The following is a 243,793-nucleotide window of genomic DNA, read 5'->3' as shown; positions in this document are numbered from 1 at the left end:
CAATAACCCTTCCCCCAAGTGATCCCTGGAAAACTCTTATTCTCTCTCCCTCTGCATAGCCACTCCTATATCCACTTCAACCATAGGGACATGCTCCTTCACAAAATCCCCCAAGGTTGCCCTAGGCCTAGCTAAAGCTTCAACTTGGATCCATCCCATAAAAGCCAGTGACAGAATGCAACTGTGCTGGCATCATGGAGACTTTGACAAGATGGGACCACAGCTTTCCTGACCTAGTAAACTACTCCTTCTACTTTTACCACAGTTTGCAAGATCCAAAAGTTGTCAATGCCTGATCTGCATGGATCACCAGGCCACCTTGCAGGCCAAAGGTTTGCATGAAGTGCCATTGGGTTCTCAAATTGACTTGAACTACCTTTTTCCAGGGCTACCTTCCAAAACCCACAGAATGATGAATCCACAGGACCAGAAGGTGGGGGCACACTTAAAGGGCCTTGGAAACAAATAGCCCTGGATTCAATCCCAGCCTTGTCAGCTGCACAGGTGGCCAATTGTGGCTTTAAGATGACCACTTGGGCAAAAGAGAAAGGCCAAAAGAAATGCTGCTTACCAGCTAGCTTGATCCTAGGGATCTTCAGCCTCAGACCCTCCTGTGGTACTGAGCTGCCCTCTCCCAACATCAGCTCAGAGTGAAGCTCCAGGAAAGCTGGCATTTCTGCAGAGCTTCTGTGACCTCATCTGACCATGCACAGTACCCTGTGCATTGATTGCAGACCCATGGAAGTCACAGTGGGGCCCAGCCTCTACGCAAGCATGAAGAGTCCCTAAGAGCAGGGCTAGATCTAATCTCCCTCCATTCATCTCCTATCTATGCTGCGGCTGGAAGTGAACATTTGTTGATGGAAGAAAGACAGGGAGGGGAGCAAGAGATGAAGCAGGGCCCATGCTCAGTGAGCTCATAGTATAGTGAGGGAGACTCAGCCAGGGGTAGAATGAACATGTGCATCAGACATGTTTCATGGGCACTGCAGAGGCAAATCTCAGGGAGCCAATGGGATAGAATGAAAGACACTACTACTGGGGGACATATTGTGCACTCTAAGCAAAATCTGATACTAGAAAGTGGCACTAGAGAGAGAGCACACTAGGAGATATTTCCTTACCAAGGTTGAGGTCCTGGAGGAAGCAAGCACATATGTCTCCATCCCAAGCTTGGAAGCCGCCTGGACTCCCCCAGCTCAGCTACTTCATGGAAGAAAATCATCCTCAGAGGTATGGATCTGCATAGGTGGCCTGATTCTGAAAACAACAACAACAAAAAAATGAATGCTCAATTAAATTTGAATTTCTGATAAACAGTGAATACAATTGTTAGTATAAATATGTTCCAGGCAATATCTCAATGATATTTTGGCATTTTTATCTGAAATCCAGATAACTGAACATCCACTATTTTCTCTGGCTACCCCAGCCTAGATGACTCCTGAATGACTGGTGTTCTCACCCGTTGTACCTGGGCACAACGGTAGAAGATGGGCCCTCCCTGCTTATGTTGGTATTAAGTCATTTTGAAAACTTCATCCCAAGAATTCATGACCCAGTGTCTTCAAATGGGCCTTCTCATGAGAGGGCAAGCAAGACCGGATAAAGGGAAAGGACTTCAGAGAACACCTTTGCTGCATGAGAGGCCTGAGCTGCCCTGATAGGCCTGCTGGGGAGGGGGCTTTGCAGGGTTGGAGGTGACAGGAAGCAACAGTGTAGGTGACCACACATGCATTGCTAGGGTGCCTAGTGGCACTGAGCTCAGAAGAGCTATGTACTTGTCAGAGCCCCTCAGAGCCCCCACAACCTTGGAGCACTGAGGCCCCCTCCCCTCTGGCATGGAAAATGACTCATATCTGAAGAATGGGCTGATCAGTGGAGAACTTGCCTTTCCAGTAGTATCTGAGACAGGGTACATAGGCAAGGAGAAGCCCACCTTCACACCTGCCCAAGATGTGAAGTGCCTTAGGACCTGAATCCCAGGCAAGACAGCCAAGTACCAGGCTCTCAGACAGCCTCCACAGGAAGAATAAAGAAGTTTAATGCCCTGGGAGGCTGAGGATTTAGCTGCTGCAGCCCGGCTGGCTGGGCAAAATAGCCGGGGGTTGACAAACAACTTGTGTACATTGATACAGCAGGAGTGGGAGCCGTTTATTGTAGGACAGGAGGGATATATATACATTACACACAGCTTATCTTAATTAACATAAACTAGATACAGCAGTCAACCAATAAGGAATCTCCACACTTAATGGCTCGCTGGCGTTACTTCACAAACCACTCCCTCTGGCAAAATGCCAGGCACCATCTTGACTTGTTTACAGACCCTAACATTTAGCTAAGTGATACAGTACTTGCCTACCATGTGCAAGGCCCTGGGTTCAATTCCCAGCAATGCAAAAAAAAAAAAAAATTAAATGCCCTGGAAGGTCTTTCTGTATGTGTGTGCCTGTGTCTGTCTGTTTCAGTGTCACCATGTGTGATTATCTGTGTGTGTGTGTGTGTGCCTGTCTCCACATGTCTGCATCTACCAGCACGTCTGCATCTGTGTGTTGGTGGGTGCACACATGCTTGTGCCCCTGCATACAGCATGTTTTCTTCCTCCATAGCTGCCCCTGGAATCTTTGTCTTTGATGCTCTAGGAGGAAAAGAGGCCAATTCCACATATCTTGTAGTTGTAGGCAGAAATCCTGGCAGCTCCCCTCTCTAACCAGAAGACAGATTATGGGAATTCCCTTCAGTCTTGAGATGCAGATGCTTGTGACCCTGCAGCAGGCAGGGGCAAGTTGGGGAGAGTAGGTTCAAGGTGAGTCACACTCTTAGCCATAGCCCAGACAGCTCCTTGAGCCAAAGCTGGGGCTCGTTGGGCTGTGAGATGCAGGAGTTTGGGTTTGTCTGGAACCCACAGTAAATAAACAGGAAATTCCTAAGTGGCTCATGAAAATTACTTGCAAAAGTCTGGGTGAAAATGGATCATTTAAGGAAAAATTAATAATTCACACTTTCTTTCCAGGCTCACTTTTTTTTCCAAAGAAATGTTTTCATAGAGTTATGAATGGTTTTAAAACATGTATAATAGAAGGATGTGAAAAGTCAGCTACAAAGGAATGGCATGTGATTTAGCTAAAGAAAACAGGCTGATGCAGGGAGGTGGGGTCTGGACACCCACACTCAAGGCAGTTGCAGACTGTGGTGTGCTGTCTTTCTGGCTGCCTAGGTGTGTATAAGCAGGTGTGAGGATATTTATGGAGGGTTTTCATACAGATAGGAGCATACTGTGCACATATCAGAACATCTTGATCTGCTCCATCCTGTTTTCTGGAACAGACACTCGAGACTGGGTAAATGAAGGATACTCTACTGAAGTTGTCCCTATTTGGTGGGCACCAAGTATTTCCTAACTTTTGTCACAAGCACTGCTGTCATGAACAACTTATCATTTGTCTTGGCTCAATTGTGAGCTCATCTGCAGGATGAAACCCTACAGAAGGAATCACTGTGCCATGTGTGTGCAAGCACACTTTGAGTGACATTACTGGTCCCATGAGGAATGGAGGTGAGCAGTCACCAAGAAGTCCATCCTGAGCAGACACCAGCCACGAGGCTACTGACCTCAATTGCATGCTCCACTGAGAGCAGAGAATCAGGGCCAGCATGCCCTAGGAAGTGACATGTGAACACCTGCACCCAGCATTTTCTTAGAGAGGATTAGGAGAGGAGAGCTGGGACAACACTCAGTCATCCAGTGAGGCTATGTTGGTTCCTATGAGGCTTTGCTCATTTGAAATCTGACCAAGAAGAACAGAGGAGCACCAAGTCCAATCTCCCTATTGACCCTCCAGCACAAGGGGCAAGTTGTGGCTGGTGAGGACCAACTGTTCCAAGAATGAGAGTGGGAAGAAGCTGCATTCCCTGCACCTAAGAGCAGAGCAGAGTAACCCAGCTCAAGCATGACTTCTCCACCCTTGTGCCATGATTTGAATACAATTCGTCCCCTTCTGAAACTCATGTTGAAATTTGCTACTGTGGTGATTTGGGAAGGTGGGGACTTTTCAGAGGTGAGTAGTTCATTAAGAGGGAGTAATACAGTTCTTGCAGGACTGGGTTAGCTGGCACAAGAGCAGGTTGTGACACAGCAAGGCCAGTCTTTGTGTTTCGTCTCTTTTGCACCCATCTGCTTGCCCTTCTGTTTCTGTGCCATGAGTTGAAGCCATGCAAGGCCCTTACCAGAAGCTAAGCACTTGCTGGCACCATACCTTTGGACTTCCCTGCCTCCAGAACCATCAGCCAAAATAAACCTCTATTCTTTATAAATCACTTAGTCTCACGCATTATATTATAGCAACTAAAAATAGACTAAGACATTCATTCTCTTACTCCTCAAGCTCTGATTTATCCCATTCAAAGTTGGCCACAGAAACTGAGCCTATCTTCTGTTTATTCCACATCCTTGTCAAGGCCAAGCTACTCTAGGACAAAGTCTAGAGTAGCTAGACTTTGTGGACAGAATTTGTGGTCATAATGGGTAACTATAGGCTCCAGCAAGAAACCAGGGTACCTTCTGCTTCTTTAGAAGCCTGTGCTGGATGCCTCCAAATACTCATGAATACTCCCATATTCATGCTTAATGCCCAAAGCTGAGCAAGCTGTAGTCTGGCAGACTGTAACAGTAGAGTGGCCTTATTCTGAGACTGATGGGACTTTGGCTCTACATGGATAACCAGACGCATGGTCTGGGCCCCATCACTCATGGTTTTGTCCTCATCCAGGGTGGTCAGGAGACTCTTAAGAAACACAGTGATGGCTCTTGCTTCCCACCTTCTGCTTCTAGAACTTCCTCCTACAGAACATGTGCCTATTGTACATCTGAATAGTGAGAGAACTGGTGAGATGAGCTATCCCCTCTTTAGAAATCTATTTTTGAAATTTTGAATACAATAATAAAGCATACAATCTCAAACCAAAATGGAATCAAAATAGAATCAATGCCAAAACACAGTAGGAAGATCTATAAATACTGAAAGCTAAACAATATCAGTCTAAATAGTTCATGTTTTGAAGAGGAAGTCTCAAAGAAAATTTTAAAGAATATGCAAACAATCAAAAATTAGGAAGGTTAACAGTACATGTCAACTTGCCTGGGTCACAGGATGCCCAGTTCGGTAATTAGACATTATTTCTGGGTGTGTCCATGAGATTGTTTCTGGCGGGAGGTAGCATTTGAATTGTTAGATGCTTGACACAGGTGACTCTCTCAATGTGGGGGGCATCATTCAATCCAGTGAGGACCTGAATAGAAAAAAAGTTAGAGGAAGGTTGGATCAACTTTGCGTGAGTGCCTGAGCTAGATGGGTCTTCTCCTACCCTTAGTGCTCCTGATTCTCAAGCCTTCAGACCTGTACTGGAATCTGCACCATCGCCTCTCCAGCTCTCAGGCGTTTGAGCCACACCACTGGCTCTCTGACCCCCATCTTATGGTTGGTGTATTTGGGGACTTCTCAGTCTCCATAACCATGTGAGCTAATACTCATAATATTACCATAATGATATTACATCTACGTATGTAATATTTTTATATGGAGAGAGAGAGAGAGAGAGAGAGAGAGAGAGAGAGAGAGATTCCATTGGTTCTGTTTCTCTACAGAACCCTGAACAGTAAAAAATGAAAACACAGCACATCAAATAAGCTAAATGCAGCTAAAGCAGTGCTGAGTGGGAAATTTACAGCATTAGAAGTTCACAGTAGGAAAAAGAAGAGGGACTTCAGGCATGACAGCATGAGTTGCTCCTTGAACCCACACCAGTTGTCTTGGTCAGCTTCCCATGGTTGTAATGAAAAACCTGAGAAGATAATTAACTTATAAAGAGAAAAGGTTGACTTTAGCTTGAAGTTTTAGAGGCACCAGTCTGTTAGCACCATTGCTTGAAGTCAATAGTAACAGAGCACATCAAGGAAGGAGCATGTGGCAGAGGAAAACCATTAACATCACAAGACAGGGAGCCAAAAGACAGAAAGAAGAAGGCTCCAAGGTCCTGAACTTTCCTTCAAGGGAATGTCCCCATTGATCTAAGACCCCACTCCTAGGCCTCACTTCCTCAAGGTCCTGCCACCTCCCAAAAGCACCACCCTGGGGACCAAGCCTTTAACACAATGCTTACCACTCAAGCTCCAAACTATAACAACAATGAAACTGGTGAAAAAAAGACTTCTTAGAGCAACTAGTAATGGTTCTAAAATATACAGCAAAAAAAAATTAATCATTTACTCACTCAAATCTAAAACTTATTGTAACTCAGTGTAAAAGCAAGAGTCTGGTACTTGAACTAAGATCTGCTACCTCTCTCCTTGCTCCCAACTTTACCAGACTGAAACTCCATTTCAGATGAAAACAGCCAAGAACACAGGATTCCCTTGCTCCTGGGCTCCTAGTTGGAGAGTTACAGCAAGTTCCTAGCATCTCTTATCCTGCCTCCAGCTGCCTGAGGCTCAAGGTGAGTGTGACTAGGAGGCAAGGCTCCCTTGCCACCATTCATGGGATGAAGGCTGTATCTTGGGCAGAGTGTCATTGGTGAGAACCAACAGAGGCAAGATGAGAACCTGAAGCTTCTTCCCACCCCTAACCACCAAGTGCCCAGCTCTTAAAGTGGGGTGTCACCTGGTGTTACCCAACAGCCCTACTTCCAACTGAACAGTTATGGCTCAGAGATTATTTGGGAAGGAAAAGCAGGGAACCTGATAAAGAGATACCGGAGTCAGAGCAAATATCAAAACTGATCCCCAGAGTCATTCATGAGGCGCTCAAATTGGATTGAATTAACCTGTAGAGCAATTAGCCCAAAGACATTGTTAAGAGCATCATAGCAATCGGCCAGCAATTAATGAAGCTTAATAGCCAGGTGAGCTCATGGAGAGAGAAGAGGGGACTGCCCAAAGCACTGTCCTTACAGTGACTGTGTGTAAACCTCAGGCCATCCTTCCCTGCCTTAAGGAGCAACAGCAAATGTTGGGGTGGGGAGGAGTGAACAGATTTCACTAAAACAATCCAGCCATTCACTATACAAATAAACAAGAAAATAACAAGCCCTTTGTGGGAGTTGGGACTAGTACCCAGAATTGCTCCAATATACTATCTAAAGTATTCCAGCAAAAAAATATTGAAACATGCAAAGAAGCAGGAAAGCAAAATCCATACACCAGCAAAAATACAAGAGACAGTCTATGAGGGACCCAGTGTCAGATTTTGCAGACTTCAAAGTAGCCTTTAGAATATGTTCAAAAAATAAAAGAAAACCATGACTGAAGAAGCAAAGAATGATGGAAAAAATTAATACTACCAGGAATTAAAGAAAAATTATTTTACATATCCAACTGAAATTAGAAGTACAATAAGAGAATATTAGGAATAAATTTATGAAAATAAACAGTAAATTAAAGAAAAACTCCAGATACACAATTTTTCTTTTTGTGGTACTAAGAAATGAACCCACAAGTGCTTTACTACTGACCTACACCTTCACCCTTTTTGTTTTTATTTTGTTTTTGTTTTACTGAGTCAAGGTCTTGCTAAGTTGCTCAGCTGGTGTCAACTTGCCATCACCCTGCGCCAGCCTCCTGAGACTCTGGGATTACAGGCCAGCACCACTGTGCCCAGCTAATATGCAAATTTCAGTGATATTTCTGTGTACTAGGAGCAAACAAATGGAAATGAAATAAAATTATTTACAAGAAAAGAAATAAAAATTACTGTAAGAATATTACATCAAGTAGAGACTATCAACATAAAGTGAGACTTTTTAAATCAAATACAAATCCTGGAATTTGAGAGTACAATAAGGAAAATAAAATTTTGCTAAATGGGTTGGACAGTACATTTGAACTATCAGAAGAAAGAATTAGCTAACTTGAAGATAAATCAACAGAGAGTATGCAAGACAAAGGACAAAAAGGAAATAAATGAAGAAAAGTTATCAGAGCCTGAGAGATATGTGGGACACCATTAAGCACACTGACATTCACAGAATGAAAATGACAGGAGAGGAGAGAAAATGGAGAAGGAAAAATACTTGAAGAAATAATTAGCAAATTGGTTGAAAAAAAAAATACACAGGAAACTCAACAAGCTCCAAGCCTGATAAATGCAAAGAGAGCCACAAACCCAAATATGTACAATATTACAAACAGTAAATATGCTGAAAGCCAAAGACCAATGGAAAATCTTGATAACACCAAGAGGAAAACAACTTGTAACTTACAAAGAAGCTCCAGTGTTCCCAGTAGCTGATTTTCCATCAGAAACAATGATGGTCAAAAGGCAATGGGATGACATTCCAAGTGCTCAAAGAAAAAAAACTTAACCAAGAGTCTTACATCCAGCAAAGCTACCAGTATATTTCAAATATTAGGGTCAAATAAAGCTTCCCACAAAAACTGACAGATTTTGTTGCTAACAGATTCTACTCTCTCCCTAACAGGAAGTTGTTCAGGCTGAAACAAGTAACCTTAGAGCGTAATTAGAACACACACCCAGCTGGGCACGGTGGCGCATGCCTGTAATCTCACCAGCTCAGAGGCTGAGCCAGGAGTTTGTGAACTCAATGCTAGCCTCAGCAACTTAGCGAGGCCCTAAGCAACTTAGTGAGGTCCTGTCTCAAAATGAAATGTAAAAAGGAGATGGGGATTTGGCTCAGAGGTTAAGGGCCCCTGGGTTCAGTTCCTATTATACACACACACAAAAGAAAAAGAACATACACACACACATCTCCAGTATAGGTAATCACATAACCATATTATATAACTGTAAAAGACACTATAAAATGCATACTTTTTCTCTTCTAATTTAAAAAGCAGTTATAGAAGACAATATGTATATAATATATAGCTGAGCATATAAACATAGAAATGTAAAATATTTGCTATGGAAATGAAATAAAATTATTTACAAGAAAAGAAATAAAAAGTACTATAAGAATATCACATCAAATAGAGACTATCAACCAAAAGTGAGACTTTTAAATCAAATGCAAATCCTGGAATTTGAGAGTACAATAAGGAAAATAAAATTTTGCTAAATGGGTTGGACAGTATGTTTGAACTGTCAGAAGAAAGAATTAGCTAACTTAAATCAACAGAGAGTATGCAAGCCAAAGAACAAAAAGGAAATAAATGAAGAAAAGTTATCAGAGAAAAGGTGAGTTACACAGAAAAGGTGAGTGGTGGCAAAACTGAATTGGGATAAGAAAATGATTCCAAATGTGTTTTAGTAAGGTTTTTGTTTGTTTGTTTTTTGTTTTTTGTATTTTGTTTTTGCTGTGACCAAAATACCTGACAGAACAATTTTATTTGGCACTCAGGGTTTAGAGGACTCAGTCCAACTCCATTGCTCTGGGATGGAGGTGAGGCAGAATATCATGGTGGAAAGGGGTGGGGAAAGAAAGCAGCGTAGGACCTGGCTCCTGGAAGCAGAGTTACCAGGGACAAAATGCAGGCCACAAAGGCAGCTCCCAGTGATCCATCTCTTCGAGCCACATGCTATCTGACAGTTAAAATTCTCAAGTAGATTAATCCAGTGCTTACGTAAAAGCTCTCATAATGCAATCATTCCACTTCTAAACTTTATTGCCTTGCCTTACACATGAGCTTTTGGGGAGCACCTCATGTCTAAACCATAACAAGATGGTAACTTGAATACATGGGAATAAATGTAGAGAGACAGAAATGATAAAGAAGACAGTTAATGTAACAGAAGCTACAAATATATTCCTGCTTTTTTCTCTTCAATTAATTAAAAAAACATAAAATTATAGTCCTGTGCTGTACAATGACATTCACTCAATGGTGGGCTGCATATATGACAGTGGTGCCATAAGATTATAATGAAGCTAAAAAATTCCTAACACCTACAGATAGCCTAGCTGTTGTAGTGTCATAATGCAATGTAATGCCCATGGGTACGTGTGGTGCTGCTGCCCCGTCACATAATAGGATAGCACACTCAAATATGGGCAGGACATAACACTTGATAATGATAAAGAATGACTATATTACTGGTTTATGTATTTACAATACTATATTTTGTCATTATTTTAGCATATACTATTTCTACTCATTAAAAACAAGTTAATTGGGACTGGGGATATAGCTCCGTTGGTAGAGTGCCTTCCTTGCACGCACAAGTCCCTGGGTTCAATCCCCAGCACCACAGGGAAGAAAAAAAAAAAAAAAGTTAGTTGTAAAGCCATCTCAGGCAGGCCCTTTCAGAGGATGTTCTAAAAAGTGGTATTGTTATCATAGGAGATGGCAGTTCCATGTTTTTCATCTCCCCAGGAGACCTTCCAGTGGGACAGGATGTGGAGTGGAAGACAGTGGCGTTGATGAGCCTGACACTTGCAGGCCTAGGCTACAGGGTGTGTTTGTGTCTTACTTCTTAACATAAAAGTTTCAAAAAGTAAAAAGCAATCAAAAATAAATTTAAAAATAGAAAAAGCTTATAGAATAAGGATAGAAAGAAAGAAAATATTTTGTATGGTTGTACAAAAGGTTTAATGTGTTTGATTCAAGTTGTTGCAAAAAAAGTTTTTAAAATTTTAATTTTATAATTAAAAATTCAAAAAGTTCCAGTATGCTAAGGAAAACTATTAATGAAAAAAATGCTTAAGTAAATTTAGTGTGGTCTAAGTGCATGTCATCTATAAAGCCATCTATAAAGCCAGGAACAGTGGAGTCCTAATTCTCCACATTGACTTGGCAAACTCACTGACTCAGAACAATTTCCAGTTCTGCACATCCCAATCATGGGAAATGCCTGGTACAGGTGTACTGTTTTAAATCTTTTTTTTTCTTTTTTTGTACCAAGGATTGAACCCAGGGGCACTTAACCACTGAGCTACATTCCAGTCCTTTTTATTTTTTCATTTGAGTCAGGTTCTTGCTAAGTTGCTAAGGCTGGCTATGAACTTGTGATCTTCCTGCCTCAGCCTCCTGGGTGGCTGGGATTACAGGCATGCACATACCACACCCAGCCATTTTTATTTTTATATGGTATTTTTCTATACCTTTTCTATGTTTAGATTCACCAATACTTACCATTGTGTCAAAATTGCCTATCATATTCAGCAGAGTAATGTGCTGTCCAGATTTGTAAGCTAGGCACAATGGACTATGCCATAGAACCTAGGTGTGCAGTAGGCTGTATCATCTAGGTTTGTGTAAGCATATTCTCTGATTATCTAATGATGCATTCTCAGAATTGTCCCTATCATTAAGTGAAGCATGATCATATACAAATTATGACAATGTATCTTTGGGCTTCTAACAATAATATGATATTGTTATGGTTTGGATCTGGAATTTCCTCTGAAATCTCATATGTTGAAAGCATGGTCCCCAGTGCTTTTAGACAAAATTGGACCAAGAGGGCACTGACCTCATCAGTTGATCAATTCACCAAATGGATGAATCCTTTGATTGCTAGATGGATTACTGGGAGTTGGAACCCAGTTAGAAGGAGTAGGCCACTGGGGTGTGCCCTGGAAGGAATTTATTTTCTCTCACTTCTCTCTCTCTCTCTTTCTCTCTCTCCCCCCCCCACCCACCCACCATGGTATGCTGCCTTGACATGGGCCCAAAGTGACAGAGCCAAGAGATCACACAGAAATCTCTGAAACTGTGACTCAAAATAAATCTTTCATCTGTATAAGTTGTTTATCTCAGGTATTTTGTCATAGTGACAGGAAGCTGAAACAGTATATCAAAAATCAATAGGAGTCAGACATGGTGGTGTTTGCCTATAATCCCAGCAGCTCAGGAGGCTGAGGCAGGAGGACTGCAAGTTCAAAGCCAGCCTGAGAAACTTAACAAGAGATCCTGTTTCAAAATTTTAAAAAATAAAATAAAAGGCAGAGGAGATTGGAGATATGACTCAGTGGTAAAGTGCGCCAGGTTCAAACTCCAGTACCAAAAACCAAAAACACAACAGGAACATACAGACCTTAAATAACATAATCAATACTGCTGATTCAATATGCACTGTGATAAATTTCTAGTCATGAAGTGATAGTCTGAGGTCACCCCTAATTATGGAAGGGAAAGTCTTAGAAACCAACCTGGAACACAAGGGATGCTCTGCTTGATCCAGGTGACAAAGTGTGGCTTTGAACTGGTTTTATGCCTTGCTAGGGACAGTGGTGCATGCTTGTGATCCCAGAGACTCAGGAGTCTGAGGCAGGAGGATCGCGAGTTCCAGGCCAACCTAATTAACGTAGTGAGACACTGTCTCAAAATGAAAAATAAAAAGAGCTGGGGATGTAGCTCTGTGGTAGAACACCCCGAGATTCAATCCTCAGTACCCAAACAAAACAACAGCAACAACAACAAAACAAAAACTGACTATATGCACTTCCAAGTCTGTCCATTGCTACAGGGACATGCACTACATTCCCTGAAAGACTGTGCCCTTGGCAATGGTTGGGGAGAGGGAGCTCATCATGCCTTCATTGTTTTATTATAACAAGAACATGCATGTTATTTTGTGGTCAAGGCTTGTAGCCTGTGAACCATATCTACATCAAATTTAATATAAAACTTGACTGTTTTCTAGCACTTAAGCAATATTCATATAATTGATTATATATTGACTACCCAGAGAAAACCTCAATAAACATCCCAAAGCAGAAAGCATGTTGAGATATTAAAATCTCAGTACAATAAATCTACAAGTGAGTAACTAGGGAAATTTTTAAAAATGTACCATATGTAAATCATACCTCAATTTTTCAAGTCTAACCTCTTGAAGCTTAAAATCACTCTCCTTAAGAAATGTCCACTCACAGAGAAAATAAAAACTGCAATCACATAGATAGAAATGATGATGAAACTGCTGAGAAAAATATACAGGACATAACACCAGCCTGTTTTTATTACTAAGAAAAAAGGAATGACTATAAATAAGATGAGTACTCAACATAAAAAGAAGCTAGGAAAACAGAAATGAGATGAGAGGAATGTGTTTTAAAAGAAACGCATGCATTAGGATAAAAACAAAATTCAATGAATTGATGATAATAAAAATACTCAGGCTGAGGGTGTAGCACATGCTAAGCATGTGCCAGACCCTGGATCCCCATCACCACAAAGGAAAACAAAAAAAAATTAAATAAATAAAGCGAAGGCCTATTCTCATCACCCTGCAGGCCAAAGGGTGGGGCGGGCATCTAGGATCCCCTCTCAGATTCCCTCAACATCTAGCTGGACCTTTCCAAAATGTTTTTCTCCATCTGCTGGGACTAGCAGGGTTTGTTGGAGGCTGAGTGTAAATCAGGTCATGGACTGGCGGTATCCATGAGCCCAGGCACTGGGCTTCAGGCTTCTGGAGTTTGTGAAGAAATAATATTGTGAAGAAAGCCTAGACTACCAGTTCACCACACTCTTAAGTCCACCCTTCTCCTGTCTAGTTTAACTGCTTAGTGACTTTGGAGAACTTGAGCGGGGCCATTTGTTCCTGACCCTGACTCCCTCCAGCATCAGGGTGCAGAATTACCCACTGCTGGGTAGCTCTGCAGATCCTGGCAGCCAGCACAACTGCCCCTACCCCATCATCAACTCCCAAACTTCCAAATAGGCTTCAGTGATCCAGGGCAGAGAGAGACTGAAGTACTCCCGAGAGCAAGTGGGGACTTTTGCTCCCCCAGCCAAGTCCCATACAATTTGCAGATCTGTGAGCAAAATAAATGTTGGCATTGTTAAGTTAGTTTGGGAACGGTTTGCTAAAGTAAATGCAATCTGAGGCTGAGAGGAGGTAAATGCTTTAGAGTGATGCACGTGTTCTTCAATTTAGAAAGATTGTTGGGATAATAATATATGCCCTTGGTACTGTGCCATTGTCGTCGTCGTCGTCATCATCATCATCATCACCACCACCACCACCATCACCAGCAGCCAGCCCCTTTTCAGTACCCACAAGAGTTCAGCCAGTAGTGTTACATGTAAATTAGCTGCTCTGTCCCATAGCTATATAAAAAACATCAAAGGTTTTCTGTGGCCAACTCACCCTACACTAATACTCCTTACTTTTTCTTTCATTGATACACCTCCTTTTTAAATTTCAAGGTCCTCTAGCCAGCTTCCAGGTTTAAAAAAGTTCTGGGTAAAGTTGAGGCTGGGTGTTGCAGGAAGAGCGTGCTTTGGAGGGTGGAGCAGTAAGCAGTGCAGTGACCCGGGTGGACCCGCACTGGGCGACTCCTGGGTTGGTCTGCAGTCACCGCCCGGCCCCCACCCTCAGCCTCCCTCTCTGGCAGGTCACCATGACCTTGACTCGCGTTTTCCGCTTGCTCCACGGGGCGGAGCTGTTGCTGGAAAGGCTGTGAAAGGCTGCCTCGGTCTCCGCAGACTACTACCCCATCAGCCTGTCGGGGGCGCGGGTGGGGAGTACGTCTGCCACACTAGGGGCTGTTTGGACCCAAGCGCTACAGGCTCCTCCCCTACCCCAAAGATTGGGGCGGGGCAACGTCTTCCACCGTGACTCTTCTGATAGATTAAAGCCTGCCCGGTTCTCCTAAAGTGGGCTCAGTGGGCAAATGAAGAGTCCATAGGTGTGTGTGGGTTTGGGGGAAGAGGCTGGACTCCCAACTTTCTCACCTACCCTCCGGGAGCCCCCAGTCTATAGAGAGGAAGACAAGCCCAGATGCTAAGCCAAGATGAATCGGGTCTGGAAGCTGGGAGAGTGGTCCAGGAGTCCTTTAAAGGATTGGCGTGGTCTGCACCAGTGCAAATAGGGAGCAAAGCCCCATGCAGGTGACAGGACAGGACAGGTCCAGGGGAGGAATCCCCAGAGAAAGCTCAGTTTGGTTATGATTTAAGGATAAGAGAATGTTTGGTGAATATTAGAATATTAGGCTACCTGATGGCTAAACAAGATTAACCCAGGTCACCTGGTAAAACATCAGGACGGTTGGGGTAGAGGATGTAGAGGGATGAGAGATGTTGGCCAAAGGATACAAAAATTCAGTTACTGAGTGGAAATAAGTTCAGGATAACTACTGCAACATGGTAACCATAGTTGATAACAATGTATTACATACTTGCAAACTACTAAAAGAGTACATTTTAAGGGTTTTTGCTCTTACTCAAACACATTCCAAAAAAGATGAATAAGGTAATAGATACATCAAAAAGCTTGATTTAACCTTTCCACAATATATGTATGTATGTATATGTATGTATGTTTGTGTATGTATATATATATACCACCCACACATATATGCATACATAAACACACTATATATGTCATGTTGTATATCTAAATATATACAATTTTTGTTTTATTTACAAAATAAGTTATTTCCCCCCCCCAAAAAAAAAGCTCAAATTAGCATCTCCAACAGGCAACCCAGATATATCTAACAGAGAAGGAAAGTAGGGGCACAGATCATAAGGAACTGAGAGGATGAGTAGACTGCGACCATCGCAGGGCCAGGAAATGCTTCAAATTGGTTAAGAGACTGTGAAGGTGTTAGAGAGGCCACAGAAGCTGCAGCCACAAACAACACCAAATCTGAGCTTAACTATGTGTATCTTCCCCCTGCACACAGTGCTCTTCAGATCTGACCAACTCAGGAACACAGCTGTCCTCGTGGCAGACAGCTTTCTCGGCTGAATACCCCCACATCTATCTTCTGTGCCCCCATAGAAGATCTCCTACATGGTCACCCTGGCAGGGAGGCAGGAGAAGGCCTGGAGAACCAGGATAGCAAGAAAATGCCTCCCTCTGGAAGTGACAGGAGGTCCAGTCAACACTGCCAGAATCTGTCACCTGACCGTACTGTGAGGATTCTAGGAGTGTCATCTCCCAGGGCCTGGAAGAAGAGGAGAACCAGATGGGCTCAGTGCTGGAAGTCTCCATTACCAACAGGCTGGTAGCAGGAGGTTGGCTGCCTGAGGCTCTGCCCATGTCATCTGTCAGCTGCATAATTGCACAGCCTTCCAACTGGCTTTTTAAAAAGTCACAATAATGTGTGCTCCTTGAGGTGATATGGAGAAGAAGATTTCTGTGAAGTATTAAGATGAACTGAAGTCACCCTCAAATAAACCATCTTTCCTCCCTGGGAGGCCCCGAATAGAAATTCATGCACCACTGAGGCAAGCAGAGAATTTCATATGGGGGTAGACTACAGAGGCCAGGGGCTGTCTTCCCTTTTCCTCCTTGGTATATACACCTCCTTCGTGCACAGCAGTAGGCACAGGAACCAGGTCTAGCCAGAGCTCTGCCACACAGTCACAGGAATCAGTTCAGGGTAGGGCCCAAAGGGAACCAATTCAAGGAGACCCCAAGGACTTTCTTTTAAGCATTGTGCTCTGGAATCTCTAGTTTTCCTAAACTTGGAGCTGTTGATACTCTTCTTGCCAACATATGGGGGAGCTGGCCTCAGGAAAAAGCCAAGAAGTGGGATAAACAGAATTGGAGAAATGAGAGGAAGGGAGGAAGCGGGGGAGGGGGGAGGAAGGGAAGGAGGGAGGGAGGGAGGCAGAGAGAGAGAGAGAGAGAGAGAGAGAGAGAGAGAAATAAGTATGCAACTTGAGCTCCTGGATCCAATGGTGCCTGAAGGTGTGACCCAGTTACACCACCAATGCATTTTCTCTTTCTGTTTAGCTGAATTCAAAGTATATTGTCAAATAATTACAAATGAAAAAAATCCTGAGTAATACAATTACCAAATGCCCTTTGGCTGCAAAACCTAGTGAAGAATTAAGCCTTTATTTAGTGAAGGCTAGAATTCAAGGAAGCACCCTTTCCTCTAAAACAACCTTTCAGTTTAAAAAAAAAAAAAAAAAAAAAGCAGAAATGACTTGGTCTTGCTGTGGGAGAAAAAAGACACAGGCTCTTCTGTTGGGGGGGGGGGGGGCTACCCTTGGACATTCCTCTAGTATCCAATCTTTTTCCCCTTTCATCTCATATCCTGTGGGTCCAGGGCTTAGGACATGCAGAAATGAGGTGCCCCCAGGACTGCTATAGGGCTCCTTCTCTGATACGGAGTGACCTAGAGGTCAACTGAATGAGCCCCCCTCTGCAGCCCTGTGAAAGAATACCTTGTGATCCATGCCCCACTGCAGGCTAGGGACAGGATTTGGGAAATAGAGATCCTGTCAAGTAAACTTGGGTGGAGAAGGATTTCTTCAGCCACGGGAGACCACAGCCCACCATGTGAGGGCTCATGGGTCCCTGGAACACATGCAGCTTCTCTGTCCTGGGCCTGCAGGGTCTGGCTCCTCCAGTGGGTTCTGCCCACAAGTACTCTCTGCATACCACCTCTGCTGTCTAGGGACAGCCCTGGCTAGCCCAGGTCAGCAGCCTCAGCTCCCAGTCAATGCAGACTTCAGGTTCAGAGGCTCAACCACAGAGCCCAAGGTCTAGAAGGCAGAGTTGCCAGGTAAAATGTGGACGGGCTTACCACATCACTGTGGTATATGACTACGGGGCCACCAAAGCAAACCCTAGCATGGGGCAAAAAAAAAAAAAAGAGGCACCTAGCTATCCTACTGCATTGCCCATCCTGGACAACTTGGATAACTGGCACTCTGAGACCCTGTCCCCTGGCAGGTAGCTGCTCCCAGAAATGGCCATGTGAAACCTCACAGCAGTTTTGTGGAGTATTAAACAGCTGGGGTCATCTCTAATGTGGTCCAGGGAGTATCTTTCTATGGAAAGATGATAAATGTCTACTCTCTCTCACCTTTGCCTATACTCCATGCAAGTGCCCAGGGGGAAATGAATCCATCTCAGAGGACCCTGAGGGGCAGGGCTGGTGGCTCACACACACCTGGGAAGGTGAACACCTGAGCAGCTTGTACTTTGCAGCCACTCCCACAGTGGTTGCCTAAGGGACCTGGGGACTCAGCCTTATGGTGGCACTTGAAGCTGTCATTGAATGGGGCAGCCAAGTCCCTGCAGCTTGGTGGCCCAAGCTCCAGGAGGGTGGTGGGCTGGATATTACTTCCTTTCCTAGCCACTGTGGCCACCTGCCAGGATAGTGACTATGAAAAAGGGCTCACTTGTCAGGCCCCAGATGGGTAGCCTTCCCACATAACATGGAGTAAAGAGGCCTCAGAGCCACAGGAAGAAAGCCCCAGCACTCCTGTTTGAACAACCTCTTAGTCTGGAACCCCCCCTGGGGCAACCTGAGTAGTGCATAGAGCTCCTTAGTCCCCGCCTTCTGCCACTCCTGCCACCTGCACCCACTCATGCTGAGCTGTGAGAGTAAGAAGAACCTCAAGGTCAAATATGAATTAGGAGCACATCTACCCTGCACACCTCCTGCCACACAAAGAGTCAAGATGTGAATGGAGCCTCCAACTGTGCATGGGTTATTATCATTATCCCCTATGTTTAGAGAAAACAGGGGTTCAGGGAGCTCAGAGAAACTCAATAAGATGCAATATGCTGCCACACCAACTCACACCCTTGGAGAGGCAAACGCTCATCATACCTGGGACCCCCAAAACCTTTCATCCTCTAAGAAACCTTAGTGACAGAAGTGCTCCCTCCTTCCTCCAGGAACACATGCATGCATGTGCTGGACTAGGTGGAACAGTGGTGTCCAGGCCAAATGCCAGGACTCTTGGGGAACCCCAGACAAAATTTCTTCCTGTTCAGTGTTTTCCAGGCTTCAGATTGTGACCCACTAAGGTCTGGGAAGACTATCAGTGGGTAGAAATGAGAGTGTATCACACACAGAGTGTAACACCATCAGAGGGTGTGGTTTAATGAAAATGGTATGGTTTATGAATACACATTTATATGTTTGTATAGATGCTCCTCAATTTGTAATGGGGTTACATCCTCATAAAACCATTGTGAGTCAAAAAGGGTCATAAATGGAAAGTGCATTGAACACACCTAAACTACAGAACATCCTTGTTTGGTAACACAGCCTGCTGAAGCGTTGGTTGTTTCCCTGGTGATCTCGTGACTGAGAACTGTGGTTTGCTGTCACTATTCCAGCCTCAGCGAGAGAGAATCATACTACATATCACCAGCCTGGGAAAAGAACCAAACCAAAATCCAAAACTCAGAGTATGGTCTCTACTGAATGGATATCACTTTCACACAATTATGAAGTTAAAAAATCATAAGTTAAGTAAGTTGGAGACTGTATATATGTACAGACATCTATATAGACACACATACATACAAACACCTCCAGTACCTGAAGGATGGATTTGTCACATGTAAGAGTAAGTATTCTGTTATGAAAGTGATATCACTTATAGATATATACACATGATTATATACACAATCCAGACATGCATGTGCTTATACACATATATGCACATGTGTATGGGGTGGCCATGTCACTTGCATAATTTCCTGTGAGTCACAGTCAAAGAAGTTTGTACAGCTCTCTTACTCTGTTTACTTCAAGAGAAAGAAAAAGTTGCAGCCAAAAGTCCCTTGGCTTGTCAGGAAATAGGCTGGTAGACATTTTTAACACAGGGTAAAAAGATCTCTAGCAGAGACTGCCCTCGCCTGCCACAGACACTGGGGGGCGTGTTGACATTGTCTGCAGGAAAGAACTCAGGCTCCTGAGGCAGAAAACCTTGGCCAGCTCTCAAGCCTCCCTGATCCTTACCTATAAAGGAACCAGAGCCACCTCTTCAGGTTGTGTAGAGATGAAACACATCATCACATGGGAAAGGTCCTAACAGTGCTGAGAATCCTTCCTCCTTCTGATCTGCACAGACAAAGATTTTTATCTTGCAGACAAAGCCTGGGCCATACCCAGGATCCTGCACAGTGACAAAGTCTTCTCAGAAGTAATCCCGCCCTCATAGCCTGCAGCTCACCAAAGCAACAAAACATAGACAAAAACTTAAAAGAAACAAAAACATACACACTGAGCCCGCCCCGTCCCAGTGTGCGTAAGATACACACAGGAAGGAAGCGGCTGGGTGATTCAAGGAGGCAGAACTGCAATGTCTCAAGGAAGGAATATTTTCCGACGAGCCCGCCCTGACTGTGGTTTTGAAGAAGATTTCAGACGTAGTTCTGGCCAGTCACCCTGCCCCCCACTGTGTCCCTTCCTGCTCCCTCCCACCCAGCACTAGTAGTGTTTGTTGTCTAGACACAGCAGTGAGGGTGGACGCCTGCTCAGGAAGGGCTCAATGGGCTGCTGCTCAGTCGAGTGGAGTTGGAACCAGGCAGGCTGAGCAAAAACCACACTTGGTCAGCATGGCAGGGATTGTGGCAGGGGGCAGGGAGGAGTGGGCAGCTGCCCAGTGTGCAGGGCTGAGGGAAGAAGTGGACCTCCAAAAGTCTGTTCTCACTGTGAACTCCTAGTGACTGACTCAACAATAAACCTGTTTTTGATTTGCAAAGGTCCAGCCCTTTGGAACCAGGGTAGCTCCAAGCATGATACTTTCTAACTCAGAAGTCCTTCCAATCCTTCCATGCCTCTGAGACACTGAGGGATTAACTGCATGACCCAGTTGTAAGCCTATCTCACTCCACCCTCCCCTGCTTTCCAAGCACTTGCTCCATCTGAGGCAAGCATGCTTATTCATACCTCCCTTTGTCTGTTGATTCTCTGTCCTTCTTCCCTGTCTTCTGTCCAAGTCCTGCCTGTCCCCTGGGCCCAGCTCAATGACACCTCCTCTGTGCACCTACCCAGTCTACCCAGCCAGAAAGTCCCTCTCTCTCACTGTCACTGATCTAACATCTTATCATGTCGGCAGTTACATGTCCAGCCATGTGAGCTAAGTAAGTCACTTCAGCTCTTTATGCACATTCTCCATCTGTTGATGGAGTATATTGAGCTGACAGTGGAGATGAGGCAAAGCATGCAAAGCCATGAGCCCAGCACATAGAACCCTCCCATCATCAGTGTTGCCTGAATTATTACTTCAATGGTGAGGATGATGATGAGTCTTTATCCTCCTCCAGATGGTAATCTCTAGAGTAGCACCTGCCAATTCTCCCTCCAGCTTCCCCATTCATGCCTACATAATCTTGCCTGCATATGGAAGTGTTCAGAGAAAGAGTTGTGAAAAGTGGTATACCCTGGTGGTCTGGGGTTAGGAGACTCCAAGTGATAGAGGGCAGTCAAAAGCCAGAGTGAGGCATACGGCACCTTCCACAGGAGAAGCAAGAGTGGCTGGAGGTTGGCCTTGGCTGCCAGGGACTTGGCCTGGGACCTACATCCAAGGCACAGAGGCTAGAGTTGCCAGCTAATGCTGGTCCTCACAGGGGTGGGACTGCATCCAAACAAAGGCTCAGGAAGAGCTCTCAGTGTGGGTGTGTCCACAGGGCCCATAAAGATGCTGCAGTCTAAGCCTGCAGGTGGACAGACATCCTCATTGGAGACCTTCAGTAGAACAGAGTCGAGCATGGACTGCCCATAGAGGCCAGGGAACTGACCCTGGGACTGGTTTGTTAAAGACCCATCACCCATGCTGCTTTTGCCTCTGGGAATACACAAGAAGAAGGAGATGAAGCTGGACACTCCTCCTGTCCCCTTGCAAAGGCCAGTGATGGAGGAAGAAAGAAAGACTAATGTTCTTGGGTCCTGTGTTACGCTCCAGCAGAGAAGGACCCCCAAAGAATGGCTGTCTTGGTCCATCACAGATTGACTGTGATCTAAAAAGACAGGTCATGCAGACACATCTGTCCAGGGAGAGGAAGAACTGGGAGTTGAGTTTGCCTCTGTCCTGTGTCTTGTAGAAACACTGAGCCTCAACCAGTCAGTGAGGCCAGACACCCATGTGGGGCTGCCCTCTGGCTTCTACACAGACAGCCCCACAGTGTACTGAGAGGCCGGAGGACTGTGTGGAAGGGAGAGGGTGGGAGCCCGAGCTGTCCACTTGAATATGCTGCAGGCAGCATTGTTGCCAAGGTCACTTGGATTTTCTAGACAGAGGCTCTTGTTCCTCAGTCGAAACAGATACATTGTTCTTGAGGATTTCAGGACAGAGGCTTGTTGAGTGTTTCTGGCTTTTCCCAAACAAAAGGGCAGTTCTCAGGCCTGTTTTAAAGAAAGAGGGCTGTAGAACCAAGGCCGTGGAGATGCCAGGTCCTGAGAAGACCAGAAAGCCTGGTTGGATAGATTTGCATGGAACTGAGCACATTTGAAAACCAGTGTTATGAAGGTGACTTCAGTTGGGTGAATCCAGGGGACCCCATTTCTGTGGCAGTTATAAGGCAGGACCTGAGAATCCTACCTAGACACGTGCAGCTGCCTCAGGCCAGAAATAGACCAGTATGAACTGGGCTCACCCCCCCACCGCCCTCCTGGCATGGGGCCACAAGCATTCCATGGGCATCATGAAGGATTCCCCAGTCAACTAACTCGGTACTCACAGAGACATTTCAAGACCTGTGCCTGCCCCTGTCTATGGCCAAAGGCTTCTTTCCTGAGAACGGTGGTCCTGCCCCTTGTCACTGCTGTCCCCAATCCTGCCTTTGCCTCTGTCAAGGACATGTCTTGTGTGTTCTCCTTCCTCTCTTTTGCACTATCAATTTTTCATTCTTACCAGCGTGCTCCCATGAATGGACCATGTCATCATGACTCCCACATTTAAACCAATCTTCTCCTGCCCTCCTCTTCTACCAGGATGGAGTAGCAAGGATCAGATTTTCCTTTCCTACCTCTGAAGCAAGCAACAAAACCAGCCACGATAAGTGAACGATAGATTATCAAAACAAGAAGGACGGTGGTCCTGGGAGATGGGAAATGGACAGAGTGAGCCCCACCAGGCCCTGGCCCTCTGCTCTCACAGAGCCTGGACAGGCTACAGAGTGAAGGAGGGGGTCCTGGAAGAATAAGTGGACTCCCTGGGTGGACATAACAGGACTGAGAGTCCAGGGAGACCAATGTGACTAGAGTTGTCAAGACAGAAGGAGAACTGGAAAGAGTCATCCCTGGAGATCTGTAGAGGTCCCTGAGTATTCAGTGCCTCATGCACAGGAAGAAACAGCCTGAGGTCAGGACAAAACCACCCTAGGGAAATAAAGGACAATGGCTGGTTCTGATGCCTTTATAAGCTCCCTCATGCCAGACTGGACACTTCCTGCTTCACTGGGTATTAGCAGAACACTCATTGGGCAGCCTGGACTTAGCCCAAGGCTGAGCACTCCTCCAAAACCTCCTAACATATCAACATGACCAAAGAGTTTCTAAGTAAATTCACTGCATCTCACAAGAAAGATAAAGAATCTTTATAAGAATTTAAAAAAAAAAAATCCAGCATCCAACAAGGTAACATGCACAATATCCAGCAACCAATGAAAGCAAGCAGGCACACAAAGAAGTAGGAAAGCATGCCCTGTAATGAGAAGCATTAGATCTGACTCAGTTGACTGGTTCAGAGCCTTCAGTGTGGGACAGAGGCCCTGTCTACCTGCAAAAGCAGAAAAAGGGGACACATGGTGAGGAAGGGCCCTCTCCTTTCCCTGCACAAGCTCCTAATAAGAATTTGGGGTCAAGGGTGTTAGGGACAGAGAAAGATGTTATTAAATACATGAAAGAACCAGGAGGGAACCCCTCATCTCCACTTCCCCCTCCAGCAACCTTCCTTTTTCAGCAAAATGACACAAAGGGGTTTTTACAGTTGCTCTAACCTCTATGCTCAAATATAAACTTTTAGCCTAGCAAGTTATCACAAAGCAAGCACCTGTATAGCCACCACACAGCTTCATCCAAATCATACTTCATCCCTTGCAGTTCCTTTCCCTCCATCTCCACCAGCTGGCAGGCCCAGTCAGCACTTCCTTAAGCTGCTGTATAGTTCACCACACAAGCAAGGATCCTTTCACCATAAGGGCATGTCTGCAGGTTGGTGCCATGTTCAGAAATGGAACCATGCAGTTGAACATATGGCTTTAGATCTGGCTTTTTTCTTTCAATTTCATGGTACTAAGATTTAACTGTGTTGCTGTATGCATCTGTAATTCTAGGGCAATATAAAATCTATTGTCTGAATATGCAATTTTTAGTCCATCCCACAATTGATGGATGCTTTGTTGTTTTTTGTTTGTTTGTTTGTTTGTTTTGTTTTGTTTTGTTTTTTATTACTATTTCAAGGCTCTCTTAGTTGGTTTGGACTGTTATAACAAAATAACCATAGAGTAGGGGGCTTAAATCACAATCACTTATTTTTCACAGTTCTGGAGGCTGGATGTCTGAGATCCGGGTGCCAGCGTAGTTGGTTCCTGGTGAACCAACTATGTTCCAAGTTGCAAATGGCTGCCTTCTCACTGTGTCCTCACAAGGAGGAAAGAGAGGAAAAGGAAGCAAGTTTTAGTGTGTCATTAATCCCACATGAGGTCTCCATCTTCATGACCTACTCACCTTCCAAATGCCCCATTTCCAAATACTACCTCCTGGAGAATTAGAATTCCAGCATAGGAATTTTGGAGGGACACATATCTTTAGCTCCTAGCAGACCTATCAGGAACTTAGCATAGTTTGGACTTTGAGTGTCCCCTGAAAGCCCATGTGTTAAAGACTTAGAACTCCACTTGGGATTATTGGGAGGTGGTGGAATCTTAAAGAGGTGGGACCTAGTGAAAGTCTTCCAGTCATTGGGGGTGTGCCCCTCAAAGGGGATAGTAGGACTGTGCCCCTTCCTCTGTTCTCTTTCATCCCCAACCAGGAGGTAAAAGGTTCCTCTGTCACCCATTCCTTCCATAGACCCCAAAGGCCTATGATTTAAATATGGACTAAAACTGCCAAAACAAACCTTTCGTCTTTATCAATTGATTATCTCAGATATTTAATACAGTAACAGAATATTAATATAAACTTGTTGACAAAAATATTTGTAGATATATATATTTGACCAACACACACACACACACACACACACACACACACACACAAGGAAGTTTGTACCTACTAGTGGAATTGAAGGCTCCTAGCATGTGTATCTTCAGCTTTAATAGATACTTTATCATTTTCCTAAGTGATTATATCATCAGCAGTTTCTGTGACTTCTAAGACTTACAGACTTGGCACTGTTAGTCTCGTAGTGCATGGAGCTATCTGGTTGTGTACTAGTTCACTTTTTTACCACAGTGACCAAAATACCTGACAAGAACAATTTTAGAGGAGGAAAATTTTATCTGGGGCTCACAATTTCAGAGGCCTCAGTTCATAGATGGGTAACTCTGTTGCTCTGGGCCTAGGATGAGGCAGAACACCATGATGGAATGGTATGGAGGAGGAAAGCAGCTCAGGATATGGGAAGCAGAGAACTCTGCTCCCCAGAGACAAAATATATACCCCACAGGTTTACCCTCAATAACCTACCTCCTCCAGCCACACCCTACTCACCTACAGTTACCATTCAGTTAATCCATTCAAGTGGGTTAATGTACTGATTAGATCAAAGTTCTCATAACCCTGTGATTTAGCCTCCAAAAATTCTTACATTGACTCACACGTGAACTTTTGGGGGACACCTTCTGTCTAAACCATAACAGGTCATGATTTAAATTTGCAAGTTGCAAATGGTTAAGGAACATTTACATGTTTACTGGCTATTTGGATATCTTTTCTTCTGAGGTACCTGTTCATTTTGTCCATTGTTTTGGTTTGAATGTGTCCCTGCAAAAAGCATGTGTTGGAAACTTAATCCCCAATGCAACAGTGTTGAGAGATGGGACTCCCTGAGAGGAGAGAAGGCCAGGAGGGCAGAATCAATGAATTAATTCTCTGATTGCAGGAGTGGGTTCATTAAAAAGGGGTGGAAGGAGTTTGGACCCCTCTTGCTCTCTCTTTTATCTCCTCTTTGCTCTTTTGCTATGTGATGTCTTCCATCATCTCCATAACGTAGCAAGAAGCCTCCTGCCAGATGCTGGCACATTGATCTTAGACTTCCCCATCTCTTGAACTATGGGAAAATAAATTTCTATTCTTATAAATTATCTAGTCCATGGCGTTTCGTTACAGCAACACAAAATGGATCGACAACCATTTTTCTATTTTATTCACTGTTCTATCTTATTGATTTTTAGATGTGCTTTATATATTCTGGATATGAGCACTTTGCCAGTGACATGCCCTGCAAACATTCCACTCTGTGACTTAACTTTTCACTCTTTTGATATGTCATTTAATGAAGAAATATTTCTTAATTCTAATGAATCAAGATTATCACACATCTCCCTGTTAGTCCTTTTTGGATATTTTAAAGATATCTTTGATGATACTGATTATAAAACTATTTTTCTTTATTCTATAGCTATATTGTTTTGCTTTTCATCTTTTTAAAAACTGCGGTAAAATTTACTAACATAAAATTTACCTTTTAGCCATTTTCAAGTGTACAATTCAGTGGCATTAAATTTATTCAAATTGCCATGCATCCTTCACCACTATCCTTTTCCAGAACTTTCTAAATTGGAATTCTGTACTCATTAAACACTAACTCCCTATTTCTCCCTCTTCTCCGCTATTGGCAACCACCATTCTTCTTTCTGTTTCTAGGAGTTTCTAGGCATCTTGGTGTCATGTATAACAGGAATGTATAACATGTATAACAGGGAATCATATCATATTTTCCATTTTTCATCTGTATTATTTCTAGCAATGGGTCTCCAAGGTTCGTCTATGTTGCAAAAAGTGTCTCAGTTTCCCTCCTTTTTAAGGAATTTTCCTGTTTTTAAGTCTATCATTTCTTTACTTGGACAACTACGTGACCTCTTACCATCGATTATGAAGACTATCCTACCCTATTGTTCTGTGGTGTGGGTTTTTGTCATGTATCTAATGAGTCTGTGCTTTGGGGACCGTTTCTGGGCTCCCTGTTCTGATTCATTAGTTTGTTTCTACATTTCAAGACATTGTTTGAACCAATAATCCAGGCCAAATTCACAACCACATGAAATGCAGAGCCGCATAGGACCCATGCTCATAAGGGCCTTGTCTTCAATGTTCCTCTGTTGATCTTTTTAATAATGTTTGAGAAGGAGCACTGCATTTCCATTTTTCATGGGTCTTGCAAATTATGTAGATTGTCTTCCAATGACTGATTGTGTGGATGATTACAGTTTTAGAATAAGTTTGAAATCTGAAAGAACAAGTCTTACCACTTTCTTCCAATATGTCCTCAAGAACATCTTGGGGGCTGGGGTTGTGGCTCAGTGGTAGAGCACTCGCCTAGCATGTGCAAGGCCCTGGGTTCAATCCTCAGCACCACATAAAAATAAATAAATTAAAGATATTGTGTCCAACTACAACTAAAAAAAAAAAAAGAAGAAGAAGAACATCTTGGCTGTTTTTGGTCTTGGAATTTGTTGTGATTTGAATGTGTCTCTCCAAGTTCGTGTGTTGGAAACAATTTCTAAGGCAGCACTGTTGAGAAGTAGGACCTTGGAGAGGCCATCGGGTCATGAGGGCTCTGTCCATTATCAGAGGAGTGCGTTAGTTATTGCTGATATAGGATCCTGATAAAAGGATGAGTTTGCCCCTTCCCTGTCTCTCTCCCCTAGGTGATGACTTCTGCCGTAGTGTGACTCAGCAAGAAGACCCTCACCAAACGTGTCTCCTCAATCTTGGACTTCCCAGCTACTAGAACTATTAGCCAAACAAATTTCTGCTTGTTATAAATTAGTCAGTCTGTGGTTTCTGTTGTAGCAGCATTGGGGACTAAAACAGCATTTCCATATACAATTTAGAATGAGTTTCTTAAGTTTCACAAAAAAGGGAAAAAAAGTGCTGAAACTGTTACATGAAATGTATGGATCAAAATTTGGAGATATACAGAGGCTACCGATCCATAAACATCATTAATTCCCCTAGATATATATACGTTTCTTAGTATTTTTTAAATTGTATTTTCATCCTTTCCCATGTTGCACAAATATCCCAGGGACTTGATTTTTTAAATTGTGATAAAAACAACATCAAATTTCCCATTTTGTCCGTTTGGTACTATACTATCAATTATATGCAAGTTGCCGTAGAACAGTCTCTAGAACATTTCATCTTGCAGCTGAAACTTTAGACCCACTGAACAGCAGTCTCTACCCCACGCTCCATCCTTGCCATCCTACTTCCTGCCTCTAAGGGCTTGACTACACATGTAAGTGGAAGCATGCAGTATTGGTCTTTTTGTAACTAGCTTATTTCACCTATCATACTGCGCTCAAGATTTAAGCATGTTGTAGCATAAGAAAAGGTTTCCTATTTTTTGTCAGGAAGGGATAATATTTCATTTCTGCATATGCCATATTTTGCTTATCAATTTGTCCATCCAAAGACATCTAGGTTGTGTCCACTTCTTGTCTATGTGAATAATGCTACAATAAAACATGAGTATGCAAAAATATCTCGTCAAGATTCTGTTTTCAGATCTTTTGGATTTGTACCCACACATGAGATTGCTAGATCTTAATATAATTCTATTTTTAATTTTTTGAGTAATGTCTATATTATCCTCCATGGCAGCTGCAACATTTTACATTCCTACCGACAGCACACAGGGATTTCAACTTCCCCATATTCTCAATAACTTTTGCTATTTGCTGTGCTTTTTCTTTTAATTGCAGCCCTCCTAGGGGTTCTGAGGTAGTATTTCATGGTGGTTTTGATTTGAATCTCCCTGATGATTGGTGATGCTGAGCATCCATCTGTGGGGGTTTTTGTTTGTTTGTTTGTTTGTTTGTTTGTTTGTTTTGGCCATTTATATGTATCATCTTTGAAGAAATATCTGTTCAAGCTCTTTATTGTTTTGTTTTGCTTTTTAAATCAGATGTTTTACTTGAAATGGAACCACCATTTGACCCAGTTATCCCACGCCTTGGTATATACCCAAAGGACTTAAAATCAACACAGCCACATCAATGTTTTACAGCAGCTCAATTAACAATAGCTAAACTATGGAACTAACCTAGGTGCCCTTCAACAGATGAATGGATTAAGAAAATGTGGTATATATACACAATGAAATATTACTCAGCCTTAAAAAATGAAATTATGGCATTTGCCAGTAACTGAATGGAACTGGAGACTATCATGCTAAGTGAAATAAGCCAATCCCCCAAAACCAAAGGCCAAATGTTTTCTCTGATATGTGGATGCTAACACAAAATAAGGGGGTGGGGAAGGAAGAATAGGAGTTCATTGGATTAAACAAAGGGGAATGAAGGAAAGGGCTGGGAGTATAGGAAAGAGTAAAATGAATCAGACGTAACTTTCCTATGTACATATATGAACACACAACCAGTGAAATTCCACATCATATACAACTGCAAAAATGGAATCCTAACTAGAATAATTTATACTCCATGTATGTATAAAATGTCAAAATACATTCTACTGTCATATGTATCTAAAAAGAACAAATAAAAACTAAAAGAAAAATAAATAAATCAGGTGTTGTTTTTGTTATTATTGAATCATACATCTTTATGTATTATGGATATTAACTCTTCATCAGGTATGTGATTTTCAAATATTTTCTCCCATTGATCTAGTCCCATTTATCTATTTTTACCCTTATTACATATGCCTTTTGTATCATATCCAGGAAACTATTGCCAAATTTGATGTATTAAATAAAACTTTCTGTGTGTGTATTTTCAGTTTCAGTTCTTATGCTTAGGTCTTTTATCCATTCAGGTTAATTTTTGTATATGGTGTAGGTAGAATCAAACTTCATTTTTTTGCATGTTGATACCCAGTGTTCCCAGCCCCATTAGTTGAAGATACTCTCCTTTCCCCCACTGCATCCTTGGTACTGCTGTGAAACATCATTTGACCATATCTCGTTGGGCTTATTTCTGGGCTATTATGTTCCAGTGATCTGTGTCTTTATGCGGGTACCAGACTGTTTTGATTATCATTGCATAGTAGTATGTTTTGAAATGGGGGCCTCCAGCTTTATTTTTGCAAGATTGTTTTGTCTATTCAGGGTCCCTTGGGATTCCATATGAATTTGAGCATTTTCTATGTCTACAAAAGAAATAATGCCTTTGGGGTTTTGATAGGGATTGCGTTGAATTGGTAGATTGATTTAAATAGTATGGACATTTTAACAATATAAAGTCCTCTTATCTATGAATAATGCTCTCTCTATCTCTCTTCTCTTCTCTTGCCTTCTCTTCTCTTCTTTTTTGCAGTGCTGGGATTAAACTCAGGGCCTTGTGCAGGTTAGGCAAGGGCTCTACTACTGAGTTGCACCCCAGCCCTTTTCATTTAATTTTGTTTTTAATTTCTATTAACAATAGTTTCCCGTTTTCCATGTACACGTTTTTCACCTCCTGGGTTAAGTTTATTCCTATGTATTTTATTTTCTTTGATGTTGTTGTAAATGCAATTGTTTCCTTAATTTTCTTTTCTGAATGTTCAATGATATTATAGATATAAAGTTCTATTTTTTTGTATTGATATTTTATCCTGAAAATTTTCTGAATTTCTTTGTTAGTTCAATTAAGTATGTTATGGAATCTTTCAGTTTTTCTTCATAGAATTTCATGTCATATGTGAACAAAAATAATTTTACTTCTTCCCAAATTTTACTTCTTTCTAAAATGTATGTTTTCATCTAGATTATCTAATTTGTTGACATAACTGTTTATAGTACCCCATTATTTTCCTTATTATTTCTATGGCATGAATTGCAATGTCTGATTTTTTTCATTTCTAATTATTGTTATTTGAGCCTTTTTCTTCTCCTTTTAAAAAAATTTTTATTTTTCAGTTCCAGTTGGACACAATACCTCTATTTTATTTATTTGTTTTTATGTGGTGCTGAGGACTGAACCCAGGTCCCTGCCCGTGCTAGGTGAGTTCTCCACTGCTGAGCCACAACCCCAGTGACCCTCTTTCTTCTTTATTAGTCTAATTATATGTTTAATAATTTTGCTGATTTTTTAAAAACTCCTTTTTATAAAAAAATATTAATTTTGTTGTTTTTTCATTGCTTTTCTCCTGTATCTCATTCATTTCTCATCTAATTTTTATTATTTTATTTCTCCTGTTTACTTTGTTTTTAGTTTATTCTTTTGTTCTGGTCATTTTGTATATAAAATTTGGTTGTTGGTTTGAAGTTTCTTAAATTTTTTTAATGTAGGTGTCTATTGCCAGAAAGTTTCCTCTTAGTACTGCTTTCTCTGTGTCCCAAAAGTTCTATTTTGGTTTTTGTTAAATGTGTCTTAAGATACGTCCTTATTTCCCTTGTGACTTCGTCATCGATTCATTTTAACTGCTCAAAAGTCTATTGTTGGGATAGTAGGGGACAGGAAAGGCAGCAGAATACAACAGTCACTAATGTGGCATTATGTAAAAATGTGAATGTGTAACTGATGTGATTCTGCAATTTGTATTTGGGGTAAAAATGGGAGTTCATAACTCACTGGTATCAAATGTATGAAAGATGATATGTCATGAGCTTTGTAATGTTTTGAACAACCAATGAAAAAAGTCTATTGTTTAATATCCACATATTTGTGATTTTCCAGTTTTCCTTTTGCTATACTTCTAGTTTCAACGCACTATGGTCAGAAAAGATAATTGGTATGATTTCGGCATTCTTAAAAATTTTAAGACTTATTTTGTGGCCCAATATATGATTTATTCTAAAGAATGTTCCACATGAGCTTGAGAAGAATTTGTATTTTTCTAGAGTTGAATAGAGTGTTCTGTATGTGTGTGTTGGGTCCAACTAGTGTGGACCCAACCTTAACAAAATTGCCAACTTCACTTAGTAAAGTAGTTACTAATAGGAAAGACTTGGTAATGCCATTTTGTTAATGGTCTTGTGTTTAGTTACTTGTTCCTGCCTTCTCATGTGGTCTTCCTTTCTGCTTTATTAATTTTTTGTAGTAACATATTTTGATTCCTTTCTTGTTTTTCATGTGCTTCTTATACAGATATTTCTTTTTGGTTACCATAGTCATTAAATAAAACATCTTAGAATTATAACAACCTATTTTAAGTTAATAAAAACTTAATTTCAATTGCCTACCAAAATTCTACCTACTCCTTACACCCCTCACTTTGTTATTGGTGTTACAAACTACATGTTTTTATATTTTGTATCCATCAAAATAGTTTTATAGTTATAGCTGTTTTATGTTATTATATCTTAGATTTTATACCAGAATTAAAAATTATTTATATACTACCATTATAGTACTACAGGATTCTGTATTTTCTACATCTATCTTTACTAGAGAGTTTCATGTTTTTGTATGCTTTTGTGTTGTTACTGTCTAGCTTTTCCCTTTACCAGTATTTATGAGACAGGTTTAGTGTTGATAACTCCTACAGCTTTTCTTTATTTAGGAAGACTTTTATCCTTGATTTTTGAAATATAATTTTCCTGACTTAGTATTCCTTACTGGGTGATTTTTTTTTTCTTTTGACATTTTAAATATAATATCCTAGTCTTTCCTGGCATATAATGTTTCTTTTCAGAAATCATAAGATAATCTTTTGGGAGCTACCTTGTATCTTATAAGTTGCTTTTTCTTGCTATTTTTAAGATTTTTTGTCTTTGATTTTTGCAGTTGCTTATAATGTGTCTTGGTGTAGGCCTCTTTGGTTTTATTCTAACTGTAATCCTTTGAGCTTCTTGAATTTGAATATATTGCCACTTCAAATTTGGGGAGTTTTCAGTCATTATTTCTTTAAATAGTCTCTCTACCCCTTTCTTTTTTTCTTCTAAAACATCTATAATATGTATATTCATTTTCCTGATCATTTCCCACAAATCTCTTGGCTTATTTTCACTTTTATTTATTCCTTTTGTTCTTCTTACTCAATAACTTCAAGTGACCTATCTTTAACATCACTGATTTTTTTAAAATATTTTTTTTAGTTGTAGGTGGAAACAATACCTTTATTTATTTTTATGTGGTGCTGGGGATCGAACCCAGTGCCCCATATATGCAAGATGCGTGCTCTACCACTGAGCCACAACCCCAGCCCCAACATCACTGTTTCTTTCTTCTGTTTGACCAAGTCAGTTTTTGAACACTTATAGTAAAATTTTTAATTCAATTATTATATTATTCAGTTCTAAAATTCCTATTTAGTTCTTGCTTATAGTTTATAATTCTTTGATGTTTTTCTCAATTTGTTCATACATCATTTTGACTTTGTTTAGTTGTTTTTCTGTGTTCTTTTATAACACAGTGAACTTCTTTCAGATTATTATTATTTTAGGTCATTCGTGATATCTTTATGTAAGGGTCAGTTTCTAGAGAACATTTTATTCCTTTGATTGGGCCATGTTTCCCTGTTTTTTGTTTTTTGTTTTTTTTTTCATATGCCTTCTTATTTCTTTTTCCTCAGATTGTACACTTGAAAAAACAGCCAACTCTCTAGTGTTCATGAATGGACTTATACTGCCTGTCAAAAAGATCTTCACCAAAAAGCCCAACTAGTAATTTCTGGAGCCTGTTACACCTTTTCTGGTGATACACCTTCTCTGGGCTTGTGTGTACAATTCCCAGGGAAAGAGATTTTGTGGTTTTTCACAGCCTTGTAATTTTTTGCTCCCTCTAGTATGTGTGATCAGTACTGCAGGTTCTCCGGCATTGCAGTAAGCACTGAGCTTGTTTTCAATTGCTTCCAGATAGGCCAGTTCCTTCAGAAGTTAGTAGTCAGACTAAACAGAAAATAATTTCTCTGGCAGTTTCCTCCAAAGCTGGAAAATTGTCAGTGTGTTCCACACTTCTGTTTTTCTCTGAAAGGAGAAGCCATGGGTTGGTTGTTCATTTTATACTGGTTGCCCTAGGAGAAAATTGGATTGCTGGCTTGAAGGAACAACCATCACCCATGAAAAAATTCTACATACCTGCTGTGTTTAGTTTTGAGCTTGCCTGGGGTGCTGTGACTGATTTGGGAGTTCTCATACCGGCAGTGTGGATTGAATACTGTTCAGTTGGTATCTTTGTAAGGGAATTTGATTTGGGCTTTCTATTTGCAAACTTTCTGACGATACTACCTTCACTTTTTATATTTGTATCTTTAAAAAAGTTCTATACATATATATGTAATCAAAAATTTTATTCTTATATATTTAAGTTGATTTTTGCCTATTGATGACTTAAAATCAAGCTCATTGAACATTTTTACTTATTTTTATAATTTACCTATAGTTTTTTATGTAGGCAAGCACATGATCTGTGTCATCATTGTCTCATCTTAGTTCCCAAAGTAGCATTTTTCTCTTTTTACCACTAAATATATTGACCAGAGTTCTTGTATAGATAGTCTTTATTAGATTAAGGATGTTCTCCTTGATTCCTAGTGTGATAAAATGCTTTTTCATAAAGGGATATTAAATTTTTTCAAATGCTTATTCTGCATCACTTAAGATAATTTTTATCATTTTTTAAAAATTGTATGTACTATGTAATAATGCTATGTAATCTTAAATAATTTAATGTTAATATAATAAAGTACATTAATTTATAGTGTTAATCCTTGCATTCCTGGTATAAACTCAAATTGATAATGACATATTATGCTTTTATTATATATTGCTGAATTTTATTTGGACTTTTACATTTGTGTTCATGGGTATAATTGACCTATAAATTGTATTTTCCAAATTGCTTCTGTCATATTTCTATACCAATTCTATTCTGGACCCACAAAATGCTATGATAAGTATACCCTGAACAATTTGTACAAGATTGGCCATTATTTTTTTCCTTAAATATTTGAAAGAACCTGCCAAGAAAGCTATTATAGCTTTGTGTTTCTTCATGAAAGATTTTTGCTTACTGATAAAATTTCTTTAAGACTCTTTCTTATCGTGTATACTTTGGTAATTAGTATTTTTTCCCAGTCATTTCCCTAATTACTATGATGTTGAGCCTCTTTACACTTGTTCATTGGTCATTTGAATACCTTCCTTGAAGACTCCTCTATTCATATACTTTTTCCATTTTAAATAGTGTTATTTCCCTTTTTATTACTGTTACAAGTGTTCTTTTTGTATTCTAGATGTCAAGTAAGTCCTTATCAAATATATAATTTTTACTCATATTTTCTCATATTAGAGAGCAAATATTTTCTTTCATTCTGTGTGTTATCTTTTGTTGTCTCAGTGGTATTCTTTGAAACACAATAGTTTTATTTTTATTTTAAAAACATGCAATTTTTTTACTTTTTCTTTTCTTTCTCATGCTTTTTGTGTCACATTTCAGAATCCTTGGATAAATAAGGGTCTTGAAGTATTACTGTTATTTTTTAAAAAAAAATAGTTCTTAAGTTTTAGGTCTAAATTTAGATTTAGGTCCTTGATCTCACTTGGAGTTAACTTTCGCATATAATGTGAAACACATTATATACAAAATACATAATGAAAGGTGAATAATTTGAAGTCTAACATCATTTTTTTGTATGTGACTAGCCAATCTTCCCAGCATTATTTGTTCAAAAGACTATTCTTCCAATATTGGATGTTCTCAATACCCTTTTAGAAACATCAATTGACTGTATAGGTTTATTCTTGGACTCTCAGTTCTATTCCATTGATCTATATATGTCTAAACTTTTACTAACATTACACTTTCTTGATTACTTTGCTTTATAGTAAGTTTGACACTGAAAAGTATAAATTATCCTATTTAATCTTTCAGGATTGTTTTGACTACTCTGGATACCTCTTAATTCCATGTGAATACAAAAAGACTCAGTTTGTTGATTTCTATAAAGAAATCAGTTGCTGTTGGGGCTTGAGTTGTGTCTGTAGATCAATTTGGGAAATATTTCATCTTAACAATGTCAAGTTTCCTGGTAGGTAAAACATGAGATGTTTTTCCATTTACTTATGTCTTTTTAAATTTTCACTGAAGAATATTTTATAACTTTCAGAATGCAAGTTTTGCATTGCTTTAGTTAAGCTTACTCCTAAGTATTTATTCTCTGAGAATTTTGATGATAAAATTGTTTTATTAATTTCATTTTTGGATTATTCATTAAAAGTATATAGAAATACAATTTATTTTTGAGCATCTTTCAACATTACTAAACTCATTTATTAGTGCTAATAAAATTTTAGTGGAGCTAATAAAATTTTAGTGGATTCTTAGGGTTATGCACATATAACTTCTTATAACTTGCAAATAGAGATTTTTTTCTTCTTTCTTTATAATTTGACATTCTTTGGATTCTCTTTCTATGTGACCATATCCAGCTATTATACTCCATTGATTGATGGATTATTGTTCTATTGTTTCAAAAAAATCCCCTGGGTATTGATGTCTCTGCAAACAAGTCCAATTAAATTGTAATGCCTTTGAAGGACTAGTTTCTTTCTTTCTTTTTTTTTTTTTTAAAGAAAGAGTGAGAGAGAGTGAGAAAGAGGGAGAGAGAGAATTTTAATATTTATTTTTTAGTATTTGGCGGACACAACATCTTTGTCTGTATGTGGTGCTGAGGATCGAACCCGGGCCGCACGCACGCCAGGCGGGCCCGCTACCGCTTGAGCCACATCCCCAGCCCCAAAGGACTAGTTTCTAAGATCCATGTTTGATTTTTTTTCCTGAGCTCATATTTGATTAAAAAAATTTTTAATTGTAGATAGACACAATATCTTTATTTATTTATATGTGGTGTTGAGGATCAAACCCAGTGCCTCACATGTGCAAGGCAAGTGCTCTATCACTGAGATACAACCCCAGCTCTTGATGTTCTCTCTTTTTTTTTTTTTTTTTTTTTTTATTCCTCAGTTCTCTATACAAATCAGCCATCTTACAGTACAGGCTTTATGTTCATTAAATTCATGAATCTCTTCTTCACTTCCTCTCCCCCACTGCCTCCACTATTCTTGAGTGTGTCCTTAGGTTTGAACTTCTCCATATTTCATTTTTGCAAGTGAAATAAGTTTCTTTGAGAAGAGATTGGGAGATGTCTGTTTTAGAACTCGTTTCTCATACAAGATGAAATTTTGAACAAGGCTCTAGAGCTGCAGGTGTGGGACATAATGTCTTTCTGGACCTTAGCAGTCTGGAATGGAGACTCCAGAAAGCAGAAAATGGATGAAATCTTGTCTCAAGTATCATAGGCTCTCGCCCTTATCACCAAAAGTCCAAAATTTTCGGATAGATGGATCTGTGTTTGGTGTGTGTCATTATGATCACTTCCACTTTTGATAATTTTTTTTGAATAATTTTCACTTTCATTGAGGTGTGGGCCAGTGGAGCTTCTCAGGCAGTTTGCTAGAAGCCAAGCCGGTAATCTCAATTTGTTCTTTGATGAGTCATAATTTTATTGTCATGTGTAGGAAATCTTTGGCTAACCCAAGATAATGAAGATCTATCCCTGCACTTTCTTCTGTAAGGTTCAAAGTTTTTTGTTTCACATTTAAGTCTGTGGTCCTTTCAGGGTTAATTTTCTTTTGTAAGGTAAAATCTATGGATCAAAGTGCATTTTTTCATATGAGGAGTGAATTGTTCAAACACCATTTGTTGTGAGAACTATCCTTTCTCCACTGAACAGCCCTGTTAACTTTGTCAGATAACAATTGATCATATAGGTATGGGCCTACTTTTGGACAATCTATTCTCTAAAATCTATCTACTTTCTATCTTTATTCTAATGTTGTACTTATGTTTAAATCTTAAATCACTGTGGCATTTAAAGTCTTAAGTTCATGAAATGTAAATTCTCTAATCTTGCTTGTATTTTACAAAGCTGTTTACTAATAAAGTAACCTTACATGTACATTCAATTGTAGAATCAGTTTGTCAAGATCTATATAATAAAATGTGCTGAACATTTGATTGGTATTTTGTTCAACCTATAATTAAATTTGTAGAGAATTGTAAACCTAACATTATTAGGTCTTCCGATCAATGTATATTGTTCAAAACTCTATTTAGGTCTTCATTTATTATTTCACTTATTTTTATAGCTTTAGTGTTCAAATGATGTATGCATTTGGGTAGATTTAGATCGAAGTACCTTTTTTTCTCTTTTAAATAATAATTTAAAAATCCTAAATTCTAATTGTCCATTGCTGGTGGACAGAAAGTAAACAAAATTGATTTTGTATATTGAACTTGTATTTTGTACTCTAGATAAATACTTTATCAATAATGCTTAATTCTAGAATTTTTTCATAGATACTTTGGACTTTTCTACATATATAAATATATCACCTGAATATAGGGACAAATTCTTTTTTTAAAAAACTATATTTATTAGCCAGGTGTGGTGGTGCATGTCTGTAATCCCAGCTAATATATAGAGAGAGTACATTCTAATAAAAATTTGGAGAATATTTTAAAAATCAACGTAGGATTGTGATCAGCAGAGGTTAGGAAAGGTTGGGGAGAGGAGACAGAGAGCCAGTTAATGGGTACCAATACACAGTCACGTGGGAGGAACGAGTCCCAGTATTCTACAACACAGCAGGATGCTTACAGTTCAAACCCATCTGTAAGTGCGATGGTGTATACCTGTAATCCCAGTAGCTGGGGAGGATGAGGCAGGAGGATGGCAAATTCAAAGCGAGTGCCAGTTTTAGCAATTTAGCACCCTTGGGTTTAATTCCTGGAGATAGATATCTATATCTATATCTATGTCTATATATATGTATATATATATGTGTGTGTGTGTGTGTGTGTGTGTGTGTGTGTATGTAATATATTCTTTGTCCAAAATTTTACAATCCTAAGGAGCAAACATAAAAACTAATTCCAAAACATTACAATAGTTTTGAATACACATTTTTATAAAAAATGAGAAAAGAGGAGTTAGAAGGTTCTCAACACAAAGGATTTGATAAATGTTTCAGGAAAGGGAAGTGCTAACTATCCTGATTTGAACAATATATATTGTACACCTGTATTGAATTATTACACTATGCCCTATGAACATGTGCAGTTTTTATATGTCAATTAAAAAAAAAAAACAGACTAAGGTTGAAGCTCAATTGTAGAGCACTTGCTTAGCGTGCAAAAGGTCCTGGGTTCCATGCCCAGCACCTGGACTTGATCCCCAGCTCTGCAAAAGAACAAAGCAAAATAAAACAAACACCCCAAACACAAATAAATAAAATAAAATAAAATCAATAATGGGAGGATGTTAAATAAAATTTGAAACAGAAAAAAATAAAATTTCTCAAATACATTTTTCTTTTTTCCTTTCTCTTCTTGAGATTTAAATTATGTGTAATACCATTTAGTATTGCTCCAGAACCCTTGGATGCACTTTTCTTTGGGGGATTTTTACTCCTTTTTTTTTTCTTTTTTCTTTTTGGGTTTCTACTGGCTTATCTTCAAATTGACCTCGATTCTTACCTTGACTGTCTACTAATGAGCTATTGAAGGCATTTCTCATCTTTTGTCAGTTTTTCATTGCTAGTATCTCCATTCATTTCCTTTGAATCATTTCCAACTCTCTGCTGAAATTATCCCTCAGATTTTGCATATTCCCACATTTTCCTTTAGAGTCATAAGCATACTTATGATTATTATTTTAAATTTCTCACCTGATAATTCCAGTGTCTTACTTTTTCATAAGGCTTATATTTGTTTTTAATTTTTAAAAAATATTTTAATGGGGTGCTGAGGATTGAACTCAGTACCTCACATGTGCCAGGCAAGCACTCCACCACTGAGCTAAAATCCAGCCTATTTTGTATTTTATTTAGAGACAGGTCTTAATGAGTTGCTTAGCACCTTGTCATTGCTGAGGCTGGCTTTGAACTCTTGATCCTCCTGTCTTAGCCTCATGAGCCACTGGGATTACAGGTGTGCATCACCGTGACAGCTTTTTTTTTTTTTTTTTGGTAACAGACATTAGATAGTAGAGATTGGTGTAAATCATTTTCATGCTTGGAAATGAGCCCACTTTTTCTTCGGTTGGGTCTTTAATGTAGATGTTTATTAATTGAGTCAGGAGGTGGGTTGGGACTGAGGGTTAGTGTTGCAATGGTTACCCTCATGATATAACCGACTTTAGATTCTAATGTAACCTTGTATTTAGGATGAGGGCTGTTTTGCTACAGCTTTTACTTCACTGTCTCCTAAAGAAGACACTATCCCATCTCCACAGTTTATGGCTTTTTTTCCCCGTGGACAGAGGAGAAGTTACTATACCACTAAGAAACTTTCCCAAGAGTCTTCTGTCTTCCTTGTGAATACCTGGTAAGATTTATTTTAATTTTTAACTTCATATGTGAAAATCATAGAAAACATATGAAGTCTATTGATATGCTGATTTTACAACCTGTTTTCTGTCTCTTAGAATTCTTTTACTCTCTGGGATAGTTTTGAAAAATATTCACTAGAGTCTTCCAGGTACATCGTATTGTCATCTGCAAACAGAGAATACTTCTACTCTTTATTAAGCCTCTAGTTTTTATATATGATTGCATTGGCAGTGTGTTAAGTAATAGTAGAAGTAAAAAAAAAATATATATATATATATATTGCTTTGTTTCTGACCTTAGTATGAATGTTTTTAGTATTTCTACATTAAGTAAATCACTGACTTTAGGACTGAAGCATTTACATATCATCATGATAAGGCTGTATTCATCCATGAAGTCAAGGCTAAGGAAAAATGGGTGTTGAAACTTCTTAAAGTCTTCAACTTATTAATCTGGTAAGTTTTAATAGATTTCTTAATATTTAATCATCATATTCATGGCATAGAATTTCTTTGCACTGTAGTACTGACTTAGTTCTATGGTTTGGGGAAGTCCTTATTTTCCTTTTGGTTTTTATTTTCTTGTGACCAGAGTACATTTCACATTGTACTTCCTCAGAATAAGTTCATGGGAGGTTAACTTTCTTATACATTAAAATTTATTTTAAATTTTCATACCTAATAGGTTGGCTGATGGAATCATTTTCAAGTCAAGATAATTTCCTCTCAAAACTTGAAAGAAGTCTTCTATTTCTCTTTTGCATGCTGCATTTAATCTCATTCCTCTGCCAGAGACCTGTGCCACCTCTGTCCCCTCATCTTCCTAAAAACTCTGATGAAGTACCCAGGTGTGAACATTTTTTCTCTCAATCATCCTATTAAGTAACTCAGAGGAATTCTAAATTTAAAACCTCTTCTCTCTTCTTAGATTAAAAAACAAAGGTTATTCCCTCTTTAGTTATTATTTCCCATTGTAGCAAAAAAAAAAAAAAAAAGAGTAGGCCACCAAAGGTGACACATCCTAGTCCCTGGAACCCTTGAATATGTTATCTTACAGGGAGAAAGGGACTTTTCAGATGTGATTAAATTAAAAATCTTGAGATGGGTAGACTTCCCTGTTTTATCTTGGTGAGCTCAAAGCTCACCAATGGGTACCCATAGGAGGAAAGAAAGAGAGTCAAGATCAGAGAAAGGGATGTGACAGTAGAAGCAGAGGGAGAAAGAATGACACATGATGGAAGCAGACATCCTGGTCAGCTACACTGCTGACCTTGAAGATGGAGGAAGGGCCATGAGCCAAGGAATGCTGGCAGCCTCCAGGGGTTGGGAAAGGCAGGGAAATGGATCCTTTCCTATGGTTTCCAGAAGGAATGGAACTCCTAATACCTCCATCTTAGGACATCTGACCTCCTTAGCTGCCAGACAATAAATTTATGTAGCATTAAGTCACTAAGTTTGTGCTACTTTGTTATAGACACAGTTTAGTTGGGCTGGATCAATGCATGCATTTCTTAATTGTTTCCTCATACTCTTCATCATTTTATCTTCTTTCTCTAAAGTCTAGGGAGTTACTTCAATTATATTTTCCAACTTTTTCCTGATTTTAACAAATTTTGAGAGTCATATATTTAATATCTCAACTTTTTATTATTCCCTGATTTTTCCTTTTTTATAGGTTTCTGTTCTTGCTTTGTGAATGCAATGTGTCCTCAAATATCTCAGGGGTTCATTTTTACTCTTAGCTTCTTTTTCTAAATTTTTTTAATTTTTTATTTTTTTTACTCTTAGCTTCTATTCACTGCTTTTCCAATCAATTTCTTCCAGGGGGAGTGTTAAATCTGCTCATCTTGGTCCTTCTGTATTGTGGCGATTGCTTTCTTGGTTACCTGTTTGTATACACATATGAAAGACAAAACTGTTGCCTATCAAGAGCTGGCAAGGATTCCCTTCATGTTTCCCATTTCCGTTTACACAGCAGGCCTCTCCCCTTCCTGGGAAGGCTAGGGGTAAGTTATAGTAACTGACAGCCTTCACTAGAGGGTACCAAGCTCCCTTGTCTCCATTAAAATAACAAATTAATGAGGGCTTTTACTCTAGTGGATACTAACCCTCCTCCCAACTTCACCTTAGTTTCTTAGCAAGATGCCTCAGTTTGTTCTGTTATAACACAATATCACACTGTATGGCTTAGAAACAATTGAAATTTATTCCTCACAGTTTTGGAGGCTAGGAAATCCAAGAACAAAATGATAGCAGATTCAGTGTCTGATGAGGGCTCTCCTCCATCCATAGATGGCACTCTGCTTGCTGTGTCCCCATAAAGTGGAAAGGAAGAGGAAGATCTCTAGGGCACTAATCCCAATGACCCACCCTCATGACCTAATCACCTCTTGCAGGCCCATCTCCTAATACCTTGGGGGTTAGGTCTCAACAGATGAGTCCGGGGGAGAGATTAACTTCCAGTTGATAGCACAAGCACATCGTTGATTTTGTCCTGGGGCAAACACCATGCCAAGATCCTCTCTCAGGCATAGTGGAGCTGGGTTTAGAGGCAAGCAAAGAATTCACTCCTCCTATCTCCTGGCCCACTTCTCTTCTCAAACTATGGGCCCTGAGCTGTCAGTCCCTCCGGGTGTGTAAGGAGGGTAACATCTCTTTCCAAGGACCCCCTTCCCTGCCACATACAATCTTCTCTTCTGCTGATTTGCTGGATTGCAGTCACCTCTGCTTTGGGGTGTCAACCTGCATGACAGACCAGTCTTTTTACTTTCTCAAAGTCCATGAAAGCCAAGATCCACAGGGACTCCACCTGTGCCTCATACTCTCTGTTGCTTCTCCCTGCAATTATGTTACTGAGCTATTTCTAGGGGAGCTGAAGTGGGAAGGAAGTACAGCGGGTATTCAGTCTTCCTTATGCATGTCTAGGCTGGGGCAATCCTCCAATCTGTCTGTATGTCCCTGACACACTCAGTCAACACCATACTCATGGTGACATGTCTGTTTGAGGGAGGAGTCCTCTTCCCTGACAAGGACAGAGCAGTCCTACAAATTAATTGTCTTCATTCAGCTATGATGTTCCAGCCCAACATGACCCATAACCACTGGCTAACTTTTTGAATGAGAAACATAATTGACTATAAACTCTCTGAGAGAGGGTTATCTTTGGCTCTGGGTTAAAGAAACCCTAACACAATAGTGGTATAAACAAGGCAGCAGTTTACTCAATGTGGGAGGTAGAAAGTCCAATTTGGGAGGCTATACCATGTCAGGGACTCAGGCTCCAATTATATGGGGTTAGCTTACGTGGCTTCCATCTCCAAGATAACCTCATGGCCCAAGATGACTGCTGCAGTTCCAACTATCATATTCACATTTCAGATAGCAGAAGTAGAAAAAGGGAGGAAGGGCTCACAAATTCCTTTGAAAGTTACATTCTGGCATGGAAGCTGCTTCATGACACCTGCACTCACCACCCCCACTCCACTCAGTTAGCCAGATTTGGTCCAGAGAGTCATGTGCCAAGCTTAGAATTAAAGGTTAAATTATTAAGGAAGGGAATATGTATGCAGGAGGTCCTGACAGGTGCCATATCCCCTTTGTGATTTTTCTTCTTCTAGTCTAGAGATAGGAATTCTGGAACCATGCTCATGAATACTTGCCATCCACCCAGTGTTACTGTAGCCTTTGGTTCCAAATACATCACTCCATGTTACCCAGACCTGAGCAAAAGGTCTTTCCCTAAATTGGTTCAGAGTAGAAAAGACACTAAAGGATCAGGATAATCAGTGACCACATCCACAGTCAAAATTGTGGGAGTGAAGACTGTCGGTTTGAGTCCGCCACAGAGTGACAAAGAGAAAGCAAGTGGAAAATAAGTTGTTTCCCCCCAGGTCTTTGTGTAGCCTGCCCCTCGCTCATCCGTTCTTCCTGCTGGGTCCCCAGGGTCTTGGCCCTGAGCTTCAGTTCAGCTGGCCCAGCTGCTTATGAAAGAAGAAAACAGTTCAACAATACCCTTGCCTGTCCCTCCCATGTAAACATTTTTAAAGTATTTTTCCCCACATTTTAGCATTTTGTGTTTTGATAAGACCCATTTACTGCTGTTGGCTGAGCCAGAACAGTCTACACATCCCAGGGGAGGGCCTGCTGGAATAGAAAGAATTCCAGACTAATGAGCTGCAGAAATACGTGTTTGGTGACAAGCTGTGAACCGTGAGCTCCACCCTGGGCTTTGTGTGGCAGCTGCTGCCAGGAGACCGCTCCTTCATCCCTGGCAGTTGGGACAGTATGGCAGCCCTGGAGCCCAATGCCTGCTGATAATGAGGCAGGATGTGACCACTGAGCCCCGCTCCAGACGGGGACACTGGAGCTCAACAGACTTCCTGAGTGTCTTCTCCACATGAAGCCATCACTCTCCCCAACTGAAACTAACTTTCTGGGCCTTGGTCACCTGGGACTACCTGGGAACTTTGGCTTGAAGTCTCAGCCCAGCTTTGTCACCAGAGCAGCTGAGGCATCCTGAGCGCATCAGTTTCATCCCCCTTACCACAGTGTGCCTCGGTGACATGGGTCCCCAGCTGGAGAGCATCTTCCAACATCCACTCCTCATCCTCCTTTCAGAGGCTGGCAGGGTAGGCTCCTCTAGAGGGGTCACCTTCAGAGGGCACACGGACCCACCCAGGGTCAAGAGGCTGGGGAACAAGAGTAGTACGAGTTGAACCTGTGCCTTGGGCTCACAGCCTGCTGGGGTGGGCATCAGTGCCATTCATCCACCCATAGGCCACTTCTCCTCTGGGGTGTATGATATTTTCTGAAGTCGACAGCAATACAATTCTTACCAAAGTGCTCTTCTTACAAGGAGACTTTGACAGTCCTGCTCAGAGATGAGGGCCAGTTTCCCTCCTCTCGAATGTAGGCAGGTGTGCCTTTTAGGGATCACTGATACCCTGTGATTTCTGAGGCTAGAACACAAGGTGGAAGAGTTTCTCCCTGGTTCTCTTGGGATATTCCTATGCTGTGAGGAAGCTCAAGCTGGCTGCGGGGAGGCTAGGTGGCAGCCAGATCACTGCATGCAGATGTCTGCAGTGGTATGGCTGGGCCAAGTTCTCCATCTCTGAGCCTTGTAGAATGGGCACAATATAGTCTTTTTCTCACTGAGTTACTAGGATCAAATTCCCATGGGAAAGGCCCATCCCACCCCATACACAAGGTGGCACCCATTCAGAACTGGTCCCTGCTGCCTGCAGAGGCTTTTACACCAAGTCCATGCCCCTGGGTCTAGAGGGTACAGTTCAAGTTCTAGCAGTGTGCTCAATTCCTCCCGACTCAGAGCAGAAGACCCATTACCTCCTTCACCCCTTCCCACCCACGCCCCACCCTGACTCAGGCCTGCTTGAACACATCACCCAACAGGGGGCATCAGACCCAAGGAATGGGCAGTGCTTTAATAAGGAAAGCATAATTTTGCAGGCTAGAAGACATTCCCCCCCATATCCATGGGGGACTTAGTGCTTCCTCAGAAGGTCCCCTGGTGCTCAAGCCCATATCTCAGAGTCAACTCATCTTCCCTTTATATCTCCCCACCCCAGCACATCAATCATACCCAGCCTAGCAGTCTTCAAAGAGCAGTGGACATCCAACTGCTCTCATCCTATACCATCTATCCTAGGCTAGGATACCCTTCACCTCTCTCCTGGATCTACCCTTAGCCTGGCTTCCTACTTTCACACCACCCCCATCCTCACCCCATTTTCCATGCTGCAGAATAATCCAATTAAAACCCATCTTGGAACCTGTCACCCCTCTGCTAGAACCCTCAGGGGCTTCCCATTTCCCTCACTCTCACTCTCACCTCTAACCTCCTCTTCCTAACCCCTCAGCTCAAGCCCCTGGCCTTCTGCTGTCCCCTCCATACCAGACACTTCTCTCTTAGAGAACAACCTAGTGTCTGAGTTCTCTCTGCCTGGAAAACACTTTGCAAGTCTCACTAAATCTTTTTTTTTCCAGGTCTTTATTTAAAAGTCACCTGCTCAAAGAGACACCCTCAATTTACCTATCAATGCACTACCCCCTCTCTTTACAGTCTCCTCTTTGTCTCTGATTTCTATTTATCATGGTTGCCACCTGACCCACATACTTAGTACAATTTGAGCATCCTTAATCCAAAAACCCCAGATTCAATACTTTTTTAGCCATCAGAGACCTATAAATGGAAAATTCCACATCCAGAAACTTTGTTTCATGAACAAAATTATTTAAAATATTGTATAAAATTACATTCTGACATATGAAACACAAATGAGTTTCCTGTTTTGACTTGGGTGCCATCCCCACAATATCTCATTGTCTACATGCAAATATTCCAAAATCCAAAGCACTTCTAGTCCCAAAAATTTCAGATAAGGAATGCCCACTCTGTATTTATTGCTCCTCCTCAATTAAAATACAAGGATGAAAGTGAAGGCAGGGATCTGTTCTCATCTGTTTCTGGAAACGGCATGAAGTGGAAATGTAAGATCCTCACGGATGAAGTCCAGGTAGAAGAGGAGAGCGGGGATAGAATGAGAGTAGGACCCAGCTAGCTATGAGAACTGGGTGGGAAGGCCCCAGTCTCCCTTCACCCTAGACCATGTGCCTTCTGCTCCTGTGTGTCCAACCAGCACTAATGGCAGCCTGGAGTGTGAGTCTCCCTTTTGGTGGGCAACACAGAGGGAAACCTCTGATTGAGGGACAGAGGCCAGGTTCACAAGAGACAGCGGGAACTTTGAAGGATCATCCAGAGAAAAGGGGTAGAAGCTTAGAATCTAGTGTGGCAGATCCGAAGCTCACAGCTGGCTTCTTAGCCCTCCTTGTGGCCCACCCTGGCAGACCAGGAAGAATAAATGCTCTGTGCACAAACAGCCCTTAAACCATCGGACCCTCCCTCCCCGTGTCTGGTGTTCCCCTACCCCACAGGGACCCCACCCTGGCACACCTACCCACCCAAGGTGAGCTAGCTCTGACTCAGACCCCACCCATTATCCTGTACCCAGCGGTGGAAGGAGGTTAGGGAGGGTTTCAGCACCCCTGGACCTCATCTGGGGACAGGCCCGGACCTGGAGCAGTGGGTGTCAAGGAATCCCCCAGGGCTGGCCTTAGCACCTGTGTGGGCAGGATGGCTCTGGGAACCCAAGGGGATTATGTGGCGGTTTGGCAGGCTGAGTGCAGAAAAGTCAGCGATGCAGCTACCAACCCCCATCTGCGGGGAAGGGGGTGCTTGTTTTCAAAAGAAGTCCAGCTCCCCCGAAGGGGGGTTGGGCATCATGGCCCTCTGAGAGCTCGGCTCCACCTCTCTGCCCAGCCTGTACCTCCTCCAGGGCAGCCAGTACCGCCCTAACCACGAAGGCAGGGTGAGGGGCTCACACTCTGCCTGGGACACACAGGATCCTCTGGCCAGGGTATGGCTAAGCGCCTTGGGCATAGTCTCCAGGAAAACCTACCTGATGATGCAACCTGCCCAGCAGAGCTGATCAAAGGGAGCTGCGTGGGCGAGCGCTCAGACGACCACAGGGCTTGCCCAGCGCTTCCGGGCCTGGCTGTGGGTTCTGCCCGCCCACTGGGCGCCTGTGGCAGCAGTGGGGAGGGGGGGGAGGGGCGCTGCAATGTGGTGAACTCCTTTTGCCTCTTCTAAGCTCTATAGCCTTGGCGTCCTGCTTGGTTCCTAGGCTTATTTTTCAGGGTCAACCCCTAGTAACTATGGCTCAAGAAAAAGGTGGCTTGGAAGAACTTGGTAGCAGCATAGTACTCAGAGCTCTAGTATGAGAGGGTGGCTCTTTCCCTGTGGAGCTCAGAAGTCAGCATGACCTGGCTCCAGGTAGAGAACCCTGGGGTTGGAAGCAGCAGCACCAGCAGGTTCCTGGAACAGAAGCTGGATGGGAGCCTAGCTGCTGGCTGCTGGGTTGGCTGTAGAACAACTTCCTCATTGCCGTCCTCATTGCTGGCTTGGTTTGGTTGCCTTCTTCCCCAGTGCCATCTAATGTCGCTTAGTGCAACCCACATTGTTTCTGCTCTCCCCCTGAGTAGCCTTGTCCCTCTGAGGCTTGATATATGACCTTGGTGCAATGGCCTCATCTCTGAGGTCTGGGCTCAAGAGGACTAAGGGCAGTAGGGGAGTGAGTGGAGAGCATGAAAACATCAATTACGGGCTCCACCTGGAACATGGGGTGCTTTGTGGTGGGAACCTGTCCAGGCAAAGGTCTTATCCCAGAGATCAGGCAAATTACTAAGGAGCCATTGGAGCAGAGCCTGAGCACCAATGTGTGAGCAGCAGACACCTTATTAGGTTAATTATGGGCTCCTGGGCTCCCCAGTACTGCGTAATACATAAGATAAAGTCGGGGTCGGTCAAGGGAGCAGCTCCAAGGTGATGTTTTCCTTGGGAGGTGAGCTTGCCAAAGATCCTCAGGCTGAATCGTGGGGGAGGGGGGATGCCTGAAGAAATGATGGGAGGAGGTGATCCCTTAAAGATCTGAGAAGTTTGCAGATCCTACCCCCAAACCTCGGTTCCCTCCCCCCCACACACACTTTCTTATCTGTAAAGATCTGTCAAGTTCATCCCTCTGACATTTATGATGTGCCAGACAGGAACTGCTGGCCACTGGATAAGATCGGCAATTATAATGATGATGGTGTTAGTGATATAACTAATAAGATAAGCTTTACATTGTACACACATTAGCTCATTTAGACCTGGAAACAAATCCATCCTCGTTTTACACGTGGGGAGACTGAGACTAAGGATGTTAAGCGACTTGCTAGCAGCCATGAGAGCCGGAAAATCAAGAAGCAAGACTGGGCCTAAAGGGTAAGCAGGAGCAGAGACCTCCTAGTACAGACAAACTTGCGGCACGTGGAGAACCAAGCGACCTTCCCTCAAGGTCAGATGACTCGGAAGGCCTCTGGCTCCGCCTTCTCCAAGGCTGCTAGGCCTCTTGGCTGGCAGCCTCTGCCACAAGTCACTGGGGAGGAAGAGTGCCAGCGAGTTGTGGGCGGGGCCTGGAGCGCGCAGCCGGTGGGTGGGCGCGGTCTGCTGCTTCTGCAGGGCTTTTAGGGTAGGGTAATTAGCCTGGCTGCTCAGGCTGGGCGGAGTGCCCGGGAGCCTGCCAGGCCCCGCCACCCTCTTGAGGGCCCTGGACCTGGCATGCTCTCACCCACCCTCTGCCACTTGAGCCCTGGTCAATTTCCAGCCCCATGGGAAATGATCTCTGGGACTCTAACTGTGTCAGTGTCAGAAGATAAACCTGCACTGGAGAAGGGAGTGTGTCCCCTGGACTTGTGGGGACAGAGAGAGGGCCCTGCGCCACCCACTTCTCCAAGTTGGGCCCAAAGCTTGCACGCGAAGACCTTTCTTGCCTAGCCAGTCTTCTCTTTAGCCCTGTAGTCTCTCATTGGCCCGTCTCTATATAAAAGGCCTGACACACAGCGCCACCTAGTCCCCTTCCTCTCTGAGAACCCTATATCACACTCCCAGCCCCATTCTCCAGATCCCAGAACCCTCCTCACAGCCTGGTCCCTCTTGGGCTGGGAAGCCTGAAGGACAGGAATAAGGACTCATTCTTTGTTCAAGGAGGATCCACCAGGCTGGGACAGAGCCAAAGACATGACAAGATAGTCAAGACAAAAGACCTCCCCATCAATTCCTTTTGTCTATGAACCACAAACATCTGTGACTCCTGGATCTCCTAATCTGTCTAAAAGTCTCTCTCATCAGTGGTAGGATTTGGGTGTGTGAGTGATGTGGCGTCAAAGCCCCTCCTTGGCTTAACAGGCTGGAAGTCCCTGCCCTATAAAAACTTATCTTTCATCCAGACTGGAGGTCAGGGGTCTATCTCTGTGCTGGTCTCCTTTCTTCAAAGGAAGTTCCAAGCTTCTAAGCAGGGACAGAATAGGGCACTCTGCAACCTCAGCTCACCAGAGACATTTGGAACAGAAAGACCATGCAGAGGTCAGGATGAATTTCATAGCAAGGTACACAGACCTACACTCCAAGAGGCCACCTGCCTGGGTACTCTGACCCTCCTTCCACTGCCTCTGTCCACATCAGTGCTGATAGGATTCGATTTCATGGCCAACCCAATCCTCTATCCAGCTAACCAAGCTGAAAATGTGAGCCACATCACACAGATGCAAAAAGCTCCTGGAGCTACTTAACCCTATCCCCAAATCCCAGAGCAGAGCCTTCCAAGTTCCTACTGGGCCCTGCCATCTCACCCACCCTTTCTTTGTCTCCATGTCCAACTAAACCAGCCATCAGATGATGTATGGCTTCTGTATCAGGTATGCCCTTTGCTTCTGAATTCCACAGACATTGCTACTTCCTCTCCATCCAACTCTTTGCATCTCCTGGGTCTTTGTGTCTTTTCCTTTGAAGTAGTACCTTGTGTCCTTGTCATCTCCCTGACAAAGTCCTCCATCCATCCCTTGAAGGCTATCTTACTACATTGTCTGTCTCTATAACAAAATGTCTGAGATTGGGTAACCAGTAAAGAATAGAAGTTTATTTGACTTACGTTTCTGGAGGTTATAAAATCCAAGAGCATGGCATGGCATCTGGTGAGGGCTTTCTTGCTGCATCATGACATGGTGGAGTGCATCACATGGTAAGACAGAGCAAGCATGAGAGCTTGAATCTTTCTTCCTCTTCTTACATAGCCACCAATGCCATCATGGGAACCCCACTCTCATGACCTCATCTAATCCTAACCATCTCCCAAAGACCTCACCTTCAAATATCATTAACATATGAATTTCCAACACATGTATTCTGGAGGACAAACATTCAAACCACAACAAGGGCTCATCCATCACTCATCTGGAAGTGTTCTCTGCCCACCTCCCCAGCCCCTGCCGCAGGTTCATAGGTGGCATGAGACAGAGAATGCAGCCCTGCTCATAAGGAGCTGAGCAACACTGGCCAAGTGATCCTGTGAGCTTGTTTTCTCACCTGTACAGTGATCCTTCCCACGTGTTCCTTATTCATTCCCATGCTCAATAAATATCTATTGCACACCAACTAGAGTATTCGACGTTCTCAGACACAAAGGAGGCTTTTTGTGCTCTGAGCATTTGGATGGAGAAGACAACCAACACCCAACAAACACCATAAATATAACAGAATGGCAGTCAGCGAGGGGAGAAGGGAAAGAGGATAAAGTTTCAAGGGGCAACAGGGGCTCCTTCAGACTGGGGAGTCAGGGGCCTCTGAGAAGAGAGGAAAGGCAAGAAGGAACTGGCAGGGACAGGTAGGAAGGAGTGCCCACTGGGAGGGAGCAGCCAGTGCAGTCTCTAGACCAGAGCGCCTCAGTCATTCCAGGGACAAGCAGGCCAAGGAGGCTAAATGGTGGTGAGGAGCCCGAGGCAGTGACAGATCTGCCCCCGAGAGGGCAGCAAATTCAGGTGGTCAGAGCCAGTATGCAGAGGGTGGTGATTCTGAGTGATGGGAACAGTTGGTGGCATTTTTAAATGACCTCTTTGGCTGTGGTGCAGATAGACTGAAGACACAGCCAGATGGACTGATGGCTACATGCCAGTGCCGACGGCAAAACAGCCCTGGCTGGACGGCAGAGCTAAACCCCGCGTGCCAGAGCAGTGAACAGAATTCCCTAAACCCCCACTCGAGCCTCGAATTCCACACCCATTGAACAGGAGATGTTGAGATCCTCAAAGGGTACATTTTGTGCATACAATTCAAAACTTTTTATTTAGCATTTAAAATTCTGTAAGTTGATATTCATTAAAGTTACAAATGTAAAAGTTCTAGTTCTTTCTTTAGATTTTAAATTCAATTTACTAATGTACTTATTTTATAAAGGAGCATAGAAACCAGGAGGTGCGGCACTTGCCTGTAATCCCAACAATGGGAGGCTGAGGCAGGAGGATTACAAGTTTGAGGCCAGTCTCCGCAGTTTTTGCAAAGCCCTAAACAACTTAGTGAGACCCTGTCTCAAAATTAAAACTAGGAGAAGGGCTCATTGAGTAAGTGCTCCTGGTTCTAATGCCCAGTACCAAAAAATAAACAAACAAAAAACTCTACATTTGTACATTTAATTTTAACTTGCTTTTAAAAAAAAGTCCTCCACTGATCTCAATAACAAGGAATAAGGAAAAGGAGGAGAAAAGAAAACCCTTAAGTATTAGTTATAAATCTAACACATTAAAATATTATGACAAGTTCTCTAAGTGTCCCAATATTTTATAAGACTTGATTTCAAGTTAAAAATCTCAAGTCTAAGTTAATTACACAATTACAACTTTAAAATTTCAGTAAAAAGCTGGCCTAATGAGTCTAATGAGCTGGATTATCTTAAACACAACAAACACTGACAAGACCCAATGCACATGTTTAATAAGGTTAAAATTGTGGGTTTGATTCTCATTAACGTTTGGACGCATGATTCTACGACTTTGTTATCCAAGACAGCGTCAGAGTCACCTTCCCGAGGCATGTCGGGTTACATTCTTGGCTGGCAGAGAGTTCAATGGAGTGGCCCTGCTTGGCACCCAGCCCGGGGGCTGAGACTGTGTTGAGGTGGCTCTGCCAATTCCTCCCACGTGGCAGGAGAGGGGGAGTCCTCCTCTTCAAGTCCCTGATACTGGTCACAAGTCACGTAATTAGCATCTCTCTTCAGGAAGTCACCCCCCCTACCAAATCCTGGTGGTGACATGCTTTATTGGGTCCTGCTAGTCATTTATTGCTTCGTTCGGTTCTGGATTTTCTTCTGGACTTTCCAGAGTCAACAGGTATTTAAGTGGCATCTTGATGACTCTTCCTTACCTGGCAATACCTGACTGAAGCTGCTTGGTAGTGCTATTCCCCAAGTGCTAGGGTGTGGACATAGACTGTCTCCCAAAAGCTCCTGCATTGATGCAGGGATATTCAGAGGTGAAATAATTAGATTATGAGAGCTATAACCTAATCAGTCTCTCCGAGTTTGAATGCCCTGAATGGGTGGTAACTATGGGTGTGTGAGGGATGGTGACTTGGGGAGATGGGTCACTGGGGGCATGACCTGGAAGATTCCCTCCATCATGCACTTCTGCCATGATGTGCCTGCTGCCTCCTCTTCGGCCCAGAGCAGTGGAGTCACCCGCTGTGGACTGAACCTCTGAAATCATAAGCCAAAATGAACTTTCCCTCCTCTAAGTTGATCCTATCTGGTATTTTGGTCACTAAAAAAACCTGCCTAACACACTGAGCCCTGGTGGTCTTCTCCCTAATCAGGCTGTCTTCTCCCCAAGGCTACTGTGCTGCTAGTGGCCCCAGCCGGCCCCAGCCGGATATCCAGCAGCAGGATAGGATGACAGGGTGTCCCAGCTCTCTGGGGGCCCTGAATATGAATCTGTATGGAAACAAACTCCTTTCACCAGCCAAGGGTGCCCCCCCCCAGAGCCAGCATCCCCTCAAGCTTCTCCTGGCCACTGGCATGTTAGGAAATGTCCCTGTATCCCTCCCTCTAGTTGCTTCCTATATTGGGTTGAGGGCCAGAAATGGAGGATTTTCTCAGGTACTAGCATCTTGGGTGGCCTGGGGAGCAGTAAGGAGAGGGAACCAACCGATGCCAGCAAAGAGGCCATAGGAAAGGCCACCATAGGTGCTCTGGATGCTGACTGCTGTGCAGAAGAGCCAATGTCTTCCTCGTAGGCTGAGGCAGTTGCTGCCTCAGGAAGCAGAGGCCTGATTTACCCATGACAGAATGGTGGGCTCAGGCCTGGGACGCTTGCATCAAGGGCTCATGAGGGTCAACGGTCCAAGAGGGTAGTGAACATGGGACTCTCATCCCCATTTCTATTTCATTTTATCAAATTAATTTTGATATGATATTATTAAATGAAAGCAAAAGTGTAGGTAAAAATGTTCACTCTAATGATCAGAGAAATGTGAAGCAGAACCACAGTAAGGTACCACTTCACATCCATTAGGATGGCTGTTATCCAAAAGTGGACAATAACGAGTATTAAGCCATGGAGAAATAAGACCTCTTGTAGATGACCAGCGGTGCAGCTGGAAGCAGTCTGGCAGGACTTCAAATAGCTAAATGTAGTCACCACAGGACCCTGAGTCTTCAGGTTTGGGTATATACTCAAGGGAAATAAATACACGTGTCCACGTAAAAACTTACACAGAAATGTTCAGAGCAACATTATTCCTAAGAGCCCCAAAACAGGCACAACCCAACATCCACCAGTTGTTGGATAGATTCAGAGAAGTTCTATCCATACACTACGTCATTATTTGGCCATCAAGGGAATGAAATATAATGTGCTACCACATGAATGTGTCTTAAAAACATTATGCTACTGTTGGAGTCAGCTTTTTCATTGGTGCAACTAAAACACCTGACAAGAGCAATGTGGAGAAGGAATAGCTTATTTGGGACTCACAGTTTCAGAGGTCTCAGTCCATAGATGGCCAACTCCATTGTTCCAGGCCAGAGGTGTCAGAAAAGTGAGGGGAGGCAGGCGCCTCTGGACATGGGTACAAGAAGCAGAGAGAGAGGGAGAGATCTTCAACCACCAGGGACAAAATGGAGCCCCTAAAAGCATGTCCCCAGTGACCTACTTCCTCCCACCATACCCTACCAGCCCACATCATCACCAGGTTAATCCATATTAGTGAATTAATCCAATAAGATTAGGTCACAACCCTCATAATCTACTCATTTCACCTCTGAACATTCCTTCATTCTCTGACACATGAGGTTTTGGGGGGACACTACAGATCCAAACCATAACAGCTACATTAAAGCAAGATACAGAGGCCACAAATTGTATGACTCAATTTATATGAAATATTCAGAGGAGGCAGACCCATAGGGACAGAGTGTAAATTAGTGGTTGCTTAGGGTTGAGGGGGATGGGTGATAGCTGAAGTGTGCAGCGATTCCTTTTGAGGGACATTCTCAAATCGACTGGGTGATGGTTAGGTATGTCTGTGAATATATCAAAATCCATTGAAGTCTGTTCATTAAATGGATGAATTGTATAATGTGTAAATTATATCTCAATAAAGTTGTAGGAAGAAACACACCTGGAAAAATCTGGCTTCCTACAGATTTTACAAAAATGAAATATAGACACATAGAGGTGTACACATATAACTTTTTAAAAAAATGTCCCCTACTTTCTTAAACAAGTAGTAGCTTCTTCTATGTACTATTTAGAACTTTCTCTTTTTTATTTTTCCTTTACCAAGCCACACCCCTAGCTCCCTCACATTCTTTTTGATGGATGTATAGTACTTCAAAGTGGGTATATTAGGCATCACAAAATATGCTACTTAGAATAATCTTGCCTGTCCTTTGCTTCATCTCCATCAGAGTGATTCCCTGGGAGAGGCTCCTGAGTTCAAGGGCTGCATATTTGGTAGATGCTGCCGAGTTCCCCTCCACAGGTAAGAGCAGAGTCAAGGTGCTGTCCCTCCAGCCCCGTGACGAGTGCTTGATTCTCCACATATGCCTCGGTGGCCTCATCTGTAAACCAGGTTGCAGTGGGAATGGAGTGAGTCAACATGGGGCCCAGTATTTAGAAAGCATCTGGGATCTCAATGGTACAAAGGATTCCCGTGGGCTTCCTTCTTATCACCCTCACCCTCCAGACTAAGCCAGCCAATGTCTGGCTGAGAAAGTGCTGCTGGCTGCTCCATAGGAGCTTCCTCTTTCATCTTAGGGAATGGAAGCAGCTGCAGCTGTTGCTCCAAAGCACAGTGGGGCTGGGCCTGGAGGAAGTAGGGAGGATAAATGGGCTAGTGAGAGGACCTAGAAGGGATGTGGGAGGGGGTTGCCCGACCAATGCACCCATCCTCTGGCCAACACGTCCTGGGGGGTCAAAGGGTGACTTGGGGAGCAACTTGAGAGTGTTGGGAGGGATGCTCCTCAGCTGGAATTTGGGGATGGCTCTCCAGTGAGAGGCATTCGAGTGGAGGCCTGCGTGAAGTGAGCAGCAGGCCTCCATATCTGGAGAGGAGAGTGCCTGCCACGGCCCCAGAGACCAGCAGCCTCTACTATAGACAGGAAACTGCAGGGGGGCTCTGCAGGGTGGGGCTGGCAGGAAGGTAAGGAAGGCGGAAGCAGAATTTGGGAGGAGAGGCAGGTGCCTAGATCAGGAAGGTATAAGAATGGAGACCTGCTGTGGGTTCTCATTAGAAAAGGAAGGATCATTCTCCTCTGCCTCCAGAGTTAAAGGCTATCTGAGAAGGCTTGACTGCGAACAGGTGGTGGCTGGTGTCTTAGTCCAGGAAAGAGACCCTTGAGTCATCTGGGTGGAATCTACAGAATTTACACCTACCCATCTTCATGGGTAGCAGATCCTCTTTCGAGCCTGAGCATGAATGAATCCAGAGCTTCTAGCAATAGTTCCCCTCTGCTGAGAAGAAAAAGAAAAACAACAATAACAATTAAACAACAACAACAACAACAACAAAAAAAAAAAAAACACTTCTAGAAGCATCATGGCAGAAGCTCCCACTTTTAAAATAATTTGAGCAGACTCTTCACTGAATTTCCAAACTATCACCTGCTCAAGTCACTCTGCTATTTGGTCCTGTGAGTCTTGCCCAAGATATCTCCAGGCTTCCTTCTGACTATCCCCAGACAACTCCAGAACAGGGAGGAAGGAGCCTGAGGAAAGAAACAGCAGCAGTGGTCCCCAGCATGACCTTTGGGGACAGGAAGAGGCAGTGACTCCGGGTACCTGCAGGCCTCTGCAGGGGCAGATGATCACATGAGCAGAGGTCAGGGTCAGGACCAGAGGAACCTGGTGAGTCCAATTATGAGGACACTGATAGGGACAGCCTCCATGCTGGAACAGGTCATGATGGGCAGGGCACGTTAGGGCCTAGAAGTACAGAGGCCAGTCACAATGAGGTAAGGTGCTGAGACTCTGAGACCCTGGCCCCCTCAGAAATGAGAAGGGTGGAGTCACCCCAAGTCTCTCCGAGGGTCTTTGTCAGCACCTTAAAATTACAACGTGCAAAGAAAGATGAGAGTGATGATCATGATTACCTGAAACCACCACACAGCATCGTTGTTTTTCCTTCATGGAAGTAGTATGCATGTAAGAGCGGGGTGGGAGTGGGGGTGTCTCAGGGTAGGTGCAGCATATTCTCGGGGGTAGAAGGACTTTTAAAAGGTCAGAAACACAAACTCTAGCAGCCACAGTGACAGCAAACCAGTTCTGAGGCCTACAACCCACTGCATCCTCACTATGAAGGCCAAGTCAGAGGCCCCACCCCGCTGGACACTGGAATATGAACACGGGGAAGGGGCAGGGTGAACACTCCAGGGGATAGGGATGTACGGTGGTGGTCACAGGTCAGGGTCCCATAGGGTAGGGCCAGGCTGCCTTCAGGGCACGGGCTGCTGTGCAGGGGTGGAGGGAGTGGGGGTTGGGAGTGTTGTGTTAGAGACTTAACAGGACATGAGGACATGAAGCATTGTCATCTCCCCCAGAGGTCAGTGGCCTGTGAAGGAAAGCAGAATCTGTGGGCCTTAGACAATGTGGCCAGTCTGCATTGCCGGGAATGACCCATGTCAGGACCCCTCCTCACCAGAGGTCTCCCTACAGTCCCCAGTGCTATCTCAACCTATCAGGCCAAACAGGAATCACAAGCCTTCCTGGTTTCCACGGAAAACCCCTCAAGGCAAGCAGTTCATGAATTCCAGGAATTTACCAGAGCCTTGGGAATCTGTGGAAGGGCCCCTGGCCTGTTCCCTCCCTCTGGCTCTCCCTGTTCCTGGAGCCCCTGATGGTCTGAACAGGGCAGTACCCCACAGTACCACCCCCAGCCCCCCAAGGACTGACACACAGAGCTTCTGTGTCCCCCCCCCAGCCCCTAAAGCTCAACCCACAGCTTCCTCAAGCTCCCCATAGTCCCACCCCCAGCTTCCCACAGTCCCACCCAGGTCCCCCCAAACCCCACCCTAAGCCAATCCACAGTCCTCCCTGGCCCCCCACCATCATTTAAAGCCCCACTGAACACCCCCCAACTTCCCACACAGCCCTAACCCAAAGTTCCTCTCAGTCCCTCAACATCCTCCCCATAACTTTCCAGAGCTCCCTTTCTGCTCTCCCCAGATCCTCCATCTCTTCCACAGCCCATTGAGAATGAAGAGTCCTTTCCTGTATCAGCAACCTAGTAAGGATCAGGACAAGGTGCCAAGAAAGTCAGGGTCAGGGCATGATGTGTGGTCTGGGCTTCAGAGGATGAGTGAAATTTGAGTCGAGAGGCCTGTCTCAGCTTGGGAGCAGACCAGGAGAAAAACAGGAAAGTAAACACAGGGCTAATCCTGAAAGAAAGAGTAAGAGATAGGCAGATCAATTCAGCAAGTCCGCCTTCAAGTAACATGGAGCCTATAAAGGAAAGAACAGTGAAGGAGGAAAATTAGCAGTAATATATTAGACACATTTCAACCTACAGAGACAGTCTTCAGATGAAGGGCCCCATGGAATACAGGTTCCTGCTCTTAGAAAGGTCCATAAGAAAGTGCAGAGCAACAGTGGACAAGATAAGTTGACTGACTTCAAAAACAGTAAAAGTTAAGACGTTTGCTGTAAAGGCTGAGAACCCTAGTGTGTCAGGCTTCCCATGTGTTACAATGCACACAAAAGAACAGGGAAGTAATTTTGAACTCAGTTTTCTATATTGGGCTAAATTATCAATCAATAATGGACAGAATAGCAATGTTTTCAGAATTTTGAGGATTCAAAACAGCCAGATGTAATGGTACATGCCTGTAAACTCAGCTGTTCTGCAGATGGAGGCAGGAGGATCACAAGTTCAAGGCTCACCTCAGCGACTCAGAAAGACCCTGTCTCTCTGGGCTGGGGTTGTGGCTCAGTGGTAGAGTGCTAGCCTCGAACATGCGAGACCTTGGGTTTGATCCTCAGCACCACATACAAAAAAATAAACAAGTGAAATAAAGGTGTTGTGTCCAACTACAACTAAAAAATAAAATAAAAAAAAAGAAAAAAAAAGAAAGACCCTGTCTCAAAAATGAAAAAGACTGGGATGTAGCTCAGTGGTAGAGTATTCCCAAATGGAAGAAAAAAAAGTATTTAAAAAAAGAATAAGTAAAAAAACAAACCCACCTGCCACATATCCTTTCTGGGACCATTATTTGAGCATATATTCCAGGAAAGTGAGAAAGAAAGATATGAGATTTATACTATGCACTGACCCACCAGAGGGTGTGGGGGGGGCAGATTAGAGAAGGAGAGGAGGCAAGGGGACAAAAAGATAGTAAAACTGAGGTGAGGCACAAGCATGTTATTATTCTGCAAATAAGAGGTAAGGAAGTTGGGCATGGTGGCACTCACCTGTAATCCCAGTGGCTCAGGAGGCTGAGGCAGGAGGATTACAAATTCAAAGCCAGCCTCAGCAACTTAGCAAGGCCCTAAGCAATTTAGAGAGACCCTGTCTCAAAATAAAAAAATAAAATAAAAAGGGTTGGAGATGTGGCTCGATGGTTAAGTGCCCCTGGGTTCTATTCCTGCTTCCAAAAATAAACAGATAAATAAATTGGTAAGGATTAAAAGCTATAGAAAAAAATTAAGTGTATAATAAAATTAAGTTTCAATTACATAGCAAACTAAAATGTGATATGACTTGGAGGTACAGATAAAGTGAAAAATGGATTCACCCAATGAATTTGTTCCTTTATTTGTTTATTTTTATCTTGTAAGAGGGTCTAACTGTATTCCTCATGCTGGCCTGGAACTTTGGAGCTCAAGAGATTCTTCCTGCCTCAGCCTGCCGAGTAGCTGGGACTATGGGGTGCACATCACCAAGCCCAGCTCCCAATCTGCTCCTGATCCTGGGAATGTATTCTTTGAGTGGGCTGAGATGGAGGTGTCCACATTAGGCCAACAAAGAAGTAAACTCCCTGTGCAGTGAGTACTGTAACATTGGTGGGCTCAGCCCAGGGTGGAACCATTGGAATCCACCTTTATTATAGTCAAACTTTGCAAAAGCACCTGGGGCTTTGGGGAGTGAGTAGAAATGGGAGTCAAAACACAGAGCAAAGGTGGAGTGACAGACAGGAGAGAGAAAGTGTGTTAGTAGTTTCCAGAAGAGTTGAAACATTCCCCATGAACAGGAGGTGGAGAATGTGGGAGGGACAGGGAGGAGAAGGAGTTAATTACTGTATTCAGCCTCCATATCAGAGAGTCGGTATATCTTATCAAACACTCATAAAGCACAAAACAGGAGGACCAGCATTTTATTGAGGCTTAAGAGAATGGCCAATGAAAAACAGAAAGGTAAGAAAGGGTTTAACCCTGCCTGGGATGGTGGAACTGGTGTGGAAGGTAGGGTAGTCAAAGGTGGGAGAGGATGGAAAGAGATTTTACCATTAGGTTTTGTATTGTGTATTATTTGCTTTTGTAAAGCCTTTTTATTGGGAGTTACTTTGACTAGAATTTTCAAATTTAAAAACTAGAACAAATCGAATTACTTTCCAAGTCTTTGAACACCGTGACTCAACACTCCATAAAATACACAGATTTTGCTTTTGACTTCTTTTAAGCATTTCCACTGGCTTTTCTCAGTTAGTTTTACAACCATCACCAAATGTAGACAGACCATGCATTCTTTACCCTATTGTTCACAGGAAGGAAAAACAGTTTCCGGTGCTTGTCCCAGGGCACAGTGCCATCTGGGGAGAAGAACAGCAACCTCTCTTGGTGTTCAGGAGTCTGCAGGTGCCAGGGCGGGTATCTGCCATCCCTCGCTACACTAGGGCAGATTCATGAAAACTGCTCTTGTTTCAGAGGCGTCTCAGCAAGGAGCTCAGCCCCTTCTCCTCCCTGGCTGGAGCCAGAGCAGTCAGGTCCCCCCCCCCCCCCCCCGCCATTGTTATTTGGTGGCTTGTGTCCAAATTAGTGCTGTGATCCAGCGGCCAGACTCCCTGGAAGCACTTCTATGTTGGAGCAAACCTCTGCCCAGTGCAGGGTGCAGCCTGGTCACAGCCATCTGTACACACATCTGCACATTGCAGTTGGATAAGCCCAGGTGACACACAGGAGCCCCATCCTTAGACCATGTAACTCAAATGTTTCCTACTTAGAAAAAATACAGAGAAAGGAAACAATAAACCCATTGCTCCTGACAACTGCTCTAATAAATCCTAAATCAATGTAATGTTGCAGGCACAGTTGAAACCCCCTTGGGCCCCTTCTGAACCACCCTGTCCTGACCTTGGGGTTAACCTTCCCCATGTGATTTCATGGTGGGTAGGATATGGATATTTGTCAGCTCAGGCTACTGAAACCAACTACCATACATTGGGTGACTTAAACATTACTTACATTTCTGGGGGCAGGGAAGTTCAAGTTCAAGACCTCAGCAGATCCAATGTCTGGTGAGGGCATGCCTCCTGGGTTTGCAGAGGGCTGCCTACTCCTTGTATCCTCCCATGGCCAAGACAGAACTTATCCCTCTTGTGTCTCTTATAAAGGCACAGATTCAATTTAGGAGGATTATGAAATCATGAGATCCACCCTCCGACTTCATCACTTCCCAAACACTCCACCTCCAAACACCATCCCATTGGGGGATTAGGTTTCAACCTATGAATTCTGGGTGGGGTGGGGTTGGGGGACGGGGACAGGCATTCAGTCCATGGCAGATTTGGCGGCAGGAGGAGCACCCGGCACTGCTAGGTATGTTTCCTGCTCCTTTGCAGCTTGCTAACTTGGCGGTGCCACTTTTGGATGGTAGTGTGACACATCCAGCTTTACATCATGCCTTTGCACTGATGTGTAGGTGACCATGGGGGCACATCTGCATGTGAACTCACGCTGGGGTCAGGTCGGGTGAGTCCCAACACCCTTTCCTCAAGGGTAGGGCCGTGACTGCTGGTGGAGGTCCCTGGGATGGAGTTGGGGCACATTGTACCTTGCCTTAGGCAAGATCTTTGCCTCACAGAAGTGCTGCTGAAAGTTGTATGTGAGCAGTTTTGAAAACTTAGAAAACAAACAAAAACAAGGAAATAAGTCATTTGGCTTTTCATTACTCTAAGATAACAAGGGCTGGAGTTTAAGTCTCTTGTGTGCCTTTTTTTGTAGGCATGTCTACATGACAACATAATCACATAGAGAAAAACGTTTACATATGATGTGGTTCTACTTTGCATAGTGTTTTGTAACCTGCCTTTTAAAATTTTTTTTTGGTAAAGTCAGCGATTGATATGGGAGAACTCTTAAGAGTATGTTTATGGTTAAAAGACAGACAAGAGGCAGGGGACAGTTCTGTTCATCAGTGTAAGCTTGCAATGACAATTTGCCAAAAACACTATTGTGAATCATTCAGCAACCTTGTGTGCAGGGATCTGTGTTGATGATTCCTCCTAAGAGGTGCACAGGGAGCAGCTGATTGTACAGGTCATATTGATGTTTATTGTGGATCCTCACCTGGTGCTCCTGGAGAATTCATAAGTAATTCTCATGACCCAAATGTTGTGAGGTTGGGAATGGAAGATATTAGGATAGGGACAGTCATAAAGAATGAGCCCCAGAATTATCAAACGATAACAAGTGTTGGCAAGAATTTGGAGAAAAGGGAAGAATCCTTGTGTCCTTTTGGTGGAAATATAAATTAGTACAACTAATATGAAAAACAATGCACAGGTTCCTCAAAAAATTAAAACTAGAACTACCATATGTTCCAGCAACCCCATTCTGGGGGTATACATTTAAGGGAAATGAAACCAGTATGTTGAAGAGATATCTGCATTCCTGTGTTTAAACTGCAGCACTATTCACAATAGCCAAGATAATGTAACACACTAGTATGGCAATATATAAATCAATGGAAGTGTAACTGATGTGATTCTGCAATCTGTATATGGGGTAAAAATGGGAGTTCATAACCCACTTGAATCAAAGTGTGAAATATGATATATCAAGAACTATGTAATGTTTTGAACAACCAACAATAAAAAAAAGATAACGTAACAACCTAAATGTCCATCAGCTGATGAATGGATAGAGAAAATATAGAACATATACACAGTGAAATATTATTTAGCCAATAGGGAGAGATTGGGTAAGAAGTTATAATTTCACAGGAAGAATAGATTCTGGTGTTAGGGTAAATACAACTAATGATAACATAGTATATATTTTTAAAGCTAGAAGAAAGGATTTTGAATGTTTTACCACAAAGAAATGATAAATACTTCAGGTGATGGGCATGCTAATTACCCCGATTTGATCATTATTCAGTATACACATATATGAAAATAACAGTGCACTCCATAAATATGTGACAATCAAAACATTTTTAAAGAAAGGAGCCCTGGAACTAAGAATCAGGAGATCTACTGAGGTCACCAGGGCTTCCCACCTGTTTTTTGGAAATGAGAGCAATGATTGTCACTGCTCTGCGCTGGCCGTCTCTAGGTGCCAGGAGGTCTGAGTGGGTAGGTGCAGCCTCTCGACACACCGGTAGCCTAAGGAAATCATGGCTATGTAGGTGAAAGGCTTTGCTTGGCTGCTTGGAGGGCTCCAAATGGAGGCTTGAGACCCACAGTGCCTGGGATTGGTCCCCAGGGGGCAGTTTGTGTGTCATCTTGGGGGACACTGCATTGGAAATGATAGGCTGCTGGGCATAGGCCCATAACAAGCAACCAGAACAGAGATGAATATTCAGCTCCATGTTGTTAAGTCACTGGTCTTCTGGGACAACCCTCTGATGACAGGGAAGAGAAAGGGGCACCCCCAAATTGGTTAGAATAATTCTCTATTTAATCCAGAGTTTAAGGCAGTGGTGGTCAATGGATCAATCCGATCAAGATCCTTCCCTGACTTTTGTCAGTATGTACTCTGGGAGATCCACTTTACTTCTTCGAGCCTCATTTCCTCTGTGACCCTGAATTAGGAATGTTCACACCTCCCTCTGAGATTGCTCAGATGACAATGACATAACAAGTTCACAGCATGGCACCTGGTCTGCAGTGGGAAGATGCATGTCAAACATTAAGGGAAAGTGGAGAAGCTGGACCACCTGGTGCCTGCAGGTGTCTGGGGCAGGGGACTGCCATGTGGGCCAGTCAGCCTCCATTTCCCACAGTTTGGTCCTGGCCCCCTCCATATTGAGATAGTTCAGCAGGGCTTGCTCTCCACAGATCCCTTTCCCAGCAAATGTGGGAGTGGAGGCCAGGTCCTGAGGGGGCTGAGGGCCTGGGCACAGGCACAATTCCAGCCGTCAGCCGTCTTGGCTCCTGGCACATAATGATCCTGAGAATTTCTGATAACCTGATACAGTCCATGGCCAAGACTGATTACTGCCATGGAAGACGAGCCTCAAAAGATTCTCCAAGGCTGCATGGACAGCCCGTTGAGAGCTGAAGGCTCAGGCTGGTTGTGCCTGGCATGAAGATCCAAGTCCTTTCCCCAGCACTGTGAGGTCACCACCATGAGCAAGGCTCTGCACACTGGGTGGGCAGTGGACAGTCACCTGGGTGCCAGCCCCGAGGACCAACCTGTTTTTAAGAACTGTAGCACAGTGATAAACAATTTCATTGGTATTCTGCTTTCCAAAGGTGAGAAATTAAAGGAAAATACTATGAAGGACTAAAAATCACAGCTGGAAGAAACAGTTTAGTTTAATTCAACCACATATGTTTCCCTTGTGGGGACTACAGGGGTCTCCACCCAGACAGGAGGCAGTTCATCCAACCCTGCGTTTCTCTCACACAGCCTGCACTGCTGCTCTGCTTCCTGGGCTCAGGAAGATGTAAGAAGGACCTACTGGTGGGGAGAGAAACTCGGATTACCCAGTGGGCCAGATGCAATCATAAGGGTCCTCATAGGGGGAAAGCAGGAGGTCAGAGAGAGGTGACCCTGGCTGGCTTTGAAGACAGAGAGAGGCCACAAGCCAAGGAATGTAGGTGGCTTCTCAGAGACTCCAGGAGGAACGAACTTTGGTTTTAGCCCTGGTAAGGCTCTCATAGCTAAGACCTCTAGAGCTATAAGAGAATAAACATGGATTGCTCTAGGCCAATGTTTGTGGAAACTTGCTACAACAGTAATAGGGAATTAATCCAGGACCCAGATTTTGAACACTACCTTCTTTTTAAACATACCTGTCCTATCACTACTGCTATGGAATCTTGCTCCCTGATCTGTGATTGTGCAAGAAAGTTGGGCAGAGAAATTACCCCTGCCAGGAAAAACTGGGTGCCTTTACTGGGTGTGATCACTTTCCCACTAAGAATTGTATCATGGCACATACATGTGATGTTTGGCAGGGTGGAGGGGAACGGAGGCACCCTCTTCCTCATTACATATGGGTGTAAATTACGCACTGCCTCACCTATTATTCAAGGTCCTCAGCAGTCAATCCCAACCTACCAAAGGCCAAGGCACACTCCAACATTACTGACAGACTAGGAGAAAATGTCTGAAGGTCTTGATGATTATGCCCCAGTGAATCCCCCTGGAAAACCCTGTGGCCTTTCCTTTGTACACTAACCAGGCTCCTTCTAGAATAAAATTATTTCGTGGCATTTCTTGCAAGCAGTGTTTCAGCACCTACTTGAATTCCTTCAGCAACAGGGCAATCACTGCCAGCAGGCCAGCACTGAGGGATAGTGCTATGGTTTGAGTAGGGCTTATCCCTTTAGAAGTTTAATCTACATAGTGAGGTACTAAGAGGGTAGATGCTTAATTGGACTATAATGCTTAGAGGTGGGGCATCTGTGGTGTGATTAGGAGAGGTCATCACGGTGGAGCCCTCATGACTGAATACTGGTGGCTTTATAAGGAGAGAAACCAGAGGACAGAGGACAAATTCATTCTCTCTCTCTCTAAGCTGTTTCAGGACCCTGCCTGCAAGAAGGTCATCATCAGATGTGACCCCTCAATCATTAGCACTCGGAGACAAAAATAAACCTCTTTTCTTTATAACTTACCCAGTCTGTGATGTTATATTATTGGCAACAGGAAACAGACTCAGGTCAATGGTAAGTCCTTTCTTTGAGAGGCAGATGTAATTTGTGGGCCTTGGCCAGTCTCTGTCCTCTAGGATGACAGGAGCCTGTCATTCCCTCCACCAGATGCTACCCTAAACCTGACCAGGATGCCACCAGCCTTGGCCCTTCACCTAATGGCAAAATTTTTGACTTTTTAAACCAAGTTCTGATAAAAAAAAAAATGCAGAGGGATTCAGCCTCAGGAATGTCCTGAAACTGATCACTTTCAGGACATTGAGTCACAGAGGTCTTGCCAGCCACAGATCCTCCTCAAGATGCTTTATTATTTTGCCTACTTTTCTTCATTGTCTACGGGACAATGAGAAGAAAATGTGCTATGTGGCATGTAAAACATACTAATATATTTATTTATTAAAACACCACAACAGTAAAGCCTCTGGCTTGTTGTTATGGTTTGGATATGGAATGTTCCCCAAAAGCTCATGTATTGACGGTGATGTAGGGATGTTCAGAGGTGGGACTCATTAGTGGATTAATCCATTTGAAGGATTAATTATTTGAATAGACTACTGGATGATACCTATAGGCAGATGGGGCATGTTGGAGGAAGTAGGTCACTGAGGATGTGCCCTTGGGGACTGTATCTTATACCTGGTCCCCCCCACTCTGTCTCTCTGAGTCTTTGCTGCCATGAGCTGAGCAGCTTTCCTTTGCCATGCCTTCCCCCCATGATGTTCTGCCCCTAGTCAAGCCCAAGGCAATGGAGTTGGCTGACCATGGACTAAATCCTCTGAAATTATGAGGCAAAAAAAGTCTTTCCTACTCTAAGTTGTTCTTGTTGGGTATTTTGGTCACAGCAAAAAAAAAGCTGATAAACACACTTATTGAAGTCTTGTCTTCCTCCTATATTATTGAGGAGGTTTCAGGACTCAGGAGACTCCTGGTTCCTGAGATATGGTCCAGTCTTCTGGAAAGGAACTCCAGTAGGAATTTATAGCCTCTTTCAAATCTCAGCTGTGACATAACTGATGGACCACTTTTTCCTTTTTTCCTGTCAATATTTTTAAAGCATCTAGGGATACTATCAACACACCACTATTTATGGAAGTGGATCCATCCTGCAGTTGCCAGCTACAAAAGTTCCTGAGCAAGAAGGAAACTGTCTCAGAGAAGGCAGAACAGCGGCTGTCCTGGGGAAAGACTCCAGCTGATAATGAGCTCCAAATGTCTTGGCACCAGCAAAGATTTTGTTTGAAAATGTGTCCTTGTGTTTATGGCTGTTCAGTATGTGCTTGGGTGTATTCATTTCACACCCCCTCCTCCTAATCTCAGACACAATGTCTATCAGGAATGTCTATCAGGAAATGCCTGCCAGTGTCCATGTAGCTTCAGGAAAAAAAAACAAAACAAAACAAAAAAAACCATTGATCAACTACAATGCCTTCATTTGTTTTTTGCATTTTAAATTTCTTGGTGGTTTTCATTTACTTTGCAAAGAGGTATTGATTTAAGAACAGTGTGGATCCAGGCTGAGGATGCAGAGGCACATGTATCTTCTTTTTCATGCTATAGCAGGCACAGGCCAAGGGTCTGACCCACTCACCCACCTAATGGTGGGCTTCCCATCACCTCTGTTGAGAACCATCACCTGCCTCTGAGGGTAGCCAGGGACACTTAATGATCACATCTGGTATCAATAGACACCTTCCAGCTCCCTGGACCTGTCCCTCTGACAGTGTACTTTATAGAGTCAGTGTCCCTGACTGACTGCAAGAACTTTAGTAGTAAGGAGTGGGAACAGTTTCTAGACTCTGGGCAGAAGGTTTAGAGGAACAGGTATCTGAGATGGAGAGATGCAACTGTTGCTGCCCAGGGGGAGGAAATACCTAGGTGTTTGTGTGGGATGCTGTAGTTTAGATCCTAAGTGTCCCCTAAAGCCCATGTGACAAAGTCTTGCTCCCCAAGATGGCACTACGGGGAGGTGATCAAGGTTTAAGTGGGGTTTAGTGGGAGGTCTTTTGGCCATTAGGAGTATGCCCTTGGAGGGGATTGTGGGACCCCACCCACTTTTTTTCCTCTTCTTGGTCTTGAGGCAAACAGCTGTGATCTGCTACCCATTCTTACCATAATGTGCTGCCTCACCACAGGCCTAAAAGCAATGGGACCAACCATGGACTGAAAGCACGAACCAAAGTAATCCTTTTTTCTTTATAAGTTGATTATCTCAGGTATTATGCTACAGTAACGAAGAGCTAAAACATTTTAGGAAAAGTGTAATGCCCTTTGAAAGAAACTGCTGTCACCATCTCCCTTTGTCCTCTGTGCTCACTGGGATGGAAGGAGAAATGGAGCCCTCAAGATCTGAAATAGAACCCTACAGGCAGGAAGGGACAGCCAGAAGAGAACCTGCGCTCCATAAGACCATTATATAGTCTTCCTGCCAGAATAAGGCCTGCAAAGTTCCAGGTAAGTTGCTGCCCCTCAGCCAATAAGGGAAGCTTGAGTTTCACTTCCATTTCAGTTCCCTTCCCCTCCCAGAGCCTCTGCAAGACATGCCCATTGTAGGAACCAGCTCTGGCAATAAAATAATGAATCATAAATTTTATTCAAAATGTAAACGTCACTAAACATGCATACATGTTAAAACAATAAAATTTACAATTTCGTTAATTTTTTTTTTTTTTTGCATAGGACATCATTACAATATAGAATCTATGCCTTACAAAATACATACAAAGTTTAATCCGAGCAAGCCAAGGCCAGATTGGGAACTGTACAACTGTAATACTTCACTGTAGTGATCCAAAAAAGATGAAATGTGGCCTTCGGAAGCATGGTGGGGAATTGGTTTTAAAAAACAACAAAAACAAAACAATATTTCTACAGAAAAGGAAATTGTGAACTCGATGGAAATGGTGTTGGACCCTTGGATTCTGCCTTGGGATTTTGGCAAATGATTCCAGAGAAGCTCCACCAATGGTTTTGGGTGGGAAAGGGTCACTTGGGTGTACCCAATGTAACTACCCAAGCAGTTCCTGGTCACCAGGGAGCCACAGTAAGCAGCTCCAAACCCACCAATGCATAGTTGCTCAGTAGAGAGCCCCATGCTGACATTGATGGGGGTCCTCAGCACTGGGCACCTGAGGCTTCTCCCAGGTGAGGGAGGGGAAGAGTCTCCCACTCATACACCCACAGACACTGACTGGAGAAGAGACACTGGGGTTGATAACACCCCACTATGGTGCCTGTGCCAAGCTGGGAAGAGGGGGAGCGTGGAAATGTGGAGGGGATCTTCCAAGCACAAGGAATAGGCTCCTGTGCTGAGTGGAAGGGACAAACTGACCAGTGATGGTCTCCTGCAAGCACTCAGCTTGCACACTGGTTTCCAAACAAGCATGTGCAGAAATCAGTCAACAGGTCCTCTAGGAGGACATCAGTGAGAAAAGACTCCAGAATCCCCAGGAGAAAGTTGCACGTGCATCCATCCTGTCCCCTTTCTGACTTCCTGTCCCATTCCACCTGCCCCCATCCTGGAATGTATGATGCAGGGCAGGGGAGGCTGCCTCTCTCCCATCCTGTTTATTTTTAAATAAAAGTAGTAATGTTTTAAAGCTGTATTGAGAAGGGAGAGGCTGGGCAAAGCCAGGTGGCTACACTGCAAGTCCAATAGTGGTAGGGGCTAGTAGAAACCTCTTCCCTCCTGGACACAGGGCTCCTGCCTGATTCCACTCTTCTCAGGGCTAGAGCCAGCCAACAGGAGGAAGGGTCTCTCCCTCAATGGTGTTCAGGCATCTATCAGTAGTAAGCTGGACTACCCATCCAAATTCTGGTACAAAATTCTCTGGAATGTGTCCAGGACAAATTTTTGAAACTTCAGAATCAGGAAAATTAGCCACAGGACCTGGCTCTTCCAGGGGCTACTTTGCTTTCAAAACCTATCAGCCCATGTCGGCACTTTAGCTTTGGAAGATATAGTCATCCAGGATGACATACAGAAATGTTGGGTAGCAAAAGATGTGGTTAACTTATTAAGCATTTCTTATCATTCAAAATGTGTCTAATACATCAAGCTCTTTAAAACTTCCAGCAGTTTTGACCAAATGGCCTTTTTAAACATGGATTTAAAAACAAAAAATCAGTGACACCTCTCCGAAATCAAAATAATCAGGTAGCCTTGTTAAAAAAAAAAAAACAAAAACCAAAAACCAGGAGCTGAGAAGCGAGGCCACACTATTGCTCAGATCACATCTTCCTGTAGGGTAGCGTATCTGCCCAGCGGAGATCCTGGATGAGGTCCTAGGAAGAGCTAAAACCCTGTGCAGTACATTTAAGTACCTGCTTCTGGCAAGAAAGAGGCTGGGCCACATGACTGGGAGACAGAAATCTTGAATGAAGACCCAGTAGTTCTTCTACCACTCACTGAGGACCTCAGAAAGCCACCAACCCTCTCTACTCATCCCCACCTCTGAATCATCCTCCAGGGATCTGAGCCCTTGCCCAGGTGAGGTCTGGGGTCACCAGTGTGCGGAGGTCTGCACCTGAAGGCTGCACCGTGGCAAATCCTGCACCTACCCCGATGCATGGCCTCAAAGTAGAGGTGGGTGTGTTGGAGGTGGGCAATCTTGCACCTCAAATCCCATGGGTGGGGAGTGCAGCAAGATGCATAGGGGCATATCCAGGACCACATTCTCTTCCAGGGCATCACTGCCCATCTCTATGTAGCACCCATCAGGAGAGGACCCCAAGGCCCTTTGTGGAAAGGGCTGTGTTGTCTGTTTTTCCATATGGCTGTAGGATTCAGTAGGCATTTGGGGAGTTTACAACCATTCCCCTAATATGGCTGACAAGGGGTTTTCTTGTTTGGGACATGAGCCGAACACCAGCCTTCTGATGGCTGGGTCCAGTCACTTTTAGACGTCTTTTTTTTTTTTTTTCTTTTAATTTAAGGGAAACTCTCCCTTTACTCAGGCACCCTTCATTTTGAGACCTCTGCCTCTGTGGCCTGCTAGAGCTGAAGTATGTCCCCAAATAAAGATTTGATTTTTCACTATTATTCTGGGAGCCCTATGGGTCCCTTAATCCCACCGAAACCAGCAATCATGGCCATAAACTACAAAAATGAAAGACCCTGAAGTAGACCCAGGCTGGGAAGACAATCTACATCTTAGAAGGCATCCCTCGTTTCATGATGAGATGGAAACCTGCTAATGAGAACCCATGTGAACTGAGCCTGAGATTTAGATTCTTCCCCCCACCCTTCAATGAGATGAATTTAACCCCCAGATGATTCTGGAGGGTGCAGCCAGGATACCCAGGGGGGAACTCCCTCCGGGTGCCCTGCCCCCATCTCCCAGGCTAGGCCTATGGCTGAAGGACCGCACCCTGCCATTAAACGAGAACCACTTTGGGAATGAAGACACACTCATTTGCCAAAAATAGCCAATGCCTGCATATTTCTGTTTTAAGGCAATATTACCCTTCCATCTATCAGATGGAACAGCCCTGGGTCATTTAGAGGGAAAATTAAATTAAGTGCTCTCTTTGGAAACAGCCTATCCCACTTTCCCTCCCCCACCCCCCACCCCACTCTAAAACAAACCAGCTCTTTCTTTTATTCCAATATGACTGGGTTTAGAGTTCTTTTTCCCCTTCCTATGTGCAGACAGATGTGAAGTTAGAAAACCCCTTGTGACGCTGTAGGCAAGTCACAAGGAGACACCTGGCTCCTCCAGTGGAGAGTGCTTTTCTGGCCGTGTGGGACATGCCACTCCCTCTCCCTGCCTTCGGAACCATAAACATGGGTGCACCAAAGGACTTTGGAATAAAATTCCTGAACCTGGAATGTGAATTCCTGAGACATGAAATGTGGTCAGAGTGTGGCTTTCTCTGCCTCACACAGAAACAACTTTGGGAGGGATCTCACTTTGGAACCAGACATGAAGATTGCCACATCCCCAGCATCCAGGGCTCTCTTCTTCAAGGTCCATACCACATATTCTACTCTCTCCCAAGCCAAATGCAAGCTGAGCTATTATAGGGCCCAAAGGCAGCAGGGGGGCCAGGGGGGCCGAATCTGCACTAACGAGATAGCCCCTGCCCCACCATCCCCACCCACAGCACAAACAATGTCAAAGACCAAATGGGTACCTACTGTGCTACACAGAAGCCACCACATGCCATTAGCCACTTCCAGATAAGTAGAGCTGGAAACAGGTATCCATAGCATCACAGATGGCATGGTGCCACGTGCACAGCTGCTGTAGATAGAGGGCACCCATCCACTCTGAAGTTGGCATGACACATCAGCCAGAAGCTACAGGCTCCAGCTGGGTCTGGATCGATGGGGTTTTTCTGTGCTGCACCCCACACAATGTGTGGGCTGGGATGGAAGCAGAATGACTACAACCAAGGCACTCTGGGCCTGGGAAGCCCATCTATGGCCCACTGAGTCCCAAGGGCCATTCCTCATCAAAGTGAGAGATCTCTGCAAGATACTATAACCCAAGTTCACCCCAACTCATCCCAACACAACACACACACACACACGCACACACACACACACTCTGTCCTGGGGCCTTGTATTTACAGGCCCCAACCCTTGAAAAGAAGGCAAGGCGCAACATGGGCCTTGCAGGGCTAGGCTGGACACTCCACAGGTCTGCAGAGGTACTTGCTGGAATCCAGCCTAACTGCCCTGGTCTGGGGCTCGAACACCAACCCAGCCCAGGTCAAGGCTTCATAAGAAACCGCCTCAGCTCTCTGCTTTTCCTCCCCTACCAAAAGGCTGGCAATGGGGCGATGCAGGCTAGGCGTGGCCTGGGGTCTCCAGGCAGGGCAGGCAGAAGCAAGAGGGAAAGGGAGATAAGTTCTGGTGACAACGAGAAGCCGGAGGTTGGCTCAGTCTGTACCACCAGACATGAAGGGTCTGAGAAAAGTGTTTCCCACAACTTTCCGTCTGGTGTTCCCTGGGGAGAAAAGAGAATGCACATTCTCCAACAGCACTTCCCATGACATTGGCTGCGCCACTCTTGAAAAGTTCCGAGTCACAATGTTCTGGTCTTTTGCCACTGAACGGTCTCTGTGAAGTGCTGTCAACACATGCACACACATGGCCACTCACATAGACCTTCTGACTGAGAAAGCAACATGATGGTCTTGCCCACTGTTTCAAACAAAGGTGACTCCATAGCAGCATGGGAGAGCTAGGGAACTGGGTACACCGACACTTCATAAAATCATTTTAGAAAACCAGAATTCCCAGGCTCTATTTTCCAGTCAGAGAATATGGTATAATAGTGAAGGGTCCCTGGTGTTGTCTGTTGGGCAGTGGGGGCCCAGACAGGTAGAACCCAGGCTGTCTCCTTAGAGATTGGATGGTGTGATGTTGTGTCCAGCCAGGGCTTGCGTCTCTGCTTCCATTTTTCCAAGGGGCCCAGGAGAGGGCTCCTGAAGGTAGGGAGTGAGACAGGCAGTGCCAGTCATGGAGGGCAGATGACACTCTCCACAATTCCCCCAAGTGGAGTGCTCCTTTGACCTGTCATGGCTTAAGGCATCCCTCGTGAGGTGGCCTGTCCCTCAGACCCATCTGCATTTTGAGCCAAGCCTATGTGGCCAAGGATGGAGGCTGAGTGGATGGGTAGAAGGGAGGGGGAGGACACGCCTCACCACTAAAGGATCTGCCTTGGAATCACAAATGTCAGTGACCACATCTACTCCCAGCTGATGGACTGACCCACATGCATGCTGAGCTCCACCTGCACTGGTTGGCCTGCTCTGTCCCCAGTGTGTTCCCAAACCTAATAGAAAATTCCAGAGTGCAAATCTATGTACAGAGTAAGGCGGCAGGAAGGGGTGCCCTCACTGACCTCGTGGAACGTGTCCATCCCTGAGAAAGGGGGTTCGACACCGCTGAATCGCAACTTTGTGGGTATCTCCATTGTGCAATTTGTGGATGATGTTTTTTGAAATTTTTTTTTTGTTTTTTTCTTCTTTTGATTTTTTTTTGTTTTGCTTTTTTTTTTTTTTTTTAACAAATTGACTTTGACACCTGAGGTGAAGAAAAGTGTTTTTACGTGGACTTTTCATGAAGTTCTTGCTCTTTTTTTCTTATTACAAAAGGAAAGGGCACGGACTGACAAAGAGGAGGTGAGAGCGGCTGCTCATGGCTGTTGTCAGGGTAGGGGTCCTTGGCTGGGCGCGGGGCTGGCAGAGGGACTGGCGGGGCTGTGCTGCTGTGGGTCCAGTGGGGCTCAGGGTGAACTGGCTGGGCTGATGGTGGGGCTGCTGGCATCAGAGCGGCTGTAGTCGCTGAGTGAGCCGGTCCGCGAGCCCCCGCCACGCCGCTGCAGCATGCCGGGGTGGAAGTTGGCGTGGCGGCGAGCATGCTTGGTCAGGTGATCGCTGCGCATGAAGCGCTTCTCGCAGATAGGACAGCTGAACTTCTTCTCACCAGTGTGTGTGCGGTAGTGCCGTGCCAGCTCATCAGAGCGTGCGAACTTCTTGTTGCAGTCCTGCCAGCTGCAGGCAAAGGGCCTCTCACCTGTGGGGCGACAGAAGCAGAGGATCAGTCTCAGCGTGCACAGTGACACCTAGGATCTTCTGTATGTGTCCCTGCCCTCCCCCATGGCCAAGGTGTGTCCACTCACCATCCCCCAGAGTGGCTCTCTATCCCTACACTCCTGCTCCATCTCATTTACTATGACTTCTCATCAATGCCCTATGCCCTATCTTCTTCATCTTCTGTGTCAAATACATCAGGGTAAAGGTAAAGGTGAACTGTCGCGACCCCTTGCCCGCAAGGAAGACGCAACTCAGGAATCTTCTTTCAGCAGTTTATTCAGGCCCTTGATATTTCTTCTAATTCCTTGTCGGATGCCCCTCCCAGCCTTAATAAAGCATCCCAAGCCCCAATGTGAAGCTGCCACGTGGAACTTTCTCACAGGGTGCTGAGAAACCATGCACCAACTCTCCCAAACAAGGAGTTGTTTGTTACAGACCACAGTGGAGCCAGCGCCATCTTGCAATGGCGACCATAATCTGCAGAAACGGCTCACCACAGTGAACCATGGCCTCCCAGCTGCCACACTTGGGATGGAAGCAGATGACAGCTCCCAGGATAAAATAGCAGCATTTCCAGCATAGAAGTTGTAGAGTATATGGTTTGTATATGGGCCAGGACTGGTGGTCCCTGGCATTGGACTCCCTAAGTATATGGCATCCAACATGCCCACGCAGGGTTAGCTCTCCCCAGCCCTAGGGGAGTGGGAGTATAGGCTCATGCTGTGGTTCCACCTGCTTGCAGGAGCCAAGCTGGCCCACACTGGCCCTATGGGAACCACACCTCAGCTCCCAGATCCCTGAACAGCAAGAAGACACTGTCTACACCTAAAAGTCCTGTCACCACTCCAACCTTCTCAGTTTCTTCAGTATGTAACATGAGGGGGTTAGTCTGGGCATTTTCCAGGGCCCAGCCTCCTCCTCTTTCTCTGAGAGAACTTTGTGTGGCTAGCCAACAAAGGCCAGCAGAGGAGACTTTAACAGGTTCCTATTAGATTCGAGCATGGTAACAGATAGGGTGGTGGCCCAGAACACCCCAAAAGGGGCCTACACAGGTGGGGAGAAAGCAAACACAGTGAGCCCAGTTGGGAGGTCATGAAGATCAGTTTATAGTCAAAATTCTTCTCCCCTTCTCCCACACCTTGCTCAGAACATGAAACAGGCTTGCATTTACCAAAGCAAAACAAACAAAAAATCACATTAACTGTTTAAGGAGAATTGGTGTGGATGGGGGTGCTTTGACACCTTTAGCCTTTCCAGCACTGGGACACAGTCACTCTTCCTCCCTCCTCTACACAGACCCTAAAGCAGACTGCCAGTCTTTGAAACTGGCCCACCTATGCTCAGCAGAGGAAATCCACACCACCCACACATCTTTAAATATAAAGATTTAAATATAAACAGACACTCAAGAATAGTCAGACAGCTAAGGAAAATCAGCAGCACAACAGGGAAAGGCCAAGAACAACAAAATCACCAATTCCAGATGAAAAACAGTGAAGCCAGGAAACAGAAGAGAAAGTTAACCTAACAATTCTAATTTGTAATTCTTTGAGGAACTGGAGACAAAATTTGATGCATAAAGCAAACAGAACACCACAGAGAACCATCACCGCAACAAAAAAAATAACACTTAGAAATTGAAAATATCACTGCTCAAACAAAAAATTCCATTAAAAAGCTGGAAATATATGCAAGGAAGCATCCCAAAAAAATGTGAATGTTGCAGTGTTATGTTTCCTAGTACTGCTGAAGCCCAGGTCTACGTGAGGCTGAATTTATTCTCATTATTTCTCTTCTTCTGGGGAAGGGTATTTAGGGGACTTTGAAAACCAAGTAGCCGTCATCATTTCCCATATCTATTTGACAGTTAAATAAGAGGGACTAAAAGTTGAAAGCTACAGGGAATTGATCCAGGAGGTCAATGTCTATCTAACAGAAGGTATGGATTGGGAAAATAGAAAAAAAAAAAAAAAAGATAGAGTACAAGAAATTATAACAAAATAAGATAGCTTTTGTTTGAGTTTAAAAAAGATAAAAGAGGGAGGGTGGGGAAGGAGAAGGAAAATACCAAGAAGACATTGACCAAGTCAGGAGACTAACAAAGGTGGGCAGGGAAGTGAGAAAAGGTGGCCCCTGAGTAAAAAGAAGAGATCACAAAGCTTAATAAACAGGGAAGGGAGAAACAAATACCAGGTTATCCATGAGGGAACAAGGCTGGGACAAATACCAGTCTTTTCCTAAGTCACAACCAATGCTAGAAGCAGATTAGGGACTTACAAGTTCATATCTCACAGGCTCCAGCAAAAATGAGAGAAAACTGAGAAGCTAGAGACATGAGTAAATAGTGAAGGGGCATCTCAGGTCAAGAACAAGCTGAGGCCTCAGAGGCCACGAGAACAGTAGACCAGGGCTCATAGGAGGCTATTCCAGGAAGAAAGTGAGTTCTGTGTACCAGAGAGTACAACCAAGAGGCTGGATAAACTTTAGGACACAGGGAAAGCACGTTACTATTCTTTAAAGGAAAAAAAAGAGAGGCAATTAGAAACTACAGGATAAATATAAGGCACAAAAAAACTGTGGTCCAAATCAGAAGCAAACTAAAATACCATGATTATGTGCAATCAGTGAAGGGCTCTAAATCAAAAAACTGTGTTAGGAGCTTTTCATGTGTCACATTATTTATCCTTCAGAACAACCCAATGAGATGGCAGAAGGAAATGTGATTCCAGCACAGGTCCTTGAAGACAGATGTGAACTTCCAAGTCATGGTCACACAAACCCTAGCACCACATGTAAGTGTTCCGGATCAATATTATAGGCCAAGCTCATAGGACTAAATTGTGGACCTGGCAGAGAATTTCATGGAAAAGTGGAAGATCCAGTGTACAAAAGAAATAAATATGTGAGAAACAGGGTGAGAGTTAAAAAGATAATCAATAAAAGGATTTAAATAATATATTCATCAATTTGAGAGGTCAGAGAAGGGATAGCAGTGGAATAAATACTCAAAGTTTCATGGCAAAGAAGTAACAACCTAAATTTTATAAATTGAGAAATAGGAATAAAATCAGTTCACTTATGAAAGAATCCACCCAAACAACTAAAATCAGAAAGAAAAGTGTTGGTCTCTGGGGAGTGGGGCTGACTTGAGAAGATGCTTTTGGTAGTAAGCTTTTCTGTGCTATTGGTGTTTTAAATCATGTACATTCGTTCCTTTAATAAAAATAAAAAGGAATATTTAATGGAATATTTAAAAGGAATATTTAATATTTAGCTTGATGGATAATTCAAATACCTTTCTATTGAATTTACTTAGGGTGGTTATTCAAGGTTATTCACCACCATTTTAATTTATTTTAACAAAAGATTCGTCAAAACTTTTACCTGAGAACACATTTCATGGAAGAATTCAATCAACCACACTGAAAATTAAATATTTTACATATTCTTTTTCAAAAAGAAAGAATTTGCCTATAAGTATTATTTTAATAATAATGTCAATGCAAATATCTAAGTGTTTACTCAGCAGCAGATATGTTCTCAGGGCTTTATGCAAGTTAATTAAATTGTTAATCAACCACCCTAAAAAAAAAAAAAGGAATATTTAAATATAATTTTTTAAATATCTGGCCCAACATTTCTTACATCATGTTTGAAGAAATGTTAGTATTAAATAAACTGCTAATTGGTTTCAGGGGGAAAAAAAACCTGTCAACAAAAGAGTTTGAGAAATACTACATGCTAATTCTATGCTTGGACATTCATAATGCGTATTAGTCACTAAAATCTCGGAAAGGTCTGGTATTAAATGTGTCACGTCAGCCCCTGTGTCCACCACATGCTGATGGTATGGTTTTTAACAAGTTCCTTACTATCTGCAGTGGAGTGAACAATAGCCTTCCAAAAGATATGTCCAAGTCCTAACCTCCAGGACCTTTGAGTGTGGAAAAAAAAGAAGTCTGTAGATACAATTAAGGCATAAATTTTAGGATGAGATTGCAAGTGTCCTGAGGAGAGGCAAAGGAAGGGATAGGGATGGGGCAAGGAGAGGGAGAGGAGAATGTAATGTGAAAATGGAGGCAGAAGCTGGAGTGATACATCTTCAAGTCAAGAACACCACGGGTTCCTGACACCAGAAGATAGAAAAGAAGCTTGGGATGGATTCTCCCCAGTCTCCAGAAACAACTAATCCTGCCAATGTCTTGATTTTGGACTTCTGGTTTCAGGAACATTAAGAGTAAATTTCTGGCCAAGTGCAGTGCAACATGCCTATAATCCCAACTATTCAGTAGGCTTAGGCAGGAGGATCGAAAGTTCAAGGCCAGCTTGGGCAATTTAGTGAAATTGTCTCAAATAAAGTAAATAAATAAAAAGGGCTGGGGATACAGTTTGAGGGTGGGGGGGCACTCCTGAATTCAATCCCCAACTGGATTGGAGGGGTGGGGTAGATGTAAAATACTGTTGCCTTTAAGTCACCCAGTTTATGGTGTCATAGCAGCCGAAAATGAATATACTGCCCTATTCTCTGAGTGGGGTTCCTGTGAGGTTTCCAGAGGGTTATATGCAACCAGCCTTGGCACTGTTTGGCATGTTTCAAATATTTACTCCTGAAATATTAGCTATCATTGCTGCTCTCATCCATTATCCCATCAACTGGGTCTTTTCAGATCTGGGTATGGTGGGCTCAGATTCACTGTCGCTTCTTAGTAGCTCTAGGGTCTTGTTGGGGGCTTTGTCCTTTTCAGGATCCTTCTGCTTATATTCCTGGGAAGCATACAAAGTAGGTATAATTATAGATGGATCATGTGATACTGGGACTGCAGAGAATTGCAGCATATAGGATAAGCTGAAATGGAGGAAGGTGGAGAAGTCTAAAATTGACACTTGACCAGCAATTGGCTCATGGCCTCTCTGGCATCAGCCCCTTTATACTTTTACTGAATGTGTACTCAATGCCTGGCCCTGGGGACATGGTCCTGACTGATGTGATCCTTCCCATTCTGTTCTCTATTCCTCTATATCCCTGTTCTAGGAGAAGCAACAGCCAGTAAACTGGTCTACAAATGGAAGTTATGATTCATGCTGGCAAGGAACAGCACCAACTCTGGCTGGATAGCCCGAGTGGAGGCATTCAAGTGGCCTCCAGGAGGCTAACAAGGAGAAGCCAGAAGAATGAAGAGGAGCTGAGGGAAAGGGGGACAGAAAACTTCATAAACCAGGGCACTTTTGCTTATAATCTCAGTGGGGTCCCTAAAGAGCCTTTGCTTTTATGGGTAATATTCATTGATATGTATTGTATTAGAAAAGAAAAAAAATCTTAAACCCAAGCATACATTCTAGTAGCTGTCCAGAGGGATGATGTCATGAAGTAGCGTCTGCAATATCCCACTGTACTCTTGGGAGAATGAAGGGCAAATAATGTGATTGTTATGAAAAGAACTCTGATCTTGTGGACCCTGAAAGTGTTTCAGGTACTAGTAGGTGTCATTCTCTGGCATCACTGAAAAACCGCTGTTCTGGGGACCCACCTCAGGGTGGTGTGGCTGAGCTGAATGAGCACCAGAGCAAACCAGAGTGAGGGTGGGGCCAGATGGGCATCCTACAGGAGTGAGCCCAGCTCCCATTTCACTGCAAAGAGCACCACTGGACTAAGCAAACTTGTGTTCCCCTTGCTGGACCCAAATCCTGTATCTGCCTCCTCCTACGCATGTGACAAGGAGGCAGACGCAGTATGACACAACACTCCCAAGGAGAGGGCTCAACTAACTCAGAAATAACAGTGGCTGTGGCTTTCAGGAAGGGGAGCTGGGAATGTATATCCAGACCCCCATAAGGTAGCTGGTCTTCCTAGAATCTCAAAGCCACTCCAGATCCCAGGAGAGCCCACTCTGGAAGCTACGAGAGCTCAGGGGGCCTGAACTGTGTATGCTTGTGTGTTTTGGGGGTGGGGGAAGCAGGAGAATGAAAGGCACAAGACAGGATGGAGATTAAGCTTTGTGAAGAGGAAATGGGCTGAGAGGAAGGGGGCTGGGGACTGGCTTTGTGGAGGCTGAGTGCAGGGAGAGAGCAGAAGGGAGACTATGTGGGGGTTGAAGGAGAAGCCAGGCCCTGTGGGGTTTGGGAGGGTTTGCTGGTATCTCAGGGTGAGGAAGTCTTCAGGTGCCTGATCACAAGTATACCAGGCTGCTTGGTGAAAAGCCAGTGGGGGAAGGAGACACATAGGGACAGGGAATGTACCTGGGTACAGGGGCTCGCTCGGGGACATGCGGCCGGGGGCAGATGCGTGGGGTGGGGGTGCAGGGTGGAGTGTGCAGTGTGGAGAAGGGACGCGGAGTGGGCAGGGACTGAGGTTACATAAATGTTCCCTGGCGCCGCCGCGAGGCCGCCACAAGCTGAGCAGTACTCACTGAGAGCGATTGCTTCATCTTATCAGGGAACACAGCGTCCCACAGGCTGGTCTTGCCCAAGCCACAGGCCTGGGCGGGAACAGTGTGTTCCCTCCCAGAGGCCGGCCAGGAGTGGAGTGCAGGGGATATCCCCTCCCACCAAAGCCCGGACACAGCACCCACCCTTCTCTGCAGCAGCCACATACAAGTGCAGCTTGGTTCTGAGCACTTAGTTCCAGCTCAAAGACTGATCTCAGACTTGGTCCCTAGCACTGGCTCCCTTCTGCTCCTCCCTCTTGTCGGAAAGACACAACTCTCAATTATCTGGCACAAGTCAGACACCCTTGACCACCCCACCCATACGGGGAATGAGCTCCTCAGAGCTTCAAGAGCACCTGTACAATTTGGGGGGTGGGGTGGGTCTGTGAGCCTTTTGTGGGCAGTCTGGGTGCGAGGTGTCACTTTTTCAATCTCCTCAATTCCTAGCATTGAGCAGGGTCAGAGCTGTTGTCTCCCAGCAGGGCTTTTTGCCAGCACAGCCTTCCTATTTAGCCTCAGATCAGGTTGACTGCACCAGCCCACTGGGCTTGAGGAGACCTGGTTGAGCTCCCCTCTAAAGAAGGGAGGGAATGTATCTGAATAGGGGCCTCTGGAAAGGCAGATGAATCATCAATTTCACAGAGTCCTGGATCAAAAAAACCCAAATCTCTGGGGGGCCCACAAGGAATCCACATGGGTGTGTGCCAGGGATGCTTGTGCGGTATAGGATGGGGAGGTCAGAGGGAGGCACAAAGAGAGGCCTCTGAAGAGAAACACCTTCTTCCTAGGCTCCCAGTTCCTGGCTATTCAGCACTGGAGAGTAGGCTGTCATTCATCAATAGATTTGATCTGTGGGCACTGGCTTGGGGCCATTTCCACCTCCCAACCTCAAGCCTGCCACGTTCTTTACTCTAGGGAGGCCTATTTGCCCTCCCGCTCTAGGGCAGCTCATTGGAGGGTCAAACACTAGCGATGATCAACTGTTAAATTGCCAAAGAAAGCCAGTCACACTATCTTGGGAGATATAAGAAAGGCCTGTCCTCTGAGGCAAAGGGGGGGTAGAGAGCTTTTCTAATTCTTTAGGAGGCCATTTGGCTGCTCTGCTCTCTACAAATGCCAGTGGTTTATGAAGCCACATGGATCTGATATGCAGATGACCTCTCAGGTTGAAAGCTCATACCAAACTATTGAACAGGTGAAAAGAAGTGAGGTCCAGGTGGAGAGAGGAGCTGCAACTCAGCTGGCGGAGCCAAAGGAGGAACAGCTGGGACCCCTCAAGGCTTAGGACTCAGTCTGTAGCAGAGGAGGTGCCTGTTGAGAGGAAATTGTCCTCCCTGCCCCACTCCTTTGTGATGCTTGGAGTTGTCAACTTGCCTGATTCTCAGTTACTGTGAGGGTTAAGGGAGAATTCACTGGAAAGTGAGTGCCTGCTACAAAGTAGTGCGATATGCTGTTATCACCTATGAGCCAAGGGGCTCCTGAGAGGTGTGTGCATAAGTGAGCCTGTGGCACTATCTGGGACAGTAACTGTTAGCTACAGAAACTACCCTTGCCCCTGCCCAGAGCTCTCTGGCCTGGTGGTGCTATGGTGGGTTCATCAGTGTTGCTGATCCTGCACTCCTATATAGCTCACATGCAAGAGCTATCAGGATGCTGGAGGGAGACAGGTCTGGCTGGAGACTGTCACATACAACCTCAGAGTTCACCTTGGACTAATGAGTGTCTTGTGTTTCTACAATGGATGCAAAGATGTTTTTTAAAATAGATATTTTGGTTGTTGTTCTGCTTTGTTGTGATTTGCTGCAGGATAACTTGATCCTAAATCACCTGGAAAAATAAATAGCCAGAAAACTTCTGTAAATGAAGTATGATGTTGGGGGACAGGTAACTAGATGAAAGGATAATCAATATATTGTTGTATTAGCTACTAACTGGCCAATGGGGCAGAGAAGGAAGGCCAGATCGGACCCGGTAGGCAGAAGCAACTGCAGGAAGAAGTGACATCTCAGTCCTCAGGTGGTGAGGGTCAATAAATGTATTAGAACAATAAAGTAGCATTTTTTAAAGATTGGATCCATACTACACATCTTACACCAGGATAAATTCTAAATGGTATCAAAACACTATATGGTATACCAATTTTTACAATTAGGAAATTGTATAATTTTTATTTATCAGTTAGGTTTTTTTTATTTTTTAAATTTTTAGTTGGTCAAAGACTTAAATGTGACAAATGAAACCACGGGGCTGGGGATGTGGCTCAAGTGGTAGCGCGCTCGCCTGGCATGCATGCGGCCCGGGTTCGATCCTCAGCACCACATACAAACAAAGATGTTGTGTCCGCTAAGAACTAAAAAAATAAAATAAATATTGAAATTCTCTCTCTCCCCCCCTGTCTTTCTCACTCTCTCTTTAAAAAAAAAAAAAAAAATGAAACCACAAATGTTCTATAAGAAAACATAAGCAAATTATTTTATATTACAAGGATAGATGTTGTTACCATATAAATCAAAGTACAGAAGCCATAAAGGAAACATTGATAAATTTGACTATACTTCATGGACAAAGTCATCATAAACAATGGCAAAAGATAAATGACAGAAAATAATATAGCTTCAGCTGATATCACAAAGGGCTAATCTTTAATATGAGAAGAACTCACAGAAATTAGAAGGAAGAAAAACAACACCCCATAGAAAGTTCATATAAAGGGAAATACAAATGGTTCCTGAACACCTGAAAACATTCTCAACCTCCCCCATCAGGGGTTAAAGGCAAAGGAACCCAAGTGAAATACAACTTTATACCTATCAGACTAGGGAGGCCATGGGGAAACAGGCACTCGAATAATTTGCTGATGGAAAGACAAATTGCTACACGTTCCTTGCAGGGTAATTGGTGATACCTATCAAAATGACAAATGTGTCTATGATCCCACAGCTAAACTTTTGGGAACCTATCCTACAAATTCACCTGCATACCTACAAAATAGGATATGTGCCTGATTCTTCAATGCAGCAGAAGCCTGAAAACAACTTCTGTCCTTCTCTTAATATTTGATTAACTCACAGAACTCCCATTTGATGATATGAAAAAGAAATAGGAGTTCCTTATGATACTATATGGAAAGATCTCCAAGCCATACTGCTGAGGGAAGAAAACCAGGTCCAGAGCAGAATGCATGAAACAGGAGGATAAATAAATATTACAGACAGCTGTATGAACCTGCCTATATGTCCAGAAAGACATTCTGGGAGGCTACCTAGAAAAGTAGGAAGAAATCAACTGGGGGAGACTAAGCAGGTGGAGGACATGAAGGTTGGTGAGAATTTTCCATGGAAAACTACTAAAACCGTTTGGATTCTGAAACACATAAATGCACTGCCTATTCAAAAACTGAAAATGAAAGATACACAGCAAACTGGCTCTTGCTGCCCATAAATGCTAATTTTAAAAGAGACATTACACACTCTTTGCACACTCCCAGTCAGGATCCCAATTCTGGATTAGGTGCAGCCTTGTATTCTGCAGCAGGCCTCCCAAAATCACTACTCACAAAAGCTTCCCTTAAAATAACAGTGATCAAGGGAGGAGAGGAGAGAAAGTGGGGATGCTGGGGACTGAAATGGAGAGAAAGTGGGGATGCTGAGGACTGAAATCCCATGCATATATGATTTTGTCAAAATGAACCCAATTATTGTGTATAAATATAATGCACTAATAAAAAAAAAACAATAGCAATGGTCATCTGGCAGATTTTCTTCAGACTATGGAGAGGAAAGGGAGAGATGTGTAGCATTTGAGGAATCAAAAAATTCAATTTTCCCTTCTAGATGTCCCCCATGGTTGGAAGCCAATGAATCCTTGACAAAGACAAGACCTCAACCACTGTGGGACTATCTGCACCTCCCCTGCTAAAGAAGTAGCATGCTCAAGGTCAGTCAGGGTCTTTGAGAGAGGACATGGTATGGTGTGGGTAGAGACATGACTTCCCTTCCTGTCCCATTTACCAGCGTACACAGCCAGCTCCCCTGCCCCGCCCCCGACTCAGCTCCGCACTCCAGGGCCCCCATGATCTCTTAGCAACTGAGGGAGGGCCCCTTCTTTGGCAATCATTGTGCTCCACTTCTTCTTCCGGTGCTCCCCTTCCCCCAGCCTTTATTTCCTCCCTCTGCTCTTTCCCTGGGTACTGGCAGAGACCTAAGCTGTACCTTGCTGCAAATGCTCCAATGGCAAGAGCAATTCACAAGACAGCTGCAAGCATGTACTTCAAGAGATGGAGTTTTACTTTCAGCCTGAGTCAGCTCATCTAACTTTACCAACCTAAGACAGGAAAGTGTCAGTATAGGACCAATCTCAGCGATGAGGAGTCAAACTACTACACCAAGAATTCAGCCTATATTTCACCTAGAAAGAAGAAATTTTCACAGGATCTCCCCACGGTGAATGAAGAATTGCTAAAAGCTGCCCAAGTCCTTCTTGTTCCAGGAGGTTAGAAAAGATGAGGAACCATGAAAGCCAATGCTCCATCTGATGGACAAAGATAGCTGGGTCCAGTGCAAGCCACATTGCCAGATGGCCCTCACTCACAATATAGCAAGGTCCCATCCTCCGTATCCTGGACCTCAGGTTCACCAGGAAGGGCCAGCAACTCTCTCCACAGTCAGGCTGCAGTACTTGATCAATTTCCAATTTCATAGCAGGCCTTTAAGAGAAAGGGATCTCCTCCAGCAGAAGGATGGCCAGCTTGAGCATCAGTCAGTCCCCAATGCCCATACAGCAGGAGGCTATGCCTAATGTACAGAAAGAGCTGGGAAGCGTTTTTCTTTGAGGCTTCACCTAAGTGAGGAAAGCTGAGAGAACCCGCCCGAGTACCCACTGTGGACGGAGCAAAGTCATCCTGCTGGGGGGTTTAGCAATCCAGATGGGCTCTGTCTTCAGAGCTCTGTCCCCTCAACCAGGCATGTTCCAGGTAGACACATACAGCAGGCTCCATTTTCCTCAGGAAAACAATTTCTAGCTGAACCCCGGGGGGGCGGGGGTGTTGGGTTGGGTTGGGACCACACTAATCTACTATTCAGAGTTGACTTTCTAAGGTATGTAAATCAGAACTGTCATAGGCCAGTAACCTTTGATTATTGATGAAACTGAGGTCCAATCTTTTCTGACCAGTCCTTTGTAGAAAAGCTGAACAGTGCTAGGGACTCCCTACTCCAGACATCAAGGAAGGGGCCAAGAAAGCTCTCAGGGTCTCTCCTGAGGAGCCCAGGCCCTAGTGGCACACCAGTGATTCCAGTCACCAGCAATTTATACCCAGTATCTTCCGGGAAAATCACTGTTTAAAACTCATGAAGAGAATAAGCTTGCTTGGCAAGGAACCAGGAGCCTTGGGCCCTGCCCCTCAGCCCTGCCTGCAGATAATCTAGTAACTATTCATGAGGCCACCTTTCCTTAGGAGACAAAGCCTGGCACCATCCCTGTCCCATGCCCTGTCCATGTTATATCACATCCTGTCTGGTGCTTCATCCTGTTTCCTATGCCCTTTACAGTTCTCAACTGGAACAGGACCCTAAGGGAGCTGGTCCTAAGGATACCAGTCAGGAAGAAAAATGGGATACCACTCTACATTATCCCCTCACCCCAGGATTGGAGCGACCCTTCCCTCAATAGCTTTGCAAAGGACTCTATGATCTGAGGCTATCTGTTGATACCAAGGGAGGGCTAGTGAAAGCCAGGACAACCACCAGGGCAGGAGCCTGGTTCTATGCCATGTCCTTCTTCCTCAGAACTCCAAGGTGGAAGGTAGGGTGCTCAGTTTTCATTGGTGCTGCCTCCGATGTCTAGAACCTAGTTTCATCTGTTGGGGAGGTGGGTGGACAAGGGGAAACTCAGCAGCCGAGCCTCACCATTGAAATGCATGGAGCTCCATGCTGTGGATCTCTAACTGCAGGAAGGAAACACAAGGGTTATCTTAGAAAAATGAGATTCCTACATGATTGTCCTTTGTGGCATTCCTGTATTTTTCAACAGAAGTGCTTTGGGCAGTTGGAAAGAATGCAGTAATACTATATTACAAAGTTGGGTATACACACACACTTCACCCAATCCCCTGCTCATGACTGGGACAGTTTCCATAGAACCTGGCATCCCTGACCTCTAAGGAAGTAGCACTAATTTACACACACTGGTACAGTTGCCTGGAAAAGTCCAAAGGACTACATGCCAGGAATTTCATAAAGGTGTTTTCCCTCCTTTTGCTAAGGGTTACAAAACACATTTGAAAATTTCCGTTCATAAGTCCTCTTTAAAAAGCAATAATAAAACACTGATAGTTTCTGCCAGCGGACAGCTAGAAGCAACAACAGACAAGGGCGCGTGCAAGTGTATGCGTGCTCCCTCCCCTCCACTCTCTCACACACACACACACAGTCACCCCTTGCTATTTTTTGAAGGGATAGGCAAGTGTATCCATCCCCTGCTCCAAAAGTTTCTATATCTCTGAATGCTACATTCAGAGACCTTCAATCAGTGGGTGAGCTGAACCCAATGAAAAGACATTTCCGTTTCCTTTTTCTCTATTCTGAGGGTCTGCTCATTAACTGCCTCTCAAGGGAGGCTGAAAGCATCTTCCCTGAGCTAAACAAAGTGACATGTGTCAAGTCCTGCCCCCTAAAGTAATCATCTGTTCCCCTGCTTCAGGAGCCCTGAGTTAACAACCTGGTTCTGCGCTCCACAGTGTGCTGCACACAGACACTGCCACCTGACAGCTGCTGAAAGCCCAGGAGTGACATGCCAACCAGTCAGGTTTATTTACTTGATAAAAATGCTTTTCATTTGAGGCTGACTAAAAGTAAAGGCAACTTGCATTCACAATATGAAGAACAATCTCAACAATAAGCAAACACCCAGCTTAAAAAATGAATGAAATATGTGAACATTCCATTCAAGAAGTTAAATGACTATGGGAAAAGGTTCTTGACATCATTTGTCCTTATAGAAATACAAATTAAAACAAAAAGTCAATATTACACATAATAATGGTTAGAGAATCCCAAAAAGTTAATAATAAGTGCTGCTTAAGTAACCAGGACCCTCATTCATTGCCGGTGAGAATATAGCATGGTGCAATTTAGAAGACAATTCGGCAGTTTCTTATGAAAACACACACTATACAACCCAGATATCCTACTCCTAGGCATTTACCAAGCAAACTGAAAACCTTTGTTCAACAGAAACCTGTACACAAATGCTTATAGCGTCTTTATTCATAATCATCCAGAAGCAAGTACGTTCTATAGATGAATGGATAAACAAATTGTGCTACACCCATACAATGGAATATTATTCAATGATAAAAAGGAAGGATCTATGGATTCACACAACAAAATGGATAAATCTTCAATGCATTTTGCTAAGTTGAAGAATCCAGACCTTAAAGCTATATATACATTGTATGACTCTATTCACATGGTACTCTACAAAAGGCAAATCTACACAGAAAAGCTCATCAGAGGTAGGGAGATTCAGGACTGGCTATTATGAAGGGGATGCACAGGGAAATCTCTAGAGTAATAAAACTGTTCTGTCTGGTACTAGAGTAATAGACCTAAGACTTGAGCAACAGTCTGGAAGTAACCAAAGGCAGCTCACAAGAAGATGGTCATGCAGGGAAAGGAGTGAATCCAGACCTAAGGTTCCATGTTACCTTTTCTAAGCATTTACAGGTCCTGACTTAGATAGTCCAGGGCTGGTGAAGCTAATCTTGGATAACATCACTAGGCAAGAATAAAAGGAGGACACTGGCTGCTGACAAGGTAACATCCTCCCTGTGCCTACCCCCCTGCCTGGTTCTCATCTTAACCCTGCATCTCTCCTTAGACCTTCCAAACTGGAACTAAAGACAAATAGAAACTCTGGGTAAAGGTAGGTATCAGTCATGGGCAACTACCACTTTCAAGCCCCCAGTCCCACATTAGAAAGGGAAAAGGTGAGTGTGTGTGTGTATGTGTGTGTGTGGGGGGGTGTTCAACAAAGAAAAAGGGGGAAAAAGATAATGATAATAATTTGGAAGCTGGGGAATGAAAAGGCAGCAGAGGAAGTGAAGAAGAGACCCTTATTACCCCTGTGCAGTGCCCTCCCAAAGGCTCAGGAGCCTCTGGAAGGTGGTAGTGTGGTACAGTGGGGCTGCAAGAGGGAGAGAGACACCTGAACATTAGAGGGGCCATGCATATAAGGTGTTCCTCCCCTCAAAAGATGGTTGTCTGTCTGAGGGTCTACATGGGACAGGGCTCTGGATTAGATACCTGGCATTGCTCAGGGTAAGGCAGCCTCAAAAGAGGCTTGGTAAACAGCTTATGTTACTGATGCAGCCATCTCAACCTTCCTGCCCCAGCTGCTTCTGAATGCTGCAGCCAGGATCATCCCTACCTATCCACACCCAGGCAAGGGCATAAGACTTCTCTGGGGAAAGCCCTGAAGAAAATGGCCCAGCAGATCTTTCACAGGGTCCCACTTGCTCCCATTTAGCTCTTGGCCCTCTGGGCAGTGTCACCAGACACCAGAATCAACAAACACCTCAGACAGCCCCTGGCTCAGGGGGCCACAGATCCAAGAAAAAGCAATTCTGGAAGCAGAGGCCATGTAAGGAGAAGGAAACTTCCAGAGCTATCACTAAGATCCTCGTAGATAAGATAAGGATTGGCAGAAGCAAGAACAGATGCTCTCTTAAAAAAAAAAAAAAAAAAAAAAAAAAAACACGCAACAGAAGCAGCATCCCCAAGAAAGCTCAGTTGGAAAGTAAAGATACACCAGGGGAAAATAGGGCAGAAATGAAAACCCCAAAGGCAGGGACGGAAAAGACCATCAAGAAAATCTCAGGGGAAAAAAAAATAAATAAACAGAGCAGGACAAATCCAGATTTCAAGAAGAGGGAAAAGATCATAAAATAGAAGGAAGATGGGGGAAGATCAGTTCAGCAGCTCCAATGCCAAATGCAAGTTTCCCCAGGGGCCTCTCATGCACATTTCTAGGCAGCTATGGAGGAGGGGCTCCACCAAGAGACAGAAGGAAAGGGGAGCCCAGGTGTCAGGGAGGAATTCCAAAGTGACAGCCAATCACTAGGGGAACACACCCTACAGGCCATGCCCAGCAGGCTGCACATGGCAAGGAGGTATAGGGACAGGTCAGTGACAACGGCACCAAGAAAATCAAGTAAAAAGACAGCTACAGACTCTAAACATAGGCATCTAATCCTATCATACCAGGGCCTGGGAAGGGTACTTGTGGATGGGGTAACAGGGAGCCATGTCCTCATTTGCCACCACTGAAATCAAGAGATAATGCCTAAAATTGAACATCAAGAAGGCCACAAGGAGCAAGACATGGAGAGAGAGAAAACTTGTAATGTTGTTTGTGGTAGAGAAAGCAGAGGTAGGGGGAACAGCAAGGAACCTGTGTATCATAATAAAATGTGCAGAAGAACTTGGTTAAGCTTCATGTATCAACGCATATGCTACTCTCATAGTATTTTAAAAATAATTTACAAAATGGGGTGTGACATTCTTGGCACTATGGTTGGTCCTTCTTTAGAGAATTTCCTCCCTCCCTCCCTCCCTAACCTCTCTTCAGAAACTGTGGGAGGTAGCTGGCCCTAGAGTCCCCCTAAGGTATGTGGAAGTGACACCTTGTTTCCTGCTCTGGGGGAGGTGGTGGACCATCCCAAGAGAAACAGACTGGGCAGCTAGGCTTCTTCCTAACTGTGTTACCAAAGTACTTTTGACTATTTTTGGCAAATGCTGCTTTTGATTTCTAATATATATGTCTGAACAGCTCAACACTGACAGAAGGGTTATTTTCTGGTTGCCTCCTTTTTACTTGTAACTAGTGTTACCTATAGGATGTAGATACCTGCCTCTCTTCTCCCACTGCTCTCTCTCTCTCTGTGTGTGTGTGTGTGTGTGTGTGTGTGTGTGTGTGTGTGTTTGCTGGGGACAGAATGCAGGGTCTGATGTATGCACAAAACATACTATACTACTCAGTTACATCCTCAGCACATTTTGCAAAGGTGCCTCCAAACTCAAAGTGTGTATGTGTGTGGCAGGGGGTGTTCTGGCTTTTAATTTCTTCATTCAGCTTACTTAGTGCCATCCTAGCATCAGAATTATACATACTCTGTTTTCATTTAAAAATGTGTAGCACTAAAATATTATGGAGAGAATGATAAAATGATTCCAGACAACTGAGCTGGGGAGATGGAAGGTAAAAGAGACAGCACCACAGGAAGGGTGAGAGGGCGTGCTGAGGATGTGGGTGGTTTGCTACACGCTTCTGTCTACCCTGGCATCTATTGTTCTCTACGCTGGAGTTCATTCCTGGAGTTCATTCCGTCTCTTGCTCTCCCAGGGCCTGCTCCCTGTGGTTTGAGGTTGGGTCAGTTGCTTCTCTGCCTGCCCTCCCAAGCAGGTCTTGTCCTGTAAGCCTGGGCCTGGTTCCCTGGGCCTGCTATCACTACACATCCACTCAGGCCCAGTTCTCCTCCCATTGCCTACATGGAAGTTTGGGAGGTCAGAGCTCAGCTGGCTCTAGGCCACACTGGGCAGACAATACACATGCCTGGGTCCTCCAGCCTGACAGGAATCCTGGACCTTGGCTGTGGCTGAGTGCTACATCTGACCCCAGGCTAGAACTTGGGTCCTTGAGTCTAGGGTGGTAGGTGGAGTCAGCAAGTCCCGGGATTCTGTGTGCTAGGCAGGGCCATGAGGGTGCACCATTTTCCTGGAAGCAGACTAGTTTTTGTTTAGAAGGAGAAAAATTCAAACATGAGTTGTCTTCTCCTCTAAGGCCTGTGAATGCCCCAAGAGTGCAGGGTCCTCCACGAAGGGCCTGCCTAGGGAGAGCCCTTCCTCCCCTATCCACATGCCTTGCCAGATCACTGTGGGAACTCTGGCCACAACCACCACAGTCCCCCTTCCCGGCAGCTATTCTTGGTCTGTGTCTCCCTTTAGGGGGAGGATAAGGGTGGAAATGATCAGAAGCTAAAATTAGCAAATGGCAAACAATTGAGGCCAGGAATCTGAGGTCAGCTGAGGACAACAGTTTGTTCTCAGTGGCCCTGAGGTGGTTTAGCAATAAAGGGAACTGAAAATGAAAACAGATCTGGAAGCAGCCCAACCCCTGCTGGGACTAAGCCTAACACTAAGCCAGTCCCAGGTGGGCCAAGCCAGATGGCAGGGACAAGGCTCTGCCCAAGAACCCCCCAGGGTACCTCCCTTCAAGGGGAGGCCTTCTACAGTCCTTCGGCAACACTCAAGGACACAACATCTCCAGTCTCAGAAAACTTGAGACAGGATCTCTAAGTACTACCCTGGCCATGACTTCTTTTCCTGGGAGATCCAAGCACTGTAGTCGTAAAAGTCTCCAGTAACTGCACCATATAACCAAGGTGACAAGCCCCTGCTCTGGTTCCAGCAGACCCAGTAAAACTCCCTAAGTGACAGGCCAAGAAATCAAGCCCAAGGAGGGTCTGAGAGAGGTGACAGTTGCATAGTTAGCAAAGGGTGGCACTATTCTTGAGCATAGCTCTGTGGCTAGCTACCCATTCCCTGTCACCACAGTCCCTCTCCCTCTGGAAGGCCCACCCACAGTCTAAACAGTTTACACCCAAAGAGGGTACCAACAGAGCCCACAGCCCAGGCCAGCTGCATGGCAGCTGCAGAGAGATGGGGAGGATATCCTGGCCTTGTCACATTCCATTATCAGGGAGCTGCCCTCCTCACACGAACTGTGAATAGTCACTATGAAAGTCGTAATGCCCAGTGGTCTTGGGGTTCTATCTGGTGATACCCACAGGAAAGGACTTAGCTCAGCTAGGGACCTAGAAAAGATGTCCTTTCTCCTTTTGCTCCTAAGGGAACTTAGTTCAGCCTTGTGATGCCCAGGACCTGGCTCTGAAGGACAATGCTCCCAAGCCTAGGAGAGAGTAGATACTCAGAGGCCCTTCCTTTGTGCTGTTTTCCTGGAAGCAGTGTGGTTTCAGTTTAAAAAGAGAAACAAACTTGCCAGGCTTGCTGTGCATGCTGTAATCCCAGTGGCCTGGGAGCCTGAGGTAGGAGGATCACGAATTCAAAGCCAGCCTCAGCAAAAGTGAGGTACTAAGCAACTCATGAGATCCTGTCCTTAAATAAAATATAAAATAGGGATGGGGATGTGGCTCAGTGGGCGAGTGCCCCAGTACCAAAGAAAAAAAAAAAAAAGCAACAGCAGCAAACTCAACAAGGGGTGTCCCTCTTCTCCTTCATGTCTATGCCCTGAGAGTACAGGGTCCTTAATGGTAGGGAGGGGTCCCAGAGCCAGGAACCAGAACCACACCAAAACCAAAAAAAATGACACTGCTAATGATACCAAATGATATAGGAGTTAATCTCAGCAGTTGCTGAGGTTGCTGGCTGACCTTGTGGCCCATGTCCAGCCCACACCTAGGTCAGACAGGGCTGGATTGGCCTGTTCTTTCTCACTGGTGCCATGAAGTCTGTGCATCCTGAGCAGGATCCAGGCTGCTGAAGGCTCAAAGATCCTGCAGGGTAAATTGTAGAGCCCAGGTATCTTTCCTTATACAATTGCCCTGGGATATGTATGCATGTAGAGGACCTCCTCGAGGACAAAATGGCTGAGAGTGGGGATGGGACCCAGCATATAGCAGCAAGCCCAGGCCAGGCCTTGCTGTGAGATAGTCTCCTGTCCCTGGATTGTAAGCTTTCAGGACCCTGGTGTCCAAGGCTGGACCACAAACCCTCTAGATCTGATTGTTCAGAGAAGCTCATGCCATGAATATGCTGAAGTACCTGGGTAAAAGGTAGGTCTAGGGCTCCTCTGTCATAAACTACAACAGTGACTTCTTTTCACTGCAAAATCTTTTGATATCTAATAACAACATATTCACTGCCTGCCCTGCAAGTCTCCTGCCTTACTGCTGAGTATCAGACTTAGTTCACCTTTCTAGAAGGCAGTTTGCCCCTAAACAGAACATTCCTTTGTTGACGCCTAGGAGTTCACACTGAAAATGAGGAGGCACACATTACTCCAAAAGAGCAAATCACTAGAGATACCACAGCTACCTGAACTAGGGGTTTGGGTAGGGAGGTTGCAAGATGAACTGATAAAGACAAGCAGGCAACCATTGAAGACCAGGCTAGTGGGATGGGTTGTAGCACACTGGTAGAGCACTTGCCTAATATGTGTGAGGCCCTGGGAATGTGATCATGTTAGAAAGTTAAAAATGAGAAAATTACTGATTATTTGTTTCCCACCATATTGTCTCTTGATATCTGTTTCCCAAATCAACTTAACACATTCAACTTTTATAATCAGAAATATAAGCAATTGCAAAGCCTTAAAATCAGTTTTCCAAACCAGGCACAGTGGTGCACACCTGTAATCCCAATAACTTGGGATGCTGAGGCAGGAGGATCAGAAGTTTGAGGCCAGCCTGAGTAACTTAGTGAGGTCCTAAGCAACTATGCATGACGCTGTCTCAAAATAAAAAATAAAAAGGGCTGGGAATATGGCTCAGTGGCAAAGCACCCCTGGGTTCAATCTCCCAATACCCCCCCGCCCCCCAAAAGAAACCAGTTTCCCAGCAAGGCAATTTCTTGCAAGAAATAGGAATACACATCTCATCCTGTCTCAAGCACCAAAAGCAAACCCATGATATAGGTTAAATAAACATTTTCTGATGTTGACTCATGTTTTTCAGGACTTGACTCAATTTGGAATCTGCCATTAGATCCAGGGATGGTAGATGTGGGTCATCTTAAAAAGCAAGTCATTCTTGAAGAAACATCTCCACTTGGATAACTACCAAGGCTCCCTCTTAGCATTCCTTCTCATTGTCATTCTCACATTCTCACAGAAGACCATGGAAAGCAAGGCTCCTCACCTATTCAAAACTGTTGTATGCCATAAGGACCCTAGGCAGTGGGTACCAGGCCTAGACTATGGTCTGGCTATGGGTACATCTCAGAGTTCAGTTGGCTTTGCTTTCTCCACTGGGCTAGGCACCTGAGGCCCATATAGAGGACTATACTCAGACCCAAGCTGCTCTGTGAATCTCTTAAGGTCTGGAAACTGAATAAAATGAGCAAGTCCTTGTCCAAGTCCCAGACGTCACTGAGAAAGTCAAGGAAGCTAGACCAGAGACTGTCTTGTACATCAAACTGCTTTCTCTATAAACATTTGGTGGGTAAACAAATGCAAATGACTAAGTCCTGGACATCATTTCCTCTATCCTAAACCCCGGGGGGACATAATTCCTTATCCCCTAATTTTTAACCATCTTGATGAAGACAGAACATAAGTGGAGTATTCTTGTCTGCAACCACATTCATTCCTACTTTGAGATCTGCAATGAGACCTGCTCACAGTTGTCCACCTTCCTGGACAAAGACAGCTGTTCTGAGAACGTTCAAACCAGGCAGAGGAGAGCCCAGGACAGGTTCTACACAATAGAGCTACAATATGACAAGTGGCCATTAAAGGACCCTGTGTCTCTGGAGGTCTGTTATACCTCTTTCTAACATTCTTCAGTTCTAAAGGCTTCATCTATCCATCCAGGATCTCTGGGTCCAGGGTGCTTAATTATCTCACTGTGACTGGGGCAAACCTTCCCCAGTTTCCTTCCTAGTCTGTAAGGTGCATATTGACTTAGAATAGAGATCACAGCTGGACATGGTAGCACATGTTTGTAATTCTAGCTACTTGAGGCTGAGGCAGGAGGATCTCAAGTTCAAGGCCAGCCTGGGCATCACAGTCTGATTCTGTCTCAAAAATAAATAAATAAACAAACAGAGGTCTCATGCTATACCTTCTCTAAGTCCTGGAATGGTTGAAGGCCAGGAGACTTTTTTGTAGAGCTTCATTTGATGGAGAGAGTGTATCATCCCATGAAATGTTCACAAATTCTACAAAGATTGCTCTGAGAACTTGGCCACTTCAGCAATTCTCTGAGTACATTTGCTTCAGCCAAGGACACATGGCTGATCATATTCTACCATTTAAATTTATGTGGAATTCTAGGGACATCTGAACTCAGCTGCCTTTCATTAATTCACACTCAAGTTCACACTGGCAGGAGGGGCACTGAAATCTGTGACACCACCACCTTCCCTCCCCAGAGGGAAAGCCCAGAAGAAACAGGCTTGAAGCCTCACTGGGGACCTCCACTCCCAAACTGCTGGCTCCTGTCTTCCTTGACCTGGTCACAGACAGAAGTGGCAAAGGCTTGACCCACACTCATTCACAGGGCCTCTCCTCCCGAGACATCGACCCATTTCCTCCCCAGTGTCTGTGAGGCTCTGAGAGGGCACCACCCACACACTCAGGTAGCAAGAGCCATGTAAGTATCAGAGGTAAGGTGATCAAACAGAGGCCAGGGCCTGTCTTCAGTCAGCCTATACCCACAGACTAAGGTCTAAGGTCAGCATAGCATGAGACAAGCACACTCTAGATCCCCGACTCCTTGGCATAACTACCATTCAACTAAGGGCTGTTGTGTCCACTGCTGTCTACCTGGGCACAGGCTTCCCACATGAGTGGAGATAGCTGTCATTCGATTCCCAGCTCCAGTAAACAGTACCAACATGGAAGTCTACACAGGCAGGGTGCTAAGAATGCAGCATCAGCTTCCTCTCCCTAAGTGGAGAGCAGCATTTCCCCCAGGGCCCTGAAATTCCCCAAAATGGAGTAAAAATAACAGACATGATCCTCCAAAGTCAGGGGACAAAAAACAAACAAACAAACAAACAAAAAAACAACCCTTACTAGTGAGGGGAACTGGCCTACAGAGAACCCATTCCATCCCACCCCACCATCAGTGCAATATAGTTCCAGAAAGAACACTGTGTACTCTATAGGCCGAACATTTGTGTCTCCCCAAAATCAATACATGGAAATCCTTACCCTTAATATGATGGTATTTAGAATGTGAGGCCTTTGAGAGGTGGTTAGGTTATGAGGGTAAAGGTCCCACAATTGGGATTAGTGCCTTTAGGGAGCTGCCTCATACCTTTGTCATGTGACACAGGGAGACATCACTGTCATTTTTACCAGTCAGTATCTGCAGGCAACTTGATATTGAACTTCCAGTCTCCAGAATTATAAGAAATAAATTTCTGTTGTGTACCATAGCCACCCAATCTATGATATTTTGTTATAGCAACCCAAAAGTACTAAGACATGAGGCCTCCACAAATGGCCCTGGGAAACGTGAAAACCAATGCAAGCAACTGACGCTCCCAACTACAATCCAAGGTGTCGAAGCCTGGAATGCAGTCTGAATCCCAGACTCACAAAAGTGCAGTTCAGTGGATGAAGCAGACAGGCTGCACATCTGTATTGTGGGATATGCCTCGGTTGCCCAGAAGGACTTCCTGGGCTGTTCATTTCTAAGTTTTCAGTGAGAACAGGACCAAGAAATAGAACTTAGAAGGCAAAATTGTGGGTGCCACTTAAGTTCTTTGAGCTGCAGTAAATCTATCACTTTCAATTAAAAAAAAAAAAAAAAAGTGCATGCTCATGTATGTGCACGTGCCTGCATAGTATTTCCCATCTGGAAGGTACTGAAGCCTGGGATGACACAGCATGTTCTGCTGTTACTTCAGTGAAAAACAGGTAAAGAGAGCAGCAGGAAGCACCTGTCACTCCTGTGTGCTTCTACTGTGGCATTTTCTCTTTTCCGAGGCCATCCTGACTAGACAGGTGAGTACAGATGCCAACTCCATGCTTGGTCTAAGGGAAAGTAAGGACATCTTTCCTCCCACAGTCCTGAGCAATTTACATTTTCCTCCACCAGCAAGAAAACCTGGGGTTTGTGTCTTGCCTCCAACCTTCAAACATGAATGTGTCCAGAAAAAGCTGGAAAAATCCTCAAGGATGAGATCCAAGATGTGTGCACAGAGGGCCAGTACCATTCTCAAGGCTGTGCCATCCACGAGAAGCCAACATCATACATTCATGTTCTACCTAACTCTACCATCCAGAAGCCCCACATGCAAGCCCTGGGTCTCAGAGACCAGGAGAAGACACTGAGAGGTTAAGTCCCTCATGCTGCTGCCTTGGGTCCAGCCACAGCAACACAGGTTGCTTCTGTAGCCATTTCTTTCCTTGGCTTCTGAAGTCACACTGTCCCCTCTTTCCTCTATTGCAGCATCCTCCTATTCAGTCCCCACTGGTATGTGGTAAGACACCCCCATCTCCCAGAAGCCACACCTCCAAAGGAGAACACCCTCTTGTATTGTACTGACACAGTAAAGACAACCCCTCTCTCCAGACCAGCCTTCTAAGGGCCCCTGCAGACTCAAAGCTGCATGCCTAATTCTAAAGTGTTTGCTACTCACCCACTGTCACATGACCATCTCCACTCACTCACCCGACTCAGGAAGACCCAAGGTGGCTCCTCTACCCTAGTACTCACAGCCCACCTTCCAGCAACCCTTTTCAGGGATAAGCTTGTTCCTAGCTCTGGCCAGACTCCTTTCCCCCACCTATGTGAGCAAGGATAGCATTTACAGAGATGCAATGATTCTGTGGGTCCCAGCAAAGAAGCTGGCGGCCCTGCTTTCCTCAGGTAGTTCACAGGATCCATGCAAAAGTCTTTTTTCTCAGAAGGCTGGTGCTGCTGGCAGAGCAGTGTGGGGATGCCTGCTGATCCTGGGTGTCCAAACCAAACTCCCTGTCTAATCCCCTAGTTTCTCAAGCCCTCAAATCCTCCCTGCTGAGCTCAGCATGTGCCCTGTTACAGATCTGACCTCATCACAGCCCAGATGAAGCCCAGCAGGATGAGGTAGGGAGGGGGAACTTACCCCAGGCCTGAATCCCCTGCAGCTCACCCATCCAATCTGCACCTCTCCTGACCCTTAGCTGCCTGCCTAGAATAGTGAGGTGGGAATGAAACCACCAATCACCTTAATGCTGACATGCAGGGGGTCCAGCAGGAGTCCTGGCCCTACCACCAAGTGCCTGAAATGTCCCTATGTAGAAACTGAAAGATTTCAAGGGCAGGTGGTGTTTTCATTTCTTCTTCCAGTCAAAGGTGATGCCTTTGAAACAGAAGATACAGAAATGAGCTACCATCCTGTGACAGACCAAGATTGCACTAAGAGGGGCACCCCCCACTCAGAGAAGAGGCTGAGACCCTGCGAGGGGGCAGCTAGAGGCTTTGGGACCCTGTCCTGGAAGTCCCCAAGGCCATGAGAGGCACCATCTGAGCATAAACTGCTGAAGAAGTTGGAGAAGAGATAACACCATGCTGTGCCCTGGGGGCTTCCCACAGCCACTGGGCAGCCTGGGCCTGTGACTCCAGAGTGGCAGAATACTGATAATAAGAGGTGGCATCAGGTTAGAAGGAAGCAAATCCAGGAAGAAAAAGACAAGGCTGCTGGCTAGAAGCTCAACCCCATAGCCAGGGTGAGGTGTCTGCAGAGGAACATCTGGACTTAAGAGTTCTCCAGACTCAGAAATACAGAAATCAGGCAGGGAAACAGGGGGAGAGAGTAGGGGAAAGGCTGAAAGTTTCATAAAAAGGAAGAGGGTGATTTCTGGAAGTCCCAAATAGGTGCTCTTCCCAGAAACAATGTCGAGATCATTGATCACATGTTCTGTGTGGAACAGCCCTGGGTTTCTAGATGGGTGCTGTTGTACACAAATGTTCTGGTCATGTGCTCCCTCTCAGCTCTCATATTTTCCCTCTGGAACAAGGAAAAGAGCACTTTTATTCCCACCAGTGACTGCAAACTATACCCTTGGGGCAGCAGAGGCCATGAATAGTAGGTGAAGGTCCAGACAGAGCCCTCCCCAGCTGGGGGTCATCTGCCCTTCACAAACTGACAGGCTGAATCTGCAGAGGCACATGTTGGAACTAAGCCACTAGGCCCTGGTGTGTTCAGCATTGTGACTGGGAAGGAGTGACGGGCCCAACTGTCTCAGACTGTAGCCTCATGGTAGCAACAACTTTAGGGCCAACACTCCAGTCATATGGGGTGATACCTCTTTGGGAACGTCAGGGCCCAGAAGGCAGGGGAAGGGTCACTGGCAAAGGGTCTGGGGAGGCAACAGAAGCAGCTTACTTCCTTGCTTTCTTGACTCCACCCACTCCTCCACACCCTCCTCACACCCACTCAGGAACTTCCTTTTGGTCTCAGGATGTGATCTAGTGACACTTAAAGTGGATCCCCTGGCTGGTGCCTCTAGGCACAAGGCAGTCACTCAGGCCCTGATCTGCCCCACCCACAGTGCTCTCTAGGCAGACACCAGAGAAGGTGAGAGGTGAGGTACACTGACTGGGGCAGGAACATGGGCTTCCCAGGCCCATAAAGTAACATGTGGGATGAGGCCACAGGGCAATGCCCTCACAAACAGCAAGCCCTCAAGGGAAAGAAACATGAAGTGGGAAGAAGAGATAATAGCATGTTAGATGTTGAGCCAGATCCCTCATGACACTCGGGGAACAAGTGAAGAAACAAACCTCCATGTCAGCTATTCCACACTGTCCACTGATATACCACAAATGCAGCTTTACTCAGCCAGGTCCAGTGCATGCTATTGGTCAGGCCAGCCCCACCCCCAAACTCAGGGCTATAACTTTGACCTTGGCCACTTTCCTTCTCCTTTGGGGAGTCCAAGGCTTCTGCCCAGGCTGTGAGTCCAGATTCCACTGCTTTCAGGCTGGTGAGCCTACCCTGTTCTCTAACTAGGATCTCATCACTGCTTCCTCCTGCCCAACCCAAGAAGCCCAGAGCCAATCTCGACCTGTTCAAAGGCTAGGAGGCCATGGTGGCACTCCTCTGAGGAGCCAGGAGAGGATCAGAACCTACAGCCTCAAAAGCACCTGCCCCAGACCTCAACACTGGGGCCCATTCCTGGCATAGCCCAAGGATTAGACTGAACCTTTCAAAAGAACTGTGGCCAGAATGCCTGGGATGACCATCGGGTACAGGCTGGGACTTTGGTCTCTTTTAGTTACCTGGCCCTACTCCACTCAGCTGGCCGCCTCCTTTTCGATATGGGGGAGGGTGTGGAGGGAGGACCCTTCACTAGCTTCAGGACTACCCAGCACCCTCTCCTCAAGGTAAGCAGAGAAAGCCTGGGCAGCACTCAGCCATAGTCAGGGCCCTCCTGCTCTCATTTCTGCCTATCCTATAGGTGGCCCCAGCTTTGTTCTGCATTGCATTCCATGAGGTTTTGTTAAAATAAAGATCCTACTACTTTCAGGGGAAAAAAAAATCTGCGAACCCCAGAGCCAAGATTTATTCTCTATACTGTTAGAACAAGCCTCATGTAGGCCACACTGGGAGGGTGTGGAATGAGGCCTAGGCCCAAATCCATCCCACTGAAAAGAGAGAGAGGGCCCTTAGCTGACCTAGCTCAGCTCCTAAATGGGTGACACTTCCTGTCATGGGCCTGGCCACCAGTCAGGACACCAAGAAGGCAAGTCTAAATCATGGGTACAAGACTAATGGTAGGTAGTTGGTTAAGTGGCGGTGTGTGTGTGTCCCAGGAGTCAGGGAGCATCTCCCTGGGACAGTCATCCCCGACAACCAGACCACTTGTGTACAAGTACTCTATTTGCAGACTGCTGACCAGCCCATGAGGCTCTGTGGCTTGCTTGCCTCTGCTAGCACGGCACCAATGCGCATTCTCACAAGGAGGAGGAACACTAAATACACAAAGACATGCAGGTGAATGCAGGTGGGGTGGGCAAGAGACCTCTCTCCAAGGAAGAAATATTTAAGTGGGCGGGTCTGGGGATGTGGCTCAAGTGGTAGCGCGCTCACCTGGCATGCGTGCAGCCCAGGTTCGAGCCTCAGCACCACATACAAACAAAGATGTTGTGTCCGCCGAGAACTAAAAAATAAATATTAAAAAAAAATATTTAAGTGGGACAATCCTATGCCTGCCCCTGGCCTCAATACTGCAAGGGCAGGAACCTTGTTGTCACCTTCCTGAGTCTGTTCAGGAACCTGGGCCAGCTAACTGTGCACTGGAGTCTAAGGTGCCCTTAGGCCACCCACCTCAAATCTTCCCAAAGAGGACTTCCACATGAAACATAGGAGTGGGAAGTGACAGTCTGTCAGAATGTCCCTAATCTATGACCTAGGTCTGCTAGCCAGATCTCAGTAGTTTAAACAGAAAAATTTTCCAGGTCATTTTCTGTGTGTGGAAATCATCTCCTAACATGAAATCAGTTTGAGTTACTATAGCCCGGAGTACTGCCTGCATAGGTGGGCGAATGATCCTTACCAGGGCCCGTCAGAACACAGACACCACCTGCTGGTCCTCCCAGAAGGCTAGACACCCTCATCAGCTTCCTTTTCTTCTCCCTGCAGGTGAGTAGCCTGGAGGCAGTCTCTCTCTCATCTCCAGAGGTTGAGGCCTGGGATGGTACATGGCCTGGGACAGTGCACAGGCAGGTGCAATAGGCTCTTTGGGAGACTGAATCCATCCTACATGTCTCTGCTCCAACAGCCTCCAGCCTTGCCACCACAGGTCTTGTCACTGCTTCTTCCAGGATGGCGTCAAGCAGATGCCTAAGTGGCAAATCCTGTGCAGACGTGCAGGACAGTCCCCACCCCGGCCCAGGGGCTGGTCACAACCAATGGCTCAGAGCTGAAGAGGGAAGAGGCCCACTCAAGATCACACAGACAGGGCACAGATACGGCACATGAACCTCAGTGTGTCCTCTGCTGTCTCTGCAAAGAGGCCTGGCCAACAGGGAAAGACAAGGAAACCTCAGCCCCAGAAAGAACCCCCTACCACCACCCAGCAAGTGGGCTCTGTGGGATGGCACATTTACAGGTATCCTCTAGAACAAACATGCAGGGAGAGAGCAAGGAAGCCATGCTCTTACTTACAGTCATTCAAAATATTCACCTCAGACCACACAGGAAGCATTTTGTTGCCAAATGCTTTCATATGAAGATGATAAGAAAGCAAGAAAGGGGTAAGAAACTTGTTCACAGCTGAAAGTCAGCCTCAAGAATGCTTCCTTGCTTCACTGTAGGAAACAATTCTCATATTTACAAACACAGAGTTGCTATCCCCAAAAAGAGAAAAGGAAAAAAAAAAAAAATCCACAGATGGCCCAAAGCTCACAAAAGCAATCACTTCTGTAAACAAGAAGTAGAATGCCTGCTGAAACCAGAGAAGCCCTGGCAAGACATAAAAACAGTGAAAGTAGGTCCTAGTGGGATTCCCTAGGCTGCACATGTAAGATACTCTGAGAGCAGAAGTGAGTGAGCTCTACTCCCAGGGCTCCTCTAGAGTGGTCACATGATGCAATTCTTTCTGCAAACAGGCCTTCTGTTGAAGGAGGGCCATAAGTACAAAACCTGTCATAGTGCCTATGTCTCAAGAGGAGAGGCAGGCGCTAGTCTCCGTTGCCTAAGACTACTCAGAGCATACTGGGACTCAAAAAGTCCTTCTGCTTGGGTGGGACTTGCACTAGCAGGACTAGCACAGATACCTGTCACTGAAACTGCCCAGACTACTGATGGAGGGGACTTATCCTGTCAGTACTTTGGCTTGACCAGAACTGCTCTAGTGACCAAGGACCAAATCTTTCCCTTGAGGTTTTATTTCAGCTGCTTCTGCTAATTTGAGTCCAGACAGGTACAAAACAGATACTAGGAGGGCTTGGTTACCTGGTAACAAAGGAGGCTCATCTGATAAAGGGCCACTACTCCCTAATCTGAGCATAGATCAACACCCAGCAACAATGGGATGATCATGAAACCTTGCAGTCTGTACCATTTTTCTATAACTGGGTCCTGGTTCATTTCCTAGCATCCTTGAGATGGGTACCTTACTGATACAGAAGCTGAGGCTGTGCACCTAAGACCACCCCATGCTCCATGCCACAGAACAGCTGTGGGTGGGCAGGTTCCGGGGAGGCAGTAAGGATCCTTAGGCACCACCCAGAACCTACTTCATAAAAATAGTTCTGAATCATGTCTCTTTTCAAAAGGACAAGCAGCAAAACTGTTCATCCAGGTACCTGTGAATAATACTGTAGGACATGAAATTCTGCTCTTGCAGATTAAACACACAATCACAGCCTTGCCACAAACCCCATGCTCCTGGATGTCTTGTCTATGTTCTCATGTGTTCCTCAAAGGTCAGCATGACCAGACAAACCCACTTTACTAATGAAAACCTGGTGCTGGGCTCTGCCTGTTCCAACTCCAAAGCCAAGCATTCTCATCAATATGTCATAATTTCTCTTTTTAAAAAACAAGGCATAAGCAGACAAAAAAAAAAAAAGATCTTTCTCTGATAAAAATAAAACACTAAGAGACTCCTAAAAAAAAGTTTCTAAAACAAAATATCTATGGAGTCAAACTGCCACATGGTTGGCCAGGAGGAGAGATGCAACAATGATGTGGGGCTCAAAGTCCAAAGCACAAACTGTTAGACCTTGCAAACAGCACAGAGGTGCTAGGCACTTGGATATCTCACAAAATTCCCATGTGTAATACTCTTCAATACCAGGTAGATATATTCTTTATATAAAGTTCTTCATGCATCCCTGAAAGGGGTTATGTTAACAGGACTGTTTGTGCCCTATAAAGAAAGAATGATGAGAAGGCTGTTTGGTGTCCAGGTGAGGAAGACTGCTCAGGGGAGGGGGCACTAATTTGGCATTCCACCCAGGTTTTGGGCACCAGGCTGAGGGACAACTGCCCAGGACTCAGTGGGGAAAACTGGAGAGAGGCTGGGAAGCTCAAAGTGCAGAAAAGCACTTTAGAATACATTAGGGATGTATTCTAAAATAAATACAGCAAAATCTAAACATTTCCTTGAGTGCTGGGTTGGTGGGCCTTGACCCCATGGCAACTGGAACAATCCCTGCTGCAGGGAGATGCTTTCCTGCAGATCCATGCCTACAAATTAGTCATGAGAGCTGGGATAAAGGATCCATGAGGCAGCCCAGTCCATTCTGGCATGAATGGGCAGTGTCAAGGGATTCAAAAGGCCCTGTACAACCATCATGAGGACGGGACCCTAAAAAGAGACCCAGAAGTAATAGCTTTGCAGAATAGCTCACAGGACACATTACCCAACTGGATCACTTGGATCAGCTCTAGGGATAAAATGAATGAAAATACTTCTTGTAGACTTTCCTTGGCTCCTTGCTAAGGCAGGTGACTGATTCTATGTGAGGTACTTTGCAGTTAGGCAGAGCAGGAAAGCCCATGCAGACACAAGGTGAAGGTCCAGGTCTATGCAAGAACCTGCTCCTGAGTCCCTGCCATTGCCTAAGGCATTTCCATCAGGGTATCCCACCAAAAGTACAAGCAAGGAGGACATGGGCCCAGATATAGACTACTCAGGCTGCCAGCATGAGCAGTTATAGTTTAACAGCAAACAGAAATGTCACCTGTACCAAGCTGTAAAAAAAGTTCCCATCTTGACCTCCAGAGAGGGCCTGGCACTGGGTGGATAGGGCACTCCTTGGGCTCAGACAGACTTCTTGGTCTGGTCTGATTATTTCTAGAAGCTTCACTTAGGGGCATCTGAACATTCTAAGAGAAAAGAAGCAGCTCCCCAAAATTTTCCATGGAATTAATTGGCCTCAAAGCCAATAAAATTCTGATGTGGCGTTTACGTAAGCGCTCCTAGTCCCTGGACCTTGGCCAGCACTGTCTGGCCTATGGCCCTGCCAGCTGTCGGAGGGGTGCTCTGTGCTGCCCCCACCCTACCTCAACACTGTCCAAAAAAAAAAAAGGTCAATGAAGCACTGAAATGTTCCTCCTATAAAGGGAATATAAATGTTTATTAAGAAATTATAGGAACCAGGTCAGGGATTTTGCTATCTTAGTCATACCAGCTAATTAAAAAAAAAAAAAATCAAAATAGAAACCCATCCTAGAAACTTGAGACAATGAGAACTTCTCTAGCCACAAGCACTTGGAGCCTTGCCTCAGCTCGGTTGTCAAGACAACCCAGTGTTTACCTCCAGTTCTGCTGTGTAGGAGGACCCTGACTACAACCAAGAACAGCCAACCAAGCCACCTCCTCCCAGCATCCCATGGGATCAGTGCTAGGGTGTCCCCATAGGGCGGAAGGAGGAAGCTGCAGCTTCCCCTGCAGGGTCTCCTAGGCAAAGCTGCCTACAGCACCAAGGAGGGGTACCTACATCCTCTCTCCCCCAACCCCTGCAGCCCTTTCCCCACCAGCTTGTCTTTAGGGCTAGAAAGCTCTGAAGGCAGATGAGAAACAGCTCAGATCCCAGGAAGGGCCCAGGCTGAATCCTCAGCTGGGCAGCTAAAGAGCTCAGGTCTCATACATTCTCTGCGTCAGGCCAGGCACCCATACCAGGCCACTGGGCTCCTTGATCTGTGAAGGAGGAACAGAAAAATAGGGAACAATACTGTTGGATTTGGCTCTAGGGTCCTTTTCCACCTTCAAGGCTGGTCCTGCCTGAAGAGCCATGTGGGCTCCCTCCTGCCCTGCTACTGCGGGGTATCCGCCTTTCAGTAATGCAGCTCTACTGAGGTTCATAGTGCTATGAGCAACAATCATTCCTACTGGGCAGCCTGCACACCTGGCCAGATATCTTAGAACTGGCTTTTAGTCAAAAGAACAACTATCCTGAATGTTAGGTTACATGGTTGATCACATGCATACATGCATGCACACATACATATGTGTACATAAACATACATGCATATGCATATACAGGCATAGGCATACACGCACGCATGTACACACACACACACACACACACACACACACACCCCTATCTTCCAAGATCCCTGGCTCATAATTCAGAGCAAGGAGGAAGATCAGGAAAATAAAGATTGATGCTTTTAAAAAGCTAAAGTAAGAGTAAACTTTAAAATGGTACAACTTGTCTGAAGCAAAACACCCAGTTCGTCACTAGGACAGCTTCAAATCAGAACCTGTCAGTAGCCAATGCTGAATATTTCGCAAGACCCTAAGGTCTAACAGTAATTTGGGACAACCAGCTCAGCTTGCAACATAGAAGCATGATGCCCCTAACAGTGAACACTCATAGGGGCCTGCCTCCTTCAGCCAGACCCATCACATAGGGGACACAGCATAAAAAAAAATCAAACCACATTTAAGCCTTGACAAAAGGTGACATCCTGCAAAGCCACTTAGACTCAACCAGAGAATGTCCTGGTGCCTTAGGCCAAGAAGCAGTCATTTTTAGAAAAAAGCAACTGTCATGCATCCAGACAAATAGGTGGACTCTGGAAAAGAAAACCAGAGAACTTGGCCTCACCATGCTGGGCTGTAGGGGGCCAGTGTCCCTTAGGACCTTCAGGTACTGCACTAAGTACCTCCTTCTCTCACCATGCCATTTGCGCTAGGAGACAAACAGAAGCTGATAAACAAGCATGAGGAGAATCCTTCTGAGGTTGGAGACCTAAGCATGGGATGGTGGAACCTGAGGAGACATGATAACCACCAGTGACCAGTAGGCAAACCAGACAAGGCTGTCAGGGTGAAGACAAGAGCAGTACATCAAGAATACCTGATGGGTCAAGTGCACAGACCAAGACAATGGAGAGCCTACCAAAGAACCAGACTGCTGTCACTTTTACACATTTCATATGATTCATATAACTGGCAACTATGTAATTAGCTCATATTTATTATCTCTTGTTTAAAGAATATGTGTAGGGTTTGTGGTTGGAAAGATGCCCAGGCATACCCCTGGTGCCTAGCCCCAGCTCTCAGACCCTCAACAGAATCCAGACAGAACTGAACAGTTCACCTAGCTAAGGGTCCAGGGGAACCCTCCTGGTACCTTCAGGCCAATGCCTGCTGGTCTGAGCCATCTGGCCTCTCATCCTGGAGGACCAAGGAGCCAGCCTGAGACTCACACAGCTCTTTTCTGTTTCCACTTTCTCAATACTTCCTTGCAGAGCCCCTGTTTGTGCTCTGCCATTAACTTTTAACTTCTACCTCTAGTCCTAAATCAAGTTCCCTTTATTCTGTTTCTTTTTAGTGAGCATTTACACATAGAAGAGAGTTAAGAACAACGAAAAGGCTCAGAGAAGGAATTCATGGGAGGAGGGCATTCCTGGTTATGTCCTAGATCCTGCAAATACTCAGGTGTGGCCTGAGGAAAATGATTCTTATATCTCCTTAAGCCACCTCTCCAGAGAGGACATGCTACCAAATCCATAGATTGAACCCATCCCCAGCAAGGATTCTGGACCCTAAGAAGAGCAGACAACCTGCCCTGACATCTCAGAAGTGAGATGGAAAGTCCTACATATGAAACTGCAAGTCCTCCAAAGTCCCAAAGGGTGATAAACCTTAGGGACACCACTGTGTTCATGGGCTCTCCTTACTATGGGAGGAATTCTGGACTATGGAGGAGCTCGTATTCACAAGGAATAACAACTATGGGTCCTCCAAAAAGGATTGAGGTCAAATCAATCCTGACCACTTGTTAGACTTGCTCAAGTCATCATCTCACTGATCCCTCCCATGTCTGTGCAGTAGACCTGAGTAGAAGGCAGCATGGACCTATCTCACCCTCTTGCCATTGCCAGGCTTCCTTCCAACTTGCCCTTGTTCACAGGAGATGGACATGCAACAGATCTCTCCCTTCAGAAGTCCCCCTGAGACAGGAGTCCAGGGCAGGAAGCTCTTCGGCAAGTGACTCTTTTTTTTTGGGGGGGGGATGGGGGGGTGGGTTGTAATGCTAATGTTGGAACCTAGGAACTTGGTGCATGTTATGCAAGCACTCTATCACTCAGTAACACCCCCAACTCTGGTGAATGACTTTTAATTTCAGGCCCCTATGTCTTGCAAAGCTCTTCCACAATGCATCCTGGGATACTGTTCCAAGGAGATAAGCCTGTGCCCAGTGCCCAGGAACCTAGGGTCACCCACTCATGTAAAGCAGGCCATGCCCCTATGGCAGCAGCATAGGGACATTTAGTCTGAGGCATCAAGCCTCAGCTCTTTTCCAAACAGGTCACCTTGGGACAGACTGGCTGATGGCCACAGACTGTGGCCAAGTTCCTGGTTAGCAAGTGTTTTTGTGTGATGAACTTCAAAAAAGGAGAACAATAAACAGACCCCCACACACAAAAAAATAAATAAATAAATAAATAAATAACTTGGGGATGTGTGCCCTTGGTTTCATTTGTCCAGAACAATATTGCTAAGAACCAGAGTGCCATGTTGTGCCCACCTATCCACCACACACACATAATGCTCAATGGCAAGTAGTGTTGAGGGTACAGGGCTGATCAGGAGGGAAACTGGTCAGGGTGGGAGACAGAACAAGAGCCAAGTAACAAAAAACAGTATGGGAATTAGGGGCCAGGAGTTGGGGTGGAGAAGATGAACAGCCTCTACCAAGGTCCTAGTTTCAACTGAGGAAACTCTGTGCCTCTGACAAACACCCTAACTCATTAATAGCTGTCAAAAGTCTCTGAGGTTTCAGGTGGACTCTAGAACCTAAACTGGACTAGAAATCAGAAGATCCACAATGTCACCATGTTCTGGGTCTGGATGCATGGTTCAGACACAACAATGAACAGGGCACCACATTTACATATACATGTATATGTACACATGTGTGCACATATACATGTCATACATGGAGATGGATGTGTATACACATGTATAAACATATACGCGTGTGCATATATGTGTGGACAAAGTCACAGCAGTAGGCTTGGTTAAGGATTTCTTGTGTCTTTTTTTCCTAAATAAATTTATTTCTTAGTTGTGGTTGGACACAATACTTTTATTTTATTTATTTATTTTTATGTGATGCTGAGGATCAAAAGCAGGACTCTGCACACGCTAGGTGAGTGCTCTACCGCTGAGCCACAACCCCAGCCCTCTTATGTCTTCTAACAAGTGCCTATTGTTTTATCCCTGCCAAAAAAGCTAAAATGTTTAAGTCTCCACTATATATACCCAGAACAGTGACCACAGCTTTCCAAACTCTGTGCGTCCTGCCCTGGAGACTGTATCAGCAGCTTTCTATACCACCCCAACCCTAGTCACACAGCACAGCATTTATTTGGAGCCACCAAGCTAGAGAGAAGTCTATTCTCACTTTAAGAGGGAGCTGATTTCTCAAGAAAATAACCCCATTTGTAATTGCAAAATTAAGAAAAACAGGCTGAGGTGTGTGAACTCAGATCTATACTTGTTTTTTCTTGAAAGCATGTAAAGACTCACCAGGACTTAAGGGTGTTAGTGACAGCAAGAACTGCACAAGCCCTGGAAATAGGATGAGTCAAGGCACAGTGGGCTGACCAAGAACACAATGCCAACCACCTTTAGAACAGGCTATCAATACCACCTGGAAACACTTTTAAAAATAAATTAAGGTGTCTTGTTTGAGGAAGGGAATGCCAAAGCCTCTACCACATTGTCCTTAGACTTTAAAAAAGAATTCCAAAGCAGAACTCCAAAATCTCAACACCTGTACAGTCAAGAAGTTGGAAAACAATGCAGAGACCAACCAGGTACATGGAAGAGTGTGACTAAAGATCAACAAGTACACACCTGCCCCTCCAAAAAGCTGTAATACAATTACCAAGAGGAAAATGTCCCTGCGAGGACCTGGTGAACACCACCTTAACCATGTGATCCAGCTGGCTCCTACCCCAGCTACATTGCAGTGGAAATGCCCAACATTATCTGTATCCTATTGGTGGCCCAAAATTATTTAAGCAGCACCTAAACATGAGGAAAACAATCACATCTAACCAGATTGTGGAATGTTCTACAGGTCAACTGGCTTCTATCCTTAAAATGTCAATGCAATAACCAACCAAAAGATGTACTATTCTAGATTCAAGGAAACTAAAGAGATAGGATGACCACACACAATGTGGATTCTGGATCCCCTATGGGACATTTGGGAGACTCATTTGGGAAACTGAATACAGTCTATACATCAAATAATACGTTAGAGAAAAAAGAGAAAGTTCTAGGAGACACATAGCTTCTAATACTAGGGAAGGGAACTTGCTTACCCGCATCACCAGGAATGCAGGTCCAGAGACAGTGGCAAAGGGTATGGTAGGCACACTGAAACTTAGGCACACAGCTGTTCAGATGCAAACCCTAATTCCACCCTCACTTGCTGTGTGACTTTGGGAATGTTTCTTAACCCATCTGAGCCTTATTTTCCTTATTTGAAAATTAGTAACAATAACAGTGTCTACCTCCTAGGGCCCTTTTGAAGATTAAGTAACTTCATGAACTAATGAAGTCAGAACAATATCTGCCACTACCAAGCAGTCTGGAAGTCTTAGATATGATTGTGAATGCTGAGTGGACCACTCTAGAAGTTTTTTTTTTTTTTTTTTTTTTAAGAACAATTTTAAACTGCCTTCTTAAAGCACAAACCACACACTCTTTACAGAGTGCTGGTATCTCAAAATCGCTGTTAGAAAAGTCACTTATTACAGGGTCGCTAAGGCAGGCTTCAGGGATTACTGAAAGAAGGAACAACATATTTGACAGGGCTCCACATTTGTCCTGAAATTATGTTTGGTGGGGTTTCTTCAGTTATACAGTTAAATGCACACACATATGAGCACACATAACTTAGTAACTTACTGGGTTTGTTTCCTCCCTTACCTTGGGTGGCTATCAATATATTTCACCCTTTTCCTTTTGACTTGCTACATCTAAGATCCAAGTCATCAACAGGATGAAAGCTAACCTGCGGTAGAGTGTTTCCGGCAGACTATTTTCTAGTGTTTAAACATCTGTGTGGATACACATGTGTAAATCTATTAAGATCTGAAAGGGGCTGCACCAGCATAGGGTAGAGGTGGTTAGTGGGGGAAGGAGCAGGCTCAAACATTCCGTCCACAGCTCCTGCACTATTTGAGGAGTTTCACTAAGGAGGCCTGATTGAAGCCTGGGGCAGTGGAGGTGCCAGAGGTAGGAGCCACTGGCCTGGGCACGTCCCTGGACAAAGCAGTAGCCATTAATAAGCCTGGTTTTGCCTGGGTAAAGGAGATCCCACACAGTCTCCCTTTACTCTGACAGGCTGTACCAGACACTTGTATCAGGGAGCACCTGTGAGAAACACAGCCACCAGTGTGTTTGGAAACAGACTCCAAGGCCAAAGTGCACTTGGAGAAGAGGCCAAAAAACCCTGCCCCAAGAATCTCACTCAGGATCCAATCCCTGCTCCAGTGAGTAAGGATAAATTTTAAACTGAAGATCATTGGAAATGCTGAAAGAATACAATCTTACTCTATGGGAATCCCAATCCCAAACAAGGGCAGTGACCATAAGCATCACTCAAGGTCTGCAGGTGAACAGCTGGGCCCACATACCCACTTTTCTCATGGAGCCCTAGAGCTCCTGAATGGCCCAGTTTGGGCAGAATGCAAGGAGATATTTTGGCTCCCAGTGCTTGGGGAGAAAACAGGGCACAGAGTCCCTTGGAAAACAACTCTTTATGGGAACAAATAGGTAGGAATGTATTTAGAGTGCTGCCAAGAAAGCCTGAGTGGCCATTCTACTAGCGGCCCACTGGGCCCCACCTGAAGATAAGCTGAAATCTCCAGATGCAGGACACAGCTGGTTCAGAGAAGGACTATTTGCTCTCAAGAGGGCCCAGCCTGCCCTGATCTTCTGGAAGTCCTCTTTTCCACACCAAAACCCTTCAGTCTCCAGAAAATCTGCACCTCATCTTGCTACTCCCCAAAGTTAGATTTAGTAAATTTCCCAAATCTGGATTGAGAAGTTCCAATTATATAAACAAGTGGCTTGAGATACAAAGAGGTTTGTTTTACTATGCATTTGCTTTAACATCAGCAATTACCTAAATGTGACAGAGGGTTAATAGTCCACAGGATGACTATCAGGGAAGTGGCAAAGGGAGAGAACACTCCCACACAGCTAACTAAGAAGGGCAATCTTTGCAAGCAGCTCTTCAGGGGTCAGGATGGGAGGGCAGAGTAGAGCAAAGCCCTGGCATAAGGATGGCAGGTCCCCCCACCACCACCACCACAAATAAAGGCTGACCCTTGCAATTCCCAAAGGGTTTTCTCACACACACACACACACACACACACACACAGACACCACCTTATTTCTCCAAGGACTTTCCAAGTGATAAGCATAGATCTCACCAAGCCACAAGGTCTAGAAACCCCTCCTGGTCAAAGAGCTGCTGCCTACTTCCTTAGCTAAGGTGGTTTTAATATTCAACCTTGCCATGTAATCACTATGGGTCCTGGGAGGAAGGATCCTAAGGAAGTAGAAAATGCAGCAAGACATGATCCACTGCCTGCAGAGACTCCCCAGAATACTTCTGATGGCCCACAAACAAAACCACAACCACCTCTGAGTCAGGGTCTATCTGGAAACCTGGCAACTCAGTCACCCCCTGGGGCCAGCCTTGCTGACTTCTCCCTTATGTGTCCTACACCAGTCTCCTTCCACCAGCAAGCTCCCCTTCTATGCCTATGAAAGCCAGTTACTGCATGCTCTGTACTCCCACCCAAGCAGGGGCTGTTAATGGGTTTCCCAGAGATGCCCTGCATCACAGGCAGGTGCTTAGGATGTGCAACTCTCATAATCACATTCACCTGGGGTACTAAATAAATGCAGTTCCCAGCTATGGCGTACTAAGTAGTTCAGCTTCTGCGGCTTAGAATCTGTGCTATTTCAAACTCCCGCCCTCATGAGGGGTCCAGGCGCCTGCATTCACCTATAGGTGGAGCCTCACTCTGATCTCAGCACACATGAAGTACAGAGAGGGTTCCCCCCTTTTAAGAATAGACTTTGTTGCAAGCACTCAAAGAGGGTTGCTTCTGCCAATCTTGCGTTTCCAGAAACTATAGGAAACAGCCCTCATCCCACTGCGGGAGACGCAAGTCCCCAGCACTCCGGGCTCCACACCTCTTTCTAGCCTAGACGTCTGCTCACCCGAAGAGGGGGCGACCCTATCACGAAAACATCCCGGGGCTGAAGCCCTTACCGCCCCGCCCACCCCTCCCTCACCCTGGGCTAGTCAAAAAGCCAGCTACCTGGTGCTGCCGGGTTCTAGGCCGCGGATAAAAGAGGCTGCAGAAGGATTTCCAGGATTTCCCAATCATTAAGTTCCCCGCCCAGCACTGGCCTCATACCCCACCCCTCGGGTAGACCTTAACCACCGCCACGCCCCAAGTGTTGCTCCCATCCCTCTCTCTAGAGTCCCCTGCTTTCAGAACCTAGTTTGGCCCCACCCCCACGGCCACACCCACGTTCCCAAGCTGAACTGAGAGCCCCGCCCCACCCCACCCCGGACCCATACACAATAATTCTGACCCGGAATGCCTAGAAAAGGCTCCATGTTCACCCTACACCGCAGAATCAACCACGTGGTTCGGGGAAGGCTGCAGCAAGGGGCTAGGACCCGGAGCGCAGTCTCCGAGGGGAAGTCGTTAAGAGATACACCAACCCCTACACCTGCAGATCTCTGGCCGCTCAATTCCCAAAATACCAAGAGAAAAGGGCCTCCAGCTCTAGGGTCTTGAAGGCCACAGGGTTTTTGTTTGCTTTACTGTTTAATCAGCATGTGAACTACTTAACAAAGTGCACAACCCTTGGTAACAAGGTAACGGTATTAAGTATTCAAGCTGTGAACCTGCCTCAAAAATGGAAAAGTGCCAGAGGAATTCACGTGAGTTCAGGGAAACAATCTTTAAAACAAACCGGGGGAAGGGAGTTGCTATCCATTAAATGGTTGTCTTTGTGTTACAAAGAAACGAAAAGGGGTTTAAACAAACAACAAACTTTCACAGAGGAATCTACTACAAAGTATCAGGCCCGAGCGATGGGAAATACTCCCCTGGGGTAGGTGGCGGCGAGAGGCCGTTCGCGGACCCCCCCTGCTGCGGGCTCTGGCCTCCAGTCCTCCGGCAGGTGCCGCGTGCCTGCCGCATCCGGCCACCAGCAGGTGAGAACTGAGCTGGGTACAGGCGGCGCAGACCGAAGGACCGTGGGCAGGGCGCTCCTTTCCAGAGAAAGCTTCGCGGGGCCGAGTAACCCCCCTCCGGCCCAGCGCGCCCCCGCTAGCCGGATGGGCGGGTGCTCCCACAAAGAGCCGCGGGCGGGGAACAGCTAACCCGGACCGCCCCCCGCGTCGGCCAGTGCAGCCGCGGGCTCTGGTTACGACAAATTAAACCTTAGAACGCTGGAAAAATTACAGGAAGAGGAGAGCGAAGAATGTGCCGAGTGGCTGAAGGGAACCCTGTCCCCGCGTGAACTTCGCCCAACGCGCGCCTGGGCTGGTCCCCCTTCCCCTCCCCAGCGCGTGCCCGGTGGGCGGGGGAGGGGAGTACGAAGACCAGTAAAATACCACCCTCCCTCAGCTCCCAGGCGCCCCGGCTGCCCACCCACCAGAGCGACGCCTATAGCCCCCACCCAATCCGTGCGCACCTGCCCGCGTCGCCCCCAGGCCTGGGCGGGGTCGCCGCCCCCGGCCCAGATGACGACATCCACCCCCGTGGCCCCGCCCGAGTGCGCCCGGGAGGGGGCGTGCCCGGCGGGGGCGCGGTCCCCGGGCGGGCGCCGGCTCCTAGAACCCGGACCGCCTCACGCGGCGCGCGAAGCCGGCCGCAGGACTGAGAGGCGAAGGAAGGGGCGAGGCCCCGATCGTCCTCCGCCCGACCGTTCCCCGCGCCCAGCCCTCCCCTCGCGCCCCGCAGGCAGCTCCGGGGGCGTGGCTGGACCGCCCGCGCCGTCCCCTGTCCGCGCGCTCTGGGCGCCCGGCCGCCCCACTGACCTGTGTGAGTTCTCAGGTGCGCCTTGAGGTGCGAAGATTTCCCATAAACTTTCTCACAGCCCGCGTAGTGGCACTTGTGCTTTCTCTGCGGGGACTCGAGGTCGGCGCGACTTCGGCCCCGCCGGCCCCTTTGTCTGAGGCCGGACTCGCCGCTCCCGGCGGGTCCTGGCTCCCGCTCGGGATCTAGTCCCGCCTCGGGCTCGCTCCAAGCGGGGCTGGGGGGCGCGGCTGCCGCACCTCCTCCGCCGGGGGAGACGGGTTCGGAAGCAGGCGGCGGCGCGGGTGGCGCGGGCGGTAGTCGGCAGGGGGTCCTCGCCTTCCGGGCAGCAGCGCCCTCTCTGCGCTCCGCTGGGGCAGGCGCTGGCGCTTGTTGGTTGAGGTCCGCTAGGATCCGCGCCACCACGAAGAGCGAGGCGCTGTCCTTGCCGTCGCGGCGCTCCTCAACGCGGGGCAGTGCGGGGGTGGCGGCGGCGGCCGCGCCCTCGGGCCGGGACTCCGGCCCCTCCCGCGGTCCGTGCACGACTGCGCGGCTGGACATGGACACGAGGCACTCGGCGGCGAAGTGGTCCACATAGGCGGCGGCTGCCATGCTGCGGGCTCCGGCCGGCGGGCGGGCGGCAGTGCTAGTCTCTACGAGTCGTCAGCAGCGCATCCGCACCCACGGCCTCCGGAGAGCAGGCGGGGGGCGGGGGCGCGGCGCGCCCTCTCCTCCGGCTGGGCTGGGCTGGGCTAGGCTGGGCGCGCAGCCGCCTCTGCCGTCACCCGCGCGGCTCCGCGTCCGCCCGACCCGGCACCGGGGAGTGAGCGCATGGGGGGGCGTGGGCGAGTAGGGTCCCAGCGCGGCGTCAGGGGCGGCCTGTCCTAAGGATGTCGAGTGGCGACGTTAGGGACGACCGCGTCAAGTCGCGGGCACAGCTTCGCCGCGCATTGTGGCAGGCGGGACAGCCGCCGTGCGCGCCGCAGCTCGGTGTGGGCGGCCCGGCCTCGGGGGTGGGCGGGGCTGGGGCCACATCTGGACCCGACGTCAGCCCCCAGCCACATCCTGGCGGCGCAGGTTACAGGCGGCAGCGGCCGCAGGGAGCTGCGCGCGCGGAGGGGGCGGGGAGCCTGGGGCGCGCACCGGCGGGGCCGAGCGGTCGCGCGCTCGCGTCTAGGGAGGGGGCGTGGCCTAAGGCAGGGCTGAACGCCATTGGCTGAAGAATACCGGGTCAGGCCAATCCGGGCTTCTAGAGGGGCTTACTCGGCAGCAGGCCCTGCGCGCGCCAATGCGCGTGCCTCCTTGGCCGGCGGGAGGAGGGGCGGAAATTAGAGCCGGGTGAGGGGCACGCTGACGCACGACGTTCGAGGATGGCGGGTCTGGGTGTAACCGCGCGGGGCCGCTGTCTGTACCCGCCTCAGCGGGGAACCCGGCCGGCTTTTCCCTGCCAGAGCTTTTGTGCGATGACAACCTTAAGCCCCGCGGTAGAGGGGAGCGCTCTGGAGCACACCCCTTTGTCCTCCAGTCCTTCCCGTGAGGGGCGCTGGCAAGGAGGCGTGTCCGTTGAGGCCGGGCGCTGAGCTGCCGCCCTCGCCTAGGGGCGGAACTCCGTCGCGCTGCACCCCACTGCTGCTGGTTGCCCAGGTAGCCGCGCCTAGAACTTCAGGCCGCTGGCCACCTCCTCGCTCTTTCTCTGTTGCACTTCAGCGCCGCACTGGCCAGAGCAAGGACACGAATAGAACTGGACTTTTCACACGGGAGGGCCAGGCGTTCCTCCGACTCATTCCGGGAGCCAGGGACACAGGGTGCCGCCCTGCTGCCTTTCAGCCCGGCTCAGCTGGCTCAGGACTGGCTCTGGTCTGGTGATTAATCTGGCCGCCAAGTGATGTGCCCACCGTGGCCTGTGCTTATAGGAGTGAACTACGTGCCCGGGCAGCGGGTGCTGCTGTACAGGGAACGTGGGGCCCCTTCCTCCCCCTTCCGTCCCAGGCCCGCTGCCAGCTTCTCTAGGCTACCCCTCTCCCACCGCGGTCGGGAAGGCTTCAAAAGCCACCAGCTGCGAGGACCCCGCCCACCCCGCCCCACCCTTCCACTGGGCCGCCTGAAGGAAATGCTGGGCTTCGCCCCTCTGGCGGCGTCCCTGCGGGGTCTGGACCAACTTGCCCTTGACTTCCATCGCAGGCGCTCCCCACCCCCAAACTCCAAGTCTTGGGCCATCAGCGCTGGTGCATAACTTCCTGCCTTGGGAACGACTTTAATACACCCCTCACAGCTTCGCCCTCACCAGACTCTCCGCTGCAGCTCCTGGCCCCTAACCTGGGAGCATTGAACTCAAAAAAGTCTGCAACCACTCGTTTGTTGGGCTAAATGGCCTTGGAACAAGTCAGACACCCGAGCTAAATTTCAACAGAAGTCGGGAAAGTGAGGACCACTCAGGCATTTGACCCCAGTGGACCAGAGTAGAGAGGCTGGGAATTAAGGGCGATGGCAAGGTTCGTTTTCCCAGAGTTAATTTGGAGCATATGTAGGAAAGACCTCAATTTCCAGGTAGCCAAGGGGGAAACTAAGCCATTCTGGTTTACATGTTGTGGTGAACTGTAAATTTGTGTCAACATTTGAGTATTTGGGTATCTGTGGAAAAAAAAGAAAAAAAAAAAACCTGAAATTCCCTCTCACTGACTTGAGTTCTGCCCTCTGGGGAGACTACAAAGCTTGTTAAGCTGGCTCAAGTCCCTGGAGGAGGGTCTCTGTTTGGCAGAAAGTAGTCATCTTCCTACCAGGCAGATTGTGTTGATGACATTTAAGAGATTTGTTTCCTGACCAAGTAATGATTCAGAATGTTCCTCTATTTTCACCACATGTCTCAGTCACTTCTTCATTAGGAAGGAGCCTAATGAAGCCACACTTCCCTTCCCTGTCCCTCTCCAGTCAGTGGAATTTTGCCCAGTCTTTCAAGTGCTATCTACAGGGATACAGAAGAATTTGTAGTTGTTGGGCTATTATACTCTAGGCTACTATTGCCTTAAATGAAGGGAGAGGGTCATGGCCTGAGTTAAAGGATCTCTGTTATGACTGCCCCCAACCAAGGGTTTTCCATAGGTGTGTCTACCCAGAGAGTCTCAGCTGTGCCTGGTGTCATTCTAGATATAAATCTCAGTCCCTTGCTTTCTCAGTCCAATCAATCATCAAACATTTGGTGATTGTTGGAGCCTCAGGCCTGGTCTCCTTTGTCCTAAACCCATGTGGAACTGTCTTCAAGATGGGCCCAGTTATGTTCCCTGGAGAACAACTCACTATAGCAATGGGTTCATAGTTTCCTTTCTAGGTAGGATTTTGACAGAAACAGCAGAAACGGAGCAGCCAAGATAAGTAGATCAAGATGTGTTTGAACAGTGAAGAATCTTAAGACTGTCAGAACCAAATAAGACCAAGGAGAAACACCTAAATGTTCTGATATCTGCAGTTGCCAAAGTAAACAGCTTGCTCTCTCTATAGGGATGGCCACAGTAAATGGTGCTGCTCTTGTGCATAAAACATCTAATCAGTCTCAGGCCTTCCCAGGCAAATCTGAGCAGGAAGGCAGAGCTGACCTGGTATCTCAGGAAAGCCTGTGTCATGAAATACAAAGCCACAATAGATTTTTTAAAAGCAAGTTGGAAAAAACCAATCATGCAGAGAAAGTATACATTCATGAAACTATCAATAATGTCACTTAGGAAAATTCAAAAGATATTACAACACATTAAGGGAGAACAAATGAAGAAAGAAAAAAGAGTCCCTGGAAATTTAAAAGTTTTCAATATAAGGATTAGAAGGGAAAGTTGAAGAAAACTCCATGACCAAAACGAAAAGAAGCAACACACACACACACACACAAAAAAAAAAAAAAAAAAGGAAAACCAAGAAAAATTTTAAAAAATTAGCCAACCAGAAAGTTTATTGATTAAATAACAGGGCCCCAACAGAATGATCAGAGAAAGTCATCAATGAATTAATCCTAGAAAAGTTTTTATGACCAAAGAACATGTGTTGAAAGGGCCCACAGAAGGTCCAGCACCAGGGCTGGGGGTATAGTTCAGTTGGTAGAGTGCTTGCCTTGCAAATACAAGGTCCTGGGTTCAATCCCCAGCACCACAAAGGAAAAAAAAAAAAGAGGTCCAGCACCATATCACTATTTCAGAATACAGGGTATAAAAATGTCTTCACATTACCAGCAGGTTACATACAAACAAGGATCAGAATCCTGCTGTAGGCTTGTGAACAACAAGTAGAAGTTAGAAATCAAGGAAATAAATCCTTGAGAAATGGAAAATTATTTTCCAACCATCACTCATCCAAACTACAAACTAAGTACAGTGATGAGTCATTAACAAGGGCATACTCTGAGAAAAGCATCATTAGGCAGTTTCATCTTTGTGTGATCACAAAGTGAACTAAACAAACCTGGTTGGTTTAGGTCAATCACTCCCTGTGGCCCATTGATGCATTGAAGAAACATGGTCAACATATCAATGAGTTTGCTGCCAGTGTAGCTCTGGCATTTGCAATGCTTTTGATAAGTTTGGTCCCCAATCCATGGTGATACTGGGAAGTGGTGGACTCTTAAAGAGGTAGAGACTGATAGGAGGTCTTAGGTGATTTGAGATGTGCCCTTAAAGGGGATATGGGACTCTCACCCTTTCTCTTCCTCTTACTTTGCTTCCCTCCTCTACTTCATGCTCCCACCATGATGTATGGTGCCACTGACCCAAAACAACAGCACCAATTAGTCTTGAACTGAAACCTCCAAAACTGTAAGTCAAAATAAATCTTTCCTCCTTTTAAATTGATTTTCTTGGGTATTTTTTAATAGTAACGAAGCTGACTTAACACATTATTTTTACCATAAACTTTTTGTAACTAAGAGAATATTCTAAAATAATGATCAAAATATATAGTAGAATGCCTAAACCAGTAACATAATCACTTATTAAAACTACTATATATGGGGCTGGGGATAAAGCTCAATTGGTGGGGTGCTTGCCTTGCATGCACAAGGCCCTGGGTTCAATCCCCAACACCACCCCCCCACCACCACACACACACACACACAAAAAAAAAAACTATTGTGTGTGAAATTTTATGTTCTATGCTTTTATATGAATGGCAGTATGCTACCATCATCACATATACACAGCTTACACTACCATCATCACATATACACAGCTAATGCATTTATATTATGATGTTATAATAGCTACCATGTCATAGGTGATAGGAATTTGTTTGCTCCTTTGTAACCATATGGGATCACCATCGTATATGTAGTCTGTCATTGACCTGAAACAACATTATGCAGTGTGACTGCATTTTTAGATACATGAGATCTCAAAAAATTTCCCTCCCATGAATTGTTTCTCTTGGTAGGAAGCTATCAGAGATTATGGTTCACCAAAATGAAGTAAAACAAGAGAGATGGGGAGTGGGGGACATGTAATTGAGAAAGCAGTACATTCAACACAGGGCTAAGGGCAGAGGAAGTCCTTGTAAGAGCTGCCTTTGCAGGTGCAGAGCATCAGCAACCCAGGCTAGGGCAGTTCAGCTTTTGAGAAGCTTCTGCAAGAGGTGATAGAGGCCATATAAAAGCTGGCCCAATCAGTGAATTTCAAAAGGCTTAATTCTGGCCATGTGACATGCTCATAGTGAGATACTTGGGAATACCAGGTAGATACAGCAGTCTGTCTAGAATGGGCCAGCTACCATGGCAGAGGGAGAGGGAAAGTATCCACCCAGAGGTGTTACTCATACCATCTTTCCCCCATATACAACATATTCTCTTCTTCCTAGGTGGGCCTGATTCAATATCATATACCTTTTTAATCTGGATCTGGAGGCCAGAGACAGGATAATGAGGATTCAAGACAAGGGTCATCAGTGTCCAGCTCAAAGTACAGACCTGTGTGGAAGGCTTATTAGTTTCTTTAGGTGGTTTCTTTTGTCTAGAGATATATGACATAGAGATAATTTTTGCCCCCTCCCCCATCACTATGAATTAGATGTGGTTTTTCCACAAAAGTTTATATGCTGGAGATTTGGTCAACAATGTGATGGTTTTAAGAGGTAGTGGAACCTTTAAGAGGTGGGGCATAGTGGAAAGTGGTTAGGTCACTGGGGTACCAACTTCAGAAGGGATTAATGCTGGTCTCTCACAGTAAGTTAATTCCCAGGTTAATGGGTTGTTATAAAAAGGAAATCTTACCCTTGGATGGTTCTCCTATCTCACCATGTGCTCTCTTATGTACACACTTCTACCATGATCTTATCTGCTATACTGTGATGGGGTCACCTGATCTTGGACTTTAAAACTGTGGATGAAATAAACCTCTTTTCTTCATGAAGTACCCAACATCAGCTATTTTGTTATAACAATAAAAAATGAACAAATACACTTTCCCCATACACATACCCAATGCACAGTGGGGCAAAGAGATACAATCACAAAAAAATAAAAATTAAAAAAATTTTTAAAAAAACAGTCCAATTCAGAAAATGGAGGAAAGGGAGACATGCAGCAGACAGTATCCACAACAATCTTGAAATCTTGCCGTATAGATATTGCCTCCTACCCTGAAACAAGAATGTTCCTAGAATAGTGTCAATCCTACTTTGGGGAAGCACAGCCAGTCCATTGTTCTTAGGCCCCTCACTCCATCCTCAGAAGGTTCTTCCTTTGCCGGTATCCTTAACTGCACATTGGGGAATATGCCCCTTTGGGAGCTGAGCAGTTCTCTCAGCCCACTTTTGGAATGTATTAGGTTAGAGACTAGGGTTGATTTAATTGTTAGCCACAGACTGTATTAATCTTGGTTCCTGATTTTTTGGCACAACTATAGTTTCTCAAAATTCTAGTTAATCCCTTACCTGGTCTGTTTAATTTCTCTTAGCCGTATTGTTAATAGCTACTCTCAGTACTTTTCAAGACATGGTTCCTTCTCAACTTAATTGCAGGTATTCCGAGTTTCTCAGTCTTTGATGATAGAATAACACCTTTAGTGTCTTTTCTCTGAAATTTTCCAGCTATCCAAGATAGCAATTTATCAAATATTACACCATTCAATAAGAGGGTGACCATGCATCCAAAAATCTGTTTTTTCACTGATCAGCATTCAAGCCAGTGCCACTTATGTAGCACCACTCCATTCTTGGTTGCCATTCTTTGTATCAGTCAGGATTAGCTATGTTATGCAACAGTTACAAATAGTTCCAGAAGTTGTGATATTGCTTATCATATCAAAATTTAATTTTTAGTCTATTAAGGATGCTTAGGACTCTGCTCTGTGTCATTTCCCTCACCCTAGTACCCAGATTAACAAAGCACTATTCTCAGGAAAACTGACAATATGGCAGAAGAGAAAAGGACTTTCTAGATGGTCTTGTGTTGGCCAGTAAATGCTTGGCCTAGAAATGACACACATCTCTTTTGCTCATAACTGGTCATGTGGACTATCTGCTATAGACAATGTTTGTGTTCCCCAAAGTTCGTATGTTGAAATCCTAATGCCCAAATGTTGTGATATTTGTAGGTGGACTCTTTGGAAGGGTAATTAGATCATGAAAGTGGAGCCTTCTTGAATGAAATTAGTGTACTTCAAAAGAGACTTCAGAGACCTCCTTTGCCCCTTCCATCATATGAAGTTATAGTAAGAATACAGCCATCTATGAACCATGATGCCTAGGTTTGATCATGTACCTACCAGCCTGAGGAACTGAGAAGCAAATTGTTAATACCACCCAGTCTATGGTATTTGTAATACCAACCCCAAACAGACTAAGACACCTTCCCACTCATAGGAAGCCAGCAGGCTGTCTCTGGAAGACCAGGAGCTAAGCTATTGAGGGAAGCATCAACCTGATCTGAATTGAGAAAACTGGCAGAGTTTGGGATTCAAATAATAAGTAGGTAAAAAACTAAATTAACAGAAAAGCGAGAGCTTCAAAGAAACAAAAGGAATGTCCACTATAGTTGCCTGCTTGGCTCAGTTGCAGATAATGTTTTCATAGTGGTAATGATCAACACTGAACCCTGAGCAAATCAACTTTTTCACATCATTCTCATGGAGGAATGGGACACTCTGGGTGGGCACAAGGGAGGGAGTGGGAGGAAAAGAAGTCCACATTTGTATAATGAGATGTCAGTAGACAGCCCCCCAAATTGGAAAAATTGGAAGTAGTGATGCTATGGTGAGCAGAATTCTAAGATTCCCCAACATTCTGCCCCTAGTCTATACATATCCACTCCCAGTTAGTCAACTAATACCCTAGGTGTTTTTGTAAGGGATTTTGTGATGTGATTATGCTCTCTAATCAGCTGACATTAAGATAGGGTGATCATCTCAGTGCATCTGAGCTGATCACATTATTCCTTTCAGTTTGAGTCCAGAGAGACAAGGAGGTTAGAGAAATTGGAAGTATGACAGATATTTGAACTGAGAAAGATGCTCCACTGCTGACTTTGATAAAAAGAATGTCCACTATAGTGGACATTGGAGGGGGTGACATGGCAATGGAGGGGGTGACATGGCAAGGAATGCAGGCAGGAAATAAGAGTAGTCCCTGATTGACAACCAACTAGAAATGGGGACCTCAGCCTACAACCACAAAAAATAGACTGTTACCATAGCTGAATGAGTTTGGAAAAGGACCCCAAGCTCCAGATGGGAACCACAGCCCAGGCAACTTGATTTTAGTCTCATGGGGTCCTGAACAGAAAAGAACAGTACCATGCCCAGACTTTTAACTTACACACCATAAAATAATAAAGATTATTATCTTAAGCCCCTAAGCTTGTGGTCATTTGTTATCCAACAATGGAAAAATAATACACATACTGTATGAGTCCCAGAAACAGTCTGGTAAAAGAGACAATGCCATTTGTATATACTGTTGGCCCTCAGTATCCATTCATTCCACAACCAAATATTCAGTCCACCCATAGATCAAAACTATTTGAACAAAAATTACATTTGTATTGAACATATAGACTTCTTAAGCATTATTCTCTAAACAATACAGTATACCAACTATTTATGTGGCATTTATATTACATTAGGTATTATAAATAATCTAAAGATGATTTCAAGTATCTAGGATGTGCATAGATTATAGCAAATACTACTCCATCTTATGTAAGGGACTTGAGGATCCTTGGACTTTGGATCCATCCACTGGGGGTTCTGGAACCAATCCCCTATGGGAATGACTGTATAACTTTGATGTAAGGAAAAACTGAGATCAAAATTATCAGAGATTATTAGTTGCCCATTGAGATCCATCTCCTCTGTCAACAGCAGTAACTGACAAGACTTCCCAGGAACATTTGCAATTAGGTGTGACCCAGCGACCAACTTCTAAACATTTGCAAATGATCAGAGGGGCGTCCAAATACCTCTGCATTAGGATTTTGAAGAGGTTGAACCTTTGTATTATCAGCTTATCATTACTATGTCAGATACTTGAAATAATCAACTTATAAAAATAAAAGACATTTTGCACACAGTTTTGGGGGTCCCAGTGACACCATTCCTTTGAATCTGTGGCAAGGTAGTACATCATGGCAGAAGCACAGAGGAAAACCATTTATCTCTTGGCAAGGAAGCAAAAGAGAGGAGAGGGCTGGGTTCCACAACCCTTCACCCATGACCTCCCACTAGGTTTCATCTCTTAAAGTTCCTATCCCCTCTCAATACCGCCACCCTGGGGATTTTAGGGGATATTCAAGATCCAAACTATTAGCAGTCCCTATATTTCATCTTCTTCTCTGTTAGCTGGAAGTTTATGACCACATAGCTTTGGAGGATGTTGGAGCCACCAAATAGACCCAGGACTAGACATAAGGATTAAATCTGGCCAAGAACACTCTTCTGGACTCTGCATTTGGGCCATAGTATGGACCCAGAAATCTGGCCAAGAACACTCTTCTGAACTCTGCGTTTGAGCCATAATATGGGGTTACTGGACATTAGATTACCTTAACTAATATGAAGGTGGAAGATGGTGCAGGGAAGGTAAACAAGAACAACTGGAAGTATATGGAGTGAGCACATTGTGCCAGGTGCGATAAGAGTTGCATTTTGTTCTGTAGTCTTACTCTGTGGGACTGGCTTCCTGGTGGCAGCCAGGCTGAGAGATGCTACTCTTAGCACTGTCCTCCCTTCTTCTCAGGGCACACACTGACTGTAGTTTTGCAACTGCGCATAACACACAGCCTGGAGTGGAAGATGGATGGGTTTTTCCAGGACATCTCCTAATGTCAGTACTCAGCACTCTTCAGCAGTGACCTCCTCACCCGGTAGCCCAGGGCTTGCTCCTAAGGTCTTGAATCTCCCGTATACTCTCCTACCTCCTCTACCTGTCTCCTGAGTTACTCATAATGTCACTAAAGGATTATTCAATTCAAAGAAGACTTTGATCCCAGACATTTTACTGCCCTGAAATATGACCATACCAGAATTAGATTATTGGTTGAGAAACTTCTAGTTGAAGCCTGCATCTCAGTCGCCAATAGTTTGACATGTAACAAGGAGAACAAGCCATGCTCTGTTATAAAAATTACATGAGGGTGAGTTAGAAAATTGTTTTCATGTCCCATCTCCCATTGTTCCAGAGGGCAAAATAATTCATCAAGTTCTAAATGATGAAAGCTAACTTCACATCTGGTGCACGTTTACACAGGGAAAGATTAAAACCAGAAATGCTTCTGAAACCAAGCCATCTAAAGACTGGAGAGGTATTTAGAATGTCTGCAACTAATGTGTGAAGGGAGCTTGTTACAATGTTGGATAGTCCCATCCAGGTTAGCCAGAGCAGATGGCTTTCACTTCAAAACATGACAACTGACATGGGTTACCATCCTCCTTCATAATGGTCTAGGAGGGCATCTGCTCTCAATGACAATTATTAGTCCTTGTGTGTCTCTCTCCTCCCTCACTCCATGGTCATCTGCCATTTGTAACAGGTATTCTTCCCTTGCACCACCCCCTAAATTCCCACCCACTTCTGCAGGTGCTCAGGGTCAAATACTACATTTTATCCTTTCAACTCAGATCCTTGCTAAGCCTGAGGTTAACAGCAAGAAGTCCCAACACATCAGTGCTCACTTGACTCACTAACACACATAGAAACTCCACATGGAAGGTGCTGTGTCTTTCCATTTTACAGATCAGAAAATTGAGCCTTTATCAGCCTGAAAGACTTTCCCAAAGCCACCAATAACAAGATGCAGAGCCCAGACTCTCAGCCTAGTGTCCTCTCACTTCACAATAGAGCCCCTACTCACTAGCTAATTAATGTAGGGATTTAACAAGTCAATTAAATAAGAGCAGGGTTGGTCCACTCTAGGCTCTCAAGGGAATCCTGTTTAATGAGTATTCCCATTAATGGGATTGAGAGGATTTTCCATGAACAATGTCGACTACGACTCCCTTTAATTTTTAGCTATCTGCATCCAGGACTGTGCATCTGAGACTGAAAGCTGGCTGGCATTAGTGGGCAGATACAAATGAAGCAGTATTCTTTTTTTGTTAGAGCTGAAGTGAGTGAGTTATTTAAGTATCATAAAAATCTCAGAAAGTGCCTCTGGAAATGAACTGCCAGGGTCCTTGTGGTCAGGTCGAACTCTTCAGCCTGGGCACACATGGTCTGTTTGTTAACTTGGAGCTAGAGAATAAATCCTCAATCCTTCAAATTCTCTGTATGTTCACTGGTTTTGTGGGCTTTGGGCTTCTTAGGTAGGATGGTACGAGTCAGTATCTATTAGACACAATTCTAAAGTTAAACAAGTTGATTTAAAATATTTTCAAAATGTAATGTGAGTTTTCTTTCTATTTGAGTCTCTCTGTTCTGGAACTTTCCATTTGCTCTGAGGTATGAAACCTCTTTCATCTGTAAAGAAGAGAACTGTACAATCAGTTCTATTGATATTGGGGGGGTGGGGACATTTGGAAATGTTTTCCCCCAAGGAAAGGGAAAGGAGAAGTTGAAAATGAATCAGATTTAATCACACTTCAGGTAACTCGAGAACAGCCAAGAGGTTGCCATCTCTTACCTGAAGTCATTTCCTGAAAGTCCAAAAATAATTCCCTCTGGAAACCATGTATTGAGGTCCTTTGAATGTTCTGCATTGGGTCTCTGGTGAACGACAGGAAGTGGGCCTTCTAACTGTTCCTCTCCAATGGGATAAGATTGCCCTTAGCTGTTTGAGTTGCCCAGTCTTCTTGAACTCCCAGCCAAGATCCTGAACCCAGGTGGAACAGAAACAAACCATCCCAGTTGGACCCCCTTTCAAACTTCTGATTCAAAGAAACATTGGTTGACATTTTAGACCATTGTGTTTGGGGCTGTTTGTTACACTGTTCTATGTTATGAATGTGAACTCAAATTTCATGTGTGGGGAAGGAAGCTTGGCCTCGAATTCAGCAGCGTTGCAAGGTGAGACCTTTAGGAGGTCATTAAGCAGAGTCTAATGAATGGATTAATTCATTAATAGATTAATGAATGTATTATTGTCTTTGTTATAAAAGCAAGCTCTCTCTGACTAGTTTGCTCTATCTTACCATGTGATGCTCTCAGCCATGTTAATGATGAGGCAAGAAGGGCCGCACCAGATTTCACCAGATTCTGGCATCAATGTATTAGATTCCCCAGCCTCCAGAACTGTAAGCTATTTAATTTTCATAAATTATCTGGTCCATCGTATTTAGTTACAGCAACAGAAAACAGATTAATACACTCAACAATAGTACCTAGAGTAAATATGGTCCCTATAAAATAAGAAACTACTGGCCTAATGTTTAATCAAAGGAAAATGACCCCTGGGAGATGCAAACAAAGGATGGCCATGGGTCTGAGGTCTGTACTCTATGGATGAGCCAAGACAGCTTCAAGACAATTTGATCAATCCTGTGTTTGACTTAAGGACTGACTTAAGATTTCCTGGTGCTCATGCTGCTGGGTGAAACACCAAATGATGAACTTTGCCTCCTCACAGCCACCTCTGATACAAGGAGGGATGCCCATTTCCACACACCCTCCCATATTGCCAATGTCCATTTGGAGTCCTTGCAATATAACCTTCTCCTACTCAGGGAGAGGATAAAGGGTATGACTATCTCAGACCTGTTCCCTCTGATACTTTCCTCATGTTTCAACAGCTTTCTTGTTGTATCATTGTATCTTTTCTGCAATCTTATAGGCCAATTTTCTTCTTTTATGCATTATGACAACCCTTGCTAATTGTTTACTGAATAACAAAATAACCCAAAAGTTAGAGGCTTAAAATAGCAGTAAACATTTACTGCCACACTCACAGATTCTATGGATTTGAGAGTGGCTAACCTGGGAGATTCTAGCTTGGGGTCCATGCTGTGAGATAGTAGTTATGACATTTGCCGGGGCTACAGTCACTTAAAGTCCTGACTTGAGCTGGAGAATGCCTCTTGCAATGGTTGACCCACGTGGCTAGCAAGTTGATCATGGTTGCTGGTGGAAAAACTTCAATCCTGCCCACGTGTGTCTTTCCATGAGGTTGCTTGAGTGCCCTTACAGTATGACAGTTACTTTCCTGACCTAGAGCTAGTGATAAACAGGAAGAGCCAAGAGGTGGATATTTTGGGGGTTTATGGCCTAGCTTCAGATGTCATTTGGCATCACTTCTTCCATATTATTTTAGTTGGGTCTTCTGAGTTACCAGGTCTGGCCCAGATTTGAAGGAAGGGGAATTAGACTCTACTTTTTGAAGGAAAAAAAATGTCCCAAAACTGGGGGTATGTTTAAAAATGACCATATCTACCAAGAATTATTATTTCCTACTTCCTGTGATTTTATTCTAAACAGCAAGATGCCTGGCTAAAATATTACATTTCTCAGGCTCTCTTGATGGAATCACAGATTAGTAAGGTATAAACAGAAGTTATTGGGTAAGATCAAATTTTATTTTGTTTATTTATTTAGTAATTTATTGCACTATTGGGGATTGAACCCAGGGTACTCTATCACTGTGATAGATCCCCATCACCTTTTATTTTTTATTTTGAGACTGGGTCTTACTAAGTTGCCTAGACTGTCCTTTAACTTGCAAGCCTCCTGCCTCAGCCTCCCAGGTAGCTGGGATTATAGGTGTACACCACCATGTTGACTATATTATGCAATAAAATATCATTGAAGTCTTCCTGGAATGCAGGACCAAGTGAGTCAAGGAGGGGCTGTAATCCAGTGTGTCATATGGGAGCTAAATGAAAGAGGCTCTTAGCTGAGTATGTCATTTTTTTGAGGATCCAGGCTAGCCTGGAAGAACCCTAGGGTCATTAAAATACCAAGTCACTTTTAATGACATATGACTCTTGTGATCTCTGAGGGTTCATTTCCAGAAAGATAAGGAAGTATATCAGTCCTCTCCACTGTCAGATAGAACACATATCTGCTCAGACAACTTGGAGCAGAAGAACTATAGCCAGAAGTCCTCAAGTCTCCTTTCTACCACTACAGGTCTAGGAAAATGGGCAAATCAACTCTGCTGTCTGGAGCTGTTTCAAAAGAACCACTTAGAACTTAATGATTTAAAACATTTATTGCTGTTTATTTTGCTCATAGTTCTGCTATCTGAACAAAGTTTAGAGAAGATGACTCTTCTCTCCTTCACACAAGGCAGCTGCGGAGGTTCAGCAGGACAGGCACACTCACGTGGCTGGCCAGTGAGTCCTGGTTGTTCACTGGGAGTTCAGATTAGGCTGTGAGCCCAGGGCTTTGGTTTCTCTATGAGTGGATTTCTCTATATGCTGCTTTGCCTTCCTCACACAATGGTTGGCTATATTCTGGGAGTGAATATCCCAAGAGATCAGGTGGAAATGCACAGCATGTTTACAATTTTACATTCAGAATTCACATAGCAACACGTTCACAATACTGTAAGGATCAGGCAGTCAAAGGGTATACCCAGGTTCAAGGGAAGTGAGGACATAGATTCCATCTCTTAATGGGAGTAGCAGAGTTATAGAAGGGCATTGAAACAGGATTCATTACTGTGGCATTCTTTGGGAAATACAGTCTTCAGCAGGGAATTATCATGGCCAAGTTTTCATTGTGCTACAGTTTGATGCTGCTTGTTTCTATTATCATTCATAAGACATTAGGAAAACCAGAAATGCCACAAACCAGCCCCTTAATGTCCCTCTAGGAAACCAACTTTCTTTTTGAGAAAATAGATATTTTTTTAATTTTAGAGGTAAAATATAATCACACAAGTGTCAAGTTGAGACAGGTCTCTTCTTTAGAACTGTATACACTGTGTCCCAAGAGTCAGTTCCAGAGTTTGCACTGAAGACCACTTCCCAGAGGGACAGACCAAGATGACCCTTCCTGAGAGCCTGGCTCTACCCAAATATGTCTCCCCATGAGCCTCTCTGGCAGAGTGAGAAAGAGCCCCAAATCCCTCACTTTTCCAGTCTCCCTCGCAACTGGCATGCCATATGACTACATTTGGGGGCCCAGCCCCTTATGGTATCAAAGAAACCATGGATGAGAGGGCCAAAATTTCCACTCTCCCTCCGCCTGCTTCCCAGACCTACCCAAGGCCTTGCTGAGACTCCAGGGGCTGCCCCAGGGGCCAAGAAGCAGCCAGACTTAACCCACAGCCCACCTTTGGGCTGCTTTATGGGAGTGGAAAAAAGGGCTTTCTCTTCCTGCAGCAGGACTGTATTGGGTTCCCAGGACAATGTCCAGGGTGGGCTCTGCCCCTCTCAAGGACACAATGAGAAGAGGTCCCCTGGAAGGGCCTGGAGGGACAGAGGTGGGATGGGATGGGAGGATAACAATCACATGATCCAATGCTTGTAAGAAAGGATCACCTGGTTGACCGTCAAGAAAAGCCTCCCCTCCTGGCTTTTATCCTTTCTTCTTCTGCAGACCCTGTGGCCACTCTTCTCTGCTGGCTTTTGTCTCTCTTCCTTTTGTCTCTCATCCTCAGGGCTTCCTCTCCCAGCATTCTCATGCCACTCAGCTTCAGCATCCTCTGTGACCCTCTGAGTCTTCAGGGACAGATCACCCAAGGGAGATCTTGTAAGCAGACATACAGCCCTTCTATTGGTTCTCAGAGCAGACCACCTTGCTGGCTCTGGTCATTGAAGCAATTGGCCTAATGTCTGGGTGACATCTTAGATCCAATCTGCTAAGTGGCAGGACCAAAGTGAGAAGCATGCAGCTGGAGCCAAGGAAGCATATAAGGTGGGCCACACAGAGGTAGAGGGTGCTACACTGGAGTCCAGCTGGATTTCCTCAAACATCTGGAGTTCTCATCCTAAAATAGAGAATATCCTCTTTCCTCTCTTGCTAGGGTGTCTAAACAGCTACTTCAGTGTCGATAAGGGCTCTGCAGAGTGCTTGGCCCACAGGAGACACCCACCCATGAAAGCAGAAGAGGTGACAAGGCAGAGTATGGGCAAGAGTGCCAGGACTGTCCAGGTCACACACACTCAAACTGAGGAACCACAGCATAGAGGCAAATAGCTCCTGATTTCCTCCCCAACATTTATTTTGAAAGTTTTAATTATACAATATACTTAACATCTTTTATGCAGATTCACCAGTGATTGTGCTTTTACCATGTTGATTTATTTCTCTCCCTATCTATCTATCTAGTTTTTTTTTTTTCCTGAAGCACCAGAAAATAAGTTGCTGATATCATGACATTTTACCCATATGTACTTCCAAAATTAAGGACTTGCTCCTTGGTTGCCACAGAGCCTCTATCGCACTTAAGAACTTTATTGTTAATTTCTTCACATTATGTAATATGCAGACCACATTTAAATTTTTTGAAATGACCTCCAAATCTCTTTTCTAGCCAAACATTTCTTCTTTATCAACTGAACTGGATTGTTACACTCTCACCCCTAAACCCTCCACTTTAGATCTTTTTGTGGAGCCCATCCACCTCAATCCTATGAGGTTGGGCAAGGCCCTAAGGATGGGTCTCCCAGCAGGCAGTCTCAGGGACCAGTGTATTTCATCACTCCATTGTCATCTCTGTCCAAAGGGACAGAGTGGAAACTTGACAAAGGCACCATTGATTTTCTTCCTTTTGAGGTATTTGGTCCTGAGACCCTTTCTGGCCTCAGTCTGAAATACCTCAAGCCAAAGGGCTATCCTCAGGCATAAAGCCATCATTCTTCACCCTGTCACTGTCCCATTCCTTCCAGAAGATAAGAAAAAAAAATGAGCATCCTATCCTGGGACATAGCTCAGTGGTAAAGTTTATGCTTAACATGTAGGAAGCCCAGGGTTTCACCCCCACCCAGCATACATGTGTGCAAACACACACACACACACACACACACACACACACACACGACTTTATTTACAAGAAACAGAAATTTTAAAAACAAAAAAATAATACTCTTTGCCTTCTCCTCTAACTGTTCTGCAGAGAGTAGGGGATTATTTCTGGAGGAAATTGGTGCTTACTAGCAAACAGTATATACTCTTCCACCCATTGATGACTTCAAGCACCAGGCTTCTTAGAGTCTTATCTAATCCTCTCCGTGACTCCACTGACTAACTTGTGTCCCTCAAAATGGCTATTGACTGAATTGTGTCTCCCCAGACTCATATGTTGAGGCCTTAACCCCCAATATGATGGCATTTGGAGATGGGGCCTTTGAGAGGTGAGTAGCTCTTGAAAATGAAGTCCTCATGATTAGATTAGTTCCATTATCAGAAAAGAGAGAAAGAGAGAAGTGGGGGGGAGCCACTTCCACCATTTGAGGATACATCAAGAAGATGGCCATCTATAAGCCAAATAGAAAGCCTTCAGCAGATACTGGATGCCAATTCATCCAGCATCTTAATCTTAGACTTCTCAGCCCCTAGAATGGTGAGAAGTAAATATCTATTGTTTAAACCACCCAGACTGTGATATTTTGTTATAGCAGCTCTAGCTATCTACGACAACCCTTGATGTAGGGAAGCATATCTCAATGTACTGGAAGGAAACCAGCTCTGAGAGGCACAGTGGGCCACCTTAAGGTCATACCCAGGGCATAGGGCACAGCTCTGTTCTGGTCCCAAGACCAGTTTATCAGTTAGAAATACTTTGAGATACAAGTAACAGAATGTAGTCAATAGCTACTTAAACAACATGGGGACTCCCTCTTCAGATGTCTGAAGGTGGGTCTTTCCTGGGCTGGGGAAGTAGACCCAGGGGTGCCAACAGGGACCTACCTCCTTCTTGCTGCTCTGCCACCATCCATAAAGCATTGTATTTCTGCTCTAGAAGTACCTGCCGCAGTATTGTTGCCATTCTGACTGGAGTGAGATGAAATCTCAGTGTTGTTTAGTTTAATTTGCATTTCTCTAATCACTAGAGAAGTTGAATGTTTTTTCATATATTTGTTGACCATTTGTATTTCTTCTTCTGTGAAGTGTCTGTTATTAATTGGGTTATCTGTTTTTATTGGCATTAAGTTTTCTAAGTTCTTTATATATCCTGGAAATTAATGCTCTATCTGAGTTGCAGGTGGCAAAGATTTTCTCCCATTCTGTAGGCTCTCTATTCGCACTCTTGGTTGTTTCCTTTGCTGTGAAGAAGTTTTTTATTCTTGATTTTACTTTTTGTGCTTTAAATTTCATTCTGCTACTTATGGAGTTCCAGTTTTGCCAGCAGCATTTGTTGAAGAGGCTATCTTTTCTCCAACGTATGTTTATGGCACCTTTGTCTAGTATGAGGTAACTATTTTATGTGAGATTGTCTCTATGTCTTCTGTTTTGTTCCATTTGTCTTCATGTCTATTGTGTTACCAATACCAAGCTGTTTTTGTTACTATCACTCTGTAGTATAACTTAAAGTATGATATTGTGATGCCTCCTGCTTCACTTTTCTCACTAAGGATTGCCTCGTCTATTCTGGGACTCTTATTTTTCCAAATGAATTTCATGATTGCCTTTTCTATTTCTATGAAGAATGTCATTGGAATTTTAATAGAGATTGCACTAAATCTATATAGTGTTTTTGTTGGTATGGCCGTTTTGATAATATTCACATATTTCTAGTGGAGCTTTTAAAAAAGTGAACCTCTACTTTCCCAGCACTTGTGACAGAAGGTGACCTGGGCTGGAGAGGTCCGTTGGATCAGGCCACCCCTCACCCACTCCCCACTAGAAATCTTGTTAGAAGTCCTACTTTCAAATTCAGCATGTTTGGTGTCTCTAGATACTATGGGAAACTCATTCCAATTCCTAGTGTTCATTAAAGTTTAATTGGATACCTAGAAAAGGAGAACATTTTGGTGGAAAGGAACAGAGGATTAAATGTTCCTAATTCCATACCTCCTGCCTACCTCTTTGAGATTTTCCAGTTTTTCTGGTGAGGATTGCTGGCCTATTTGTCTGAAAGATGGTATATGGTTTTCAAGCTCATTGTGAGCTTATTGGAGGTGGTTCTGAGCCCATGGAGCCTCCAGGTGGTCCCCTGGACCTAAAGGGAGATCACTGGTCAGTCAATCCTTCTCCCTCCAACTGTGCAGTATTGCTCTGTCTTTTCCCATTAATTCGACTGTTTCTGCGTGGGAGACTTTCAGCCCTGTAAGATTCAGTGCCTCCTTCCAGAAGCTGAGCCTGTCTTGGGCTGGGACACTTGATTCTCATGGTGAGATCCTCCCTCGGAGAGGACATTGGCCTCTTTCTCCTCTTGATGCCTGAGCTCAGCCCCACTCTTCAATTGATTGTTCCCACAGCCATGGCATCTTGCCACAGTGTTATCCCTAGTTGGGCTCAAGCTTTCTTTCACTTATGGGATATGATCTGGGGCTCTGCAGGGATACCTCTACTCCACTGGGTGGTATCTTGGACTCCCTTGACCTGTCTCTGGTTGATTTTGGACTATGGGGAATCCCAGCAGGAGGACATAGGGAGGCAGGAGAAAGTATCCTCCCCTCAGGGTCCCTTTAGGCTGGCTGTGTCTTTTGGGAACAGGCCATGGCTCCGAGGGGAATCCTTCCCTCACAGCTGTTCCCAGGTCTAAGGAGCAGCTGTTCCAACGCATGGTAATTGTGGGTGGTAATCAATCCCTTTTCTGCCCTTACTATCCCCAGGCGATGCACCGGCTACAGTTTTCCTTGCACAGTTCACAGCTTTATGAAGACCTCAAGAAGGTCTCCCAATGGGCATGCCTTTGCTTCTGTGGCCAGGGTGACCCTTGCCCCTTAGGTTAATCAGAGATATATACATGGTTAAACATTTCTCTCTTAAGTCAGTGGGGCTGCAAGTTTCTCATTTGGAGTATAGTTATAAAGTTCAGTTAGTTCCACAGGTGCTGGTTGTAAGCACTAAGGTATGGCTTCTGGGCTAGGTACCAGGTGCCGATGGTATGCAGGGATCACACCGTCAGGACAGGGGCCCACAGGACCCAGAGGGGTAGAACTCAAGAGGGACTTCCAGGGTTAACAGGAGTTTGTGGGTCCATAAAGGACACAAGGAAATTTTAGTGTGATGGCTGAATATGGCCAGCAACCACAGTCCAGGACTAGAGAGGTGTACTTAGGGGGCCAGGGACTTACACTCAGCCAGAAGGCAATGCCCCCTGAGGAAAGTAATTCCTACTGATGGCAGAAACCCAAAGAGCTTTGTAAGGGCAGAGGGCCATGTGTTTGCCAACCAAAGCAGCTGGATACCATAATGACAGGTGGTGAGGGAGGGAGAGAGAAGAGCAAGATGCTCAGAAAGTGAAAGAGGACCTTCTAGGCCCACAGAGAGGAGCATGCCAAGGGCTGGGCCCATCAAACCTCAGTTCTGCTGTGTGATGCTGGGCCAGTTAGCGAGTCTTTCTGCACCTCTTTCCTTATCTGAAGATCATGGAAAGCCTCTGTTGTGAGCAAATAATGCAGTGTTCCAGCGTGGGCATAGCACGCCTGTGATATGCAGTTTTCTTCCCTCATTAAGCCGAAAGTCACAAGTCCTGACCTCATCACTGCCCAGCCCTGCCATTTCTCCAGGCCCTCTGAGAACCATGTAAGGTTCCTCCTCCATCACTGTGTTCTGGATGAAGCCTATGACCTTGGGGTCTGAAGCTAGCCATGTTCTTAGCAAGGGCAGCAGGCACACCCATGGATAGCAGTGGCTCAAGGAGCAGGTGCTGGCAGCTGCTGCCAGCCTCACAATGTGGCTTTTGTAGGTCTGGGTGGCTGTAGAGCCCAGGAACGACCTGTGCCGGGAACAATTCCCAAGGCTCTGCTGGAGCGAGGCTGCAAGATCTCAACAAAGCTCCAGAGAGCCGTTGGGCAATCACTTTTGTCATGCAAATACAGGCGGAGGTTACCAGCGAGTGCTTTCCCTGCATGCTAACCATTTTGTCATTCAGATGAAGCAAGCTGGGCTGGAAAAAGGCTGTGTGTTCCTGGGTCCCTGAGCTTGCCATGCCTCTCCTATTGTTCTTCCTTGGGCCTAGCAGGGTGAGCCTGTGCTGGCTCTGTGCTGGGCCTGGGATTCTGGCTCTGACTCTCATTTTGGCCAGGAAGCAATGGACCCAAGGAAAGCAGCAAAGGCCAGAAGACATCATCTCAAATTATGCAGCCGGCCAGGTTGAGGACAGGCTGACCATCTTATGGGGGAGAGTCTCATAGGCAAGAGAACTGTATGTGTCAAGGCTTCAAAGTGGGATGGCCAGTGCCCGGCCCCAGGGGGAACCTCGAGGGTTGTGAGAAAGGCCTGTCCATGGATCCTGGGTGTGTGTGTGTGTGTGAAGTTTGAATAGGGGTTAGGGAACAGGTGATGAGGACTGAGGACTGGCTGAGTGCCCACTGGATGAAGCAGGTGCCCAAGGCTGACCCATGTGTCCACATGGAAGGGTCTGAATCCTGGGCCAAGAGCCAGTTTCCCTCCCAGTACTACTGCATAACTAACCCAGACTGTAATTTGGCAAGTTTCTGAATTTTTCTGAGCCTCAGCTCACTTCTCTGTGAAACAAGAATAGGAATGATGAGGTGAAATTAAATAATCCAGATAAAATGTTGAGTTTGGTGCCTGGCATGTACTCAGCACACAATGCACACACTCATTTCCCAGTAATGCAACTTCTAGGAACTTGTTTTTATTAATATTCTTGCAAGAGCAAAATAACACATGTTCAAGGTTATTCTTCATAGTTTGTACCAGTCAGAAATTGGACATGGCTCACCTGTGCAAGTACAAGGCCTGGTTAAACAACTCATGGTTTGTCCACTATAACAGGGAACTCTGCAGGTGAAACAAGAACCAGGGCACTCTTTGTGTACTGATAAAGGGAGCTGACATCATGCTGAGCTGGGAGGCAAGCAAAGCACCCTGCACAGAATATGCATGTGGCCTTCTGGCAATGCCCCTAAGAAAGGAGTGGGATGGGGCCCTGGTAGCCTGCTGAGGTGGGGCAGAGGTCCAAAAGCCTGGGAAGAGGCAGGGAGTGATAGGTAGGAGGTGCAGCATTCAGAGCACATCATACACATACACCCCCTGCCCCTAGAAGTTCTCTCCAGTAGAAACAGACCCTCTTGGGCAACGGGGCACTCAGTCTCTGCAGGATGGAATAACACAACCAGTCACCATGGCAACAACTGGCAGTTGTAATTTCCAGCCAGCAGGCAACTCCTTGAGCACAGGAAGAGAACGCGGGCCACCAGCAGGGCTGCCACAGTTTGGCTTGTCTGTATCTGGGGGAGCAGTAGCTCCCTGTCCTCACTCTCTCCCCTGTAAAATAAAGATCCAACACTCCTGCACCATGAGGCCTGGGAGGAGAAAGCCAGGCTTTGAAGGGGGCCCAGGGTTCTGTAAACATGAAGGGTTCTGGCCTACAGTAGACCCACAGAGACCCTTTTCTATTCCTGATCACCCTCATTAGAGACGCCTTCATGCAACCCTGAATTTCTATCATTAAAGCATCTTCCAGAAAAACAAATAAGAACTCGAGAAGAGGAAGAAGGCAGATGCCTTTTATTTGGGCAGGACATACCCTTGGGCAATTTGGTCAAGTTATAAAGGTGTATGAACACAGGTGTGATTCCCTACAGGTGCAGTCTGCCTGCTTATCAACCACCTCTCTACTGCCAATCCCCCATTTTCACCCCACACCCCAGTCCTTCCAACCTTGGAAACCACTTGCAAAGTTATTCTACCATCCCTGTCTCTCCCAAGAAAGTACCACCTGACCACTGGCATTGCCCAGTGGCATGAAGCTGACCTCACGCCAGATGGATATCAGTATCTGTACTGGGTGGACTATGACCATGGTGCTCATTACCAACAAGGCCTGACCCTGAAAGAAAGGCAGATGAACTCTGACCTCTAGGTGTGGCTGCCCCAGCCTAATAGGAACCCCCTCCCCTGTCCTGTGGGGTTGGTCTAAAATGTTCTGCTTCCCCTGATGGGACTGGCCTTATAGATCAATATGGCAGGCAGGAGCAAGCAAGGCTATCCGGGGCCTCATGAAGGACCAGGGGCCTGGAAGGGCCCTATCTTCACTCTTGCCACTTTCTGAAGATATTCCTGCATGGTCTTCTTTCTGCAGGTAGTGCTTGGGGTAGGGGAAGAGGAAAGATGAGAGAGAACAGGAGCAGGTCAGGCCAGATCAATGCAAAGCCTTTCTGGCCCCCTCTCCACTGCTGACACCCCACAAGTTGCTCATTAGTTCTGTTGTGTCCCCTGTACTCAGGAGCTCCTTCCCACTTGCTCCCACTCACATGAGCACTATGGGTCTAAAGTCACAGCTCTGAGCTGGGCTACAAAGGATCTGGGTTTAGGAGTTGGGGAAGAGTTAATTTGTCTATAGCTTTGTTCCCAATTAAGTTCTGGGATAGACAGGGAAGGTGAGCCATACTCCATAGGCAACCATGAATGTTTTCAAACATCTTTTAAAGAATAGTTAAAACAATCACAGAGGTATGATGAAGTGCATATAAAATCCCTATGACATTCTCTGATAATCTCCTGTGCAAGCAGCATCACATGATATCCTATTGGGCCTTATTTATTCTCATTTATTGGTAGGGACAGCTGGAGAAAAGTCTGAGACCCTCATGATATGAATTTATGTTCTTAGCACCTTTCACAGACATTCCTGCTAGCCCTCATTCTCTAACCTTGATAGGAATAATGTGTTAATTAGTTTTCCATTGCTATGACAAAATACCAGAGAAAAACAACATCAAGGAGAAAAGATTTATTTTGGTTTACAGTTTCAGAGGTTTTCCATCCTTGATTGGCTGGCTTCATTGCTATGGTCTGTGGTGAGACAAAGTAACATGGCAGAGAGGCCATGGTGGAGCAGAGTTGCTCACCTCATGGTTGCTGAAAAGCATAGTAAAAGAGCAGGGGGAAAAGCTACGGACAAGATACAGTTCCCAAGGGCTCACTTCCTCCAACTAGGTCCTGCCTCCTATAGTTCCTACCACCTCCCAATAATCCATTCAGCTGGCTGTGAATCATCAACAGATCAGTCTACTGATGAGGTCAATCCCTCATGATTCGATCACTTCTCAAAAACTTCACCTCTGAAGATGGCTGCACTGGGGTCCAAACCTCCAACACATGATCTTTAGGGGACATCCAGATCCACACTATATGTACAGATGATTATCTCCTGTGGAAAGTGGGGGTAAGGAGAGGACAGTAAGCTTCAGAGGAGCCTGAGGTCACCTCACCTAGATACTTGAAGCTGCTCATAGCCAGGTAGACCTGGGCAAGGCTTGGGCTTCTAGACTGTTGGCACCATCTCACTCTTGGATCAGATGAGGAGGCCAGATGAGCAGGGTGAGTCCTCTTGGTTTAGGGGCCCAGGGTTACCCCAGATTCTTGTTTGAGATGTGGTCTCATTTATGCTATACAACCACTTCCCTTCCAAAAACAAGATCCCCTGTTCTTGAACAAACCAATCATATCTACTCCACCATAGTGAAAGAAATAGTGTGAGAAATCAAGCATCTGTCATTTAGCTGTCAGACTCTATTTCTGATTGAAATGGTTGAAGATTACATTTCTTTCAGCTTACATGCTGTCTTTCAGTGTGTTTCTATAGGCATTTTAAGGTTTGGGGGACAACTGTGAGATCTCCTCAGGCCTCAGTGCCCCTGTCTGAGATTGGACCCCAGCTCAGTTAGATGCTCAGAAGCTCACAGCTCTGCAGGTCCAGCCAGTGTAGGAGAATTTTATCTATTTTTCCACAGTCTCTTCCCTCTTCCTATCACCCCCAACCCTCATCTGAGTTCTAATGGCATCAAATTTACAGATCATTCTGATTCTGATTAGAAAGATGGTGTTTTAAAAGGAATATGATACCAGAGTTTCCTCAACTCATTGACAGAGAAAGCTCTGGAACCCCACAGCAACAAGTCCCAGAAATAAGGTGCCCAGGTAAGGACAGAGGGGTAAGAAGAGATGAACAATCTCCTACAGCAAAATACAAGAGTGGTGACCAGTTTGCAGTCAATGAGTGAACTCCACTCTCAACTCCATCTCCCCTTTGGGCCAGGGCTCAGCAAGGACCCCCCCAACACACCACACACACACACACACACCACCCAGCAGCTGAAAGGGCTACAGTCATCCCGGGGCACACAGTTCTCTGGAGCCTGTCCTAATGCTACCCCTCTGTCCCCTTGACACCTGGCACTCTCTGGAGAAACTGGCTCAGAGAGGTGATTTGAACTTCTACCAGTCATTTATAACCTGCCACTTCACACCCCCTTACCCTGGGTCTCCGGGTGTTCTACCAGCGATATCTGGCTACAGCCATGACTTCCTCTCTCCGGAGAAGGGCTGGAGAATCTTGCTCTTCAGATTTGGCAGCTCAGTGATTTGGACTCACAGCCAGGTGACCCTCCCAGTCAGACTGCACACTGGGCTTTGTAGCATGCACATTCCTCACGGCCTTCATGCATGCTGCTCCCTGGCCTGATTGGATGCCTTCCCAGGCTCATACACCTGTCTATCCTTTTTCTGCTCTGAGTGACTGCTCCACCCACACATTCTCCCTGCAACCTGGGCACTATGCGATTATTTACTGCTGTTTTTGTTTGCCCACTGGGCCTTCTATTAGACCAAGAACTTCACTGAGGCCAGACAGGGCTTGGGGGTCCCAGCATAGGGATCATGGCCTCCAACACAGAAGGGTGTGCCAAGCCCAGGGTATCTTTTCACTTATTTCTCCCTGAACAGAGGAGAAACTGTTTCCAGAACAGGGAGCTACTCAGGACTGGAGCCTGTCTATACTGGTCTGGGAAAAGCAACCTTATGAATCAGGTATATCTTATTATACATAGTATTGAAATAGGTCAAAAACCTTGTGAGGCTCAGTCCCAGGTAAAAAGGGACTTTGCATTTTTAAAGACCTTCATGCAGATGGGTGCAATGGCACATGCCTATAATCCCAGCAACTTGGGAGGCTGAGGTAGGAGGACTGCAAGTTCCAGGCCAGACTCAACAACTCAGCGAGACTCTATCTTAAAATAAAAAATTAAAAGGGTTGGAAATATAGCTCAGTGGTAAAGCACCCCTGGGTTTAATCCTTTGTACCAAGGGGGCGCCGGGATCCTCCATGCAAATACAATGCAAAAAGTAGTTAAAAATATTTGAGGTGTTTCTTCTTAAATTGAGTTTGACACATTACTGTGTTATTCAAAAAGATGAATCCAAACAGACATTCCCCTTGTTACTTAAACATGTCCATGAATGAGAAGCAACTTTCCTGCTAGACCAGGTGGCCTCATCTTCTAAGGAACATAACCAGTCCTAATAAGATCTCTGGGTAGGTTTGGCCATGTTAAGGCCCTATGGACCTATGGACCTATGTAACTGCAGAGTCCCAGAGGGATAGGATCCTGCAACTGGGCTGCCATGGTGGATAGGCTGTCCCCTCCTGCCCACACAAGTGGATGCCCCCATGAGGCAACAGACAGTCCCTGTGGCCAAAGAATGGCTGTTTTTCTCAGGTCCTGCCAAGTTACTCAGGCAAGAAGCCTGTTCCTTCCTTCTGTATGCTCTGTTTGAAGACAATACTCCGACCGCTGCAAAACGGGAAGATGCAGAGAAACCACTAACACCACCCTCATCTGCCAGGGGAAGAAGTGAGGAGGGGACCTCCTGCCCAGGGTTGCACACAGTGTTCCTGAGAGTTAGGCTGGATCCCAGGATCCCAGACTCTGCCCACTCCTGGTTCCTGTGGGCTGGAAGGGAGCTGCACAGGACTGACCAGAGGTGTATGTTCAGGGGAGCTCCCCACCCCCACCTCCATCCATGTAGCTCCTTAAAACTCTGGGGAATCTCACGCCCAGAGGTCTCTGAACCCCTCTACCCTCCCCTTGCGACTGCCCACCAATTGCTCCACCAACTGCCCAATTGCTCTCATAGGGGATCCCAGCTGGCCCAGCCAATGCTATGGAGTCAATCTTGGAGGGCTTTGTGAACTTTTTTTAAGGGATGAAAATAGAGTTGTCAACATTTTATTTTGCCAATGGAGGATGTTGTCACAAAACAACCTCTGTCTGCTATTACCGCTTCATGTAAAAAGGAAGTTTTAACTTTAAAATAATCTCATAAAAAGTTGAAATATTCAGCCTCATAAAATTTGACAAAGCTGTTCTCTCTCTCTCTCTCTCTCTCTCTCTCTCTCTCTCTCTCTTTTCCATTTCATTCGAGACCTGAGAGCTCTGCAAGAATCCCAAAGGCAATCTCATTTGGTCCAGCTAAGTGGCAGGGTGATTCCTGGGCATTCTTCAGGCCCTGCTTGTGATAGGGCTGATGGCCAGGCCTCTTCTGAAAGTTACCCACACCCCAAACTCCTGGGTGTCCCCTGAAGCAAACTGGCCAACCCAGGTGTTTCCTGAAGAATTCTGGCTATGGGCCCTGGAGCAGGTGGACAGGACATATCCTCCCTCCCAAGCCTGACATCTCTGTCTTCCAGGGCTGGCACGCCGGCCATGCAGGGCTGCCCCAGACACTCACGTGTGCCTGAAGCCAGCTGCTGCACAAAGCCACATTGTGGGCCTCCGCCTGGCAGGCAAGCACGTGACTGCAGATGGTTGGTGGCTGCCAGACGGGTGTGCCCTGCTGCCTTCCTCCAGGCCAGGACTCTACATCCTTGCCTTGACCCCACACAGCAAGAGCCAGTTGGGGAGCTGAGGGATCCATGAGGATGAGAAAACACGATTTCAATACCCTGAAGTGTCCCCTGAAGGAGGCATCAACAGGGCTCCAGATAGGCTTCTTCTGGGGTCAGCCAGGACTCAGGATTTGACTTCACCCAGAGCCTGGTCCTTTTGTCTCTGATTGTCACTGCCAGCTCTCACCACCCCTATGATGACAGGGTCCTTGAGTTCAGCATTCTCTGTGTGAAGGAGCCTGGGTCCTGAGGCCCAGAGTGGGTATTTGAGGACTCACGACAGGCTGACCAGTGAGGCAGAGCCAGCCCTGGGCTCTAGCACTCCCTTTCCCTTCCTGTTGATGATTGACCTCAGCTTGAGCCAATTCAGCTGAAGGAGGAAAGGAGCCCCTGAGCTCAGTCAGGGCTTCCGGCTACCCAGAGGTTTAACCTCTAGAAGTGCAGCTTTCACACATGAGCAAAAACAGCAAGAATGCTCTCTCAAACCACCGACTCCTTCCTGTGAGCCCCAGGCATGCTCAACCTCTCACAAACTAAGAGACAAACCCACAAAAAAACACACCCCCAAAACCAGCCAAGGGTTCTTCTTGGAGCAATCCTTCTCCCCAGCTCACTACCACATTCCTCTTCTTTCCGAGCCTCCAAACAGCATGTTCCACACATTAGAATGACTGCAGGTGGAGAGTGCTATAGTTTGGATCTTAAATGATCCCCAAAGGCTCATGTGTTGAAGGTTTGGTCCCTATGTTGGTGCTATTGGGAGGTGGTAGTGGAGCCTAGTGGGAGGTCTTTGGATTATTGGGGTTGTATCTTCAAAGGAAATCGTGTAATCCCTGTCTCTTTCTTTCTCTTTTTAGCTTTCTGGCCATGAGGTGAGCAGCTTTGCTCCACCACATGCACATGCATGATGTGCCACCACCAGCCCAAAACAACAGGACCAACCAATAATGGACTAAAACCTATAAAACTATGAGCCAAAATAAACATTTTTCTTTTTAAAAGTTGATTGTTTATGGTGTTTGCTAGAGTAATGGAAAGCTGACTAACAAGAGGGTCAGAGGGGTAATTGGTATCTTATGTGACATCTTCTACACAATGGAATATTATGCCACTTAAAAAATACTTGCAATGACCCCTGGGACTGGGGTTGTGGCTCAGTGGTAGAGCGCTTGCCTAGCATGTATGAGGCCCTGGGTTCAATCCTCAGCACCACATATGAATAAACAAATAAAATAAAATATCCATTGGCAACTAAAAACATTTAATTTGTTTAAAAACAAATTAATATGAAAAGAATGCATGTCCACCTATTTCCCTGGAAGGCCCATTATGGTGAAGGGGGCACCATCCTTCTACCCAAACCAGAGCCCAGGGTTTCTTCCTAAAGTCCTCCTTCCCTTCATTACCTGTATCCTATTTTCATTCACTGTGTGGAGGCCAGGGCCACTCTCAGAGCTCAAGAGGAACCCCTGTTTGGGGGCCTCCCTACAGCTGTACTGTTCCCCATGGGTGAGGGGTCTATGGGTCCAGGGGACATGCCTACCCAGAGCCTGTGCCTGTTTTAGACCATGCAGCATGTCAAACACCCTCACGGGCCTCTCTCCAGGGTCTCTTCTCTGTAGACACGCATACCTGTGGAGACTATGCAATTGATTGAGGCTTCCAGGTCATCGTGAAAGCTTGTGTGTCAAGGAAAATTAAGAGTTTGTCTGGATTAGCCTTCACTCTCCCACATGACGATGCTGTGATATTGTGATATAATAAGAAATATGTATTTGGTCTAATATAGTTTGGACCAGGAATGTTCCCCAAAGGCCCTTGTGTTGAAGGCTTGGTCCTCCAACCTGATGGTACTGGAAGCTGGTGGAAACGTACGAAAGTGAGGCCTAGTGAAAGGAAGTTAGATCACTGGACACATGTCCTTGAAGAGGATGAGGGAATCCAAGACTCTTTCTGTCTCTTTGTTTCCTGATGAGCAACTTTACTCTACCATATGCTTCCTACTATGATGTTCTGCTTTGCCACAGGCCTAAAGGCAGTGGAAACAACCAACCATGGACTGAAACCTCTGAAACTGTGAGCCAAAATAAATTTCTCCTCCTTATAAATAGATTATCTCAGGTATTTTGTCACAATAATGGAAAGCTGACTAACATACTTTTTATGGTCAGTCCCCCACTCCCTTGCCTTTCATGGAATATAGCTCCTAAAACCCAAGGCATCTCCAAAGGGATAAGTGTCTTTTTGTGCACTAATGAGGTAACTACTGGCCAGAGAATGTAGTTTGGTTGCCAGGGGAACCAACCACAGGATTAAAAACTTGAAATTTCAGCCCCATCCCCAAACTGTGGGGAAGAGAGAGGGGCTAAAGGTTGAGTTGATCACCAATGGCCAATGATGTAATCAATCATGTCTATGTAATAAAGTTTCCAAAACACCACACAGGGACAGGGTTTCAAGAGCGTCCAGCTGCTGAAAAAATGGGGGTACCTGGAGGGTGGATGGCCTTGTGGGGGACATGGAAACTCCTGTCACTTCCCATATACTTGCCCTATATAATTTCTTATATAATATCTTTTATAAGAAACCAGTTAACATTAAATAGAGTGTTTCCCTGCCTTCTGTGGCAGCGAAACAGTAAATGATTGAGCTCAGGAGAGGATCATGGGAACCTGCTGACTTATAGCAAGTCGGTCAGAAGCACAGGTGACAACCTCTAACCTGACTTAAGACTATCATCTGAAATGGGGGCAGCCTTGTGGGACAGAGCCTTCAACCTGTGGGTTCAGAGGCTAACTTTATAGATTGGGTCAGAATTGTGGGAACACTCATTTGATGTCTGCAGAGAATTAGAGTTGAGTTGCTTGGTGTGGGGAAAATACTCCCACGTGTGGATACCGGAAGCGTTGTGTGAATGGACTGAAGAAGCACAGCTCGTCTTCTCCATATAGATCTAGAGCAGTGGCTCTGCTCTGCAGTCTTGAGGGATGCCTGAATCTGTCCCCTGCGAGGCTGGAGGGGCCTGGGGCTAACTACTCACCTCTCCTCCACTTACGGAAACAGAGAGGACCCCTTTCCTGCAGGAGGGACAGCTCACATGTGAGTTGGAGAGTCTGGCTCCCGACTCTGCAGCCTCCTACCCACTCTGCCTCCTTGCTCTACATGCCTGAGGCACAGGAACTCCTCTTGGCAGTCATCAACCCTTGTCCTTGCACTATGATTCCAGGGTTTGGGTAGTGACCTCCCTCCATCTCTGTCTTCTCTTCCACACCCTTCTCCCTGCTCCAGGTTATCATAATGGCTGATTGGCCCATCCACCATTCCCCCTTTCCTTGGATTCACTTTGGCCCACTTTGATTCACCTCTCTCAATCCATGGGGACTCATGCATCAGTCCTGGGCAGTTACTATCAGCTATTCTAGTCTCATCTTCTTTGCTGTGGCAATGGGAATCCTGCCCCATCAATGAGACATGAGCAAAAGTCTCCTAGGAGTTTCTGGATAGGGTTTACTTTCTGATAAAACAGACCCACAGGAAGCAATAGGCTGTTCTTCTGGACTTTTGAATATTAGAATGTTACGTGTTTTAACCAGTGGAAGGTAAGGTCACACTCTGAGGAGGGCCAAGCCCAGAGAGAGGCCCTGGAGCCAGGCATATGGTGCTGGCTTGCCTCTGTACTTTCTACTAGGTCCCCACTGGGGCATCCAACATGAGCTTGTCTTTGTTACTTGCAGCCAAACTTGTTTCACCTTGACCCCACCCCACCCGTGAAGCCTCCTCTGACCTTCTGTCCTCACATTGGCACCTGGCCCCATTCTAGGTGCCTGAAGGTGGAGGTTATCCCTTCTCCATGGTTGTGCCTTGCCCTCCCCCACATCCTGGTGACAGGCTAGATGCCTATCCAATAGCATTCAGTAGAATTTGTTGCAACAATGCTTTTTTTGGCGGTGGTGGTGGTGGGGGGGCACATCCATTTGGTGAACCTGCTTGTTTTGTTGTGTAATATCTTGTAAGTCCACATGGTATTAGATTTCTGAACTAGGAAAACATTTCTTTCTCTCTAGAGATTAATTAACAGCTTCTCTTGCGGGCCCACAGTCTCTAATGCACAGTGCCGAAATCTAAATATTTCTGAAAACCAAGACTTTTCCCGTAAGTTAATGGCAAACCTATTTGGTGGCAAAACCTGACCTGGTCATATTTGAGGATTAAAGACTTGATGTGAATATTACAACTTCAACCACAGAAATGTACACATTTTGGAAATGGCCTGAATCCTGTTGAATTGTTATTTAATGTACACGATATGTGTACATAATCACTGGTCTAAACTCCAAATGTTCTGAATTCAGAGAAACATTCACCCCCCAGGGATTTCTGATAGGGAATTGAGGAACTGTGTTAGATAGCAAGAATTTTATAATACTCTTTATTTCCCATTTTTGCCCTGACCGCCAAGAAGGTCAAGTTTAAATAATTAAGCAAATTCACTGCAATTAGCTTTTGTCTAAAGTTTCTTAGTACAATTATCCTTTCTATAACTTGGCATTTGAAAAATTATCTGTGCAATATGGTGTTCTTGAATTGGACTCTTATTTGAACCTGTTTCACATTATAATTTTTTAAATAAATGAATATAAACTTATTGCAAAAAAAAAAAGTGAATTCAGAAATATTCTAGAAACTATTAGGACAGATGGTTCCTAAATGTCCCTGTCTGCCACCCTGCCACGTGGGGGTGGAATAGGGATGGAGGAGGGGCTGGCATGATTATGGATTGATTACTTCTGTGCGTCCTCTGTATGCCCAGAGGAGACAAAGGACACTCCCTTGACATCCCCTGTGACCACAGCTCTCAGCATCTTCTCAGTCAACTCATCTACTCATACATTCAGTCACCACTCAGATGCAGCCATGAGCCTACTTCAGGTCAGTGCAGAAAATTATTTGCTTGTGGATTTGCTTTGTTGACAAGCTTCTCCCTAATTATTACATCAAAGCCACCTTTTTTGGGATACTTAAAAATAATAGTTGCACAAGTCATATATTATAGTTTGGATATGAAGTATCCCCCCAAAGACTTGTGCATTAAAGACTTATTAATGCAGAGGTAAGGATTTGGGCAATTATTTGGATCATGAAAGCTACTGATAGATTTATAGTTGAATGGACCATGGGGAGAAGGTAGAAACTATAGGAGGTGGAACATAATTACAGGGAGTGGGTTCTTGAAGGTGTGCACTATGTTTTGCCCCCCAGTCCCCGCCCCACTCTCCTTCCCCTCCTGTCCCCAATTTCCCTGTTTCCTGCCTGCTGGGAAGTGATCAGCTTTCCTCCCCTATGCCCTGTTGCATTGATATTTTGCCTTACCTCACACCCAAAGCAATGGAGCCAGTTGACCATCACTGAAAACTTTGAAACCATGAGCTAAATACATCTTTCTTGTATTTTAAATTGTTTTGCTTAGGGGTTTTGTCACAGCAATGAACATCTGACTAATACACCATGAGAGCTAATTTTCCTAAAAACTACACATAATGGAATACACATATTTAGTCACTACATAAAGGAGTGTTAATTGCTAAATGATGGAGAGTATGGGTGATTCTTTTTTGTGGAGCTTGCCATTATATTTCAAATTTTCAATGATTAATAAATACTACTTTCAAAATAACAATATGAAGTACATGTCTGTCTTCAATTCCCTTTGCAAACACTATTCTAGAATAATTTCTCAGAGTATGAAAACAACAGCTTTGCTGGATCTTAGGGCACTTTCACAGAAATTTATCTAAAAATGCAATCCAAAACTTAACTCCAATTAAATGCCTGAGGCTATTTATCAGGTAACATTTTAAAATAAGCTGCTTATGTTTTGTCTACATGTCATCAAAGCAAACAATTCAATAATTCTAATTAAAACAAATATTCACTTCTAGTCATGACAGATCAATTGGCAGCAGACTAGCCCTCCTGCTGCAAACAAGTTAAAATTAAATAAACTAAATATAACAGCAATTTGCAGACATTGGACAACAGGCAGTGCAGAAACTTCATCCCTCAGACAAGCTTAAAGCATGAGCCCTACAATCTATCTGGCTTCTTGCTACAGGTATTTCCTGGACCCTGGTGCAAAGAAGGGATCCAGCAGAGAGCATGGTCCCTCTGAGCTAAGGAGACAGAGTTTGGAGTTCAGGGGTAGGACAGGCAAAGAAACTGGAATTTTGGGGGGCAGAGAAGCAAACAGGAAGAATCCAGGCAAACAAAGAGGTTTCTGTGTCTGTATAGGTGTCCTCTTGAGTCTTTGTGTGAATACTAATGTGGCAGTGCACCCAGCAGAGCTCACAGAGTTCAGAGGCCTGGGAGTTCTGAGCAGTGTGGGAAGTCCTCCTTGTTTCATAGAGACTGCAGAAAGCAACGACCTTAGCTAGATTTAACAAAGTTCAAAAATAAGACTTGAAAGGCTCAAGTGATACACAAAAGAATTAAGTGCGTGTCAAAACAAAACACAACCTTCTCAACAGGATCTTAGGGCATTTTCACAAAAATTTATCTAAAAAGGCAATCCAAAACTTAACTCCAATTAAATGCCTGAGGCAATTTATCAGGTAACATTATAAAATAAGCTGCTTATTCAACAGGAACACGACAAAATTCAGATATTCTACAGGATAATATTCTTAAGTTCAGCATTCAATAAGAATTATTAGATGTATAAAAAGGTGAGAAAATGTAACCCATAATGGAAAGCAAAAGAAATCAACAGTAACAACCCAGTAACAGAAATGATAGAATCAGTAGTCACGGGCTTTACAACAACTACTATATATATATATATATATATATATATTCAAAATTTAAAAAGCAAAAAAAACAAACACAATGAAGGGAGTCATTAAAAGCTTGGAAAAAAGGGGAAAAAATGAAAACTCTAGAGCTGGGAAAATACAATATCTTAAATGGAAAATGAAATCAACGAAAGCTTCTGATCTGAGCAAGATGGAGCAAGTACATTCAAGACCATCCCTCAAACTATGATTCCTAGACAGAAGGCATGGAGCAGTCATCTGAAAACTCTGAAAAGGAAATGGCAGGCAGATGGAATGAGTCAAGAATTAAAAGTGCCACTGGTAGGACTTGGGTATGATTTGTCCCCCAAGGCTTCCTATGTTAGCAGTTCAGTCCTCTGTGTGGTAATGTTACGAGATGGATGGGGCCTTCAAGGGGGGCAACCTGGTGCAAAGCTGTTAGATCTCTGGAAGACACTGACCTTAGGTAGTTCATGTGGAATCCTAGTTAGTGCCCAACAGAGAGAGTTGCCTTAAAAAAGCAAGACAGGCTCCTTTCTGTTCTCTAGCTTCCTGTCTTTTCATGTAATCTCTTTCTCTCAGATGTGCTCTGTCTTCTGATATGATGTAACACAGCCATGGGGCCCCTGACCAGAGGCTCAACTGAAAGAGCTGACTGATCTTGGATTTTCAGCCTCAAAAACTATAAGCTAAAGAAACTATCCAGCCTCAGGTATTTTGTTATAGCAATAGTAGACTAATACAACCACCAGATTGATGGTGCATTATTTCTTTTTGCTCTGATATTGCCCAGCCTGGATTCAAAGGTCCCTCGAGAAGGGCACGATGGGTGTGAACACACAAGCTACAAGGGAAATCACCTCTTCCCAATTCAAGGAACAGGAAAGGGAACTCCTAAGAGTTCCTAAGAGTTTAGAAAATGAGAATATCCTGGTTATTTTTCTTTTTTTCTCTCCCCACTCCCCATCTCCAAGCAATCTCACAGTGGCAGTGATGAAAGTGGTCACAACAATGGCAGTGGCTGTTGGGAGGGTGCCTAAAACTCTTAAAGAACAAGAATCCTTCTTTTCTGACCAAAAAGAGCCATGGTTCCAAGAGTGTGGGACAAAGTCTCATTGTTACATCTTTCCCTGTATCCTCCCACAGACTGCCCCTAGATGCAGTCATAATCATGGAAAGTGTTCAGAAAAAGGGGAAACTAAAGCCCTGGTTCATGGTCACAGAATGGCAGTGGGGCTAGAGTCGAGAAATCCCACAGAGTTGTGTATAAATTCTGAGGCTCACCTCTGATCTTCACATGCATGGATCTGTCTCTAAAGGCTTCAAGAATTGAACTAAAAGACAGACCACCACCCAGGCCCCCAGCAAACCCACAGAGGATGCATAGGCGGAGCAGATCCAGATAACATTAGTAAAGTCTTTGAAAACTGAATAACATTGGAGTTGTAGCTCACAGTTTTTGGGTCCAAACTTATGGCCTGAACCTCACCAGATTGTCAGCTAAAACAAAAAGCAACATAATTTGTAGGATTTAAAGAAGACACAGGGTCTTATAACACAATACTGAAAAGGCATAGGATACAATCCCAAATGCCTTCCTTATGAAGAACCAGAAAATTCTCAATCTATAGGAACCCTAATGTGACCACAGATTCAACCACCAAAGACTTAAAGGAGCCATTACAACCATGCTTCAATAGTAAGGGGAAACATTCTTGAGATGAGAGGAGGGATTGAAAAATCTTAGCAAAGAAATAAAAAACATACACAAGAACTAAATGAAAAATTTATAGAAATGAAAGTTACAATGAGCCAAATGAAAAGAAGTTACTGGATGGACTCAACAGCAGAATGGGAAACAGAAGAGTCAGTACACTTGAGAAGAGAGTAACAGAAGTTATCTGATCTGGTCTGAGAGAGAGGAAAAAATAATGCTCAAAGCATTGGGAACCTGTGGGATAATACCAAGAGAACTAATATTTGTATCACTGGAGTCACAGAATAAGAGAAAGATTATAATGCTGAAATAGTACTTAAAAAATGTTGGCTGAAAATTCCCCAAATCTGGTGAAAGACATAAACTTAACATAAACATTCAGGAGATTTAAGGCATTCCAAGCTGGATAAACTCAAAGAAATCCATGACCAGACATAGCATGACAAAATTGCTAAATATAAAGGTGAAGGAAAACCCCTTGAAAGTAGTCAGAGAAAAGTGGCACATTAAGTATGAGCACTAAGATTTGCCTCTATCAAATGACAGTGGATTTCTCATTAGAAACCCTGGAGGATAGAAGAAAGTGATAAAATACTGAGAAAAAAAACCATGTTTGTCCAGAAGTCAATATCCAGTGAAAATATCCTATAGGAATGAAGATGATAATGGCGTACATGCCTGTAATCCCAGCAATTTAGGAGGCTGAGGCAGAAGGAGCATGAGCTCAAGGATAGCCTCAGCAACTTAGTGAGGCCCTGTCTCAAAATGAAGAATAAACAGGGATGGGAATGTAGATCTGTGATAAAGTGTTCCTGGGTTCAATCCCTAGGACACACACACAAAAAGTTCTAAAGTCACTTTTTTTCGCCCCCATATAGAGGAAAGTGATACCAGAGGTTTAGAACATCAGGAATTAAGAAAAAATTTAAAAATGACAAATATTTGAGACAAATGACAAATATAACAGACTGCTTTTATCTTCTTAAATTCTTTAAAATCTGTGTGACCATTGAACATACAAAGTCTAACACTGTGTGACAGTATTTTAAGGTATGTTGATATAAAACATTTGGCAACTACAGAATAAAAAGAGGGTAAAAATACATCTATGCCAGTGAGTGAAAAAATATCACTTCTATATAGATTGTAGAAAGAATCTATATAGAAGTAATATTAATGTTGTGTATTATAATCCATACAACATCACTTTAAAATTAAAATATATATTGGGAGGGAATCCTCAAGAATTAAATGAAGTTTGAATACTAAAAATATTAAAATAATCCAAATGAAGGAAGGAAAAGGAAAAAGTTAGAAAAATAAATAAATAAATAAAAGAATAAATGGAACAGATTTTTAAATTACATTAATTGTAAATGGTTTAACATACAAGTTAAAAAGGAAAGATTATAAAAAATGGGATTAAAAAAACAAGAACCAGTTCTGTTCTATCTATAAGAAACCCACTTTAGTCATGGCTACATGGATGATATAACAGTGAAAGGATAAAAATGAAACACCATGCTAACAAGCTGAACTGGGTATATAAATATCCAAAAAAAGCAAATCCCACACCATGATAAAGTGGTCCACTCACATAGAAGACATAACAGTCCTAAATATGTACATATATAACAACAGAGTTTCAAGGCAAATGAAGCAAAAATGATAAAACAAAAAAGGTAAATGGATAAGATCACAATTACTATTTAAAGTGTCAATTCTCCCTTCTCAGTAATTAATAAAACAAGTGGACAGCAAAAATCAGAAGGTTTTAGAAGAACTGAACAACATGACTTACCAAATGGGATTTATTTTACATGCATGGAATACTCCATTCAACAACATCAGAACACAAATTCTTTCTTTTCAAGTGCACATGGAACATTCACCACAGTAGAGCATATCTTGTGTCATAAGACAACTTTAACAAATTTAACAGAATTCAAATAATCCCAAGTGTGTTATTTGCAGTAATGAAATTAAATTAGCCATCAATATCAGAAGGTAACTGGAAAATCAGCAAACACATATAAATGAACCTTTCTAAATAATCCATATAATCAGAGGCAATTTTAGGAGAAATTAGAAAATATTTTTAATTACATGAAATTGAATACATAAAATATCCAAATTTGAAGGATATACCAAAGCATTTGTTAGAGGAATTTATTAGCACTTAGAGACCTGTATCAGTACCTTACAGTGGGGAGTACATATCAATATATTTCACAGACATTAAAAGGATAATAAGAAAATTTTAAGAACAACCCAATGCACATAAATTAAGTAATGGAGAGTAGGTGCAGAGATTATTTGAAAACCCACCTAAGAAGAAACAGACAGCATGAATAATTCTACATCATTAACAGAAACTGAATTTTCATTCTTTCTTCCTTTCTTCCTCCCTCCTACCTCCCTCCCCCGGCTTCCTTCTTTCTTTCCTTCCTTCCTTCCTTCCTTCCTTCCTTCCTTCCTTCCTTCCTTCCTTCCTTCCTTCCTTCCTTCCTTCCTTCCTTCTTTCTTTCTTTCTTTCTTTCTTTCTTTCTTTCTTTCTTTCTTTCTTTCTTCTTTTTTCCTTTTTCTTGGAGAAATAAATTTCCAGGTTCAGAGGGTTTCATTGGTGAATTCTACCAACTAACTACTTACAGAGGAAATAATTCCAATTCTGCACAATCCGTTAAATAAATAAATTAAATAGGAGGAAACACTTCTCAATTTATGGTTGTCTTTATGCTACTATTAAAACCAGGCAACAGTACAGGAAAAAACAAGTACAGGGTGGTGGCCTTCACAGATACAGACACAAACAACTTCAATATTATTTGAGAATATCATATTCTCAAAAGAGAAACTAGAAATATATGTTTAAAAATACATCATGCCTAAGTGGGGTTTAAGGCAGCAATGTAAGTCTAGTTCAATATTTGAAAATTAAACAGTATAATTCACTGTGGTAACATGCTAAAGAAGAAAAGGCATACAATCATGTCAATTGAGGTAGAAAATTCCAAACACTCATTCTTAATTAAAAACAAAAACAACTTGGTACAATCTAGGACTAGAAGGAACTTCCTTAATATGATCAAGGGCTTCTGTAGAAACCCATATCTAACAACACACTTAGTGGTAAAAAACCAAAAGATCCGAAGATCAGGAACAAAGCAAGAAGCTTCCTTTTACTGTCTCTATGCAATATTATAGTAGAAGCATTAACATGTGCAGCTGCATAAGAAAACGAAATAAAGGCATATATAGTCTATAACAAGAAATTAAAATGTCCCTATTGACAGGTACCATCTGTGTAGAAAATTCTAACAGATCTACAAAAAAATTTAATTAACGAGTTCCACAGAGAATCAGGATAAAAAGTAAACATGTAAAAATCAACTATTTATACTGATAACATGCATTTGAAAGCAAATTTTTAGAAAACATCACATATAGTAGTTCCAAAAAATGACATGTTTAGTAAAAATATAACAAAACATGTTAAGGATCTATATTCTAAAGGCTACAAAACATGGATGAAAGAAATAAAAGACTTAAATAAATAGAGAAAGATATCATGCTCATGGGTTGGAAAACTCAACATATAGTTTATATGTCAGTTTTCTCCAAGTTGATCACTAGATTCAACAAATTCCAATCAAAATCCCAGCACCTCCTTACCAGTACTTGTTCTTGTATAAATAGACAAGACAATTGTAAATTCATATGAAATGGAAAAGAGTTAGAATACAAAAAGGAATTTTGAGAAATAAAACTTAAGCATTCACACTATCCACTTTTAAGACTTACTACCTAGCTACAGCAATGAAGGCAGTATGGTTTTGGAGAAAGGATAAATACATAGATAGATGGAATCAATTAGAAGGTCTGGAAATTGGCCCACATGAATGGGGCCAACTGATTTTTAAAAACATTTTGAAAACCCAGATATAATTCACATACCATAAAATTCATCTCTTTAAAGTAGAAAATTTAGTTGTTTTACATATATTCACAAAGTGTACAAACATAATATTCTCACCACCCCTAAAAATGGAATAAAACCAAAAAAAAAAAAAAACCCTATATCATTAATAGTGACTCTCCCATTCTTTCCTCTTCTATAACCTAGAAACCATTAATTTGCTTTCTGTCTCTCTGGATTTGCCTTTTCTATAGACATTTTATATAAATGATATCATAAAATATGTGTTCTTTATTTCTGGTTTATTTCATTAATTAAATTTCTTCAAGGTTCATCCATGTTGCCATGCATTTCAATCCTTTATTCCTTTTGATGGCTAAATAATATTTCATTTCATGGATATACTACATTTTATTTATCCATGAATTGATTGGTGGGCATTTAGGTTATTTCCACTTTGGGCTGTTTGAATAATGCTGCTATGACTATTAGGATACATGATTTTATACATGTTTTCACTTATCTTAGAATTATACCTTTAAGTAAAATAACAGGGTTATACAGTAACTCCGTTTCAGTGTCTGAGGGGCTGCCAGATGTTTTCTAAAATCGCTGCATCATTTTACATTCTTATTAGTAGTGTACAAAGTATTCTAATCCTTTTCAACCTTGCCATCCTTTCTGAAGTGTCTGAGATATTTAATTATAAGCCACCCTGGTAAGTTTAAAGTGGTGAGTTATTGTCATCTTGATTTACATATCACTGGTGACAAAAGATGATGATCATTTGTATATGTCTTTGGAGAAATGTCCATTTGAATCCTAGGTCCATGATTTAATTAGCTCATTTTTAAAACTGTTGTGTAATAAGAGTTATTTTTGTGCACTTACTCTGGATATTTGGCACTTATGAAATACAGTATATGATTTGTAAATACTGTGGGTTGTCTTTTCACTTGCAATAGTGTCCTTGGAAACACAACAGTTTTAACTTTTTATCTCTTGTGTCTTAAATATCACCCCTCCCCGACATACCAGGTGCTAGGGAAGGAACACAGGGCCTCGAAGAGTACTGGGCAAGCACTCTATCACTGATCTATACCCTCAGCCCTCATGAATTTGAGACAGGGTCTTACTTAATTGCCCAGGCTGGACTCAAACTTGTCATACTTCTTCCTTAGCTCCTGACAAGCTGGGATTGTAGGTATGTCAGCTTTTAAGTGTCAACTCTAAGAAACCGAAACCATTACTTAATACATGGCGATGGAGATCTATGCTTATATTTTCCAAAAGTTTCATAGTTTTAGCTTTGGATAAATCTTCATTAATTACTATAATTGATATAAGGGCCCATTTTCATTCTTACACCTGGGGCTACCTAGTTGTTCTCAGCACCATTTATTGAAAATACTTTTATTTCCCCCAATGAATTGTTTTGGCATCCTTGTTAAAAATCAATTGTCTACAAGAGTATTGGTTTATTTGTGAATTCTCAATCTATGTGTCTATCAGTATTCCAGTCCTATATAGTATTGATTATAATAGCTTTATACCAAGTTTTAGAATTGGGAATTGGAAATCCCCCAACTTTGCTCTTTCTTGAAAATATTTTGGCTATTTTGGGTCACTTGTATTTCTTTAGGAATTTTAGGATCAGCTTGTCAATTTTTGCAGAAAAGATATCAGCAGGGATTTTGATAGGAATTGGGATGAATCAGAAGATTAATCTGGGGGCAATTGTTATCTTAACATACGAAGTCTTCCAATCAATAAATATGAGATGTCTTTTCACTTATTTAGGTCTTCTTTCATTTCTTGCAATGATATTTTGTAGTTTTCAATGAACAAGTATTGAGTGTCTATTGTTAAATTTATACCTAAGTATTTTATTCTTTTTGCTGCTATTGTAAATTTGTCTTATTAATTTAATATTTAGATTATTCATTGTCAGTGTATAGGAAAGTAGCTGTACATTTATCTTGTATACCATGATATTGAACTCATTTACTGGTTGTAATTATTTTTTTAGTGAAATTCCTTGTGATTTTCTATATACATTATCATGTCATATGCAATTAGAGGTTGTTCTACTTCTTTTCCAATCTGGATGTCTTTCATTGATTTTTCTGGTCAAATCTCCATGGCTAGAACCTCTAGTCTAACATGAGTAGTAGTAGACAGAACAGACAGGCATTTTTGATTCCTCATAAAGGGAAATCATTCAGTCTTTCTTCATTGAGTAGGATGTTACCTGTGTATTTTTCATAGATCTCTTGAATTAGTCCAGGAACCTATAACACAGTTTATTGAATAACATTATTTTTTAATCATAAAATGGTATTGGATTTTGTCAAATGCTTTTTCTCTACACATCAGGATAATCATGTGGTTTTGTCTTTTATTCTATTAATATGGTTCGTTACATTGTTTGGTTTTCATATGTTGAACCAACTTTGCATTCCTGGCATAAATCCCACTTTGTCTTGGTGTGAAATTCTTTTTATTTGTTGCCACATTTGTCAGTATTTTGTTAAAAAATTTTCGCATCTATATTTATGAGAGATATTGGTCTTTAGTTCTCTTGTGATGTCTTTGCTTTTGGAATCAGAGTAAATAATGGTCTCAAAGAATGAATCAGGTCATGTTCCATCTCTTCTATTTTTTTTTTTTTGTATGGGTTTGTGAATTATTTCTGTTAATATTATTTAAACATTTGGTAGAACTCATCAGTGAAGCTATTTGCCCTGGGCTTTGGAAGTGAAGTTTTTGATTGCTAATTCAATTTCTTCTTTTACTGTAAGTAGGTCTAGTTAGAATTTCTTTTTCTTCTTAAATCAATATCAAAAGTTTTTATCTTTCTAAAAACTCATCAGTTCACCTACATTATCCAATTTGTTGGTATGCAATTGTTCATTTCTTTATGATGCTTTTAATTTCTGTAAGAGTGGAAGAAATGTCTCCTCTTCCAATATTTATTTAGTCATTGAGTCCTCTTTCTCTTCTTCTTGATCAGTCTATCTAAAGGTTTGTCAAAGTTTTTTTAAAATCTTTTTTTCTGCTCTCAACTTCATCTCTAATTTCTACTATTTCCTTCCTCGGCTTGATTGGAGTTTCGTTTTCTCTAAGTTTTGATTTGACATATTCTTCTTTTTTAATGCAGATGTTTCTAGCTATAAATTTCCCTCTACGCACTGGTTTCACTGATTCTGTTTTGGTATGATTTGCTTTGATTAATTTATCTGAACGTATTTTCCTTCTTTCTCTTTAGTTGCAAAGAAGAAGAAGAAGAAGAAGAAGAAGAAGAAGAAGAAGAAGAAGAAGAAGAAGAAGAAGAAGTTGTTGTTTATTAAACTAACAGTTTTGGAGGCTGTAAGTCCAAGGCCATCCCGCGGCTGGTTGGCCTCTGGTAAGAGTCCTCTAGTGAGGGTCCTCTGTCAATTTTACACATGGAGGATGACGTCACAGGCCAGGAACCAATGAGAGAGCCGTGGTGCCTATTTAAGCGATCAGCTGGTGAGAGAGGACTCTCTGCAACAAACAAGGGGGGTGGCAGTGGATAGAACAGATTAAAGGCTTCCAGGAGTTAGAAGTCTGTATGGAGTCTAATTGCAAAGGGGAGCACAAGTTTTGTGGGGATTTTTTTTTTTTTTTTTTTTGAATGGGAGAGGTGTGATGGAATCTTCTGTATCCTAATTAAGGTAGTGGTTACATGAATCTATACATAAACCAAAACTCATAGGATGGTATACTTAAAAAAAAAAAGTAGAACAAAAATTCTGTATACTGTGTGCTAATTGAAAAAATATATAAAGAGTGACTTAACAGAATATAGACAGAGACATAGCAGAAGAAAAGGCAGTAAACTTGAAGACAAGGTACCAGAGAACTACTCAAACTAAAGCACAGAGAGAAAAATGACCTGAGAAAAACAAACCAGCAAAAAAGTTCAAGATATATTACTCATCTCTACTGGGAGTTTTGAAAGAGGTCATGGGCAAATTATATATATATATATATATATATATATATATATATATATATGGTCTCAATCATACAAATCTAGATGCAATAAAACTTAAGAAGAAGCAACACAAAGAAAATCATGGAAAAATCACCATATCCAACTACTGAAGACTTTCAATGAAGAGAAAAATCTCACTAAGCCAGCCATAAAAGAAATATTATAATATTGTCTCTCACCTAACAAGATATACAGATGACATCTCATTCCAGTCAGAATGGCAATTATCAAGAATACAAGTAACAATAAATGCTGGCGTGTTAGTGAGGATGTGGGGAACAAGATATGTTCATACATTGTTGGTGGGACTGCAAATTGGTGCAACCACTCTGGAAAGCAGTATGGAGATTCCTCAAAAAACTAGGAATGAAACCACCATTTGACCCAGTTATCACAGTGCTAAGTATATATCCAAAGGATTTAAAATCAGCACACTAGAGTGATGCAGCCACACTAATTTTTATAGCAGCACAATTCACAATAGCTAAGTTATGGAGTCAACCTAGGTGGCCTTTAACAGATAAACGAATAAAGAAGATGTGGTATAAATACACAGTGGAGTATCACTCAGCCATAAAGAAGAATGACTTTATGACATTTGTCAGTAAATGGATGGATCTGGAGACTACCATGTTAGGTAAAATAAGCCAATCCCCCCAAAACAAAGTTCAAATGTTTTCTCTAATATGTGGATCTAACTCACAATAAGCATAGGGGGTGGGGATAGAAGTTCAGTGGATTAGACAAAGGAGAATGAAAGGAAGAGAAGGGAGGTGGGGATGGAAAAAGGAAAGACAATGGAATTAATCTGACATGACTTTCCTATGTACATATATGAATATATTACAGTGAATCTCACCATCACATATATCCACAAGAAATTAATTAAAAAAATAATAATCTTGGGTAAATGGCAGAAAAATAAATGGAGAGAAGGGAACAGGGGTGGGGAGAGGGAAAGGAAAGGAGAGGTAATGGGGTCTGAACTAGGACAAGATATAGTCCATGTTTTTATAATTATGTCAAAATGGATTCAACTATCATATATAACTAAAAACAATAAAAAGATATACAGATGACAGATGAGCATACACAAAGGTGCTCCATATCAAGTGTCATTAAGGAGATGCAAATTGCAATAATGATGAGATACCAATGCACACCTATCATAGTGGCCACAATCCAGGTCACTGACAACACCCGACGCTGGGGAGGATGTGGAGCAGTTAGAACCCTTACTCATTGTTGATGGGAATTCAAAATGGCACAGCCACTTTAGAAAATAGTTTGGTGGTTTCTTGCAACACTAAACATGCTCTTACCATATGATCCAGCAATGGGCCCCTTGGTATTTACCCAAAGGAGTTGAAAACTTATATCCTCACAAAACCCTACACATGGAAGTTTATAGTAGCTTTATTCATAACTGCAAAAACTTGAAAGCAACCAATATGACCTAAAGTAGATGAACAGATAAATAAACCAGGACATGTCCAATCATGAAATATCATTAACTTAAGAGTTACTATACTGTGAAGAGAGATGGAAGAAACAGGTGCATATTACTAAGTGAAACAAGTTGATTTGAAGTGGCTGCATACTGAATGATTCCAGGTCTATGACATTCTGAAAAGGGCAAATCTAAGGAAACAGCAACAAGAGCAGTATTTCAGGCGTTGGGGGAGGAGGGAAGTACAGGTGGAGCACTAGGATTTTGATGACAGTGGAACTACTATGTGCATACTGTAGTGTGGATTCATGTCACTCTGGATTTGTCCAAGCCCACAGAATGGACAACACAAAGAATGAACCCCAATATAAACCGTGGCCTGATGTCAAGGTAGATTCATCGTTTAAAACAAACATAGCAACCTCTTGTGGAGGGTGTTGATAGGGAGGCTATGCATGTGTTAGGGAATTTCTATACCTTCCACTCTGTTTTTCTGTGAAACTAAAAGTGCTCTAAAAAATAAAGTCTATATTTTTTGAAAGGCACATTATATAGAGAGATCAAAAATAATAACCATCAGAAAAATACAGGCAGGAGATAGTTAAATGGATATCTTTGAAGTGTTGGAGACACTTTAAATTTAAAATTTTCAAAACTTGTCTTCAGGGCCAGGTGTGGTGGTACACATCTATAATCCCAGTTACTAGAGAGGCTGAGGGAGGAGGATAGCAAGTTCAGTGCTAGCCCAGGCTGAATCTTATTTCAAATTAAAAAATAAAATGGTGTTGAAGATATAGCTCAGTGGTGGAGTGTCCCGGGTTCAATCCTCAGCACCACATAGAATTTTTTTTTTTTTTTTGAGAGAGAGAGAGAGAGAAGAACTATTTAGCAACAACAATGACATTATAGGGTTTAACAGATGTAGAAGTTATGTATCTGGTAATAGAATGGAAGGTGGAAGGATAGCAATAGGAAAATAAAGGCTGGAAGTGAGGAATAAGAGGATAATACTTGAAGATTTTACCTTTTTATGTAAGCAAGTATACTAATATTTGTTAAGTCAATAATTAAGATCATGAATTCTTTTTTTTGGGGGGGGGGGTACCAGGGATTGAACCCAGGGACACTTAACTAATGAGCCACATCCTCAACCCTTTTTTGTATTTTATTTAGAGACAAGGTCTCACTGAGTTGCTTAGGGCCTCAATAAGTTGCTGAGGCTGACTTTGAACTTGCAATCCTCCTGCCTCAGCCTCCTGAGCTGCTGGGATTATAGACATGTGCCACTGTGCCTGGCTGATTATCATGAATTCTAAAGCAACAACTAAAAGAATAGATATAATAGGTATAAGCTAATACAGTAGATTAAAATGGAATATTTAAAATTATACAGTTCAAAAAAAAAAGGCAGAAAAAAAAGAGAAAAAAGGAACATCTGGACAAAATGAAGACAAATAGCAATATGGCAAATTTTAAGTCAATTACCTCTATAACTAAAAATTAATTAAAATGCAAGGCAGAGATGTTCATAATGAACTTTTAAAAAATCATCAAATATATTATCTATAAAATGTATAATTTTTAAAAAATTTGACTTATTTTTAAACTGAAATATAAAAATACAAAAATTATATATATTGATGGGGTGCCATGTAAAATTTCAATGCATGTATACATTGTGTAATCTGGTTAAGCATATTTATCTCCTCAAACATTTATTACTTCATAATGGAAAATCACTCAAAATCTTCTTTTCTGGCTTTTTGAAATCTATAGTACACAACCACCATCTATAGTCACCCCACTGTGCAAAAAAATAGCACTATAGAATTTCTTACTCTTATCTCAATTTCAACCTAGTACCTATTGTTCACAGATTTATTCTTTTTAAAAAATATTTATGTTTTAGTTTTAGGTAGACACAATATTTTATTTTATTTTATTTTTTTATGTGGTGCTAAGGATCGAATCCAGTGCCTCATGTGTGCCAGGTGAGCACTCTATCACTGAGCCCCAGCCCCAGCCTCACAAGATTTATTCTTAATCTAAATCCCAGGGAGCTAGTTAAGCATACAATAATGTGGACCATCATAGGTATTATGGATTGCTTCATTAATATCACTTCATTAATATCAGGCTTCAGAAAAAAGAATACTACTGAGCATAAGAAGGGGTGTTTTATACCAGTAAAAGTGTCAGTTCATCAAAAAGACATAATCATATTCTATGAACTAAATTTTGCCCTCCCTAAAATTCATATATTGAATTTCATATTTTGAAGCCTTTACCCCCCCCCCCCCACTGTGTATTTGGAGAGAGGGCCTTCAACTAAGGTTGAATGAGATTATGAGATAGGTCCATTATATGAAAGGTTTAGTGTCCCCCCCGCCTTTTTTTTTCTTTTGGTGTTGGGGATTGAACCCAGGGATGCTCTACCACTAAGCCACATTCCAGTCTTTTTATTTTTTATTTTGAGATAGGATCTCACTAAATTGCTTAAAGTCTCAGTAAATTGCTGAGGCTGGCCTCAAATTTGCAATCCTCCTGCCTCACTGCCTGAGTTTCTAGGAGATTACAGGCATGTGCCACCATGCCCAGAGATTATTCTCCTGTTAAAAAGAAGATGTGAGAGATCTTCCTCTGTCTCTGTGTGCATGATTGGAGGAAAGCCTGTCTGAACACACAGTGAAAAGGCAGCTGTCTACAAGCCTAGGAAGAGAGCCTGCACCCAAACCTGTCCAGCTGGCACCCTGATCTTGGACTTTGCAGCCTCCAGAATTGTGAGAAAATAAATTTGTACTGTTTAAGCGACCCAGTCTATGGTATTTTGTTACAGCATCCTGAACAGACAAAGACACTGTTTTAAATGTGCTTGACATACTAAGAGTGTTGAAATACACAAGGCAAGAACTAACAGAAACGAAAGGAGAAATAGGCCGATTGGACTTTCTGTCTACAGTGTTGAAATCTCCCACAGTGACAGGAGACTTGAACAACACTAGCAACCAGCTTGACCCAATTGATATTCACACAACATTTCATACCCCAACTGCAGAAGGCATATTATTTTCATGTTCGCCCAAACAGACCATATGCTGGATCATAAAACAAGTCTCAATATATTGAAAAGACCAGGAAATCATACCAAAAAATGTGCTCTGACCACAAAGGAATTAAAGGAGAAATCAATCACGTCAAGATGTCTGGAGAGTCCCCAAGTATGTGGAAGTTAAACAAAATACTTCTACATATTCCATGGGTCAAAAAAGAAATAACGAGGAGAATTACAAAGTCTTTCGAATTGAATGACAGTGAAAACACAAACTGTCAAAATCTCAGGATGAAGCTAAACAGTGCTTGGAGGGAAACGTGTGGCTTGAAAGCTTGTATTAGAAAGCAGAAAGATAGGTGACAGGAGCAGCACAGTCATGTGCCAATGACTCTTCAGGAGAGGTTAAAGGGTTACTGGGCAGAGCAAGGGATCAGCTCAGGGTCCAGAGCAATCAGATGGAGCCAGAGAGCTAAATGTGTGCCATGTGTTTGTATGTCTGTGTGTGTGTGTGTGTGTGTGTGTGGTGGGGGGAGAGGGTTGCTTCAGCTTCTTGAGTCCTACAGAATTCTCTAGAGTGCATCTTCTGGCTGAAAACGAAGTAATGCCTTTGGTTATATTCCATGCCACTCAAATGCCTGGAAAAGCCAGGAAAGCACTTTGGCCAGCGACAATAGAGGACAGTTAGATCTGATGGGTGCTGAGCTGCCAAGACCTGAGGGTGCAGGAGCTCATACTCCCAGGCCCTGAAGCCTGAGTTCCCACAGCCTCCCTCCTGGAACTGACTCTCTCCGGGTGGGGGCAGGACCGAGCTGCTGTGTTCTGACCTCGCAGTGAAATCTGAATAATTGATGCCCTGGTCTAATGTTTCACCCAATTGTCATAAAGCAAGAAACACAAGCCCAGTGTGTGGCAGACGAGGCCTTGGACAAAGGCTTGTTTTCATCTCCCCCTCTCCCCAGCCTCAGGTCTGTGTGGCTCTCGCCCCAGCACATGATCTGTGACAATTGTCCTGTGTTCTCCCGCCCCTCCCCAGGGAGCCAAGGGAGGGATTATTAGGGAGGCAGCTCCCCCAGGGTGCGGGGGAGGGTTGTACCCCCTGTGGCGTGTGTCATGTGGAGCGTGTGCCCAGCTGTTGCTTGATACCCACTTGGCACAGCTTTCCCTCTGCTGGCTGCCTGCAAGGCGGCTATAAATACGGAGCTCTTACCCAAACAAACAGCGCAGATGGGTCCCCAGGGGCCTCAGGGCTCCAAGCTACGTGGGCTGGGAGATGAGGAATGGGGGGATGGGAGAGCAAACTAGGGACTCCCTGAGCCCCAGGCAGATGGGAGACAGCCCAACCCTGTTTGGATTGCTAGGTCTGGCATCAGGGGCCAGGAGTCATTTGTCACACCCTGAGGGAAAAAAACACAGTAAATGAACTTCAAACACTTACAGTTCCATGAGCTGGGGACAGGTGTCAATCCAACCTCTTTGTTCCAGCACTCAAGATCATGAAGTGTCTAGGCCAAGGCAGAACCATTGGTGCCAACCGGGTCACCACTGAGGCCACAGAAACTGGGCCTATGGGGCAGGACATGGCTGATGCTCCCTGCAAGGCTTCCCAAATCAGTTGTAGGTCCTTTCTTGGAAAATCATGAAAATCTTTGGTGAGCTGGAGTTTAACACCTCCATCTGCCCCAAGTTACTAGGAAGGAGCCCTAAAGTACATTCCAGAAAACAGATGGATCTTTTTCTGATGCAGAAGTAAGGTAGTGAGCACTCATAGGCACTCTTGGGTTTGTCTGATAAGAAAGGAATGTGTAGACAAAGAGGCAGATATGCAAGCAGATAGGTAGCACAAAATGATGGCATGGGGCCTCTTGTTCAAAATGGAATGGTGTTTTGATTTGCTATCACACCCTCCTGGGCTCACACAGACCTTCACAGGCACTCAGGGTTCTGCCCTACATGTGTGGAGTGTCTGCAGCTGACTCCTGAACCATGCCTGGCAGAGGTTCCCAGGCACTGGGCTGAAGAAGGCGTAGCCAAAACCCTTACTGGAAAGTGGAAAAGAAGCAGGAGAAGGGATCCCCCACGAGCACCCCATTGTCCCATCAGCTTCACTTACAAAACACAAATTCAAGGATAAGATTGTGAAGAGTTCTAAGGTAGTGACGGCAGAGTGCTGAATCCAAGCCTCAACCACCTTCTAAGCACTGGCAGGTGTGGTGTGGCTGTAGGGTGTTCACCCATTGAGCTGGGCCTGCCTCCAGGTCTTTCCCCTCACCTTCCTAGGATAAATCTGCTTCCAGCTTGCAAGGTGGTAGAGTGCTTGGTGCACTGCAGGGATTGGGGTGGGAGCACAGCAGGAGAACCAGAGTCACATTTGGAAGTCTAGGTGAAGTAGGCTGAACTGGAAATGGGAGTAGATGGGAAGTGCTCTACCTAGATCTGGTAGCCCACACATCCACCTGCACCCACTGGAAATAGATTGCTGAGGGTTCACACCTCTCTCCTTTTCAGAAACTATGTTCCAACTCAGGAAAAGCCCTTACCCAAGATGATGTCCCCGGGTGCTTGCCTATGGCCAACGACCACTGATGTCTTTGGTGTAGATCTGGGACCATTTTGGCCCTCTGTGCCTTCCTGTCCTCCTCACTCCTTCCAGGCATGTCCTCCAGGAAGCAGACTTGGCCTGGGATCATTTGCCAACAGCATGCACTGAGGGCCCATCACAGATGGCCTTCACAGGCACTCAGGTGGAGTATGCCCTGGCAGAGTGATAGTCACTCTTTCAAGGGCAGTGAACCAGGAGGGATTTGGGGATGGAGGCCTGCTGACTGCCACAACATCCTGGGATGTGAGAGATCTGAGGTGCCTGGAGCTGGGAGGACAGGCTGCTCTCAATACTCATCAAATGACGAGGAAGAGAGAAAACCAATTTAGTCAAAGTGTGAGAAATAGAAGGCCTCCTTGGAGTATTCAAGGAATCCCTAATTTCCAGCTGTTGGAACAATAGTGTTGATGGGATGGAAGGGAAACGGGTGATGGTGCAGAGGACCAGGCTCAGAAGTTACTCAAAGGAGTGAAAGAGCTGTCAGCCTCCAAGGGGGTCTTGTGTAAGTCAGGTCTGAGAGGGGAAGGGGTGGTCCTGAGACCTGGGATGGGGATGTGCAGTGGATAATCTGGAAATTCAGATTCCCTTGAACATGCTGGGTCTGCAGAAGTGACAACCCTCCTTGGTAGGCGAGAGTGTTCCTTCCCCCATCCTGCTTGAAGAGCACGCAAAGGCCTCAAGAGGAGCATTGCCCAACAAGATGAAGCTTGCTCCCTCAGGACCTACCTCTAATCAGTCTGGGGGAGCCAGGCTGATAGACAAAGGAGAGGCAAATCTCAGTGCAGTATCAAACCAGGTGCTGGACCTGCTAAGTGGGGAAAGGGTTTGTTAGTTTAATTTTTAATTTTTGGAAAATTTTCCATCTTTGCCATTTTTAAGTGTTCACCTCAGTAACGTTGAGTAAATCATTTGGTTGTGCAATCATCACCACATCCATCCACAGAACTCTTCATCTTGCAGAACTGAAACTCTGTCCCCATTAAACTAACTCCCCATTTCTCCTCCCCCAGCTCCTGGCAACCACCCTTCACTTTCCTTTCTCTAGTCTCCTGCTCCGGACAGCTCACATGAGTGGAATTGTACAGGACTTGTCCTGTAACTGGTGTCTTGCTCAGCATGATGTCTTCAAGGTTCAGCATAGTCATAGCATGCATCAGAATAGACAGGGAGGGAGTTCATACCCTGAAAGCTGTAGGCCCAGGCTACAATGGAAGACCAGTAGCATGTGCCTGGGCCTGGGTCTGGGTCTTAGGGTGCTAGAGCAAAGAGAGTGGAGCTTAGGACGAGAAAGAGCCCATTCATGTGGCCATACTCTCCCCGATATGGAACTTCGTGTCCTGGCAGGGATCCCAGGAGATGTAGCTCCTCTAACTAGGATGACTCTTTGGAAGGCTAGGAGGGGACAGTGCACATGTAAGGGACCAAAGCTCTCAGTAAGGACAGAAAACCCAAGCTGGACTGCTACCCCTCCCATTTATCAAAGTGACCAAGAGAGTGCCAGTGAAGGGTGATGTGTTACTGAGAAACTTAGAGGGTCTGTCCTTTGAGGTCAGAGCTTCCAGTAGAGGATACTAGAGGGACCCCCATATCAATGGGGGAGGATGACAGGGTCTCAATGGAACAGATAGCTGATGGTGGTGTTATACCAACAGCAGCAAGGTGAGTGCAATTATGTCAGAGCAGTGTCAGTCAGATAGCATCCGGGGGCCTGACATGCAGAAAACCAAGGAACCATTCTCAGATACCAAAGGTGGACTGGGATAGTTAACTCAGACATTGTCTAACTTTGCAATAACGAACATCCAAGATGGACAATAAGGAGCTTGAAGGTGACCTCTCCCCTCTGCAGCCCCTAAGTCATAATATCTTGGCCAATTTCTGGCCCTGAGCCAATGTTCAGACCCAGGGCTCAGACTGAAGGAGAGGCAGATTCTCTGAGGACAGACCTGTTACCCCACAGTAGGTGTAAGCAGTAGGGACTCCTCCAGCCCTTCCCCACAGGGCCCCTCAGACATTCACTTGGGTATTCATGCACAGGGGAGTAGGGAGTGTCTAGAATTTTTAGGACCGTGGGACCCAGGATCTAAATTGACATTGATGAATGGAGACACCAGTGTCACCACAGCCCTTGTTGGGGACTTGAAGCACATGGTAATGGGTCTCAGGTCTGGCCCACTGTGTCCATGGGGTTGTTTCTCCATTTCTTGAAGGACTTGTTAGGGTGAAGGTTGTTGGCAGTCAGCAGAACACCCCCCCTGCCACCCCAAGGCTCCTTACCTGTGGGGGAAGAGCTTATCAGAGCAGGGATAGGGCCAGGTGCAGGCCTCTAAAACTGCCCCCTCCTCTGGTCAGGATAGAAAGTCAAATGTGGCTAGTGCCACCCTCAAAAAAATCTGGTAGTTTCGGGGCATCATATCTCCATGTAATTCACAAGGCTGGACCCTACAAAAACTAAGTATATGATAGCAGTCATAGTGGGTTCCACAAACTTAACCGAGCAGTGCTCCCATCTACTATATTTGAATAAGTGTCCACCAAAGGCTGTGTGCTGAAGGCTTGGTCCCCAGGCATGGCATCGCTGGGAGACTGAGGAGCCTTTGAGAGGTGGGGCCTAGTGTGAAGGAAGTGAGGTCATTTGGGGCATACCCTTGAAGCAGATTGTGGAAATCTGGGTTCTTCCTGTTTCTCTCTGTTCCTGACTCCACGAGGTGAATGGCTTTGTCCAAACATGTATTCCCTGCCATAATGTGCTGCCTCATCACAACCCCCAAAGCAGCAGGGCCAACAGATCGTGGACTAAAACCTCTAAAACTGTGAGCTAAAATAACCCTTTCTTCCTTATAACTTGGTTATTTCACATAATTTGTTACAGTAACAGAAAGCTGGCTAACACAACATTACACTTGTTATGTCAAAGGCAGTGTCTTAAGTAGAACAGATTCACTCAGGTCAGAGGCCTGGCTTTCAGCCACCCCTAAGGAATTCCCTTTCCATTACTACAAGAACAGGTTCAGAGGCATTTGCATTTGTGTCAGGTGAACAACAATACACTTTATGCAAAGGGACCTGGACGGTCTGGTCATGCCACAGTAGATTTATGTATATTGGATTCTACCTACAGTTGGCTTGTCCTCCAGGCTTACCACACACAAATTCAGTGGGTTTTGGCTTGCCTAGAGAAACAGGTGAAAAATCACTTATGCCAGGTTCATAGTGGGAGCTGGCTGAAGGATGAGCTGTACTGAAACAGCTGAAAGAGTAAAGGGTCCAGGGGGTCCAGGTCCAGTAAAGGGCTACCCAGAAGAAGGGGCGACAGAAAGTCAGCCCGATGGTAGGACAGACCTGGCAAGGGAAGGGGCACTGGAGAATACATCGGTGCACATGTCCAGGATGACTCACCAGAGGCAGGGGTGGACTTCATGGTCTGTCAGGGGAATGGGACCTGCACTGTTCAAGGCCCAGGTGGGCCTGGGATCATATAAGGGATCAATAAGGCAGATCTCAAAAGATCTCAGAGACAGAAGTGAGTGATGAAGTATTAAACATGATGGCCAGCCAGAACTCTGCTAGTCCACTTGGCAATTTTGTCTCTATCTATTCAGAAATGACCCTTGGGCCCCAAGGGTAGTGTCCTGGGTGAAACTTCACTCAGGCAGCATGCTGAGGACTGACCGCCACCAGGGCATGGCCTGGAGCCTGCAACTGACCCTGAGAGGTTGATAAAGTCCTAGAACTTGTGTTTCTTCTGGATCTCTCTGATATCAGCCCAGCTTGGCCTCCTCTGCCCTGTAGATGTCCAAACATAAGCCTCAATCCCAGAGACCCCTACGTAACATCCCCAAATGGAGAGGATGTAATAGATGGGCTGGTCTCACACACCTCTAGACCCTGTGGCAAGCTCTCTTTCCCCACACTGCCCTCAGCCCCCAGCCTCTACCTTTATCCTGGTCTGCAGGTGGCTTGGGGCACTGGTGCTATCTAGCTCTACCCAGCGCTGTGGGGCCCACTTTCTATCCTCAGGGCTCATTTGCCATTGCTTCTTCCAAAGGGAAACTCCCCAACCAGAGAGCGGGATGATAAAAGTGCTTCTGTCTTGTTCCTTTGGGAACTGATCAAGAGGATGGAATAAGCTGGGACTCCCTGAAATGGTCCTGAAATCCACCTTCCCCACACCTACAATGTGCCAATCACTGAACCTCCCTCCAGGCCTCAGGATTTCTGAGAAGAGGAGGTGTGAGGCCAAGTGTAGAGGAGCTCCTCGCCTAACCCACAGGATGCACAATCCCCTCCACCCTCCGCTGAGACCTCATGAATACACTTCTCACCAATAAGAGGTTTTGGGGGAGGAGGAGGCTCCAGCTCCTGCCCTACCTCTCCTACAGCTGCAGGGCTCCTTGAGGGCTGCACACCCTTCAGTGCCCCTGCCAGCTGCAGCAATCCTGGGACCATCAGGATTCCTGCAGCCCACCCACAGTCTTTCTTAATGTGCCCCTCTCCTGTGTGCCCACCTGCTTTTTGCCTGAACCTGGCTGCCACCTCAGCTGGAGGATTAGAGGCTAAATATGTTCCAGCTCCCATATGTTTGGCCCATGGGTTTATCCCAAGCCTGACATGCTTAGGTCTCTGAACAACCCTTGACTGTACAGCACGTCAACACACTTTTCTATTGTTTGTTTAAAAAGGGATCTTATCAAAATTTTAAATAAAGGTTGTAAAGATGAATATAGGCATATTTTCTTAAGATCAGTTTCTGCCCCTCTATGTGTTGGTGTAAAGTTTATTTGCCCCAACGTTTTCAGAGACTAAAGTTATATCATCTTCTTAATAGTGTTCTGGGCACATAAGTCTTAAGAGTAAGACACGTCCTAAGAGATGTCCAGAACTCCCGAAACTTAGTGTGTTGCTATAACAGAATGCCCAAGACTGGGTAGATTATAAGGAACAGAGAATTACTTCTTGTTTGGAAGATGGGAAGTACAAGGTCAAAGGGCTAGTCAAAGGGCTACATCTGGTGAGTCTTCTTGCTGCTCATCCTGTGGTGAAAAGCAGAAAGGCAAGAAAGTGAGAGCCAGAGAGAGAGAGAGAGAGAGAATATGCAGGTTCCGGGATGGGGGTGGGAGTTGCAGGGGTCTGGATGAGGAAAGGAGCAAAGGAGGCCAAACTCCTGTTTTTATCAGGAAGCTACTAGCATGATGATTCACCTACTCCCTAGATAATGGCATCTAAGGAGGGCATTTATGAGGACAGAGTCAATGCTCCAGACCTAATTACTTCATAAGTTCTCACCTTGCAGCACTGTTCCATTGCGGTTGGATTAAGTTTCCAACCTACAAACTTTGGGGAACACATTCAAAGCATAGCACTCACATGGCTGGGGCAGCTCCTGGAAAATACAGAGCCTGGAGTTTAAAGAGAAAGAACCCTCAGAGAGAAAAGCCCTACATACCCAAGGTCTCCTTCGAAGCACTCATGGTCCAGACGACTATGGGGGCAGAATTGTGGTCTTTGGTGGTAAGACAGGGGTAGCTGCAGGGTCCTGGAGTCTGCACTCAGGACAGAAGTGAAGCCCAAGACAACACTGCAAAGGCCAGAACTTGCCGTGGACATGGGCATCCTACACAGATTCCAGTCAAGCTGGACATGCTGGTGGAAGGTCCTCTTCCAGCCCAGAGACTTTGCTTCAGAGTCGTGGGCTCACCTTTGCTCATTTCTTCTCCAAGGTAATTTGGATTCAATCAGTCCTGGGAGGCAGTTGATCAAGGTGCAGCTTGATTGACCTCATGAGGTCGAGTCGGGGGATGGCCCAGGTCCAAATCCCTGCTCCATTGCTTGCTAGCCTCATCCCCTGAGAAAGTTATGTAATTCTGTAAATCAAAGCTTCCGGATTTATAAAATGGGATTAAAATTGCACCCTCCCCCCACCCCAACAGTTTTGTGAGGATGAAGCAGGATAATGAAGGGGAAAGTCTCTGCCTGGTACCGGTTACCAGGTTTCTGTCTGAGTGGAACTGCCCTGGCCCTCTGTAGGGCAGGGGCCTCCAAGCCAGGCTGGAAGACATAGTCAGAAGTGGTGCAAGCCCAGGCAGGCCTCCATAGAGCAGAAGAGTGCTTGGATTTGAGGGACCATCTGATGGAGCCTGTTTCCAGAGCAGATGGAGCTCCCAGGACTGCAGCAGAAGCTCCTCTAGAAACAGAATCCATTCGGCCTGATCCTGAACCCAAAATAGTCTCCTCTCCTTGGGGTAGAGCAGCATGGCCAGCTGCTCTGCCTGTGCAGGTTCCTGGCCAAGGTGAAGCTCCACCTGGTACAGCATGTGCATGCTCCACTAAGCTCCTCCACCTGCAGGGGCAGGCCTTTGGGCTTCTTTGGAAAACACTCTCTTGAGGTGGGAGTCAAGGGCCAGGCAAGGAGGAGTCCTTGAGAGCAGGATGTGTGGGATTCTGGCCTGCCCAGCCCTGAGGCTCAGTCACACCCTCCTGGATTCTGGATTGTGCCCAGGACTCTACCAAGGCCACTTCTTCCAAAGCACTGTTTTTTGGTTTGTTTGTTTTTCTTTCTTTCTTTCTCTCCTCCTCCTCCTTCTCCTCCTCCTCCTTGTTCTCCTTCTTCTTTTTACAGTCCAGTCTTCCCTTTCACTCCCCAAGTCCAAATTTCTCAAACTGACAGCTAAACCTCCTACCATGGGGGCCTGCCAGACCTTTGCCAAACTGACCACCAGCAGCTCCTGGAATGAACAGTGTACTGTCCCTGCCCCTCCTCTCCATGCTGGCTGGTCTGTTGGGGAAACCCACCTGTTCCCACACCCCATGGCCCAGTGGGTTCTGAACTTCCATTCATGCCAGGCTCCTGCAAAAGTGTTGGGACTCACAGATGCACTTTCAGGCTGGTAGAGTCCCCACCAGGGCCATATGCCATCCTCAGTGGTGTTATTATTAGTTTCATCTTGCACCTGAGTTTTCTGAAGCCAAAACCAAAAAGGCTGGAGCTTGGATCAAAAGCTTGATCCACTCTGAGCATCCTTAGTGGCCCAGGTTACCAGAGTTCATTATGCCCCTTTGTCCCAGGCTAGGCTGGATCATATTTGGGTCTCCCAACTAAGTTTAGCCATCCAAGAGGTCAGCAGGTCAGGATTTGTAGAACACTGCCAGACACTGGGCTAGGAACGTAAAGATGGGTAGGCTGTAGTCCCCTACTCCTCATTGGGAACTGAAGTCCTCAAAATGGCAAAGGCACAGGGAACTAGAAGGAGGGCAAGCAAGATATTCCAGAGAGAGCTCCTTCACTTTGCAGCCACAGTGGATGCCAGAGGCAGGCAGGCCGTAGATCCTTTAATATCCACATAAAAGATCTTATCAGGGAGAGCCTGCCCAGTCTTTGGCCCAGATGATGACTTATCTAGTCCCAGTCTAGAACCTTCTTGCCTGCATATCTTCTACACCCCCAGAATCTGAGTGTCAGCACCAGTTGTTCTGAGGCAAATGTCTCAGAGACCCTGTCCACTGTGTGATTTCCAGGGCCAATTTTTGCCTCTGCTGTAAACTGTCAACCTGAACCTCAGCCTTGGCCAAATCATAAGTCCATTTTCAAAGGAATATTGGAGACAGGGTGCATTATAAAGAAAAGAGGGTTATTTAGGCTCACAGTCATAGAGACTGGGAAGTGCAAGATCAGGTGGTTGCACCTGGTGAGGGTCCCGTGCTGCTCCTTAATGTAGCAGAAGTCAAAAGGAGAGAGACACGTGTACAAGGAAAAAGGGGGCTGAATTCCTGTGATGGCCAACCATTCCTGTGAGAAAGGCCTTATTCCCTTAATGAAGTCTCTGCCCTGTGACCCAAACAACTTCCACTAGGCCCTACTTCCCAACACTGCTGCACCGAGGAATTAAGTTTCCAACACATAATCTTTTAGGAGACACACCCAAACCATAGCATATTCCAAGAATTAAGAATTTCTGGGTTCTTAAATCTGGCTTTATTTCTGAATGGGTAGTGAGCTGCTCTTACTTTAGTCCTCTTTCCTAGGATCATGGGATCCCACTTCCATTTCCCCGCTTACTCTCTTTCTCTTTCCCTGGTTCACCCTTCTCCTTTACAGTTTGTTTCTGATGAAAATATCCAAGTATACAATCTCAATGTGGTCCTACACCATCTTTATAGGGACAACAGTCTCTGGAAGGTGACACCCGAACATACCACCTTTCCCGCATTTCCTGGGACAATTTCAAAGAACACCACCTGATAGACCTCAAATAACTAGTATAATAGGGGCAGCATCCTGAAGGGGAGGAACCTCCAGGTATGGCAGCGGGAGGAGGTAACAAAGACCCTGTACAGGGCATGCAAGGCTCTGGGTTCAATCCCCAGTACTCCCCCCACCCGCCCCCCCAAAAATGTTCTTTCCTCCACCAAACTATTTCAGGTTCCTCTGCTCAGCTAGGCTTCAAAGTCGGTCCATAAAACTGCAAACTTTCAGTACAAATGCTTTCAGCACAAACACTTTTGTCTGCCCCTCCCCCATCCACCCACTAAGAGATATGAAAAATACTTGCTAATATCTCAAGGTCATACCCGCCTTAAGTGCCTTCTGGAGGCAACTCAACATGATGAGGAGAACTTACTGTTTGTTCCAATCAAAACCTGGAGATAGATAGATAGATAGGCCCCCAAATGCCCTTGTAGAGCCATTACTGTCAAAAGCTTGCAATTGTAAATCCTTGCTCTGCCTCCTTGAGTATAAAAAGTTTGCACCATTCAGAACTGTCACTATGAGGACCTGGGAGCCATCTCTTTGAAAAACAAGAGCATCAGGAAGATGCTCTGGCTCTGACTCTTGCCCCAGTCCCTGTGGGAGAGAGGTACCTGACAGGGTGGGCTTCTTACTCTGATGTGTACAACGGCCACCTGTCAACAGATATGAGAGATATCTAATAAACTGTTGTAAATTATCGTCACTCCACTGTGCTGTATATTCCTCCTAGCTAATTGTCTTTTGGTACCCATTAGCCAACATCTCTCTAATCCCCTTCCCACATCCCCTTCCCAGGATCTGGTGATCACCATTCTACGCTCTATTTCTATATTTGACTTTCATATTCCACATGTAAATGAGGACATGCAGTATTTGTCTTTCTGTGCCTGGTTATTCCACTTAACATGATGATATTCAAGTCCATCCATGTTGGATTTCATTTCCTTTTATGGCTGAATAATATTCCATTTGTGTATATACCACATTTTCTTTATCTGTTCTTCCATCCATGAACACCTAGGTTGATTGTAATCTTGACTATTGTGAATGTTTAGGGTGATAAAAAAGCCAATTACCCATACGTGATCATTACATGTTGTATACATGTATGGAAATAGCACACGGTACCCTGTGAGTATGTAAAATTATTATGTGTCAACTTAAAAATAGAGAGAGAAGTATGTTTCTCTTCCAGATAAGAACCAACTCTGTCTTAACTCTCCTTGAAGTCGTTTCCTGAGTATACCCCAGCCTTTATATAGTGTTCCCCCTTCTGTTCTGGTAAGATTGAGATCAGTTTTTCTCAATTCTCTTCCCTATTGCAATAGTTATTACTGAATAGCCTATCCTTACCATTTAAACTATGTTTAATAGAGGAAAGAGGCCAATATGGGCATCTCACCCTCATTATCAGGGGGTGTTTCAGTGAGCTTTGAGCAATCCTTCTGCCTGTGCCCCTCTTCTCCGAGGTTTAGTGACACATAAGATAATGCCATTTTTGTCCCTCGTGACAGTCCCAGAACCAAAGGCGTTGAAGTGTGCCCACTCAGGGGATATGTGCTTTCCCCACGCCCCCTGGCACACAGGAAGGAAGCACAGGCAGGCACAGATGGCAGCACCTGTTCATTTTCTACATAGTTTCCCATTTGACCTTTTTTCTGCTGAGAAAAAAATTATTCAGAGGTGGACTCAGCCCCTCCTGTTTGATAAGATCTTCCCCCTGCATCGGCATGATTTTCTCAGGTCTGTATTTATTTTTTTTTATTTATTTATTTTTTTATTGTTGGTTGTTCAAAACATTACATAGTTCTTGATATATCATATTTCACACTTTGATTCAAGTGGGTTATGAACTCCCATTTTTACTCCGTTTACAAATTGCAGAATCACATCAGTTACACTTCCATTGATTTATATATTGCCATACTAGGGTCTGTTGTATTCTGCTGCCTTTCCTATCCGTTACTACCCCCCTCCCCTCCCCTCCCCTCCCCTCTTCTCTCTCTACCCACTCTACTGCAGTTCATATCTCCCCCTTGTATTATTTTTCCCTTTCCCCTCGTTACCTCTTGTATGTAATTTTGTATAACCCTGAGGGTCTCCTTCCATTTCCATGCAATTTCCCTTCTCCCTCCCTTTCCCTCCCACAGGATATACATGCTGCAAATGATCTGGAGTCTCAAGGAAGACATCAGGTCTGTATTTAGATTCACAGGTGCAGCAGTCAGGCTCAAAGGCTAGCCTGTGTGTGATCCTGATGACAGGCCACCATCATCTCCCCAAGGGCCTTCAGCTTTCAAGTGCCAAGTGGTAAAGAGGACCCAAGGGCAGGGGTTAATCAGATCACACAAAGAATTACAGGGCCACCACCCTCAAGAACACTGCACAAGCGGGAACTTAAATGGCTTTGTGTACATGAGACATGTAGTAAATAACACAAACAGGTTTAGAGCTCATAAAGGGGAAGCACAAAGCTCTGGTGAGGGAGAGCTCCTGGTGTGTGTGTGTGTGTGTGTGTGTGTGTGTGTGTGTACATGTGTACGTGCATGTATTATTGCATGTGTGTGCAACACAGCCTCTGTATGGCAGGTGGGCACAGGGACTCAGGTCTTGATGGGGTCTAGCAAGAGGATATGAAGGCAAACAACAGCTGGCCAGATAGCACCCGAGTCCTGCAGGGGACTAGTTTGGGGGTTTTCAATGGTGGGGCATTATTAGCACCTGGTCACCCCCCTGGGATGGCTGGGATTAACTTCTCTGCCATTGAGGCTGGGCCCTAAAACATGCTTGTGTAACCCACCCCAGGAATAGCACCAGATTCCTGGTGCTTTGCCTTCCAGGAGACAGAAGCAGGGGTAGAAGTAGACAGGGAACTGACCAGAGGTGTTCTGGAAGGAGGAGAATCAGAGCTGGGTTTTGGACCAGTAGCCTACCCACAGATGCCAGTGGCAAAGGTCTATGTACTCACCCTTAAGGATAAAAGATGGTGGTTTCCACCCCAAACTGCAAACACAAAATGCGCTCTTCCGCTAAAATGAAAAAAGCTCCTTTCTAGGCCTCCCGACTCCCAGGTACCACCTTTGCGGTGATGATCCCCCTTCCCCAACACATGGCCCAGCCCTGCTCTGAGATCGGTGGAGTCTATTTGGCGGCAGCAGCCTCAATCCTGATGCACCTCAAGAGTCCTGTGGTAACACGGTGGCGGTGGCGTCCCACACCTGGGGAGGGGGAATTCTGCTCTCCACTCCACTGCAGGTGCTGCTCAGTCAGGGGTGTCCAGGACTGAATGACAAAGAGCCCAGACCCATTGTTCCTAAACAAATGCCACTTTTCCTCTGGGAGAAGTGGATTTGGGGGGACTTAAAAATTGTCCCACCCTAGGAAAAATTTTTGTCTTGCTTTTAATACAATCAAACATGACAGCCCCACCTGCCATGAAGATAGCGAGCTGGAGGCTGAGCTCTCAGGCCCAGCTGCAGCGACATTGCGTGTTTTTCTCTTCTTGTGGTTTCTCCTCGGGGTTAGGCAATGTTTCATTTCTCAGCATAACGACCAACAGAGCTGGCCTCTCTCCACAGTGTCAACATAGTCTCATAAGTGGAGGGGGCTGGGAGACATGGGCTGGAGAGCTGCTCCATGTCAGTCTGTGGAGTCCCTGGGCACTTTCTGAGCCTATTAATTAATGCAGCAGTGAGAAGCCCCAGTGTTCTCTGGAGGGTCCTGGGTGGAGGGCGAGGCTGACCCAGGAGTGTTCAATTAGGATTAGGACACAGTGAGTGTCTGACCAGCAGGCACTACTCCAGGGCAGTCACCACACTACCATCCACTGCAAAGACTCCCAGGCACTAGGCCAGCACCTGCTTTCCAATGACCAGGCTGGCCTAGGCTGGGGCCCCATGTCCCCGCTTCCTGGAAGTCTGCCCCAGTTCCTTGTCTCAGCTCTTTCTCTACCCCACAGTCCCAGCTGGCCCCGTTGCCTCCTCTAAGGGCCACTTGGGGCATCCCTGCCAGATTCCAAGTTTTGACCACTTGTTGGTTCACTTCTGGGTAGTCACCGTGGGGTGACAGTGAACTGTAGAGTAGGGCCACAACTCAGGCCTGGTGCCTACAAGGCCACAGTGGCACTTGCAAAGGGCATCAGAGGGTGCCTTACACTTCTATGTGGCAAGGCTTCTGCACCCAGGAAGGGACACCCTCTTAACTTGGGTAATGGCTCCCTTCTTTGGGGTCTGAGTACTTCACCCAGGATTTCAGGAGCTGCCACCTTGATGCACTGCTCCCCAACTGCGGTCTTTAGGTCCTCAGTCCCCTGTGCCCCTGGTCAGACTCCACCCTGCCTGGCTGTGGCCATGTGGAGCCACACTGTGTTTGCCAACATCTAGTCCCACTCCACAGATGTTGTTGGGGCAGCTGTGGTCCAAAATCAATTTTGACACCCTTGTTCTCTGCTTTGCCAGCCTTCTGAAGTTTGCACGGCCTGTGACCCCACACCATGGTCAGCTGGAAAAATCTGTTGCTTTACTGATACAGGGAAAGGATATAGGTGGCAAGGTCCCTGATCTTTCTTACTACTTGAAGGTGGGCCTAATGTTGGAAGCCATCTCATTGTGACGAAGGCCCAGAGGATGCTCTAAGATAGTTGAGCCTGAACCACACTCCAGTGTCTGTCCCTGCTCCCTGCAGCCAGATTCAGCCAGACTCATTCCTGGCTACTGCTCCAGTGGACCCTGGGAAGCCCTTGCAGTAGAGAAGTGGGGGAGGGGCGGTGTGCCATGACTCCCACTCCCTAGCATTCCACAGCTTCAAGAATGAAATTCTTCTCTCCATGGAGGTGGTCCTGCTCATCAGCTCACTGTAACAGCCTCAGTGGGGTTTTACCTGTGTCACGATGTGGGCCTCCAGAAGGCTGATTGCCTTTCTCTCTGTCTCAGAGTCTGCAAAAAAGAAATTGATAGGGTATCAGATGGCTCTCCAGGGGAAAACCTCCTGCAGGGCCAGCTCACCTGGAAGCTGCATGGTCAGTTATTTTGTAACCAGCTAGGGTGAAGGTGCTTTCTGACATGCACATTCTTTCTGTGCCCTCTTGACACTCCCTTTCACCCCATGTCATACCAGGGGACCCACAGTCTTTTACTCCCTGCAGTCCTTTCCCTAGTGCTCATTCCAGGACAGATGGAGGGGGCCTTCTGGAGGCCTGGGAGCCATCATATGAGCTCCCTGAAGCTGATACCCGCCCCCTTCGCCTTGTACATGGTATGTGTGTGTGTTGTGTGTGTGTGTGTGTGTGTGTGTGTGTGTGTGTATGTGTGTGTGAGAGAGCGGTCCTCAGCCCCAAGTTCAGGGCCTTGAAGCCACTCCCACCTCCTGCCCTTGTCCCACATTACTTCTCAATACCACAATTCTCTGGGTGCCACTCCTCAGGGTTGTTGCCCTGGATCCTCAGCTGGTAACGAAATTTGGGGCTGCAGCCTGCTAATACACACATCCCCTAAAAGCAGCCCTAACAAGGAGTCACAAGAAGGGAGATGAGGTAGGGGTCTCTGCAAGCCCAGGTGCTGCTCAGCTGGATGACCAGAATGCTGGGGTTGGTCCCACCCCACCCCCTGGAACTGGCTGCTCAGTTCTGGCCAGGAATAGAAAGTCCTTCCTGGAGGCCAAGCAGAGCAGGGCGAGGTTCTCAACATAGCCCAGAACACCAGAGCAGGCTGGGGAAATCCTGGGAGAACAGGCAGGACCCCCAATGACAGAGGCCCCCTGGGAAAACTCTGTTTTGACTGCAAATGAGGGAGCCTGGACACAGGCAGGGCCCCCTGCCCCGTGACTGGGAGCCGGGCGTGGGAACAAGAAGAAAGAACAGTTCAGGAACCCACAACCACAGTGGGTTTCGGTTCAACCAGCATTTGCGGAACCCCAGCTTTGTGCCAGGCAGGGTGCTCAACCTTGGGAAGGTGCCAAGAGGAAGGTGATACAGGCCTGCCCTCCTTAGCATCTGCTCTAAGCAGATGGCACCAAGGAAAAGCTGCTTACAGGTGCACATGCGGGGCCAGTCCCCAGAGAGGGGATCCCCAGCAGTTCGGCTGACTGTGGAGAGGAAAGAAGGTTTTTACCAGTGCTGGGAGAGACCAGTGAAAAGAGGGTGATAGGCATGCCAGTTGGTCATTGGGCTGGGGGCAGGAAAGGTGACCAGGGCCAGAGCAGGGCAGGAGTCTGTCAGCCAGGGAACAACAAACTAAGGCTTCAGTTTCTGGAAGATGGCAACAATGTGGGTAGCAGCATTGGGAAGGCAGAATTGCTATGGCTTCTTTGAGGGGGTGAGTAAGACAGGGCCGTTGTGAGTTGTAGAATGTGTGCCGCAATCCCCTCAAATGGCATAGGAAATTTCTCAGTTCAAGTTAAGAGATCCAGGACACAGTTAAAAGCTAGAAAGAAAGAACAATCACCTTTCCAGGAAGAAATCCAGTTCCAGTTCACCCTCATCAAATAATGCACTATAGAATATGGGTTGCAGTTTCTAGGGTCTTCATGTTTAGGCCAGATGTCTTATAAGGAAGATTTTGGCAAAAAGTCTATGCACAATTTAAGTCTTTAGCAAAAAACCAATTCTAGCTGATTTTATCAAAAAGAGGACCTTGAGACAAGGAAGTCACACTGAAGCTCCAAAGAGACCCAGAGCAGGGTGTGGTGGCCTCTGAAATTGGACCTGGTTGCCTACAGGACTCAGGGTGCCTCTGGGATCCCCCTGCATTAGCCTGGAGCTTCTTCCTCTGTGAACAGGTGCACCTTGCTGGCTAGACCCTGCTGTGGAAAATGACTGCTCCAAATCTCCCCAAATTTATTTCTCTGTAAACTGAAAAATTAGTTCTGATCTTCTGGGGCCAGTTCCATGCTCCTGAGGAGCCAGCTCTGATTGGCTTGGCTTGAGTCAGGGGCCCATCTCAGGACCAATCAAATGTGGCTGGTGCAGGGGCAAGTCATACTGTAGAAAAGCACCCCCAAACCTGAATCAGATCCCAGGCAAGTGCGAGGTGGTGCAGAGGATGTGGGTCTCACACACACATATGTACAGCACATGTACACACATATTCACATACAACACACATCATACAGATGCACACACACATGCATACCCCACAACCTGATTTATATAGAGGAAATGGCAGGTGTGTGTATATATTTGCCTCCCCAAATCACAGTGAAGCCATGTTTACATGTGTGATTGCTGCATCTACAGATTAGGGCCAGGTAAGTTTCTTGATTTTTGTAAGATGCTCACGTGTCTGGTTAGCTCTGTGATCTTTCAGTGTTCAGCTTGGACAAAAAGTAGTCATCAAGGGCTTGCCTGCCACAATAGGCCATGCCCTGAGGGCACAAAGATATAAAATAAGGCTCCTCTTCTGCTCAAAGGACTTACCTTGGAGCCATAGGGAACTTGGCTGATAGGTCACTATCACCAATAGGAGAAAGAAAACTTAGAATTTAACTTGACTCTAGTTGTCTTCTTCTCTCGCCCTTTCTTTCTCTTTCTCTTTCTCTGTCTGTGTGTGTCTTAAGCAAAATTTTCCCCCCAAAATAATCCTATGTGATAATAATCCTCAAAGTATCCCTGAGGATGAGCACAGATGCCTAAGACGAGTTCCCTTCCTCCTTTCTCACTTTCTCTTTCCCCAGGGTAAATCCTGAACACACCTTTGGAATCAGTTTGAAAAATACACAGACCCCCCCTATCCCTAGCATCAAGTTCTCCTTCCTACCTAGGCTGTCACGGCCTCCTTCTTCCTCATAGCACAAGTTTCCTGAGCCAGCGTGTTCTTCCCTGGGGTCTGCAAGGACCTTGGGTTCCTGGTCCAAGAATTGGAATGGCAGCTCTGGGTTGTGCATACAAGAGCTAGGGTCCTGGCTCATGGCTCCTCCATGCCTTTCCTCAAAAGCCTTCCTCTACTTGGGCTCCTGTGGGTAGGAGGCCCAGTGCTGACCTTCCTGTGGCCCTCGGGTCTCAGGCTTTCCCACTGGACTGGCCCATCCAGGTCCTCTTATACCCCAGCACTGTGGTTTTAGTACCTTCTATATCTGGCTTCGTGTCTGCCTCATTTTACAAAGGGACCAAAACAACTTGCAGAGATGGCCAAAGCAAAACAAGGCACACAGTGTCCTTGCTTTGGCCATGTGTCAGGTCACATTATCTTTTTAATCCTCACAATGACCCGTATCTTTACACATGAAGAGACCACAGCCTTGACTTGATCTTGTCCCCAAGTTCACACATCTGGTAGATGCTGGGCAGGAAGTTTAAACCAGATTCCTAAGATTCTACAGCCCCTATTCGGCAGTGAAGTAGCATGGATTGTCAGAGGCACACAGAGTATGGGCCTCCTAGGCCCCTTCTCCCATCCACATGTCTTTGGCACTGCCACACGATGAGCACTGTCTACATGTTGCATTTAGCTACTCATCTTATCTCCCCCTGCTTAAAATTCTACAAGAGACCCCAGGCCTGCAAAGAGCACCACATCTCCAGAGAGATTGGATTCCCATTGGCCACAGGTGCTACTGCTTGCAAAGCACCCTCTGGCCTCACTGAAAACTCACCCTTTAAGGTGGTGGGCCCTGAGTTGCACTGCTTCCACTGCCTTTGGTGCTCTTTCCTCTTCTCTGCCTTATGGACTATCCACAAAACCATATTTCCCAAGGCTCCAGGTGCCTGTTGCTCACAGCACTCTCTTCCCATCGTCCCCTCCCCTGTCCACAGCCCCAGATGTGCCCTGCTTTCCTAGGTATCCTAGCATTTGGGCCTGGGGGGGCTGTGTGTGTGTGTGTGTGTGTGCAAACGAGCTGTTATGGGTTGAACTGTGCCTCCCCAAAATTCGTGTTTTGCAGCCTTGACCCTCAGACCTCAGAATGTGACTGTATTCGAAGATAAGTGTCTTAAAGGGAAACTAAATTAAAAATGAGACCATTAGAACAGGCTCTGATCCAGTGTAACTGATGTCCTTATAAGAAGAGGAGATTAGGAAACACACAGATACCAAGGTCATGCCAGAAGGAAAGACCATGTGAGGACACAGGGAAAAGACTGCCAACTACAAGTCAAGGAGAGAGGACTTATTAGAAACCAACCCGGCTGATACTTTGAATTCTGCTGACTTCCAGTCTCCAGAACTGTGAGAAAATAAATTTCCTGTTGTTTAAGACTCTTATTCTGTGATACTTTGTTATGGCAGCTATTGCAAACTAACACATGGGCTATACACTCCAGAAAACACCATTTTACATTCCTATCCGGAAATATAGAGGGGTTCCAATTTCTCTACATCCTTTCCAACATTTGTTATTGCCTGCATATTTTTTTCATTGTAGCCATAGCTATAGCCCTTGTGGGTATGAAGGACTATCTCACTGTGGTTTGGATACAATGCAGTTTTAGTGTTTCCTTGATAACTAATGAGGCTGAGCATCTTCTCACATATTTATTGGACACTAGTACAGACTCTTTTGTGAAGTGCCCTCTTAAGCCCTTTAGCCTTCTTTTTCCTGTTGGATTATCTGTCATTTCATATTGATTTCTAGGAGTTTTTTTATATATTGTAGATATGAGTCATTTGTCAAATATGTATGTTGTAAGCATCTTCCCCCAGTTGTGTCTTGCCTTTTTACTCTCTTAATGAATCTTTTATTTTTTTTATTTGTATTTATTTTTTTGAATGAATCTTTTAAATCCAAGTTCTTAATTTTAATATAGTCCACTTTATCCATTTTCTTCTTTCTCTCCTCCCCTCCTTGTCCTCCTCTCTTTTCTTCTCCTCCTCCTCCCCATCATCCTCCTCTCCATCTCCATTGTCGCTGTTGTCATTGTCTTTTGCAATCTCTTCAGGGTAGTCAGGAGCCATCCCCCCCATAGTCTTTGTGGACACACATTGTACCATAATAGACGAGAGCAATGGCAACTTCCTGTCCCAAAGTCTTACCTTCTCTAGATGCCACCTCCTAAGCAACCATAGGTGATAATCAAGTATTTATGATGCCACAGGTGACCAGTATCCCATCTGCCATAAGTAACAAGTTTATCTCTGCATTTATACTCTCACAGGAGAATAACCCAACCAGAGGCCCAACTTCAAGGGTCTGTTTCTTAAATCAGTCAAGGCCTAGTCAGGAAACGGAACACATATAAATATTTCACATGGAAGTTAATGCAGAGAACTGATGACAAAGGGAAAAGGGTAGAATGATGGATGAATGAAAGAGTCAACAGAAAGAGAGGACTGGAGAGCCAAAGGAAGAAAGGGTGGTACCCATGTAAAGAATTGTCTTCCTAGTGAAATCTTTCCAGGCTACCCATTTCAAAAATTGATGAAAAAATAAAAGTAAATGATTGGGAGTTACTTGCAAACTTGGAAGTAATTTCCCATCCTAAGTATTTAAGTTCTCTGGCATGAATTATCTGAAATAAACTAAACAATTACCTAACTTTTAACTGCAAGATTATGCAAGGCTTCAAAAACTCATTCAGATACCAGATTGTTACAATAAAAATCTTCTTTTAGACACACATTCAGCCTAGATTATCCCCAAGAAACAATCTATAATAACCTTTAAAACAGGTGTACCAGTGCATTAATTTGGACAAGGATAGTAAATTTTGATATGGTATCTGTTCCCCTCAGTGTGTAGGATTTAGGAAAGGAAAGTGTTGGATTGGGATGTTGGTCTGGCTTATTGAAATGACATTGAATAGCAACAGTCTTGGGAATTTTTAAAGCTTAATTTATAGACCACCCATCACTCAAATGGCCTTCCAGCCTATTACTTCTCAATCAGACTTCTATCACGGACCACTGATAGACCGATTTTTAAAGGGGACTAACTGCTTGCCCAACATCGTCCCCTTTCAGCCTGAAGAAAGTTAGGTAGTCAGTGTAGTTAGGTAAATCGGATCTAATATGGAGTGAAATCTAAAATGGAGGCCATGAGAATGAATTCCCGGAAAAGTTGAGCAACTCTTGAAATGTTAACATTTCAAAAGTTGCTCAACATTTCTCCAGGAAACAGCCCCCAACAGATTTTAAGGTAGCCCATCCCAAAGAAATGTTAATGAACAGCCCCAGCAGATTTGAAGATAGCCCATCCCAAAGAAATGTTAATGAACAGCAAACTTGAAGATGCTGCCTCAGGAGTCCTTCCTGCCCAGATTACTTCTTTGGCCCACCTGTGTTCCACCCCACGGGCCTTCCCACCTACATTCCATCACCGAAAACTATAAAAAAGGGAAACAACCGCACTTCCACGGATTCCACCTCTTGGGTCCCCTTCTTCCTCTGGGAGAAGTCTTTTCTGCTGTCCTTTAATAAACTTCTAATTTCTACTCTGGAAAAAAAAAAAAAAAGAATTGTCTTCCTCGTTTAGTGCTGCTATAACAGAGTATCATAAACCAGATGACTTACAGACAATGGGAATCCATTTTTTCACAAATTTGGAGGGTGGGAAATACAAGGTCAAAGCTCCAGCAAATTCAAAGTCTAGTGAGGACCTCCTGGTCCATAGATGGTGTCTTCTCCTTGTATTCTCATTTAGGGGAAGACGTGAGGGGGTCTCTCCAGGGACTCTTTTAAAAGGGTCCACTCTCCTAACCTTATTAACTGCCGAGGGCCACACCTACTATTATCACCACATCCAGGGTGACAATTTTAACTTATGAATTTTATTGAACAAACATTTGGACCATTGTGCCCTGGGGCTAGAGCCCAGAGCTTGCTCCTGCTACTGCCCTAGAGGAGAAGCAGGAGCTACAAGTGGAGCTGATGCTGTGGAAGAAGCTGGAGCTGCAGGAGGAGATGTTGGCTCTGGATCTAAGAGGGGACACCTTCTCAGCCAGGGCTGCAAATGTTGATAAAATTGTCACCCATGCCACAGATTATAGGTTCTATAATTGCCTAGCTATTCAGCAGTTAGGATGATGCTGCAACTACAATTCTATCAGAACAGACACTTCTCTCTCTCCCTCCTGCCTCCTGAGCTCCTGCTGAGCCTGCTATGTGAGGTCCTACAGCAGGCGAGGAGCCTGGGTAATGCAGAAATCCAATCCCCAGAGCAGAGCACAGGGGCAGGTGGGGCCCAGGGCTACTGGTAGTTGCCAGCACAGCTCCACCTGGCTCCAGGTCTTTGTGGCTCTAAGTGAGCAGACACCTGCTGTCATCCTTGAAGCTCTGGGCTCCCCAGTACTGTGGAGATATTTTCTGCAGTTCCCCACCGGGGTGACAGTGATTCACACTGTGTGTGGCTCACAGGTCACTTTCTGAGGCTTTCCTAAATCCACAGGACTGCATTGTCCTGGGGCTATGCACCTCCCTCACTAGGAGGGAGTTTTCTGATTTAGTCTTAGGCCAAAAATGCGCAGTGGATGTTGAATGAATTAAGAATGAAGGAATAAATGTGTGCAATGGGTTAGGGACCTTTCTCTCTGAGGATCCCCTTTCCATGCTCCAAATATGTCTATTTCCTCAAACCCCAACCCCAGGCTCATGCTGGGCCACTCCCCTCCCCCTGTGTCCTTCCTCTGGACTCTGCACCTGGTTTTCAAGGATGTGTAACTGGAACTGTGCTTTCAATGGCAAGGTCCCGAGCCTTGTGGCATAAACCACACAGCTGGCTATTTATCACCCAGGCTCTTTATGTAGAATTCATGAAAAACATAACTGGGCAGTTGAAAAAAATTTGGAAAATTCAGGTTTAAGCAGATTAAACTCCATTCTTTTCTATAGAACTTAAATTCTTAAGATGCCAATGCCACACTCCAGAAAGGGGACACATTAGCTGCACTCCCCAGACTGATGTAACCACCAAACCTTCCTCTTTAGGAACACTGTTATGGTTTAGATGTGAGGTGTCCCCCAAAAGCTCACGTGTAAGACAACGCGAGAAGGTTTAGAGGTGAAATGATTGGGTTATAAGAGCCTTAACCTAGTCAGCACATTAACCCCCTGATAGGGATGAACTGGGTGATGACGGTAAGCAGACAGGGTGTGGCTGAAGGAAGTGAGTGGTTGGGGTGTGCCCTTGGGGTTTATATTTTGTCCCTGGTGAAGGGGCCAGCCCCCCCACCCCCCACTTCCTGGTGCCATGTCCTGAGCCATTTTCCTCTGCCACACCTTTCTACCATGATGTTCTTCTTCATCTCAAGCCCAGAGCTATGGAGTCAGCCATCTATGAACTGAGACCTATGAAACCAAGAGCCTCCACATAAAGGATTCTTCCTCTAATTGTTCTTATCAGATCTTCTGGTCATAGAGGCAAAAAAGCTGATTAGATAAACACCTAAGCGGAGTTTAGTAACTGATAAATTATGACTCTATAAATATATTCAATTGATCTATTTTTGAATGGGTAACACATGTACAGAGTAAAACATTCAATAGGTCCCTGTGTTCTAGAGAGCAAGTCCCAGCAACCAGCAGGCTCCTTCTCATCTGCGGCTCACTGAAGCCAGTTTAGGACCTTGAAGTGTCCTCTTGGGATAAAAATATCAAGAACAGCTTCAGGCTGTAGCCTTGAAGGGCTAGGGAGGTAGTTCAGTGATGGAACACTTGCTTACTGTGGGTGAAGCCTGGGTTCCATCTCTAGTACCACAAACAAAGAACATGGAAGAAGGTGAGCTTCTTGATGTGTTGTCCATGAACTGCTTGAGAGGTTGCCCCATGCTGCTGTGCGGAAGCACCTTGAAACCATTCTCACTTCTTAATGTAAACAGACTTTCCCTGAAGTGGGGTGGGAGTGAAGCCAAGCATACAATGACAAAAGATAGTAAGGAAGGGGGAATGGGATGGGTTTGTTGGTTGTTATTTGTTATTACATAACCAATCATTCCCAGGTCTTGCCGCTTAAAACAACAAACATTTATTATTTCATATGATTCATTATCTCATTTTGCATGTTACTTAGCTGGGTGGTTCTGGATCAGTATCTCTCATAAAGTTGCAGACAAGACCTCAGCCAGGCCTACAGGCATCTGAAAGTTGGACAGTGGTTAGAGGGTCTGCTTCCAATGTAATCACATGGTGTGGGCTGGGATCTCAGTTCTTGCCACATGTAGCTCTCCACAGGGCCATTGAGTGTCTTCATGACATGGCAACTGGTTTCCTCCAAGACAGAGGAAGCAAGGAAGAAGCCACAATGCCTGATTTGACCTAATCTCCAAGGTCACACTCAGTTCTTCCACATTCTTTTATTTATTTATTTATTTTTTTTTTTTAAGAAAGAGTGAGAGAGACAGAGGGAGAGAGAGAGAGAACTTTTTAACATTTTAATTTTTTTTAGTACTTGGCGGACACAACATCTTTGTTTGTACGTGGTGCTGAGGATCGAACCCGGGCCGCTCGCATGCCCCAGCAAGCGCGCTACCGCTTGAGCCAATCCCCAGCCCCACATTCTTTTATTTTTGAAGCTGTTTTGTTTGACTTTATTATTTGTCAACTCTCCAGATCTTCAGGTTTGCCATTAGTGGATTCAACCAACTATGGATAGAAAACATTCTAAAGAAAAGATTGCACCTGTACTGAACATGTGCAGACTTTGTTCCTTGTCTTTATTCCCTAAACAGTACAATATAACAAGCATTTACTGGGCATATTCATTGTACTAGGTATCATAAGCTTTCTAGAGATGATTTAAAGTATTTGGGAGGATTGTGTATGTTCTATGCACATACTATGACATTTTATGTAAGAGACTTGAGCATCTGCAGATTTGGGTATCTGAGAAAGATCCTGGAAACAATCCTTCACAGATATTGAGGGGGAAACTGTAGAGTATAATATACCAACTAACATAGTGAATTTTCTTTCTGAGATGGTTCAAATTCCTTAGGGACCGGTTGCCTATAAATACATATTCTCCTCATTATATAATTTCCTATGCGTAAATACGAAAGTATTATAATGACTCATTTTGTTTAATGAACTCAAAATGCAGTAAATATGCTATTGTGTGTACTTTTAAAGTTAGTTTTCAGGATTATATATGAGATATTGTTAGATTTCTATAATTTTAATATATACTTTATTATAGTTAGTATGTTTACTTAGAATATTTAATATACCGCATTCACAGGCAAATAACAAAAGAACTCTCCCCAAAACATTATCTTATTAAATGCTTTATCATTTCTTAAAACATTTGGAAAGTCCTTCACAAGAATTAAAGAAGAATAAAATTATGGCATTTGCCAGTAAATGGCTGAAGTTGGAGAATATTATGCTAAGCGAAATAAGCCAATCCCACAAAACCAAAGCCCAAATGTTTTCTCTAATATGAAGATGCTCATTCACATTAGCCCTAGGGAAGAATAGTATTACCTTAGATTAGGCAGAGGGAAGTGATGGGAGAGCAGGGGAGGGGTTGTGGGAATAGGAAAGATAGCAGAACAAAACAGACATTATTACTGTATGTATATACGTGACTACATGACCAATATGGTTCTGCAACATGTACACTCAGAAAAATGAAATTATATCCCATCTATATATGATATATCAAGGTGCATAAATGCATTCTACTGTCATGTATAACTAATTAAAACAAAAAAATTTAAAATTATTTCTTAATATGGATTTTTAATACTCATGAAGTATAAAAAGCTTCTGATTCTCTTGAAAAGGAAGATTATGTCAGCTTAAGAGAGCATCTAGAATATTCACTGTGATTGGAATATGCTTATATTCCAAGGGTTTGTGTGCTAGAGACTTGATCCTCAATGTGGTGTTGAGGTGGGGGATATTTTAAGAGGTGGGGCCTAGTGGTAGGTGTACCAATATTGAAATGCTCTCAGAAGGAATTAATACTGGTCTCACAAACTGAGTATGCAATGCTATAAAAAGAACAAGACTGGCCTCCTGTTCTTGGGCTTCCTATCTTACAATAAGATTGCTCCCTTCTACTGGTTCCCTCTTTGTTTCTGCCATGCTGTGATGCAGCCCAGAGGGCCCTCACCAGAATTCAAACAGATCTTGGACTTTCAGCCTTTACATCTGTGAACAAAATTAACCAAAGATCTTTCTTTGTAAAGTAAATGGCCTTAGGTATTTTGTTACAGAAACAGAAAACAAGCTAATACAGGTAGAAATACTAGAGGATTCACCATGAACATTTGGTTTTCTAAGTCCTCAGATTCAACCATACCACAGTCGCAAGTTATTAAGGATTTCTCTTGTTGAAATCTAAGCAAATTTAGAGGCGTCTATTTGCTTGAGAGCTAAAGGGTGTTGAGGATGCTCTTTAAATGTAACTTCAGAAAGCTGAAGGAACGGATTTGTCCCTCTAGCACCCTTATTGTTTTCCCTATCTGAGTTCCCCTCTGGGGACAGGACCAAGATTTTGGATCTGTGGAAGATTTCAGCTACTCCTGGATTAGAACCATCACTCTAGATGATTTCTTATTCCATGGAAACATATGCAACCAGAGGGCTGAGCCTCCATGTGGGGCTGGAGCAAGATGGACAGTGCTGTCCAGCTGGTAGGTCTGTCTGTCCAGGTGGAGGGAAGGCCACACAAGACTTCCACCAAGGGGCGGAAGAGCAAAGTGCAAGAATTAAACTGCTATTGGACCAGGTCCTGGCAAGACCAACTTATGGCCAGGAAATTTTAAACACTTTAGTTTCTAGAGCCCAATGCTGCTGTTGAGAACCAAGCAGAGCCAGGGAAGGGAAAGAGGAGAGTACCTACTGGCCTCTGGAGCAAGATCAAATGTGGATCCCAACTCACAGCCAGCAACATGGGCTTAGGTGGGCAAAAAAAAAAAGAGGGTACAGGTGTTCCTCAGTTACTTAATGTCAGATTCCTTCAATGGGAAGGCGGGAATCCCTGCACACACACACACACACACACACACACACACACACAAAATCAGAAGGGCTTCCAGCAGCCTAATTTCCCTTTGTCCTAACTCGGTGGGTCACTAGGGGATGTCTGTGAATGCTTTAGCATTCTGCAAAGTTCTGCAGCCCCAGCATGAACCAGGCAAATGGAGGGATAAACCCTGTCCTGCCAAGATCAGGAAGTGGAGTGGAATGCTAGATAATCTAGGTTGTTGTGTCAGTTATCTATTACTGTATAACAAATCACCCCCAAAACAATGGATAAAAAAACAAAACAACAACAACAACAAAAAAACCCTGTTCTTTAACTGATGAATCTGTGAGTTGACAAGGCACATCCAGGCACTTTTTTGTTTGAGTTTTCAATTAGGACAGTTCATCTCAAAAGCATCCTTGCTTCTGTCTGGTTCCTGCATGGAGAAGGTTGAGACAGCTGGAAATGGAACAGCTGGGGCTTCTTGTTCTTCTTTCTCCCTCCTTTCTTTCCTAGGGTCTTCTCATAAGGGTGGACAACTTCCTTACATGCTGCTTAAAGACTCCCCAGGGAAGGTCCTAAGAAGCAGAAGCCATACGACAAGAAGTTGGCCAATACTCTTTTTTCATTTCCTTCTAGAAATGAATAATGCAAGAAATTTTTTCTACATTGTTAGTAATAGTCCAAAGTCTCCCTTTTGCAGAACCCCAGGCCCAGGAGAGGTGAAGAAATGCTAGCAGAAGCAGTAGATTAGATCAAAGATGGAAAGAACTGAAGGAAAGCTAGGGATCAACTTGCAACTTGCAGAAGATTTGTGGCTGGGAGTTTGGATCTAGGGTGGGGAAGGGTTTTTGCTACCTAAGGAGAGGATATTGTGTGTAGAAGAGGGGGCATCTATTAAGTAGTTTTGTTGCTAATTAACAATATCTTCCCATGTCTATTTTGGGGATTTCTCGAAAGCAAGAGGGAAACCTGAGATATGGTTGTTACAAAATGAATATTTGTGTCACCCCTGCCCATTTCACATGTTGAAGCTCTAACTCCCAATGTGACTGTATTTGGAGATAGGGCCTTTGGGAGGTGATTATGGTCACAAGGCTGGGTGTCTAATTTGATAGGGCTATCTCTTCATGTGCCCTGAGAAAAGGCCATCTAAGGACACAGCAAGAAGGGAGCCACCTACAAGCCATGGAGAGAGGCTTCCCAAGACAACAACCTTCTGACAACTTGATCTTGGGTTTCCAGTCTCCAGAATTGAGAGAGTAATTTTCTAATGTTTAAGCCACACTGCCTATGGAATTTTGTTACGGTGGCTCCAGCAGATTAAGACAGTTGTATTTTGTTTTATTCGTTCATTTTTTTCAGCTTCTATTCTTTGTGCCTGTATGCCAAAAGTGGATCATGAGCCTGCTGAGCTTTTATATAGGTTATATGGGAATCCTGTGATGACAGGGCCCAAGGGCTCCCAATCTGCCCCTGATGTGATGACAAACTAGCAGGAATGCCAAAGAGGCCAGCCTCAGATCAAAAAGGACCACGTTCATCATTATACAAAATACATGTATGAAGATGTGAATTTGGTGTCAACATACCTTATATACAAACAGAGATATGATAAAGTGTGCTATAAAGGTGTATTAAGAGTTGTGATGCAAAAAAAATCAGAGAGCTCATGTATAATGGCATAAGTTGGTGTGAACATACTTTATATACAGAGTTACAAAAAATTGTGCTGTGAATGGATAATTATGAATGTAATGCATTCCACTATTGTCATATATGTAAGAAATAATTTTTTTAAAAAATAAAATTCTATAAACAAAGAAAAAAGAATAAAATGTTTTAGAACTTCTCACCACAGTTTCTGTAATTTTCTTCTTGTCTTTGTATTTTCTTCTGTATAGATCTATAAAATGCTTAAGAATAAAATCACATGATGTATGGTTCAGCTTTACCAACAAAATATAGTTTTGGGGCTTCTTATTATTTTTTGTTTAATACGTAGTTAGGTGTTAATCTTTTTTTACAAATTTAATTCCTTGATGTATGTTTGCCCAATAAAATTTACAGACTGTGGAAAAAAAAAAAAAAAAAAGGACCACAGCCCAAAGGTGGCACAGAGATGCTGGCTGGAGCAGTGGAAAACCTCAGGTGCCCAGTCTCCCAGGCAGAATCCCCTGTCATTATGTTAATCAAACAACAGATTGGAGGAAAATGCTTGAAAAATATTCAGCAGTGGGCAGAGAGGTGGACAGATCAGACCCTGACCTTCATCTTCCTGGGTCTGAGTCTCAGTTTTACCACATACAAGCCGTGGGGCTTGGGGAAATATTTCAAGTCGATGAGCTTCAGTTTCCTTGTGTATAATATAGGGCAATATAGCAGCCAGTATCACCTCCTGGAGGCCTTGTGAGGATCAAATGAGCTACAGCATGTAAAGTGCTCAGTGTGGTGCCAGGCTTTAGGTAATGCTACTTACAAGCTTGCTACTGTTATTACAGGAGTCTGAGGCGCTCCATTGTGCTGTAGCCCTGAGGAATTAGCATAAAGGAAGGGGGTGGGGAAGCATGGTTTCTCTTCAACTCTTCTATTTTAAAGGTACTCTTCCCTAAGTCTGAGGAGGGTGCTAACTCACATGTCTGCAGGGTGCAAGGGGACCAAAAGGAACTGTGACAAATGAGGCCAGCTGTGGGGCCTGCACCTGGAGCTGAGCCTGTGCCCTCCCACTGATCATGGCCTGTGGGAATGCCAAATCTTCCAGTGTTTCCTAGACTAGAAAACTATTTTGCTTCAATAGGAAGCTTTCAATTTGTTAACTAATTTTAAAACTGCAGGGCCTACACAAGAGAAGTCCAGAGCAACCAGCTTGTGCCTTTGCCTGGACTTGGAATGTCAAGGTCAATTTGGAATAGTCCAGAGGAGGAAAGGTGCTCCAGAAACTTCTGTTGGATACAAATCCTGAGCATGCCCAAGGCAGGGCAGGGCAAAGGTAGAATGTTAAAGGGGCAAGGAGAGAAGCCTTCTCAGAGGAAGAGTGGGTAGGGCTCTGGGTGACTAAAGAGCCCAAGCTCAGCCACATGGAAGTAAGAATCCCCTCTTGGAGCTTGTCTTTTACCAGGAGCAAAGGACTATGAAGTGCAAGTGGATGTCCCATGTGGGCTTGGCTGGCAGGTGTCAGGAGGGATGTGAGGTGATAGCTTCCCTGTGCCCATGAATTTGGGCACCATCAAAGTCACCATCATCACCACCACCCACTATAGCAGCAATTCTCCTCCTCTTCCTCCTCCTCCTCTTCTTCTTCTTTTTCTTCTTCTTCTTATTATTAGAGCATTATCTGTACGTGGTTCATCCCGATGCACTCATACATGCATGGAATTCAATTTCAGTTCACATTCCCTCCTGCTTTTTCCTTCTCCTCCTTGCCTTCCCCCATTCTCCTTCCTCTACCGATCTTTCTTTTGCTCATCTATTTTATTTATTTTTGATTGATTCTTTCCACTTATAACTAAAGGTGAAATTCCTTGTGGTATATTTATATACACATATAGCATTATTTAAAATGTTTTTTATGCATTTCCTCCCTGTTCCCATCCCTCCTCCCTCCCTCTTGATCTCCTTTTTCTTTACTTATCTTCCCTGTATCTTTATGATATCTGATCCTTCTCTCCTTTTCTTTATTTTGCTCTACCTTCTACATATGAGAGAAAACATTCAACTCTTGGTTTTCTGAGACTGGTTTATTTCACTTGGCATGATCTTCTACATTTCTGTCCATTTACCAGCAAATGCCAAATTTCATTCTTCTTTTTGGCTGAGTAAAACTCCATTGTGTATATATGCCACAATTTCTTAATTCATTCATTTATTGACAGACATATGGTTGATTCCATAATGTGACTATTGTGAATCATGCTGCTGTAAAGTTGGAGGTATCTGTAGTGCTATAGTCTGCTGATTTTAGTTCTTTTGGGTAAATTCCTAGGCATAGGATAGCTGGGTACTATGGTGGTTCCATTCCTAGTTTTTTGAGTAATCTCCATAACTGCTTTCCAGAGTGGTTGTACTAGTTTGCAGTCCTACTAGCAATGCACGAGTATACCTTTTCCCCCACACCCTTTCCAGCATTTATTATTATGTTCTTGATAATTGCCAATCTGACTGGAATGAGACGAAATCTTAGTGTAGTTTTGATTTGTATTTCCCTAATTGCTAAGGATGTTGAACATTTTTTTCATTTATCTGCTGGCCATTTGTGTTTCTTCTTTTGAGAATTGTCTACCTAGTTGTTTTCCCCACTTATTTATTTGGTTATTTGTTTGTTTGTGTGGCATTAAGTTCTTTATACATTCTGAATATTAATCCCCTGTCACGGCAGCAGCTGGCAAAGATTTTTATTTTTTTTTCCTGTTCTGCAGGTTCTCTCTTCACACCTTAATCATTTTCTTGCTGTGTCAAAGCCTTCTAATTTGATGGCATCCCATTTATTGATTCTTGATATTATTTCTTGAGCTTTAGGAGTCTTGTTAAGGAAGACAATGCCTGTACCAATATGATGGAGTGTTGACCTTATGTTTCCTTCTAGTTGTTTCAAGGTTTTTCTGTTCAAATTCCTAAGTCTTTGATCCACTTTGAGTTGATCTTTGTGCAGGGTGAGAGAGAAGGATCTTGTTTCATTCTTCTACATATGGATATCCAGTTTTCCCAGCACCATTTGTTAAAAAGGCCGTCTTTCCTCCAACATATATTTTGGGCACTTTTGTCAAGTATCAGATGAACGTAAGTAGGAGGGTTTGCCTCTGTGTCTTCTATTCTGTTCCATTGGTCTTCATGTCTATTTTGTTGCCCATGCCAGCAGCAATCCTTCTTTGCAGAGCACCTTGCTTCAGGTACTTCTGCCTTATTGTCCTCTCCTGGCTCCAGAGCGTTCATGGACCCCAGTGGCCTCTTCAGGCCCACATCAGCTACATGCTGAGAGGCTCCGAGGCAGCCACCAGAGTGTGTCTGGCCTGTCCACACAAGCCCCAAGTTGCCAGCAGCTGCTGTGTGCCAGGCTTGCAACAAGGGTGAAGCCTTAACAGGATGAGGAAAGTTCTCTGCCCTTCTCCTCCACTATGCCATGCCACCGGGAAGACTTGCTCTCTCCACTTTGATCTTCCTGCTTCTCTGGCCTCTCCCTTTCCACATGTCTGTTGCCTTACTAGGTGCCCAAAACATGGTCATCAGACAAGAGAAATGCTTGTCCCAAATGCCTGGCATCTGGTCAGCCTAGTGGTGCTACTGTCAGTCCCTTTAGTTATGGCGTCAAGGGAACACCAGACACAGATTAGTGGATTCAATGAAGGAGGCTTTCATGGTTGCTCTTCAGAGCAGATCAGGGCACAGGCCATGCCAAGTTCAAAGGGACCTAGGCAGGCCCAGTGTTCTCAACAGCAGAATGGATGATTTGGATTATTGAATGCAGTAAGAAGATTAAAATTTATATTTGTTGTCTACAAAGTTCTAGATGGAGTAGACATTGTATAGACAGTTTCAACAATGTTTTTTATTTGTTTTAATTAGTTATACATGACAGTAGAATGCATTTATGCACATTGATATATCACACATAGATGAGATATAATTTCTCAGTTTTCTGAGTGTGTATGTTGCAGAATCATATTGGTCATGTAGTAACATATAAACATATTAAAATAATGTCTGTTTCTTTCTACTATCTTTCCTATCCCCACATTCCCTCCCCTCCCCTCCCATCACTTCCCTCTACCTAATCTAAGGTAATACTATTCTTCCCTAGTGCTCCCCACCCTACTGTGAATTAGCATCTGCATATTAGAGAAAACACTTGGGATTGGCTTATTTTGCTTATCATGATATTCTCCAACTCCAACCATTTACTGGCAAATGCTGTAATTTTACTCTTCTTTAAAGCTGAGTAATATTCCATTGAGGGACACCTAGGTTGGTTCCATAGTCTAGCTATTGTGAATTGAGCTTCTATAAACATTGATGTAGCTGCATCAGTATAGTATGCTGATTTTAAGTTTTTTGGGTATAAACCAAGGAGTAGGATAGCTGGGTCAAATGGTTGCATCAATTTGCAGTCCCACCAGCAATGTACAAATTTTTAAATTTTTGACTTTACAATGGTACAAAGTTATAGGGTTACAGTAGGAACCACACTTCAAATTGTGATCTGTTCCGGGGCTAATGATAGGCAGTCCAGTCCTCTCACAATGCTGAGCAATAGCAGTGAACGACCGCACCCGGCCAGCTGGGCGATTATCAGGGAAACACTTAGCATTCTATCTCTAGTGTGTTGTGTTGCAGGGCGATGAGGTTAGGCATATTCAATGTATTTTTAAACTTAAATTTATTTTAAACTGATACATAAACACAAAATTGTACATATTAATGGGATAATCTGTTTCAATACATGCATATGTTGTGTAATGTTTAAATCAGGGTAAACATATCTATCTCCTAATTTATCATTTCTTTATGGTGAAAACTTTCAAAATCCTTTCTTGTACCTTTTGAAATGTACAGTACATTATTGTTCTCTATTATCACCTTGCTCTCTCATAGCACACAGAACTTTTTGCTCCTAACTGTTACGTAGCACAATACATTTTTGACTTATCATATTTTCTTTTTCTATAGTTTAATGTATTTTAATAGCAGACTCACAGGAACAGCACAGAAGACAGACAACACTAAAAACATGTACTTGCATGTAGGACAACTCAGAAAAGTATGTTTTCTACTGTATGGAAAAAATGTCACAAACACCATTTAGCTGCCATTAACAAGAAATTTGCTTGTTTTAAAAAATCCAAATGCTGGTATTGTCCAGAAATTTTTTTTTTTTTTTTTTTAGTTTTTGGTGGACACAACATCTTTGTTTGTATGTGGTGCTGAGGATCGAACCCGGGCCGCACGCATGCCAGGCGAGCGCCCTACCACGTGAGCCACATCCCCAGCCCTTGTCCAGAAAAATTTAATAGTTTTATTTATAATTGTTATAAATTGAACTGCTGAAACGTGTTCACTGAAACATTTTGACTGGCATTAATGTTTTACATCCCTGCATTTATATTAAAAATTCATACACAAATGAAAATGGAAAAACAGCCAATACCTGATTTCTGTCCCCTATTTTTCCACTCCCAATCGTAGACCCCATGGGGAAAAAAAATCTGACCTTCAGAACTACCAATAACAGGAAGAAGAGAAAGAAAACACGTTTTTTGAGCATGAAATGTTTCCATCATAGTGAATCTTTTTAAAAAAATACCTTTAATTTGGTGTATTAATTTTTTTTATGTGATGCTGGAGATCGAACCCAGTACCTCACATATGCCATGCAAGCATTCTGCTACTGAGCCACAATCCCAGCACCCCCATCACAGTGATTCTTAAGCATATTCTCCAACTATGCAGCATGCTAGTCGGATGGCTTTTGGCATAATTCTTTCATGTTGGCAATGGATAGCACACAGGTGTTTTCAAAAAGGTCAACCAGATAGGCCACACTAGACTCCTGCAAAGCACCCATAGCTTCACTCTGGAAGTGCGCATTTGTTTTGAGGCCCTGAGCAATTTCTTGCTCTAGATGCTGGAAGGGGAATTTTCAAATCAGAAGCTCAGTGGACTTTGGATAACATCTAATTTCACGGAATGCCACAGTACTAGACCTGTAACAATGAAGTGTCTTCACCCCTCCAGTAGAGGGTGCATTCTTATGGGCTTCTTTTGTAGCCAGGTGTTTCCTGTGTGCTTTACCACCAGTCAATTTGTGGTCAGTCTACTTTGTAGGAGCCATGATTGAAAGACCTCCTTGCTTACCCTGCTTCTCCTTTGGCCCAAGCTAGTGGAGCTAGAGGAGGTGTTGGCATTAGAGAGCAACAGGTGTGGCCTTGGCTGCGAACACAATTGGACTTATCAGATTTTCAACTGATAGTGGGTATACTGGGACATAACCCCCTCATAAGTCAAGCAGCACCTGTATTTTCTTTCTCAGCATGGTAAGGAGGGTAAGTGAGACTCTGGTAGAAGTCCAAGGACCTGTGTTCTCCTCCTGTATTGATCACTCACCAAGTAGTCCTGAGCTGCTTCAGAGCTCAGACTGGTCAGCTCTGAACAAGGGGACCTCATTGACAGCATGTAGCATCCCTCCAAGATCCATGACAGCAGTGCCGAGGTGTGGACAGTTTCCTTGCAAAACTGTAATTGGTGGCCTCTTGAGGATGTAAAATTCCTTCACTGAGTTGCAATGGGTGAAGCCCCCAAACTAAGCCACTGGAGATGAGATGAGGGAGCAAAAGGTGAATGGTTACAGAAGTCCTCGTTGCTGACTCCCCATCAGTTGACCACGGAGGTATGTGTGTGCTGTGTACTGATTCGTCATATAAAATTGTCACCTACATCCTAGAACAAAGTAGGGTAGACATGAAGCAATGTCCACTTTACAGATGAGGAAAATGGTATCCAACACAATTAAAGGACACTGGCAGCCAGCTAAAGTTCTGTGTTCTCAGGATATAAGCAGTTGCCCAAGGGCTGGGAGGTGAAGGTGACTGGAGGACTGTCTTCCTCTTCTTTAGTTTGACCTACTTCTGGTCTTAAAACCACATTCCTAGATTGCTGCCTCCTTCCTTCCTAAGTGTATCTTGCAAAAAGGGAGCATACATTAAGAATCTCCATCCCTCACATCCTATTGAGAATAAAATCACACTGCATTCAACCATGACTAAGTAATGAGGTCGTGTAGAAGGAGAGAAGGATGCTATTGAAGCATGAATTGCTCTCCAAGGGCCAAGCCAGCAGTGTGCTGCAGTAAACAGACAGGCAGAGCTAAGGAAGGAAGGCCCAAGACAAACTGTTCATCACTGTTCCTCACGTGAATTTCACACTGTTAGTTTCTCCACAGTTCATATGTGGAATCCCTAACCCCCAGAACCCCAGGATGTGACAATATTTGGAGATGGAACCTTTAAAGAGATGGGTAAGTTAAAGTAAGGTTGAGGGCGAACCCTAATTGAGGATGACTGGAGTTCTTAAAAGAAGGGGAGGTGGTATGCCTTGGATCTGAAATGTGCACTAAAGATCCGTGTGCCAAAGACCAAGTCCCTGTTGGGAGGTGGTAGAACTCTGAGAGGTAGAGCCCAGTGGGAGTTCTAGACACTGGTGTGTGTCCCTGAAGGGAACAGAGGCACCCTCCACTCTTCTGACTCTTTTATTTCTGGCCAGGAGATAGACAGGCTGCCTCTGCCACATGCTGCCTCCATGATGTGCTGCTTCCTCACTACAGGCCCCAAAGCAATGAGGCCATTTGACCATGCACCGAAACCTCCAAAATGGTGAACCAAAATAAACGATTTTCTTTGTACTTTGATTTACCTCAGGTATTTGCTACAGTAATGGAAAGCTGATGGTGGAGTCCAACACACAGAGAGACACCAGAATATGCATGCGCAGAGGAATGAGCTCGCGAAAAGGCATCTAGAAGGTGGCTATCTGCCAGTGAAGGAAGGGAGGTCACAGATGAACCAAACCTGCCAACTTTCTCAACTTTCTCAAATTTCTAGCCCCCAGAAGTATAAGAAAATAAATTCCTGTTGTGATATTTTGTTGCAGAAGTACTAGCAAATTAGCCTACAGACCAATAAAATTGTCTCTTCTAATTAACTGGGCAACATAAGTCACTAGGTTTCCTTGGCTGCCATGGATGCTGGGAAGCACAAAACTCATTGATGAGTTATACTGACCATAATGCCTGGAATAACTCCACTTGTTTTGAGAACATGCTACCTGTCCAGTAAAAGCAGGAGAGCCACATTCACTAGGTAGGGGGAACAATCTTGTGGGATAGGAATATTTTTTCAATTGAGAATTGGCTAGGTCATAACTCACCACTCTTTTTGGTTAATTTATAGAACCTGTGACCTGGAGAGAAGTATTTATTGATAAAGTTTAAGGGTCTAGGCCCAAGGCCTAACCTGTCCCATGTTCCCAGACATGCAGATATATGGGTGACTTAATCTATGACCCAAACCAAAGAGGTTGGATAGGGAAGCCCCATGCAGAACCATCCTCAGACCTGCTTCCGAAGGAAGTCTCCACATTCCAGTCGAATGCCATGGGATAAGACCAGTCTCAAGCTTAAACATAGCCAAGAAGTCTCCACCCAACCCATGGTCTGTTTTCAAGGGTGCTGAGAAGGTGTTGGAATCTTTCCCCATCCTTCTGTCTAGATTTCCACATCCCAACAAGTCACTCCTATGGATGATGTCTACAGAATAGAAATATTCTCAAGGTGAGCCATATTCTAGAACATCCATATTGCTAACATGCATATGCCCTGGTGGCAAATTTGAAGAAGTAGCCCAGCACTTCCCTCAGTCCACAGAAAGATAGGGAACACTTGAATATCACCTTCTATATGGGCAGGGAATCCCACATGATAGGAGTTTGGTAGGAGAAGACTTCTGAAGCCAAAGTACCAAGACTATTTTAGTTAGCTTTTTTCACTGCTGGGACTAAAAGACCTGACCAGAACAACTGTAGAGGAGGAAAGGTTTATTTGGAGGCTTACGGTTTCAGAGATCTCAGTCTACAGCAGTCTCCATTCCTCGGGGCTCGAGGTGAGACTGAACATCATGGTGGAAGAGTATGGCAGAGGAAAGCAGTTCACATGATGATCAAGAAGAAGAGAAGTGACTGCACTTTCCAGATACAAAATAAATACCCCGTAGTCATGGCCCAATGAACAAATTTCTTAAGCCACACGGCACCTACCTCCAGTTACCACCCAGTTAATCCCATTAGGGATTAATTTACTGATTAGGTTAAGTCTATAACTCAATTACTTCTCCTCCAAACCTTCTTTCATTGTCTCACATGAGAGCTTTTGGAGGGGTATCCCATCTAAACCACAATATTCCGCCCTGGCTCCCCCAAAACTCACACTCATTTGAAAATGTGAAATACATTTGGTCCATTCCAAAGAGTCCCCATGGTCTCAACAGATCCGAGATAGCTCAAAGTTCAAGTCCAAAGTCTTCTCTGAGGCTCAAGGCAATCTCATATTGTGAGCTCCTGTAAAATTAAAAACTTTTACAAGTATCCAATGTATAATAACACAGAGTAATAAACATTTCCACTCATAAAATTATGGGTATAGAAAGAAGGGATAGGAACAAAGCAAGACTGAAGTCCAGCTGGGAAAACAAGTCCTGTAGCTCCATGTCTGGCATCTGGGACACATGGCATGGTGATGTTCTCTCCAAAGGGCTTGTGTAGCTCTGCCCCTGTGGCCTTGTTGCAGCCCAAGTGGCCTTTCTGTTGGCTTGTTTCTACTCAATTCCTGTAGCTTTTCTATATCCCACGTTACTGGCATTTCTTATTCTTGGGGGTCTCCAGCTTTGGCTTCCTCCTCACATCTCCACACTTTGATTTCTCAGGGAGTGCCCACAGGGACTCCAACCCTTCTGTACTTTGCTTGGAACTCCCAGACCTTCCTTTGAAATACTGGTGGAAGCCTACATGAACACTAACTCCAGTATCCTGCAGAAACAGCACCCACGTGGTTGACGCCAGGTCTGTTTCTATCTTGAACAGTAGCCAAGCCTCCGGGGATCCTGGCTACAGCAACCTCTGAGTGTCTGGGTGGCTAAGCACATTGAAAAAACTTCCTAGAGTCCCTTGGGCAAGAAGAATTCCCCATTGGTCTCTTCTCAAGAGAATTTTCACTTTTACTCCTGAGCCTGAGATGGGTGTGATCTTGCCAGCTTCTGAGATGCCCTCCAACCATTGTTCTTATTGTCTCTGGACAAAGTCTTTAGTGGCAGTAATGTCTCTAACAACTGCAACTTCCTTAGCTCCAGTTTTACTCCTGCCTTTCAAGTCCAAGTTTTTCAAATATTTCTGTTCAGCTTTCTGCTTCTGAATATCACAATAAACTTGGCTAAAAGCCACCAGCAATACCAATGCCACTTCCTGAATGCTATGCTAACTAGACATTTTTTCTGCCAGATTAAGAAGTACATCACTTTTAAAATCATCCTCACAGAAAGTCTCAGGACACAGGCAAAATATAGACAATTTCTTAACCATAACATAACATAGATGGCCTCTACTCCAAATTCCAATAGAGCACTTCATTTATGAACCTTTTTGAACCCTGTCTTCACTGTCCACAGTCCTATTGTCATTTTGGTCTGCTGAACTCCCACCAGAATTGGCCATTAAGCTCTGCTTACAACAATGTAAAACATTTCCAACTTGTACTGCTAAGCATCTCAAAATTTCTCCCACCAATTCCAAAAAGCTCCAATAGTTTTTGAAACACATAGACAGGTTAGATACACCAATAATCCCACAAACCACAAATTGGTACAAACCAATTTCTGTTTTAGTCAGCTTTTTCGCTGCTGTGACTAAAGGACCCAACTAGAACAATTGTAGAGAATGAAAAGTTTATTTGGGGGCTCATAGTTTCAGAGGTCTCAGTCCATAGATAGCAGGCTCTATTCCTTGGGGCTCAAGGTGAGGCAGAACATCATGGCAGGAGAGTGTGGCATGGAGAGGCAGCTCACATAATGATCAGGACAAAGAGAGAGACTCCACTCTCCAGATACAAAATATATACCCCCATAGACAAGCCCCCAATGAACAACTTCCTTTAGCCACATCCCACCTGCCTCCAGTTATCCTCAGTTAATCCCATCAGGGATTAATTAACTAATTAGGTTAAGGCTCTGACCCAATCATTTCTCCATCGAATCTTCCTGCATTGTTTCACACATGAGCTTTTGGGGGACACCACATCTAAACCATCACAAAGACCATCCTTCTTCATCTGTCCATCTACCATAACAGGGTTCAAGATATTGACCTAGGCTTGGGCGCAAGTTCTAGGACATTCCTGAGTGATAGACATGGCCACAAAGAGATATCTAGAATCCACACCCAGAGAGGGCAATCAGCCTCTCCAAAAGTTACTCAGCAGCAGCATCCTAACTGTCCCATTCCAGTGGCATGGCCTTGAAAATGGTTGCAACTCCAAGCTTGGTTTTGCCTCCTGGAAACCCAATATTCTCTCGAAAGCCCAATTCTGGGAGTCAGCCCATTTGCTTTGAGTTGACTTATCCCAGGCTCTAGTTACGTGTTCAATGCCCGGAAGGGGAGGTGGGGCTATCCCTGAGGACAGCCGACATGGTCTTAAAAAGCACTGACGGAATTTGAAGCCTGTGCACAATCTTTAAGGAATGGCTCAAGGTTTTATCTTCTAATAAGTGAAAGCTAAACTCTGGGGAACTCCAGAGTGTTACAAAGGAATCTGGGGGCTCAAGATCCTCAAGTCCAAATATCTCCATCCTAATGTCAGGGCCTCAATCCTCCCTATCTGAATCCAGTCTTATGCTTGACCAGCTCAAGAAGAAGAGAAATTATATACAACCTCTGCAGAAGTCAGTCCTGAGGGCATTGGCTCAAGGGCGACAGAAGGGTTAACTGGATAAGAGAGGTTGATTGATATAAGTATGAGGACATTCACGCATAATAGAATTTAACATGCTGGAAAGGGCCCTGGGATGATTTCAATGACTCTTAGAAGCTTGTATAAAAGCAATAGACTGCTTTTTAAGAAAGTACTGATGGAAAATGATGTCAGAAATTTCAAGCAGACTGTGGAGGAAGAGATGTGCTACCTCAGGGCAGGGCTTCCCAGGAACAATGGTTGATAATATCTTGAATAGCAAGGGTCAGAGAGTAGCACTTAACTGCAGCACCCACTTCTTCAATGTGGGCGTGATTAAAATCATAGGCCATGGCTTCAGATAAGGGGAAAGGAGGTAGGTATCCTAATGTTCAGAGATTTATGAAATGGAGATCTCCAATAGAAGAGATGTTCCTAGGGGCAAAATAGATGGAAACCATTGTAGTTAGCTTTGCAAGGCTGTGACCAAAAGACCTGACAAGAACAACTTAGAGGAGAAAAAGTTTATTTTGGCTCATGGTTTCAGGGGTTCTGTCCATGGTTGACCGACATCATAGGTCTGGGCCTGAGATAAGGCATAACATCATGGAGGAAGGGCATGGAAGGAAAGCATCTTGGGACATGACAGCCAGGAAGGGGAGAGAGAGAGAGAGAAAGAGAGGGAGAGGGAGAGGGAGAGAACGACACTGTACTAAAGAGAGACAAAATATAAACCCCAAAGGCATGCTCCCAGTGAACTACTTCCTCTAACCACACCCTACTTGCCTATAGTTACCACCCAATTAACCCATATCAGTTGATGAATACACTGATTAGATTATAACTATCATAAACTAATCATTTCACCTATGAACATTTTTGAATTGTTTCATACAGGAGCTCTTGGGGGATATCTCATATCTAAATCATAACACCTCATATCTAAACATCTTGGACACTGACTCTTATACATAATTATAAGGGTCAAGAATGGATTCATATCCAAGTGTACGTCAGTAGATGAATGGATAAACAAAATGTGGCATATTCATAACATGGAATATTATTTAGTTACAAAAGGGACACATGCTACAACAGATGAACCTGGGAAAGTTCACGTTGAATGAAAAGTCTGATAAAACGGACATATATTGTGTGATTTCATTTGCATGGAATATTCAGTATACTGGAAAGTTAATACAAAAATAGAAGCTGGGTATTTTATAAAGAACCTAGCTCACAGGTTTGGAGGCTGAAAGTTCATAATCAGGTGGCCCCATCAATATGGCCTCTTGCAAGAGTTCCCTCAGGTGGTTCACATCATAGATATGGCATCATGGAGTATATGAAACAATGAAAAATCACATAGTAAGACCAGAAGCCACAGAGGGATGGAGAGGGACCAGTAACAACCTCCAAATAGGCCCTACCTGTTAAAGGTTCCACTATCTCACTGAGGACAAATTCCCAGCACATGAAGCCTTGGGGGACACATCAACGCATACCCAAAACAAAGCCCAAACAGATTAATGGCTGCCAGGGAATTTTGAAAAGGGTGAATTGAGCACATCTGCTAACAGGTACAGGCAGGGTTTCTTTTTTGGATGATGGGTATGTCTTAGAATCATATAGTAGCAAGGATTGAATAACCTTTGAATATACTAAAAACCACTGGATTGTACATTTTAAATGGTGGGTTTTATGCTTTATAGATTATATCTTTAGGAAGAAAGAAAGAAGTAAATAAAGGAAGGAAAGAAGAAAGATAAATGGATGGGTTCACTGAAGGTTATCAAAAGCCATAGTCCTTTGTCCATTTTCCAGTCCTAAGCCAGTTTTTAGACTCAGAATCCATGGACTAAAGAAGGGTATGGGTCCCCATGAGGATGAACATTAAAACACTATGATGAGTGCAGACAGTCACAATTCCTCCCATCCTTCTCCAAAGGGGGCTATATGACATTCCACTGGGCAAACTCATCACAAAAAGGAATTAACAAGCCTTTTCAGGGTAATTGGGTATAGTCCAAGATGATATTGATATTCAAAGTGCTATGATGCCCTCTATGAGAAGCAGGTAACAAGTGGATTTCCAGTCTGGAGCCATCTCACAATAGGCTTGCTGGGCTCAAGGAAACACCTAATCTTTATGATCTGGGTTCTTAAGTGGATCGGACTTACTTGACAGATGAAAATCCCTGAGTTTCTACTTCTATCTGAGAGAGTAAATAAAAAATATCTTATATATGAAGGAATAGTTTAGAGGAGGTCTATCAGAGGGTACTGCTACCTTCAATGATTTTAGGGGTGCTTATATGGTGAGCCCCATTACATCCCCCACTAGTTCACTAGTGTTCAGTTTAATTCACTAGAGTTTGAATCAGCAGTATCTCCCCAGCAAAGACCACACAGATCATGGTGAATGACTGTGGCTACCACATACTTCACCATATAGAAACCTCAATTGTAGATGCCTTTCCATATGGAGTTTCTTCATTGGAGCAGGTTAGTCCAGGACCCAGTACATAGTATTTTGCTGTGGATCCGGTGAATGCTGTCTTTTTCTTACACTCAGAAGGAAGACCAAAAACAGTTCTCACTCGTGTGTTGTAGACAAAAGTAATCACCCAGAGCCTTTCCCAGGGCTGTGTTTTTTGGGTTTTTTTTTTTTTTTTTTTTTTTTTTTTCCTCTTAAGGAAGGGAATAGGACTGTATGAACTCTCTGCAGAGCAGCATTGGTCCATGGTATGTGATACCATGGCAACCAGACCAAAGAGCAGGAAGTGGCAAGTACTGTTGATGCCATGGTCAGATACACATTCTCCTGAGGGTAGGAAATAAACCTTACAGAGATTCAGAGAACTGCCTCATTTTTAGTGTTTTAGGGACCTAGTAGTCTAGGACATGACAGGTTACCCCTTCAAATAAAAGGTGAGTTATTGCACTTTGAACTTTCTACCTCTAGGATAAAGCACAATGCTTAATAGGCCTTTTTGGGTTTTGGAGGTGCTGTGGTTTGGATATGGCTAGACTTTCTCCAAAGGGTTCATGTGCTGGAAACCTGGTATCCATCATAGTGAAGCGGGGTCTAGTGAAAGGCCACAAGCTTGGCCCTCCTCACTCTGGTTTCTGTCTTGCCCTATGATCTCTCCCTCTTGCTCGTGCTATTGCCACCGTGAAGCCTTCCATGGTGAGGTCCTACCAGAGCCAAGCTAATGTCAGTGCCTTGCCCTTGAACCCTCAGAATTGTGAGCTAAATAAACTTCTTGTCTATATACATTAGCCAGCCTGTTATTTCATTATACAAATGAAAACAGATTAATAAATTCCTTGCATCTATGTATCTTTTTTCTGACCTTTTAATTCTTCTTTAAACTTTTGTTTCAAAAGTCTCTCATAAAAGTATACAGATATATATTTTTAAAAACCTCATCCAATATCTTTGTTCTTTAGTTGAATTCTATCTATAATTATTATATAGTTGGATTTTAATATAGCCTCTAATTCAACGCGCTCTTCATCTCCCAAATCTTTTTGCTTTTCCTTAAGAATGCAGACTTCTTTCTTTTTTGCTTGCTCCAATCTTTCAGTGAATACCATAGAGTTTTTCATGTATTATCAAGAAAGATAATGACTTAGTAATATATTCCAGGAATTCTTCATAAAACTCTGAACTCAAAGCCTTTACCTTCTACCTAGATAGGACAAGGATGTTCAAACCCTTGAACTCCAGGTAACGTGTGCTTGGCATATGCATTTGCTTGTCTAGAACTTCAGCTCTCTTCTGGTTTTCTTATGTCCCCTAGACATTATGATTTCTGCTTTATATGATTAATGGTGGTTCTTATTTCCTCTCATCAGTGCTTTCGTTGTAGTTTATCCCTTCTTTCACCTCAATCCTTTCTCTGAGATCACTTTCTTTCTCCCTGAAATACATCTTTCAGAACTTCCTTTGGGAAAAGTAAACTGGTAATGAACCTCTACAAGGGGGAACTCTCTGTGGGGGACCTGAATTTTCAGGTCTAGAAAGAATTTATGTTGTTGTTGTTTGTTTGTTTGTTTCTGGATTTGTTTCTTTGTTTGATTTCAGTGCTGGGAATTGAACAAACAGACATACTTGGCAGGCACTCTACTACCAAGCTACATCCCCAACCCTCATTTTCAGGTGCAGAGGAAACCTCCCCACGGAACACAAGTGAATTGGTGCCTGGCTTATGAATTTAACTCCTTATGCTGGGGGTTGAGGGTTTGACTCAACTTCTTTGGACCCAGCAAGATTCCAGGAACTGAGAACCCTGCCCTGGGCCCTAGAACCCCTGAGAGGCTCTTAGGAAATGCACCCAGCTTTCTCCAGTCCAGGCCTCCTGCCCAATCTGGTGTCTGCCTGGCCTTCCATGGTGGGCTGAAATCCAGTCTGAACTTTCCCTCCACCCCATCTTCTATTGCCCCAGTGATAAAGCTCAGTAGGAAACCAGCCAACAAAAGGACTGTGGCTGCCAGCTGGGCTTAGTGCTCCCCTCGGCCTCCAGGCCCATGGGGAGCTGGCAAGCTGCTGTGACTGGAAAACACACATTGTTTGGGGGCGTTGCGGATACAGTACAGATTATTTTTAGCAAATTGTTCTGACTTAGTGAAAAACCTGAAAGATAGTGTTGATAATCATCCTTATTTTAGTTCCGCAGATGGTACTGCTATAATTAGACACTTGTTTCTGGGTGATTCTACTGTTCCTATAAGAAGACACCTTGCCTGGTGCAGAAATATATCACCGAAGGTTGCCTTTATTTATTAGTCTGAGACTCAATCTTTTACTCTTTACCCCTCAGTATTAACAACATTTGTGAGAAAAAGTAAATGATTCACATGTCTCACAAGCTAACATTAGCCTGAAGATAAATGGGAGGTTGAGGCCCTCTTTGTTCTCTGATCCTGGTGACAAGCAGGAATTACCCACTGCTGCTGCCTTCTTCCTCCTCAGAGGTGTTTCCTGGGCCCAGAGCCAAGTCAGGCTCCCTGTAATTTCATTTCACCCTGCACTTTCTTTCATATCAGTGCTTTCCATTTGTAATTATGTATTTATCTGTGAGATACTTGGACTAATGCCTGTCCCTTCTCCTGCACTAGAAAAGCTAGGGTTTTTCTATTCATGGCATGTCCCCAGTGCTTAGAATCTGTGAAATGCAAGGAAAAATGGAAAGCCACCATGGAGGTGGGTGTCTAAAGAGCCCAGAGTCTCCAGCTCTCTTCCCCAATTTGCCCACTGCAGGCTTACTGCTGCAGGTCAAGTTGTTGGTCAGTATAGAGCCTGTGTCCCTGTGCCTTCTGTTTTATCATCTAACTGGAATTAATAAAACATGCCCAACACAAAGAATAGAGATATCATGAGAATCTATTAATGAAGATGCAAATGAGATCAGAAGACTGGAACTGGTGAAGCAGATATGAGAGAGTGATTGTATTAATAAAATGAGAATTGGGATGGGGTACAGACAGGAGAACCTAGATTTGCACCAGGAGCTAAAGAGCCTCAGGAACAGGTGTGTCTTCGAGGCTTATCACAGCCACAGCTGAAATCACAGTCATGCACACAGTAGGCACCCAACTGTGAGTCTCTTTCAACTACTATGGAAGTCAACTACTGTGGAATTCAGGCTTTACAATGATCCCCAATGATTCCAACCCCTGGCCTCACACCCTTGTGTAGAACCCCCTGTGCTGTACCCAGGACCTGAAGAACATGGCAGAGATGTCTTAGCTTCCTGGCTCTATGAGAAATACCTGAGATAATAAGTTTATGAAGAGAAAAGATTTATTTTGGCTCACAGTTTTGAAGACTTCAGTCCATAACTGATTAGCTCTGACACATTGGGTCCATGGTGGCATATCATGGTGAAGTGTGTGGCAGAGTAAAACCATTCACTTTATGGCTGGGAAGCACTAAAGAGGAAGAATCCAGGATCTCACTATTCCCTTCAAAGGCACACACTTAATGCCCCAAAGACTTCCCACTAAGCTCCGAGTATTACAATTTCTACCTCCCAATAGATACAGTTAGGGACCAAAGCTTTACCACATGCACTTTTGGAAGACTTTCAAGATCCAAACTATAGCAAGAACTGACAATGAGCCACTTCTAAGTTTAAAAGCACTGTGACTTCCCTCTTGGCTGCATTCTTATCTCCTCATCTCTGACTCTCTGTGACCACCTGCTCTAGGAGAAGCCATGTTTTAAGCAGACACATTGCAATGCCCATATATTGAGGAACAGAGGGCTCCAACCAACAGTCTTGTGAGTGAGCTTCACAGCAGATGCTCCTGCCAAAATCCAGTCTTCAGAGAACGCTGATCAACAACTTGACTGCAACCTCAGAAGAATCCTTGAGTCTCAGAACAACCAACTAAACGACTCCCATATTTCTGACTCTCAGAGAATGTGCGAGAGATTCATGTTGCTTTCAGTTAGATTTGGAGGTCATTTTTTGCACAGTAATTGATAACCGATACACTGCCTAGCCATGTTTCTGCCTCCTGGCTCTGCTGAGTTGCTTCTAGCAATCTACCTTCCCTTCTGCTTTCCATCTCTCTGATTCTCACTTCCTCCCTTCCCTGCAGACCAACCCTCTTGCCCTTGACCAATAGGAGCCACCCACAAGGGCTATCATAGATCAAGACAGAGAAAAAAGTAAGGCCATAGGGACCAGATGCCAGAGAACTACAGAAACCAGGGAGACTCATATCTCTGTCCCCTGGCCTGACATGGAAACTTGATCTTGTACTCCTCTTCCATATTGGCTCACTCTCATTTCTTAAGAGAGATGTGTCCCTCACACAACCTCCTGTCTTCTCCATCCCTTTAATCCCACCTCAAGGGAACCATGCCCCAACATATTTTCTCCAAGTTGTCCAAAGACCATTACTCTTCATCTGGGATAATCTCTTCCATGCATCCCAGCACTTCTGGCTAGTATGCTTTGGAGGACTTTGCCCACTAAAAAATCCAACTATTGTAATTTGGACAACAGTTCACACAAAAGAGAAGGGCTCCCACTGGTTCCCCACACCAGGATTTCTGTTTCTGGGTCACCCACTTGAAATTTTTTCCATTTGCTAAATATCCCAGTTCCACAGTGTTTCCTGGTCCCCACAGCCGGTCATGTCACATACTAGCAACAGCAGTGAGCACATGGTGAGAGTTTCCTTTCCTTTTCCAGATTTTTTTTTTGGAAAGGGATTCATATGTGGAGTGCATAGTCCAAATCCTTTAGACTCACAGTGCAATGTGGAGGTTCTTCTCTGCTTATCTCTCATTCCAAAGTCCTATTCTCCAGGCAAAATCACTTTCTTTTTTATTGCTTCTGAAAAGATAAGGGTATATAATTATTTTCACTTATATTTTGATATAAATTGTTGGCTTTCTATTATAATGGCGGAGGATTTGATGGCCATAACCCACCATGTTTTCACTTTCCACTTTTAATAATCCTAATAAATTTTTTAATATCACAATTTTTGGTTAAATAAATAAATAATGAGTATTTACATGAATAGGACTATGAAATCATTTTCATTTGAGAGCCAGAGCATATATGATGAATATGACTCTTTTTCATGACCCATTCCCACTCCCAGCACCAGAGCTAAATGTTTCCCTTTACCATTCATTTAGTTTTCACTGTCCTGATGGCTAGCTTTCCCCCAAAGCTTCCCTATTTCTGTCAAGCACCTATCAAATGTTTCAAATTATAACACATTAGATTATCTAGTAATTCTCCCTTCCCTGGAAGCCTCCTTTCTGGGCTTCATTTGGCCTCTCTGTTGGATTACATCCCCTGTCTTCTTTTCTTTCTTGGTTCGCTTGCTTGTTTTGGTAAAACACATCTTCTAGTGTCTCCTAAGAAAAGATATGCAGAAGAGAAAAAATTCTAAATGTGTGGCATGCCTAAAAATACATTTATACTACTTCATACAAAAAATAATTTGCTCAGATTTGGAAACTTAGGTCAACATTTCAAAGGCACTATTCCATTGTCTTCCGACTTTCAATGCTGCTATTGTAAAGTCTATTGTCATTGTAATCCTTAAGCCTTTATATGTGTTATACCCCACCCCACCCCAATATCTAACTTGTAAGATTTTCTCTTTATCCCCAATGCCTTCAAATTTCAAGACGACACATTGTGGTGTGTGGAATTAATGTAATTTAATTGTCGTGGTGCTTAACATTTGTAGTCTTTCCATTTGTGCTCATCCATTAGATACTAATTTTCTTGTATTATTTCTTTGGAAGTCTCTCCCTTTTTGTTTTCTCAGTTCTATCCTTTCACAACTCTAGTTAGTAAGAAAGATGCTGAATTGTGTAATTGACCTTCTGATGGAATTTTATTTCTTATTCTCAATCTCTTTGTTTTTTAAATTATTTTTCTAGAGATTGCTTTGATTCAATTAGGTATTTCCATACTTTGCTTTTAGTACCTTCTTCACCCTTTCTTGGATGCAGTATCCTCCCTCATTTCCCTGAGATTATGATTGAATGGAGGTTCATTTTGAGCTCACCTTTGACTCCCTTCTCTCTAATTCCTCTGAGTTCCTTTTTCTGATTGTTGTTTGTTTTCCTCTATGATAGTGGCTTCATCCACATGTTCAATGATCCTTGGCAATCTATGCATGTCTAAGAGTGCAGCACTCCAGAGTTCTTTGAAATCTTGTTGTTGGTGGTGGGGTTGCACTAGACTGGTGGGTAGAGCAGATTTCTTTATACGGTGACCTCCATGTATAAGATTTTTAAGTCTCTACTTAAAAATAGGGACATGTGTCCTGCCTTAGGCTGCCAATTTCTTGGGAGTTGAATGAGGGAAGGGACTTTGGTGGCTTTTCTTGGTGTGTATTGTCTTTTTTCTTATACCTCAACCAATTTTCAGTCTGAAGTTTCACTCCACCTCTGCTTTCTGTAGTTCCTGAGTTTAGAGTCACTGCTCTTCAATTTTTCCAAAGAGCAAGCCTCCAGGTGTGCCTGGGTAGTGCAATGGAAAGACTAGGGTCCCATGGGTTTCCTAGAGAGTGAAGATCAACCCCTCTATTTGCACCCACCTTCCCTACTCATCCCACGTCCTGTAGTGCCAGCTACATCTAACTGCCCAGCATCTGGATTCAACTGAATGAATGGACCTCATTCCTCCTTGTCCCTGAAGTCCTTGGGTCCCATCCCCTTTCCCTTTCCCATCACTTTTTTTTTTAATATTTATTTATTTTTTTTTTAGTTTTTTCAGCGGACACAACATCTTTGTTTGTATGTGGTGCTGAGGATCGAACCCGGGCCGTACGCATGCCAGGCGAGTGCGCTACCGCTTGAGCCACATCCCCAGCCCTCCCATCACTTTTAAACTTCAGTCTACCCATCAGGAAAACAGGGATAATAGTAGTTCCCCAGTCTTGGGGTTGCTGTGAGGTGATGGTGCCATTTGTTCTCAATTGAGAGTCATCAAAACAGCCCTTTTGACGAGCTTTGTCCCCCAATGTGAGTTATGTTTTGCCCACACAGGCCCAGGAAAAGGAGCTAAACTCGGACGATGCAACACGCTTATGTTGAGTGTGCAGAATCTGGGAAATCCATTCCCTGCACATGCTCTGAGCCCCTGACAATTAGTGCATGACCCAGTCACCAAACCAAACATGTCTCTGAGAGGATGTATGTGGCCTCTCTGAAACTTTGCTTGACCCCTCCTTCCACATCCACAGAAAGTGATGTGCCCAAATGCAAAGTAACAATAATAATAGTATGAGATGGCAGCTGAGACCTGTACGGATGACAGTTTAAAAGGAGGAGGAGCAGGTTCTACACCAACACCATCTGCCCACTGACTTTTCAAGTAGCTTTTACCTGCCTTCAAAATTATGTCTGCCTTTAGTAAGAATAATTACTGGCGTGATAAAGATGTGGGCGTGCACTGTTCAAGGGCAGGTGAGTTGCTTTTTGTTGTTGGGCATTTAACTCTTGAAATGATACCAGCTGTCCCTTCTGCTGCCATACATTCCCAGTAGAGGGCGGTTCACATGATTTAACATGAACAATGAAAAGGGTAAGGGACCAGGCCTGCCTCTGTGACCTGGATTCTCCTACCGCCTATCCCAGCCTAGGGCTGTCTGAGCATGAAGCTTTACTTAGAGCCACAAATGCTCAGAGGCCTGGCCAGATCATAGACTGTACAATCAGACATGTGGATACAGTCATGTCATTCCCATGGCTGTACCCTTCTTGGATTGTGTAACAGGGCTGATGTGTGTAATTCAGCTGGATTTCTGGGAAGTCAGTGAGTCTGAGTATTTTGTTTAATAACCAGGACACCATTTGTTCAGAGAGATATACATTTACCTGTGCATCTTATGGATTAAAGCATTTGTCACAATCCTCTCTTTCTCCTAAGGGAGGGTTATTAACCTCAGGGATCTTGTCTCCCATTCAGGGGAACAGATGTGGGAAGGGGGCTGAAACTCTAAAGGAAGGAAGGCCTAAGACAACTGAGACCCTTCCTGAGGTGAAGGGGCATATATGGCTAGTGACAAGAGAGATCCACTCCCACACACTGTGTGGAGTTGCTGCCTCTGTGCTTCGTCTGAGAAGCAATCAGCCACAGTTCCCAGGACAGTGTAAAATGATGGCTCCGTGGTGCACCAACCAGCCCAAGGCTCAGAGCCCTGCCCTGCTGGAGTCTGCCCACTGGGGATTCTCACCAAATTTGTTCATTCCCCAGGGAACATCAGCAGTGCCCAGGTAAGTGCTCAGTAACAGGAGGAGGAGGAGTAAGAACATAAGTTAATTGCAGCAGAGTCTGTGGGTCTGGCCACCTTTGCCTCCCTGCCACATGCAGACCTTAGCCCAGGCTGTGACTTCTGGGCAACGCACTGGCCGCGTTGTGGGTTCCCTTTCCAGAGCTGGTGGTGCAGACTTGACCCACAGGGAGCAGCTTGGCTGGGCTCACTCCCAGCCAGCAGCAGGCCAAAGTAGGACAGAAATGACTGTAGTATCCCCAAGGCACGGCTTTGACTGTTTAAGGACTGAAGATGCTTCAAGCAAAACATTCAAATGAAGGAGACAATAGAATTAAGCATTCTACCATCCACCCCAGATCCCTAACCCTTTCCCTGAATGTCTTAGTCAACATGATCCATAGACTAGGTGACTTACAAACAATGGATATTTATTTCTTACAGGTCTAGAGAGTGGAAGTCCCAGATCAAGGTGCCAACACGGTCAGGTAAAATTCTGGCAAGGACCCTCACCCAGATTGCACATGGCCACCTTTTTGCTGTCTCCTCAAATAACACACACAGAGAGAGAGAGAACACAAGAGCATTTTGGGTCCCTTTTATAAGGGGGCTAATCTCATTATAGAGTCTGCACCTGGGGACCTAATCATCCCAGAGATTCTACCTCCTAATGTCACATCAGGGATGAGGAATGAGGGTTTCTATTTATGGGTCTTAGGGGGCCCATAAACATTCAGAGTATAATACCAGGGGAAACCAGTGATGCCATTTTCCACATTTTATGTATCCTCCTAAGGGTACATATATACAAATATATGTTTCTATACAAATATACACACATTTGCACACACACAAGTAAGGGAAGATATATACACATTCTTTATCTTCCTCTTTTTAAAATAATATCCTTTGAAGATTGCTCCATATCATAAACCTAAATGTACCTTATTATTTTTAAGGATTACACTAAATAGTAATTCCATCCTACAGCTGCAATGTAATTTATTTAATTAATATTATTGCTGGCAGTATTTGTTTCCGTCCTTTTATGACCACAAATAATGCTTCAATGAGACTCCATGATAAGCATCCTCATGAAGGTGTGCAAGCACACCTATACTATGAAGTCCTAAAGTGGGCGTGCAGAAGCGAAACATACATATTTGTAATGCAGGTAGATGTGACCAAGATTCCCTGCTTCCTAATCTTGTCTCCCCAACTCACTCACTCTGTTAGCTTGCCATTACTCTAACAAAATACCTGAGGTTATCAACTTAAAGAGAGGAAAAACTTTATTTTGACTCACAGTTTTGGAGGTTTCAGTTCATGTTCCTTTAGCCCTGTTGCTTTTGGAGCTGTGATGAAGCAGAATATTGTGGCAGGAGCATGTAATGGAGGAAGTTGCTCTCCTCAGAACTTCTGGGAAGCAAAAAAAAAAAAAAAAAAGAGGAAGAGGAAGAGCTGGGGTCCCAATATCCTCTTCAGGGGGACAGCCCCAATAATCTAATTTCTACTCACTTCTCTCCTCCTCCTAAAGTTTTTGCCACCTCCCCTATGGGAGGAAGTTCCACTCTCACCCTATGACCTGAGGATGAAGCATGGGCCTTTGGGGGATGTTCCAAATCCAACCATAGCATCTGCACAGCAGCTATCAAAGTCTGGAACTTTGTCAATCTGATATGTGGAAAGCAGAAGCACTGATGTTTTAGTTTGCATTTATTTTTTAAGATGATCTATTTTATTGTATTAAAAGTAAGCATATTTTTAAAAGTTTGGAAGCATTTTCCTTTCCTGGGAAGAATTTCGATCTGTTGCTCATTTTCCAATTCAGTTGTTGGATTTCTCTCTTATTGATTTACAGCAGCCTTTGCCTGTGACATAAGTTGCACATATTATTATGCAGATAATAGAAATATCCCTCATTTTTTTCTAATGACTGTGTGGTAATTCCACCTTAAGGATGTGCTATATATTTTTTTCTGTTTGTCATTTGTCTTTTAATTCTAATCAAGATGTTTTCTGACATGTGGAAATATCTGATTCTTATCTGGTAGAATAAGTCAATTCTGCTATTTAGGGCCTTAGATTTTTATAACATAATCAAAAACTTCACCACCCCCCTCCAAGATTATACATTTTTTTAAATAATTTTTTTTTAGCATTTTTTATAGTTTCTCTCTTTTCCCAATTAAATCTTTGATCAATCTGGAGCCCTCTGGAATTTATATTGGTCATGATAAAAGGTGGACATTCATCTTTTTTTTTTTTTTTAAAGATGGTTAGCCAGTTGACCAGCACTGTGTTAAATAATCCATCTCTCTCTACAGATTGAGATGCTACCTTATCTCCTTCTAAATTCCTACAGATATCTTATGAACATCCACCAACCACCCATGGCCTCATGTCAAGCCAGCAGACCACCAAGAAGCTGCCACTGTTCCCAGCCCCAACAGTTCCTCTCTCAGATGCACCACTGGCCTTCAATCCCAAAGAGTCCTTTTCAGGCACCAGAATGAGCCAAAAGTCTCCAAAAGATGTTCCCAAGATGGGAAAGGCACCACTTAGGAGGGTGTCTGGCATACAGCTTTGCATCCCATGATCAAACCACAGTGCCCCCAAATATAACTGTCCCCTAGATTCAATCCCACTCCCTCCCATCATAAGCAGGACTACCTCCTGCTTCCAGATGCCCATGCAGACTGAAGAAAAGTCCACAGCTCAGTGTGAAGCAGGAAAGGAGGCCACACCAGCTTTCTGCTCCTGGGACTTGCCAGCCCAGCTTTCTCCATGCTTGCCTGGAAGACACTATCATTCTTCTGGCTATTTTGTATGAGATCAGAGTGGAAAGATGATGGCTTGCCAACAGACATGCTGTGTGTGCCTGGGAGTATGCACATCATGGCACATTGTAGGGGCTTCGCTTAGTCTGGGAAAGAAATGCCTGAGCACGGGCCAAGAGTGGGAGCTAGCCAGGTTCCTAGGAAGGAAGGAATCTCAGGAGGGAAGAGCATACACAAAGGAGCCAAGGCAGTAGGCAGCAGGCATGGTGGGAACTGAGGACAAAAGCCCAGGCTCCTCCCTACCACAGATCCAGTGCTGAGACCAGGGCCCAGCACACAGGGTGGGAGGACAGGGCAGACAGGGCAGATGGTCTCCATTTGCATAGCCAAGCTGAGAGGAAGCCTGGGGCACACCACCACAGAGCAGGGACACCCATGCCGGAGGTGGAGAGCAGGTAAAGGACATGAGCAAGGGACCAACCTCTAGGAAATAGCCAGGCTCCCTGCCTCCTGTTGGACTCAGGCTCCAATTCTGACCTTTCAACTCTGATATTTACTTTTCTCACCAATGAAATGGGGGTAACATTCGGGCAGTTCCTGACATTGACAAAGAGAGTCCCCTAGTATACCTCAGTATCTAATAGTGGAGGGCTGTGGCCAGCTCCACCAACTGCCAAGTCATACCTGTCCACATTTATCTTTAGTCATATTTCTAGGCATAGTTTACCCTCCATATTCTTAAGTTCCACAGTCATGAATTCATCCAACTGCAGATTGAAAATATTTTTTGGGGGGGGGAGGGGAATTGCAATATTTACATTTTCTCCTTGTCATTGTTCCCTAAACAATACAATATAATAAATATGCTATTTAATATAAGGGACTCAAGTACCTTGTATTCTGGTATTTGTGGGGTCCTGGCACCAATCCCCTACAGATATGGAGGGATGAATGTATTTTACTAACTTAGTTCTCACAAAGCTTTGCAAATTATTTCTTCATTACAGATTTCTGCACATCCCATACCTGTAGATTCTTGCATAAGATAACTCCTAACAGGTAAGCCCATGACTTCTCACCCTTCTCCCAGAGGTGATGATTAGCATATGTCAAGTCCCTGACAAATGCTATGGCCCTCTCAATTGTCATTGCTAATCTGCAGAAGCACCCATCTGCCCAGCCACAGTGAAGTCCTTGTTTACAATGCCCATCCCATTCACATGGTCAGGGAGGCCTGGTGAAGGAGGACCTGGTACTGCTGCTCAGGTGTCTCAAATTCTCTCTGTGGCCCCAACACAGGGTTCACATGTTAGAAGGTCAGGAAGTGGTCATTTCATACAGGGCTGCCTTAAATTATTTCAGCTGCACTGAAGTATTTCAAAGTCAGACCAAATAAACATTTGCATCTATAAAAGGCAAAAAAGGGTCATTTGAAATAAAGAAGAAAGCCTTTCCCATGTCCGGAGGGTGTGGCCAGACTTTCCAGAGAAGCAGCTGAGGGTTTGCTTTGGTTTTGTGTCCATGCCAAGGCACATAGCTCACCCCCCTGCTTCAGGAGGGAAGTGTTTTCTTTTGAATAAAATGTGAGGCGACCTAAGTTTCCTTCCCCTGATTTGCTCCCTAATCACCTTAGGCCTCAGGCTGCTGTAGGGACCAAATCATTAAAGGATTCTGTCTGCTTTTCATGAGAACCATGACCAACTCGATGCTATCAACAGGTCAGACCCAAGGCAGAAGGAAGTGTGGTGCTCCCCAAACTCAAAGTGCCTTACAGCATCCTCTACATACAGTCCTGATGGGCCCCTCTTCTTCTCTAGGGATACTTCCTAGCACCCTCCTTCTTCATGTTTGGCCCTGTGCCCAGGAGACATGAGCCATAGTTTTCCTGAAGTCACCAGGATTGGAACTCTGTGGGCATCATGTTCTTTTCTTTAGCAATTATGCCACGGTGGCTTAACTCCCATCAGCTAAATTAAGCCTGAAGAGAGAGGACATCTGATACAATTTCTGTGAGTTGTCGCTCTTTGGATTTTCATCCATTGCTGACTCCTGGACAACAACCACACACACACAGTCCTCACCCTGACCTCACCTGACTCACAGGTGCTCTCACACAGGTGAGCACCCTATCTATAATCTATATCTATATGTGCTCCTCCTGACAGCCCTGTCTTGGTAAAAGGTCTACCAACAGGGGACGGGTTCCCTGCCCTGAGGTGCCACCTCCAGTGCGCCTGTTCATTCACTCATCCATTCAACCTCTGGATTCAAGATAGCTGATTAAACACATTCAGGGACTTCTCTTACATACCTTAGTTCTTTACTCTGAAATATACAAAAAATATCAAAATAAATGCTTAGAAGATCAAGACAACTAGGAGAAGTGCCACCAGTAGACTAGACGTTGGAGAATTTCTGGAAGACATAAAGCAGAAGGGATCCCATACATGTGGAATTCAACAGAGCCAAGGAACCTACCATGTTGTACAGGTCGGGGGCGGGGGTCATATTAAACACCCTCCAAATCTGGAATTGGTGGGGGTGCCAGTAGTGAAGGAATTGGTCATGGGACATGGGCAATTACTTAAAGGGTTACCTGAGCAGTTGGGATAATGCCCTGTTTGCTGCTAAGATAAAGAGTGCCCCATTAACACTGAGACAAATTTGCCAGGAAATACTCCATAGCAAACATTGGCCAAACTATAGCCAAAATAAACCTTTTCTCTTTATAAGTTGATTATCTCAGATATTTATTATAATGTCTTTCCCATAGACAATTGGGAAAGCTGACTAACCCACCTTCTTAAAAATGATGAAGGGTGCTGGATAAAGTAGTGCACACCTTATAATTCCAGCTATTGGGGAGGTCAAGGCAAGAGGACCAAGAGTTTGATTCCAGCCTTGGCCCCTGACACATCTCTAAAAAAAAAGTTGGAGAGAGAAGGAAGGAAGGGAAGGACATGATGAAAGGTCCTCAGAAGTACATTTGCATATATGTGTTAAGTCAATATTTGCTTTAGAAGTCCAAATGGAGAAACTGTTTAAATATTTATTAAAATAATAATGACATGCTAATTCAAATAATATTTACAAAAATGACTGTATTTTCTTTTTAAAAAGTCTTAGTTAAAAGAGTGACATTTTTTGGTATTTTTTAAAATCTCTCCAATTAAATCTCTCTTAATATCCCACTAGATTTTCATATCTGCTTCTGCTTCCAAGCTGTTGTGATATCATACATCACGTAGACTCTATAAAACTCCACTGAACACCCATGAGAAAATAAAGTCTTTGTGTTCCTCTTAAATAGTTTTGACTTTAGAGGCACCTTTAAAAAAATTACAGGAACCCCAAGGATCCATGGATTGCACTTTGAGAACCACTGTTCTGATATTCATTCACAGATGGAATTGGACAATACTGCATTTGAAAAAAAAAAAAAAAACATCAGCATGCAGAAGAAGAACCAAATGGAACCTTGGAGAACACAGTATAATGCAGGGATCAGAAGAGGAAATTAAAATTAGGATAATTAATATCCTGTGAGAGGTTCAATAAGAGGTTCAGTAAGAATCAATCAGATGGCAAGTGGACACAGAACAAACATGAAAATCAATACTTCCTCTGTATACCAAGTAGGGAATGGTATTTGCAATAGCAATGAAAAGCATAAGTAATCTAGGCATAGACCTAACCAAACTTCTAGAGGACTTACATAAAGAAAATTTAAGATTATAAAAGGGACATAAATTGAGAGATACATTAGGCTTCTCGTGGGACCTTCAATATTGTGAAGAGGGCAGTGACATGAGTTGCACAGGAAACAGCCCTCTGATTATACTAAATTGGGTTGGATTGCTGTCATAGGAGTCAAGAGCTATAACTAATATAGTCTATAGGATGAATGTACCCCCAAGCAAAATGAAAGGACAATTGATTGACGATAATAAAATATTTTCAATACATATTATAGTCAAAAGACTAATGCCTCTAATATATAAAAATCCTGGAGAGTCATGTGAAGAAGTTAAAAAAACCTTAAAGTACAGGAAGGTCACCAAGACCACACTAGAAGTGGCTACACACAGGGTCACCAATCAACTTCTGAATTAGTTGGGGTATGGCTCAGCAGCTGTAACAAGGAAACCCAATGATACAGAGGCTGGAACCAACAGGTCTTTTTCTGTCTCAAGTTCTCCAAAGAAACAGAACCAAACAGAGGTATTTATTTACATATTGTCTTGACTTGGACTTACAATTTTCCAACTTTATGATGGAGCCAAAAAGACACACATTGAGCAGAAATCACAGTTTGCATTTTGATCTTTTCCCAGACTAGTACTGTTCAGTACAGTTCTCTTGTGATGCTGAGCAGTGGAAGTAAGCCAAAGGTTTCAGTCAGCCCAAAGATTACCAGGAGAAATAACTGACCCTCTCTAATGTGCTCTGTTGTGAAACACTGATGTTTGCTAAGTTAGGTGTATCAAATGCATTTTGACTTATTTCCAACCTACAATGGGTTTATTGGGACATAAACCCCATTGCAAATCAAGGAGCATCTGTTTTTAAAAGATAAAGAATATTCTTCCTCATTTTTAATACTTTACGAAATGTTTACTGAATAAAACCACAAAGTGATATAGAATCTTTGAGAATAGTAAAACTACTTTTAGAGAGTCTTGAATCTTAAGCCCTTCCCCTAGGGCACTACTCTACAACAGCTGGGCGGCTGCCAAAGCCAAAGTAGAATGGACAACACCCACTCTTTGCAGGCTCAGAACAGAAATGGTTCCTATCACCAGTTTCCTCCTACTCTGTTGATAAGGACTTTGTCCTAAGGACAAGCCTAACTGCAAGGTAGGCTGGGAAATGTAGTCCAACTCTGTAGTGTTTGCCTAGCTCCAGATTTGTTGTCCTAGAAGGGAAAACGGATTTTATTTGTAGGAAGCACTCTCCATCCTCACCTACCTAGTAATAAGCAAATGTAAATGAAATCCATGAACGACTTCGACTTTCCCTTTCCTTTTCCCCTCATCAAATGGACAAAATTTAAATGTTTTAGAACAATCAACTGTATGTAACAGGAGGACTCTCATAGCAACAACTACAAAAAAAAAAAAAAAAAAAGGATTTCACTGCAAGATTTTATTGCACTCAAAGAATTTTGAGGATGTTTGAAGAACAGCTTTGGAAAAATGAGCAAGGGTCAATGGTAGAAGCAGGCTGGCTCAGAATCTCTGACCACCATAGGACATGATGCCATAGCTGAACATAGCTATAAAAAGTCAGTCCCACTAGCATGACTCTGAGTACCTTCTTCTTTTCCTAGTTTGGAAGTCCAGGCCCCTGGGGTTCTCTGCTCAAACTGTTATTGTTAGCTGGGGTTCAGGTTCTGGTGTCCTGAACAAATAATTGAGCAAGACACACAGAAGCAACAGGCAAAGTACAGATTTATTGAAAGTGAAGGTGAAAGGTAAAACAGAGTGGGTGGGAGGGGGCATGGAGACAGAGAGCCTGGTGGAAAGAGAGAGTCTGGAAATTCTAATATGCTGGACTGTGAAGCATTCTCTTCCTTATACAGACCCGACTGAAGACCTTACCACATTTGTTACCATTGGTTACCTACCTTATAGTACCTGATTAGAATACTGTCCAATTTCCCCCCATTGGTTGGTTATTGTAGAATACCTAATTAGAACACATCCACTTTACCCCCCACACTGGTAATTTTAGACCATCAAACCTATGTCAGGTGCTATTATGGGCTGTAAGTCCTCAGTGGAGGGAGTTGTCATGGTAATGGGACTTATCTTACACAGGGACATAATGACTCATCTCCCTGTCTTGTCCTCTAGCAATATTTTTCTTGTACTGTGTCTCTAACATCGTGGTGTCCCTGAATTCCTACCTAAAAAAGTGTCACCCTGCTTATTTTCAGGGTCTGTGCGGGCCTCTGCCCCAGTGCAGGAGCTTCTCTCTTCCCCAGCCTCTGACCTAAAAGAATCCAAGGATACTTGTTTATGAGGGTAAGGATGGGGTCGAACGTGGAGCCTGCACCTGCAGGCTAGATGCAAGACCTCCACTGTTTTGGAAGATTTTGTTAATATCCATAAAAATCTCATATGTTCAGTAGGCACAGTTCCTCCTCTAGGAATCTTTCCCTGGTTGTAGAAAATAGCATATTCTTAGTGGAAAAACAATTCATAGAACAATATGCATAGAGGAGTGGGAAGCCTAGTTGTTATGTTATGGGCTGTGGAACCAAGGTCTTTTCCTAACTGTATTACTTAGTAGTTTCATGATCTTTGGCAGGCTACTTAACCTCTCTGTGCTTTAGGCTCCTCATCTGAATAATTGAGATGATAGTAATAAACCTTAAAGAGTTTTGTGAGGATTAAGTGAGTTAACATATGCCAAGTGCTCAGACTAATGGTTTGGCATTTGGTGAACACTCACTACCCATTAGCTCTTATGATGTACTGACTCCATTTCTGTACTAAGCATGTTAATATGCATTCTTATTTGTTGATATGTGCCTAGAATTGTACGCATACAACTACTATGTGAGGATGAGTAAGGAAAAGGCGGGTCAATATGAATGCCCTTTTGTGATGGATCTATTTATAAATTCTTCTAACAAGTATTAAATGTAGGTAGGTAATAGGTAGAAAGTACATAGAGGTGAACAAGGATTGAGCAGGTGGAACCCCTGTCCTGGGACAAGGGACTTTCCCTGGATTTTTCCAGATTGGATGCCAGTCAGTGAGGTCTTTCGACCGGGCTCGAAGAGACCCAGAGACAAGGAAGGAGGCTTCAAGACCCAGGCTTGCCAGTGCCAAGCCATGACACTCAGCATTAGCCACCTGCCTCTTCCCTCCATGTTGCTCCACTAGGCTGTGATGCCAACCCTAGTAGACACAGTCATTTGGTGAGCAAGTGGGCTCATCTAAAAATGCACATGCTTGGGGGCAGGTCCAGGATCCATTAACTCAGCTCAATACGAACAGTTTCCCAGGCAATGGGGCTTGAAAAAAAAAAAAAAAAAAAAAAAAGGCAGCCTTTGGGCACCTAACCGGCTGGGGAAGGTGGGGTTAACGCAGCAAGAGCCCTGAACCCCCTAGGCCTGGGAGGCGGATGTGCACTTCACCCATTTCAACATTTCCTCCCCAGCTGGCTTTGGTCCAGGAAAGAGGCCGGGGCGCGGTCTCCCTCCTCCTTCCTCTCAGCCTTTCTCTCCCTCGCCCCTCCTCTGCCTTTCTCTTCCCCTTTCCCTCTCTCCTCCCTTTTTCCTCCTCCTTTCTTCCGCCGTCATTCTCCGCCTTTCCTCTCCTCCGAGGTTGCTTCTCTCTCCAACCCTCGCCCCCCTGTCTTCATCTCCCGGCCCCCGCCCCGGAAGCCGTGGCTGGCGCCGCGGGGCGGAGGCGGGTGCGGGGTAGCCCGGTGGCCCGGGGCGCCCCGCCCGCGGGCTCGCACCTGCTTGGCGGCTGCCGCGTTTATTCTCGGTCTGGGGCTGGGGAGGTGGGAGGGAAAGTGGGTCAGCGCGGGGCCGCGACGGGGCTGCTGTTGTGCTTGGAAAGGGCCCCGGCTACAGTAGGCCTCTCCCGGGCGCAGCAACGGGAGGCGTCCCCGCGTGACACGCCGGGCACAAAGGGGCCGGCCAGCCGCCGCCTGAATGGGGGCGTCGGGCCCTCTAGGCGAGGCCGTCGGGCACCACACCGCCTGGTTGTGCCCCTTCCTGATCCGGGGCGCCAGGCCTGCTTTGTTGGTCCCCGGAGCCGCGTTGTGCCGGGGGCCGCACCGCGCTGAGGACTTTGGAGCGGGACCTCCGGAGTTGGGGTGGCGCGCTCTGCACGGGTCTTATTTCTCCGAGTGAGGTCTCCACATGTGGCACCTCCGAGCCGAAGTCTGCAGGCGCCCACCACGCCCGCTCTTGGTCAGACCCCCGGCTTGGATCTAGGTGGCTCCCTTCTCCTGGAGCCAACCCTGTTACCCCATCCTGCCCCCTAGTGTCCGCCACGGGTCTCCGCAACCTTGAGTCCGCTTCTGGGAACGTGTTTCTGACGCCTAGGATGGGTGCTGAACTCTGTTCAGAGTGGGAAATGGGTGAGGGGTCTTGGCTCTGTTCCAGGGAAGCCTTTTGAGGGAACCATGCCTATATCACCCGATGCCTTGCTGCTCCTTGGCAGTGTTAGACGTGGCCCTGCCGAGATCTGTTTACGTCCTCTGTCTTCACCTTGTGCCCTTGTAGTCTTAGGATGCCTGCTTCTGTGGGCTGACAGGGTCTGACTCAGATTTGGGTCACGATCCTGGAGCAAGGACTGGCCACCACGAGAGCAGCCAGGGGATGGGAACTCGGCATCCATCACCCAGTTGGCAGGGGGCAGTGGCGTGGGGGCCAGAGGCCCTTGTCCTTGTAGCATGCCATGGTGGAAGCAGGTCCTAACTCTGAACTCTGCTGCTGGAAAACCTTTCCCACTGTCACCTGATAAATGTTTCCCCTTATCCCAGAAACGTTCCAGGTCTCTCTATAATGCTTTCCCCATTTCCTGGCTTCCTGGCACAGTCTTCAGTGACCATCTGACATCAGCCTCTTTTCATTGGGCTGAACTGAGCTTCAGTCTGTGAAAAGGAGTCAGAGGGGCTCAGGGGCTGTTACATTCTTACTCCAGGTCTGGGAAGATATTTCCCGCGGAAGCCCATGTTAGCTGTGTCAACCTTCATGTGTTTCTTTGTGTGTACTCAGCAGCGGCATCTGGCCCAGCCAGCACTAGCAAGTGTTTGGTTTCCCCTTGGGCTTGTAGAAGGGCTGGCATTGGTTTGGAAGCCCTTTATGTCTGCTGCAAGGGGACAGGAAAATGCCCACAAACTTCCCAAAGTGGCAGGATGGGAAGGTGGGGTACAAGGGAGAGTGGGGAGAGTGATATTTTCCAGCTCCTGGAGAAGAAGGGACTCAGGCAAAGTGACTCAGGTTCTGCTCTCCTGGGCATGAAGGTTTTCAGTTGACCAGGGTTGCAGACAAAGAGGACATCCTCTGTGCCCTCATGCTTCTCCCTGGTTTGGGAGGGAAGAAGGGTCATCATTGTGTACTCCAGGCAGACCTTCTGCCTGTGAGAACTAGTCAACTAAGCATGGGTACTCTAAGGTGAAAGGAACCATAATCCCTTTGGGTCCAGAACCCCTAACCTTTTTAGCACCCTCATCTAGGGACCCCTTGTCTTGAAAACTCATGTTAAGTAAATGGCAAGTAGGAAAAATCAGTGTGGGTTTTGAGTGTGGTCTGCAGAAACTCAAAACTCAGAGATTTGGAGTCCTAAAGGCCCTTCAAGTGAGGGAAAACTGGGGTCCTCTACTCACCCAGGATTCTTCCATGTTTTTCAGTGACCTGCAGGGCTGGATTTGAACTGTAGCCAGTGCTGCCAATTTCTGACCTGGATAACGTGCAGGCCTCACTAAGCTCTGCCAGCTGGCTCCAAGGCTATAGGATTTTAGACCAATCATCAAACATAAATACAGAGCCCTGTGGGTCCTCTCAGTAAACACCACTCACAAGAGAAGGAAGACAGGGCCCTGCCAATTTGGTTATGCAAAAGATTACAATTCATTTTAGCTTTGTTGTATTGGTCTTTTTGGTCATAGGCCCAGTTATCACCTTCTAGAATCTTCCTTCCTCCTCCTAAACTCCAGCTGAGTTCTAAGGTTCAGAAGTTCTCAGAAAAACTAACACTGGATATGAAGACCTGGAAACTTTTTATTAAATAACCCTCTTTAATGTCTGCTTATGGTCAGGCGCAGTCTGCAGCTTCACATAGCAATGTCTTATTAAACGAAGCCCAGCCTGTCCTGGGGCAATAGACAGATAATTGCAGCATTTAATTTCCCCATTTGATGAATAATGAAAGCTTTGCTCATTTTGTATGTGTGGGAAAGAGACAACTTTAATATATTTGGACTTGAAGATGAGTTTTTAGTATTGCTGTCCTGGCACACTATAACACATCCTTGCTTATCTCTGTTACCATTACTACACACTTTTGAAAACAGAACAAGTTTTGGTGCCAAGCAGTAGAATGAAGGGTGAAAGGGAGGTATTCCCTGTCTGTCTTGTATGTGATGTAATGCACATATACGGCAGGACAAATATTTCTTTCCCAAACACTAGATAAGCAATGCATCCCACAAGTGAAAATCATTTGTTATCAAAGGTTTCACCACTTTCTAAAGTCTTAGACCTGCCACAAGCCTATTCTCAAATAAGAGAAGAAATTACTCCTACATACACTGCTTCTCCTATATAACTTTCCTGGTTGTAAGAATGTGGGGTGATGGAAAGGACCTGGCCCAGAAGTCAGGAAAGCTCTGTTCAGCAATTTAAACTCTGCTATAACTTGACTGTGTTACACTGCAGAACTCACTTTCCTTCTCTACGTCTTAATTATTTGATCTGTTAATAGAAGAGTTACTCCCCTTCCCTTCAATTCCTCATCCTTCCTTTTTTTTCTGTTATTTCTTTATTATGGAAATTGCCATTTCAAACATAAACAAAAGAGAGAATAGCAAACTGAAGCCCTAACCAGCTTCATTAATTATCAACATATAACCAAACTTATTTCATCTATACTTTCTTCAACCACCCCAGCAGCAAATTCCTAGCCATCTGTAATTTTTTTCTATACATACTTCAGAATCATATTATTTATCTATTGCTAGTGACTTGAAATAGCGATCATTATTATATCATGATTCTGTGGGTGGACAATTTGGGCTGGGATCAGCTGGATGGTTCTTCTGTTAATTTTGTCTGGATTCTCTCATGTGGGTACAGTCAGCTGGTGACTTGACTGGGGTTGAAATGCATTTAATGGCCTCAGTCACATGTCTGGCAGTTGGGCAAGATGTCTCACTGGTGCACATGGCCTCTGCAGCTGGCTAGCTTGAGCTTGCTCCCACGGTGGTGGCAGCATTTCAAAAGTTCCCAGAGGCAAGAGATGGCAAGCCTCAATGTGCAAGTACTCTTCAAGCCTCTGCTTGCATCATGTTTGCTAATGTTTCATTAGCCAAAACAAGTCCTGCAGCCAAACCCAGAATTAATGTGGGAGGGGATATGCAAATGACACAGAAAAAGAATAATCCATTGGAGCCCATTACCACAGCAGTGTACCACAAAATGTATTTCTAAAAGGTAAAGGACTCTCCCTGCCTTTTTAACATAACCACAGTTCTATTACCACAGCCTACAAAATTAACTACAAATCTTTACTATTGACAACATCCACTCAACATTTAGACTTCCCCGATTGTCACACAAATGTTTGGTTTTATATTGTTTATTCTTGCTTGGTTTAAATCAGGGTTCAATTAAGCCCACAGGTTGTATTGGCTATGTCCCTTAATTACATTTAGATATTATGAAGATATAGAGGAAAAACAAGAGTCAGGCCATTTTTCCTACTCTACTCTCACAACATAGATCACTTCTGACACAAGATGTATGGGAATTTCTCCCCACCAGCAAGCAATCAGTCCTGTAATGGACATCAGCTGGATGTCCTCTAATCTAATTTGGTTGTTACACTATTTCTACTTAGAGCAAGGTCAGATCCTCAGACGCCAAGACTGGCCATTTTCCAAGGCCACTGTAGATGCCAATAGAAAGCCCCAGGTTGTTTTACCTGCACTTCTGACCCATGGGTTATACATAGGGTTCTGACAATTCCTTTCTTAGCTTCAGTTAACTTGCTCAAACACTTCACAGAGCTCAGAGAAATGCTTACTTAAGTTTATCATTTATTATAAAAGATATTACAAAGAACACAGATGAAGAGATGAAGGGCAAGGTATGGGAGGAGGTGCATGGACTCTCTCCCGCCATGTGAACCTCCACATGTTTCTCCACCAATGCTATCCTTCTGTGGTTTTATGGGGGCTTCATTACATAAACACAATTGATTAAATTATTGGCCACTGATAATCAGTGCAACTTTCAGACTCCCTGTTCCACCTACTGTTTGGAAAAATATGCCCTGGACTTCTTGCTTATCCCAAACTGGCTGGGTAGCCATTTTCTGCTCATCTGAAAGGAGGCATGGAAGCCACAATGCCAACTCCCTGGTCCCTCTGTTATGGTTTGAATGAGGCATCCCTCAAAAGCTCTTGGTTAATGCAAGAATATTCAGAGGTGCAAAGATCAGATTACAAGAGCTGGAACCTTTTTGTCCTAACTGGATGGTAACTGTAGGCAGGTGGGACATGACTGGAGGAGGTGGATCAATGGGGGTGTGAGCTGGAAAAGTTCATTTTCCCTCCCTCCCTCTCTCCCTGCTTTCTGGATGTCATGAGCAGAGCAGCAATGCCCTTCAGAACATCATGCCCTTCAGCAATGATGTTCTGCTTCACCTTGGGCACAGAGCAATGGGAGGGCGGAACCATGAAACAAAATAAGCTTTTCCTCCTCTACTTTGCTGTGGTCAGGTATTTGGGTCACAACAACAAAAAGTTGACTAGTACACCCTTCACCACACAGAGTGGTGCCTACAGCAACGAGCCCTCACAAACTGCATGTCAGAGGTTCAAGTTCTCTCCCTCGTGAATTTCACATGGCAAAGTGACCCAGGGGAACTCACCCAGTATCATCTTCAAGGGTCGGAGGGGCCCAGGTTAGCAATCCTAAGATGAAGAACAATTAGCACCAACAACCCAGTGGGAAGAGCAGCGTCCACCCCATAACACTGACTTGATAGCAAAATCCTTGAATGAACCTACTGTACCTTTTTACAAGTAAATTTCTCCCAAAATGCTTTTCTAATCCATAATGTAGGATGATTTATCCTCCTTAACAGAGCAACACAGAGGAGACAGGAACATGAGCAAGCAATCAGGGGACTGATGAAGATTGGACCACTTTACCTTAAGGAGGTTTGGTTGGCTGGAGAAAAATGGTGAGTGTCCCCTCAGAGGTGTTAGGGTGAAGTTAGGACAAGATGATAGACAAGGACACCCATGTCCCCACTTGGGTTTTGGCTCAGTCTTATAGCACTTTAGGGATAGCCTCCACGTCTTCTGCCCGCTGTATGCTAGGTTACTGCATCCCTGCAAGGATTTCCTGGCATCTAATGGGAGCAAACCAAGGTGGAAAAGTTTATTGCCACCAGGTCCCTTGAGTCTTTTGGTGTTCTATCTATTTGATGGGGGAGGGGGGAATGGTGGAGGTGGGTAGAAAGAGAGAGTGGTGCACACAATGTGAGTGCCAACATTAATACCCAGGTGGGTGGGAAAAGGCAAATTCCAGCTAGAGGCCAAGCACAGCGTGACATGGATCACTGTATAATGAAAAACATGGGACTTCTAGCTGCATCTAGACTTTGCAATAATATTACAAAGTAGATGTGCCAGTAAACCATGAGGAAAGTGCACAAAGTTTGCTGCTTGGTGGGTTTGGGTTTTGGTCTGATCACCTGTCTCCCCACAGGTTGGCAGATGGAGTTGATATTACTCTGGCCAAAGGCTGGCTGCCTAGGGGTCCCAGGAACTCATGGGGGAAGGGTCTAGCCGAAAACCTCTACATGTGAGGGAGGTTGTAGGGCCTGGGGGAGGGGAGGGGAAGTCAGCTAAGAGTAGGGGGAAGCAGGGAGATGAGAAGGGCCCAGGGTAGAGGGGACAGACAAGACATAAGACCAGGAAAATGGAGGTGGGGGAAGGAGATGCTGTTACTCCACCACTTTGAGTCACTGAGCCGAAACAAGAACCAGGACCCCAGTCTCAAATCATTCAGTGTTCAGATCTTTCTAGAGACAAGCCAGCACTAGTCTCTGAAGAAGAAGGGGCCTTACACCCCCAGGACAGCGTGTCCTGGGCTGAGTCCCTCTGAGAAGTGGTAGCATAGGATGGTGTCAAGGGCAGCCAGATTTCAGACCTGGCTTAGCAGCTGGGCTCTGAAACAAAGGACCTGGTGACATAACCTGGGGCAAGTCCTGAAGTCAGAGGGGTAGCTCACTGCTCCTGTGAATGGAAGCCGAGGCCCAGGGACACCCAACTTGCCAGTCTGAGCCAAGGTTCCAGGGCTTCTCCTGCATGAATGGGGCCTCTCCTTTGCTGTGAAAATCCAATTCCCAGGCTCCTTTTCTCCCAAAAGACTGGGCAGAAGTGTCTCCACGACGAATACTGGCTCCTTCCAGGTAAGAAACTGACTTGTGAAGGCTTGACAAGAAAGTGGCTGACAGTCCCCACCTGCTGGTGATGGTGTGGGCAGATGGGAGGCCCTCAGAGATTCCAGTCAACAAGCCGGACCCCTGGTGATCCCCCGGGGGCAGCCAGTATCCTTGTCCTTGTCCAGAGTTCTAGTGTGTTTGTTTCTTTCTCTCCTTTAAATCCCATTGTTTCACCAATTACAAAGACACACACACACACACACACACACACACACACTTTAAAAACAAAGAAACCAATGCCAACTTGCTCAATTTTAATTGCTCCTGAGTTATGCACTTCCTTTGTGGAAAGAACCCCCAAGAAGCTGTTATCTTATTATTTGCTTCTGAATATTCTCCCCAAGCATGACCTCGTAGGATGAGACCCAGAGAGGAGGGGTAGCTGGCTCCATGTCTGAATCACAGGGGGAGGAGGGCTGAGGGTCTCCGCCATATTTCACCTCCAAGGGTCTCAGCCAGCAAAGAGAGGGGGCCCTTGGGACCCAGTGATATAATAACACTCCCTCCCCATCTCCGAAGGGCTGAAGACTAGAGATGCCAATTATGAGTTCCTTGGTAGCTTCTCTCTGCTCCCATTTCAGGGAATTCCAAGCCCTACCATAACATAGACATGAAAATAGGATGTCACTAACATGGTTCTGGAGTGAATGGGTGAGAGATGAGGGTTTGAGAGAGGGTAATAGGAAGGAGACAAATGGAGGAAATGTGTGTCCCTATTAGACCCCACTTACATTCACTTACTCACAACAAGGCCTCTGCTCACTATCAGGTCAGAGGTCAGAGTGCATAAGCTTCCTCTGCATATCTCTGAAGGTTTCACTCACACAACAGCTTCTGAGCAGTTTTAGGCCAGGCTTTCTTCAATGCTCCTGGGACCTCAGAGCAGAGGCTGGCAGTGTGGTATGGTGAGGCTGGGACCCAGGCTGTCCCTACTCTGTGGTCTCCAAGACCCAACTTCATTTGAAGCTACTTTAGAGAAGTCTTTTGGGTAAGGCTGAACTCAAAGCATAGTTCCCCAGGGTCCCTCTTGGTTTGACCTAGGCAAGGACTGCAGAGGACCCCTACCCAGGAGGAGGTGGGCATGAAAGATTGAATGCATGGAGTTACTACCTGAGGACTACAGGCAGGCTATTGTTGGGCCTGCACTTTGCTGTAGGTTTTATAGCTGATGGGCAGAGTCAATAGCTTGGATCAAGGAGTATGATTCTAGAAGAAAGACAGAAGGTGAAGGGTGCCAGACTCCGTAGTGCATACTTGTAATTTCAGTGGCTTGGGAGGCTGAGGCAGGAGGACCACAGGTTCAAAGCCAACTTCAGCAACTTAGCAAGACCCTATCTCAAAATAAAAAATAAAAGTAATTAAAAGGGCTGGGCATGTAACTCAGTGGTTGAGCGTCCCTGGAGGTTTAATTACTGGTACCAAAAAAAAAAAAAGTTGGGGGTAGTGTAGGGTGACTGGGTGGCAGAGAAGAGCTTTGGGAATAAAAGTAGGTGCCTAGTGGGGTCCTCACTAAGTAATGTTGTGAGACATGACATAAGCTTCCCCTGCCTTTCGTGAGGCATCAGAAATCATACACATTTCCCAGAAGGAGAATTTGGGGGCTGGGATGAAGTACTGAGAAGGACTTAAAAGTTTGGGGAGTGAGTCCTGGGGATACATTGGAGTGGCTCTCCATATCCGAATTGTGCTGTAAACTACTCCTGAGGCTGTGAATGTTGAACACCTGAAGCAGGTGGATGTTTCCAGGCTGAAAAGAAGTGAGTCCTGTGTGAAAACAGGCCAAGGCAGCTCTGAGTCAAGACCATGGCAGAGGGGTGCGCCTGTGATGTAGGAGCCGGTGGAAGACAGAGAGGACTGCGTCAGTCAGGAGGGGGAGGCTCTGGGCAGTAAGCAACAACTTTAAGTTTCGGTGATAGTACTCCAGGTCCTGTGGCGAGGACTCCACCCACCAAGCAAGGTTACAAAGCTTCCAGTGGGGCTATTCCACCAACAGAACTTCCTCCCTCCCTTCATCTCCATTTTCAGAGGCAGGCCTGTGTTTGGCCAAGGAGGTTGCTAATGACCTCGACAAAGAACAGTTTCAGGGAAGAGGAGAATTCAGGCACTTAGTCCCAAGCCTGTTGGAGAAAGCTGGGCCAGGAGGGTGCAGGGAAGGGAGCAGGAGGGTGTGGGGCAGGGAGGGGTGAAGAGGGTGGAGCATAGAACTGGGCAGACTCTGGAGGGCAGCATGGCCTCAGGGCAAGGCTGGGTGTCTATGTTCTTTTGTTTTGTTTATTTTAAAGATTGAAGAGTGAGCAAGTTTGAACAAGGGTGGGGATATTTTTAAGCAGATGGTAACCACAACCGGGGTTTAATTGCAGCACTTAAGTTCTTGGTGGAGGTTAGAGACCAGGACCAGAGGGACTAGGGAGAGGGACTAGGGAGAGCTGGAATCAGAGGGAGCTAGGACAGTAGGACAGGTGAAGGAAGGGAGGTGCCCCTGGATATCTTGTCTGCAAAGTGGAATGCAAGACCATCAGCTGGGAGACAGTTGAGGAACAAGATGCAGAATACTCAATGATAAAAGTTAGAAGTACTTGACTAGGAGGCGGAGACTAATGCGCCAGGGAAATGTGGCAGGCATCCAGTCAACATGAGCACTGATGTGAGGCAACCCAGAGAAACAGATTCCATCATCCTACGTGACCAGCTTCTACATTCATTAACCTGCCCACATATACACAATGATTGCCACGTGGGAAAGGAACAGGGGGAGAAGAAGGGAGAGGGGAGAGGAAAAGGAAGGACAGATACATTGGTCAATTTCTTATTGAGTGCTGTAAGCCAGGCAAAGCTCATATCCCAATGTCTCTGCGACATTAAAGCTGCCTGTGACTCCCATGGACATGTGAGAAAGCAGACTTGGAGGTACCAAGAAACTTGGCCAAAGTACACAGCCAACCAGTAACAGAGCCAGCCCTCTCGCATAACTTTGGCCCAGAATCTAACCATTTACTACCTGCTCCCTGCTGCTATGCACAATTTTTTTTTTTTTTTTTTTTTTTTTTTTTGCTATGTATTTTTAGCCAGTACAAACTGCTCCACAAACTTAGAATGTGTACTATTTTCTAAAAGCAATCACTCTGGTATTCTCCTGCTTTAAAAATAGAAAACTCCCCCCCCCCCCCCCCCCCCCCCCCCCGTGGTTCCCTCTCTCTTCCAATGCTGCTATTTAAAAAAAAAAAAAAGCCCAGGGGAGACTTTAGGGGCAAATTTGCTTGCATGGTGCAGGGCATCTTCCTGTTATTGCTATAAGCAACCACGCAGCGGCGCCACTGAGGAAGGTCCAACAGAATCCATTAATTTGTTGACAGCCATACTGGCCTCTCTGGCAACGTCTCTCAGGGAGGGGGTTCCACTCCTCCAGACCCAATTTGACCAGGGCTGCCCTTTCATGTGCTCACCAGGGTCACCCCCATCCTTGCATGCTGGGAATCTACTCAGGGCCTTGCTCATGCTAGGTAAGAATTCCCTGACACTAAGCCACATCCCCACATTCCAGGGCCCCAGCCACATTCTTAAAGCAACCACGTTCAGGACACCTGGATCACATGTCTAAATATGCAGAAATCACAAATCAAGCGAATATGTGTCAAACTATAGTTTTTATGTGATTAAAAGTTGGCAAAATGTCACAGGAGACTGAGTTTAATTACTGTGCATGTCAGGTGTGCTGTTGATGTGTTGGTGGCATAAATAATAAGGTCATAATTCCTAAACTTGTTATTCATTTTGTGAAATTTATTTTTCTTTCATTTCAGCAAAATCACTATTATGATAAGGTTTTCACAGATCTATGTTCAAATGATAGAGACAAATTAGAGGGATCTTCTTGTATCAAAATAGTTGTTCATATATTTTAAATTCACTTCAATTTGGAGAAACTTTTTTCTGTTGAAGCATGGCAACTAGGATTATCACTAAGATTTTAAAGCAATGTGTAGATATGGAAATTGACCACAAATTGTTCATATCATGATCAAATACATTAATGGGTCACAGATGATAAATTTACATTAGTTTGAAAACATAACAAAATATTTTATATTTTTATTTCATAATAAAAATTTTCACTACTACATCATGATTTTCATGCATTCTCACTGTTTTTCTAATACATAAATTCAACAGTCAAGTACAGTATGGAATCAATATAATTGTTTCCTTTATCACAGTGTCACTATCTATGGTTTCAGTTACCTCATCATATTGAATGGTCCAAACATATTGAATGGAAATTCCAGAAATTAACATTTCATAGATTTTAAATAACTTTTATTATAGTATATTGTTATGAGTATCCTATTTTATTATTAGTTACTAATCTCTTACTTGTTAATCTCTTATTTGTTATTTAATCTCTTACTGTAGCTAATTTATGAATCATTTTATCATAGGTGTGTGTATAGAAAATGTTATATATAGGGCTCAGCACCATTCATTTATGATTTCAGGCATCTGTAGAATGCTTTGGAACATAACTGCCCCCTCTCCACAACTCCCCTTCCCCCCATGGATAAGACAGGACACATTGAAGAGAAGTGCATTTGCCTATCATATCCAGGTGTCCAGGTGCTAATCTACCTGTTCATTTTGCCTGATGACTTTCTTACATGGTGGATAGTGTTTGAGTGTTTGGTTACATTTTTTTTTATCTTTAGTATTAATTATTTTTTCCCCATGAGAATTTTTCCATTTACTTCCCCCACATACTGCAAAGATGTCTCCTGCCCCAGGGGACCAACTCTATGCTGATATTGGGAATTTCCACAACTCAAAACAAGTATAAAATCAGACTCCAAACCCATATGTATTTAGGTAGGATACTAAGATAGTACCAAAGTTCCCACCCCTGGAGCAAACTTTCTATATAAATCCTTCCTTTTGAGTGTGTGCAGAACCAGTGAATAAAATACAATGTCATTCTCATGATTAGTCACCAATAAGTTGATTTCAAGTTCCAAGAGGGAGAATGTCCAGGTTATTCTGGGTATGCCTGACTCAATATGAGGAACTTTAGAAAAGGGAAGGAGGCATCAGAGAGAACTGGCATGGAAAATACTAACTTGCCATTCAAGAGGGGCCTCATGAAGTTGAGACAAGCTGCTGAGAAAATAGGGAATTCCAGTCTTGGAACTCAATATCAAATGGAAGCTTGCAACTTGCAAACTGGAATTTACCATCAACCAGCCTGGAAGAGGATGCTGAATTTTCCAAATAAGCAGGTGACTCTGAGCAGAGCCTGGTGGACCCTGCACAAATGATCTACTTCATCTCTGCCCAGACTCCTGACCCACAGAAACTTTGAGATAATAAGTTCATGTAGCCTTTGGTCATTGTGATGGTTTGGATACGGTTTTTACCCTAAAGTTTCATGTACTGGAAGTTTGGTCTCCAGTGTGGTGTTTTTGGGGTGGTAGAATCTTTAAGAGATGAAGCCTGGTGGGAGGGAATTGAGTCCTGGAGACTCCATCTTTGTGAATGGATTATTGTTATCTCATAGGAATTAGGTCCCATGGAACTGAAATGGTTACCACAAAATGTGTTGTTATAAGGGAGCCTGGCACCTTCCCTATATCCCTCTACCACATGCCACTGTGATGCCATGTGCCACGAGTCCTTCATCAGAGAGCAAAGGCCAGTGCCATGCTCTTGAACCTCCAGAATTGTGAGCTGAATAGACTTCTTCTGTATAAAGTTCCCAGCTGCATGTATTTTGTTATAGCAATTATCAAATTGTGGTGGTTTGTTAAGCAGCAATAAAATACTATATCACATTCAGCACCGTCTGGGATTTTTCTTTTGTTTACCCCAACTCCTCAATCAGAGTCTCTCTTCCTGGCCATTTCTCTGCACCAATAAAGGGAATTCCTAGCACCTGCTTTCCCTGCAGCAGCAGCCCCTAACCAGAGACTCCTACAGGATGTCTGCTTGCCCAGGCTCTGCTGTGAGCTCCAGTGTCCTCCTGTCCTCACCTCAAGCTTGGAGCATCAGCCGCTTCACAGTTCTGGGCCCTGAGGGTCTCCCTCCTGCCCCTGTTCTCTCAATAACATACCTTGATTGGCCCTAGCATTAAGCACTGAGTGTGATGGGTTTCAAATGTCCACTTGGACCCCCACTGAACTGTCCTGGGCTCCTTCCTCGAACATGTGTGATCCTAGTAGCATGTTCCAGAGAGCTGGGTGGGTACAAGGAGGAAGGAAAGAGCATGTGTCAAACCCTGGAGAATTTTCCCCAGGTTATTTCTCTGAGGGCAAAAGGGATGGAAGAGGTTATGTCTTCTAGTCATGGGGGGGGATTCCTTCCTGCCCAATGCCTTTCTTCCATTCTCCTCCTGCTGAACCACTCTCAGGTTCTGGGGTTACAGTCTTCAGATGTATTCCAGTGGCAATTATCTACACTCCAGCCCTGGTCCCCAAGCTGGCCTCACTGAGCCTACTCCTGACTCTGTGCTGATAACAACAGTTCCTCTGGGCTGTGTTGGTCCTGGCCACAGCTGTGCTCCCCACATCATCCATCACCCATGAAGGATGGAAGGGAGTTACCTCCAGCCACTGCTCCAGACTCATGGGTTCAATGAAAATGTCCTCTGAATTTCTCATAATCCCAACTCATGTTCTTTTTCTCTAACTCCTAGGCCAAGTGGCCCAGGTTCAAATCATAACCTTGATAGTCTCAGGGAGCACAGTTCAGGGAGGAGCTGAAGTCTGAAGCTTCAACACTTTGGGAGACCTTTGTGGAAGGCGATGTTTTGCAAAAGTGACCACTATTTAGCCTTCTAGAACCTTGCCAATGCCCATCAAGAGGTAGATTCTCGTCCCTCCCCTTGGACCTGGAGAAGTCTTCAGGGCTGCATATTTGTTAGGCGACTTCTGAGGCCCAGTAGTAAATGATGATGCTTTCCAACTCTTTCTGCTTATTTTCGTAGGCCGTTTGCCCTTAAGCAGTCACCAGGCTGCAAAGACATCCAGGTGATCTGGAAGCAATGTGAAGGTGCACTGGATGACTGCTCGAGCTCAAGGCCCAGCCAATAGCTAGCATCTACTAACTGCTAGATGTCAGGGCACCAGCCTTAGGTTGGTCCTAGCCCGAGCCTTGGGATCTTCCTCTTGAAGTCCAAGTCTAACAGATCAAAGACAACCTGTCACACTGCACTCAAGAAACTGTAAGGGATAATAACTGATGATTGTAGCTTTTTAGAATTGAGCTTCTTATCTTGAGGTAATTATAGATCTCATGCAAAAGTCAGCAATAATATAGATTCCCTTGAACCCATCACTAGTTCCCCGAGTGGTAACATCTTGCAAAACTATGGCAGAGTATCACAACCAGGATTTTAACAAGTAACATACAACATATTTCTAACTCTATCAAGATTTTCCTGGAGTCCTTTTATAGCCATATCCACCTGCCTTCCTTCATAGTCTTTCCCTGACCCCTGGCAACCACTATTCTCCATTTTTATAATTTTATCTTTTTAAAATGTTACATAAATGAAATCACATAAGCATGTAGGATTGGCTTTTTTTCCCCACCCAGTATAATCCCCTTGAGATTCTTTCAAGTTGATGTGTATATCAATAGAGTTTGTTCTTTTTAGTACTGCATGGTATGGATGTACCACAGCTTAACCATCCACCTGTTGAAGAATATCTGTGTTTTTGCCACTTTTAGTATGTTACAAATAAATCTTTATTGAACACTCACGTACAGAATTTTGTGTGAACATAAGTTTTCATTTCTCTGGGATAAATGCCCAAAAGTTCAATTGCTGGGTCATATGGTAGTTGCATGTTTAGTTTTAAAAGAAACTGCAGAACTGTTTTTTTCAGAGCAGGTGTGCCATTTTATATTCCCTCCGCTATGTAGGAGTAATCTGTTCCCTTCCTCCCTTCCTCTCTCCCTTCCTCCCTTCCTTCCTTCCTTCTTCTCTTCCTCCTCCTCCTCTCCTCCTCTTCCTCCTCCTCCTCCTCCAAGTAATATAGTACTTGTCCTTATGTGACCAGCTTATTTCACTCCTCCTCCTCCTCCTCCTTCTTTTTTGATGTGATATTGGGGTAATGAAACTGGAAGACACTCTACCATGAGTAACATCCCCAGCCTTTTTTTTTTATATATCTTTACTTATTTATTTGTTTGTTTATTTTTATGTGGTGCTGAAGATTGAACCCAGGGCCTCACACCTGCAAGGCAAGTGTTCTTCCACTGAGCTATAGCCCCACCCCACCCCTAGCCCTTTTAATTTTTTTTTATGATTATGATTATTATTATTATTATTATTATTTTGAGACAGGGTCTTGCTAAGTTTCCCAGGATAGTCTCAAACTCGCGAGCCTCCTGCCTCAGCTCTGGAGTTCCTGGGTTTACAAGTGTGCCCTATTGCACCCAGCTTGAAGTGGTCCATTTTCTATACATCCAGGCCAGTATTTGAATTGTGGAAAATATACATACACAAAAATTATCCACTGAACCATGGATGAGTGTACAATTCAGTAGTCTTAAGTAGATTCACATTGTTGTGCCACCAGTCTTCAGAAGTCTTTTCATCTGGCAAATCTGGAACTCTTTACCCATGATACACTAACTTCTCATTTCTCTCCTCCCCCAGTTCCTCACAACCCCGTTTCAGTTGCTATGAATTTGACTACCCTAATGTGTTGTTAGCCAGTGTTTCATCAGTGTGACCCAAATACCTGACAACAAACAACTTAGAGGAGGAAAGATATATTTTGGCTTAAGTTTTCAGAAGTTGAGTCTATTGTCAGCCAGTTCTTCCTTGGGCCTGAGGCAAGACAAAACCTCATAATGGAAAGGCATGACAGAGAAATGCTGCTCAATGGGGGAGAATATAAGTTCTTCTGGCACATACCCCCAGTGACCTACTTCCTCCAACTAGGTCCCACCTCCTCATAGTGCATTCAGTCATCAATGGATTAGTCCACTGATGAGGTCAGAGCCCTCATTAACCAATCAATTCCCAAAAGCCCAACCTCTTAACACATGAGACTTTAGGAGAAATTCCAGATCCAAACCATAACCCCTAGGAACCTCAGGTAAGTGGAATAATATAGTACTTGTCCTTATGTGACCAGCTTATTTCACTTTGCATAATGTCTTCAAGATTCATTCTTGTAGCATTTGTCAGAACTTCCTTCCCTTTGAAGGTCAAATAGTCAAATAGTATTCATTGTATAGATAAATGACTTTTTTTTTTTTTTTTTTTTTTTTTGGTATGGGGGATTGAACCCAGGGACACTCAACTGCAGAGCCTCATCCCCAATCCTTTCTTTTTTTGTTTTATTTTGAGACAGGGTCTCACTAAGCTGGTTAGGGCCTTGCTAAGTTGCTGAAGCTGGCTTTGAATTCGCAGTCCTCCTGCCTCAGCCTCCCAAGCCATTGGGATTACAGGTGCGTGTCACCATGTCTGGCTATTTCTAGTTTTGAGGAAATCACCATTTCCATAGAAGTTACTATTTCATTGCCATTAACAAAGCCCAAGAGTTACAATTTCTCTGTATCCTTCCTAACCCTAGTTTTTGTTTCACTTGTATTTTTATTTTTAATTTTTTTGTATAGCCGTCCTAATGAAGGAGTGTGCAGTGGTATCTTATTGTGATTTTCTATAATGATTAGTAACATTGAACATCTTTTATGTGTTTGTGGCCATTTGTATGTCTTCTTTGGAGACATATCTATTTAAGTCCTTTTCTGATTTTTTTAATTGAGTGGTTTGATTTTTTTTTTTTTTTTTTTGCTGTTGCTGTTCATTATATATTCTGGATATGAACCCCTTTATGAAATATATAATTTGTAAATATTTTCTCCCTTTTCATGGGTTTTTTTTTTCATTGTATTGTTTGTATTCTTTGAAGCACAGAAAGTTTAAATTTTTATATGGTCAAATTAATCT

The 243,793-nt window shown here is 44.3% G+C and overlaps 1 protein-coding gene across 2 annotated transcripts; it reads right to left on the bottom strand.

Moving 5' to 3' along the window:
* Positions 1–19,500: 19,500 nt before the first annotated feature.
* Positions 19,501–116,922, bottom strand: Klf13 (KLF transcription factor 13). Of its 2 annotated transcripts, XM_076851437.2 has the most exons (8): positions 115,848–116,922; positions 113,230–113,260; positions 111,524–111,530; positions 98,908–98,943; positions 77,096–77,111; positions 55,167–55,186; positions 21,851–21,859; positions 19,501–19,554 (listed from the first exon to the last, which is right to left on the bottom strand). In XM_076851437.2, the coding sequence occupies exons 1-8, from the start codon at positions 116,434–116,436 to the stop codon at positions 19,501–19,503; spliced, it is 762 nt and encodes a 253-aa protein (XP_076707552.1). In that variant the 5' UTR covers positions 116,437–116,922. The 2 variants fall into 2 exon arrangements, with proteins under 2 accessions (XP_076707552.1, XP_076707551.1); XM_076851436.2 differs by lacking the exons at positions 19,501–19,554; positions 21,851–21,859; positions 55,167–55,186; ... (2 more) ...; positions 111,524–111,530; positions 113,230–113,260 and adding an exon at positions 71,661–74,610 and having other exon boundaries at positions 115,848–116,914.
* Between the last annotated feature and the right edge of the window lie 126,871 nt (positions 116,923–243,793).

This window comes from Callospermophilus lateralis, chromosome 3 (assembly GCF_048772815.1).
Source record: "Callospermophilus lateralis isolate mCalLat2 chromosome 3, mCalLat2.hap1, whole genome shotgun sequence".
Lineage (NCBI taxonomy): Eukaryota > Metazoa > Chordata > Mammalia > Rodentia > Sciuridae > Callospermophilus > Callospermophilus lateralis.
Note: the sequence above shows the minus strand (reverse complement) of the source record. Positions and strands in the feature narration are given on the sequence as shown.

What these genes read in the sequence shown, in the direction of transcription:
- Klf13 (XM_076851436.2), bottom strand. Translation starts at nt 116,436, where the DNA reads ATGGCAGCCGCCGCCTATGTGGACCACTTCGCCGCCGAGTGCCTCGTG. An exon ending in GCACCTGAGAACTCACACAG is followed by an intron (nt 74,611 to 115,847) that starts GTCAGTGGGGCG and finishes GTCGCCCCACAG; the next exon opens with GTGAGAGGCCCTTTGCCTGC.